Source organism: Rhinoderma darwinii, chromosome 2, assembly GCF_050947455.1.
Source record: "Rhinoderma darwinii isolate aRhiDar2 chromosome 2, aRhiDar2.hap1, whole genome shotgun sequence".
NCBI classification, from domain to species: domain Eukaryota; kingdom Metazoa; phylum Chordata; class Amphibia; order Anura; family Rhinodermatidae; genus Rhinoderma; species Rhinoderma darwinii.
This window is the reverse complement of record NC_134688.1, coordinates 295,700,734-295,980,360: the sequence shown is the minus strand read 5'-3', so window position 1 is coordinate 295,980,360 and position 279,627 is coordinate 295,700,734. Positions and strand designations below refer to the sequence as shown.

The following is a 279,627-nucleotide window of genomic DNA, read 5'->3' as shown; positions in this document are numbered from 1 at the left end:
GTGTGTGTGTGGAGGGGTGTGTGTGTGGAGGGGGGGTGTGTGTGTGGAGGGGTGTGTGTGTGGAGAGGGGGGTGTGTGTGTGGAGGGGGGGGTGTGTGTGAGGGGGGGTGTGTGTGTGTGTGTGTGTGGAGGGGTGTGTGTGTGGAGGGGTGTGTGTGGAGGGGTGTGTGTGTGGAGGGGTGTGTGTGTGGAGGGGTGTGTGTGTGTGTGGAGGGGGTGGGTTTGTGTGTGTGGAGGGGGTGGGTTTGTGTGTGTGGAGGGGGGTGGGTTTGTGTGTGTGGAGGGGGGGGTGTGTGTGTGGAGGGGGGTGTGTGTGTGTGGAGGGGGGGGTGTGTGTGTGTGGAGGGGTGTGTGTGTGGAGGGGTGTGTGGAGGGGGGTGGGTTTGTGTGTGTGGAGGGGGGTGGGTGTGTGTGTGTGGTGGGGGTGTGTGTGGAGGGGGGGGTGTGTGTGTGGAGGGGGGGTGTGTGTGTGGAGGGGGGGTGTGTGTATGGAGGGGGTGTGTGTGTGTGTGGAGAGGGGGGTGTGTGTGTGGAGGGGGGTGTGTGGAGGGGGGGGTGTGTGGAGGGGGGGGTGTGTGGAGGAGGGGTGTGTGGAGGAGTGGTGTGTGTGTGGAGGAGGGGGTGTGTGTGTGGAGGGGTGTGTGTGTGGAGGGGTGTGTGTGTGGAGGGGTGTGTGTGTGGAGGGGTGGGTTTGTGTGTGTGGGGGGGTGGGTTTGTGTGTGGAGGGGGGTGGGTTTGTGTGTGATGGAGGGGGGGGGTGTGTGTGTGGAGGGGGGGTGTGTGTGTGGAGGGGGGGTGTGTGTGTGGAGGGGAGGTGTGTGTGTGTGTGTGTGTGGAGGGGTGTGTGTGTGTGGAGGGGTGTGTGGAGGGGGGTGGGTTTGTGTGTGTGGAGGGGGGTGGGTGTGTGTGTGGAGGGGGGGTGTGTGTGGAGGGGGGTGGGTGTGTGTGTGTGTGGAGGGGGGTGTGGAGGGGTGTGTGTGTGGAGGGGGTGTGTGTGGAGGGGGGGGTGTGTGTGGAGGAGGGGGGGTGTGTGTGTGGTGTGTGTGTGTGTGTGGAGGGGTGTGTGTGTGGAGGGGTGTGTGTGTGTGTGTGTGTGTGTGTGTGTGTGGAGGGGGGTGGGTTTGTGTGTGTGTGTGTGTGGAGGGGGGTGGGTGTGTGTGTGTGTGTGTGTGTGTGGAGGGGGGTGGGTGTGTGTGTGTGTGTGTGGAGGGGGGTGGGTGTGTGTGTGTGGAGGGGTGTGTGTGTGGAGGGGGTGTGTGTGTGGAGGGGGTGTGTGTGTGGAGGGGGGTGGGTGTGTGTGTGGAGGGGGTGTGTGTGGAGGGGGGTGGGTGTGTGTGTGTGGAGGGGTGTGTGTGTGGAGGGGGTGTGTGTGTGGAGGGGGGTGGGTGTGTGTGTGGAGGGGGTGTGTGTGTGGAGGGGGTGTGTGTGGGGTTGCGTGTGTGGAGGGGGTGCGTGTGTGGAGGGGGGGTGTGTGTGTGTGTGTGTGTGGAGGGGGTGTGTGTGTGTGTGTGTGTGTGTGTGTGTGGGGAGGGTGTGTGTGTGTGGAGGGGGGGTGTGTGTGTGTGTGTGTGGAGGGGGGGTGTGTGTGTGTGGAGGGGGTGTGTGTGTGGAGGGGGTGTGTGTGTGGAGGGGGTGTGTGTGGGGTTGCGTGTGTGGAGGGGGTGCGTGTGTGGAGAGGGGGTGCGTGTGTGGAGGGGGGGTGTGTGTGTGTGTGTGTGTGGAGGGGGTGTGTGTGTGGTGTGAGTGTGTGTGTGTGTGTGTGGAGGGGGTGTGTGTGTGGAGGGGGTGTGTGTGTGGAGGGGGGGTGTGTGTGTGTGGAGGGGGTGTGTGTGTGGAGGGGGGGGGTGTGTGTGTGTGTGGAGGGGGTGTGTGTGTGGAGGGGGTGTGTGTGTGGGGGGGGTGTGTGTGTGTGGAGGGGGTGTGTGTGTGGAGGGGGTGTGTGTGTGGGGGTGGGGTGGCGTGTGTGGGGTGGCGTGTGGAGGGGGGGGGTTTAGGGTGTGTGGGGGGGGGGGTGTGTGTGTGTGTGGGGTGGCGTGTGGAGGGGGGGGGGGTTTAGGGTGTGTGGGGGGGGGGGTGTGTGTGTGTGGGGGGGGGGTGTGTGTGTGTGGGGGGGGTGTGTGTGTGTGGAGGGGGTGTGTGTGTGTGGAGGGGGTGTGTGTGTGGGGGGTGGGGTGGCGTGTGTGTGGGGTGGCGTGTGGAGGGGGGGGTTTAGGGGGTGTGTGTGATGTGGGGGGGGGGTGTGTGTGTGTGGAGGGGGGGGGTGTGTGTGGAGGGGGTGTGTGTGTGGGGTGGCGTGTGGAGGGTGTGTGTGGAGGGGGGGGGGTGTGTGTGGAGGGGGGGGGTGTGTGTGGAGGGGGGGGGGTGTGTGGAGGGGGGTGTTGTGTGTGTGTGTGGAGGGTGGTGTGTGGAGGGGGGGTGTGTGTGTGTGTGTGTGTGTGTGTGTGTGTGTGTGAGATTGTGTGTAGGGGGAGGGTCGTGTGTGTGTAGGGGGAGGGTCGTGTGTGTGTAGGGGTAGGGGGTGGGTCGTGTGTGTGTGTAGGGGGAGGGGGAGGGTCGTGTGTGTGTGTGTGTGTGTGTAGGGGGAGGGGGTGTGTGAGGGGAGTGGTGTGTGTGGAGGGGGTGTGTGTTTGGAGGGGATGTGTGTGTGTAAGGGGAGGGGTGTGTGTGTGTAGGGGGGGGGAGGGGGGTGTGTGTGGAGGGGGGTGGGGGTGGAGGGGGTGTGTGTGGAGGGGGGTGGAGGCGGTGGTGTGTGGAGGGGGGGGGTTGTGTGTTTGTGGAGTGGAGTGTGTGTAAGGGGGGGGGGTGTGTGGAGGGGGTGGTGTGTGTGTGTGGAGGGGGTGGTGTGTGTGTGTGTGGAGGGGGGGTGTGTGTGGAGGGGGTGTGTGGGTGTGTGTGTGGAGGGGGTGTGGGTGGAGGGGTGTGTGTGTGTGAGTATATATATATATATTATATATATATATATATATATAGAGGTGTGTGGAGGGGGAGGGTGTGTGTGTGTGTGTGTGTATTATATATATATAGTGTGTGTGTGGGGTGGCGTGTGTGGAGGGGGTGTGTGTGTAAGGGGGGTGTGGGTGGAGGGGTGTGTGTGTGTGTATATATATATATAGAGGTGTGTGGAGGGGGAGGGGCGTGTGTGTGGTAGAGGGGGGTGTGTGTGTGTGTGTGTGTGTAGGGGGAGGGGGTGTGTGAGGGGAGTGGTGTGTGTGGAGGGGGTGTGTGTTTGGAGGGGATGTGTGTGTGTAAGGGGAGGGGTGTGTGTGTGTGTAGGGGGGGGGGAGGGGGGGTGTGTGTGGAGGGGGGTGGGGTGGAGGGGGTGTGTGTGGAGGGGGGTGGAGGCGGTGGTGTGTGGAGGGGGGGGTTGTGTGTTTGTGGAGTGGAGTGTGTGTAAGGGGGGGGGGGTGTGTGGAGGGGGTGGTGTGTGTGTGTGGAGGGGGTGGTGTGTGTGTGTGTGTGTGTGTGTGTGTGGAGGGGGGGTGTGTGTGGAGGGGGTGTGTGGGTGTGTGTGTGGAGGGGGTGTGGGTGGAGGGGTGTGTGTGTGTATATATATATATATATATATATATATATATAGAGGTGTGTGGAGGGGGAGGGGTGTGTGTGTGTGTGTGTGTGTATATGTGTATGTGTGTGTATTATATATATATATAGTGTGTGTGTGGGGTGGCGTGTGTGGAGGGGGTGTGAGTGTAAGGGGGGGTGTGGGTGGAGGGGTGTGTGTGTGTGTGTATATATATATATATAGAGGTGTGTGGAGGGGGAGGGGCGTGTGTGTGTGTAGAGGGGGGTGTGTGTAGGGGTGTGTGTGTGTGTGTGTATATGTGTATGTGTGTGTATTATATATATATATATATATATATATATATATATATATATAGTGGGTGTGTGGGAGGGGGTGTGTGTGTGTGGGGTGGCGTGTGTTGGGTGGAGGGGGTGTGTGTGTGGAGGGGGTGTGTGTGTGTGGGGTGGCGTGTGTGGGGTGGAGGGGGTGTGTGTGTGGAGGGGGTGTGTGTGTGTGTGTGTGTGTAAGAGGGGGTGTGTGTGGAGGGGGTGTGTGTGTGTGGGGTGGCGTGTGTGGGGTGGCGTGTGTGGAGGGGGCGCGTGTGTGGGTGGCGTGTGTGGAGGGGGCGTGTGTGTGGAGGGGGTGTGTGTGTGGAGGGGGTGTGTGTGTGGAGGGGGTGTGGGTGGAGGGGGGTGTGTGTGGGGTGGAGGGGGTGTGTGTGTGTGTGTGTGTAAGGGGGGGTGTGTGTGTGTGTGTGTAAGGGGGGTGTGTAAGGGTGTGTGTGTGTGTGTGTGGAGGGGGGATGTGTGTGGAGGGGGGATGTGTGTGGAGGGGGTGTGTGTGTGTGGAGGGGGGTTTTAGGGGGTGTGTGTGTGGAGGGGGGGTTTAGGGGGGGTGTGTGTGGAGGTGGGGGTGTGTGTGGGAGGGGGGTGTGTGTGGGGAGGGGGGTGTGTGTGTGTGGATGGGGGGTGTGTGTGTGTGTGTGTGTGTGGAGGGGGGGTGTGTGTGTGTGGAGGGGGGTGTGTGTGTGTGGAGGGGGGTGTGTGTGTGGAGGAGGGGGGTGTGTGTGTGGAGGTGGGGGGTGTGTGTGGAGGTGGGGGGTGTGTGTGGAGGGGGGTGTGTGTGTGGAGGTGGGGGGTGTGTGTGGAGGTGGGGGGTGTGTGTGGAGGGGGGGGGGTGTGTGTGGAGGGGGGTGTGTGTGTGTGGAGGGGGGTGTGTGTGTGGAGGTGGGGGGTGTGTGTGTGGAGGTGGGGTGTGTGTGTGGAGGTGGGGGGTGTGTGTGGAGGTGGGGGGTGTGTGTGGAGGGGGGGGTGTGTGTGAGGGGGGTGTGTGTGTGTGGAGGGGGGAGGTGTGTGTGTGTGTGTGGAGGGGGTGTGTGTGTGTGTGGAGGGGGGGTGTGTGTGTGTGTGGAGGGGGGTGTGTGTGTGTGTGTGGAGGGGGTGGGTGTGTGTGTGTGTGGAGGGGTGGGTGTGTGTGTGGATGGGTGTGTGTCTGTGGGGGGGGGTGTGGAGGTGTGTGTTTTATAAATCGTTTTGTGTGGGAGGGGGGATTTGACTGTATGGCCTCGTGCACACTTCCGTCGGCCGTTGTACTGCCGCTAATGACGGTTTCATGAATCACGGACTTCACACGAATGGCTATCGTGTGCAGTCCGTTGTTTCACGGGCCAAATCAATGCAAATGCCGAGACTGTTCCATCAAAAACTGGCAGGAGTAGCACCTGCCCTATTTTTGAGGGAACGGCGGCACGGTTCCGTTAAAACAATCTAAGTGTGCATGGCCCCATTGAAATAAATTTCAGGGTGCTATCAGTTCAAACAACGGATAGCACCCTGATGAAAAAAACTGAAGTGGGCATGAGGCCTAAGGCCATTTATACGGCTGCGTATCACGGATCCGCAAAACAAGGACCGCACATAGAACTATACTGCTTGTAAAATGTGCAAATGGCTTTATGCTTCAGTTACATTCAAAGTGTGGGAAAAAAGTTACACCTCATTGATTGGTTGAGAAAGCAAACATGGTGAGTGGGAAGGAAATGTCTGGAAAGATTTGGGCGGGGGGCGCCAAGATGAATCTTTGCCCCGGGTGCAGGAGAACCTAGCTACGCCTCCGACCTATCCACTGGACAAGTGCTAACTGTTAGATCGGGGGGGTCCCCCCAGAGGTCGGACCCCTACAGATGTAACTGTTAACACTTGTCCAATGAATAGGTCATAGCTTATTGTAACCAAAATACCCCTTTAGCTATAAGACTCGTTTGCCAGGAGGAGTTGAATGGAGCGCCGTGCTTGGCAATTTCTATCAGTGCCATAGCGTTTGAATGAAGCAACAGGGAGCATGCTTGATTGATGCTCCATTTGACACGAAACTCCCTTTCTGGTGATTTAACCAGTAACACCTGTCCAGTGGATAGATGATAACTTGTCGTAATCGGAAAAACACCTTAAAGAGGCTCTGTCACCAGATTATCAAATCCCTATCTCCTATTGCATGTGATCGGCGCTGCAATGTAGATAACAGTAACGTTTTTGTTTTGTTTTTAAAAACGGTCATTTTTGGCTAAGTTCTGAGCAATTTTATATTTATGCAAATGAGTCTTTCTAACTGGGCGTGTATTGTGTTTTTAGCAACTGGGCGTGTTTACGTCTTTCACTGCACAATCACACTGTGCTGTGGATCATGCTGGGCTGGAACAATGAGAAGTGTAGGACACTGATTAGCCCCGATACCCCTGAAGACGCTGCATCTGCAGTGAAACATGTCGGGGGGGGGGGGCTCTTGAAATTTTAACTTGATACTGCTGATCTCTGATACTGACTTTGACCTTGGTCAGAGTGCAGTGTGCTGCAGCCGCTGACTCTTTGGATCTTGCTACTGCCACACATTGCACTATGCTGGTTACTATCAGCAGTGAACATAACTTTTAATTTCTATGTAGTGTGTCTTTGCTATAATAGCCTAATAAAAATGTGTTATTTTATCTTGCTTGTAGTTGTTAAAAAGGGCCTTTTGCCGGCAGGCAAATATTTCTATTAATAGGACACTGATTGGTCAGCCTCATACACTCCTCTGTACAACACCCAGTTGGTAAAAAGTAAAAACACGCCCAGTTGTCCATTGAGAGTAATTAGCATAAATCCAAAATTGCTCATAACTTGCTCAAAAATTATCGTTTTTCAAAATAAAAACCACTGCTGTAATCTACATTACAGCGCCGATCAGATTCTGTAGGAGATGGGGCACTTATAATGTGGTGACAGAGCCTCTTTAAATGCAGTCTCTTTTTTTTTTTTTTCCTAATAGAGGCTGTGAATAATCGAGTTCATATTTTCTTCTTCCAGACACAAGCAACATGTGCCAAACTTCTACTGCACCTCAGACGTCTGTAACACTCACTTCTCCCTTCAATATTACATCCTCCATGGCAGCATCAGGAACCCTGACCAACCCAGTAACCGTGGCAGCAGCTATGAGTATGAGAAGTCCAGTCAATGTCTCAAGTCCTATTAACATCACTTCATCCATGAATTTGGGGCATCCAGTGACCATAACTGCACCTATTTCAATGACTTCACCTTTATCCTTGACATCACAGGTTAATTTGCCTACGCAAGTCTCTTCTCCAGTTAATATAGCACACCCAGTCACTATAACAAGCCCTATGAATCTCCCTACATCAATGACTTTAGCTGCCCCGTTAAATATAGCTATGAGACCAGTGGAGAGTATGCCATTCTTATCCCAAGCTCTACCCTCTACATCACCTTGGTAAAGGAAAAACTGATTTCAACATACATTTACAACAGTATTATGGAGTAGTTTTGTAGTTCTCTACAAGCGACTTGTTTCTGAAATAAGGAGATAAAATTTCATTGGTCATTTTTAGTATTTGGGAATAGTTTGTCCTGGACCACATCCACTAAAAGAGGAGAGGATAAATCCATAACTGAAGACTGAATATAGGCTAAAGACTGTTTGACAGATTTTAAAGAAATTTGTATTAGTATTTTACCTGATTATTAATTATTTTAATAACACTAGCAAGGTATTTCATTTTCTGTATCCCAATAATTGGATACATTTTTCTTTTTAAATCACTACTTTATTTTATGTGATGTTGTTCAGGCACCCGTGCTTCTTAACTGTTAATATTCCAAGTAAATTGCACTGTAAAATATCTTCATATGACAGCGATAAAGGAAGTTTGCAAACAGTATTCTATAGGAAGATGGATGTTTCCTACATTGAGCTGGGAAGTACATAGATATCTGGTCAGTTTCACATTGAGCAAATCTATACTAATGCCGGCAAACAATTCTATAAATGAAATGAAGAAAATACCAAGAAGCCTGTCCCTTTTGCTTCCTGAATCCTCAGCATTTGGAATGTAAATATTGTTTTAAATGTATAACCTGAAGTGAGTATTTGATTTGTTTTTAATCAAGATTTTTGGCAGAGAACAGTAAAATAGAGGCATCTTCTTTATCTCAATCTACAATTTGCAAAGACTTTGGTTTCGGTTAAGGTGGTGTGCTTGTGAAGTTGTGGTCACATCAATTTCCCTCAGGATGTTCTCCTCTGAAGCATTACTACCCTGCCCTGCTGAATACAATGTATCCATTATAGCAGTAAACGGCACAATAACCAGCATTAAACAACCAACAGGATTACCTTTAAAAAAAAAATCTAATGGGTGTAGAAGCACAAGAACTGAATGTGTTATTCTTTGCCCATTTGGATTGCTGATGGGTCAGAAAAGTTGAGAAGGAATTGTTGTCTTCTATTAAAATTGTATAGTTTGTTTTCTAACCACTAACTAGGTAGTGAGCCCTACAAGACAAGCCAAGATTATATCAAGATTATATTTGTGGTTTTTGTTTTGTGTTTCTTTCCTCTTCTCTTTTTTTATTTTTTTCCTCTCTTTTTGAAATTTCTTAATTGTGTGATGTAGAAATCTGTTCAATGTGTAAATATGTTAGCATTTTTATAGTCCTATCCATGTTCTTGCTAGTATTATTCTTTTAGTGACAGTGGGACACTGCCTATTCTGGCCTGTCCCCAATAGCACTTGCTTTTTGGTCAGATTACACACTTAAGGACACCCCAGCCATTTTTAATCTGTATTTTATATGTTGTTTTTTTTTATTCCTCATCAAAAATGTAAACTGTACTGTAGTAAACCAAAAGAATACATTACTTTTTGTTTTTAGAGCATCATGCGAACTGAACTTTTTTTTTCATTATAGATATGCATTAAATTCTTAAATTGCTGTAGATACTAGCAAACACATTTTATAAGCAATGTGTTGCAGACTGTTTCAGCCATTCAGTTTAGCGATACTAAAGAAACAAAACAAAAAACATTTACTATTTTTTATCAGATTGAGAGTAATTTTTATTTATACATTTCAACCTATTTTCTGCCACATGAATTATATTATGCTATCAGATAATAGGATCAATGAATTAAGTAGATCAACTATTCTAAAAATAAAGGCCAATTCTGCCATTGCAGTAGAAAAATGGCATGCTTTAAAAGAGGACACTTCTGAAATGAGAAGACTTTGGACAGAAAAATACAGACTGTGTAGGGGCTTGATATATACAATAAACAGAATTCAGTGTAAAAATATTTTATAACTGATCTTTTGTATTGTAGGACATAAACTATACATCTTTTTTGTATATACAAAAGCTTAGGTACTTTCTGTTTCGCAGAAAGCAGCCACATTCCTACACTTTTAATGTATATGTTTGTTATATTGTCCATGTAAACACATGCCCCATGTTTGTGCCTTTTTAATTAGTTTGTCTCAATAAACAAAATGTAGAGCATTTTCTCTTGTGTCATCTTTATGGTAGCAGATTCCTTCTTAAAAACAAACTTGATAAACTTTTTCCAATAAAGCATTTTCACAATGCAGATGTGAACTTCTTAAATTGTACTGAGTGTTACAAAAAGAAAACCACAATCGCTCCTTAGGCATATGTACATTATTTTAGATGTATTGCAGTTATAATCTCTACCTATTTTGGCTATGTTCACACGGAGTATTTTGGGGGAGGAATATCTGCCTCAAAATTCCGTTTGGAACTTTGAGGCAGATATTCCTCTCCCTGCACGCCGATTTTCGCGGCAATTATCGTGCCGTTTTTCGCCCGCGGCCATTGAGCGCCGCGGGCATAAAACAGCGCGAAATACGCTTTCTCCTGCCTCCCATTGAAGTCAATGGGAGGTCCGAGGCGGAAGCGCCCGAAGATGGAGCATGTCGCTTCTTTTAAAACTGCCTCGCGGGAAAAAGACGCCGACGCCTCCCATTGAAATCAATGGGAGGCGTTCTCGGGCCGTTTCTGCCGAGCTTTGCGACGCGGTTTCCGCGTCAAAAAACTCGACAAAATACCCCGTGTGAACATAGCCTTTGAGTGTTTCGTTGTTGTGTTTTTATAGCTTACTGCATAATATAATGTAGATCCTTTTACACAGCATATTTTGGACTTCAGGATGCAGCCCCATTTTTCAAATCTGACGTGTCACTTTGTGATAACTTTTGAATGCTTTTACTTATCCAAGTGATTTTGAGATCGGTTCTTCATGACACATTGTACTTTGTGGTAAATTTTGGTTCGATATGTTTACACTTTATTTGAAAAAAAAAATTAGCATTTTCCTAAATTTGAAATTTGCTTCTAAAATTGATGTTGCCACACAAATTTGTGAATAAAGAAGGTAAGCATATTTGTAATGTATTTTTTTTATATCTTTTTTAGGATGTTATAGGGCTTATATGTTTTTTTAATTGCAGTTTACATTTTCAACAATATTTGCCAAACAATTTTTAGGCACCACTTCAGTTTTGAAGTGGTTGTGAGGGATCTTTATATTTGAAACCCCCATGAGTCACCTTATTTTAAAAACTGCATCCTCAACATATTCAAAATAGCATTTAGGAAGTTGGTTAAAATATATTCTAATAAAAAAAGAGGCCCCAAAATGCACTAGGTGCTTCTTTGCTTCTGGGGGTTGTGTTGTAGTCAACTAGAGCCACATGTGGCACATTTCTAAAAACGTCAGAATCTGACCAATACATATTTAGTAATGTTTCTCTGGTAAAACCTTCTGTGTTACAGAAAAAAATGGATTAAATTTACATTTCTGAAAGAAAAATGACGTTTGCAAATTTCCCCTCCACTTTGCTTTAACTCCTGTGAAACGCCTAAAGGGTTAAGAAACTTCCTAAATGCTGTTTTGAATACTTTGAGGGTCTAGTTTTTAAAATGGGGTGTTTTATGGGGGTTTATAATACATAGGCCCCTCAAAGCCACTTCAGAACTGAACTGGTACCTAAAAAAAACCAAAAAACAGGCTTTGGAAATTTTCATGAAAATGCGAAATTGGTGGTTATGTTCTAAGCCTTGTAACATCCTAGAAAAATAAAATAATGTTCAAACAATGATGCCAATTTAAAGTATACATATGGGAAATGTTAATTTGTAACTATTTTGTGTGGCATCTGCCTTACAAGCAGATACATTTAACTTAAAAAAAATATGGTAAGTTTTCAAAATGTTCTCTAAATTTTGCTATTTTTCACAAATGAACACTCAATGTATCTACCAAATTTTACCACTAACATAAAGCCCAATGTGCCACGAGAAAACAATCTCCGAATCGCTTGGATAGGTAAAAGCATTCCGAAGTTATTACCACATAAATTGAAATATGTCCGATTTGAAAAATGGGCTCTGAGCCTTGAGGGCTTAAAGTATTGAAAACCGCATTTTAAATGTTTCTTAAACCTTTAGGCGTTTCACAGAAATGAAAAAATTGAAGGCAAAATTGTAAAATGTCATTATTTTCTGCAGATCTTCAATTTGAATTCATTTTTTCCCTGTAATATCATGTGTTAACAGAGAAGCGCAACTCAATATTTATTATGTGGATTCTGCAGTTTTTAACCCCTTCCCGCTTTTGACCTTCCTGACAGCCTCATTTTTCAAATCGGACATGTTTCACTTTGTGGTAATAACTTCGGAATGCTTTCACCTATCTAAGCGATTCTGAGATTGTTTTCTCGTGACACATTAGACTTTGTTACTGGCAAAATTTGCTCGATACATTCAGTGTTTAAAGGGAAGGTGTCATTATTTTTTTTTATTATATTGCTTTTAATATAATGTAAACAAAAATTTTATTTATTTGTGTTGTCACTTTCTACTTTTTAATGTTTTCATACTTTTACTTCTCTATGGGGCTGCCATTTTTTTTCATCTCTGTCGATTAACGACACATACACAGATGGAATACGGTAGCTACAGGGCGTAGGCCACAATGAACGGCAGCCGTTCATTGCTTCTGCTATCTGGCTCTGTACTGCGCAGACGCAGGTCAGAGTCACACAGCAGAGAAGCTGGTTTGTAAGGAGATAGCAGGCGCCATTATGAAGACCAGCTGCACTGCAGGTAAGGTGTGTGTCTCGGTCTGTCCCTCTCTCCCAGACCCCGCTCTCGTGACGGCGGGCTCCCGGCTCTGTCGCTAGATCTATGGTCAGTGTGGATGGTGTGCGGAGCTCAGCTTGTCAAATGTAGTAGAGCTGAGTGTGTATGTCTCTATATAGCAGAGCTGAGTGTGGGTGGGTAGCGGAGTGCGTGGGTGGGTAGCAGAGCGGAGTGTGCATGGGGGCCGCTGATACTTAATAGCCGCTTATCACCTGTTTTGAAGAATCAGCAGCGAGCAACACACACACATATTCTCTCCCCCCACCCCCTCGCAAACATGCAAAATCAAGTGTAATCAAGCATTTTTTTAATGCGGTTTTTGTCACGTAAAATGTGCAAAAAAAACATGTCAAATACACGCCGCGTGAACCGGTCAACTGAAAAGTCGTTCACTTTCATCATTCTAAGGGTATGTTCACACGCAGTGTTTTCAGCTGTTTTTCGGGCCGTAAACGTCCTGAAAAACGGCTGAAAAATCGGAAGCAGAAGGCCTACAAACATCTGCCCATTGGTTTCAATGGGAAATACGGCGTTCTGTTCCGACGGGGCGTTTTTTACGTGGCCGTTTTCCAAAAACCGCACTTAAAAAGACGCCCACCAAAAAGAAGTGCATATCACATCTTGGGACTTTTTTGGAGCCGTTTTTCATTGACTTTATAGAAAAACAGCTCCAAAAACGGCCGTAATAAACGGGAGTTTGATTAAAAAATGGCTGAAAATCAGGAGCTGTTTTCCCTTTGTTTAGTAAGTGTGTGAACATACCCGTAGCCTTTTGGTGTGTCCTATAGCTTCTGCCAGCTGCAGAATCACACCCAAAATGGCAGCCGGACACTGCTTAGCAATTTGAAGACACCTTTTCCTGTCTTGTAGGAGGGCGGATGAGATGCCCTCCCACATTTACGGCAGCTGAGTCGGGTTGCTTTGCCTTATTCACCTTTCTGTAATTCTGGGAAGTGCTCCCTCTGGTGGCCAACATAGGAAAACATGTCAAATTACTGTTTCATTTTTAATACTTTCCACCATGTGGAAGAGAAAAAAAATACAGCAAAAAACGTAAAAAAATATAATCTAAATAAGTAACGTACTAAAAAAAAAAAAAAAGTTTCATTCGCGACACATTCCCTTTAAAAAGGCTCGGTCACCAGATAAGTGTCCTATCTCCTACATAATCTGATCAGCGCTGTAATGTAGATAACAGCAGTGGTTTTTATTTTGAAAAACAATTATTTTTGAACAAGTTATGAGCAATTTTAGATTTATGCGAATTAGTTTCTTAATAGACAACAGGGCGTGTTTTTACTTTTTACCAACTGGGCGTTGTGAAGAGAAGTGTATGACGCTGACCAATGAAGTGTGTGACGCTGATTGGTCAGCGTCATAAACTTCTCTTCACAACGCCCAGTTGTCAAACAAATTAGCATAAATCTAAAATTGCTCAAAAATTTTACGATTTTCAAAATAAAAACCACTGTTGCAATCTACATTACAGTGCCGATCAGATTATGTAGGGTATAGGCCACTTATAATCTAGTGACAGCCTCTTTAATTGTGAAAATCACCAAAATGTAGCGAAAAACTGCAAAAATTAGCATTTTTCTAAATTTAATTGTATTTGCTTGTAAGACAGGCAGTTAAACCACACAATTGTTGCTAATTAACATGCCCCATATGTCTACTTTAGATTGGAATTTTTATTTTTTTTAATAGTTTTATTTTTCTAGGACGTTACAATGCTTAGAACTGTCGCTACCATTTCTCACATTTTCAAGAAAATTTCAAAAGGCTATTTTTACAGGGGCCAGTTCAGTTGTGAAGTGGTTTTGAGAGCCTTATGTATTAGAAACCATTTTCTAAACTTCACCCTTCAAATATTTCAAAACAGCATTTAGAAAGTTTCTTAACCCTTTGGAAGTTTCACAGGAATTAAAGCAAAGTAGAGGTGAAATTGACAAATTAAATTTTTTTTGAAGAAATTAATTTTTAATAAATTTTTTTTGTAACACAAAGTTTTACCAGAGAAATGCAACACAATATTGATTGCCCAGATTCTGCAGTTTCTAGAAATATCCCACATGTGGCCCTAGTGTGCTAAAGGACTGAAGCACAGGCCTCAGACGCAAAGGAGCACCTAGTGTATTTTGGGGCCTTCTTTTTATTACAATATATTTTAGGCACCATGTCAGCTTTGAAGGGCTCTTGCGGTGCCAAAACAGTGGAAATCCCCCAAAAGTGACCCAGTTTGGGAAACTAGACTTTGACCCTACAGGTTTATTGCAGAAATTATTGGAAGTAGGTCATAAAAATGTAAATGCAAAAGTGAAGAAATCCTCGGCACAGCCAACATTTGAGAATATATAAAATAGAAAGCTTTCTATTTTATATATTCTCAAATGTTGGATGTGCTGAGGATTTTTTCTAAGGGTATGTGCACACGTAGTGACCAAAAACGTCTGAAAATCCAGAGCTGGTTTCAAGGGTAAACAGACCCTGCTTTTCAGACGTTTTTTGACCAACTCGCATTTTTCGCGCCGTTTTCGCTGCGTTTTTTACGTCCGTTTTTGGAGCTGTTTTCATTGGAGTCTATGAGAAAACAGCTCCAAAAACGTCCAAAGAAGTGTCCTACACTTCTTTTGACGAGGCTGTATTTTTACGCGTCGTCGTCGTTTGACGCGTAAATAACAGGTCGTCTGCACAGTACGTCGGCAAACCCATTCAAATGAATGGGCAGATGTTTGCCGACGTATTGTAGCCCTATTTTCAGACGTAAAACGAGGCATAATACGCCTCGTTTACGTCTGAAAATAGGTCGTGTGAACCCAGCCTAATTTGCATATTGGTCTTTTTGCCTCTGACTGCACTCCAGTGAGGAATCACAAAATTTAGAAGCCACATTTGGTGAGCACACCTGCGGCTTACGCTGTGTTTTTTTTCCCCTCTCATGAAAATTAAAATCTACATTCTTTCAAAGAAAATGTAGGTTTAGTTAAATTTTCTCATTTCGTCAAGGACTAAAGGAGAAAAAGCATCACCACATTTGTAAAGCAATTTCTCACGATTAAAACAACACTCTACATGTCATAAATGGCTGTTTGGACACACGGCAGGGCTTAGAAGGGATGGAGCACCATTTGGCTCTTGGAGCTCAAATTAAGCAGGAATGGTTTGCGGAGGCCATGTTGCATTTGCAAAGCCCCTGAGGGGAAAAAACAGTGGACCCCCCCCCCACAATGGACCCTATTTTGGAAACTACACCCCTTGAGCAAATTATCTAGGGGTAACTAGTGAGTATTTTGACCCCACAGGTTTTTTGTAGAAATTATTGGCTGTAGGATGTGAAAATGAAAATCTACATTCTTTCAAAGAACATGTAGCTTAACCTCTTCACGCGCTGCTCCACAATAGTACGTCCTGCAGAGGGGTTAGTTCCCGCATCCAGACGTACTATTGCGGAGTAGTTCCCGGCGCACACTGTCCTAACGGACAGTGTCCGGGAACCGGGTGGTCAGCTGTCCCTGACAGCTGACACTCCAGCCTTGCCGGTCAGCGGACCATCGCGCTGATTTAGGCAATTAACCCCATAAATGCGGCGACTGATTGCCGTCGCCACATTTAAGTGGTTTGAAGCACATCGGCAGCCCCCACGAAGTGATCGTGGGGGCTACCAATGCTTGTCACGGCAATCGGAGGTCAGACAATGACCTCCGGGTTGCCATGTACGGAAGCCTCGGAGGAGCAGCCTCCGGCCGGTCCTCCGAGGCTTCCTGTCAGTGTGACAGTTACGTCACAATGACAGTTAGAATACATTACACTACGTGTGTAGTGTAATGTGTTCCAGCAGTGATCAGAGCTGCAAGTCTAAGTGTCCCCTAGTGGGACAAGTGAAAAAAGATAATAAAAATGTTTTAACCCGTTAGTGACCGGCCCATCGTGTTTTTACGTCGGTCACTAACGGGCCTTATTCCGATGCCATAGACTTTTTACGTCGTGGCATCGGAATAAGTAAACAGAGCAGGAAGCTGTCAAATCTCCCTGCTCTCAGCTGCCAGAGGCAGCTGAGGGCTGGGAGCGTCCCTGCTCTGCCGGGTGAGATCGATATTAGTATCGATCTCACCCGTTTAACCCCTCAGATGCGGTGCTCAATAGCGAGCACCGCATCTGAGTGGTTTTGGAGAGAGGGAGGGAGCTCCCTCTCATCCCACTGACACCCAGCGATACGATCGCCGAGTGTCTGTGTCTCCCATGGCAGCCGGGGGGCCTAATAAAGGCCCCCAGGTCTGCATGTAATGAATACCTGCTAGGCTATGCCGGAGGCATGACCTAGCAGATGCCTGTCCGTTTTAAATGGACAGGCACAATACACTGCAATACAGAAGTATTGCAGTGTATTATAATAGCGATCGCAGAATCGCATATTAAAGTCCCCTAGTGGGACTAGTAAAAAAGTTTAAAAAAAAGTTTAATAAAGTTAATAGAAAAAAAATTAAAAACCCACTTTTTCCCCTTACAAACTGCTTTACTATTAAAAAACCAAAATAAAGTAAAAAAGTTACATATATTTGGTATCGCCGCGTCCGTAACGACCCGACTATAAATCTATTACATTATTTAACCCGCACGGTGAACGTCGTAAAAAAATTAATAAAAAACTACAGAAAATTTGCTGTTTTCTGTGAATCCTGACTTTAAAAAAATGTGATTAAAAAGTGATCAAAAAGTCGCATCTACTCCAAAATGGTACCAATAAAAACTACAAGTCGTCCTGCAAAAAAAAAGCCCTCATACAACTGCATCGGCAAAAAAAAAAAAAACGTTACGGCTCTTCAAATATGGAAACACAAAAACAAATGATTTTGAAAAAAAAGCGTTTTTACTGTGTAAAAGTAGTAAAACATACAAAAACTATACAAATTTGGTATCGTTGCAATCGTAACAACCCGCTGAATAAAGTTATTGTGTTATTTATACCACACGGTAAACGGCGTAGATTTAGGACGCAAAAAAGAGTGGCGAAATGTCCGATTTTTTTCTATTCCCCCCCCCCCCCAAAAAAGTTAATAAAAGTTAATCAATAAATAATATGTACTTCAAAATGGTGCTATTAAAAAATACAACTTGTCCCGCAAAAAACAAGACCGTATACAGCTATGTCGACGCAAAAATAAAAAAGTTATAGCTCTTGGAATGCGACGTTTGAAAAACTTAAAAAATAGCTTGGTCATTAAGGTCTAAAATAGGCTGGTCATTAAGGGGTTAAAAAAAGTGTAAAAATAAATTATGTTATATAAACAAACACTGCATTTTTTTCCTATAATAAGTCTTTCATTATAGGAAAAAAATGAACACGTTAAAAAAAGTACACATATCTGGTATCACCGCGTTCGTAACGACCCCAACTATAAAACTATAATGTTATTTTTCCCGCACGATGAACACCCCAAAAAAAATCAATAAAAAACGACCCCAGAATCGCTATTTTTTGGTCACCACCCCTCCCAAAATAGAGAATAAAAAGTGATTGTTCAAAAACGATGCAAACATAAAGTAGACATATGGGAAATGGTAACTAGTAACTATTTTGTGTGGTATTACTATCTGTTTTACAAGCAGATACGTTTAAATTTAGAAAAATGCTAATTTTTGCAAATTTTTTCTAAATTGTGTTGTTTTTCAGAAATAAATACCAAAATTATCGACAAAATGTTTTCACTAACATAAAGTACAACAAGGCACGAGAAAACAATCTCAGAATCGCTTGGATAGGTAAAAGCATTCCAACGTTATTACCACATAAAGTAACACATGTCAGATTTGAAAAAATTGGCTGGGTCCTTAAGGCCAAAACAGGCTGGGTCCTGAAGGGGTTAAGCTAATTTTTTTTTCTCATTTCCACAAGGACTAAATGAGAAAAAGCAACATTTGTAAAGCAATTTCTCCCAAGTAAAACACTACCCCACATGTGGTCATAAATGGCTGTTTGGACACACGGCAGGGCTTAGAAGGCAAAGAGTGCCATTTGACTTTTGGATTTCAAATTTAGCAGGAATGGTTTGCGGAGGCAATGTCGCATTTGCAAAGCCCCTGAAGGAACAAAACGGAAAACGCCCAAAAAGTTACTCCATTTAGGAAACTACACACCTTGAGGAATTCATATATGGGTGTAGTGAGCATTTTGAACCCACAGGGGCTTCATCGATTTTATTAGAATTGGCAGTAAAAATAAAAACAATCCTTTTTTCTTCAATCAGATGTAGCTTTAGCTAAATGTTTTTAATTTTCTCAACAAATAAAGGAAAAAAAAACCCAACGTTTGTAAAGCAACTTCTCTGGAGTACGGAAATACCCCATATGTGGTCATAAACTACTGTTTGGGCACACGGCAAGGATCAGAACAGGAGGAGCACGATTTGGCTTTTGGAGTACAGATTTTTCTGGATTGATTTCTTGGCACCATGTCGCTTTTGCAAAGCCCCTAAGGTACCAGTATAGTGGAAACTCCCCAAAAGTGACTCCATTCACGAAACTACACCCCTTGCAATATTCATCTACAGGTGTAGTGAGTATTTTGATCCCACTGGTATTTCATAGATTTTATTAGAATTGGCAGTGAAAATAACAAAAAAATCCTTTTTTTTTTTTTTTTCAATAAGACGTAGCTTTAGCTCAAAATGTTTCATTTTCTCAACAGATAAAGGAAAAAAAGCACCACAACGGCCATACCCCATATGTGGTCATAAACTGCTTTTTGGGCACACAGTAGGGCTCCGAAGGGAAGGAGCGCCATTTGACTTTTGGAGTACAGATTTTGCTGGATTGGTTTCTGGTCGCATTTGTCGCCCCTGTGGGACCAAAACGGTAGAAACCACCCAGAAGTGACCCCATTTTAGAAACTACATCCCTCAAGGTTTTTACCTAGGGGTGTAGTGAGCATGTTAACCCCGCAGGTGTTTTGCAGAAATTAGTGTGCACTCGATGTTGCAGAGTGAAAATGGGATTTTTTCCATTGATATGCCAATATGTGGTGCCCAGCTTGTGCCACCATAACAAGACATCTCTCTAGTTATGCTGTGTTTCCTGGTTTTAGAAACACCCTACATGTGGCCCTAATCTTTTGCCTGGACATTCGACCAGGCTCAGGAGTGAAAGAGTACCATGCGAAATTGAGGCCTAATTTGGTGATTTACACAGTATTGGTTCACAATTGCAGATGCTCTAATGTGAAATAATAAAAGAAACCCATGAGAAGTCACCCCATTTTGTAAAATACACCCCTCAAGGCATTTATTAAGAGGTGTAGTGAGAATTTTCACCCCACCGGTCTTTTCCATAAATGAATACGCTGTGGATGGTGCAAAGTAAAAATTTTAATTTTTCTCTAGATGTGACATTTCAGTGGGAAATATGTCATGCCCAGCTTGTGCTACTGGAAACACACCCCAAAAATTGTTAAAAGGGTTCTCGTGGGTATGGCGATGCCATATATGTGGAAGTAAACTTCTGTTTGGGCACACTGTAGGACTCAGAAGGGGGGGAGCACCATTTAGCTTTTGGAGCGTGGGTTTTGCTTGGTAGTAGTTTTGTTTGAGTATTACTGGTATTTCAGTTTATAATGTGGGGGTACATGTAAGCTGGGCAAAGTACATCAGGGGCATAGTCAGGTGGTATAATAATGGGGGTAAACAATAAAATAATCCATAAATATTTGTTAAGCTGTGAAGCAATCCTTTCTGAACTGGCCGGTGTCGCACTGATAAATGGTGTCCTTACTTATCCCCTTTTGGTACACACATACACACCTTTGCAGTTTGGGTAATTTTGCTGGGAAAGTGTTGTCCTCGTATAATTCGGGCACCCTCGCTTCCAGCAGATATGTTTGGACCCTCCGCTTCCTGGTTCCCTAATTTTAGGACCTTGATATATCGCCACTTGAAACAGAAGAAATGTTACCCTAGGCTTTTATTTTTTCGTAGACGTAGTGGTATGAGGGCTGTTTTTTTGCGGGACGATCTGTAGTTATTATTGGTACCATTTTGGGGTACATGCGACTTTTTGATCACTTTTTATCCTTTTTTTTTGGGAGGCAAAGTGATAAAAAAAACAGCAATTCTGGCAGTGTTTTTTTTTTTTTTGTTTTTTTTTTATATAGCATTCACCACGCGTCATAAATTACATGTTAACTTTATTCTGAGGGTCAGTACGATTCCGGAGATACCTAATTTATAGCACTTTATGTTTTACAAGTTTTTGCACAATAAAATTACTTTTGTAAAAAGAATGTATTTTTTCTGTCGCCAAGTTGTGAGAACCATAACTTTTAAATTTTTTAGTTGACGGAGCTGTATGAGGGCTTGTTTTTTGCAAGACCAGCTATATTATTTATAGGTACCATTTTTGGATACACGCAAGTTTTTGATCACTTTTTATTTCAGTTTTTGGAAGACAATCTGAACCAAAAAACAGCAATTCTGGCAGTAGTTTTCATGTTTTTTTTTTTAAGACGTTCTCTGTGCGGGACAAATAACATCATATATTTATAGTTCAGGTCGTTACGGACGTGGCGATACCAAATATGTATGGCTTATTTATTTATTTGAATAAATAAATTGATAAGCGAAAAAGGGCGATTGTGTTTTCTTTTATTACTTGAAACTTTTATTTTTTACAACTTTTATTTGTACTTTTGTTATTTTTTTTTACACTTTTCTTTTGTCCCACTAGGGGACTTAAAGGTCCAACTGTTTGATTGATGTTCTAATACATTGCACTACCTATGTAGTGCAATGTATTAGAACTGTCCGTTGTTCACTGACAGCAAGACGATCAGGCTCCGCCTCCGGTCAGGTCCTAATCGGCTTCCGTAATGGCAGACAGGAGGGTTTTGTTAGGCCTCCTGTTGCCATAGTAGCAGTTAGCAGCCGTGGCATGGCTGGTGATTTGCTACAAACCACTAAGATGCAGCGATCAATCGCTGCGTCTAAGGAGTTCATGGCAGGAATCGGAGCTAGCTAACATATATCGGACACCCACTGCTGATGACACCGGAAGCTGAGCCGGCGCCTTCTTGGTGATGGTACCAGAAGTCTTTTAGGCCCCGCCTTCGAGTGGGGCATAGGAGGCTTCCGTTGCTGGCAGACCGGGAGGCCAGTATTAGGCCTCCGGTTGCCATTGCAGCCACAGGCAACCCAGCGATCACGTTGCTGGGGTGCCGGTGGCTAAGAAACCCTCACATGCTGCGATCTCTATTGAACATCTGATCGGTTAATCGGCCAGATCGGAGGCTAGCTCCAGTCCTGGCCGTTACATCAGGTTGCCGTTACAGAAGGCTGCCAGCTGTAACATACAGCTCCTGAGCCCGCACTATCATCGCGACGTAATAGTATTGCGGTTTAGGGGAAGCCGTGCCCGACACTGGCGGATGACGGGAAGGGGTTAAAAATATCCCATATGTGGCCCTAGTGTGCTGCTTGACTAAAACACAGGTCTCCGAAATGAAGTAGCACCTTGTGGATTTTGGGGCCTTCTATTTTATTAGGATGTTTTGGAGGCATCACTATAGGTTTGCAGAATCCTTGAAGTGCCAAAACATAAGCTCACCCCCGACCCCCCCCAAAAAAATAACACATCTTCTATAATACACACTGACATTTGTAAAGCAATTTCTCCCGCATACAGGAATACCCCATATGTGGTCATAAACTGCTGTTTGGGCACAGGGCAAGGCTGGGAAGGGAATTTGGCTTTTGGAGCACAGATTTTGCTGGATTGGTTTTTGGGCATCATGTGACATTTGCAGAGCCCCTGAAGTACCAGTACAGTTTAAATCCATGGGAAGTGCCTTTTATTTTTAAAACTACACTCTATGCATTTATCTAAGGGTGTAGTGAGCTTGTTGACTCTACAGTTTTTTTCCTCAGAAATTAGTGAGCAGTAGATGTTGTGGAGTAAAAATGGCAATTTTTCCAAAGATATGCCATTTCCGGGCTCAATATGTTGTGCCACTGTGAAAAGACAGCTAATTAGTATACTCTCTTTCCTATATTTTGGGAACAAAAAGTGACCCAATTTTGGAAATCACACCTTTTAAGGCATTTACCAAGGGGTGTAGTGAGCATTTTGTGGGGATGTGCAAAATTAAATTTGCTATTTTTTTTTACAGCTATGCCATTTCAGTGCCCAGTATGCTGGGCCCAGCTTGTGCCACTTTGAGAAATGGTGTCCATTCTTATCCACATTTTGGAACACACGCAAACCTTTTTTGAGACCTTTTCTCTTTGCAGTTTGGGGAACTTTGTGGGCAAAGTGTTGCACTGGTACAATACGAGTGACCTCACTTCCAGTAGATGCGCTTAGGCCCTCCCTTTCCTGGCTCCTAAATATTTTGGAATGTTCCCCTGTGGCCTGCATATCGGGATGCTTTTCAATCCCCACTGTAATGGCCGCGGACCGGTGGAATTACTTTACCCAACGGCCGCTACCACAGACCTGTGAGATCTTGTCAGCGTCTCACTTCTCTGAGACGCTGGCACACAATACTGCCCTCAGGTGCTGCTGTGCACAGTTTGCACGCGCGCTACCGACCTTAAAGGGCCAACGCCTGCACAAGGAAAATCTCCCCCATCCTATCCCAGCATACCACGAAATATAAAGAGCCCTCTTCCTCCTTCCTGTCTGCCTATGTTCGTTATTGCAAATGGTTCCTTAGTTGTATCCTGTGTTCCAGTATCCTGTGTTTGTTCCAGTGCAAAGTCTAGTGTCCGGTCCGTATTTCACACCAAATAACCACCTCTGTAAATTGAAAGCTGAAGGCATGCCTGGAGAGAAGTACACCACACAGAGTAATGTTGGTAGACATCCCCTCCGTCCACCAGGAGGAAGACTGAAGAACTTTTTATTCAGAACAAAGAAACACAGAAAAAGACACATGCCTCCAGAGAGATGTGGGAGTGCCCAAGCCCTTCACCGGTTTCTCAGCTGTAACTTCTCAGACTCACTCTTCTTGCATTCCAGGGGGCGGTGTCTTCCATAGGTGTGTCCGACATGAACAAAGAACTTATTATATATCAGTATATTACACAAAGAACTGCAATGTATATACATATGTGTGAGGATAATATTTTTCAAACAATATACATGGTAATGATCCCTGACAGTCCCCCCAAAAAATATTATTACTCTATCCCTGAGTCTTGCCTAGCAACCTACCACTGACCACTCGAACCAGGCGGGTAGGGGTTTTGGATTTCTTCACCAGCTTGAGACGAGCTAGTCCTGATGAGTAACCCCCGTTTGTACCTGGACTTCCAAGGTGTCGGAGTGGTCCTAACTTTCCCTATTCTCCTCTGGATACAGGATGGTTGTCTTGATATAATCTACAAACCGCTGCTGGTTGTAATATATATATAATTAATCCAGTCTACATTTTATTAATGGTAACAATTGTCGCACTGTCACTTACTGTTCTAATGGGACTTTTACCCCTGCAGATATAACAGGTCATGGGCAGCACAGTGACCTTCACCTCACACCTCCACATAAAACTCCTCAGATTGTAATTTGCAGCACCGTGGCATATTTACACACATTATAATTATAAACCTCAGACATTATAAACAATAGGGCCTCAACTAATAATCATAATGCTATCACCAATCTCATGCTATCACCCTCAGGTTTCGGGTCCCATCAGTTCATTGCCAGTCCTGTACACCATCGTCTTCTTCTTCTCCTGTCTTCTGCTCTTCACTGACTGTCACCCTCAGGGTAACCCACACAATTGTGGAGTCAGACTACGTTGGTGTCCAGTGGGGGAGTTATTATTACCCCCTCCTAGTCACTTACTTATCAAAACACTTGATCCTGCTGACGGATTCACTCAGGTCTTTGGTCTTTACTTTTGATCTTTGCTGATGTCATCAGGACTTGGTTTGGTCCTTCTCATCTGTCCGACACCGTCTCCTTTAGTTTACGTCACCGGGCTGTACATAGCACCTCATGCTGTGAGCCTGGGGTGAGATCCCACGTAGGCGGATTAGTGGAGTTGTATTGTGACTAACACAAACCCTCCGCATCTGTACTCTTCCTCTGGCAAGTTACTTGTCTGGGCGGCCGCTTAGAATTGTGACACTGCCGTCAGTTCATGATAAACGCGTTGTAGTGGCTCAGGCTGCGCCTGCCGCATCTCAGTGATGGGGTTCATCGTGTTAAAAGTCTTTTAGTTCATATTTACTGGCACTTGCTGGGGACCCCCAACTCTTGTCAATTGTTAAAATAAATACTAATCTGGTGATAACATCATCCGCATACATTGTAAACGTTGTTCTAAGTACATACAATAATGTCAGGCCCTTAAATGACATCAAACACCTTTATATATATATATATATATATATATATATATATATATATATATATATATATAAAAGGAAAAACTTCTCTGTTACAATGGACAGTGCACCTAGAATATGTGTGATTACTGGGTACATTTCATTTGCACTTGGTGATACTCTTTCAGCAGGATTTGTACCTTGATCTCAGCTGATTGCCTAGAACATCTCCACCTCACAGAAATTATACACAGATTCCACATGTTTATCTGACAAGTGTCTTAAACCTATTTTTCTTACTCTAATCTGGTTCGTTCTACCTGGGAAGGCCTCTCAAGGTCTGTTCTCTTTGTGGGAGGCGGGTATGATAAGGTTGGCACCGGTCTGCCAGGACTGTTCTGTAGGCAAATCAAACAGCTCTTACAGAATTTAGCAGCAACAGCTGTAAAGCCTGGGACATACCAATTAGATCTTAATCAGATAATTAACTTGAAGAAAAACATTAACAATGACAGATTTATGTTAAACGTTCACACTGGTCAGTAACTAAAACTGATACTTACAAACTGATTCCTCTTTTCTTTATATATATCTATACATACACATATACACTGCACAGAATTCTCTGCTCTAAAATTTCCCTTTCACAACAAAAATAAAAATAAACAAATAAAAATGTTTTCGAATGGGAATATTCCGCTTCTGTACCTTTTATCTGACGCATGACTCTAATAGTCCAATGCTAAGGCTGGTCTAGAACTTTACATAAAACTTAACCTCAGTATTTAATATTCCCACAACACTTCTTAAATACAGTTATTAAACAAACTAACCTTGGGACAACGTCTAGAGAACTGCTGACATCTAATCATTGTACAAACACCAGGTCAATACTTGGGATAAGCACTGTTCCCCTGTCACTTACACACAAGTTCTGCAGTGGGGGAAGATACCGGCCGGGCTTCAGACCCCCCTGAGAACAGGTCTACACACACGAGCACATTGTCATACACTTCCACCTCGGGTAGTTGTATGTTCTGCCTTCGCTGGGACGGATAATCTGGCCGGGCTGCACTTTTCAGAGGTACCTTTGCTGTTTTACCTATGTCACGCTGTGCGTACATCATGCCGGCTGCTACAAACCTAGTGGTGGCATTATTGTATCCAGGGACAAGCCAATTTACTGACACCTGGCTGCACATATCCTTGTTGTCAGGTCTGTCGTCTCTCGCTCTCTCAATTGGCTTACTCGCTGATCCAATAAAGTTCCTACTACCAATGGGCCCATAATTGTGGGCGATGCCAAAAGCGTACCTAGAGTCAGTGTAAATGTCGGCCGTCTTACCTTTCGCCAGGTTACAGCCTCAGCGAGCACCTCCAGCTCCGCTCCTTGAGATGAACAAGAAGGTGAGAGTGGTTTCTGGGTAATTTACCTGGTGCCTCGTATCCTGTCTTGTACATACTGTATAATAAAATCTCTTTATTACAAATTTACATTAAAAACCCATGTCACATATAGATAGAACATCTCAAAGGGGTGGCGTCTTCATCCTCTAAAATAAAACCAAATTTTATACACTTCTCCACACTCATCTGATAATCCAGAATACTTTGAGAATCTCACTTTTATCAGGTTCTGCAAATACTTGATTAATACAAAAACAAATAAAAAAATTCCTAAAAACTTTACATCAAATTAACAATGTCCAGATAATTTTTGTTTTGCCTTCTCCCTCATCTAAATCCATAAAGACTCGTGTGGGTGACGTCACCTCTGCCTCCTGTGTAAATTTGCTGGAGGGGGATGGTCTCTTACACAATACCTCATATTGGGTGGAGACTACAGCTCAGCTTACCCAGTGCCATATTCACCGTTCTGGAAAGATCTGGAACCATCTACACAGAAAAACCTCAACATTTAGGTTACTCTCATACACATTTAATCTGGATTACTCATTGGGGTCTCATACACATTTTTAGATCTCCTGAAACCAAATTAATTAATTCAAAACAAACCAAAATTGTACCTGATCAGTCCCTTCACCATTCCCCCCTTTGTGGACTCTGCGAAAGTAATGTAGCAGAGTTCAAAAGTACATCTCAACATAACACTAGTTTAACCCCCTGTAATGTACAACAGCCTGAAACAAAAATGACTTTTTCCTGACGAAAATAAATGTTATCTTTACAATGACATAACTCATGTGTGAAATCAAAAACAAAACAATTGTAGTTAGTTATTCAATAAAACAGAAAATATAATATCTGATAACATTAATTACTGCAAACCAATAAACTGTATATAAAAATAGGGAACGGTGGGGGGCACATACATTTTCAAAACCCTGTGTCTCACAGTATCTATAGTTTAATACATCTGAATTAACATCAAAACACATGAAATCTGATCACATCATAACACATAAATATCGTAACTTTTATAAACAACAGTGCGTGCGCAGAGAGAAGAAATTTATTTAGGTTTGTAGACATTACTGATATATATATATCTCTAAAAGCAGTGCATATTGAAATCCTTTGTCTCATCAGACCTGCAGACTGCACCCAGTCAGCCCCCCTCCTCCTCCCAAACACAGCATACTACAGGGGGGAGGGAGGGGGGGTCACACACTCATTTCTCACAGTTTCTAGTCTCACAATCTTAACACTTTCAATGCCGGCAAAACAACATACGTATCTGCAATCATTCATCACACCATTGTATAGGAATTATCTACGTTCAAAACATCAAACACATAATCTGTAACTGTGTCCAATCTGTCGGCCACCATCTCTATATTATGATGACGTGTTGTTTCATCAGTGAACAGCGTCCCGCACACTAGAATGGAACTTCTGTAAATAGAAAAGACACTACAAATGACAAAATTAACAAGGCGATTATTTCATACTGATTTGGTAGGGCCAGGCATGGCCACATCAGGGGCAGGGGGGCAGCCTCTCCCATTGGAAACACAGTGCGCAGCTGTGAGGGGGGGGTTTCCCACCCACAATGAGGACACACTCAACATGAGGTACGGACGCCATTACCGGGCGTCGGCTGGTCCTGTGTTTTCTAATACATACAATACCTTTCTTATTCCTAACTTCCTCTTCTGCAAATCCCTCTAAAGCACTTTCCATCAACTTACTACCTTCCAACTTCCCTTTGTTCTCCAGAATACCTTTTGCCCAATCTGCGGCTTGGAGCCGCCCTCCTCTTTGGATCCCACACACTTCCATCAATTTCTTCATTTTACGGACGATCCTGGAGATTTGAATATGGACCGTAAACCATCCATTCTAACAGTCTATATTATACACGTAATTTATATAACAATTTTCGATCTGCAACTCTTGGTCTGGCAGGAAATATTATAATTTCACAGTCTCCAACACTAAGTCTCGCCGAAATAGTATAATCTCTAGTCTGCAATGTATTTATTACATCTCGCTAGGATATAAAAATCTTTATTTAGACTCTCTGGCCTCGCTGGAAATATTAAAATTTGCAGTCTGCAGCTCTCCGGTCTGTTATATAATCTTTTATTTAGACTCTAATTACCCAGAGGATGGTTAGTCGGGCGCGACTAAGGTCTCACAGGTTTTCAACCTCACAGCGGAAAATATCACCTCTGTCGCCTGAGATAATCCAGGAAATCAACAAAAGGGTTCTACAGATCGCCACAAGACTGTCCACTAACACAGATAAGACGAAGATTTATAAAATCAATTCGCTTACCGTGTTATTGCGGAGGTGATCAAATTCCTTCAGTGGGCAACTTTGAGTCCTCTGTTTCACCCTGTGATTGTCGATTGTCCGGATTTTGATATTTCCTCGAGTGAGGCCCCACGTTCGGGCGCCAAATGTCAGGTCTGTATTTCACACCGAATAACCACCTCTGTAAATTGAAAGCTGAAGGCACGCCTGGAGAGAAGTACACCACACAGAGTAATGTTGGTAGACATCCCCTCCGTCCACCAGGAGGAAGACTGAAGAACTTTTTATTCAGAACAAAGAAACACAGAAAAAGACACATGCCTCCAGAGAGATGTGGGAGTGCCCAAGCCCCCCACCGGTTTCTCAGCTGTAACTTCTCAGACTCACTCTTCTTGCATTCCAGGGGGCGGTGTCTTCCATAGGTGTGTCCGACATGAACAAAGAACTTATTATATATCAGTATATTACACAAAGAACTGAAATGTATATACATATGTGTGAGGATAATATTTTTCAAACAATATACATGGTAATGATCCCTGACAAGAGTATCACCTGTGACAAGCGTCATCTGTGTCAAGTGTCTGCTACACCAAACGTCTGCTACAGCAAACGACTGCAACGCCAAGTGTCTGCCTAATCTTCTATCCAGGTACTCTTGTCCTAAAGACTATGATCGACTGTTGTTTGGCCAGCTGCTACTCCATTACGGCGGAGCGGCCTAGTGGGTCCACATACCCCATAGCCTTGACACCCACATTATTAGAGCCATACGTTTCTTTATTTTTTCATCTACGCTAGATGCATGAGGGCTTTTATTTGCAGTATGAGCTGTTGTGTTTATTGGTACCATTTTGTAACCTTTTTATTCCATATTTTAGGAGGCAAGGTGACCAAAAAACAGAGATTCTTGCATTTAATTTATTTAACCCCCTCCCAACTCAACTTTTGGACTTCCTGACAGAGCCCCATTTTTCCAATCTGATGTGTCACTTTATGTGGTAATAACTTTCGAATGCTTTCACCTATCCAAGCGATTCTGAGACTGTTTTCTCGTGACACTTTGTAATTTATGTCAGGGTAAAAATTTTCTAAATTTGAATGTATCTACTTGTAATACCATACAAAATAGTTACTAATTAATGTTTCCCATATGTCTACCCTGTGTTGGCATCATTTTTTTAAAAACATTTTTATTGAAAATTTCAACATACAGAAAGACACAAGTTCAAACATGTAAGAATACATAATATTACCTATCATATCATTATACATTACCAAGAAAGGACGTTGGTACAATATAAACATGACTTGTAATCCAAGTAATGAAGCACAATATGAAAAAACAAAATTGCACATATCAAACAAATTTGCGAAAGATCTTCCACGGGTGCCAAACCGTAAGGAAAGTTTTCAGAGATTGAGAATCCCAATGAGACAACTCCTCGAATCTATAAATCTGATCAACCTGCGCAAACCGGTGGTCGATAGAAGGAATAGAGTCTGAAAGCCAATGAAGAGGGATTAACAATAGGGCAGTAACTATTAATAACTTAAATAAGGCAGAGGGGACAACCTGAACCGAAGAGGCTGTTATGGAAAGTAAGGCAATTTCCGGCGACACAGGTAGGGAGCATTTGCAGATGGAATTACATAGTGTAAAGATCTCCTCCCACCACTTTAACAATAAGCCACATTCCCACCAAACATGATAAAATGTACCTCTTTCTGTCTTACAACGCCAACAGTTATCAGAATGAGACGAGGAAAACAAACAGGTCTTATCTGGCGTCCTGTACCAACGGGATAAGATTTTGTAACTATTTTAATATATCTAGACATTTTATGGGGGACAATCAGAATCCTAGAGATTTCAGCATCAGTGAATTTTCTACCCAAGTCCCTTTCCCATAAACCAATAAAATATGGAGGACGAGATGGTAGAGGTATAGAAATTTTCTTATAAATCAGAGAAATAAGCTTAAAGAGGCTCTGTCACCAGATTTTCAAACCCCTATCTCCTATTGCAGCAGATCGGCGCTGCAATGTAGATAACAGTAACTTTTTTTTTTTTTAAAAACGAGCATTTTTGGCCAAGTTATGACCGTTTTTATATTTATGCAAATGAGCCTTTCTTAAGTACAACTGGGCGTGTTTAAAGTTATGTCCAAGTGGGCGTGTATTGTGTGTGTACATCTGGGCGTTTTTACTTGTTTTACTAGCTGGGCGTTGTGAATAGAAGTGTATGATGCTGACGAATCAGCATCATCCACTTCTCTTCGTTACCACCCAGCTTCTGGCAGTGAACAGACACACAGCGTGTTCTCGCGAGATCACGCTGTGACGTCACTCACTTCCTCCCACAGGAACTTCCTCGCGTCGGATGAGCGAGGACACGCTGTGTGTCTGAACTGCCAGAAGCTGGGTGGTAACGAAGAGAAGTGGATGATGCTGATTCGTCAGCATCATACACTTCTATTCACAACGCCCAGCTAGTAAAACAAGTAAAAACGCCCAGATGTAACGAACACAATACACGCCCACTTGGACATAACTTTAAACACGCCCAGTTGTACTTAAGAAAGGCTAATTTGCATAAATATGAAAATGGTCATAACTTGGCAAAAAATGCTCGTTTTTGAAAAAAAAACAAAACTTTACTGTTATCTACATTGCAGCGCCGATCTGCTGCAATAGGAGATAGGGGTTTGAAAATCTGGTGACAGAGCCTCTTTAAAGGGACAGTGTCATGATTTAAAAAAATAATAATTTCTGTGTTTTTATTTAATAAAATATATTGACTTTATTAAATTTTTCACACACAAAGTTTTTTTTTATTGACACTTTCTTACTGTACTGGGGGCTGCCATGTTTTATTTCATTTGTGTATGTGTCTGTGAACGACAGATACACAGATGGAATACGGCAGCACAGTGCATAGGACTGTAAACAAAAATTTTAATTGTGTTGTCACTTTCTACTTTTTAATGTATTCATACTTTTACTTCTCTATGGGGCTGCCATTTTTTTTCATCTCTGTGTCGATTAACGACACATACACAGATGGAATACGGCAGCTACAGGGCATAGGGCACAATGAACGGCAGCCGTTCATTGCTTCTGCTATCTGGCTCTGTACTGCGCAGATGCAGTTCAGAGCCACACAGCAGAGAAGCTGGTTTGTAGGGAGATAGTAGGCGCCATTATGAAGACCGGCTGCACTGCAGGTAAGGTGTGTGTCTCTATCCCTCTCTCTCACAGACACCCGCTCTGGTGACCCCCGGCGGGACACCCCCCCAACAGCCCCCCCATGACGCCCCATCGCTAGATGTATTGTCAGTGTGGTCGGTGTGCGGACTGTGATCGGGTGAGGAGGTGAGGTATCTGTGATCAGGAGGTCGGGGAGGAGACTGTCAGCAGCAGATGATTATTCCTATCACAGAGTGGTGTGACAGTCTCCTCTACTGCGGAGGAGACTGTCAGAAAGATTGTATGGGGACGATGGAGGAGACGGTCAGCAGGATTGTATGGTGATGCTGGAGGAGACAGTCAGCAGTATTGGGTGGTGATACTGGAGGAGACTGTCAGCAAGATTGTATGGTGATGCGTCCCCACCCAATCTTGCTGACAGTCTCCTCCAGCGTCGCCATACAATCCTGCTGACAGTCTCCTCTAGCATCACCACCCAATCTTGCGGACAGCCTCCTCCAGCGCCACCATACAATCCTGCTGACAGTCTCCTCCAGGATCCCCACCCATTACTGCTGACAGTCTCCTCCAGCGTCACCATAGAATCCTGCGGACAATCTGCTCCAGCATCACCACCCAATACTGCCTACAGTCTCCTCCAGCGTAACCATACAATCTTGCTGACAGTGATGCTGGAGGAGACTGTCAGCAGGATTGTATGGTGACGCTGGAGGAGACTGTCAGCAGTATTGGGTGGTGATCCTGGAGGAGACTGTCATCAGGATGGAGGGATAAAGAAATTTAGCAGGAGAGGCATGTAAAATGCACAAAAAAAACATGTCAAATACACGCCGTGTGAACCTGTCAACTGAAAAATCATTAACTTCACTTTCATCATCCTAAGGGTATGTTCACACGCAGTGCTTTCATACGTTTTTTGGCCCGTAAACGTCCCGAAAAAAGGCTGAAAAATCTGAAGCATAATGCCTCCAAACATCTGCCCATTGGTTTCAATGGGAAATACAGCGTTCTGTTCCGACGGGGCGTTTTTTTTACGCGCCCATTTTCTAAAAACGGCACGTAAAAAGACGCCCGCCAAAAAGAAGTGCATATCACTTCTTGGGACGTTTTTGTAGCAGTTTTTTATTGACTCTATAGAAAAGCAGCTCCAAAAACGCCCGTAAAAAACACCGCCAAAAACGCAGGTTTGATTAAAAAATGGCTGAAAATCAGGAGCTGTTTTCCCTTTGTTTAGTAAGCGTGTAAACATACCCTTAGCCTTTTGGTGTGTCCTACAGCTTCTGCAAGCTGCATTTGAACAATCACACCCAAAATGGCAGCCGGACACTGCTTAGCAATTTGAAGACACCTTTTCCTGGCTTGTAGGAGGGGGGGGGGTGAGATTACTTCCCACATTTACGGCAGCTGTGAGTCTGGTTGCTTTGCCTTATTCTCCTTGCTGTGATTCTGGGAAGTGCTCCCTCTGGTGGCCAACATAGGAAAACATGTCAAATTATTATTTAATTTAATACTTTCCACCATGTGGAAGAAAAAAAAAAATACAGCAAAAAACGTAAAAAATATAATAGAAATAAGTAACTATATATAAGTTTAATTCGCGACACATTCCCTTTAAGTGGCGTATGGCTTTTAGAGACCAGAGTTTCGAACCAGTTAACCTCTCTATGGAAAGAGGTGGCAAAGTAGCAGATTTTACATAAGCAAGGAGCAGAAAGTGACTATCGGTAACAGATAAAGCAGACATAAGAGCAGAGTGGGAGATCAAACTACCATCGTCATCCAACAGTTGGGTCAAAGGAGTCTGAGAACAACTGACACTCAATGGAGCAGTGTCACGCAAAGCCTTAGGGGCCGCTCCAATAATATCCCTGAGCTCAACCAAGGGTGACGGTAATAAATGCGAATCAGAGCTAGCCAAAAAACGCTTCCATACGGAGAGTGTTGCCCGAGTGAAAGGGTTAGAGGGAGTACTACCAGAAATGAGGGAGGGGTCTAACAGAATGAAAGTACGAAGTGGGTTCGGGGACATATCATTTTCTAAAGCAACCCATAATTTATGTCTTTGGGCACGCAACCAATCTACTACTCTGGCTATGTGTATCGCCCGATAATATAGTTCTGGGTCAGGTAAGCCTATGTCTCCAGTAATTTTCTGATGAGATAAAATAGATCTCGCAATACGAGCCCTCTTCCCTCTCCAAATAAACCTGGCAAAAAGTATATTCATGAGTAAAAAGTATGACCTGGGAATAGATACAGGTAGGTTCTGCATCAAGTAATTAAGCTTAGGTATAACATAAGACATAACAATGTTTTTCCCACCAAACCACGACAGATAAGACAAATCCAAACGGTGCAACAAATCGGGAAAAGAAGACAAAAGCGGGGAGAAGTTAAAAGAGAACAACTCCTTGCAGTCTTCACATAATTGAATCCCCAAGTATGTAATATGTGACGACGAACAGTCAAAGGCCAAGTCGGCCATTAAATGTGATCTACTATCCAATGGTAGAGCTAATCCAAGGGCCTTAGATTTACTCGCATTAATTAAAAAATTAGAAATATAACCGAAGGAGTCAAATACATCCCTCACTTTAGGAAGTGCGATGTGAGGGTTTGTGACAATTAAAAGAAGGTCATCCGCATAGGCCGCTAATTTATGTTCCACCCCCCCAAACAAAAACCTACTATATCGGGATTCAATCATATAGACTGCATAAGTGTCTCCATAACCATGACGAACAACAGGGGGGAAAGAGGACACCCCTGTCGAGTGCCATTACTAATTGCAAAGGGGGAAGACAAGACTCCATTCACTGCAATAACGGCCGAAGGAGACGCATACATGGAAAAAACAGCATTAATGAAGGGGGCAGGGAGATGAAAGGATAACATAGTTTGCTTCATAAAATTCCAACTAACCCTATCTAATGCCTTCTCAGCATTCGTGCTGAGAAGGACCGTGGGAATTTTGTGTTTGTGGGAATGATGTAGTATATGCAACACCCTAATAGAGTTATCCCTACCCTTTCTTTGCATCACAAAACCGACCTGGTCAGGGGAAATAACATCCGGAAGAATCAATTTTAGGCGAGAAGTCAACATCTTTGCTATCAACTCCAGGTCAACGTTCAGAAGCGAAATGGGCCTGAAGTTGGCACAGACAGTATGGTCCTTCCCTTCTTTGGGAATAAGGGAAATGTAGGCCCGAGACATATCCACAGATAAGGTTGAAGCCTCAGTAGCAAGATTTGCAATATGCAATAATTGGGGGAGGAGAATATCTCCAAAAGTATTATAATATTCTTTGGATACGTCATCAGGACCCGGACATTTGCCAGATGAAGAGTGTTTAACAGCCAACTCCAGTTCTGCAATGGAAAAAGGTTTAGCTAAATCTTCACTTTGCACCTCAAAAATGACCAGGAGAGAGAGAGAGTCTAAAAATGAAGATATGAGCCCAGGTCTCTCCCCCAAACACTCCGATGAAAGCGAGGATTCCACGTTATAAAGATTCTTGTAGAAGTCCCTAAACAAACTAGAAATATGCAGAGCCGAATAGGTAAAGCTGCCATCAGGTGCTTTCAACATGTGAACATAATTGTTAACCTGCCGTTGCTTGAATCTCTTGGATAAAAATGTAGAAGCCTTATTGCCATGGGCATAAAAGTTATGTTGTTAACGTAAAAAATATTTAGCTGAGGATTCATTCAGTAAGTTTTTAAGCTGTGTTCTAAGGTCATTAAATTCTGTTAGGTGTCGGCTAGCCAGAGACTTTTTATGAAGCCTTTCCAATTTCTGAATCTGAGACAAAAGAGTATCAGAAAGTTTATCCCGTTCTTTTTTCTTATGGGAACAAATGCTAATCAACTGCCCTCTAACATAGGCCTTATGCGCATCCCAGACTACCTGAGGAGAAGTGTCCGGAATGGCATTTAGCATGAAATATTCTTCAAGCTTCTCACGAATAGTGTCTCTAACATCCTGTAGTCTCTAAATAGAGTCATTAAGTCTCCACCTAGGCATTCTACCCAGTGGACTGGCAAACTGCAATGTGAGGAAAATGGGTGCATGATCTGAATGTAAACGGGTACCTATCACAGTATTCACACAAAACTGGAGGCCGGTCTTATGCAGAAAAAAGTAGTCTAAACGTTGGTAAGAAGCATGCACAGGAGAGTAAAAGGTGTAATCCACCTCTGTCGGATGAAAACACCTCCAACATCAACCAGGCCCTGATCCCTCATAGACGTTTTAACTTTCCTCAAAGCTCTATAAGATAAAGCCGATTTTTTAGCAGAAGAGTTCACTAAAGGATCCATGACCAGGTTGATGGTAAGTTAACCATAAGGTATAACAATAAGCCCAGAAGGCCATAACATCTCACTCAATGGCAAAAAAGGAGATATAACAATATCAAGGACATGACAAACAAATCAATTTAGGGCTGGTTGTCACTCTCTCCCACTAATCTGCTTGGAGTCAAGCGTTCTGATTTTTTCCTGCTGCGTTGTAGTTTTGGTGCCGGAATATTTTCCTAAGGTGTCAGATGAGCCGTGGGACGAAGGGAGGTCAAATCCAAAACTGGATCCCAGTCTTCTATATCCAAAGGTTCAATGTCCAGATGAGCATAAACGGAATCCAAATCAGTAACTGAAGAGACGAACAAGTGGCGACCATCATGAAAAAGGATAGTCCAAACGGAAAAGTCCAGCGATACAAGATGTTTTTATTCCTCAAGTAATCGGTAAGTGGCCTCAGAAGACGGCGTTTTTGAAGGGTACTAGATGCCAGATCCTGGTAAATGGCAATAACAGAGCCATGTAAGGAGAGAGTAGCAGAGTTTCTTGCCTTTGCCAACACAGCATCCTTAACCGTATAATTCAAAAAACGGCAAATTACATCCCTCGATGGGTCAGAGGCTTTAGGTTTAGGACGCAAAGCCCTATGGGCCCTCTCAATAACAAAGTCCCCATGTGCATTAGGGCCTAAGAGAGAGAGACAGAGATCCTTAATTGTGTCCATCAAAGCTTCAGCCGGAACGGATTCAGGTACACCCCAAAAACACAGGTTATTATAGCGGTTTCGGTTTTCTTGATCATCCAAAGCATGAAATGCCGAGTTCAGGTGCAACTGGCAGGAGGAAAAATACTGAGTAACAGCAGTATTGAAATCTAACATGGCAGCATGAGTCGATTCAAGTGTTTCAACATGCTGACCAATATGCCGCATATCCTGCTTAATGTCCGCCAAGTCTTTAACTAGAGGTTCCAAAGCTTTATTAAGTACCTTTGTGAAGAATGCTCTGGTAAGCAGCAAATCAGACGAGGTTCCCCCTGCTTCACTCCCTCCATCCGAGGCCTCAGATTTCCCATCCTCATGTGAGTGGAATGAAGTCGGCGCCATCTTGGCATCATGTCCTCCTGCACCCACCGGCTTCCTCTTCACAAATTTCTCCATATCTCCCTGTGCCACAACAGATCTAGAGGTATCCTGGTCGTCTCTAGCCTTACTGCCACTGATCTTGACCATAGTGAGATGAGACAAGCGATCGTAAGCTGAGAATGAGCTATTGTAAATCACGGAGCTCAGTGAGACACGTCCATACAGGTCCGGCGCTAGCTCCGCCCCCCCTTGGCATCATTTTTTGAACATCCTTTTATTTTTCTAGGACGTTACAAGGCTTATAACTTTATCAGCAAATTCTCACATTTTCAAGAAAATTTCAAAAGCCTATTTTTACAGAGTCTAGTTCAGTTCTGAAGTTGCTTTGAGGACCTATATTTTGGGAAACTCCCATAAATCATCCCGTTTTAAAAACTGCACCCTCAAAGTATTCAAAACAGCATTGAGAGTTTATTAACTAGGCGTTTCACAGGAATTGAAACAAAGTGGAGATGAAATGTACAATTTTTTTCAGAAATTCAATTTTCTAGTGTGCTACTGGACTTAAATACAGGCCTCAGAAGTCGAGAAGCATGTAACGACTGCTGCACCGTTCCCCGCCTCTTCCACGGTCTCTGCTCTGGTTCCTGCGCCCTCCATTCCCTCATGCTCGTCCCGAGCTCCACTTACCCGATCCGGACGCTCTGCAGGCTCTGGGCGGCGTCAGGTAAGTGCATTTCTTACCTCCCTCCGCGGCCGTCATCCACGATGTGCGGCTGCAGCCACTAGAGGGCGCGCGTGCTGACTCTTCCCTTCTTAAAGGGCCAGCGCGTGCCAAAATTCCAAGACTTCCTATTTAAGGATCCTCCTCCCTCAGATCCTTGCTTGTTCAACCAAGTTATCCCCGTAAGCTTCCCTGTTCCCAGTTTCCCTGTTACCTTGCCTTCTGCCTTTGTCTGGATTTCCCGTTGTGACCTCTGCCTGTACTTGTACTATCCTTGCCTGCCGCCTGCCTTTACCTATTGCTATTCATACCTGTCACAAAGTCTGCTGCCTGTACTGACTTCTGGCCTATACATCTGACTGCCTCTAAACCCGCTGTGCCAAGCGGTGCCCTGGGTTACAAGAACCATCTCCCAGACGACACAGAGGATCCACAAACAAACCGGTGAGAACCGTTATAGTTTGAACAAGCCATGGATCCCCTTGACACAGCCCTGCCTGACGCGGCTGATATGGCTCAGGAACTTTCTAGACAACGAGTCTGCCAAGAACAACTTTTTCAGCTTCTACAAAATGTGTCCACTTGTTTGAACGAACTAGCGCTTCCGGCGCCTCCGATACAGCCACGACCACCGCAAGCTACGGTCTACAGTCCAGGACTACAGTTACCTACGCCTGCCCGCTATGAGGGTAACCACAAAACCTGCAGGGGATTTGTTAATCAATGCACCATCCGTTTTGAGGTCATGGCGCATAATTTTTCCTCAGACCGGGCTAAGGTGGCCTACATCCTGTTCCTGCTTTCTGGCGAAGCGCTGGCTTGAGCATCGTCCTTGTTGGAGAGAAATGACCCCATAATGTATGATATTCAGAACTTTCTCTCCATTTTTAAAAAGGTGTTTGAAGAAATGGGTCGGGCATCTTCAGCAGCTTCCTCTCTTCTCAAGCTCCGGCAAGGAACCACCACTGTAGGCCAATACGCCATTCAATTCCGCACCCTGGCTACAGAACTTCCGTGGAATAACAAGGCTTTGGTATTTACCTTCTGGGAGGGTCTGGCGAGCCGAATCAAGGATGAACTTGCTGGCCGAGACCTTCACGCCTGAGGAGCGCCAGAATAGACACAAGTTGATCTTATGTTTATATTGTGGTGGAAAAACGCACTTCCTCAAGGACTGTCCAGTGAGGCCGGAAAACTCCAACGACTAGGGCAAGTAGGAGAGGCAACCCTAGGTGGAGTACCATCCTCTCAAAAGATGACCATACCAGCAAAACTGTCCTTTGCAGGAACCACTTTCTGCGTCCAAGCCTTTCTAGATTCCAGATCCGCTGGGAATTTCCTGTGCCAGTCCCTGGTAAATCGCTACCAAATCCCAGTTCAAAAACTAACCAAACCTTTGTCCATTGCTTCTGTGGATGGGAGGCTTCTACAGGAGACTATCTATCTTGTCACCGAGCCCATTTTCATGTTAACAGGGGCGCTGCACCAGGAACGTATCTCCTTCTATGTTTTAAAGAACTCTCTGAACCCTTTGCTACTGCGTCTACCGTGGTTGCAGAAGCACTCTCCTGTTATTGACTGGACTGGAGGTCAAATTACCCGCTGGAGTGACTTCTGTCACCAACATTGTCTGCAATCCATTTGCCCATCCATGCCTCATCCTACAGAACCTAACTCAGCAGGACTTCCTACTCCATATAAAAGCTTCTCTGATGTTCTCTGTAAACAACAAGCTGAATCGCTGCCACCTCACAGGCTTTACGACTGTGCCATAGACCTGGTCCCCAACGCCACGCCTCCCAGATGTAGAGTCTACCCTTTGTCTTTGCCCGAGATGGAGGCCATGTCTCGGTATATCCAAGAGAATCTGGAGTGAGGATTCATCCGTAACTCCTCCTCTCCTGCTGGCGCAGGGTTTTTCTTTGTGGGGAAAAAAGACGGCTCCCTGCGTCCTTGTATTGATTACTGTGGGTTGAATAATATCACGTTAAAGAACAAGTACCTGTTACCATTGATCTCTGAACTCTTTGACCGCCTACAGGGGGCAAGAATTTTCACCAGACTAGACCTTCGTGGAGCTTATAACCTCATCCGTATCCGTGAGGGAGACGAATGGAAAACCACATTCAACACTCGTGATGGGCATTTTGAATACCTCGTCATGCCCTTTTGACTTTGCTCCTGCGGTTTTCCAGGCCTTCGTTAATGACATTTTTTGAGATCTGTTGTACAGCTGTGTGGTGGTATACCTAGATGACATTTTAATCTTTTCTCCCAATATTCAGACTCATCATGTGCATGTGTGCCAAGTGTTACAGCGTCTGCGAGAGAACTCTTTGTTTGCTAAACTGGAGAAATGCCTCTTCGAGAAAACCAGCCTGCCTTTCCTGAGATATGTCATTTACGACCAGTGCCTCTAATGGATCCAGCCAAGCTGTCCCCAATTCTCAACTGGCCTCGTCCACAAGGACTCAAAGCTGTCCAACGCCTGCTGGGATTCGCAAATTATTACCGCCAGTTTATTCCTCACTTCTCCTCTATGACAGCTCCTATTTCTGCACTGACCAAAAAGGGGGTTAATGCCAAAGACTGGACCATGGAGGCCGAAGCCGTATTCCAAGCTCTTAAAATTGCCTTCTCTTCTGCTTCAGTCCTACATAGACCGGATTCCACCAAACCCTTTGTTCTGGAGGTCGATGCTTTATCTGTGGGTGTCAGACCTATTCTCTCACAAAAGAGTTGTAGAGGGAGACTTGTGGCCTGTGGCTTTTTCTCCAAATCATTTACACCTGCCGAGAAAAATTATGGTATTGGAGATAAAAAACTTTTGGCTATTGTAATGGTGGGGGGGGGGGTAGGGAAACGGACAAGTGAGCCCTAATCTACCCGCCACTCTGTCCCTGCCTACTTGCAACGACCCGCCCTAGACGACGGGGTACAACTGGGCGGCGGTCCCTGCGCTCAGTAAGTGCATGACAAACACGACAAACAAACAAGGGAACACAAGCAAGGGAAATGGGCAGTTGCTCGCGGAAACACCGTGAGCAACAGAGTAGTGAACGAGCCGAGTCAAGCCAGGAGAGTGCGAGGTACAAAGCGAAAAGCAGAAGAGTAGTCGGTAAGCCAGGGTCTGTATGGAGCAGGATCAAAAAGTAGCAGGAGCTGTAGCTGGGCCAGGAAACCTCAAGGAAAGAATTCACAAGCACAGATGGACAGGAAGAGCAGGCTTAAATAGACCGAGGGCGGGAGCTAGCTGAGTCTGGCCAGGTTGCGATAGGCTCTCCCACTCCTAAGCCTGCCAGCCTGAGTGGAGGAAGCTGGTGTCTGTCTCAGGGATGTACACTCAGGTGTTGACTGATTAATTCTGGGAGTTAACCCTGAAGCAGTGCCTGGCAGATCCTTTACAGTACCCCCCCTTTTATGAGGGGCCACCGGACCCTTTCTAAGTGGACCTGGCTTACTGGGGAAACGCAGGTGGAACCTCCTGACCAATACCCCAGCGTGAACATCCCGGGCGGGTACCCAAGTCCTCTCCTCGGGCCCGTATCCTCTCCAATGGACCAGGTACTGGAGGGAGCCTTGGACCATCTTGCTGTCCACGATCCTGGCCACCTCAAATTCCACCCCCTCAGGGGTGAGGACGGGAACAGGAGGTTTCCTCGAGGGGGCCAAGGACGGGGAGCAGCGTTTCAGGAGGGAGGCATGAAACACGTTGTGTATACGAAAAGACGGGGGTAACTCCAGCCGGAAAGAGACAGGACTGAGGACCTCAATGACCTTATACGGCCCAATAAACCGGGGAGCAAACTTTTTGGACGGAACCTTGAGACGCAAGTTCCTGGATGACAACCACACCAGATCCCCGACCACAAACAGGGGGTTAGCAGAACGTCTTCTATCGGCCTGAGCCTTCTGTATGCTCTGGGACGCCTCTAGGTTCTTCTGAACCTGGGCCCAGACTGTGCACAGATCCCGATGAACGACCTCCACCTCGGGATTGTTGGAACAACCAGGTGAAACGGAGGAGAACCGTGGATTAAACCCAAAATTACAGAAAAAGGGAGAGACCCCTGACGAGTTACTGACCCGGTTATTAAGGGAAAATTCGGCGAGGGGAATGAAAGAAACCCAATCAAATTGACAGTCAGAGACAAAACATCTTAAGTATTGTTCTAGAGACTGATTAGTCCTCTCCGTTTGGCCATTGGTTTCAGGATGGAAGGCAGAGGAGAAGGACAGATCAATCCCCAACTTATTACAGAAGGCTCTCCAAAACAATGAAACAAATTGTACCCCTCTGTCAGAAACAATATTGACGGGGACCCCATGGAGACGCAGGATGTGTTTGATAAACAAGGTAGCCAACGTCTTGGCGTTGGGTAGTTTCTTGAGGGGCACAAAGTGGCACATTTTACTGAAGCGGTCTACCACCACCCACACCACCGACTTGCCTTGGGATGGAGGCAAATCGGTGATAAAATCCATGGAGATATGTGTCCAAGGTCTCTGGGGAATGGGCAACGAACGCAGTAAGCCCGCTGGTCGGGACCTGGGAGTCTTGGACCTGGCACAAACCTCACAGGCGGCGACGTAGGCCTTAACGTCTTTAGGCAAACCAGGCCACCAATAATTTCTGGTAATGAGGTGTTTGGTACCCAGGATGCCTGGATGGCCAGATAGTGCGGAGTCGTGATTTTCCCTAAGTACCCTTAGCCGGAATTGCAGGGGAACAAACAGCTTGTTCTCAGGAAGGTTCCCAGGAGCTGAACCTTGATCAGCAGCAATTTCAGAGACTAAATCGGACTCGATAGAGGAAATGACTATACCTGGAGGCAAAATACAAACAGGATCTTCCTCCGAAGGAGGGCTGGCCATGAAGCTACGCGACAGTGCATCCGCCTTAATATTTTTAGACCCGGCCCTATAGGTAACCAAAAAATTGAATCTGGTAAAAAACAACGCCCATCGAGCTTGTCTCGGGTTTAGCCTCCGGGCAGATTCTAGGAAAACCAGATTCTTGTGGTCGGTAAGGACCGTTACCTGGTGCCTAGCCCCCTCCAGGAAGTGGCGCCACTCTTCAAATGCCCATTTAATGGCTAAAAGTTCGCGGTTGCCAATATCATAGTTACACTCCGTGGGCGAAAACTTCCTAGAAAAGTAAGCACAGGGGCGGAGATGGGTGAGGGAGCTGGTACCCTGGGACAAGACGGCCCCCACTCCCACCTCGGACGCGTCAACCTCCACAATAAATGGCTCCCTTTGGTTGGGCTGAACCAGCACGGGGGCCGAGATAAAGCACTTCTTGAGGGTCTCAAAAGCCTGGACGGCCTCAGGGGGCCAATGGAGGACATCAGCACCCTTGCGAGTGAGGTCCGTAAGAGGCTTAGCGACGACCGAGAAGTTAGCAATAAATCTCCTGTAATAGTTAGCGAACCCCAAAAAACACTGTAGCGCTTTCAGGGAGGCAGGTTGGACCCATTCAGCCACAGCCTGAACCTTGGCAGGGTCCATGCGGAATTCATGAGGAGTGAGGATTTGACCTAAAAATGGTATCTCCTGTACCCCAAATACACATTTTTCGATTTTGGCAAACAGTTTGTTTTCTCGAAGGACCTGGAGCACTTTCCTGACATGCTCTATGTGGGAGGACCAGTCCCTGGAAAACACCAATATGTCATCAAGGTACACTACAAGAAATATCCCCAGGTAATTTCTCAAAATCTCATTTATGAAGTTCTGGAAGACCGCAGGGGCATTGCACAACCCAAAGGGCATGACGAGGTATTCGAAATGGCCTTCGGGCGTGTTAAACGCAGTCTTCCACTCATCCCCCTCTTTGATGCGAATAAGGTTATACGCCCCCCGTAGATCCAATTTAGAGAACCATTGGGCCCCCTGAACCTGATTAAAGAGATCAGGAATCAAAGGAAGGGGATACTGGTTCCTTACCGTGACCTTATTCAGGCCACGGTAGTCAATGCATGGCCTAAGACCCCCATCCTTCTTCCCTACGAAGAAGAAGCCAGCACCTACCGGAGAAGAAGAGGGACGAATGTAACCCTTGGCCAGGGATTCCTGGATATACTCCCTCATGGCTTCACGTTCGGGACAGGAAAGGTTAAATATTCTACCCTTAGGAAGCTTAGCTCCTGGTACCAATTCGATAGCGCAATCGTATTCTCTATGAGGCGGTAATACTTCGGAGGCCTCTTTAGAGAAAACATCAGCGAAGTCCTGAACAAACTCGGGTAGCGTATTCACCTCCTTAGGGGGAGAAATAGAATTAACAGAAAAACATGACGTACAACATTCATTACCCCATTTGGTTAGCTCCCCAGTATTCCAGTCAAACGTGGGATTATGCAACTGCAACCAGGGAAGACCTAGAACCAAATCGTACGATAATCCCTGCATCAATAGTACAGAGCACTGCTCCAAATGCATGGAGCCAACAAGGAGTTCAAAAACAGGGGTATGCTGTGTAAAATAACCATTAGCAAGAGGAGTGGAGTCGATACCCACTACCGGAACAGGTTTAGGCAAATCAATCAGAGGCATAGCAAGAGACATAGCAAATTCCACAGACATGATATTAGTAGATGACCCTGAATCCACGAAGGCACTGCCGGTAGCAGACCTACCACCAAACGAGACCTGAAAGGGAAGCAATATCTTAGTACGTTTCATATTTACGGGAAATACCTGTGCGCCCAAGTGACCTCCCCGATGATCACTTAGACGCGGGAGCTCTCTGGCAGCATTCTTACGCTTGGGACAGTTGTTTACTTGATGCTTGACATCCCCACAGTAGAAGCAGAGACCATTCTTCCTGCGGAATTCTCTACGTTGTTGAGGGGACACGGAGGCCCCGAGTTGCATAGGTATTTCTGAGTCTTTAGGGGACAAACGAAGCAACGGGACTTCGGGAGGCATCATGGGGGAGTCGGAGGAAAAAACACATAAACGTTCACGTTGTCGTTCCCTGAGACGTCGGTCAAGTCGTACCACTAAAGCCATAACCTGGTCTAGGGAGTCAGAAGAGGGATAGCTAACTAGCAGGTCTTTCAGGGCGTTCGACAGACCCAACCTAAACTGGCACCTTAAGGCAGGGTCATTCCACCGAGAAGCTACGCACCACTTCCGAAAGTCAGAGCAATACTCCTCAACAGGTCTCTTACCCTGACGTAAGGTCACCAGCTGACTCTCGGCAAAGGCAGTTCTGTCAGTCTCGTCATAAATAAGTCCGAGGGCAGAAAAGAAACAATCAACGGAGGAAAGTTCAGGGGCGCCAGGAGCCAAGGAGAAGGCCCACTCTTGGGGCCCTTCCTGGAGCCGGGACATAATTATACCCACCCGCTGGCTCTCAGAACCTGAGGAGTGAGGCTTTAAGCGAAAGTAAAGCTTACAACTCTCCCGAAAGGAGAGAAAAGCCCTCCGGTCACCTGAGAACCGGTCGGGCAACTTGAGGTGGGGTTCAAGGGGTGCGGTGAGGGGAACTACCAAGGTAGCATCAGGCTGGTTGACCCTCTGAGCCAGGGCCTGGACCTGTAGGGAGAGACCCTGCATTTGCTGAGCCAGGGTTTCACGGGGTTCCATAATGGTGTCAGGGACCAGGGTAGACTAGGTATAGGGCTTGTGAATTTGTAATGGTGGGGGGGGGGTAGGGAACCGGACAAGTGAGCCCTAATCTACCCGCCACTCTGTCCCTGCCTACTTGCAACGACCCGCCCTAGACGACGGGGTACAACTGGGCGGCGGTCCCTGCGCTCAGTAAGTGCATGACAAACACGACAAACAAACAAGGGAACACAAGCAAGGGAAATGGGCAGTTGCTCGCGGAAACACCGTGAGCAACAGAGTAGTGAACGAGCCGAGTCAAGCCAGGAGAGTGCGAGGTACAAAGCGAAAAGCAGAAGAGTAGTCGGTAAGCCAGGGTCTGTATGGAGCAGGATCAAAAAGTAGCAGGAGCTGTAGCTGGGCCAGGAAACCTCAAGGAAAGAATTCACAAGCACAGATGGACAGGAAGAGCAGGCTTAAATAGACCGAGGGCGGGAGCTAGCTGAGTCTGGCCAGGTTGCGATAGGCTCTCCCACTCCTAAGCCTGCCAGCCTGAGTGGAGGAAGCTGGTGTCTGTCTCAGGGATGTACACTCAGGTGTTGACTGATTAATTCTGGGAGTTAACCCTGAAGCAGTGCCTGGCAGATCCTTTACAGCTATTAAATTAGCCCTGGAGGAGTGGAGACATTTGCTAGAGGGTGCGCGGCATCCTATTGTCATCTACACAGATCATAAAAACCTCCTTTACCTGCAATCTGCTCAAAGCCTGAATCCTCGCCAAGCATGGTGGGCATAATTTTTTTCCAGATTTGATTTCCATCTTCACTACAGACCCACTGTAAAGAATAACAAGGCTGACGCCTTATCTCGCTCTTTTGACGCCACAGATCAAGAGCTCAGTCCCCAGTTCATTATAGATCCAGAACGCATTATGATCGCTGCCCCAGCTGAAGTGGTACACATTCCCAGAGGGAAGACCTACGTAACCCCTAAACAAAGGGATTGTGTTCTTTGCGGAGTTCATGCCTCCAGGGTTTCTGGGCACCCTGGCATCAAAAAGACTCTCAATTTGATTAGCCGTCAGTACTGGTGGCCTTCCATGTCCCAAGATACTAAAGACTTTGTTTCAGGCTGCTCCACCTGCTCTCAGAATAAAGTCTCCCATTTAAGACCTGCTGGTCTTTTGCATCCTCTACTCGTGCTGGACTCTCCCTGGTCGCACATTGCCATGGACTTCATTACTGATCTGCCAAGTTCTGCTGGGTGTACCATGATCTTGGTAGTCGTGGATCGCTTTCCAAAATGGTGCATTTTGTACCCCTTTCAGGCCTTCCGTCATCTTCCCGATTGGCAATACTGTTTATCAAGCACATTTTTCGCCTTCATGGTCTTCCTAAACATTTTGTTTCTGACAGAGAAGTACAGTTCACATACAAGTTCTGGAGAGCGTTGTGCAAACTGCTGGAGGTCAAACTTGACTTCTCTTCCGCTTACCATCCTCAATCCAATGGTCAAGTAGAGCGGATAAATCAAATACTTGAAAGTTTCATCAGGAATCTTGTGTCTCCACGACAAGACAACTGGGCAAGTCTACTTCCATGGGCCGAATTTGCCTACAACAACCAAACGCCGGTGCAGCGTCCATGGCCGCGGGACGTCTGGTCTAGTGACATCGTGACGCCCTCAGCCATGGATCTATGAGCGCTGGTCCCCATCTCTTTCCCAGGAGACGCCAGTACTCACTTCTGCTCCGGTCCGCTGTGTCCCGTAGGGTGCGCGTGCACGCTCGTGCCCGTTCTTAAAGGGCCAGCACGCGCACATGAAGAAAATCATCATCATCAACACACATGATTTCCTGGACTTAAGAAGGCCCCAGCCCAGTTACCTGTTCCTGCATCCCGTGCTGTGTTCTTGTTCCTGTGCCTAATAGTTGGAGTCGTGTCTACTGCACCTGCTGTTTGCCACGTCCTGTGTCATCTGCCAAAGCCAGAGGGATTCGCTACATCTGGCGCAACCTGCGGCACCTGTTGTCATCCGCCACATCTGGCGTTACCTGCTGCACCCATCTCCATCCATGCCAGAGCTGCGGCCGCTGTCTGGACTATCCAATTTGTATTACTGGGGTGCTCTGTTGTTTGGCCAGCTGCCTCCCTGCTACGGCGGTGCGGCCTAGTGGGTCCACATACCCACAAACCTTGACAACACGCTCAGGCCATGGACCCCGCTGGTCAACCTGAGACCTTGACGACACAAGCCGTGCTGGACAAGATGCAAGACCTCCAGTCACGGCAAGACCAGCTCCTCCTGTTGGTGAACATCTACCCTGGACGATCTTATCCTACTTGCCACCCGGGTGGACATTAGGATCTGGGAGCGTTCCCAAGAGGTTCTCCGGGAGAGAGAACTTCCTAGTCTGGATTCTACTTTCCAGCAATCCTTACTATCCTCCTCAGTCGTCCCACCAGAGGATCCTATGCAGATGAACCATGTCAAATTGTCTATCCAGGAGAAACAACACAGACGCACTTCTGGACTTTGGCTGTATTACGGCCTCAGAGGCCATATTGTGCGTCTGTGTCCCCAGAGGCCAGACAGACCCCATTGCCAAGGATTGGTTGGAGAGACAATCCTAGGTGGAACGGTACCTAATAAAGCATTCTGTTCCAAGCTGACTATTCCTGTGACTCTAGTATCCGGCGAGAGGACGCATCAAGTTTCTGCCTATCTTGACTCTGGGTCTGCGGCAAACTTCATCCAAAAGGAGCTAGTGGATCATCTTCAGTTGCCAACAGTTCCCCTGGAGACATCTTTGGCTGTTGCCTCAGTGAATGGACTGCCTCTGCCTGATCCCATCGTTTCTAAAACCAAGCCGTTGAAGCACCAGGTTGGAGTCCTTCATTCTGAATTAATTTCTTTCCTTGTTTTGCCCAAGGCCATCAATCTGCTGGGCCTGCCTTAGTTTCGACTGCATGCCCCAGTCCTGGACTGGAATTCTGGAGAGGTTCTCCAATGGGGCTCCAAGTGCCTTGGTCGTTGTCTGTTGCAGATTCTTCCTGTCCAGCCTCCTCTGCCTCAGTCATTTGCGGGACTGCCCCCCCAGTTCGCAAAGTTTGCAGATGTCTTCAGCAAAAGGGAGGCTGAGACGCTGCCTCCACGTCGGACTTATGACTGCCCTATTAAACTGGTTCCTAATGCCTCTCTCCCCCATGGCCGAGTATATCCTCTCTCCTTGCCAGAGTCTCTATCCATGTCGGCCTATATCAAGGAGAATTTGGAGAGGGGTTTCATACGAAAGTCTTCTACCCCGGCTGGGGCTGGTTTCTTCTTCGTTAAAAAGAAAGACGGATCCCTTTGACCCTGCATTGACTACCGTGGTCTCAACCAGATCACGGTGAAGAACAAATACCCGTTGCCACTTATATCTGAACTGTTTGACCGTATACGAGGAGTTAGAATTTTTTCTAAACTAGACTTGCGTGGGGCTAATAATTTGATCCGAATCAGTCAAGAGGATGAGTGGAAGACGCCGTTCAACACTTGTCTCGACACTATGAATACCTGGTGATGCCATTTGGACTGTGTAACGCTCCCGCGGTCTTCCAGGAATTCGTTAATGATATCTTCTGAGATCTCCTCTATATCTGTGTTGTAGTTTATGTCGATGATATTTTGGTTTTCTCCCCAGATCTGACGACTCATCGGAGGCATTTCCGTCAAGTTTTACTACGATTAAGGGAGAGAATCGTTTATATGCCAAGCTGCAAAAGTGCGTCTTTGAGAAGAGTTCTCTGCCCTTCCTGGGCTACAGCATCTCGGATCAGGGTCTCAAGATGGATCCTGAGAAAGTAAGAGCTGTCCTGGAGTGGCCACATCCTCAAGGCCTGAGGTCCATACAGCTTTTTCTGGGATTCGCCAATTTCTACCGGCAGTTTATCCCAAACGTCTCATCACTGACATCTCCCGTTTCCACCCTTACCAATAAGGGTGTGAACGCCAAGGTGTGTACCCCAGAGGCAGAGTCCGCATTTATTAGTCTCAAAAAAGCCTTCACTTCAGCCTCGATCCTCCATCATCCTGACGTATCTCGGCAGTTTTCTTTGGAGGTGGACGCCTCTTCTGTTGGTGCAGGTGCACTTCTGTTCCAGAGGAGCTCCAAAGGAAAGGCAGTAGTATGTGGCTACTACTCGAGACTTTGTTCTTCAGCAGAGCGCAATTACTCTATTGGGGATCGGGAGCTACTGGCCATCAAATTGGCTCTGGAGGAGTGGAAACATCTGCTGGAGGGCGCAGCTCACCCTATCCTGATCTACACTGACCACAAGAACCTCACCTACCTTCAGTCCGCTCAACGACTAAATCCCCGTCAAGCCAGGTGGTTGCTGTTCTTCACCCGTTTTCAGTTTGTGCTCCACTACCGTCCCGCTGACAAGAATGTGAGGACCGATGCCCTGTCCTGGTCACTTGAGACGGATGACAAAGTGGAGTCCCTTCAAACTATTATAGACCCGTCCTGCATTGTCACTGCCAATCCTTTGCAGGTTAGAGACATCCCTCCGGGGAGGACTTTTGTTCGGTTGGCAGATAGGAGAGGAATTCTCAGATGGAGACACAGTTCTAAACTGGTTGGGCAACCTGGTGTTCGTAAAACCCGAGATCTGATTGCTTGTCACTTCTGGTGGCCCACGCTGCCCAAGGATGTTGTGGACTTTGTCTCTTCTTGCACGGTGTGGGGCTTCTAACAAGGTTACTCACTCCAAACCTGCCGGCCTGCTTCAACTTCTGCCTGTACCAAATGCCCCCTGGCAGCACATTGCGATGGACTTTGTCACTGACCTTCCTCCCTCAGCAGGATGCAACACTGTCTGGGTGGTGGTGGACCGGTTCTCGAAGATGGCACATTTTATCCCGCTGAACGGCCTACCTTCTGCTCCCCGACTGGCGAGTCTCTTCATTCAGCACATCTTCCGCTTGCATGGCTTGCCCCTTCACATTGTGTCTGATCGGTGGTTTCAGTTTACCTCGAAATTCTGGAGGACTCTCTGTAAACTCCTGGATGTGAGATTGGACTTTTCCTCAGCATATCACCCCCAGTCCAATGGGCAAGTCGAGAGGATCAACCAGATCATGGAGAATTATCTCCGTCACTTCATCTCCTTACAGCATGATAACTGGGTATAGCTTCTTCCATGGGCCGAGTTCTCGTACAACAACCACACAAGCGAGTCCACCACTTCCACTCCGGTTTACATTGTGTACAGTCAACATCCTAGAGTCCCTCTTCCAGTGTCTACTACTTCTCAGGTACCCGCTGCTGCCTCTGCATTTGGGGACTTTCTGCAAATCTGGCAACAGACCTTTCCTCTATTTTGCTGGCGGTCGATCACATGAAGCGAAAAGCGGATTGCAAAAAGAAGAGAGAGCTGCCTCAATATCTTTCAAGTACCAAAGTCTGGCTGTCCTCATGGAAAATTCGTTTGAAGATGCCTTCATACAAGTTTGCTCTCAGGTTCCTCGGTCCTTTTGAGATTCTGCAACAGATTAACCCTGTCTCCTATAAACTGCGGCTGCCTCCTACCTTCAGAATCCCCAACTCCTTTCATGTGTCCCTCGTGAAATCAGTGGTCCTGAACCGCTACAGCAAGACTTCCTGTTCCACAATTGCATGTGTTTGAGGTGAGGGAGATCCTGGATTGCAAGAGGGTAGGAGGAAGGACTTTCTATTTGGTGGACTGGAGAGTGTTTGGTCCTGAGGAGAGTTCCTGGGAGTCGGAGGAGAACCTCGATTCCCCTGCTCTCGTTAAGAAGTTCCTCTCTCGCTCTGGTCCCAAGAAGAGGGGGCGTAAGAGGGGGGATACTGTAGCGTCCATGGCCGCGAGCCGTCGGGTCTACTCACCTTCTGACGCCCGCAGCCATGGATCTGTGAGCGCTGGTCCCCATCTTCTTCCCAGGAGACGCAGCGCTCACTTCCGCTCCGGTCCGCTGTGTCCCTTAGGGTGCGCGCGCGCACGCTCGTGCCTGCTCTTAAAGGGCCAGTGCGCGCACATTAAGAAAATCATCATCATCATCATCAACACACATGATTTCCTGGACTATAAGAAGGCCCCAGCCCTTCTGATCCTTGCCTGAGCGTTGTTAGTATATTCCAAGTCTGTTGCAAATGGTCCCTTACTGTTTCCCGTTCCAGTTGTTACCCATGCCCAGTTACCTGTTCCTGTATCCCGTGCTGTGACCTTATTCCTGTGCCTACTAGTTGGAGTCGTGTCTACTGCACCTGCTGTTGTTTGCCACGTCCTGTGTCATCCGCCACGTCCTTTACAATCTGCCACGTCCAGAGGGATTCGCCAGGTCTGGCACAACCTGCGGCACCTGCTGTCATCCTCCACATCTGGCGTTACCTGCTGCACCCATCTCCATCCGTGCCAGAGCTGCGGCCACTGTCTGGACTATCCAGGTACCCTTGTACGGGACTTTGTATTACTGGGGTGCTCTGTTTGGTCAGCTGCCTCCCTGTTACGGCGGTGCGGCCTAATGGGTCCACATACCCACAAACCGTGACACCTTGAATGGTGTTTCTGGATATGACTGCACACCACCCTAGTTTCCCTTAATATCTGGGACAACAGATGCGAGCAGAGGGGTGACAAACTACCCCTTTCTCTAGATTCCTGAGATTCAGCCACCAGGTTGATTTTGACAAAATCAAGGTCTGGATATTTCTAAAATGCACCTGAGACCATGGAATTGCTTGAATACAAGAGGTCATTGACCCCAATACCGACATTGCCTCCCTTGAGACTTGCCTTTGACCTCTGAAATTTGTTTTTTAACTATGCTATTAATTCTGTCAAAACGACAGAACCCTTGCACAACAGAGACAAACGGTAACGATTGGCACCAGATCCGTCACCATTGAAATCAATAGTGATGCAAACGGAAACCTGTCTGTCAGGGCTCCGTTCCGACGGAAAGCTCAGATGGATCGTCGGAACGGAGCCCTAGCGCAGATGTGAATGAAGCCTAAGGTTTACTGTTGGCATCATTAAATTTTTCCCCACCAGGGGAATAGTAGATTTTATTGACTCCGTTTTGAATTTGTAGAATACTACAGATTTATGATGATCCTGTATCTTCCACTGGGTTTCTGGACCAAGAAGAGACGTGAGCAGTGGCCGAGACCCCACTTCCTGATGGGTACTGAGATATTACTTTCATAGACCGCAATTTTCGTAGACCTTCTGACAGGGATGTATGAAGAGTAAGGGTATATTCACACGGAGTGTTTTCAGCCGTTTTTCGGGCCGTAAATGTCCAGAAAAAACGGCTGAAAAATCGGAAGCAGAACGCCTCCAAACATCTGCCCATTGATTTCAATGGGAAAAACGGCGTTCTGTTCCGACTGGGCGTTTTTCAAAACGGCCATGTAAAAAAACTGACGCGAAAAAGAAGTGCATGTCACTTCTTCAGCCGTTTTTGGAGCCGTTTTTCATAGACTCTATAGAAAAACAGCTCCAAAAACTACCGTAAAAAACGCAGCGAAAAACGCAAGTGGCTTAAAAAACTTCTGAAAATCAGGAGCTGTTTTCCCTTGAAAACAGCTCCGTATTTTCAGACGTTTTTGAGTTTGTGTGTGCACATACCCTAAGAGATGGAGGACGGGTTTATAATGATTTGGGGGTAGGAAGGGAATTCTATTTTGAATCCTTCTAATATAGAGTTTAGGATCCATTTGTTGGAGGTGATCTTCTACCATTGGGGTAAGAAGTTTGAAATTCTGCCTTCTACCTCCATGGGGTCATTGTTTACCTTGATTGGGTCTGTTTTGGTTAAGGAAAATATTTCTTCCTTTCCCACCTTTTGGGTAACTCCATCTGCCGGTTTTACCCTTGCCCCATAACTCTGCTGTTGATTGAGATAGGGACGAAAAAAACTGTTCTCTTTTTAGAGACCTTAAAGGACGAGTGTCACGAAAAAAAAAATTTGGATATCAATTTGCATTTAGTGTTTTATTATAAAATCTTCTATTTATGTGTGTGTTTGTGTTTTACTTTTTTCTTTTTTCTAACTTTTACTTCACTATGGGGGCTGCCATTTTGTTTTTCATCTCTGTATGTGTCGATTAACGACACATACAGAGATGGAATACGGCAGCTACAGTGCATAGGAGTCAATGAACGGGAGCCGTTCCATTGACTTTGCTCTATGGCTCTGTACTGCGCAGACGCAGGTGAGAGTCACACAGAGCAGAGCAGCTGTTTGCAGGGAGAGAGCAGGCGCCATCTTGAAGACCAGCTGCACTGCAGGTAAGGTCTGTGTCTCTGCATGTCCCACTCTCTATCTCACAGACCCCCGCTCCCGTGACCCCCGACGGGCCCCCCCACCCGACGCCCCCCCCCCCCGACGGCCCCCCCTAACGCCCCCCCACTCCTTGTATGAAGGACACATGATGGAACCGTACTGGGAAAGCCCTGAATGATAAATCTCTAGTTGTGCTGAGACTGTTTGGGGATGTGACTAATGAACCTCTCAGTCTCAGCACAATTAGAGAGATTTATCGTTCAGGGGTCTGGGAAAGCTGGGTGACCACCATTACCCCTCATACTGGAGTGTGAGAGGTTCATTAGTCACATCCCCAAACACACTCCACTAGGAGGGGTAATGGTGGTCACCCAGCTTTCCCAGACCCCTGAATGATAAATCTTTCTAGTTGTGCTGAGACTGAGAGGTTCATTAGTCAAATCCCCAAACAGTCTCAGCACAACTAGAGAGATTTACCGTTCAGGGGTCTGGGAAAGCTGGGTGACCACCATTACCGCTCCTACTGGAGTATGAGAGGTTCATTAGTCACATCCCCAAACACACTCCAGTAGGAGTAATGGTGGTCACCCAGCTTTCCCAGACCCCTGAATGATAAATCTCTCTAGTTGTGCTGAGACTGAGAGGTTCATTAGTCACATTCACAAACAGTCTCAACACAACTAGAGAGATTTACCGTTCAGGGGTCTGGGAAAGCTGGGTGACCACCATTACCCCTCCCACTGGAGTGTGAGAGGTTCATTAGTCACATCCCTAAACACTCAAGTATGAGGGGTAATGGTGGTCACCCAGCTTTCCCAGACGCAGATATAACCAGAAAAGGGCTGGATGGACGGGCTGAGGGTGCACAGGGTTTTTGGTGATCCCCCTCTGTCATGTGATCGGACCTAGGTTACCGGTTCATCAGACGGGGTTCATTGTGACTATAAATCTGTCCATAACAAGAGACAGTGCACTCAGGACAAGCCCTGCCCTCATGCCGTAGTTGTGTGGTTCTGTCTGCAATGATAGCGGTGGGTGGCTCTGACACCCGCCTCCCCCGTCGGGTCATCTCAGGACAGAAGGGGTGTCCGGATTGGAGACACAGCACCGCACCTGTCCTCAGGTTGTGTCTGGTATTGCAGTTCACCTCCATTGAAGTGAATAGGACAGAGCTGTAATACCACACACGACCTGAGGACAGGTGCCGCGCCATGTTTTCCTGGACGACCCCTTTAAGACTTTTCCCGTGTGTGTGTGGCAGAGCGGAGTGTGCACGGGCGCCGCTGATACTTCATAGCCGCTTATCAGCTGTTTTGAAGAATCAGCGGCGAGCACCCCCCCCCACACACACACACAAATCTCCCAGACACGCAAAATCAAGCGTTTTTTATGTGTTTTTTTTGCACGTAAACATGTCAAATACACGGCGTGTGAACCGGTCAACTGAAGTCATTCACTTCACTTTCATCATTCTAAGGCTGGGTTCACACGACCTATTTTCAGGCGTAAACGAGGCGTTTTACGCCTCGATTTACGCCTGAAAAGACGGCTCCAATACGTCGGCAAACATCTGCCCATTCATTTGAATGGGTTTGCCGACGTACTGTGCCGATGACCTGTAATTTTACGCGTCGCTGTCAAAAGACGGCACGTAAAATAACAGCCTCGGCAAAGAAGTGCAGGACACTTCTTGGGACGTAATTTGAGCCGTTTTTCATTGAATTCAATGAAGAACAGCTCCAAATTACGGCCGTAATTGACGCCTCGCAAAACGCGAGTACGAGCAATTACGTCTGAAATGACGGAGCTGTTTTCTCCTGAAAACAGCTTCGTCATTTCAGACGTAAATGCAGTTAGCGTGTGCACATAAGGGTATGTTCACACACAATGTTTTCAGCTGAAAAATCGGAAGCAGAACGCCTACAAGCATCTGCCCATTGGTTTCAATGGGAAATACGGTGTTCTGTTCCGACAGGGCGTTTTTTTACGTGGTCGTTTTCCAAAAACGGCACGTAAAAAGACGCCCGGCCAAAATGAAGTGCACATCACTTCTTGGGACGTTTTTGGAGCCGTTTTTCATTGACTTTATAGAAAAACAGCTCCAAAAACGGCCGTTAAAAAACGAGAGTTTGATTAAAAAATGGCTGAAAATCAGGAGCTGTTTTCCCTTTGTTTAGTAAGCATGTGAACATACACTTAGCCTTTTGGTGTGTCCTATAACTTCTTCCAGCTGCAGAATCACACCCAATATGGCTGCCGGACACTGCTTAGCAATTTGAAGACACCTTTACCTGGCTTGTTCCCTCCCACATTTACAGCAGCTGGGAGTCAGGTTGCTTTGCCTTATTCACATTGCTGTAATTCTGGGAAGTGCTCCCCCTGGTGGCCAACATTGGAAAACATGTCAAATTATTATTTAATTTTTAATACTTTCCACCATACGGAAAAAAATAAATACAGCAAAAAACTTAAAAAATATAATAGAAATAAGTAACGACACTTAAAAAAAAGGTTTAATTTGCGACACATTCCCTTTAAGTTCAGGAACGGTTTTCTTTTTGTCGGATGCCTTTTCAAAAATGGCTTCCATATCCGGGCCGAACAAATATTCTCCCTGAAAGGGTATGGCAAATAGTTTATTTTATGATAACAAATCCGCAGACCACATTTTTAACCACAAGGCTCTTCTTGTAGTATTGGAAAGTACTCCCGCTCTAGAAGCAATTTTTATGGCTTCAGCAGAGGCATCTGCCAAAAAACCTTATAGAGAATTGGAATTGATGTAATAATGTCTTCCGTAGGAGTGCCTTTTTTGAGGTGAACCTCTAGTTAGTCCAGCCATCTAAACATGGATCTGGCTACGTAGGTAGCGCCGATATTCATTTGTACTAAGGCAGAGGTCCATTTCATCTGATGTATGTCAACATCATTCATCGTTAGAAGCCGTTGCTTAGCTCCATTTAAAAAATAAGTCCCTGCAACATCAAAAACAACAATTGTGCGGGCGGGGGATTGGGCGGGATCATGGTATCCTGCCACTGTGCGCCGCTGAGGCCCGACTATGACTGCTGATGGTGGGTTATGTGACCCTTTTTCCAAGACCTTCCCGAATTTGCCCTGCAGAATGCATTAGATCAGTGGTTCCCAAACTTTTTTGAGGCCGGGACCCACTTTGAGCCTAGACTTCTGTTTGGGACCCCCCACTACCGTACTTAGCCTTATTTCGTCTGATGTATGTCAACATCATAGTTAAGATGCCGGTACTTCGCTCCATTCGAGACATAAGTGTAGGAAATTGTGTAGGCGTGGGAAGTGGGCGGTCTCAAGGTATCCTGCTGCTGTGCGTCGCTGAGGCCTGACTATGGCTGCTCATGTGACCTGACCATCCATTAGTGGCCAACAGAGGTGTAACTAGGGGTTTAGAACAGGGGTGTGAAACACAGCTGAGTGGGCCCCAACCCAGTATAATGACCACTTAGTGGACCCCACAAAATATAATGCCCTTATAGCTGCCCCAACACAGTATTATGCCCATCTAGTGCCTCCCCACACACTATAATGCCCCTACAGTGCCTCCCCACACAGTATAATGCCTCCATAGTTGCCCCTACGTAGTATAATGCCCTTATAGCTGTCCCCACACAGTATAATGCCCCTATAGTGCCTACCCACACACTATAATGCCCATAAAACTGCCCCTGCACAGTATAATAACCCCTTAGTGCCCCCCCATAGTATAATGCCCCCATAGCTGCCCCCACAGGATAATGCCCCTATAGTTTCCTTACACAGTATAATGCTCCCATAGCTGCCCCCGCACAGTATAATGCCCCTATAGCTGCCTCCACACAATAAAATGCCCCTATAGCTGTCCCCACTCAATATAATGCCCATATAACTGCCCCAACACAGTATAATGATCCTTTAGTGCCCCCCACACAGTATATTGACCCCATAGCTGCTGCCACACAGTATATTGCCCCTGTAGCTGCCCCCACACAGTATAATACGTTTTAGTGCCCCCCACACAGTTTATTGACCCCATAGCTGCCCCCACAGGATAATTCCACGATAGTTGCCCCCAAACAGTATAATGCTCCTATAACCGGAAATGCGTCACAATGCCAATCTTAAGTGATGACGCGCCGTGCGTTTCGCAGAGGAACACACGCTAGGCCTAGAGGAGTCATCGATATTTCCTATCATGGAAGTAGCATGGCTAGGGAGCTTTGAAGTGTACCACAGCCACCACCAACCTCTGCTTTACCGGAGCGGCACAGGAGAGGTTGTCACAGGTTTCGACCCAGGAGAGAACATGAGCAGCTGAAGGAAGCAGGTAAGACCAAAAACTTCCGCTGCCTGGTGGATCTTTTAGTCATCACTAGCCATCCCTGCTACCAGCCTAGAGACGGTATTATCCTTTTGTTGCCCGATCGGGACAGGAAAAAACACTGAGGAGGAATGGTGAGGAGGGGCTATTTAACCTCTATTGCTTTTTCCTGTTCTTATTCGAGGCCTACCTCCTGTGGTGCTGTCATGAAGGGTTCCTTGAGAAAATAATCATGGCTTAACCATGCCAGGCTCACTCAGTAACTGAACCATATTCATCCACCAGCATGCACTGTATTCAGAGGAGAAAGAGAGCTCAGAGCACTTGAATGAAAATGGTGCATGCTACACGAAAGTTACAAACTGTACCGCTTGACGGTATACTCCCATTTGCAAAGAGAAAATAGTTGATATTACGAAGTCACTATTTTTTTTCCATGACTTTACTTATTAGGCCTCGTGCACACTTACGTCACCGTTTTCACGGCCGCTTTTTACGGGTCCGTGAACGCGTTTTAGCGGCCGTGTGATTTCCCGTGTTTCCGTTTCCGTGCGCCGAGCATGGTACTGTCCAGAGTGCTGAAAGAGTTAATGGGCTGTACTGATTGGCGGTAACGCTTTCAGCAACCTTGACAGTACCATGCTTGGCGCACGGAAAATACAATTTTAATGTAATAATAAAAATAAAAAATAAGTTCATACTTACATTCCTCCTGTCCGGCCTCCAGCGATGACGTTCAATCCATGTCGCCGCTGCAGCCAATCACAGGCTGTAGTGGCGGTCACGCACGTCAGGATGACGTCAGAAGGCTGCAGCGGCACAAAAGAAGGTCGGACTGGAGGAAGAAGAGGGACTCGTCACCAAGACAACAACTGGGTAAGTATGAAATGCTTTTTATTTTATTTTTAATCAGCAGCCTCTTTTCTCTATCAGTTATTGATAGAGACAAGTGGCTGCCGATTAGTGTAATATTTTTCTAATGTTTTTCTGCCCGCCTGGTGGTTGCTAGGCAACGGCTCCGTCACACACGGATGCCTTCCATGTGCCTCACGGTCACGGATTCTCGGACCAAAGTAGGACATGCTCTACTTTGGATCGGAACGGAGCAACGGGACCGTCAAAAAAACTGAAGTGTGCATGGCCCCATTGAAATTAATGGGTCAGTGTGCTAGCCATCAGAAAAACGGCTAGCACCCTGAAGAAAAAAACTGAAGTGGGCATGAGGCCTTAGGGTTCATTTTCATGCGATGGCCAGTGGCTGCACGATTTTGCTGGCAATACCACAGCGTTACCGGCAAAATCATGTGACCATTGGCCACTGCATGTTTGCGTGGTTACGTTCACATGCCGCCAATGCAGGATAAGAATGCATCTGAAGGAAAAAAATAAATAAATTAGTACCCTTTTAGGCTGAATTCAGACACAGCATTTTGCAGCGTTTTTGTGCGTTTTTTGTGGCTTTTTTCATGCAGTTTTAAGTGCGGCCAATGTTACATTAAAGTCTATAGTAAAATATCAAATGCAATAGACACAACTGAGTTTTGATTTGTGGCAATTTTGTGGTCAGTGTTGTTTTTTTTGCCAAACGTAGCATGCTCTAGGCAGTGGCGTAACTACCGCTGTAGCAGCCATAGCGGCTGCTACGGAGCCCGTGGCATGAGGGGGCCCGTGACCAGAGCTCCTTTCATTTTTATTGAGCTGCCGTTTTTGGGGGGGGGGGGGGGGGTGTTGGGGCTGTATGGCATTATCTACAGGGGAGGGGGGCTGTATGGTGTTATCTACAGGGGGCTGTATGTTGCTATATACAGGGGGCTGTATATTACTATATACAGGGGGCTGTATGTTGCTATATACAGGGAGCTGTATGTTGCTATATACAGGGTGCTGTAGGTTGATATATACAGGGGAGCTGTATGTTGATATATACAGGGGGGCTGTATGTTGCTATATACAGGGAGGGTGTATGGTGCTTTATACAGGGAGGGTGTATGGTGCTTTATACAGGGAGGGTGTATGGTGCTTTATACAGGGAGGGTGTATGGTGATTTATACAGGGGGCTGTATGGTGCTATATACAGGGGAGTAGTATGGCGCTATATACAGGGAGGGGGCTGTATGGCGCTATATACAGGGAGGGGGCTGTATGGCTAAATCCAGAGAGGGGGCTGTATGGTACTATATACAGGGGAGCTGTATGGCACTATATACAGGGAAGGGGCTGTATGGCGCTTTATACAGGGAGGGGGCTGTATGGCGCTATCTACAGTGGGGCTGTATGGCGCTATATACAGGGGGGCTGTATGGTGCTATATACAGGGGGGCTGTATACAGGGGGCTGTATAGCACTATATACAAGGAGGGGGCTGTATGGCGCTAAAAAGTTTGCTATGGGGCCCAGTCTTTCCTAGTTACGCCCCTGGCTCTAGGTATCAATCTTCTCTCTCTGGAAAACCCCTTTGTCCCTTTGTCGTTGTTTTTTGTTTTTAAAGCTGCCCATACTTATCAGCAGATCCCAACATGAGCTCTAATATTCAGAAACTGGAAGTGGAAAGTCCATACTTATGTAACATATTTGTAAAAGGTGTTTGAAATGTTGCAGATAAACATATAAATTGTGAGACATTTCTGAAAATACTACTTTGTACAGCTGGATTTTTCACATTTCATATGCTGCCACTTTACATTCATAACTTCATCATATAAATAAGTGATACATGATTATAAAACATCCAGAGCCGGAAAGCGCGTCATAAATCTGTGTGAGGTACTTGTGTCGTCTTCCCGGGTCTCCCTCCTTTCTTGAGTGGGACTCAGCAATAACCTGCAGTTCCCGTCACCTCCGCTAGGGCTCCGCCGCCTTACTCACAGTTTTCTCTGTGAAGGAGAGAGACTACCACATCCAGGATACCCCTGACTCAATTTGTTATACTGGAAGTCTGAGGTAAAACCCCATTCACAGTGGGCTGGATTACTTGCGCGCTTCACTTGGAGCTGGGGCAGTCTGTCCTCTTGTAGCAGCTGGTGCTGTCGGCTGGCCGTCCTTGCCAAGATCCGGTGGGTACATCCGCTTGTCTGTTTTCATGTTGTCACAGGGAGCTGCATAGGAAGGATGAGAGGAGACAGTGATCGCGCAGCCCGGGAACGCGGCTGACGTTAATGGCCGGTGCTGCTAATAGAGAGGCCTATCTGCTCCTGCTGCCTCCAGGCTCTTTCTTCCTGGCGTGGCTGAAGGCTTACTATCTAGGCTAGCATGCTGTGTGAATGAGCAAGTCTCCGAGCGGCTGCCGCTTCTTGTTGAGGAGGCTTTCTCTAGAAAGTAGTTTATGTTGTGGTTACTGTGCATCATTTTACCTCTGACAGGAATCACCAAATCCGCGGAATAAGAAGTCCGATATATATGTTCCAGAAACTGCTCTTCAGAATACTTTTTAAGTTTATCTCCGGTGACTTCTTTACCGGGGTGAAGAATATAAAAATAGTATTTTTATTAGTGGATGTTCATATACAGAAGTTTTTCTGCACATATCAGGAAGGTGCTTTCCATGTATGAATGATGCCCAGTTGTGTCATACCCGAATCGTGCTAGGAAGGGGCTTCACGTTTATGAATGATGACCATTTGTGTTGTATGCCCATGTAATGCCAGGAAGGAATGGTACATCTTTGGTTGTGTCCTATGCCATTTTTGAGGATGGTTAATTTATTTGTTATGGGAGCATTTTACTGGTAAGGGTTAGTGCACACGACCACGCCAAATACGTCTGAAATTACGGAGCTGTTTTCTGGAGAAATTCACGCGTTTTTCGCGGCGTCTTTTACGGATGTAATTAGAGCTGTTCTCCATTGGAGTCAATGAAAAACAGCTCCAATTACGTCCCAAGAAGTGTCCTGCACTACTTTGACGCGGGCGTAAATTTTACGTGCCGTCTTTTGACAGCGACGCGTAAAATGACAGCTCGTCGGCACAGAACATCGTAAGACCCATTGCAAGCAATGGGCAGATGTTTGCCGACGTATTGGAGCCGCCTTTTCAGGCGTAATTCGAGGCGTAAAACGCCTCCATTACGCCTGAAAATAGGTCGTGTGCACATACCCTTAGGCCTCGTTCACACAGTTTTTTGCAGGAGGAAAATTCTGCCTCAAAGTTCCGTTTGGGATTTTGATGCAGAGTTTGTCCTTCCTGCATGTCGTTGCCGCGTTTTTCGCCACGTTTTTCTCCCGCGGCCATTGAGTCCTAGGGGCAAAAAACTGCGAAATACGCTTTCTCTACCTCCCATTGATGTCAATGGGAAGTCAGAGGCGTAAACGCGCGAAGATAGGGCATGTCCCTTCTTTCTCCCACGAGGCGGTTTTACCGCTTGCGGGAGAAGACCGCCCCCGCCTCCCATTGAAATCAATGGGAGGCATTTTCGGCCAGTTTTTGACAAGTTTTGCGGAGAGGTTTCCGCTCCAAAAAGCTCGTCAAAATACTCAGTGTGAACAGGGCCTTATTGCTCCCTGTACACAAAATGGGTGTAAAGGAAAAGTGGAGTCGTTCTGAATAGAAACCAATCAGATTCAACTTTAAATTTTTTTTTATAGGCCTTTTGGAAAATAAAAGCAGCAACTTGATTGGTTGCTCCTCTTTTCCTTTGCACCAGTTTTCATAAAGCTCCCTTAGTCCACATTTCATCTCCTTTTTTATAGTTTAGATGTAGTACTAATCTACATAAAAAGTTGAGTAACTTTGTAAACCTTCATACCGTATCTTCTGCTAGCCCTGCGTTACAGCCTTTATTATATACCAGAGCCACAGTCACCGCTCTGCTGGTTATTTTAGGAAACAGTCGACAAACATGTTGACAGACACATACCTTACGACTTAACTGAGCTCTAAAATGCAATGAGTCCCTGAGCTTTTCTTCCATCAGGTTACTGTGCTGTGCCATTAACGTAAGCTGTGCCAGATGTGTCTGGCAGCAGCGTTTCCCCTTTCCTTATTGAATTAAACATGCTCACTCTGTTGGCTGAACAAGTGCTGGCCAACCGGTATTGAAGGTATACAGGCAGCCTTAGGCCCCATGGACACAAACGTGTTTTCCACGGTCCGTGCATGGCCCAGGAGCCTGGACCGCAAAAAGAACGGACATGTCTTATTACGGCCGTGTTTTGTGCGGTCCAGGCTCATAGAAATTAACGCACGTGGCCACATGCACAGCCCGCGATTTGTGGGCGGCCCGCGGTTGACACTCCGCGGCCGTCCTACCTGAAAATTACGGCCGTGCACATGGCTACGGTCGTGTGCATGAGGCCTTACACATGCAATAAAACAAAGTTGGTCAGCACCTCCATAAGGGTATGTTCACACACTTTACAAAAAACGTCTGAAAATACGGAGCTGTTTTAAGAGAAAACCACTTCTGATTTTCAGGCGTTTTTGAAGCTGAAAATTAAGCTTCTTTTAATTTGGAGCTTCTTTTCAGGCTTTTATTGAGGCATTTTTCATACTGTTTGGCTGTGTTCACACTGAGTTTTTTGCAGGAGGAAAATTCCTCCTGCAAAAACTGCTCCAGACGTTTTTTGCACAGTGGTTTGATAAAAACTCGTCAAAACACTCGTCGAGGCGTTTTTTTCCCGTTTCAGACTGATTGAAGGAGGTTTTGGAGGTGGAAACTGCCTCAAGATAGGTCATGTCGCTTCTTTTTACCGCAACGCAGTTTTTCCGCTCTCGGTAAATAAACTCGTCCGCCTCCCATTGAAACCAATGGGAGGCATTTTCAGGCGGTTTTTGACGAGTTTCGCGGAGCAGTTTCCGCTCCAAAAAACTAGTACAAAAACGCTAATGGAAAATCAGCTCCAAAAAACGCCTCGAGAAGTGACATGCTGCTTCTTTTTACGGAGCGTCTTTTTACGCTCCGTTTTTTAAAACAGCGGCGTAAAAAGACGCCCCGTATGAACTAAATGCTGTTTTTCCCATTGATTTCATTGGGCAGATGTTTGTAGGCGTTCAGCTTCCGTTTTTTTCCGGCGTTTTTTGTGGCGTAAACGCGCCGAAATACGCCTGAAAACACTGTGTGTGAACATACACTAAGAGCGCTGATCAACCAGATCATTGGTCCGTGTACAAGGGCCTTAACAAATTGAAATAAATATGCAGGTGCACTTGTGTTGTGACTGCAAAGAAAACAAGCACAAGGATACAGCAGCACTCTGCGAGCACTAAGATTTAACCCCTTAGTGACCAACAATACGCCTTTTTCACATGAGTCACTAAGGGGCCTTAGGCTAGGCTGCGCACACCTTTTCACGTTCGCCTAGTCTAAGTCCTGCACGGGTCTCCCGTGCAGGCTGGAGCCGGGGCTCAGCTGTCTGATGACAGCTGAGCTCCTGCTCCAACGCCCGCGATCGAAGTTTACTTCGATCGCGGCCGTTTAACCCGTTAAATGCCGCCGTCAATAGCGACCGCGGGATTTAGCTTGTTTACAGAGGGAGTGAGCTCCCTCTGTCACCCATCGGCGGCCCGCAAATGCAATCGCGGGTCTCCGATGGGGTGTCATGGCAGCCCGGGGGCTTGATAAAAGCCCCCAGGTCTGCCCTGGACATATTCCAGTTAGGACGTTCCGGAGGCACGTCCTAATAGATTGCCTGTCAGATTTACACTGACAGGCAATAATGCTCTGGTATACCAGAGCATTACTGTGCGATCTTCTGATCGCTGCTATAAAGTCCCCTAGTGGGACTAATGAAATAAATAATAAATGTGAAATAAAGATTATTAATAAAAATTACAGTAAAAAAATCAATTTTTTTCCATAAAAAGTGGTTTTATTTAGTAAAAGTGTAAAAAATAAATAAAAGTACACATATATGGTATCGCCGCGACCGTAATGACTCCATTAATAAAGTTAATATGTAATTTAAACCGCAAGGTGAACACCGTAAAAATAAAAAAAAAACGCAAAAAACGATGGCGAAATTGCAATTTGTTCCATTGCCCCCCAAAAAAGTCATAATAAAAATGAATCAATAAGATCCATGCACCCCAAAACAGTACCAATCAAAACTACGTCTCGTCCCGCAGAAAACAAGCCCAAAAAATCACTACATTGATGAAAAAATAAAAAAATTACGGCTCTTGGAAAGCGACGATGCAAAACCAAATAATTTTAGTTCAAAAGTGTTTTTATTGTGCAAAAGTCGTAAAACATAAAAAACCTCTACATATGTGGTATCGCCATAATCGTACCGACCCATAGAATAAAGGTAACATGTTATTTACGCCGCACAGTGAACGGCGTCAATTTAAAAACGCATAGAACAATGGTGGAATTTCAGTTTTTTTTATAATCCCCCCCCCCCCAAAAAAGTTAATAAAAGTTAATAAAAAAATTATATGTACCCAAAAATGGTGCTATTAAAAAGTACAACTAATCCCGCAAAAAACAAGTCCTCATACAGCTATGTAGACGAAAAAATAAAAAAGTTATATCTCTTTGAATGCGACTATAGAAAAACGAATAAAATAGCTTGGTCATTAGGGCCTAAAATGGGCTGGTCACTAAGGGGTTAAGCAGATGTTGAATGTATGGGTTAGGCGGGATTCACACGACCGGGTCGCGTCCGAGCCCGAGTGCCGGCCGGTAAAATCGGCCATTCTGCCCGGCCGGTTTGCATAAAGTAATGCATCCGTGCCGGGCCGGGCAGATCCGGACAGTGACATCATCGGCAACTCCTGAAGGGGAATCCCCATGTGTTCGGGGATTCCGCTTCTGGAGTTTCCCCTGATGTCACTGCCCAGATATGGACAGAGACATCAAGCGCTCTGTCCAGGAGCGGAATCCCCGAACACACGGGGATTCCGCTCCTTCAAGGAGCTAAGTGCGGCTAGCACATAGCAGAGCGGGGAGATACCTCCCCGCTCTGCTATAGTGGCGTCGCTACAGTAGTAGCAGCCGCAGCAGCTGCTGCAGCTGCTAGCGGCGCCATCAAAGGTGTCGCCGGGCCAGGGCGCTTTTAACAAGCAGGAGAAGGGAGCCAGCGCAGCGCTCCCTCCACCTGCTGTACACCCCGGCCCTGCCACACCGTGTACAGCGATGCCATTCGTCAGAATGGCATCAACTCCTCCTCCTCACATGCACTCTGCGCTGTGAGGAGGAGGAGATAGAGCGCAAGAGCCGGAAAACCCGGCCGTCACTCGGGACACATCCCGGTGATGGCCGGGTATTACCCGGCCCCATAGACTTCTATGGGAGCCGGGCGGCCGGGTACCCGGGCGAAAATAGAGCATGTCCTATTTTTTGACGGGCGGTTTTCCCGGCCGTCAAAAAATCGGCCGTGTGAATAGCCCCATTAGGAGTATATTATTCCTAATGCAGCCGGGTGCCGGCCGATTTATGAACGGCCGGCACCCGGCCGGGAAACCCTGCCGTGTGAATGAGGCCTTAGGTTATTTCATATTGCATTACTGCTATATTTACTATATAAATAAAAGAGAGGTTCCTAGTGCACATTTTGATCAAATTTTGTGAGTCAATTTGCTATGACAAGGTGACCTCTACAGATGGGTCCCTAGCCTAAAAAGACTCGGGTCTCCCCTGGGCCTAGGCCTACAAATTAAGGCCTTATTCACACGGACATGTCCGTTTTGCGCGCGCAAAAAACGCTGCATTTTGTGTGCACAAAAAGTCTGTGTGGCATCAGCATATGATGCGTGGCTGCGTGATTTTTGCGCAGCGGGCATCATGATGACACTCTGGTTTTATGTTTACATAAAACGTTTTTGGGATCCTGTTCCGTTTTTGAGAAAGTATATTTCTGGTCAAAAGTGGGAACTAAGTGAGAAATGAAAGAGCCTCAAATCCAGCTTAATAAACTAGCTGTACACAAAGGGTGTTTTGAAGAATACAAAATTAGTTGTCATAGAGATGGTGTTGTCTGTATGTTGTTACATTATAGATACATGTATAGTGCTGTAGCCCATGGACGAGACGGTCACATGACCACGGACATGAAGTGGCACAACGACGAAGGCTTTTAGCCGAAACGCCGTCGGGGTGTGACGCTAGACAGCCAGTTACTATCTCATGGGTAAGCTGCTACTATGCATACATGACTATTACATATGTACTTTTGCTTGGGTTTGCTGTTACTATGCATATATGATCATTACATATGTACCTTTTATTTGGGTAAGCTGCTATCATGTATATATGACCGCTACATATGTATCTTTGTGCAAGCTGCTAAACGACGGAACCCTTGCACAACTGAAACAAACGGAAACCACTGACACTGGATCTGTCACCATTGAAAACAATGGTGATGCGAACGGAAACCTACGGGTTCCGTTCTGATGGGAAGCTCTGACGAAACGTCAGAACTGGACCCTGACGCAGATGTAAATGAAGCCTTACCTTGTTGATCTATAACGGTTGTCATGTTTTCCCCCTGTCTGTGTATTTACCCTTTGATATATCAAATATATTTTTTGAATACGTCTATATTTGCCACTGTCTGGCTTCCATCTATCACCCTGTGGCAATCCTCTTTGATTGTATTATGTACTTTATGTTTTTGTAGTCAATAAAATGTATATGTTTTATAGTATTGGTGTGTTAAAAACTATATTAAGTGCAGTTTGCAGGTCATGGATTACTGCAAACTCTGTTTTGTTCTTTGGGAGGCAGCACCCAGCACCCGCTGATGGGTAGATTAGCACGCACCTGGTGGTAGCTCTCATAAATCAAACTCATTCTCTTTCAGAAGGTCGCTAATAATGTTATACAAATGTCCTTTGTGATGACCATCTGGCTGCTTTTAGTATAGAGTACAGGGGTATCCCTTTAGTTGAAGAAATAAAACGAGCTGCAAGTAATGTTAAAAACAAACAAAACCCAAGCATTAGCCCTTATTCACACGACAGGGTTTCCCGGCCAGGTGACGACTGTTCATAAAACGGCTGTCACCCGGCTGCAGTAGGAACAATAGACCCCTAATGGGGCTATTCACACGACCGTTTTGTTTTTATTTTTTGTTTGTTTTTTTGACGGGCCGGGAAAACCGGCCGTCAAAAAATGGGACATGCCTTATTTTCGGCCGTTCACCCGGCCCACATAGAAGTCTATGGGGCCGGGTAATACACGGCCATCACCGGAATGTGTCACGAGTGACGGCTGTGTCTACCGTCGCTCGCTCTCTCCTCACAGCGCAGAGTGCATGTCAGGAGGAGGAGTTTATGCCATTCGGACGAATGGCTGTACGTTGGAGGTAAGTTTCTACACTGTGTGGCAGGGCCCGGGTGTACAGCAGGTGGAAGGGAGAACTGCGCTGGCTCCCTTCCCCTGTTTGTTTTAAAAGTGCCCTGGCCCGGCGACACCTCCCATGGCCGATTGCACCGCAAGCAGCGGCTGCTACTGCTGTAGCGACGCCACTATAGCAGAGGTATCTCCCTGCTCTGCTATGTGCTAGCCCCACTTTAGCTCCCTGAAGGAGCGGAATCCCCGTGTGTTCGGGGATTCCGCTCCTGGACAGAGCGCTTGATGTCTCTGTTCATATCTGGACAGTGACATCAGGGGAAACTCCTGAAGCGGAATTCCCGAACACTCTGTGACCTGGGATTCCACACCAGGCGAAGCCAGTAACGTTCAGTGTCCATAAATGGACACAGACCACAGGGGATTTTCGTGAAGTGGAATCACCGGTCACATGGGGATTCCCCTTCAGGAGTTGCCCCTGATGTCACTGTCCAGATATGCCCGGCCCGGAACGAATGCAAACCGGCCGGGAAAAATCGGCCGACACTCTGCCTCGGTCGGGACCCTGTCGTGTGAATGAGGCTTTACTCTACTGTTGAATCCCCCGATACTCCAGCAGTAACTACCGCTCTTTTGTTTATATTCCTACAACGATGATGTGCCTTCTAGCATCACCGCTAAGGCCAACATTTCCTTCATCTAGTTTAGTTTGTCCAACTCTTGGATAACCGCTTTATTTTCTTACACCTGCATATTTCATGGCAAAAAGAATCCACCCTCTGACCGTGTTGGCTGCCTTATAGGTTGCCTTGAAGTAACAAAAAGATTTGTTATGTTATTTCTAATCATAAATGTTTTTATCTAAATACTCGTGAAGAATTGTAATCACACAAAGTGACCGATCTTGAGGGTCTTTTTATTAAGTCTATCTCTACCGTATTCTGAATATGTGACGTTCTTCCTTTTAGGATAACACACTCTTTGGTGTTTAACCAGGGTTCATTGATATTAATCATGTTCATTTCATTGTTCTTGCAGCCAAAGCTAGCGCTAAGAGACATACCCATCATTCTCAGGGTATGTTCACACGCAGAGTCAAAAACATCTCAAAATACGGAGCTGTTTTCAAGAGAAAACCGCTCCTGATTTTCAGAAGTTTTTTGTGCCACTCGCGATTTTCGCTGCGGTTTTTACAGCCGTTTTTGGAGTTTTTTTCCAATAGTCTATGGAAAACGGCTACAAAAACGTCCCAAGAAGTGTCCTGCACTTTTTCGTGGCCGTTTTTTTACGCTTAAAAAAAACGCAGCAAAAAACGCTCCGTCGGAACAGAACGCAGTTTTCCCATTGAAATCAATGGGCAGATGTTTGGAGGCGTTCTGCTTCCGATTTTTCGGCCTTTACGCCCCGAAAAACGGCCAAATATAGGCCGTGTGAACATACCCTCAGAGTTAACTCTGATTTAATAGGTTACTTAGGTATTTCAGAAGAGATTCTATATAACATGTTGTGGCGTATTTGGGACCACTTGGTCGAGTTGCTAAAGCACCTCTTAACAACCATAAGTAAATTGTGTTAGGCTCCATGGGCACGGACGGCCGCGGGCAGCCGGCCGTTTTTACGGGCGTGCTCCCATTATAAAATATTAGAGCACGGTCCGTAAAATAAAAAAATAGGACATGTCCTATTTTTTTCGGACATTTTCTATGGCACAGACACCCTTCCGTAAACATACGGGAAAGTGTCTGTCGGCCATAGAAATTAATGGGCCCGTAATTACGGGAGCGATTTTACGGTCATGTGCATGGGGCCTTAGTCGGGAAGTCTGGACTGATGATACTGAGGGCAGAACCTATCGATTTTCAAAGTTTTGGAAGCTATGTCTGAGCAAAACTTAATTGCCAAAAACTAATGCTGCCCATAGTTCTGGTGGACTTTGAAAGATCCTTTCCTGGAAACATTCCAATGTCATCCCCCAATGCTATTTTATTCTTCACCTTCAAGTAAAATATTCAGTATCGGGACTTGGATGGCCATACTTGTGGAAGAATTGTTGGGTGAGCGGAGACTAAAGATTCTTCAGGCCTCTCCACGGAAAGGATAGAGCATCCATCAATGCTCTCAGGGACCAAATTCTCACTACAACTTTAGCTATCTTAGCTGTCCTTGAAGTGAACAGATCTATCTCCCTATTGCCAAATGTCTGAAAAAAAAATCAAGTCTTGAGAGTACTTCAGAGTTACTGTTGCTAATGTTTGGAAATTGCTACTTTGTTTGTATGTCCTGGAACAAAATGTACTGTCAATTCTATGCCTCTCTCGAGCCCAATTACAAAACTCTAACGCATTTGCACATAAGTTCCTTGATTTTGTTCCTCCCATTCTGTTGATGTATGCAACTGCAGTCCTGCTGTCCATTCTGGATCAGGACTGACTGCTGCCTGGCAACCTAATCTTGCCGCTCTTAGCTCTAGTATGTTTATGTGTAGCTTCTGTCCAGATACCACTTACTGCTGTGTTTGTCAGAAAATGCCCCCCCCCCATACAAGCAAGGAGGCATCAGATGTTAGTTTGGTGGAGAAGGGGAGATCTAGCGTGGAACATTATCCCGTAGTTGCAGGATGATCGCTAACTCCCCTCTTACTCTTTTTGAAAGTGTTATGTTGGCGTTCCACATCTCTGAGGACCTCTCTTAACCACACCTGCATCAGTTTGCATTGTGTCGGGGCTCGCTTGAGACCAGGTTGCGTTGCAAATATTTTCCCAATTAGTCTTGCCAGGCCTCTTGGGAAAGTTCCCCCTGCTACCATTACTGACTTTATTAATTCACTTTGGTCCGTCCATTACTTCTCTGGGATGAATAATTGAAAACCACTTGTGTCCAAGGACCGTTGTGATTCAGACTATCACAACAGTCTATAGCGAAAGTCTCCCAAACATTTAACCCCTTCCCGTCTCAGCCCTTTTTCAGATTTTCATTTTAGTTTTTTCCTCCCCACATTCTAAAAGCCATAACGTCTTTATTTTTCCGTCGCTATAGTCCTATGAGGGCTTGGTTTTTGTGGGACGAGTTGTAGTTTTTCATAGCACCATTTATTTTGCCATATAATGTACTAGGAAACGGGAAACATTTTATTTGTGGGATAGAAAATAAAACAAAAACACGATTCCTCCATTTTTTTTGGCGCTTCGTTTTTACGGAATTCCCTGTGCAATTAAAACTACATGTTAACTTTTATTCTGTGGGTCAATACGATTACGGCGATACCAAATATATAGTTTTTTTTTCTATATTTTACTACTTTTACAAGTAAAAACCTAAGTGTAAAAAAGAAAATTTATTTTGTGTCGCCAAATTCCAAGAGCCATAAGTTTTTTTTATTTTTCCGTCGATTAAGTGGTATGAGGACTTACTTTTTACGGGATAAGCTGTCGTTTTTAATAATACCATTTTGGTGTACATTTGATCACTTTTTATTTCATTTTTTGTGGGAGATTAGGTGACCAAAAAATAGTTCACCGTGCGGGTTAAATAATGATATATTGTAATAGTTCAGACTTTTACGGACACGGCGATACCAATTATGTTTTTATTTTATTTTTTGTACTAAGCTCTAGGAGGAAAATAGGAAAAGGGTTTTTTGTTTTTTTTTTAACATAAAAAAACCCCCCTTTTATTTAACTCATTTTAATATTTTTTTTCCATTTGTCCCCCTAGGGGACTTCAACCAGCGATCGTTCGATTGCTTGCATGATATACTGCAATACTAATGTATTGCAGTATATCGTGATTCTGACCGGCATCTATTAAGCCCTGCCTGAGGCAGGGCTTAATAGGTGCACAAAGATCGCGGACCTGGGGGCCTTCATTAGGCCCCCAGGCAGCCATAGCAACCATCGCCCACCCGCGATTGCGTTGTGTTGGGGGCGCGATGAGCTGTTAGAGGGGGTCGCCCCCTCTTTGCAACGAGTTAAACGAGCGGGATCGCACTCGAGCGTGATGCCGCTCGTTACTCTGAAGTGTCGGCTGTAACAAACACTCCATGAGCCCGTTCCATACTTCCCCCTACCCGACTTTGACGTATGGATACGTCAAATGTCGGGAATGAGTTAAATATGCTTGTGAAGTAACCAAAAGTTTAATTTGCTTACCTGACTGGAATCTGTGGGTAGTGAATGTTCTTGAAGTGCTTCCTCTAGCTATGCTGGAGCTTGTGCCTCTGTTGTATGGTCTTCTAAAATGTCCCCGACTGGGTTTGATCCTGGGACCTAAAGTTCCGTCCCTCTGACGGAAAGGGTTTTTTGTAATAAGGTGTTGACTTTATGAAATCTTCAAAAGATCTCTGTGACTTGTATCTTCCCTTCTCCCCTGTATAAACTTAGGGCCAAAAAAGGTTTGACGACGCTAGATTAGGGAATTCGTAATTTTTTGGTGCATGCCCTTCTTATGTTAGTCACAGCAGCTTTTAGCAACACCACTTTGGAAGGAATAGGTGTTTTAGCAATCACTTCATTACTTATGTCTCCCTCTTGCTCTGCTTTTGTTAGCATTAACAAAAGGGGTCCAGCTTCATCTGCAATTTTAAACGACATTCCTTAAATTCTGGTCAGTGCTATCGGTAGACACTGAGGTACTAGTAAATAATAGTACTGGGTCAACTACTGGCACAATAGGGGAATGGATATCTGGAATTTCTATGTAATTCTGTAAAACCAGAGGATCCTGTTATTGGCCATCTCTGGGAGCTTAACTTTGTAGGGACTGTTCACCCTGCCAAGCATACACGAAGCATCTGAAGTTCGTTGTGTGTTCCTCTTTCTGATGATGTTGCAGACCTTGTGACACAGTCACAATGATAGTCTACCTGTGGTGAATAACTAAACTAAATAGCTAAAGGATTTGTATGCTCAAACTACCGTATCTGATTTCACTGAAGGTGGGCCAACTCTATTCAAGTTAGAGAAGATGCTGCTCTGGCCCTTTTAGTTTTTCTTTCTGAGTTAGCCCTTACCTCCGGGTCTGAATGTACTGTACCTGAGTGGAGAGATGCTGCTCTTCCACCCAGTTTTTCTTCTTTTCCTTAAAGGGGCTGTCCACTACTGGAAAACTGATGACCTATCCATCGGATAGGTCATCAATGTACCATCCGTGGGAGTCCGACACCTGGACCCTGCACCGATCGGCTGTCTCCGGGCACTGGATGTCATTGCACAGTATGCAGTGTATGGAGCCGGAAGCAGTTGACTCCGTACATTGCATAGCGGCCGTGCTGCAGAACTGCAGCTCTGCTCCTATTCACTAGAATAGGTGCATAGCTGCATTACTGCAGCTCGGCCGCTATTCCGTGACCGGAGCCATCTGCTTCCGGCATGGACGTCCGGTGTCCGGAGGCAGCCAGAGCTGCTGATTGGTGCGGGGTCCGGGTATCGGACCCCCACTGATCGTATACTGATGACCTATCCGGTGGATAGGTCATCAGTTGTCCGATAGTGGACAACCCCTTTTTAAGAAATTCTCCTCAGAGGAGAATAGGGAGTCATGTCTGGTGCATTTGCAGCTGGTGTATGGGGAATTTCCCAGCGAGGCCAACGCAGCAATGGAGTGTCCACTAGCAGACAAATGTTTAAAGTGAAAAAGTGCGCCATAATGATCCACTAGGGGAGTGAATAGTCACCTATGCCCCTGTACCCTGAAACGCGTTGTCAGTGTGATACAAAAATAAACAAGTTTTATTATTTATATGAGTGACTTGGAATATCAGTAAGGGACCATTCACACTAACAATAACATCCGTGTGCTGCGCATCGAAATCACGCGCAGCACACGGACCCATTGATTTCAATGGGGCCGTTCACACATGCTTGAGTTTTCGAGCAGCGAGAGTCCGCTGCGTGAAACTCACTGCATGTACTATATTGGTTGCGTTTTCACGTACCTACGTGCCCATTCAAGTCAGTGGGTTTGTGAAAACCACGCACCGCACAGGGATGCACATTGAAAATAATAAAAAAAAAAAAAGATGCGCTTTGCGAGTGCTGATGCATAACGCAACACATACGGACCAGATTCACGCGTGTGAATCTGATACGCTCGTGTGAATGTAGCCTAAGGGTCGCGCCAGACGAGTTCCTTCTTTACGACTTGGTACCAGGAGTCCTGGCTGGATTTACCTTGGCTAATGTACTGGGAAACCTGAAAAAAAATTATGTGGTGTGGAATTAGGGAAAAAAACGGATTCCTCCATTCAGCGTGCAGTAAACATGACATGGTAACTATTCTGCGGGCCAGTACAATTATGGCTATACTAAACTTATACCGTGTTGTGGCTTTTTTTTTATGATGTACTACATTTGTAAGAAAAAAACAATTTGTTAAAAAATAAAATTGCCGTATTCTGAGACCCATAACGTTTTACATTTTCCGTCGATGGAGAGGCGGGACGGCTTGTTTTTTTGTTGCACGAACTGTAGTTTTTATTGGTCCTATTTTGGGGGGGGGGGCATACGGTTCTTGATTCCCCCCCCCCTTTTTTTTTTTCTGTGTGAATGAAGGTGACCAGAAAACAGCAAGTCTGACATTGTTAATTTGTTTTCCCTACAGCGTTTATCCGGTGGGTTAATTAACATAATATTTTAATAGTTTGTACTTTTACGGATGTGGCATTACTTTAGGGGAAAAATTATCAATGTTTTTTTTTTTTAAAGCTTTTTAATGTTTTGTTTTATTATTTGCTTTTAGTACCCCTAGGGAGCTTGAGCAAGCTATAGTTTGATAGCTGGTACAATACATTGAAATACCTATGTATTGTGGTATTTACTGGCTCTGGCAGGGCTGAACCCCTTAATGACACGGACAATTTTCATTTTCGTATTTTCCTCCCCACCTTCCAAGAGCCATAACAAGTTGTAGATTTCAGTGGCTCACTTTTTAATGTACCATTTAATCAACTGGGAAACTGTAAAAAAATTACCTGTGGGGGTAAAATGGACAAAAAACAGCCTTTGCGCCATTTTTGAGGGATTTTGTTTGATGGCATCCGTTGTGTGGTAAAAACTACATGTTCACTTTATACTTCGGGTTGATACGATTACGGCGATACTACGTTGTTTTTTTTTAAAAACTGTTTTATCACTTTTTAGGTGGCCAAGTTGACCAAAAAAAAACAGCAAATTGGGTGTTTTTGTTTTTTTGGTTTCTATTACTCTGCGTTCACTGAGCGGGTTAAATAACGTTATATTGTAGTAGTTCGAACTTTTAGGAAGGACAGTGGAGCCTCGCCGTGGACTGAGGAAGAGAATTGAGCTGGGCCAAGATGCAGGCAATATGTTGAAACGTTTTAGCGCTATATGCAAAGTGTGTCATTGGTTACATGACTTTGGGGTGTTTCATCATTGTGTATTTATTCATGTACTGTACATGTTTGCTGAGGTTTCACTGAACCAATATTGATAACCACTGACTGCTTATTGCTCATGTGGAGTATCTCGGTGAGAGTGAGAAGATGATCAGTTACCTAAGGCGTCTTGCACACGGCCGTGCCCGTAATCATGGGCTGCGATTGCGGGCACGGCCGGCCGGCCGCGGACAGCAGCCCGCATTTTTTACAAAGTATGGGAGCACCGACCGTAAAAAGCAAAAGATAGGACATGTCCTATCTTTTGCGGTACACTTCTACGGTCCAGACATCTTCCCGTAAATAAACAGGAAGGTGTCCTTGAACAACAGAAGTGAATGCGTCTTTAATTGTGGACCGCAATTATGGACGATTTTTACAGTCGTGTGAACGGGGCCTAAGGAAATCTTAGGGATTGTTCCTCTTCTTCTTTGTATTAGTATCTATTACCAATTTTAAAGAAAAAAGGTGTTCTGGAGGGCAGATCTTCCAAACGCACTTCAAAGGCCGCGTTAACTGTCTGTTGAATGTTTTTGTTTTCTTGCATCTGAAGCTGCCTATAGACACGAGCATAATTACCAGCCATGGACATTCAACCAACTACCCCAGAGAGATATGTTGTTTCCTACTGATTCAATCTGCAGAAGTTGACCAACTGGCCAATACATATTTGAGTGTGCTTGCCCGTGGTGAATGTTCTCTTTGTTCTTCGGGAGGCAGCCACCTAGCATCAGCTATTGGGTGCTGGCGGCCGCCTCCTGAAATTGGTGTTGCAGTGCGGCCAGGTGAGGTACTCCCGTGTGCGGGATTACCTCAATTTTCCCAGTGGCAATGGAGCATGACGCTTTTTCTATGTCAGTGTCGGTCTCTGTGAAGAGTTCTTCACAGAGCGCGCTGAAAAAGCGGAAAACCGCTCAATTTTCTTCCTCCTCTGAGGAAGAACAGCCATTAACCCCTTAACGCTCCATGACCTACTATTAGGTCATGCTAACTGTAGCGTTCGCGCTCAGTGACTTAATAGTAGGTCATGGAGTAAACACGGCGCCGTTCGCGCGGGGCGCGTTCATGAGCTGTGATAGCTGCTGTTTCCGACAGCAGACTATCACTGCTCAATGTGCCGGGACCGATCGCGGAACTCCCCCGCCGATTAACCCCTCAGAAGCCGCGTTCAATAGCGATCGCGGCTTCTTAGGGGTTAATCCGCCGTCGCCGGCCTGCTACACGATAGCGGCCGGCGATGGTGACTATGGCAACCGGACACCAAACAATGGCGTCCGGCTATGCCATAGGCGGAAGCCTAGTGGGTCCTGACAACGTCAGGACCCACTATGCTTGCTGTCAGTGAGTAGCTGACAGCTCTAATACACTGCACTACGCATGTAGTGCAGTGTATTAGAATAGCGATCAGGGCCTCCTGCCCTCAAGTCAAGTTAAAAAAAGATGTGTAAAAATAAGAAAATAAAATGTTTAAAAGTAATAAAAGTAAAAGTCCCACTTTTTACCTTATCGCTCATTTATTATTAATAAAAATATATAAACAAACAAATAAACTATACATAATTGGTATCGCCGCGTCCGTAACGGCCTGAACTACAAAATGATTTTGTTATTTATCCCGCACGGTGAACGCCGTAAAAAAAAATATTAATAAACCGTACCATAATCACAATTGTTTGGTCACTTCACCTCCCAAAAAATGGAATAAAAAGAGATCAAAAAGTCGCATGTACCGAAAAATGGTACTGATCGAAACTACAGTTCGTTACGCAAAAAATAAGTCCTCGCTCGGCTTTATTGATTGAAAAATAAAAACGTTCTGGCTCTTAGAATAAGGTAACACAAAAAGTGAATGATTGTTTACAAAATGTATTTTATTGTGCAAACGCCATAAGACATAAAAAAAAACTATAAACATCTGGTATCGCCGTAATCGTATCGCCCCGCAGAATAAAGTGAATGTGTCATTTATAGCGCACGGTGAACGCTGTAAAAAAAATAGAATAAAAAAACAATAGTACAATTGCTATTTTTTAGTCACCACGCCACCTAAAAACAGAATAATAACTGATCAAAAGGCCGCATGCATGACATGAAAACTGCAATGGATTCCTCAAGGGGTCTAGTTTCCAAATTGGGGTCACTTTTGGGGGGTTTCCAATGTTTTGGCACCACAAGACCTCTTCAAACCGGACATGGTGCCTAATAAAAAGGAGGGCTCAAAATCCACTAGGTGCTCCTTTGCTTCGGAGGCCGGTGCTTCAGTCCATTACCGCACTAGGGCCACATGTGGGATATTTCTCAAAACTGAAGAATCTGGGCAATAAGTATTGAGTTGCGTTTCTCTGATAAATCCTTTTGTGTTATAAAAAAAATGGTATAAAGAGGATTTTCTGACAAAAAAAAAAAAGTAAATTTCACCTCTACTTTGCTCTAAATTTCTGTGAAACACCTAAAGGGTTCATAAACTTTCTAAATGCTGTTGTGAATACTTTGAGGGCTCTAGTTTCTAAAATGGGGTGTTTGATAGGGGTTTCTAATATATGGGCCCCTCAAAGCAACTTCAGAACTGAACTGGAACCTAAAAAAATAAATAAATGAGGCAATACTTCGCTTCTCACATTATACTGATAATGAGCCATGCCCACCCCGAGATGACCCCAGTTTTGACCGTTTGTATAAATGGAGACCCCTATTAGACCGTTTCAGTGCCCGGTTTTCCCAAGCATACACCCCGAGACGTGTATTTCTATTGATGAGTCCCTGGTACATTTTAAAGGGAGGGTTCAATTCCGCCAGTACCTGCCGGGTAAGAGGGCAAGGTATGGCGTGAAGATGTATAAGCTGTGCGAGAGTGCATCCGGGTATACCTACAGATTTAGGATATATGAAGGAAAGGCCACCCCCAAACCAGACTGCATCCTGGACTACAATAGGTACATGGGAGGGATGGACTTGTCAGATCAAATCCTGAAGCCCTATAGCGCCATGCGGTGTGGTATAAGAAGCTGGCCGGGCACATCATACAGATGGCTTTGTACAATGCGTACGTGCTACGTCGATGTGCAGGCCAGACGGGAACTTTCCTGGAATTTCAAGATCTAATCTTTAGGGACCAGGAAGGGGGGGCACCCAGTACTTCTGGAAGCGAGGCCACACGCATCGTACCAGGGCAACACTTTCCAGGAGAAGTTCCCCAAACCGGTGGAAAGGGAAAGAGTCAAAAGAGGTGCAGAGTCTGCTATAAGAGGGGGATAAGGAAGAACACAATATACCAATGTGACACGTGTCCCGAAAAACCAGGGCTCTGTATAAAAGATTGTTTTAAAATGTATCATACATCCCTTGATTTTTAATTTACCCTGATGCACTCCGCACAGCTTACCCCCCTCATCTTTCCCTTCTGAGCCCTGCCGTATGCCCAGCAGGCAGCTGATAACAGCCACATGTAGGGTATAGCCGTACCCAGGAGAACCCACATTACAATTTAAGGGGTGTATATCTCCGGTGGCGCATGCTGGGCACAATATATTGGACACTGAAATGGCATATATATATATATATATATATATATAAATTGCAAATCTCACACTGCACCATCTGCTGCGCATTATCTTTTACACAGTACCTGTGGGGTCAAAATGCTCAATACACCTCTAGATGAATGTCTTAAGGGGTGTAGTTTTTAAAATGGGGTCACTTCTCGGGGGTTTCAACTGTACTGGTACCTCAGGGGCTTCTGCATACATGACTTAGCACCAGAAAAGTTCCAGTAGGCCAAATGGTGGTCCTTCCCTTCTAAGCCCTGCCGTGTGCCCAGGCAGCTAACAGCCACATGTAGGGTATTGCCGTACCCAGGAGAACCCACATTACAATTTAAGGGGTGTATATCTCCGGTGGCGCATGCTGGGCACACTATATCGGACACTGACATGCCATATATATATATATATATATATATATATATATTTGCAAATCTCACTCTGCACCATCTGCTGCGCATTATCTTTTACACCGTACCTGTGGGGTCAAAATGCTCACTACACCTCTAGATGAATGTTTTAAGGGGTGTAGTTTTTAAAATGGGGTCACTTCTCGGGGGTTTCAACTCTACTGGTACCTCAGGGGCTTCTGCATACATGACTTAGCACCAGAAAAGCTCCAGTAGGCCAAATGGTGGTCCTTTCCTTCTGAGCCCTCCCATGGGCCCAAACGGCAGTTTATCACCACAAATGGGATATTGCCGCACTAAGGACAAATTGGGCAACAAAATGGGGTATGTTGTTCCTTGTGAAAATAAGAAATTTTGATCAAAAATGACATCTTATTGGAAAAAATATCATTTTTTTCATTTCACAGCCCAATTCAAATAGGTGCTGTGAAAAAACTGTGTGGTCAAAATAATAACAACAACCATAAATGAATTCCTTGAGGGGTGTAGTTTCCAAAATGGGGTCACTTCTGGTGGGTTTCCATTGTTTTGATACCTCAACACCTCTTCAAACCTGGCATGCTACCTAAAATATATTCTAATAAAAAAGAGGCCTCAAAATGCACTAGGTGCTTCTTTGCTTCTAGGGCTTGTGTTTTAGTCCACGAGCGCACTAGATCCACATGTGGGACATTTCTAAAAACTGCAGAATCTGGACAATACATATTTAGTAGTATTTCTCTGGTAAAACCTTCTCTGTTACAGAAAAAAATTGAATAAAATTGAAATTCAGCAGAAAAAATGAAATTTGCAAATTTCATTTCCACTTTGCTTTAATTTCTGTGAAATGCCTGAAGGGTTAAAAAACTTTCTATATGCTGTTTTGAATACTTTGAGGGGTCTAGTTTTTAAAATGGGGTGTTTTATGGGGGTTTCTAATACATAGGCCCCTCAAATCCACTTCAGAACTGAACTGGTACCTTCAAAAAAAGGCTTTTGAAATGTTCTTAAGAATATGAGAAATTGCTGTTTATGTTCTAAGCCTTGTAGCGTCCAAGAAAAATAAAATAATGTTCAAAAAACGATGCCAATCTAAAGTAGACATATGGGAAATGTGAACTAGTAACTATTTTGGGTGGTATAACTGTCTGTTTTTCAAGCAGATGCATTTAAATTCTGAAAAATGCTATTTTCTCTACATTTTGCAATTTTTCACAAATAAAGACTGAATATATCGACCAAATTTTACCACGAACATGAAGCCCAAAGTGTCACGAGAAAACAATCTCAGAATCGCTTGGATAGGTTTAAGCATTCCGACGTTATTACCACATAAAGTGAAATAAGTCAGATTTGAAAAATGGGCTCTGAGCCTTAAGGCCCAAACTAGGCTGCGTCCTTAAGGGGTTAAAGAACCAGAGGACAGGTTTCCGTTTTAACGCAACTCTATTGATTCCATCGGAAAAACAAATCTTCCGGACTGGTGATGAACGGAAACAATTAGTAATGTTTCTGTCACCATTGATATCTATGGTGACTGAAACGCAAGCTGTGGTTTCAGTTTGACTTTCCGTTGCGGGGTTCACCCAACGGAAACATCCCACAGAACACGCGGAACAGAAAGCCAACGCTGATGTGAACAGGTCCTTAGACGCCGTTTTAGAACAAGCGTTCACAGAAAGGAGGATTTGCCTGTCCCAACTGGAACAGAATGGATGAACCAGCCATTCATTTACGATTACAAAACAGGACAGATCAGTAAAACCGGTCCTCGATGTAAAACTGCTAAACAAGTTCTTTAAAAGAGAAGAGTTTCCGGTTAGAAAGTATGACCAACTAAAGACTTTTTGCAAAAGGATGTTTTCCTTTTAAAGATAGATCTCAAAGATGCATTCCACTCTACATATGTCGCTCCAAAACAGTCGTGTTTTGTACAATTCAAGTAGAGAAGCTATACTTACCAATGGAATGTTATGGTATTTGGCCTTTCAAATGCCCCACATGCATTCACAAGGGTAATGAAAGCGATCATAACCTTTCTGAGAAAGAAAGGAGTTCTCTGTTTAATATATCTAGACAACATACTTTTATTTAATCCGGACAGGGAGATCTTGATTACACACAGACATGTCAGACACAGGTTTCCACGTAAATGTAGAAAAGTCAGTTCTTCAGCCCACAAGTTTAATTTTCTTAGGTTTTCACCTAAATACAGAGACGTTTCTAATACAGGTTCCAACAGAATAGTGGTTAGAGAGCGTGCGCATAATTCTCACCACAGATATTCCCTCTCTGAGATTTTGCAAGACTCATTGGAAGAGTTAGGGTATGTTCACACACACTAATTACGGACGTAAATCGGGCGTATTGACCCCCGAATTACGTCCGAAATTACGGCTTAAATGCGTTGACAAACATCTGCCCATTGAAAGCAATGGGCTGACGTTTGTCTGTTCACACGAGGCATATATTTACGCGCCGCTGTCAAAAGACGGTGCGTAAATAGACGCCCGCGTCAAAGAAGTGACCTGTCACTTCTTCAGGCGTAATTGGAGCCGTTATTCAATGACTCCAATGAAAATCAGCGCCAATTACGTCCGTAATGGACGCGGCGATCAAGCGCTTGCACATGCCGTTACGGCTGAAATGACGGGGCTGTTTTCTCCTGAAAACAGACCCGTAATTTCGGCCGTAACGGACGCTGTAGTGTTAACATACCCTTAGGGTATGTGCACACGATTAACAAAATACGTCTGAAAATACGGAGCTGTTTTCAAGGGAAGACAGCTCCTGATTTTCAGACGTTTTTTGAGCAACTCGCGTTTTTACGGCCGTTTTTGGAGCTGTTTTTCAATAGTCTATGAGAAAATGGCTCCAAAAACGTCCCAAGAAGTGTCCTGCACTTCTTTTGACGAGCCGTAATTTTACACGCCGTATTTTGACAGCGATGCGTAAAGTGACAGCTCGTCTGCACAAAATGTCATAAGACCCATTGCAAGCAATGGGCAGATGTTTGCCGAAGTATTGGAGCCGTCTTTTCAGGCGTAATTCGAGGTGTAAAACGCCTCCATTACGTCTGAAAAGAGGTCGTGTGCAGATACCCTTATAGCGCTACAACCGGGATTCAAAACTGCTCCTTCTCTTTGCCAAGACATGCAGTTCTTTTTGGGGGGTCTTCCCAGAGAAGGGAATCTCTGGAATATATGGTTCAGAATCCCTCTACAGGTCAGGAGAGAATTAGAGGCAATCATATCTTTGAAAGACACTATTCCAAATTGTATTCACGCCCCAGCTGCAGATTTAACGATCACATCAGACACATCTATTGTGGGGAGTCTATTCACTAAACTCCGCAATAAGGGACACTTGGTCAGGCAAAGAGGAAAAGCTACATATCAATGTCCTAGAATTCAGAGCGGCGAGACCTGCCTGTCGGTCTCTAGTGAAGGTTGAAATGAACTATCAGTCCATTCTAGTCTGGATGGACAACAAGACGGCATTGGTGTACCTCAACAAGATCGGAGGTACCTAATCCAGAAGGTCATGTGCAGAAACACTGGAGTTCTGGACTTGGGAAATAGACTTGAGAGCACAATATGTTCCAGGACACACAAATGAGATTGCAAATGCAATCTCCATACAGAAATTATCCTTGTCAATGGTTGCCCTAAAGAACCAGCTTTTCAAATTAATAACTCAGAAATTCGGGACCTTGGAGATCTATTTGCGTCAGAGACCACAGATCGAGACATTTGCTGCATGCATATGGTCCCCAGGAGCTTGGAGGATAGATGCCCTATCCTTCACATGAAAGGACTTCGTACACCTTTATGCAATCCCTCCCCCTACCCTACTGCCACAAACTATTTAGAAGATTGAAGAGTAGTATCTAGCACAGTTAATAACCGTGTACCCTGTATGGCCATCGAAACTGTGGTACTCCAAATTACACTCTGACAATAGAGGAGAAGCATCCATTGGGGATAACCGTGGAGTGTTTCCAGGGTCCAATGGACCTCCTATTCTAGCTCCAACAACTAATGTGCATAGCTGCGAGAGTGAGCTGTTCTATTTTTTTTCCGGAGTTATCAACACAAGCAAACAATCTAATTAGTTGGGACGTGAGACCGAGGACAAGTAACAGATATCGACTCATATCTGAGTTCCATTCTTGGAGATCACAAACATACAGAGAAGTTTGGGGTTCCCTCAGATATGTGGGCAGCACTAGAATTCTTGAATCGAAAATTGAATTTCGGTATAGCCTCTAACACTTTAAAATCGATAGGTTCTGCTCTTAATGTCATTATTCCTAATCTGACAAAGAACACATAAGTGCCCCATCTCCTACATAAGGAGATGGGCGCTATAATGTAGGTGACAGTAATGCTTTTTATTTAAAAAAAAGATCTATTTTCACAACGTTAGGAGCGATTTTGGTTTATGCTAATGAGCTTTCTTAATGCCCAAGTGGGCGTATTTTTACTTTCGACCAAGTGGGCGTTGTGAGGAGTGTATGACGCTAACCTATCAGCATCATGCACTCCTCTCCATTCATTTACACTGCATTAGCGATATAGTTATATCACTATGTGCAGCTACATACACAAACCCTAACATTACTACAGTGTCCTGATAATGAATACACATGAAATCCAGCCTGGACGTCATGTGTACTCAGAATCCTGACACTTCTGAATCTTTTCTTTGAGATTTCCAGCACGGAAACGAAATCTCGTTTAGCTCCGTAATCTCGCGAGATTTCATTTCCGTTGCTGGAATCTCACAGAAAAGATTCAGAAGTGTCAGGATTCTGAGTACACATGACGTCCAGGCTGGATTTCATGTGTATTCATTATCAGGACACTGTAGTAATGTTAGGGTTTGTGTATGTAGCTGCACATAGTGATATAACTATATCACTAGTGTAAATGAATGGAGAGGAGTGCATGATGCTGATAGGTTAGCATCATACACTCCTCTATACTTCGCCCACTTGGTCGAACGTAAAAATACGCCCACTTGGGCATTAAGAAAGCTCATTAGCATAAACCAAAATCGCTCCTAACGTTGTGAAAATAGATCGTTTTTTTTAAATAAAAAGCATTACTGTCACCTACATTACAGCGCCGATCTCCTTATATAGGAGATAGGGCACTTATAATGTGGTGACAGAGCCTCTTTAAGCGACTGTTGCTGCCGACACGACAGCAGTGCTGAAATCCCCGGGCAGAGCATCAGCTAATGCTCTCCTCGGGAACTCCAGCTATAGGAAACCCCTGAAGTCACTGACCAAATGTCGGGAGCAGTGTTGGAGTCACGAGCTAAGCGCTAGCTGATGCTGAGCTCGTGGACTCCAGGAATAAGCAATGTGACAGCCCCTTGCGGTCATGCCATTGATAACATGCCAACATGAATAGCACAGGAAGCAAGCCCTCTGTCACATGAGGCTGTGTCGGCTTGTCATCAATATTAGGAAAGATCTAGGACTTCTGGGAACAATTCACTGGGTTTGAACGGCACCATATAGTACTGAATTTTTAGTTAAAGAGAACCTTTCACCTCCCCATACATGTGCAGCATGTAATGGGGAGAGCTGCACAAACCCTGGGGCACTTTACATTTTTTTTCTACCTTCCTCCGTTAATTAGATATCGGTGCCGTTCTATTTGGCGCCCGATATTTAAACCCCACCCCCAGAACTGCCAATGGGGCGTGTACTGGCAAGAGGGCGTGTTACTATGGCTGTGACATTGTCCAATCAGACATGGACCGTGTTACAGCAAGAGTGAGGAGAGAGTGTGTACGCGCGTGCACACGCTCTCACTCTTGAGCTTTCAAGATCAGTCTTCTGCCTCTTGTGAGAAATCAGTCTTGTACAAGCTGGGGAGCGCTTGCACTGTCCGTAGCAGAGACATGCCCCCTTGCCAGTTTGACAGACAATGTACAAGGCTGATATCTCGCAAGAGATGAGAGAGCGCATGTTCTCTCCACAGCTCTTACACTGTCCGTAGCAGTGACACGCCCCCTTGCCAGTTCGGCAGAAGACTGATCTTGAAAGCTGAAGAGTGAGAGCGCGTGCGCTCGCGCACACTCTCCTCTAGCCTCGCTCTTGCTGTAACACTGTCCATATCTGATTGGACAGTGTCACAGCCATGGTAACACGCCCCCTTGCCAGTACACGCCCCGTTGACTGTTCAGGGGGTTATTTAAATATCTGGCGCCAAATATAACATCACCAATATCTAAATAACGGAGGGAGGTAGAAAAAAAATGTAAAATGCCCCAGGGTTTGTGCAGCCCTTCCCATTACATGCTGCACATGTATGGGGAGATGAAAGGTTCTATTTAAAGTATATTAGTAAGTGACTTCCTTTTTACATAAAAATATGAATGCAAAGCAATTTTTGGTCCCGTATAACCCCTTTAAGACAGCTAGATGGTCATCAGAGAGGACCTTCATTAACCCCTTAATGACCAGGCCTGGAAAGGCCGTATTAATCAGCTAAATTTTTCCGTTTTTGCCCGCAGCCTGTATTGGCCTTAAAGAGGCTCTGTCACCAGATTTTGCAACCCCTATCTGCTATTGCAGCAGATAGGCGCTGCAATGTAGATTACAGTAACGTATTTATTTTTAAAAAACGAGCATTTTTGGCCAAGTTATGACCATTTTTGTAGTTATGCAAATGAGGCTTGCAAAAGTCCAAGTGGGTGTGTTTAAAAGTAAAAGTCCAACTGGGCGTGTATTATGTGCGTACATCGGGGCGTTTTTACTACTTTTACTAGCTGGGCGCTCTGAAGAGAAGTATCATCCACTTCTCTTCAGAACGCCCAGCTTCTGGCAGTGCAGATCTGTGACGTCACTCACAGGTCCTGCATCGTGTCGGCCACATCGGCACCAGAGGCTACAGTTGATTCTGCAGCAGCATCAGCGTTTGCAGGTAAGTAGCTACATCGACTTACCTGCTAACGCCGATGCTGCTGCAGAATCAACTGAAGCCTCTGGTGCCGATGTGGCCGACACGATGCAGGACCTGTGAGTGACGTCACAGATCTGCACTGCCAGAAGCTGGGCGTTCTGAAGAGAAGTGGATGATACTTCTCTTCAGAGCGCCCAGCTAGTAAAAGTATTAAAAACGCCCCGATGTACGCACATAATACACACCCACTTGGACTTTTGCAAGCCTCATTTGCATAACTACAAAAATGGTCATAACTTGGCCAAAAATGCTTGTTTTTTAAAAATAAAAACGTTACTGTAATCTACATTGCAGCGCCGATCTGCTGCAATAGCAGATAGGGGTTGCAAAATCTGGTGACAGAGCCTCTTTAAAGGGAACCTGTCACCAGCATTTCACCAATTGAACTTTACTTATCCCTCACTGGCCGCTGCTAGAAAAAGTTCATTGCCGTTATCCCCTCTCCTAAACTCCTCCTCCGACTGTAAATAATGGTCTGCAAACATTTTTGCGCCTATTCTCGTAATAATCCGGTGTCCCTTTGTGCACACACACCAGAAGATGATATCAATGCACAAGCGTGGGATTTTGTGTGCTGGGGGAAGGCGAGGAGCAGTCAATAAAAAGTAAGGAGGTGGGGTAAACTCTGAAAGACTAGAGGAATGAAGATTTGACTCTTTTCGAACAAAGATTTGACTCTTTTCGAACAAAGATTTGACTCTTTTCGAGCAAAGATTTGACTCTTTTCGAGCAAAGATTTGACTCTTTTCGAGCAAAGATTTGACACTCTTCGAGCAAAGATTTGACTCTCTTCGAGCAAAGATTTGACTCTCTTCGAGCAAAGATTTGACTCTCTTCGAGCAAAGATTTGACTCTCTTCGAGCAAAGATTTGACTCTCTTCGAGCAAAGATTTGACTCTCTTCGAGCAAAGATTTGACTCTCTTCGAGCAAAGATTTGACTCTCTTCGAGCAAAGATTTGACTCTCTTCGAGCAAAGATTTGACTCTCTTCGAGCAAAGATTTGACTCTCTTCGAGCAAAGATTTGACTCTCTTCGAGCAAAGATTTGACTCTCTTCGAGCAAAGATTTGACTCTCTTCGAGCAAAGATTTGACTCTCTTCGAGCAAAGATTTGACTCTCTTCGAGCAAAGATTTGACTCTCTTCGAGCAAAGATTTGACTCTCTTCGAGCAAAGATTTGACTCTCTTCGAGCAAAGATTTGACTCTCTTCGAGCAAAGATTTGACTCTCTTCGAGCAAAGATTTGACTCTCTTCGAGCAAAGATTTGACTCTCTTCGAGCAAAGATTTGACTCTCTTCGAGCAAAGATTTGACTCTCTTCGAGCAAAGATTTGACTCTCTTCGAGCAAAGATTTGACTCTCTTCGAGCAAAGATTTGACTCTCTTCGAGCAAAGATTTGACTCTCTTCGAGCAAAGATTTGACTCTCTTCGAGCAAAGATTTGACTCTCTTCGAGCAAAGATTTGACTCTCTTCGAGCAAAGATTTGACTCTCTTCGAGCAAAGATTTGACTCTCTTCGAGCAAAGATTTGACTCTCTTCGAGCAAAGATTTGACTCTCTTCGAGCAAAGATTTGACTCTCTTCGAGCAAAGATTTGACTCTCTTCGAGCAAAGATTTGACTCTCTTCGAGCAAAGATTTGACTCTCTTCGAGCAAAGATTTGACTCTCTTCGAGCAAAGATTTGACTCTCTTCGAGCAAAGATTTGACTCTCTTCGAGCAAAGATTTGACTCTCTTCGAGCAAAGATTTGACTCTCTTCGAGCAAAGATTTGACTCTCTTCGAGCAAAGATTTGACTCTCTTCGAGCAAAGATTTGACTCTCTTCGAGCAAAGATTTGACTCTCTTCGAGCAAAGATTTGACTCTCTTCGAGCAAAGATTTGACTCTCTTCGAGCAAAGATTTGACTCTCTTCGAGCAAAGATTTGACTCTCTTCGAGCAAAGATTTGACTCTCTTCGAGCAAAGATTTGACTCTCTTCGAGCAAAGATTTGACTCTCTTCGAGCAAAGATTTGACTCTCTTCGAGCAAAGATTTGACTCTCTTCGAGCAAAGATTTGACTCTCTTCGAGCAAAGATTTGACTCTCTTCGAGCAAAGATTTGACTCTCTTCGAGCAAAGATTTGACTCTCTTCGAGCAAAGATTTGACTCTCTTCGAGCAAAGATTTGACTCTCTTCGAGCAAAGATTTGACTCTTTTATGCTCATTAGCATACGGTGCGGGAACACTAAAAAACGGAATATTAAACCCACACAACCGACTATGAAAACAATTATAAGTTATATAGAAATGATTTTTCACCCACTACCACCTGGTATTACTGGTTTAATAGGTGAAATGCTGGTGACAGGTTCCCTTTAGGCATCATTTAGACGAGCGTAATATGCGTGCGTGCTTTTCACGTGTGTCGTACGCACCTATATTGGGCTATGGGGCAGTGCAGACAGTCCGTGAGTTTTGCGCAGCGTGAGTCCGCTGCGTAAAACTCACGACATGTTCTATATTTCTGCGTTTTTTGCGCATCACGCACCCATTGAAGTCAATGCGTGAAAACCATGCAGGTCGCACGGAAGCATTTCCGTGCGAACTGCGTGGTTCACGCAACAGCTGTCATTCTCTGAATGTAAACAGAAAAGCACCACGTGCTTTTCTGTTTACAAACATCCAAACGGAGTGTCAAAATGATGGCGGCTGCGAGAAAATATCGCAGCCGCGCATCATACACTGGCACACGCAGCTGTTAAGTGCCTTTTGCGCACTTTATGTGGCAATAACTTTTATAATGATTTTATGTATCCAAGCGATTCTGATATTTTCTCGTACCACTTTTGTTAGTGGTAAAATTTGGTCGATACATTCTGTGTTTATTTGTGAAAAACACCAAGTCAGAGAAAAGTTGCAAAAATTTTAATTTTTCTACATTTTAAATGTATTTGCTTGTAGTAATACCACACAAAATAGTTACTAGCTAACATTTCCCATATGTCTACTTTTTGTTGGCATCAATTTTTAAGTCCTTTTTTTTAATTTTCTAGGACGTTACAAGGCTTATAACATTAGCAGCAATTTCTCACATTTTCAAGAAAATTTCCAAAACCTATTTGTTTAGGGACCAGTTAAGTTCTGAAGTGGCTTTGAAGGGCCTATATATTGGAAAACCCCCATAAATCACCCCATTTTAAAAACCTCACCCCTAATGTATTCAAAACAGCATTTAGAAAGTTTCTAAAGCTTTCCCTTTAGGCCAGGGGTCTCAAACACGCAGGCCGCATGCGGCCCCTGAGGCAGTCATCTGCGCCCCCCCCCCCCCCCGGTGAGAGCAGGGTGCAGACGAAAGGAGGAGCGCTCCAGCGCTCCTTCATGACATCAGTCCTTTTCCCGCGCTGCCGACGTATTGGTGGTAGATGAGCAGTGGCCCGACAGTCCCCTGTAGTGCAACCCCCTCTGTAGAAAAGCGGCCCACCCCTGTTAACAGCGCTACACACACCCTCCATGTAGGTAGCTCCACTGAGGTTCCCTCCTCGACCTGAATCCCCAGCCAGAGCAATGCTGGAGATTCTGGCCAATGATTCCGCTCCTAGAGGTAGCCCCTGATGTCACTGTCCTATATAATTTCCTCCTGCAGAGGAATCCCTGGCCAGTGCTTCGGTAATGTTCTGGCTGGGAATTCCACTCCTATTGGGGGGATGTGGTACTAGCTATAGGAGGTGTGTGTGTGTGTGTGTGTGTGTCAACCTCTACAGAGGGGATTGTTGTGTGGCAACATCTACAGAGGGGGCTGTGTGTGTGGCAAAATCGAAAAAGGGGCTGCCCAATATTGACATTCTTGTGTCTGCCAAACGCTGCCACCTGAGCATCCAGACTGCATTCAGCAACACTTAACCCGTTGGTGACCGCCAATACACCTTTTCACGGCGGCCACTAACGGGCTTTATTCTGATAAGCCTTTTCACGGCACTGAATCAGAATAAAATTGCGGCGCCGTGCAGAGGGATAGCACCCTGCTCTCAAGTACCAGAGGTAGCTGAGGGCTTGGAACACAGTCTGGGGACCGTTGTTTGCGGTCCCCAAAGAGACGAATACCGGCGATCGCCGTTACAATGTATGCAGCCTTGTAAATCATCCTTTTTATCTCCTGTCACCATGAATGTTTGGTGAGAGGAGATAAAAAAAAAACTAACCTGTTAGGCCCCTGCTGCCAGCGATCGTGCCCCTTTTCTCCCCTTCACCCCCCCAACTGCTGGGAAAATAAAGAAAATGGCGCGCGCGTGCGCTGTCACTGAAAGGCAGATATTCTGCCTGTAAATAGAAACTGATCAGGGACCCTTATAATTGGTCCCTGATCAGATGGTCACTGTGATATACCTATCACAGTGACCATAGTCCCATATTTTCTAAATACAGCACAGGATTTGTGCTCTTGCCCTCCCTCCTCTCCCTGTAGTTGATCTGTGAGAGGAGAGCGAGATATACTATACAAATCTTGTGCTGTTTTACTGTGGAAAAACGCACCAGATATTCATGTTCCTATATTACCCGTAATCACATCCCAGATTACCCGTAATCACATCCCAGATTACCCGTAATCACATCCCAGATTACCCGTAATCACATCCCAGATTACCCGTAATCACATCCCAGATTACCCGTAATCACATCCCAGATTACCCGTAATCACATCCCAGATTACCCGTAATCACATCCCAGATTACCCGTAATCACATCCCAGATTACCCGTAATCACATCCCAGATTACCCGTAATCACATCCCAGATTACCCGTAATCACACCCCAGATTACCCGTAATCACACCCCAGATTACCCGTAATCACACCCCAGATTACCCGTAATCACACCCCAGATTACCCGTAATCACACCCCAGATTACCCGTAATCACACCCCAGATTACCCGTAATCACACCCCAGATTACCCGTAATCACACCCCAGATTACCCGTAATCACACCCCAGATTACCCGTAATCACACCCCAGATTACCCGTAATCACACCCCAGATCACCCGTAATCACACCCCAGATCACCCGTAATCACCCCTCTGTTTTTTTTTGTTTGTCTTCTAAAAAAATGTAAAAAAAAAATAAATACAAAATTATTAGTTATTATTAGGGTAGTGAACATGAATCGCAGAAGCCGCAGAATGTTCTCTGCAGAGCAGGTGTATGCCATGCTGTGCTCTTGCAGTTCCGGCAGCGATACGGACACTGCGTCAGAAGCAGAACTTGGCTCAGAAAGCGACACAAGTTCTGCTTCTGCCACTGGACCCCCCCCCCAGCCATATGGTGTCACCATTGAAGCGTCAGGAGCAGGGCCTAGTAACGCAGTCCCTCCCGCAATTTGGGATCCTGCAATTGCTTTCTCCCTCCAAGTTTTGCCATTTACAGCGACTCCAGGCATCAACGCAGATGCCTCAAATTTTACCCCCTATAATTTTTTTCAACTGTTTATAGGTGATCAGGTCCTGGAACTAATTGTCCAGCAGACAAATTTATATGCCAGACGATTTGGCACCCAAAATCCCAGGTCTTGCTATGCCAGAGGATGGATCCCCACAACCGTTTCCGAAATTAAAAATGTTTTGGGAATTACACTAAACATGAGCATAGTAAAAAAAAAAAACCTCTATCCGCCCCTATTGGGTTACCAGCGCTATCCATAGCACGCCTGTATTTGCAACCGTTATGGCCCGCACCCGCTACGAATCAATAATTAGTTTCATGCATTTTTCAGACAATTCACAAATCCCCCCCCCCCCAAGAAGTGACCCAGCCTATGATCGCCTCAACAAACTGAGACCCCTTATCGCCCTCCTAAGTGACTAATTTTTTAATTTATACACCCAAGGCCAAAAACTAGCGGTAGACGAATCCCTTATGTCCTTCAAGGGCCGTCTATAGTTTCGCCAATACATCCCCTCCAAAAGAGCCCGATACGGAGTGAAACTTTATAAGGTGTGCGAGAGCACAACGGGCTACACCTGTGGCTTTTCTCATTTATGAGGGCAGGGACCACCACATTAATCCCCCAGGATGCCCAGAGGATATTGGCAATAGTGGGAAAATTGTCTGGGAACTCATGGTGCCATTCCTACAGAAAGGGTACCATGTGTACACCGATAATTATTACACCAGTGTACCCCTGTATAAGTCCCTCCATGCTGCTAATACACAGTGTTCCAAATTATTATGCACATTGGATTTAAGTGTCCTAAACGTTTAATTATTAGTTTTTCAATTAAACTCATGGATGGTATTGTGTCTTAGGGCTCTTTGGATCATTGTAATCAATCTCAGACACCTGTGATAATTAGTTTGCCAGGTGTGCCAAATCAATGGAAAACTACTTAAGAAGGACGTTCCACATTTTTAAGCAGGCCACAGGTTTCAAGCAATGCGCTCCGCGGATGCTGCCGCAGTGCCCTCCGCGGATGCTGCCGCAGTGCCCTCTGCGGATGCTGCCGCAGTGCTCTCCGCGGATGCTGCCACAGTGATGTCAGGGGCTTGCCCAGAGCTGGAGTGCCGGAGCAGAGCCGCTTCTAGCACTCTGCCTGGGATTCCAGCTCTGCTCCTGACATCACTGTCCATATATGGACAGATATGTCAAGGGCAACCCCAGAGCTGGAGTCCCGGGCAGAGCCTAGTAGGCTCTTCCTGGGACACCAGCTGTGGTCCTGACATCACTGGGACTCCTGCCCTGGGGAATTCCACAGAGTCCCGGAGCAAAGCCTGTACTATCGCTCTTCTCGGGACTCCACTCTGGGGAAGACCCTGACACACTGTCCATATATGGACAGCGATGTCAGGGATTTCTACAGAGTCCCGGAGCAGAGCCTGTACTAGAGCTCTGCACTGGAGTCCGGCTCTGGGGAAGCCCCAGACATCACGTGTCCAAACATGGACACCGATGTCAGGGAATTCGACAGAGACCCGGAGCAGAGCCGATACTAGCGCTCTGCTCGGGTCTCCACTCTGGGGAAGACCCTCACACACAGTCCATATATGGACAGCGATGTCAGGGAATTCCACATAGTCCCGGAGCAGAGCCGATACTAGCGCTCTGCTCGGGACTCCGCTCTGGGGAAGACCCTCACACACTGTCCATATATGGACAGCTATGTCAGGGAATTCCACAGAGTCCTGGAGCAGAGCCTGTACTAGCGATCTGCCCGGGACTCAGCTCTGGGGAAGATCCTGACACACTGTGCATATATGGACAGCGATGTCAGGGAGTTCCACAGAGCCCCGGAGCAGAGCCTGTACTAGCGCTCTGCTCGGGACTCCGCTCTGGGGAAGACCCTGACACACTGTCCATATATGGACAGCTACGTCAGGGAATTCCACAGAGTCCCGGAGCAGAGCCGATACTAGCGCTCTGCTCGGGACTCCGGCTCTGGGGAAGCCCCAGACATCGCTGTTCATATGTCGACAGCGATGTCAGGGAATTCCAGAGTCTAGCAGCTCTGTGTCCCGCGGGCCGCAGATGACAGCCCCAGGGGCCGCATGCGGCCCGCGGGCCGCGTGCTTGAGACGCCTGGTCTACCGTGTCACTTGGCACGTTCGTCCCTCCATATAGGGATTGAAGGAGCCAAAGAGACGTTGTACAACCAGTCACTGAAAAAAACAAAACCTTGTCATGGCAGCCCTGCAGGTGTTCTTCTATCTAGTGAACAGACTCGAGTTTGCCACGTAGTTGGATACATTTTCCTCCATTTGTTTGAAGATCTTGCCCGTCACTCCAGTTCAGTTTCTTTTTTCCTCTCTGACTGATTTTATATTAGAACAGAATTCTGTCCACAATGACATCATAATGGCACAGATGCGGAACAACTGCTTCTTCAGCAAGACATAGTCATAAGTACAGGCAAATACGTCTATAGCAACATGCATCCATTATGAATACACGGCTTCACTTCTCTTCTGTATGCCGCACAAATTTATTAATGTGGCATATTTCTAACAAAATAACCTTCTACCACGTCTCCTATTTTATCTGGAAACGTAATAAGAATTTGAAGAAAACATGATATACCCATAGTGTCTGAAATAATACCTTTAGGGGTCTCGTTTTTAAAATTGGGTCATTTCTGGGTGCTTTTCTTTGTTCAGGCAGCTCAATGCCTCTAAATGCATGATATGGGGCCTAGAATTTATTCAATTATGCCATGAAAGCCAAAGAGTGCTCCCACTTTTTGGCCCAGCCACACGTCTAATAAGCAGAATAGGGCAAAAATGGGAGTATTTTTGAAAACAGGAGCAACAGGGTGATAGATTTTGGGGTGTGTTTCTTCATTCTCATGGTCGCTTTACAAAGAAATTGGTCTTCAAATTGATACTTTTATGAAAAGGTTTTTTGTTTTTTTTTCACCTGATATGCATTAAATGTAGCAAAAAACTGTGGGGTCAAAATACTCACTACACCCCTAGATAAATACCTTAAGGGGTCTAGTTTTCTAAATGGGGTCGTTTATGGGGAGTTTCTATCGTTCTGGCAGCTCAAAGCCTCTTCAAATGTACAGTGGGGCCTAAAACATTTTCAAGCAAAATATGAGTCCTGAAAGCCTCCGGGTGCTCCCTTCCTTTTGGCCACTGCCGTTTATCCAGGCAACGCATTAGGGCCACAATGGGAGTATTTTGGGAAACAGGGTGAAAGATTTTGGGGTGTGTTTCTTCATTATCATGTTCACTTTACAAAGAAATCGGTCTTCAAAGTGATACTTTTATGAAAAAAGTGAAATTATATTTTTTCACACCTGCTTTGCATGAATTCTTACAAGAAAACTGTGGGGTCAAAATACTCACTACACCCCTAGATAAATACCTTAAGGGGTGTAGGTTTCAAAATGGGGTCACTTGTGGGGGTTTCCACCATTCTGACACCTATGAGCCTTTGAAAACCTGGCTTGTTGCACGAAAACAAAATGTACTTCAAAGTCTTCTAAAAAAATGTTTTCAAAAGTGCTGCCAAAATAGAGTAAAGAGATGCCAATATATATTTAATAAAAAAAATTGTACAGTATGTATGTACATATGTGACATTGCAGTTAAAAATAGGGAAAAATGAAAATGTTTACAAAATTTCTTACATTTTTCTATTTTTTTTAAAATTAATTTACGCAAATCGTATTAGTCTACTTTTACCACTAAAATAAAGTACAACATGTGACGATGAAACAATGTCAGAAGTACTTGGAAATTCAAAACTTTCGCAGAGTTATTCTCTTTTCAATTCAGACATACCAGATTTGACAAATCTGGCTTGGTCATTAAGGGGTTAAACTGGATTGTTAAAATAAGCATGTGGAGTAAACTCGAAAATGCCGTTAAGTTCAAACCTAGTGATATTATTATAGTGATGTAGTATTGTTATAGTAGTTCAAATAACGTATTGATTAATAATTTTGTATTTGATCAAATTTGAAAGTAATGCGGCCCGTCAACTTCGAATTCTTTCTATGTGCAGCCCATTTACCCGAGTTTCAGACCCCTGCTTTAGGCGTTTCACAGGAATTAATGCAAAGTGGAGTTTGTGTTTTTTTTGTTTTTTTTTTGCCAACATTTTTTTTTAATCCCATTTATTTTTTTGTGACATATAAGGTTTTACCTGAGAAACGCAACTCAATATTTATTGCCCAGATTCTGCTGTTTTTAGAAATACTGGCCTCAGAAGAAAAAGAGAACCATGTGTATTTTGTAGCCTCCTTTTTTTTTAGTATATATTTTTGGTACCATGTCCGGTTTGAAGAGGTCTTGTGGTGCCAAAACAGTGGAAACACCCCCAAAAAGACACCATTTGGAAAACTACACCCCTCAAGGAATTTATAGAGTGGTATAACAAGCATTTTGCCCCCACATGGTTTTTTGCTAAATTTAGTGGAATTAGGCCGTGAAAATGAAAATCGAATTTTTTCCCAATAAAGCGTAGAAATTTTCAATTTTTACAAGGAATAAAGGAGAAAATCCACACCAGTATTTGAAAAGCAATTACTACCAATTATGGCAACATCCCAATAATAAACTGCTGTTTGGACACATGGTGCGCCTTCCCTTCTGAGCACTGCCATTTGGCTTTTGGAATTCAAGTCTTGCTGGATTGTTTTTTGGGCGACATGTCGCGTTTGCAATGCCTCTGAAGGATCAAAAAAATTGGAAACCCCCCCCCCCCCCCCCGCCGCAGTTTTTTGGGAATTAGGCCGTGAAATTGAAAGTATCCATTTATTTTTTTTCTAATAAATTGTTGTTTTAGCTCTCAGATTTTTTCAATTTCGCAATAGATAAAGGAGAAAAAGCACGTCAATATTTGTAAAGCAAACACTTCTGAGCACAGCAATACCCCATATGTGGTAAAAAAAAAACCTGCTGTTTTGGACACACGGCAGGGCTTAGAAAGGAAGGAGCACCATTTGACTTTTGGAGCTCAAATTTTGCTGGAATGGTTTGCGGCGCATTTGCAAAGCCCCTAAGGGACCAAAACCGTGCAAACCCTGCAAAAGTGACCCAAAAATTTAAATAATTTGTTTTGTTTCACCATATAGTCATAACTTTTTCCGTCATAAAAGCTGTGGGAGGTCTTGTTCTTTGCAGGACAGGCTGTGGTTTTTAATGGTACATTTTTGGGAAACATGCAACTTTTTGATCACTTTTTATTCTGTTTTTTGAGGGGTGGTGACCAAAAAAACAGCGATTCTGGAATTGTGTTTTTTATTTTTTTTTGTTTTTTTTTACGGTGTAAAATAACGTGATTTTTATAGTTTGGGTGATTACAGGCGTGGCGATACTAAATATGTGGACTTTAATAATGTTTTCCGTTTTTTCCTATAATAAAAGACTTCTTATGGAAAAAAAAGGCGGTTATTGTTTTGTTTTTCTTAACTTTTTTTATTTTTTTTTACAACATTTTTATTAATTTTTTTTATTTTTTTTTGGTCCCACTAAGAGACTTGAAAGCATGAAGCCCTGTACGCTATTCTAATACACTGCACTACCTACATAGTGCAGTGTATTAGAACTGTCAGCTATTCGCTGACAGCAAGCAGATTAGGTTTCGACTCCGGGCAGGGGCCTATTAGGCTTCCATACTAGGCAGACCCGGAGGCCATTGATAGGCCCCTGGTTGCCATAGTAACCATCAGCACCCTGTGGGTACCAATCTAACCACCCAGATGCAGCGATCGCTTTTGATCGCTGCATCTGAGGGTTTAATCGGCCGGATCGGAGGCTAGCTCCGGTCCTGGCCGTTACAGCAGGGTGTCAGCTGTAATATACAGCCGAAACCCGGCGGTGATGGCGCTGGCTCAGTTTCTGAAACCGCTAACACACTAGCGCCCACGACGTAACTGTACGTGATTTTGCGGGAAGGGGTTAAGCAGCCATAACTTTTTGATATATTTTCATTGATGTGGCTGTATGAGGCCTTGTTTTATGTGGAAGAAATGTTAATTTTTTTTCTGTCTGGTTTGGGGGTAGAGAAAAATCACTATAGTTATAGAATTTATTTTTAGGGCGAAAATATCGGAAAAAAACTATTTTTATCCTGTTCGTGTTTCACGCTAAATAACCTGTTAAATTAATTCTTCAGGTTATTATGGTAATGTAGATACGAAATATGTGTAGTTTTTTTGTTTTTATATAATGTAGGGGCAATAAAATATATTTTATGCAAAATAATGACATTTTGTTACATATTGTTTTAATCGCATTAAAAGGATAAATTTATAAACTTTTTTTTTTTTTTACTTATGTGTTAGCATACTCTTGTATACTAATACATTATACTGTGTCACGATGACACAGCAGGCAAACTGAACATACAGGCCTTGGGTCCTTTGTAGGTACCCAGGGCTGACTGCAGATGGATTTTCCAGTCTTTGATTGCGTCATGGGCAACCCGAGGGGTGTCACCTTTGATCATGTCACGGACCGCAGCGATCAAAGGGTTAAGCAGCTGGGGTCGAATGTTTTCAGATCCCAGATGTGTTCAGAAGCTGCTCTAAGTTCAGAAGCTGTATATTACTGCTCTGTACCTGCACTGCCTGATGGTGGGCGGTCGTTAAGGGGTTAAACACTACTGGAGACCCTCTGAGATAGTTGAGATAAGATTTATGAGAGCTCCTACCAGGTGTGTGCTACTCTACCCAATATCTAGTGCTATGTGGCTGCCTCACAAAGAACAAAGCTCAGTTTGCAGGAATCTAAGATCTGCAAACTGTATTTGTTCTAGGGAATAGACTAGCAACCGTGCCCACCCTCCCAACCCAAAATTTTAATTTTTTGGTAGTCCCTCTCAAGTAAAGTTAATCTTGCGCTTTATTAGAGGCGCTACCAGGAATCCGAAGCAGACGTCTCTTCAAACTACTCCTTGGAGGTCACAAAATGATGCCTTGAGGGACAGACCGTTTTAGTCCAACAGAAAACCCGGTCTAGGAATTCTGTAAAAAAACAAAAGGAAAATAGTAGATATATTGTAGTTATACTGGAATAACTGCACACTTCTGTTTGAAATATCCAACAGTTATTAAAGTTCAGTTTGAAACGTGATTTCAGTTTAGAGTACAATTTATCCTTTTGGGTATGCATAATTGCATATTTTGTTTCTAGGGACGAGGTCTTTACACCGAGCCTCTCGGAAAAATTCTGAGGTAACCCCGCGTGCGCACACTGGAGTACCTCACGTGACTGCACTGCTGCGAGGTAGCAGAGCGGACACTTTTCATTCCAATTGCAATTTCGGGAGGCGACTACCGGCACCCAATAGCCATTGCCAGGTGGCTGGCCTGTTCCCTAGAACGAATACAGTTGGCAGATGATAGATTCCTGCAATATGAGCTTTTTTTTGGTGATGCTATGAACATGTTAAAAGCGTGTGAATGCTCAATTGCATGACCAGTTTTGTACTTTGGAGACCACAAATGGTTGGAATTCTTTAAATTGACAAATCCAAGTACTGTGTTCACATGATTACAACACTGCTGTATGGGGGAGTTGGTAAAAAGGCTCCTGATCTCTCAAAGGGGAAAAAAAGGAATTAATCATTAACAGGGTTGAATGTGCCGAAAGTTATACGTTATAAGTGCTCAAAGGACACTGGTGGAACTTCATTGTACCATGAACTTCAAAGATAAATGGAAAAAAATTAAAGACATACATATACTGTGATCGGATTCACACGGTTTATATACAGATAATGTGTAAGCAAAAAAAATAAAAATGCTATACATAATGAGAGAAGATTGGTTGCACACCACATTTGTGGTCTACATAAGATGTGTATCATAATAAATAAGTATACAAACAAATATTACAACCCACAACTTTTCCTTCTCCTTTTCACAAGTTTAAATGACTTGTCTGCGTCAGAAAATATTTTTTTTAGCTAAAGGGGTCCCCGAAATTAAACTTATCACACACACACACACACACACACACACACACACACACACACACACACCGTCCCCTGTAGATAGTGCCCCCTGTACACCGTGCCCCACATGGAGCCTCTTGTAGTTGGTGACCCCCATAGATCCACCTGTAGGTAGTGCCCCTTATACAGCCCCCTGTAGATGCTGCTATCCCAGAGTCCCCTGTAGATAAAGTCCCTCACACTGGTAACTGGAAAAAAAACAAAACTTTAAATATTCATGTGGCCCCGTTCCCGCGCCATCCTCTAGCAATGTAGGCCTGGACTCTTCTGACAAGTCTGCTGGAGCTGAACGACGCAAGCAGCTCAACGTTTCAAGAAGCGTATACCCCCCAAAATAACATTGTAATAGACGAGTCCCTTTGGCATTTTAAGGGTTCGCTAAAATTCCGCCAATACCTGCCTAGTAAGAAGGCAAGGTATGGGATGAAGATGTAAAAACTGTGCGAGAGTAGTTCAGGGTACACCTACAGGTTTTCGGATATAGGAAGGACTCCAGGATTGAACCCCCAGAATGCCCCCCCCTGTCCTGGGAGTTAGTGGGAAAATAGTGTGGGATTTGGTTATCACATTTACGTGGATAATTTCTACACCGGCATCCCACTATTTAAATGCCTCTCCACCAGAAATACTGCAGCATGCGGCATGTTGCTCAAAACCAGAGAGGCCTCCCTAAAACACTGCTTGGTCAACGTGTCAGAAGGGGTGGGAGCATGGCATTATGCAGCGAGAACATGTCAAGTATAAGGACAAGGGGGATGTCCTTCTCTTGACCACCATACATGGGAATGGCAGTACCCCTGTCCCTGTACGAGGTACCACCACAGTGACCCACAAGCCAGATTGCATCGTGGGCTATAACAAGTACATGGGGGGGGGGGGGGGTGTTGATCTCTCAGATCAAGTGCTGAAGCCCTACAGTGCCATGAGAAAAACAAGTGTGTGGTACAAAAAGGTGGCCGTGCACATGGTACAGTTGACATTGTATAACGCTTACGTTCTATCCAAATGTTCAGGCCGGACAGGGTCATTCCTTAATTTTCAAGAGAAGATTATCAAGGTGCTTGTGTTTGAAAACCAGGCAGGGAAGGGCCCAAGCACATCTGCTGAAAGTGAGGGCGTCCGTATTGTACCAGGGCAACACTTTGCCAGCATCGTACCCCAAACTGCAAAGAAGGGAAGATCCCAAAAAAGGTGCAGAGTGTGTAGCAAAAGGGGCATAAGAAGGGACACCACTCATCAGTGCGACACCTTCCTCGAAAAACCTGGCCTGTGCATAAAGGATTGCTTCAAGCCTTACCACACATCTATGAATTATTAATTTTATTATTTATGTACCCTTTTATTATACTTATATATTTTCACAACTTACACATGCCCCCACATTATATATTTAAATACGGCCTAATTCAAATAAATTCAGACGAAAAAACCTGTGGGTCAAAATGTTAATTATACCCTTTAAATACCTTGAGGGGTGTAGTTTTCTAAATGGGGTCAAATTTGGGGTGTTTCTACTGTTTTGGTCCCTAGGGCTTTTTAAATGTGACATGGTTTCAAACCAATCCAGCAAAATCTGAATGCCATATTGCACTCCTTCCCTTCTAAGACCTGCCGTGTGTCCAAATAGCAGTTTATAACCACATATGGGGTGGTGTTGTGCTCAGGAGAATTTTCTTTATAAACATTGGGGTGCATTTTCTGCTTTTGTCCCTGTGGAAATGAAAAAAAATGGAGGTTTAACTAAATTTTATTGGAAAAAATGTAGATTTTCATTTTCACGGCCTACTTCCAATAATTTCTGCAAAAAACCTGTGGGGTCAAAATGCTAACTATACCCTTAGATAAGTTCCTTGAGGGGTGTAGTTTCCCAAATGGGGTCACTTTTGCGGGGGTTTCCACTGTTTTGGCATCACAAGCTCTTCAAACCTGACATGGTGTCTAAAATATATTCTCATATAAAAAGGAGGCCCCAAAATCCACTAGGTGCTCATTTGCTTCTGAGGCCAGTGCTTCAGTCCATAAGTGCTTCAGTCCACTAGGGCCACATTGTGGGATACTTCTAAAAACTGCAGAATCTGGGCAATAAATATGGAGTTGGGATACTCTTGTAAAATCTTCTGTGTTACAAAAAAGATGGATTAAAACTGAATTTCTGCAAAAAAATAAATTACATTTGTAAATTTCACCTCTACTTTGCTTTATTTCCTGTGAAACGTCTAAAGGGTTAAAGAGGCTCTGTCACCAGATTTTGCAACCCCTATCTGCTATTGCAGCAGATAGGCGCTGCAATGTAGATTACAGTAACGTTTTTATTTTTAAAAAACGAGCATTTTTGGCCAAGTTATGACCATTTTTGTAATTATGCAAATGAGGCTTGCAAAAGTCCAAGTGGGTGTGTTTAAAAGTGAAAGTCCAAGTGGGCGTGTATTAGGTGCGTACATCGGGGCGTTTTTAATACTTTTACTAGCTGGGCGCTGTGAAGAGAAGTAACATCCTCTTCTCTTCAGAACGCCCAGCTTCTGGCAGTGCAGATCTGTGACGTCACTCACAGGTCCTGCATCGTGACGGCCACATCGGCAGCAGAGGCTACAGTTGATTCTGCAGCAGCATCAGCGTTTGCAGGTAAGATCGACTTACCTGCAAACGCTGATGCTGCTGCAGAATCAACTGTAGCCTCTGGTGCCGATGTGGCCGTCACGATGCAGGACCTGTGAGTGACGTCACAGATCTGCACTGTCACAAGCTGGGCGTTCTGAAGAGAAGAGGATGTTACTTCTCATCAGAGCGCCCAGCTAGTGAAAGTATTAAAAATGCCCCGATGTACGCACATAATACACGCCCACTTGGACTTTTACTTTTAAACACACCCACTTGGACTTTTGCAAGCCTCATTTGCATAATTACAAAAATGGTCATAACTTGGCCAAAAATGCTCGTTTTTTTAAAATAAAAACGTTACTGTAATCTACATTGCAGCGCCTATCTGCTGCAATAGCAGATAGGGGTTGCAAAATCTGGTGACAGAGCCTCTTTAAGAAACTTTCTGAATGCTGTTTTGAATACTTTGAGGGTGCAGTTTTTAAAATGGGGTGACTTATTGGGGGTTTCTAATATATAAGGCCCTCAAAGCCACTTCACAACTGAACTGGCCTCTGAAAATTTATCCTTTTGAAAATTTCTTGACAATGTGTGAGAAATTGCTGCTAAAGTTCTAAGCCTTGTAACGTCCTAGAAAAATCTTGTGTGCATGGTCTGTGATTGCAGATGGCCCACAGATGACAATCCTTGGGCCGTCTGTGCCGTAACGTGCACACCGCTACGGTCGTGTGCAAGTGTGTCCAATTTTGGAAGGCTTCGTCAACAATACCTTTGTGTACGGTGACCAAAGTTACTTTCTGATTACTTGAATGATCCAAATTGACCCTTCAGCGTCTTTTGCATGTGCCAAATAAAACTGTTCTCTGTTGTTCCTTGCAGGCATTTTCTGAAGAAAGTATTTCTTTTGTGTTTTTTTTTTTTTTTTAGTTTTTTTTTTTTTAGTTTACACAGAATTTCTTTGTATATATTGTTACTATTTTGCTGAAGTTCCCTTCAATAAACGGTTGTTTCTCTTTTTTTCCTTGGTAGTTTTCATATTACAACGGAAACCATTCACAACGGTGACAAATGGAAACCATTAGCCAATTTTCCGTCACTATTGAGATCAATGGTGATACAAACGGAAGCTTAGGTTTCAGTTTGCCTTTCTGTTGAGGGGTTAACCCGACTGAAACCTCAGACGGAACCCCTCAACAGAAGGGCAACGCTGATGTGAACACAGCCTTACATGTTGTGTTGTATCACTTTTCCTTAGTATTTTCTTAGTGTCCTTTTACTTACTAAAAGCATTAGTTAAGACAAAATATAAATGCAGATGTTTGTCTAGCATATGTTGAAATAAGAGAGAAGAAAGCGATCCTAGAATTTCATAGGAGATTATCTGGTACCCTTCAGTGCTGTGCACCATGGCAGGGATCTGAAATTCCACATATGCTGTGAGTTAGTCTCCTGAGTTCTAATATTAGGCTTGGCAGTGTGGGTTAAAAGGGATGTGTAATTTAATCATAAGGGGATACCATTTGTGACAATGATATAGGAAAAACTGACTTGCATAACATCCATCTATTTAAGAGAAATGGCTTTGAAAGTTAAAATAAAGCTGAATTAGCCAGATGTTCATTTTTATTTTACAAGATTTGCACTTCCAGTAAATAGATCGTGAAAATATGTGAACTTGGAGCAAGACCCTTGGTTTGGGCCAAACGATTTGGAGTATAGGAATGCTTTTACAGTTTTTATGGCTTGCTCTCAAGTACAAGCTTTAGCTTTGTAGGGCTGCTGACATGGAGGGATATGTTTGTGATCTCTAATGATGGCCTTCACACGATTCTGCTTTTGAAAAGTGAATGAAACCTAACAAGGTGTTGTCTGCTAGCGTTAATTGGAGGGTGAATGTCCTTTTTAAATTTTTGTTGGGACTTACTGCTTAGTTCACTTGAGCTTTATTCTGATAAATGAGCGCCATGGCATTGTAAAATTAAAACTGTTGCCAATATCAACCAATCAGTGCCCTTTTAATTTTTCCAGGACAGTTTCAGAAATGAAAGCTGAGCTCTGGTTGCAATGGGCAACAAGGCCAGTTTACTTTTAGACAGTTTTGATAAATGAAGTCTGTTTTCTTAAAGGACTATTCTCATCATAGAATGTCATGACTTATAGTTAGGATATGCCATAACTTTCTTATTGGTGAGGTCCAAACCGGGGAACCTCTGCAAATCCGGAGAACATAGGGACCAAGCTCCCTTTGGCTTTGCTCTTGCACAGCGGCGCTCCCGGCTAACTGCATTGAATTGCTTCAGTCAGGAAAAGAGTACATGGAAACACAAGGTTTCGTGGGGGATCCCGGCAGCGAGACACCATCCATCAGTAAGTAATTGCATATCCTAATGATATGTCATTACTTCGATGAAAAAACACCTTTAACCCCTTCCTGCTGCAGCCATTTTTCGGCTCCCCCCCCCTCCAAAAAACATAACTTTTTGAATTTTTCCATCTATTAAAGCTGTAGGAGGGCTTGATCTTTGTGGGACGAGTTGCAGTTTTTCATGTCACCATTTATTGCACCATAAAATGTACTGGGAAACTGGAAAGTATTCTTTGTGGGGTAAAATGTGGAAAAAAATAGCGAGTCCTCCATTGTATTTTTGGTTTCGTTTCTACGGCGTTAACTGTGCAATAAAATCAACATTAACTAAATTCTGTGGGTCAAAACTATTACGGCAGTTTTCAAATTTTATATATATATTTTTTTATGTTTTACTACTTTTACAAGGGAAAAAAAGAATTGTTGAAATTTAAAAATTTTGGTTTGTGTCACCTTATTCTGAGAACTTTTTTATTTAGGTCGATCGACCTACGTGAGGGCTTATTTTTTGCGGGGTGAGCTGTAGTTTTTATTGGTACCATTTTGGGGTATAGAAGACTTTTTAATCACATTGTATTTAAAAAAAATTTTGTGGGAGATGATGAGGTGACCAAAAAACTGCGATTCTGGCCTCTTTTTAAGAAAAAAAAACAAAAAAAAAAAAAACTGCGTTCACCTTTTGCGGGTGGAATTCTGTTGTAATAGTTCAGGCTTTTACGGACACGGCAATACCAATTATGTTTTTTTTTTGTTTTTTTACAGTGCTTTAGAGGGAAAATGGGAAGAGGTTTTTTTTTGTTCATAAAAAGTATTCAAATGTTTTTTGCTTTTTAATTAGTGCCCAAGGAAACTTGAACCATCGATGGTTGGATCGCTTTCACCATATACTGTGATACTAGTGTGTTGCAGTATATCATAATTTAGACAGGCTCCTATTAAGGCCAGCCTCTGGTACAGCTCAAAAGGGGCACAAAGATGGCAGACACGGGGGCCTTCATTAAGCCCCTAGGCATCCATGACCACCATCAGCACCCCATGATCACGTGAGGGGGTGGGCGCGCACAATGGGGCCTCTCCCTCTTTCTAACCGCTTGGATGCTGTGTTCACTATTGATTGCAGGATCCCGCTCATTGCAGTGACGTTTTGGCTGTTTCATAAAGCCGATACCCGGTTAGTATGAAGCGGGCTCACACAGTGATGTAAGTATAGGTCAAATTTTGGCAAGGGGTTAAAGCGTACCTAACTTTTCAGAATAATAGGTCATGTGATTGTACCTTTAGGAATAGTACTTTTTCTGACCAGGGATGTATTTTGCGGTTTTATTTTTTGTATAGCCGGTTTCCCCTCTGCAGGCTTTATATCTAATTCTTCGCTTTCCCTGACCTAGTGGGGGAGCCTAACTGCTATCATGTCTTCTATACGCTGCACACAGAGAAGAATCCTGCTCTCAGCAGCAGCATGGAGCAGATTATACAGCAGCAATGAGCAGTGCAGCTGTGAACCAGCACTAGGGAGAGCTAGTAGCAATTACTAGGAACTGCAGTACATCTGTCTGAATCTTTCCCACTCTGTTCCTGCTCCCCTCCCCATAGACTTCTATGGGCAGCTTATCTGTGTCTCTTTGCTACTGCTTCCTCCTCCCGCTACCCCCTCCCCATCGATTTTATATTGGAAGGAAGAGAGCGCTAGAGAGATTTGCTCAGCTGTTTTCAACAATCCCATGCACATTGACACTTGCTCTACTGCCACTTTATTGAAGCTTCTCCTCACTGCAGGGGGTGCAGTCATGGGGGTTTAGGGCCCCGGTTCTCGCGACTGGTGGAGGTCCCAGTGATCAGACAAATGTCACCTATGCCGTGGATTGGTGAGAATTTTGAATTCTGGTACAAGCCGGTTGAGATGTGTTAAAAAATAATGTTTTAATTTAATTTTAATTTCATTAAGTTTATAGAAGAGAAATAATGGAATAGTTTGTTTTTGGTTTTTATTTAGTTTTTTTCCAAACATTCCTGGGGGCTGCCATATTGGAGACACAGTACAGCAGTGTGTAGGCATTATGGATGTAATGGCTACAGCCCCTACAAAAGAGTAAAATATCACATCTATGGAATTGAGCTGGAAAGATTAATGCAAATAGAAATTATTTCCCAAAAGGGCAAAGCGAGATCCCTCGCTACCTCATTACAATATAACATTTAATCTTTATTCGTTTAATATGTAGTAGATGTGCACCTATTTAAAAATTGGATTAAAACACTTGCTGTCCAAGCCAATGAATAACAGAAGTGAACATCCTTGCTGTCAACTTCCCAGCAATTTTATTAATTCATGAACCAACTAGTAATGTATGTTCCTATGAAGTGCAATATATTAGCGTGTAGTCATGACGCTGTTCCCAGGGTTACTTGGTAGCATTAGCGACATACAATTCAATGTAAGTATAGACGACCATGTTTCCTAGGGTTGCTTAATAAGATTAGCGGCGAACATCTGGAGTGGTACTGTTACTGCATTAAAGTAAAAATATATAGCTGAACCGATGGTCACCAATATTAGCAATTCATATGAGGCTGGGTTGCAGCTAGTTAAAATTTTACAGCGTATAGCTCCTCTCCCAGAAACCAGACTGCGCAATTGATTCCGTCAAAACTATGGAGCCCTGTCACAACGGTTACAAACGGAAACCATTAGCTAGGTTTCCGTCACCCTTGAGTTCCATAGTGAGGGAAACTGAAGCTAAGGTTTCCGTTTACCTTTCCGTTGAGGGGTTAACCTGAAGGAAACCTCTGATGGAACCCCTCAGAAGAAAGGAACGCATCAGTAAAAGGGCCCTAAAATGCATACAGATACTTTTCTGTGTGTATAATTTTGCTACCCTGCCTGCAGTTAGGCCTTCTGCAATACAATAGAGGTATGATTAACTTTGTCTATACAGCAAAGCTGACAAGTAAGCTATCGAAAGTGACAACCTATTGTGTCTACTCTAATGGCTCGTTTGAAAACTGGAATAATTGTGGAGAGTTGAAAAAAAAGAAAAACACCACCAACATTTTACTAAAATATGTTTATAATAAAAACCTGATTTAAATGTCATTTTCTGATTGTACATTTCCCTTTAATTAACATATACGGGACCAACAAATCAGTGGATCCAATGGATATACTCACCATATGGGGTAATGGTTAATTTAATATGTGCATGTTCAATATCCCACTGCCTGGGGAGTAGTATTGTCATACGTAACCAAATGTAAATGACACTCCAGACTTGTGCAAGTTGAATTTCAATCTTTATCTAGGTTGCACAAACATCCAAAGCGTTTCCCTTAAACTGTGTCATAGCAACATTTCAGACTGCTTCATCAAGCTACAGAAAATAACAAAGAAATTATGTTATCATACAATGAAAAATGATCACTGTAAAATACATAAGCTTACAATTTATAGCATAGGACAAAACCATCGGTATTGGTAAAAAGTAGAGAAAATCCACGACTCACCATTCAGTAGAATTTTTATTTAAAGTTGCGGCAGGCAAACAAAGACGGTATGGATGTGGAGCGCAAGCCTACAGCCGTTTCGCGTGTACCCACGCTTAAGTCAAGGCCTCTGTGTTATTGCAGACCCTTATATACACATAGGAAAACTTTAATGTTCCATACAAAATAGTAAATGATAAAAACAAGGTAAGATTACCACATATTTTCTGCATCAGCACGGGAATGTAACAATGTTGCAAGAGCAGCAACATAACGGTGCATGTATACAAGTTATAAAACAGGTGTCTAGCGGTTACTCAGACTTCTGGGTCCTCGAGCCCTTCACCTATCTCACATTGACTGAAATGGAACGAATATGACTTGTTCATTCAGAGCATGCTGATGACAGACAAAAATTATTTCGTATACAAAACGTTTTTTTCTGCTAAAGTTTGACAGGACATATCGCTGCGGCCAGGGGCGTAACTAGGAAAGACTGGGCCCCATAGCAAACTCTTGACTGAGGCCTCCCCAGGTGCCACAATCAGCCCCCCTCATAGATAGTGCCCACTGTAGAATGTGCCATACAGCCCCCCTGTAGACAGTGCTATACAGCCCCGCCTATAGACAGTGTGACAATTCACTTGTAGATGGCGCCCCCACCTCCCCCTTGTAGATAGTGCCATACAGCCCCCTGTAGATATCGCCATAAAGCCTCCCCTGTATATAGCGCTTTACAGCTCCCACTGTATATAGTGCCACACAGCCCCCTCCCTTGTATATACTGCCACACAGCTCCACTTAGTAGATAGTGCCGCACAGCCCCCCCTTAGTAGATAGTGCCACACGCAGACCCCTCTGGATTGCGCCACACACAGACCCCTGTAGATAGAGCCACAGCCCCCCTTGTAAATAGTGGCACACAGCCCCCTAGTAGATAGGGCCACACAGCTCCCCCTTGTGTATAGTTCCACACAGCTCCCCCTTGTGTATTGTGCCACACAGCTCCCCCTTGTGTAGTTCCACACAGCCCCCCCTTGTGTATAGTGCCACACAGCCCCCCCTTGTATATAGTGCAACAAGGCAATGGCGCATCTGAGAAAGTTGTATCAGCCAGGGGGATGTCGCTCAAACATGGAAATGTGGGTTTGGAGGCAGTACTATGACTCTTCAGGATAGTGTCATCGCCCCATGACCCTTTAATGCTAATTAGCATATAGTGTGCAGCGTTTTAAAAGTGGATTTTAAAGATTTTGCTGCATCTGAAAAAGCATACATTTGGAAATATTGTCAGGTCATGTATTACCGCTTGGTGGCGGTTCAAGGGGTTAAAACTACCAGACAGGTTCCCATGAAATATACAATGAATTGAAAACAATTCCATTTACCCTGTAATTTTGTTATTCTAAATATATCCTATATAGTTACAGCTCCAGAACCATGCTCATACATCTATACAGCACCAGAACGAAGCTCCGTACATAAATACAGCACTAGAACCAAGCTCGGACATATATACAACACTAGAACCATGCTCAGTACATATATACAGCACCACAACCAAGCTTAGTACATACATACAGCACTAGAACCAAGCTCATACATATATACAGCATCAGAACAAAGCTCGGTACATAAATACAGCACTAGAACCAAGCTCATACATATATACAGCACCACAACCAAGCTCCATACATATATACAACATCAGAACAAAGCTCAATACATAGATACGGCACCAGAACCAACCTTCGTACATAAAAACAGCCCCAGAACCAAGCTCAATACATATATACATGCCCAGAACCAAGCTCAGTACATATATAGAACACCAGAACAAATACAGCTCAATTTACCAGGGGAATTAAAAAGAAAAACGGGGGGGGGGGGGGGGAGGGACAAGGGCACATAGGCCCAAGATATTTCATCAAACCATTTACAAAATCATATATGTGACATTAGGGACAGAGGAGGGGTAAGGACAGGGGAGAGAGGAAAGGGGGGGGGGAATGGAGGAGGGGGGAACACATAGGTACATGAGCCAGAATACAATTCAAAAACGTCTGAAATTTCAGCTGGCCATGATGGTCCGATATTCTGGAGAGTCCTGATAGACAATCCAATGGGACCAAGTCTTGGAGAAGCTGCCAGGTCTGTTAGTCAACTGAGATGTAAGGTCTTCCATGTGCTTAATTTACTCTATTTTATGAAACCAGAGTCTGAGAGAGGGAGGTTCCGTACTTTTCTACAGAACAGGTATACAAGCTCGAGCACTGTTAACTGTCGAAGAATAGACTTTTTGTATATTGGAGAAGGAATGTCGCAGAGATGAAGCAGAAAAAAGGCTGGAGTAAAAGATATGGTGTGGTCAGAGAAAGAGGAGGTTATTCTCCAGACTTCCTGCCAGAAATGAGACCACACTGTACAATCCCAGAAGGTATGGAGATGGGTCCCTTCAGAAGACCCGCAGCGTCAGCAAAGAGAAGAGACATTGGGGAACATAACATGGTGTCTAGACGGAACATAGTACCATCGAGATAAAAGTTTTTATATCCTGCCTCTTTGATACGACTAGAAATTGGCCAACCATGAGTTAAATCTTAAATCCTGGTCAATTGGGAGTCAGAAAGAGAATTCAAATCCCGCTCCCACTTGTCAACAAAAGGAGGCGGCGACTGCGTTGAAGAGGAGCCCAGCATGGCATAGATAGCGGAAAGGGCATGTCGCACCGGGCCCGTTCCCGAGCAAAGGGTTTCCAATGGGGTGACGGAACGCTACAGGGTGGCGGTGGCGGGGGGGGGGGGGGACGACAAGGAAATGATAGAGTTGATTTGCCTTCCAGAATCCCAAAGGACAAGGGTCCAGAGTGGAAGCGAGAGCTTCCAAGGTCGGCCAAGATTCCCCTGTCAAAAAATGGATGGCCTGATATCGTCCAAAAGACGCCCATCTCTGAAAAACGGGGTCCGACAGGCTCGGTGTGAAGGAAGGCTGGCCCAATATCCGGAGTAACGGGGAAGGACTGGGTGGAAGTTGGGACCCAGTAGAGTTTCTGATTATTGTCAAGGTAGTGGAAATGGTAGAGTGAGATGGAGAGGGCAAAGAAGAATTGGGAAGCCAGGGCAATATGTGGAGAGGCGAGGAGCAGAAGTGTGATTCCAATATAACCCAAAGTTTGGTATCAGCATTACGATGCCAATCCACTAGCCTAGTGAGATGCGTAGCCCTATAGTATGCATAGATACCAGGTAATCCAATTCCCCCCTGTCTTTTGGGTCTATAGAGCAATGACTTTGAGATTCTGGCTGTTTTATTATTCCACACAAATTTGGAGAAGAGGGAGGCAAGCGCCCTGAAGGACTGAGGGATATAAATGGGCAGGGCCTGTAGTAGGAAAAGAATCCTGGGGAGAACGTTCATCTTTAGTATTGAGCAGCGACCAAACCACGTAAAGGTACCCATAGACCAGGGGTCTCAAGCACCCGGCCCGCGGGACACAGAGCCGCTAGTATCGGTTCTGCTCCGAGACTCTGGAATTCCCTGACATCGCTGTCCACATATCAACAGCGATGTCTGGGCTTCCCCAGAGCCAGAGTCCCATGCAGAGCGCTAGCATAGGCCCTGCTCCGGGACTCTGTGGAATTCCCTGACATCGCTGTCCATATATGGACAGTGTGTCAGGGTCTTCCCCAGAGCGGAGACCCGGGCAGAGCGCTAGTATCTGCTCTGCTCCAGGACTCTCTGGAATTCCCTGACATCGGTGTCCATATTTGGGGACACGATGTCTGGGGCTTCTCCAGAGCCGGAGTCCCGGGCAGAGCGCTATAGTATAGGCTCTGCTCCGGGACTCTGGGGAAGCCTCTGACATCGCTGTCCATACATCGACAATGATGTCAGGGGCTTCCCCAGAGCAGGAGTCCCAGTGATGTCAGGAACACAGCTGGAGTCCCAGGAAGAGCCTACTAGCGCTCTGCCCGGGACTCCAGCTCTGGCGTTGCCCCTGACATCTCTGTCCATATATGGACCGTGATGTCAGGAGCACCAGCTGGAATCCCATGCAGAGTGCTAGAAGCGGGTCTGCTTCGGGACTCCAGCTCTGGGCAATCCCCTGACATCACTGTGGCAGCATCTGCGTAGGGCACTGTGGCAGCATCGGCGTAGGGCACTGTGGCAGCATCGGCGTAGGGCACTGTGGCAGCATCGGCGTAGGGCACTGTGGCCGCATCGGTGTAGGGCACGGTGGCCGCATCGGCGTAGGGCACGGTGGCAGCATCTACAGAGGGCACGGTGGCAGCATGTACAAAGGACACTGTGGCATTATCTAGGGGTGTGTTGCATTATCTACAGAGGGCACTGTGGCATTATCTAGGGGTGAGTGGCATTATCCACAGAGGGCACGGTGGCAGCATCCACAGAGGGCACGGTGGCAGCATCTACAGAGGGCACGGTGGCAGCATCTACAGAGGGCACGGTGGCAGCATCTAGGGGTGTGTTGCATTATCTACAGAGTGCACTGGGGCATTACCTACAGAGGGCACGGTGGCAGCATCTAGGGGTGTGTTGCATTATCTACAGAGTGCACTGGGGCATTACCTACAGAGGGCACTGTGGCATTATCTAGGGGTGGGTTGCATTATCTACAGAGGACACTGTGGCATTATCTACAGAGGGCACTGTGGCATTATCTAGGTGTGTGTTGCATTATCCACAGAGGGCACTGCGGCAGCATCCACAGAGGGCACTGCGGCAGCATCTAAAAAGGGGCTGCCCAATCTTGACGTGTGTCTGCCAAACGCTGCTAACTGAGCCGCTGGACTGCATTTAGCGACACTTAAACTGGAAAATTGGATTGTTGAAATAAGCACGTGGAGAAATATCTCAAATTTTAAACCTAGCGGTATTATTATAGTAATGTAGTGTTGTTGTTATTATTATTATAGTAATATAATGTTATAGTAGTTCAAATAACTAATTGATTAACAATAATTTTGTATTCTATTAAATTTGAAAGTAATGCGGCCCGACCACTTCACATTTTTTCTATATGCGGCCCACTTATCTGGCCGAGTTTGAGACCTCTGCCATAAACCATCTATCCAGGTCTTTTTTAACAGAGGACAGTAGGCGAGGGAAGTTGGTCTGGTAGAGTCCTGATGTACGCGGGGTGAGGTGAACTCCCAGATATGGTAAGGTAGACGTGGACCACTTGAACAGGAAGAAATGGATGCTTTTTTTGCACAGTGCAACCTTATAGACGGATTATTAGTCACGGGTATACGTGCTTTAGAGAATTAAAGTCTTCTCACTTGCTGAAAAAGAAGTCAATTTGTTTTTGACAGTAAATTCGTTAGTCTTATCAAGACAGCAATCGCTATTCAAGAGGCTTACGAATGTATAAAGAAATACCACAATATCCGGATGATCCTGAATTTATGCTAAAGTGGAAAGATGCTCATATTGCCCATTCACTTCACTTCATATTGAAACGTACAGAGAAGGACGCATTATGCAAAGCAAAGGTTGAATTAAAGAGTCGGTTTACGGACATTGAATTTCAGAATTTTTTGAAAAGACTGGATAAAAAGATGATCCCGATCAAAACAGATAGTAAGGAGAGGAAACTAGATAAATTTCTTTGACAAAAATGATTTTGATAAGGATAGGGTTTTCCAATGGGGCGGAAGGAGAATGAAAAGGGGAAGACGTCCAAAACAACAGAATAAAAATACGGAGCACTGGACACTGACTTTGGGTCAGAGTCTAGTCATGGCGAAGATACAGTTCCGTATAGTTCTTCAATGGACACTCCCACCAGCCGTGTGGCTGTTACGGGTGTACTCCCTTTGAAAGGCGCATTCGCAGGGGGCGCCAGAGGCCGAAAAACAAACAAACCAGGTGCAAAACAGAAACGGGTCTCCTGGAGACAGTAGGAGATTCTGCTCTGAATAACACCATAATTCCTAATACTACTAACCATACATCTGTTATTAATTTAAGCGATATCACTTTGCCAGAATAATTCTACACGGTATTATCTAAGGGTCTTAAATTTTTGTTTTCAAAATGATTTCAAGTTGAGTGAGTTGAAGATTGACCTATATAAAGCTGTTAGAAAAATCAGTCTGTACAACTTTTTCTCAGATAAAAGTAGTTTTAACTACACAGATGAATAGGAGAATAACATCTAAATATAGGCCGTGGCAAGTTTATGATACTAATCTGTCTGTTGAGGACAGTAACTGTTTAGCTACACTCCTTGAGTTTACGGATGGAACTAGGGATACATTAGAAATTCCATTCACTGATAAGAAATTTGTGGGTGGCGTTCTGTCCACTTGGTCTGCTCCCTTGTCTGCTGGCTCACCTTTGGAAATTTTCTCTATGCAAGTCGTGAGAGATGTCCGGGCTTTGATTTTTCCGGATTCCGGCTCTAATCTCACACAAAGAGAATCTAGGTCACTCAAATGGTTAAGCAATAATAGAGACATTGTGGTGAAGCCAGCAGACAAGGGAGGCAATACTGTCTTGTTGTCTAGGGAGTATTATGTCACTGAATCTCTGCGACAGTTGTAAGATAGGGAGATATATGAGAAATGATCTAAAGATCCTATTTTGTCATACTTAAGATCATTGAAATCTCTACTAAAACAAGGAGTCGATAACCGTATTTTTACTGATAAATTTGCTGAAGTTAAGTTTTGAATTTCCCAAAAAGCCATATTGGTACTTTATACCCAAAATCTACAAGTCTATGGCTAATCCTCCAGGTTGCCCAATCATAGCTGGGATTGGGTCAGTTACTGAGCCACTCTCCAACTATTTGGATTGGGTGCTGAGACCTATCTTGTACTGTATGATTTTGGGTGGCAAGAAGGCTTTAGTCTTAGCTTCAGTTGATGTCGAGAGCCTATACACACGCATCCCTCAGGATGCTGGTATGCAGGCTGTTAGACATCAACTGTCGCAATTTTGAGAAAGATATTAGCTTCGTTAACTTTATCTGTGAGGCTGTTAAATTTGTACTTGATTACAGTTTGAGGCGCTCTGGTATCGGCAGAGGTCGGATACGGCTATGGGTACCCCTGTCGCACCGACCTTTGACAATATCTGCCTTGCCGAATTCGATCCGAATAAGATCTATACTGTCTGTAACCCCTCATGTCTGTAATCTCATCATTACAACTAGATCTCGATATATAGACTATATTTTTATGGTCTGGTCTGGTACGCCGCAGGAATTTATGGATTTTGTGACCTATATCAATGACAATTAGGTTAACATGAAATTTACTAGTAAATATTGTGGTCAGACTTTAGAATTTTTGGATGTTCTAGTTACAGCGAAAGGCAGTGAACTTATGACTAACTGCTACTATAAACCTACTCTCCACTAACTCTCTATTGAGATTTAATAGTCATCATCCATCTCATGTCAAAAGGGCTTTGCCCTGTGGACAATTTTTGAGATTAAGGAGAATGATGACATTAAATTTGAACTTCAATCTGAAGAACTTTTTGAAAAATTAAGAAATAGAGGATATCCGGACTCTATTCTCTATACTGCTTGGGAAAAAGCGATAAATAAGAATAGGGAAGAGTTATTGGGAATTACTTGAGATACCGAAAGTTGTGAAAGAAAAAAGGTTTGTTTTTCCATTCCGACATAGCCCCATGGGAAATATTATAAATTTCGCAATCAGAACGTACTGGTATATGATTGAGAGGGATCTGTTACTCTCTGAGGTAGCTGCTAGACAACCTATTATTTCTTTTCGAAAAAGTACTAACCTTCTAGACATCTTGGTGAAGGGACGCTTTGTTAACCATCCCCCTAAAGCGACATGGCTTAGTGGAATTATAGATGCGGACATTGCAGGTTCTGTGGTCAGATTGTCCGGTCAAGGTACCTCAAATTGGGGGGCTTTGCCTTGTCAGTTGATAGTGTCATCATATATAGAACTAAATCTGTGGTATGTGTTATGTGCCCCTGTGGTCTCTCTTATATCTGGAAGACCATCCGCCCAATGTTCAAGAGATTTGGGGAGCACGTGCGATCTATTATTATGGGGGAAGGTACTCCACGTCTTATTGAGCATATTCTTAATCATAATGGTGATGCTACATCTATGTCCTTTGCAGGTTTAAGGTGTGTCAAACAAAATTCCTCTGGAGGAAGTCAACACTATGTTGCTTCTGATAAAAGCACAATTGATTTTACAAACTGAGGCTCTTGTCCCCCAGGTCTAAATGACCGTAATGATTTGAGTCCTTTCTTGACTTATCATATTTTTCGGACTATAAGACTCCGTTTTTAGCAAGAATAAATTTTGCTAAAAAGTCCCTGCGTCTTATAGTCCGCAGTCAAGGGACCCTGCATCGCCGGGCGCCATGACCGCGTCATTACTTAACCCCTTCCCGACCCATGACGTGCCGACACATCATGGAGCTGGATGGGGGTGATGTATGGAGTGGGCTCACGTGCTGAGCCCGCTCCATACACCGCAGGTGTCCGCTTCTTACACGCTGCTCTAACGGCCAGGAACAGCAATTTCGCTGTTCCTGGTAGTTTAAAGGGGTTGTGCCATAAAACACTTGTATCCCCTATCCACAGGATAGGGGATACATGTGTGATCGATAAGGAGAATGGGGACCGAAAGTTACCAAGAGCGCTGCATGAGAAGCTGTGACTTCCACGTTCTGTGTCCGGCAGCTTCATAGAGATAAATAGGATTCTTCTGCGCATGCGCGAGCTGCTCTCCATTGATCGCTATGGAGCTACGGAACGGATAAGCCGTTCACAGACTCCGGAAGTCCAGGCTTCTCATGTAGGGCTTTCGGTGGTCCCCTGTTCTCCTTATCGCTGGGGGTCCCAGCGGTCGGACCCCCCAGCGATTTCACATGTAGCCCCTATCCTGTGGATATGGGATAAATGTGTTTTATGGCAAACACCTTTAACTAGTTAAATGCTGTGGTCAATAGCAACCGCGGCTTTTATAGGGGTTTTTCTATGAAGGACATTTATGACATATCCACAGGATATTCAGAAAAAGCGTGGTGAACAGCAGCACACGTCTCCCAAGTTTCAATCAATATGTTATTTTATTGGTCAAACATCCAGTAAATAAATGGCAACGTTTCGACCCGAGACAGGTGGGTTGAGAAAGACCCTCCACCTGTCACGGGTCGAAACGTTGCCATTTATTTACTGGATGTTTGACCAATAAAATAACATATTGATTGAAACTTGGGAGACGTGTGCTGCTTTTCACCACGCTTTTTCTGAAGATTACATTACGTCAGACTGGGTTTGTTTGATTTTACAGCGTGACACCGCTCCTGATAACGGGATTTGTGCTGCTTCAAATATTGTATTTTTTGGATATCCACAGGATATGTCATAAATGTCAGATAGATGCAGGTCCCACCTCTGGGACCTGCACCTATATCTAGAACAGGGCCCCCTAAATTCTGTTCTAGCTTTCTGTGCTCTCCCGGCCACTTGATTACATGTGGAGTTACTGAATCAGCGTAACTCGCGGCGCTACGCTGTTTCCGTAAATCCCATAGAACTGAATAGTAGTTACGGAAACAGCGTAGCTCGCATGCTACGCTGCTTCCGTAACTGTCTTTCACTACTATGGGAGTTCAGGAAACAGCTTAGTTACGCTGTTTCAGTAACTCCACAAGTAACCAAGTGGCCGCTGCTTCAAGTCCCCTAGGGGAACTAATATAAAATGTGTAGAAAAAATAAAAATAAATGTTAGATACATTTTCAGGAGTGTAAAAAAAAAATATTAAAAGTAAAAAAAAAACTTTTTCCCATTTTTCCCCAAACACAATGTAAAAAACAAAATAATTTGGCATCGCTGTGTCCATAAAAGTCCAATCTATTACAATATACCATTACTTAACTCGCATGGTGAGTTTAACAATTGAAAACATCAAAATAGTTTTTTGGTCACCTTCGTGCTTTAAAATATGAAATAAAAAAGGACTGATAAAAAAAATTGTATGTACCAAAAAATGGTGCCAATAAAACTACAGCTCGTCCCGCAAAAAATAAGCCCTCACACCACGTAATTAATGAAAAAAATATATAAAAAAAATTTGGCTCTCAGAATGTGGTGAAACAGAATTAATTATTTTTTAACAAATAAGAAAAAAATTATTTTCTGTTGTCTAAAACCTGGGTGCGTCTTATGGTCAGGTGCGTCTTATAGTCCGAAAAATACGGTAAAATGGTTATATATGGCTGCAGCAAATATGTCCTGTCAAACTATAGCAGAAAAAACATTTTTGGTATATGAAATAATTTTTGTTTGTCGTCAGCATGCTCTTGATGAACAAGTCCTATTCATTCCCTTTCATTCAATGTGAGATAGGTGGAGGGCACTAGAACCCAGAAGCCTGAGTAACCACTAGACCTGTTTTATAACTCGTATCCATACACCGTTAGGGTATGTGCACACGACCTATTTTCTGACTTAATTCAGGTGTTTTACGCCTCGAATTACGCCTGAAAAGACGGCTCCAATACGTCTACAAACATCTGCCCATTGCTTGCAATGGGTCTTGTGATGTTCTGTTCAGACGAGGTGTAATTTTACGCGTCGCTGTCAAAGGACGGCCCGTAAAAAAAGGCCCGCGTCAAAGCAGTGCAGGACACTTCTTGGGACGTTTTTGGAGCCATTTTCCATTGACTCCAATGAAAAACCGCTCCAATTACGTCCGTAAATGACGCCGCGAAAAACGCGATTACTTGCAAAAACGTCTGAAATTCAGGAGCTGTTTTCGTCTGAAAACAGCTCCGTAATTTCAGACGTATTTTGCATTTGCATCTGAACATATCCTTATGGTGCTGCTCTTGCAACATTGTTACCTTCCTGTGCTGATGCAGACTATATGTGATATTTTTTGACTAGTTTTTTTTACGCAGAAACCGCGCCGCAAAACTCGCCAAAAATGTCTGAAAATGTCTCCCATTGATTTCAATGGGAGGCAAAGGCGTTTTTCTCCCGCGAACTGTAAAATCGGCTCGCGGGAGAAAGGGCATGTCTCTTCTATCTTCGCGCGATTACGCCTCTGACCTCCCATTGACATCAATTGGCGGCAGAGAAAGCTTATTTCGCTGCGTTTTATGCCCGCGGCGCTCAGTGACAACGGGCGAAAAACGCTGTGAAAATCGGCGTACAGGCAGAGGAAAATCTGCCTCAAACTTCCAAACGGCAGATTTTCCGCCTGCAAAAAACTCTGTGTGAACCCAGCCTTACATAGTATTTCTAATTATTTACTATTTTGTATATAACATTAAAGTTTTCCTACGTGTATATAAGGGGGCGTGATCTGCAATAACGCCGAGGCCTTGACAGAGTGTGGGAAATGCGAAACGGCCGTAGGTTTGCGCTCCACATCCATACTGCCTTTGTTTGCCTGCCACAACATTAAATTAAAATTCTACTGAATGGTGAGTGCCGTGCATCTTTTCTACTTTTTACTATTATACCTGTGCTTGTCTAATCCCACCACAGAGCACCACCTGTTGTGGATTCAATTGATCCAGTTTAGACCTCTGTGGCCGTCTGATTATTGAGACTTGTAGTGCTCAGAGAGCCAAAGCAGTGCCGATCTTTTTCTCACTTTGAACATCGGTATTGGGGTGATGGACATTTGTAGTACAATACCATACTATCATAGAGAAGGATAATTTAACTCCTTAACGCTGAAGGACGGATATATCCGTCCTCAGCAGCTGCTAGTTCGCGCAGGAGGACGGATATATCCGTCCTGTGATCGCGCGGGTACTGACAGCGTACCCACGCGATCAGCGGCAGGAGCACGGCTGTTATACACAGCCTGGCTCCTGCTGCAACTGCCGGAATCGAAGCGCGCTCCGATTCCGGCAGTTTAACCCATTAAATGCCGCTGTCAATAGTGACAGCGGCATTTAATGTGTTTGACAGAGGGAGGGAGCTCCCTCTGTCACCCGATCGGCGCCCCCGCAAACAAATCGCGGGTCGCCGTCGGGTTTCCATGACAGCCGGGGGTCTAACAAAGACCCCCTGGTCTGTCTTCAGCATCTGCCTGTTAGGCGATGCCGTAGGCATGACCTAATAGGTTGCCTGTCAGTTTTACACTGACAGGCAATAATGCTTCGGTATACTAAGTATACCAAAGCATTATATATGCGATCAACAGATCGCATAGTGAAGTGTCCTGATGGGACTTAAAAAAAAAAATGACAATCCGTTAAATAAAGTTTGTGAATAAAAAAATAAAAAAATTACAGTCAAAGTCAAATAAAGCTACTTTTTGGGCCCAAAAAGTGGGTTTATTTAGTAAAACTGTCAAAACAAATCACACATACACATATATGGTATCCCCGCGATCGTAACAACTTGACCAATAAAATGAACACATTAATTAAACCGCCGGATGAACGGCGTCCAAAGAAAACGCAAAAAACAACGGCAAAATTCTCTCTTTTCTCCCATTTCCCCCATAAAAAATAAAATAAAAGTTAATCTATAAGTCCTATGTACCCCAAAATAGTACTAATGAAAACGACACATTGTCCCGCAAAAATCAAGCCCACATACGGACACATCGACGGAAAAATAAAAACGTTACGTCTCTTGGAATGCGGCGATGCAAAAACAAGTAATTTTTTTCTAAAAGGGTTTTTATTGTGCAAACGTAGGAAAAACATATAAAACCTATACATATTTGGTATCCCCGTAATCGTGCCGACCCATAGAATAAAGTTAACATGTTATTTACGCTGCATAGTAAACGGCGTAAATGTATAACGTGAAAATTAATGCTGGAATAGCTGCTTATTTTCAATTCTCTCCTAAAATAAAGTTAATCAATATGTTATAAGCATCTAAAAATGCTACAATTACAAAATACAACTCGTCCCGCAAAAAACAAGCCCTTATACGGCTATGACGACGGAATGAAAAAAAAGTTACGCCTCTTGGAATGCGACTGAGAAAAAACAAAAAATAATCCTTGGTCATTAATGTGCAAAATGGCCCGGTCATTAAGGGGTTAATAAGAAGGCAATGTCTACAATGACCACAATAGATCATAACTGCAATGACAACAATAGTATTGCAGTAAAAAACCCAAAACAAATGTGTTTAATTAAACAGTCATAGTCTTTACCTTTTAAAAAGTTCTTGCTACACTATTGGACAAGTAACTGGTATGCCCAGTAGACCATGGAGGGGCCTTACTTGTGTGTGTGTATATATATATATATATATATATATATATATATATATATACATACATACATACATACATACATACATACATACATACATATAGACACACACAGTCTGAGGGCTAATAATGAGGTTCAAAAAGGAGCCTCTCTGGATTACATCAGAGTGGAACCCTATCAGTAGGGACAGAGCTGTGTGTGTGTGTGTGTGTGTATATATATGTATATATATATATATGTGTATATATATATATATACAGTGTATAATTGCAGTGGGCATAGCTTTTGATTGGCCTTACTGCACAGGATCAGAAGTGGCACAGCTTTGGAGGGCAGGCTGGGCGTCGAAAGCAAGGAAGTACGGGTATGGAACACATCAATGGTGCGCATGGTCTGACAGGTAGAGAATTAACAGTGCAACCATTGTGCACATATACCTAGGGCTGTATTGCCTTCTGAGAACACAGAATTCACTGCATTCAACAGTGGGACTGTAGTGCAGACTTACAGCAGAATATAAGTACACTAAAGAATTCTGCCTTTTATTCTTTGTGGAAAACATGTACAATCAATGGATGGAAAACAAGAATTTAAATGTGGAGCATATGAAGTCCCTACTATGTCTGCATGAGATGGGCTTCCTTCAGTTTCCTACTAATTGATAAGATGTAAACTTGCACTTTTGATTTAGGGATGCAGAATATCACCAGGTGTAAAATTGCATTTTCTTTTTTGCGTGAAACAGGAAGTTCCTGCTTATGAAACACAATTTTCTTATGCATTATATAGTGGTCTGGGATGTCCCTATTTCTGAGCCATCATTATTTATGCAATATATAGGGATCCGGGCAGTCTCTACTTATGGGCCATCATTATTTATGCAATATATAGGGATCCGGGCAGTCTCTACTTATGGGTCATCATTATTTTAGGCAATATATAGGGATCCGGGGTGTCCCTACTCATGGATCATCATTATTTATGCAATATACAGTGAAGGAAATAAGTATTTGATCCCTTGCTGATTTTGTAAGTTTGCCCACTGTCAAAGTCCTGAACAGTCTAGAATTTTTAGGCTAGTTTAATTTTACCAGTGAGAGAGAGATTATATATATAAAAAAAGAAAAAAAAAAGAAGAAAATCACATAGTCAAAATTATATATATTTATTTGCATTGTGCACAGAGAAATAAGTATTTGATCCCCTACCAACCATTGAGTTCAGCTTCCTCCAGACGAGTTACACGCTCCAAATCAACTTGGTGCCTGCATTAAAGACAGCTGTCTTAAATGGTCACCTGTATAAAAGACTCCTGTCCACAGACTCAATTAATTAGTCTGACTCTAACCTCTACAACATGGGCAAGACCAAAGAGCTTTCTAAGGATGTCAGGGACAAGATCATAGACCTGCACAAGGCTGGAATGGGCTACAAAACCATAAGTAAGACGCTGGGTGAGAAGGAGACAACTGTTGGTGCAATAGTAAGAAAATGGAAGACATACAAAATGACTGTCAATCGACATCGATCTGGGGCTCCATGCAAAATCTCACCTCGTGGGGTATCCTTGATCCTGAGGAAGGTGAGAGCTTAGCCAAAAACTACACGGGGGGAACTTGTTAATGATCTCAAGGCAGCTGGGACCACAGTCGCCAAGAAAACCATTGGTAACACATTACGCTGTAATGGATTAAAATCCTGCAGTGCCCGCAAGGTCCCCCTGCTCAAGAAGGCACATGTACAGGCCCCTCTGAAGTTTGCAAATGAACATCTGGATGATTCTGAGAGTGATTGGGAGAAGGTGCTGTGGTCAGATGAGACTAAAATTGAGCTCTTTGGCATTAACTCAACTCGCCGTGTTTGGAGGAAGAGAAATGCTGCCTATGACCCAGAGAACACCGTCCCCACTGTCAAGCATGGAGGTGGAAACATTATGTTTTGGGGGTGTTTCTCTGCTAAGGACACACGACTACTTCACCGCATCAATGGGAGAATGGATGGAGCCATGTACCGTCAAATCCTGAGTGACAACCTCCTTCCCTCCACCAGGACATTAAAAATGGCTCGTGGTTGGGTCTTCCAGCACGACAATGACCCGAAACATACAGCCAAGGCAACAAAGGAGTGGCTCAAAAAGAAGCACATTAAGGTCATGGAGTGGCCTAGCCAGTCTCCAGACCTTAATCCCATCGAAAACTTATGGAGGGAGCTGAAGATCCGAGATGCCAAGCGACAGCCTCGAAATCTTAATGATTTACAGATGATCTGCAAAGAGGAGTGAGCCAAAATTCCATCTAACATGTGTGCAAACCTCATCATCAACTACAAAAAACGTCTGACTGCTGTGCTTGCCAACAAGGGTTTTGCCACCAAGTATTAAGTTTTGTTTGCCAAAGGGATCAAATACTTATTTCTCTGTGCACAATGCAAATAAATATACAGGTTTGGGCCATTTATATGGATACACATAAATAAAATGGGAATGGTTGGTGATATTAACTTCCTGTTTGGGGCACATTAGTATATGGGAGGGGGAAAACTTTTCAAGCTGGGTGTTGACCATGGCGGCCATTTTGAAGTCGGCTATTTTGTATCCAACTTTAGTTTTTTCAATGGGAAGAGGGATCATGTGACACATCAAACTTATCGAGAATTTCACAAGAAAAACAATGGTGTTCTTGGTTTTAACGTTACTTTATTCTTTCATGAGTTATTTACAAGTTTCTGACCACTTTGAACACATTTTATAAGTGGTCAGAAACTTGTAAATAACTCATGAAGGAATAAAGTAACGTTAAAACCAAGCACACCATTGTTTTTCTTGTGAAATTCTCGATAAGTTTGATGTGTCACATGATCCCTCTTCCCATTAAAAAAAACTAAAGTTGGATACAAAATGGCCGACTTCAAAATGGCCGCCATGGTCAACACCCAGCTTGAAGAGTTTCCCCCCTCCCATATACTAATGTGCCACAAACAGGAAGTTAATATCACCAACCATTCCCATTTTATTTAGGTGTATCCATATAAATGGCCCACCCTGTATATAATTTTGACTATGTGATTTTCTTTATTTTTTTTTATATAATTTATCTCTCACTGGTAAAATTGACCTAGCCTAAAAATTCTAGACTGTTCATGTCTTTGACAGTGGGCAAACTTACAAAATCAGCAAGGGATCAAATACTTATTTCCTTCACTGTATAGGGATCCATACAGTCTCTACTATGGGCCATCATTATTTATGCTATATATAGGGATCCGGGGTGTCCCTACTTATGGGCAATCATTACTTATGCAATATATAGGGATCTGGGGAGTCCCTAGTTATGGGCCATCATTATTTTATTCAATATAAAAGGAGCCGGGGAGTCCCTACTTATGAGCCATCATTATTTATGCAATATATAGGGATCCGGGGTGTCCCTACTTATGGGCAATCGTTACTTATGCATTATTTAGGGATCTGGGGAGTCCCTAGTTATGGGCCATCATTATTTATTCAATATATAAGGACCCGGGCAGTCCTTACTTATGAGCCATTATTATTTATGCTATATTTACTGATACAAGTAGAACTTTTGGACGATCATTATATCTCCTACTGGCTTCATTTGTGCTTGATATAGTGATCCTGGAAGAAATTTTATTTTTTTTGCCAACTTTAGTAGCGCTGAATAGATGAAAAAAATTTTCTCCAGAATCTTTGATTTATGATTCTATCTGTGAGAAAACAAAAAAGGCATTTTATTGTATAATTGAACAGTATACTATAGTCTTGCATTCTGATGAAAAGATAAAAAGGTGCCAGTCCCTGAACAACAAAAGTCCACAAGGACAGCACCCTAACAAATAGAACACAAACAATTCTATCTTTGTTCTATTCATAAAGCCAGAATCAAGTAGACATATTGGCATGCAATAATATCACCAGCTGCCTCCCTGCTGATCCTGATATTGGAGAACTGCGGAAATAGCAATACACCTTTCATTCTACTGACTGCTTCACTAAAGAATTTATATTTACCATTCCTTATTAGCTTAATATCCGATTGTTTGTAAAGTATTCCAATGAACCAACAAATAGCATTTTGGTAAATAAAATTCTGGACTGCAGTGCTATTTGGTAAATAAGTACATTAAGGCTATGTTCACACGGGGTATTTTGCCGAGTTTTTTGACGCGGAAACCGCGTCGCAAAACTCTGCAAAAACGGCCCGAGAACGCCTCCCATTGATTTCAATGGGAGGCGTCGGCGTCTTTTTCCCGCGAGCAGTAAAACTGCCTCGCGGGAAAAAGAAGCGACATGCCCTATCTTCGGGCGCTTCCGCCTCTGACCTCCCATTGACTTCAATGGGAGGCAGGAGAAAGGGCATTTCTCGCTGTTTTATGCCCGCGGCGCTCAATGGCCGCGGGCGAAAAACGGCGCGAAAATCGGCGTGCAGGGAGAGGAATATCTGCCTCAAAGTTCCAAACAGAATTTTGAGGCAGATATTCCTCCCCCAAAATACTCCGTGTGAACATAGGAGTAAACCATGCAGAATAATTATTTTCTTCCAGATTATACTGTGCTACCCAAGTGTAGTGGAAAAGGGGGGAGACAAATGACATACTAAGTTATGATTGGCTGTCAAACCATACTGTACTTGCATTAAACAATAGACCTTACACAAAACTAGTGAAACATGTCATGGTTGTAAATGAGACGACCTATAAGCACAAAAGCTCAGGGAACATGGCACCCAAAGAAAAATGTATAACTCCAAGGCATTGTAAAAGATAGAAAGCTTTATTATATGATAAATATCAACAATACATGGCATCACAAGAATGAATATATAGAAACAACTAGATAAAAAGAAGTCACGTGGAGCGCAAAATCATGTAGGTAAGATGTTAATATACCTAAGGCTTAACAGAACAACCCATCGCAAAGATAGCGTAACCACCAAACCACCACTAATACGTAAAAAAGAGCAAAGATGTTACAAAATAAAGTAACAATTACTATATACTTGAATATATAAACGTGGGTACAATATGTAGAATACCACTAATAGATATACATGTAAACAGATACCAGATAAAGTGGAGTCAAAAACACCAACCAAATTAATGGCTAGGTGAACAACCAGAAGAATATTTCAAGGAGACGTACTCGAAGTCATGGTGTGGAAAGGAGGGAAAGGCCGTGTGAGATGTGGCAATGAGACCGCCTCGACGCGCGTTTAGCCTTGGACCGGCTTTGTGGGTGTAAATGAGGTCATATCAGGCAACTTCTGTAGCTTCCTTTTGTATTTCTGGTATGCCTGGAGAAGTGACCATTTCCCTTTTTTATTTATGTGTCCAGCGGCTCTTTTCTTTTTAAGTCATCTCACATATCAATGGTTTAGTGACCTTTTCTTCTAATGCCGCCATAGAAAAGAAGCTTCACCAGACTCCCATATGGTGACTTTTTTATTTTATTTCTGAAAGCCGTCCGGGGCCTTGCTACAAAGCCTTCTTTTTGTCTAAGCTCTCTCTTGTTCTCATCTACATCACAGCTGTTTTGAAGATGAAGTAAGAAGTGTATCTTGGGATGTATCCTGTCTGGTTACCCTCGGTATTCTAAGGAGCTAGAAAAGAAGTATACCGAAGTTTTTAACCAGTGACCGTTTTCTCTAGTGCTGAAAATAAAATGGGTTGTCTCCAGCCACAAACTTAAAATTCTGTTTTGGTTAGAGCATTGACCTGATCACCCTCCCCTGTAAATCTTACTCCTGTTAGGTCCCTGTTTGTAAGATCTGCTGGGGTTGCCTGACAATAGGCTATCATGGCAGCTTTTCTCACCCTCACTTGCTCTCATAATAGGAAGAAACTTTGCTGCCAATAGCACATTTATCAGTGTTAAAGTTTTTTCACCCAGTGCAGTTGAGAATCGTTGCCTGGGAAGGTGTCATGAATTTTTTATTTTTTTTTATCAGATTGCTTTTAGTATGAGCTTAACATAAATTTTATTTATTTGTGTTCTATTTTTTACATTTTTTTTCTTACTTTTACTTCTCTATGGGGGCTACCATTTTTTTTTTCCATCTCTGTATGTGTCGATTAACGACACATACAGAGATGGAATACGGCACATACAACTCCATAGAGAATGCGAACGGGAGCCTTTCCATTCTCTGCAGCGTACGCCGTCTGTGTGGGAATGGCGCATGCGCCGCTCCCACACAGACCAAAACGAAGCTCGTTAGAGCGAAATCCGGCCCCATTTTCATGTGGACCGGAAGCCGCTACCGGACAGTAAGATGACGATTTCCGGCCATATGTTCAAGGAAGCATAGACTCGAGGAATAGGAGCGGAGGAGGCAGCGGGGGCAGGAGCAGGTAATTTATGTTTGTGTATGTGTGTGTATTATGTTCGTGTATGTTCGTGTTATACTGTCTGCTGAGCCCTGTATCTAATCCTCCTAAACTGTGTAGTTGCTCAGAAAATGGCGGCACACCGTGTAGGAGGTTTGAAGATTCAAACACCTCCTTCTCCTGGCACTAGTCAGAATAAGGGAGAGGGGATTGTGTGAAGACACTAGAGCGAGTGTGTCTACCCCAAATTTGCAGCATAAAGCAATGAGGTTGCTTTACCACATTGACCATGCTGCAATTTTGGGAACTGCTCCCTCTAGTGACCAGCACATGGAAATGTTATAAATGAGAATCTAATTTATAATATTTCCTGACTAAAAAATTAAAACAATATGTAATCACTTAAATAATAATTGTTTGTTTAAAAAAAAAAAATAATAATTTAAACGGCATAAGAAAATACTTTTTTTGAATTCTGCAGAGGGAATGTTTTCTTCTCCTTGACAGAGCTATATTGGTCAATGTTGCTACTGTACTGTATAATTCAGTGGGAATTTCCTGACCTGAAGAATCCCCAGCATATACATTTATGAACTGGTTCTGAGAAAATGCTCACCTCTTTTATATAAGGTATCGTCTATCTATCACCACCTTAAATGGGTTGTCCACTTTTGACAATCTCTTTTGTTAGAAGGTTGTTCCAATGATAAGCTGATCACAGGCAGTTTTTCTGCTAGAACCCCAGTGATCAGCTGCAATATACAGAGGAACCTAGCTGCAATTGTTCAATTTCATGTGGTTCAATACCATAGGGAAATTTTGCATCACACATTTCCAATTGAAATCAATGGGCTGTCCGTGTAATGCATGGACATGCTGAGTCCTTCAGAGTGAAAGATGCTATTTGTAGCCACAACGCTCAATTAACTCAGAGTCCCCTAATAGGTTATTTGAAAATGGGTTTTCTAAACCAGATCACTCCTTTCTATTTGCAAATAAATTGGTTTACACATTTTGTATTCCCCACTACTTTAACGTCCAAAAGTGCAGTAGAGGGTATTGCATTCGACGGGTAAAAAGTCACCTGGTTCTGATAGTAACCATCAGAATTGTGAATGCCGCTCTGGACTACAATACAAGCATGAATTACGATCAGTACAGGATAAGTAATGCAATGTATTTTCAAAGTCTTACATCTTTATTTTGTTTCCAAAGTTTGTACTGGTTATATGAAACGGTTATTCAGTGATATAAATTATAACCATGTTATACACGCCAATGGAAAATGTCTGTAAATATCTGTATAATCCGCATGTTCTGAAATTAGACTGCGGTGGTTGTACATAAGTGAGCGACGTGGCATAGATGCCGCTCCTCTCCCTTCAGCAGAAGAGACTGCCAAGGGTTTCTTCTCCCGTGCCGAAATTTGACAGGAAGAGGAAATTGGTGAATGGCCATGTACATGAAAGGAAAAAGGCGAGTAAGCGTTCTCAGCTGTCCTGTATCTCCCATTAAATATAATAGAGAATGACCAAGCAAGCTTAGTCAAATCTTTTCTGGGTTCAAGGCATCCCCATTCACTGGATCAGTAGAGGTCCCAGCAGTTGAAACCCACTCCAGAATCCAGACATTTATAGCATATACCAGTGGTTTTCCCAGTACAATGTGAGAATCAATTCACCTATTCTTTTGACAAAATGGATTCAAGTTAGATATGGTTTAGAAGCCGCTTTATTATTGTGTCCCACTTCGGTTGGCTGGAATAGGCATTTCTTTTCACTCCATTGCCTTTTTTGGTAACTTGCAATATTTTATTTACGCAGAAAATGCCTAGTCCCTACAGTACAAGGTCATCATTTTATTTCTTGGCTGTACAGACGTAATCAGTAGTTTGCGATTCAATCTGGTTCTGATGTTTATGGATGCGCAAGCTCATTGAATAAAATAATATAGTGGTATTTCTTTGCTTTCTTTTAGAGTAGTTTGTTTTTTATAGTACATTTGACCCTCAGCTGATTGGGCATCGCAACATATTTCCTATCCAAAGACAATTTGGTAAGGCAAGCCTCCTGGGTCTTTTTTTATTTCATCCCTGGTGCATCATTTGACATCAAAGGGGGAGAAGATGATCAGTGTTTCCTGCCATTAGCTTAAAATTTGTCTGTCATTGACAGCTGAGCTTGTATTTAGAGGCATAGGTAAGAGCATAATGCCTACATGAGGAATAAAATCTATATGCCATGGATTGTGAGGGATTCAAGTTTTAGGTAGGGCTATGTGATTATGACCTAAATAAAAACCCCGAATAATTGAACATGTAAACTTAAATACGATTAAGGAATGATTATTTAGGTCACGCCCCTTGTTACATGCCACATCCCCTCTTTGCATGCCACACGATTGAATTAATATATATTTCCCGAGGCTGCTGTATACTACTGTATGTAATAAACCCTCTGACACTGCCCTTCCACACTGTATAATGCCCTCATAGTGGCCCCAATACAGTATAATGCCCCCATAGCTGCCTCACGCAGTATAATGCCCCCATAGCTGCCTCACGCAGTATAATGCCCCCATAGCTGCCTCACGCAGTATAATGCCCCCATAGCTGCCTCACGCAGTATAATGCCCCCATAGCTGCCTCACGCAGTATAATGCCCCCATAGCTGCCTCACGCAGTATAATGCCCCCATTTCTGCCTCACGCAGTATAATGCCCCCATTTCTGCCTCATGCAGTATAATGCCCCCATAGCTGCCTCACGCAGTATAATGCCCACATAGCTGCCTCACGCAGTATAATGCCCACATAGCTGCCTCACGCAGTATAATGCCCACATAGCTGCCTCACGCAGTATAATGCCCACATAGCTGCCTCACGCAGTATAATGCCCACATAGCTGCCTCACGCAGTATAATGCCCACATAGCTGCCTCACGCAGTATAATGTCCCATAGCTGCCCATCCACAGCTTAATGCCCCTATACAGCCCCAATGGTGCCTAATAGACATGCCCCAATGGTGCCTAATAGGCATGCCCCAATGGTGCCTAATAAAAATAATAGACTAAATCCTCGCCTATCCCTGTTCCCACAACAAGTAGAGGAGATCCCTCTGCACCTTTTGGTCTGTGTGGTGTGACGCACCACGAATCGGCAGTGACGGCATCGCACCTGTCTGCACCGGGCTGTGAGTGGCCAATGTTACATAGTGAATGGTGAAACAGGGGCTCCCTGATCCACCATTGGATTTCAATGTATCTGCGTCCTAAGGTTGCAGATAGAGTTGAAACTGGGGAAAAAAACTTACTTAAAAAAATAAATAAATGTGAAAGATGACGTGGGTTATCTGTTCTCAATTTTGGTTTTCATTTTTTTCCGCTTAATTGGACACACCTAGTTTTAGGTAATATATATTAATTGTGATGCACTCACTGTTTTTTGACTGCACAGTTAAATCAAGAATAAACTAAGAAAGCAGATGATACTATACACACACTCAAGTATATACAACAACCTGTAATCCCATCCATAGACTGGTCTGTGCATTTCCCTACTATGTGTCTGTAGAATTGTTCTATGGTACTTGAGACTGGTTAGCTATTAGACACTGGCCCACATTTATTGAATGTTGTCATAGTCAATGTCTAAATTAAAGCTAGACTGTTTGATATATTTGACACAGACATACGTCAGCTGCTTTGGATAGGATGTCCGTGCTGGAAGCAGATGGCTCCAGTCACAGTATAGCGGCTCAGTAGCAGTACTGCAGCACTGCTCCTATTCAATTGAATAGGAGCAGAGTTGCAGTTCTGCAGCACGGCCACTATGCAGTGTGCAGAGTCACCTGCTTCCGGCACGAACACTTCACACCGTGCATAACATCATGTACCCGGAGGCAGCCGACTCAGCTGATCGGTGCGGGTGTCTGACCCTCTCCAAACATATAGTGATGATCTATCCAATGGTGAATCATCATAGGGACATTTTGGGGTGGCCGTCTGAGGCTCCGGGGGGAGGGTGGCATGGCCACCCAAAGTACATTGCAGTTTTCAAGTTTGTGCTGTGAGTTTCTGCAAAAAAAACGTGCCAGAACTGCAGTGTGTATGTCCTTCAAAAGAACCTGCAGACCTAAGGTCACTGTGAGCTGCTATGTAAGTATAAGGGGATGGATTCGTTTAAGGCAGGGGTCTCAAACTCGGCCGGGTAAGTGGGCCGCATATAGAAAAAATGGGAAGTTGACGGGCCGCATTACTTTCAAATTTGATAGAATACAAAATTATTGTTAATCAATTAGTTATTTGAACTACTATAATACTATACTACTAGAATAATAATACTACATTACTACAATACTACATTACTATAATACTAATACTACATTACTATAATAATAGCGCTAGGTTTAAAATTTGAGATATTTCTCCACGTGCTTATTTCAACAATCCAGCTTTCCAGTTTAAGTGTCGCTAAATGCAGTCCGGCGGCTCAGTTAGCACACATGTCAAGATTGGGCAGCCCCTTTTTAGATAGTGCCGCAGTGCCTTCTGTGGATGCTGCCGCAGTGCCCTCTGTGGATGCTGCCGCAGTGCCCTCTGTGGATGCTGCCGCAGTGCCCTCTGTGGATGCTGCCGCAGTGCCCTCTGTGGATGCTGCCGCAGTGCCCTCTGTGGATGCTGCCGCAGTGCCCTCTGTGGATGCTGCCGCAGTTCCCTCTGTGGATAATGCAACACACCCCTAGATAAGGCCACAGTGCCCTCTGTAGATAAGGCCATGGTGCCCTCTGTAGATAAGGCCATGGTGCCCTCTGTAGATAAGGCCACGGTGCCCTCTGTAGATAAGGCCACTGTGCCCTCTGTAGATAATGCAACACACCCCTAGATAATGCCAGTGTCCTCTTCAGATACTGTCACACACCCACTTGTAGATAACGCCACAGTGCCCTCTGTAGAGGCTGCCACAGTGCCCTCTGTAGAGGCTGCCACAGTGCCCTCTGTAGAGGCTGCCACAGTGCCCCTCTGTAGAGGCTGCCACAGTGCCCCTCTGTAGAGGCTGCCACAGTGCCCTCAGTAGAGGCTGCCACAGTGCCCTCTGTAGAGGCTGCCACAGTGCCCTCTGTAGAGGCTGCCCCAGTGCCCTCTGTAAAGGCTGCCCCAGTGCCCTCTGTAAAGGCTTCCCCAGTGCCCTCTGTAAAGGCTGCCCCAGTGCCCTCTGTAAAGGCTGCCCCAGTGCCCTCTGTAGAGGCTGCCCCAGTGCCCTCTGTAGAGGCTGCCCCAGTGCCCTCTGTAGAGGCTGCCCCAGTGCCCTCTGTAGAGGCTGCCCCAGTGCCCTCTGTAGAGGCTGCCCCAGTGATGTCAGGGGCTTGCCCAGAGCTGGAGTCCCAGGCAGAGCGCTAGTAGGCTCTTCCTGGGACTCCAGCTGTGCTCCTGACATCACTGGGACTCCTGCTCTGGGGAAGCCCCTGACATCATTGTCGATGTATGGACAGCGATGTCAGAGGCTTCCCCAGAGTCCCGGAGCAGAGCCAATAATAGCGCTCTGCCCGGGACTCCGCTCTGGGGAAGACCCTGACACACTGTCCATATATGGGCAGCGATGTCGGGGAATTCCACAGAGTCCCGGAGCAGAGCCGACACCAGCGCTCTGCTCGGGACTCCGGCTCTGGGGAAGCCCCAGACATCGCTGTTCATATGTGGACAGCGATGTCATGGAATTCCACAGAGTCCAGGAGCAGAGCCGACACCAGCGCTCTGCTCCGCTCTGGGCAAGACCCTGACACACTGTGGAATTCCCTGACATCGCTGCCCATATATGGACAGAGTCCCGGAGCAGAGCCGACACCAGCGCTCTGCTCGGGACTCCGGCTCTGGGGAAGCCCCAGACATCGCTGTTCATATGTGGACAGCGATGTCAGGGAATTCCAGAGTCTCGGAGCAGAGCCGATACTAGCCACTCTGTGTCCCAGGGGCCGCATGTGGCCCGCGGGCCGCGTGCTTGAGACCCCTGGTTTAAGCGGTCTATATTAAGGGGGTCTATTTACGGGGTCTGGTCTGGGGTCTGTATTAGTTTAGGGAGTACGGTCTGGGGGTCATTATTAGTTTAGGGGTTGGGTCTGTATTTAGGTGTCTGGTCCAAGGTCTGTATTTAGGGGGTCTGGTCTAGGGTCCGTATTTATTTAGAGTGCTTGTTCTGGACAGTGGCATAACAACCGCTGTAGCAGTAGTAGCGGCTGCTACAGGGCCCGGGCTGCCTGCCGACAGGGTTCCGCCGATGCCCGGTGGCGCCACTAGCAGCTGTTATGGCTACTACAGCAGTAGCGTAGGTCCACGTTAGGCCTGCATCCTAGGTCCACATTAGGCCTGCAGCCTATAAGGAGCTGGGAAGACTCCCTGCGCAGGCCGGCAAGATGACATCACTGCATCACGCTGGTCTGCAAATGCGCTCCGTCCGTCGCAGGAACAGGGCAAGGTAAGTACAATATATTTATTTTGGGGGGGGGGGTGTGTGGCAATATACGGGGGGGGGCAGGGTGGCATTATGTACATAGAGGGAGCAGGATGGCACTATATACAAGGGGAGGCAGGGTGGCACTATATACAAGGGGTGGGCTATGTGGCATATACAAGGGGGGCTGATGGCACTATCTAGAAGGGGGGCTGTATGGGACAATTTACAAGGGGAGGGATGTGTGGCGCAATCTACAGCGCCAATCTACAGCGGTCTGTGTGTGGCAGAATCTACAGGGGGGCTGCGGGGTACTATATACAAGGGAGGGGCATGTGTAGCACTATATACAGGGGGAGCTGCATGGCGCTATCTACAGACCTACGTGGGGGACGCTAGCTACAAGTGGGGTGTGACAGTCTACAGGGGGCTGTATCTACAGGGGGCACTGTCTATAGGGGGGGGCTAGCTGTGGCACCTAGGGGGGGCCCCAGTCAAGTTTGCTATGGGGCCCAGTTTTTCCTAGTTACACCCCTGGTTCTGGGGTCTTTATTTGTTTAGGGGGGGTCTGGTCTGGGGATTGCAATAGTTTAGGTCTGGGGTCTGTATGTATTCTGTCTGCGGTCCGGATTTATTAGTCTGAGTAAAATGGTTTGTCCGGGCATGGACTGGTTTTTCCTTCGGATAGGACATCAGTATATGATTGATGGGGGTCCGACACCCGGACCTTGCACCGATCAGCTGCTCAGGCTGCCTCTGAGCACAGGATGTCTGTGCCGGAAGCAGATGGCTCCGGTTACAGTATAGCGGCTGAGCTGCAATACTGCAGCTCTGCTCCTGTTCAAGTGAATAGAAACCGAGTTGAAGTTCTGCAGCGCAGCCGCTATGCGGTGTACAAAGCCAACTACTTCCAGCACTCTGTGCACTGAGCACTGCATAACATCCGGTGCCCGGAGGCAGCCACAATAACTGATGAGTGCGAGGTCCGGGTATCGGACCCCCATCGATCATATACTTCTGACCTATCGATAGGTCATCTGTATGAAAAACCGGTCGGTGCCCAGACAACCCCTTTAATGTATTGGCCTGGGCCTTGGTGTCTGAAATTTTGTGTTTCTATAGAGGCTGGAAATGGCTGCAGAAACTAGGAGCGAAGATGTTTCAGCAGGAAACTCTGCAGTCCTCAGAAGTCGCAATAACAGTCTGTGTCAGATGGAGAAGAAAAGAAAACGACTCCCATCACTTGAGTCACTGAATTTATAGAGAAGCTGTCACCTCTCCTGACATGTCTGTTGTAGGAAATCCTTGTATTCCGCGTTAACTCTTTGTGTATCCCATGACTAATAGACAAATTCGTGTTACCATTCCCATTTTAAGAGGATGTATCCCATCACAGTGTGATGCTGTCAGCAATGGTTGGAGACTGTCAGTATGTAGGGGCACAGCCCTTTGACGAGGGAAATCGTAACCCCCATTTGTCAATGCTCGTACAAAAAGGTGGTTTTCACTATAGGCGCGGCAGTGGGTAAGGGGGGGCCCAAGTTTGGGGAACTGCCCAGGGCTATGGTCCACTTAATCCGCCACTGAACCTATCCTGTGCATAGGTCATCCATATGAAAAACTGTCCCGTGGCTAGACAATCCCTTTTAACTTTCACACTGGCTAACATTACTTTCTTTTTTTTTTTTTTCTACGCTAGGGTCTATGTGGAGTAGAAATGCAACCTTTCTCTTTTTCTTTTTTCTAAGATTTTTTTTGAACTTTTGCAGCTTTTTTTTTTTTTTGCATCTTTTTCAAATAGTCGCATTTTATAAATGTTTCTAAATCCTGTACAAGCAGAAACCCACGCCCACTATTCACTTCCCTTTTACAAACTGACGTACATGGCGCTAAGTTGTGGCGCAAATGGTTAATAAATGTCACACCGCAGATTAGATGCTATTTGGAGCCAAATGCACCAAAAAAAGTTGCAAATAGATTGATAAATGTTGGCCATATGCTTTTATTATCCATTTTTTTTTATTCGTATCTCTGTAATGAGGTGCTATGAAAAGGCTCCACACAATAATCAAAGCGTCAATGTAAGAGGATTTACTGTGTCTTAAAGAGGCTCTGTCACCACGTTATAAGTGGCATATCTTGTACATAATGATTGGCGCTGTAATGTAGATTACAGCAGTGTTTATTATTTAGAAAAACGATCATTTTTTACGGAGTTATGACCTATTTCCGATTTATGCTAATGAGTTTCTCAATGAACAACTGGGCGTGTTTTACTTTTTGGCCAAGTGGGCGTTGTACAGAGGAGTGTATGACGCTGACCAATCAGTGACCAATCAGCGTCATACACTTCTCTTCATTCATTTACACAGCAAATAGCGATATAGCTATATCGCTATGTGCAGTCACATAAACACACTATAACATTACTGCAGTGTCCTGACTATGAATATACATTACCTCCAGCCAGGACGTGATTTGTCTTCAGAATCCTGACACTTCGCTAATACAATCCCGATACCACAGCACAGCAAGCGTAATCTCGTGAGATTACGCTGTAAACTGTCATTTACAGCGAGATATCTCTGTGCTGTGCTGTAGTCTCACACAGACGCTACAGAAGTGGTCAGGATTCTGAATACACATCCCGTCCTGGCTGGAGGTAATGTATATTCATTGTCAGGACACTGCAGTAACGTTAATGTGGGTGTATGTGGCTGCATATAGTGATCTAGCTATATCGCTATGTGCTGTATAAATGAATGGAGAGAAGAGTATGACGCTGATTGGTTACTGATTGGTCAGCGTCATACTCTTTTCTCCACAACACCCACTTGGCCAAAAAGTAAAACACGCCCAGTTGTCCATTGAGAAACTCCTTAGCATAAAGCTAATATAGGTCATAACTCCGTCAAAAATGATCGTTTTTCTAAATAAAAAACTGCTGTAATCTACATTACAGCGCCGATCACATCGCGTACAATGTAGGCCACTTATAATGTGGTGACAGAGCCTCTTTAATTAGAGTATGATGTCACATATTCATTTTGTTCCATTACGCTCTGTATGTGGAGTCTATATATAAAACATATTTCCATAAACTATGTGCAAGGTTTCTTGTGAATCTTAGCTATCAGACTTTCATCTTGCAGATAATAAGCAATCATGAAACAAATACATGGAAACCAGAAGACATCTTAAATGTCGACTGTATACAATCTCTTCTTTTTTCACTTCTCTTTTTTTCTTCAGGGAAACAATGATCCAGCTCTGTTTCGTTATTGGCCTTAGGCCATTCTGCCAGATTATACAAAAGCCTCGGAAAGAGATGATGAAACAAGACCCTTTAGCCTGACTACAGTGTGGATGTGACTTACGGCTGAACAGCCGATATCCTCATGAACTCTACTCCTGGGGAGCATTCAGCTAGTCTTGCTTGGACTTTCCCCTCATTTATAAATTTATAATTTTCCTTTATTTAACTTAATCTTCATAAAGTCAGTACATTTTTTATTTTGTTTTGATTTTTTTCCCATCTATAAATATGCTTTAAATAGCGTTACCCATACATTCTCTAATATTATGGCCATTGTGACCATTGCCATAAAATGAAAAAAAGTCTACTTTATCCAATAAAAATGGAAAGAATCTCTATTGGCAATGTTAATAAATTTGTGTCATTTTTCAACAACATAACAAGGGATGCCAACGTGAAGGCCCCATGCATACGACCATAGTTTTCATCCGTAATTATGGATCTGTTATTACGGATGAAATTGCGGTCCCATTCATTTCTATTGGCCACGGATAGCTTCCCGTATATTTACGGATGTGTGTCCATGCCGTAGAAATGATCCGCAAAATACAGAACATGTACTAGTCTTGTCCGCAATTGCGGGACAGACTCGCCCATAGAAGTCTACGAGCGCTTCCGTAATTGCTGACAGCTACAGATGGGTATCTGTACCTGTCGGATCCATATTTGCGGACAGTAAAATCCCTTATGGTCGTGTGCATAAGGCCTTACCAAGCATAAAAGGTCCTATTTTTTTCTATCTTTCAGAACAGCTGTGAATTATTTTTATATCTCCCATTCTGTAGTAGATGAATCGTAGCATGATTGTCAGGATATTTTTGGTTAGCTGGGCTGGGACAGGAGTTGACACTTGGTGTGTGCTCTGTCTGTGCCAGACCTTACCAAGTTAAAGAGGCTCTGTCACCAGATTCTCAAATCCCGATCTCCTATTGCAGGTGATCGGCGCTGCAATGTAGATAACAGTAACGTTTTTTTTATTTTTTAAAAACGTTCATTTTTGGCCAAGTTATGAGCAATTTTATATATATGCAAATGTGCTTTGAAATGGACAATTGGGCGTTTTTTTTTCGTTATGTCCAGCTGGGCGTGTATTGTGTTTTTAACTGGGCGTGTTTACATGTATGACGCTGACCAATCAGTGACCAGTCAGCGTCATACACTCATCTCCATTGATGTGCAGCCGCATACACAGAGATTAACGTTAATCTAGTGTCCTGATAATGAATATACATGACGTCCAGCCTGGACGTCATGTGTATTCAGAATCCTGACACTTCTGAATCTTTTCTTTTGAGATTTCCAGCAAGGGAAACAAAATCTCGTTTACCTCCGTAATCTCGTCAGGATTCTGAATACACATGACGTCCAGGCTGGATGATCATGTGTATTCATTATCAGGACACTTGATTAACGTTAATCTCTGTGTATGCGGCTTCACATCGCTGCTGTGTAAATCAATGGAGAGGAGTCTATGACGCTGACTGGTCACTGATTGGGCAGCGTCATACACGTAAACATGCCCAGTTACAAACACAATACACGCCCAGTTGGACATAACGAAAAAAAAACGCCCAATTGTCCATTTCAAAGCTCATTTGCATATATATAAAATAGCTCATAACTTGGCCAAAAATGAACGTTTTAAAATACAACAAAAAACGTTACTGTTATCTACACTGCAGCGCCGATCACATGTAATAGGAGATCGGGATTTCAGAATCTGGTGACAGAGCCTGTTTAAAGTCCGTGCACAAAAATGTGAAAAGAAACTGGGAACAGGAGGGAACTAGAAACCAAGATGAAGCTAAAAGTCACAACTCTGGGTGAAACCCATTAAAATATCACCAAGGGATAAACAATAATCCCTTCACTGCCAAAGTCGTATATAAAACGTCAATCCTTTTTGAATAATCTCCGCAACTATAAAATAAGAGCTTTGGCTTAGATCTCATTGGGCTTTGGTATAATATTAAAGCCCAGAATCTTTGCGTTCAAATGATACCAGGGGAAATATTGGGGGTGCAGCACTTGTTTGACATTGGGGAGTAGGAGGAAATTTTTTTATTCATGGTTCTGTGTAGGGGAGGGGTGGAAGGGGGAAAACTGCAAATGACAGAGGGAAGACAGAGCACAGCCTGTATTGGAGCTGACTGAAATACTGCATGGTAAATCCTCCACACAAGTTATTTTCTGACTGCAAAGATAACTGTTACTTAAAGATACAAATTACATTATATAACGAAAATTCTGCTAGAATTCACAACTTTATATCTAAAATGACCCAGACTGTTCGCAAAAGTTCGAATACTGTGGGGAAGATCCCCACAAGCAGTCCGTTGGATGCTATGCATGTGTGGACCTCTGCACGCTGGTATGATGACGCTGCTCCTTGTATGTTTTACGGAGTGCCTGCCTATAGCTAAATTCAACAGTTTCCGTATACTGTACCACTCACACAGCATATGTTGTCCATTGTGGCTCACCTGATATAATAAGTCTTACTGTAATGGAAAGCAATGAAATTTTATGTGCATATGTCACTTAAAAGTTAAGCTTAAAAATTCCAGCTACTACTGCGTTTTCGGAAAAATACCCGCCGCAGGGGAAATATGGAATTCCTTTCCGGCCATTCATATGAAAGAGAAACCGCATCGAATTGTCTCATTTTAGCCCGGTGTATGAGATCGTACACACACAACTGTTTGGGTAAGGCTAGACGTGGCTGGTATTATCCGCTAAATATTTCACTTGTATTACATGTGGATATTGTTGCGGATTTGCTGGTTTTGAAGACCCTTTCCACATTTCTTGTACTGTAAATTGCTGTGGATTTTGAGTGCGGAAGTTGCCTGGCAAAAGCCTTTTAAGATGGGGAAATTAATATATGGAATTAATTTTAATTTATAAGTACACGGACACCTTTCTCCCTCGCCTTTCCTTCCAGATTCTTTAGAAACAGCCAGCAGAAGTGTGTATTGGAAAATAAATGTGACCAACATAAAATTTCACAATATATTCCAATGAACACAAAAGCACCAAAGAGCTACAGAGGAAATATAATGCACAAGGCATATTAACCCTTCTTGCATATTAACTAGCTAATAGACCGGTCCCTGTGCCAGAAGTCCACTCATTTATGCGCTGTGTTTGATGGCACTGCACGCTCCTACACACCGTGCCATCTACAGGATCCGGCTGTCGCTGAAAGGCAGAGGCGTAGCTAGGTTCTCCAGCACCCGGGGCAAAGACTCAGTTTGGCGCCCCCCCCCCCCCCCAACCTCTTTCCCGACATCTCCTTCCCCCTCGCCATGTTTGTGTTCTCTACCAATCGACGTGTCATTGTTTATGTAACACATTTGTACATCTTACAAGCAATATGGTTCTATACACAACACCAGAACCAAGCTCAGTACATAAATACAGCAGCAGCACAAATACAGCTCAATTTAGTGCAACCCCTGCCGTATAGGTGTGTACGGCGTAAAACTACAGCTCCCAGCATGGCCCGAACAATGGTAAGGATATGCTGGGAGATGCTGTTTCACAAAAATAAATCCTATCATCATCCTCTCACTGCAGATCATACAGTGACTACATTACTGATTAGAGGCAGAATAAACATTGACATTGAGTGACTCACCGGTGACGTCTCAGATTCTAGTTCTTTTTCTCCATCCGTCCAGACCTCTATGATAACTTCTCCCGGTCCATTTCTGCAGTTTGCCGCTCACATGTCTTCAGCCTCTCACTTTACCAACATTTCTGCACCTATAAATAAATATAAAGTTATTATTATACCACACACTACACCCCTAAATATAATAGTGCCATACACTGCACCTCTAATTATAATAGCACCATACACCGTGTCCCACACACACACCGTGCCCCCTGTAGATAGTGCCTGCCATAGAGCCCCCTGTAGATAGTGCCCCCATATAGCCCACCCCTGTATATAGTGTCCCACAAATAACTCCCCCTATAGTGCTCTACAGATAGCCCACCCCTGTATATAGCCCCCTGTAGATATAGCCCAGCCCTGTATATAGTGCTCCACGTATAGCCAACCCTGTATATAGCCCCCTGTAGATATAGCCTACCCCTGTATATAGTGCTCCACAGATAGCCCAACCATGTATATAGCCCCCCTGTAGATATAGCCCACCCCTGTACATAGTGCTCTACAGATAACCCACCCCTGTATATAGCCCCCCTGTAGATATAGCACACCCCTGTATATAGCCCCCTGTTGATATAGCACACCCCTGTATATAGCCCCCCTGTAGATATAGCCCACCCCTGTACATAGTGCTCTACAGATAACCCACCCCTGTATATAGCCCCCCTGTAGATATAGCCCAACCATGTATGTAGCCCCCCTGTAGATATATCCCACCCCTGTATATAGTGCTCCACATATAGTCCACCCCTGTATATAGTGCTCCACATATAGCCCACCCCTGTATATAGTGCTCCACATATAGCCCACCCCTGTATATAGCCCCCCTGTACATAAAGTCCACCCCTGTATATAGTGCTCCACTAGATAGTCCACCCCTGTATATAGTGCTCCACAGATAGTCCACCCCTGTATATAGTGCTCCACAGATAGCCCACCCCTGTATATAGCCCCTCTGTACATATAGTCCACCCCTGTATATAGTGCTCCACTAGATAGTCCACCCCTGTATATAGTGCTCCACAGATAGCCCACCCCTGTATATACTATATACAGGGGTGTGCTATCTGTGGAGCACTATATACCGGGGTTGACTATATGTACAAGGGGGCTATATACAGGGGTGGGCTTTCTGTGGAGCACTATAGGGGGAGCTATTTGTGGGATACTATATACAGGGGTGGGCTATATCTACGGGTGGGCTATATCTACGGGTGGGCTATATCTACAGGGGTGGGCTATATCTACAGGGGTGGGCTATATCTACAGGGGTGGGCTATATCTACAGGGGGGCTATATACTATATAGCCCCCCTGTAGCTATAGCCCACCCCTGTAGATATAGCCCACCCCTGTAGATATAGCCCACCCCTGTAGATATAGCCCACCCGTAGATAAAGCCCCCGCGTGTAGATAAAGTCCCCCTTGTAGATGAAGGCCCCTTCCCCGTGAAGAAAAAGTCCCGTCCCCACGTAGATAAAGTACCCCCCGTAGACAAAGTCGTCCCCCCTGTAGATACAGCCGCACACTTTCATTACAATTAAAAAAAAAAAACTATTCAAACTCACCTTATTCCCGCTCCCACGCCGTCCGGCAGCCATGGAGACCTGATCTCTTCTGCGCAGGTTTCCTGGCGGTTGAACGCAGTGTCTATGAAAGGCGCTGATTGGCTGGGCAGCCTGACTTTCCCTGTCAATCAGCGCCTTTCATCGACGGAAGCGTCACTGGTACAAAAGGTACCAGTCGCTTCATTCGTGGAAAGGCGCTGAATGGCCGGGCACGGAACGTGCCCTGTCATTCATTGCTTCTAATTATACCTGTGTCCTTGCGACACAGGTACAATTATAGTGCAGGAGGAGGTGGCGCTGGCGCCCCCCTCTAAACTGCGCCCGGGGCACATGCCCCGCCAGCCCCCCCCCCTAGCTACGCCCCTGCTGAAAGGGAACTGAAATACAGTAAAACCTCTTTGAGCTGACCACTCAAAATTGCACAGAAAAATTGTCTTTTATGGGGGTGGTCCTCTCAAAGAAAAAAGTGCACAGGTACACTCATACAGTACTGTATACTAGCATGGCTCTTCTAATTCAGAGACCCCAGTCATACTCCGCTCTCCATATCACACCACACTGCTAACCTTGACACCTCGACACCTCCGTGGCAGTCTGCAGGCTCCCATGCTCGGCAATCACGCTGGCTGTTCGGTGCAGCCTCCTCTTCTCTGACAGTCTCCCTCCTTTCCTATGACGCTTTGTAATGCTGGAAATGCTCCTCCTTTCCCGCTCTCTGCCCTAATAATGTGGCGCAATGCTGGCATATTCCCTCCCCTAAAGTTCCAAGCAAGTCTCCTCCTCTTGCTCTTTCCAGTCCGTTGCGGCGCTGGTTCCTCATCCAGATGATTTGCAGTGCATGGAAGTTCAATTTGTGGTCTTTTCAAAGGGGTTCCCACCCAAAAAATGTCCCTAAAAAGTGGTCTTTGGTCAGTTTAGGTGGTAGTGGTCTACTTATAGAGGGGCAGGCTTCATAGACTATATTGGTAGAAAACTCGGTCACAGAAAAATTCGATCTGATTGCCGGGGGGGGGGGAGAGGGTCTTCTCAAAGAGGTGGTCTTCTGGAGATGTTTCGCTGTAATCGGCTCCCTGTCACAGCACTGATATTGAGTGCTGTGTTCGAAAATGCAATGGTCTCTGCTTCTGCATTCAGGCGGTTGCTAGAGAACCCTGAGACATCACCATAAAATAGGGTTTTTGTTGTTATTGTTATGACTGTCATATAACGATATGATGATGTTACACAATGTATACTTATATGCATGGGATAATTAGAGGATTCATTTTTCTGGTAAATATTATTAATTGAGCAAATTACCTTAAACCAAAGCATGAAAAAATGTGGAAACATTTTATTTATTTTAGGGTTCCTGAACTTTTTCCCCACTAAAAAAAGACCTACAAAAGAAAGCGCCATGTGTCCCCCGAAAATGTTTTGATTCTTTTTTTGGCAGAAGACTAAGGCTAGGTTCACACGACCTATTTTCAGGCGTAAACGAGGCGTATTATGCCTCGATTTACGCCTGAAAATACGGCTCCAATGAATGGGCAGATGTTTGCCGACGTACTGTGCCGACGACCTGTAATTTACGCGTCGTCGTTTGACAGCTGTCAAAGACGACGCGTAAAATTACAGCCTCGTCAAAAGAAGTGCAGGACACTTCTTGGGACGTTTTTGGAGCCGTTTTCTCATAGACTCTATTGAAAACAGCTCCAAAAACGGCCGAATAAACGCAGCGAAAAACATGAGTTGGGGTATGTGCACACGGTAGCAGGCTTTTACATCTGAAATGACAGACTGTTTTCAGGAGAAAACAGCTGCCTCGTTTCAGCCGTAAATGCTCCTCACATTTTGCGAGGCTTCTCTGACAGCCGTAAATTTTGAGCTGCTCTTCATTGAGTTCAATGAAGAACGGCTCAAATTACGTCTGAAAGAAGTATCCTGCACTTCTTTTGACGAGGCTGTATTTTTACGCGTCGTCGTTTGACAGCTGTCAAACGACGACGCGTAAATGACAGGTCGTCTGCACAGTACGTCGGCAAACCCATTCAAATGAATGGGCAGATGTTTGCCGACGTATTGTATCCTTATTTTCAGACGTAAAACGAGGCATAATACGCCTCGTTTACGCCTGAAAATAGGTCGTGTGAACCCAGCCTTACTCAAAAAACGTCTGAAAATCAGGTGCTGTATTCCCTTGAAAACAGCTCCGTATTTTCAGACGTTTTTGGCTCAGCGTGTGAACATACCCTTAGAAACAAACAAACAAAAAAAACAAACCTTTATGGGTCAATGCATGCAGCATTTTTTGGTGCTGATTTTGATGTGGAAACCGCGTCTGAATCGGCGCAAAAAATGCCTCAAATCGCCTTCCATTGATTAAAATGGGAGAAGAGGCTTTTTTTCCTACGGATGGCTTTTGACTGCTCGTGGAAAAATGAAAAATAAAAGCGGCATTCTGTTTCTTGGATTGGCTTCTGTCTCTGACCTTCCATTGAAATCAATGGGAGGCAGAAAAAAACTAAACGCGGCTCATTTGAAGCTATTTTTAGCAGCAAAAAAAAAAAAAGCATCAACGCTGAAGGAATATTGAGGTAGATTTTTGTTTTAATGCCGAAGACATACATGGTTATGAAAGGGTTGAATATAATGATATTACTGTTGTGCAACTACTTGCAGATGGGCTTAATTTCAAGTTTTGCTGTTAAACGTCTGAAAATACGGAGCTGGTTTCAAGGGAAAACAGCTCCTGATTTTAAGCCGTTTTTTTTAGCAACTCGTGTTTTTGGTGTCGTTTTTTGCGGCCGTTTTTGGAGCTGTTTTTCTATAGAGTCAATGAAAAATGTCTCAAGAAGTATCATGCACTTCTTTTTCGCTAAGCTGTGTGAACATACCCTTACACTGTTGTAGTGTTAACTTTTTGTTGTGACAGTACTATTTCACTGGGGATTAGCCCTTCAGTGAGGATTAGAATGATGTGGCCATAGCGTGCCAACATCAATCCTCAACAAGGGGACAGAGTTGAGGAGGCTAAAATAGAGAGAACAGGAGCACTTTTTGGGAAACGGACCGCCCATGTGGCACTTGTGCAGAGTCCTTTTGCATATGGCAATAAAATTGTTTATGTAGATAAATAAGGTAATACAAAGCAAGCTAAAGGTATGTGGGCACATAGTTTTACAAGACCTCCCTTACGCTGGGGCAAGTTTGATAGGCGAATAGGAGCTGACAGGTTCCCTTTAACCCCTATGTTCTCTGCCGAATTTCTAGAAGAGTATTTCATGAATATGCAGAATTTCCTACAAACTGACAAAGAGTGGGGGAAAGTTTTATCTCCTATTTATTTGTACACCGTGTTCCAAATTATTATGCACATTGGATTTAAGTGTCATAAACATTTAATTATTAGTTTTTCAATTAAACTCATGGATGGTATTGTGTCTTAGGGCTCTTTGGATCATTGTAATCAATCTCAGACACCTGTGATAATTAGTTTGCCAGGTGTGCCCAATCAAAGGAAAACTACTTAAGAGGGACGTTCCACATTATTAAGCAGGCCACAGGTTTCAAGCAATATGGGAAAGAAAAAGGATCTCTGCTGCCGAAAAGCGTGAAATAGTGCAATACCTTGGACAAGGTATGAAAACATTGGATATTTAAAGAAAACTTAAGCGTGATCATCGTACTGTGAAAAGATTTGTGGCTGATTCAGAGCACATTCGGGTTCGTTCAGATAAAGGCATAATGAGGAAGGTTTCTGCCAGACAAATTAATAGGATTAGGAGAGCAGCTGCTAAAATGCCATTGCAAAGCAGCAAACAGGTATTTGAAGCCGCTGGTGCCTCTGGAGTCCCGCGATCCTCAAGGTGTAGGATCCTCCAGAGGTTTGCAAGTGTGCATAAATCTATTATTCGGCCACCCCTAAACAATGCTCACAAGCAGAAACGGTTGCAGTGGGCTCAGAAATACATGAAGACTTCTTTTCAAACCGTGTTGTTTACTGATGAGTGCCGTGCAACCCTGGATGGTCCAGATGGATGGAGTAGTGGATGTTTGCTGAATGACTTTTATTACTGCAGCCCTTTACTTCCCCCATCCTTATGTCAACCACAGGAGTAGATCGAGAGGGATTTAGGTAAAATAACTTAAGGACGTATTCACATTTGTGCGTTTTTTTGGCATGTATTTGCCAATGCGTCCGAAAACCACACCAAAACATTCATGCGTTTTTCGGTGCAGTTTAGACACCTGGCAAAAACACAGTGTGAATACGCCATAAATATCTTACCTAATCAGGGAATGCTGCCTGTCTGTCTGTTAACCCCTTAACGACCAGGCCCATTTTGGCATTAATGATCAAGCATTCTTTTTTAGTTTTTCATCTCCGCATTCTAAAAGTCACAACGGTTTTTTTCCATTTTTCTGTAGACCTAGCTGTATGAGGACTTGTTTTTTTGCGGGACAAGCTGTATTTTGCAATGTTACCACTTTTGGGTACATATGGTATATTTATTACGTTTTATTTACTTTTTTGGGGAGTGAATAGAAAAAAAAGCTATTCCAGCATTTGTTTTTTGTTTAATTTAGGCTGTTTACTTTGCAGAGTAAATAACATGTTACCTTTTATTCTATGGGCCGGTAGGACTATGGTGATACTAAATATCTTTAGGGTTTTTTTTATGTTTTACTACGTTTGCACAATAAAAACCCTTTTAAAGAGGACATGTCACCTGCCCAAAATACTGCAGTTGACATCTCCGTTACATTGCAGGCGCCTCCCAGATTCTGATGCTTTTTATTTTATTTTTTTCTTCTAGCCTCCACCGTTCCTGAGATATTGGGGCCGTTAGTTCTGGTGTCCGATATGCAAATGAGGCCTTTGACTGTCAAGTGGGCGGTTACCCTATGTGACAGGTTTTGCCCGCCCCCTTGACCGTCAAAAGCCTTATTTGCATATCGGGCACCCAAAACATATGGTACCGATATCTCAGCAACGGTGGGGTTCATAAGAAAAAAATAAAAATCGGCAGAATTTGAGAGGCGTCTGCAATCTAACTGAGATGTCAGCTGCAGTTTTTTGGGTGGGTGACTGGCTCACTTCTTTTTGCTGTGCCGCATTCCAAGAGCCATAAATTTTTTATTTTTCCATCGAAGTAACCATATGTGGGCTTGATTTTTGCTGGATGAGGTGTAGTTTTCATCAGTACTATTTTGGGGTACATGGGACTTCTTTTTAATAAACCTTTTTATTTTTTTTTATTTTTAGTCCCACTAGGGAACTTCAAAATGGGATCTTCGAAACGCAGATATAATGCTTTGGTATACTTAGTTATACCAAAGCTTTGTTGCCTGTCAGTGTAAAACTGACAGGCAATCTATTAGGCCATGCCTCTGGCAGGGCCTAAAAGGTATATAGACATGGCCATAGCAACACGTCGGCGATCGCGTATGTGGGCTGCCGATGGGTGACAGAGACAGCCCCCTCCCTCTGTCAAAACATTAAAATGCTGCAGTCGCTATTGACCACTGCATTTAAGGGGTTAAACAGCCGATATTGGACGTTTCTCAAATCTCAGCCGTTGTAGCGAGAGCCCAGCTGTGAATCACAGCCGGGCTCCTGCGGTGATGGTGCCTGTGCCTGCACAATTACCATTATATCACGACCCTTTTCATGACGTGGATCTACTTGAAAATGTGGGAAGGGGTTAAGAGAACTCGTTAGCTAATAAAGACCATCATGGAAACCTCAGCAGCTTCGGCACTCTTTAAGGCCCCATGCACACGTCCGTAGATTTAATGTGTAATTGCGGACCCATTCATTTCTATGGCCGACTGACACCTTCCCGTGTGTTTATGGGCAGGAGTCCGGGCCGTAGAAAGCAGCCGTAAAAAATAGGATATGTACTATTTCTATTTTTACAGACAGTGCTTCCATATTTTATAATGGGAGCATGGCCACCAAATGCGGGTAACGGTCCGCAGCCGGCCCTGCCTGTAATCTCGGGCTGTAATTGGGGGCACGGCCCAAAGCAAGTTATCCATTATACTTTTTCTATGTGTAGGTTCTATTTCTGGTTTTGGCTTGCAAATGCAAAATACTGACCAAAACATGCAAGTGTGATTGTGGCCTAATGTTAGTCATCAGAATAATGTTATTTTGTTAATTTTTATCATGGGATCTTATACACAGGCCAATAATTGGGAATGAGCATTCCTAAGATTTATTGGCCCATGTAAACAGGGCATCAATCAGCCGAGAAAAAAAGCAATGGCTTGTTTATCGGCTAATTTATAAAATCCCCATTGTTGGCAGCACATGTAAACAGGGAATGTGCTGCTGACATTCAAACTGATGGGGACGGAATGATCGTATTAATGATTGTTCGTCCCCATACAGAATAGCATCTACGTGTGTAAAAGCGCCGGTTAACGAGCACCGATCAATCGGTGGTCGTTATGGACAGTAATTTTGTCCATGCAAAACCAACTGAAGATTGGCTTTTATACGCTATGCAATCTGCTTATTATGATTGGGAATAAACCTACCACAAGTCTTCACACTCCATGGCAGATGTCAGTCACGTGTGTTAGCTTTCAACATGCCCAATCCTTTGTTCTACAGAAGTGTGTGGCAGCAGCTTGTGTAAGGGCTCATTCATACGATCGTAATACTCGTCCGTGTGCTGTGGGTTGAAATAACTCACAGCATACGGACTCATGCAATTCAATGGCGCCATTCATGCATGTGGTGTTATTCACGCAGCGTGTGTCCGTTGCGGAAAACTCACTGCATGTCCTATACTGGTGCGTTTTCACGCACCTAGTCACCCATTGAAGTCAATGGGTGCGTGAAAACCACGAACACCACACATACGACATCCGTGCGCGGTCCATGTTTCACGCATCAAATACATTGAAAAGCAGCGAAATATAAAAAAATGACGTTCTTGCACGGACATGAAAAAGGCATGCCACACGAAAAGCACACTAATGCTAATATGCAACGCACACAGACAAGAAACGTAGGAAAAATGCTGTTTTTTTTTTTACGTGCGCAAATCGGACACGCTTCTCCGAATGTAGCCTAATTCCCCCTGTTAAGTGTGCACACTCGGCCAAGGTTGCAGGTGATAGTTGTTGGCCAAATGACTCAGTCAACAGCTACCTTAGGGCTCTGTTCATATCAGGCTTTAAGTTTATTTACGGTTTATCCACCGGGAAAATTTAATCCCCCAATTTATGCGCCTGCGTACCATACAGTTGCCACAGTCACCCATAGGCTTCCATGTTTAAGAAATGTGTACCGCACGGTATGTTTCTTTGCCGAATGTCCCTGTACTGAAATGCGTAAGTCTACTAGGCTTTTCAGTACAGCAGAAAAAACCTCTTGCCATATATTGGGTCACTGTATGTCGGTGGTTATGTTTGGTGTATGCACTAGGAGCATTCCCCAGCATATACGCCAAACAAAAGCGTGGTGTGTGCAAAACTTATTACAAAACTATTGATTTACATAATTCATTTCTGTTTATGTGCGTCTGTAGGTTTCTTGGTTATAAAAATAAATAATCCGGGTTTATTTGCCAGAAATGATGGCTGTCATTGCCAGCAGCAGTATGTCTTACCAGATTCAGCATGGCTATGTGGAATATACACTGCTGGAAGTAGACAGCAGATGGAATCAGTTAAACATAAATAAATGCCTGTCTGAGCCGGAGAGAACACATGGTGGGACAAATGTATAATGTGAGCAATGACTGGGAACTAAAAACTTAAGCAAAGAATAAATACTAGTGGGAATGTGAATGTAAAAAAATATTGCAAACACAATTCATATAAGGCTATGTTCACAGTTTTTTTTTACGTGGAAACCGCACCGCAAAACTCGTCAAAAACTGCCCGAAAATGCCTCCCATTGATTTCAATGGGAGGCGGGGGCGGTTTTCTCCCATTGAAAGAAGGGACATGCCCTATCTTCGGGCATTTACACCTCTGACTTCCCATTGACTTCAATGGGAGGCAGAGAAAGTGTATTTCGCTGCGTTTTATGCCCGCAGCGCTCAATGTCCGCGGGCGAAAAACGCCACGAAAATCGGTGTGCAGGGAGAGGAAAATCTGCCTCAAATTTCCAAACGGTCATCATAACCTAAATGTCATTAGGTTTCTTCCATATATTTCCTATCTCCCCACTGTTGCTCGTAGTCGTTCTGTTGATTGCAATGTTAGTTTAGTGCCATATATAAGGCAGCATTTCATTTACTGATGATGTATGTCTAGTTACGGCAATTTCAGATAGGATTGACAGGTCACATACAAAGCAATGTTTCAGCTCCAATCATAAGCTTTTCTCAAGTGCCCATATTTATTGTCACAGAATATATAATTGGAGTACCAATCGTATGTAAGGCATATTAATATTGTGATTGTGAACCTGTGCATGACAAATTTGTTTCTTCCTATCTCAAATTAGGGTTGTCATGATACCAGAATTTGAACTTCGATACCGATACTTCGTGTAGTATTGCAATACTCTATACCAAAACGATACTTTTGCCAACATTTTCTGATGTGAGGCACGTGGTATTATTAATTTTGAACCTCCATGTGCCTCACCTTAATAGTAATTAACCCCAGCATGTTCCTCAGTCATGATGGACAACATTGGGTTAATGTGTGAGGTACGTGATGGGGTTAATTACTATTAATGTGAAGTACACGGAGGTTCAAAATTCATACATAACACATCGTGCCTCACCTTAATAAGTTAAAGAAAGCGTTTTTTATTTTATTTTATAACCGCGTAAACATAAATAATGCTATAAATTTATTACGGTCCCGACGATACCGAAGATGTGTATATTTAATGTATTGAGACTTATTTTAATATTGTAAAAAAAATGTTTTTTGTTTTTTTTTACGTTTTATTTTAAAACTTTAATGTACTGGCAAATCTATATGCCAGTAGGTTATCCTGTGTACTAATAGTACACAGGCAGTTGTTAGGACATCAATGGACCTTGGGCTGTCTGCCGATTTATATGGTATGACCCTCAATCCGTCAGTATGCCCACCATGTTCTGTCTTCATTGCCGTCAATCATTAGTTCAGCGCTGGTCGCATCACATCATGCTGACGGCGCGCACTTACCAGGACTCAGGAGTGGGGCAATGGCTGTATCACACACCCGCAGCCCCGCTCTTACAAAATTCATGTGTTACAATGCTAAGCTGTGCGGCCGCACAGCTTAGTATAGAAATACGTGAATTAACGGTATCGAATCGTTTGAGGGTGCACGGTATCGAAACCGTATCGAAGTTTCTATGCATCGTGCATCTCAAATGTAAAATCATCGTGTTCTTGTAAAAATGTACAGTATGTCCCAAGGACATGGGCTTTAAACCTGGATTTTAGCAAATGTACAGTGCCTTGCAAAAGTTTTCATCCGGCTTAGTGTTTTTCCTGTTTGGTCACATTACAACCTTGAATTAAAATAAATATTTGGGCGGTTTGTACAAAATATTTTTTACTGAGACACAAACCATATTTAAATTTTTTAAAAAATACAGACATTTAACCTGTTAGTGACCGCCCATTCTTTTTTTACGGCGGCCACTAACGGGCTTTATTTTGATGCATTGCCTTTTTACGCCATTGCATTGAAATAAAGTAGCGCCGCCGGGAGGAGGTTTAGCTTCCTGCTCTCAGCTATCGGAGGTAGCTGAGGGCTTGGAGCACTGACTAAGGACCGTTGTTTGCGGTCCCCAAGCCGTCGATTGCCGGTATTCAACGAATACTGGCAATCACCGTTACAATGTAGTGTGAGGTGAATTTGAGTTTTTTAAAATCTCCTCTCACCATAAGGGTATGTGCACACGTAGTGTTTTCAGAGGTTTTTCGGGCCGTAAACGTCCCGAAAAACGGCTGAAATATCGAAAGCCGTTTTCAAGACGGCCGCGTGAAAAAATGACCGTGAAAAAGAACTGCATGTCACTTCTTCAGCCCTTTTTGGAGCCGTTTTTCATAGACTCTATAGAAAAACTGCTCCAAAAACAGCCGTTAAAAACGCGACTTTGAATAAAAAACTTCTGAAAATGAGGAGCTGTTTTCCCTTGAAAACAGCTCCATATTTTCAGACGTTTTTTAGTAAGCGTGCGAACATACTCTGAGTGTTTAGTGAGAGGAGATGAAAAAATTAATTGTTAGGCCCCCGCAGGCACCGATCGCCCCCCAACCGCTGCGGAATATAAATAGAAACGAATCAGGGACCGTTATAATTGGTCCCTGATCATATGGCCACTGTGATATAACTATCACAGTGACCATAGTCTCATATTTACAAAATAACAGCTGTACACCTTTCTGTGCTCCAGCCGTTCAGGCAGCGATATGGATAGCTGCATCTGGTGCAGAACTTAGTTCAGAAAGCGACACAAGTTCTTCTTCTGCCACTGGACCCCCAGCCCCACGGTGGTGGATGCAGCCATCACCGTTGAACCATCAGAAGCAGTGCCTTGTAATGCAGTCTCTCCCGCAATGTGGGATCCTGCAGTCCCCCGTCCCCCCCCCCCCCAAATTTGGCCATTTATAGCCACTCCAGGCATCAACACAGATGTCGCAAATTTTAGCCCCTATCATTTTTTTTCATTTCTTCATAGGCAATCTGGTCCTGGAACTAATTGTCCAGCAGATATATATATTTGCCAGGCAATTTGTGACCCAAAATCCAAGGTCTTACTATGCCAGAGGATGGATCCCCACAACCGTCTCTGAGATTAAAACATTTTTGGAATTACCCTAAATATGGGGTTAGTAAAAAAGCCTTCCGTCCGGTCCTACTGGGCTACGAGCGCTATCTACAGCACCCCTGTTTTTGCAGCTCTCCTGGCCCGAACATTCTATGAAGCAATAATGCGTTTCATGCACTTCTCCGACGATTCCCAAATCACCCCCAAGAAGTGACCCAGGCTATGATCGCTGTAACAATTTGAGACCCATTATCTCCCTGTCTGAATAATTTATAATTTTGGCCTGGTTTATATAAATTTATCGGTAGACTAGTCTCTTATGAGCTTCATGGGCTGTCTATCCTTTCGCCAATACGTCCCCTCCAAAAGAGCCAGTCATGGTGTGAAACTGTATAAGGTGTGCTAGAGCACAACGGGCTACACCTGTGGCTTTTTCATTTATGATGGCAGGGACCGCCATCTTAATCCCCCAGGATGCCCAGAAGATATTGCCATTAGTGCGAAAATCATATGGGAACTCATGGTGCCATTCCTACAGAAAGGGTTCCATGTGTACACAGACATTTTGCAAGTACAGGGGCCTGCAGGATGGTACATCAAAATAGAGCCGGCTTCCCTCAACAACTAGTGTCCAGATGTTTAGAAAGGGGTGCATCACTCTCATTTGCAAGTAACCAGTTGCTTGCTGGAAAGTGGAGTGACAAAAATGAGGTTGACATGCTCACCACCGTGCATGAGAACACCACAGTTGCACTAGGAGCTACCACTGATGAGGAAACCGGTCTGTGTAGTGGACTACAAGAAGCTCATGGGGGGGGGGGGGATCTATCGGACCAGGTCCTACAACCTTACTTAATAAAACGTAAGACCAGGGCCTGGTATAAAAAGATAGCGATCTACCTTATAATTCACTGTATTTTAACGATATATATTGTGCTCCCACAAATATGAACATTTGAAAATTCACTGAAGTGATAAATGAGTAAAATGTATAATTTTTATTTCATAGCTATCTAAAAACAGGGGTACAATCACCACTGTGAAAAGCCCAACCGTGTATTTAAAAACGTATTAAACAGAATACTCCCAGTCAAAAGTGATCTACCTTATCCAGACGGCTACGTATAACAGCTATGTGCTGTACAAGACCCAGGGAACGCTCCGTTTCCTACATTATCAGGAGAAAATGATAGAGCACCTCCTGTTTGACTCTCCCCCCCCCCCCCCACCTGGATAATCCTTGGAGTCAGAGTATGTCAAAAGGCTCACTGAGGGCCACTTCCTTCACTCCATCCCTGCCACTGAGAATAAACAATACCCCCAATAGAGATGCCGGGTTTGAAGTAAACATGGAAGGAGGAGGGATACCCGATTTTACTGCCCCATGTGCCCTTCAAATCCAGGCCTGTGCAACTTCCCCTGTTTTGAGACATATCACACCGTTTCTAATTATTAATTTTATATATAATTTAGGGAACAACAAAAAGGGTGGGGGCATTAAGTTTAGTGAGTAAATTTCATTTATTGATATTTTGGTTCGTTTCTGGGCGAGAAGGGAGGGAGAGATTTTCTTGGGGAGGTAGTAAAGTGTATTTTTTTCAAACGATTATTGGACAATTAAATCTTAATTTTTTTTTTATTAACAGTTTATTGTGCAGGAGCCCACATCTGTCTATTCAGAACATGGACCCCCAAAATTGTACTTGAAATAAAAATGTTGTTCATTGCATTTATTAGTAGATAAATCCAACACGTACGGCCCATGCCAACCCTGAATTAGTGGTCATGCGTTTTAGCAATGATTACAAGAATAAATTGAGGATATATTTCCTTTTTCTTATGACTGTCCTGCCACATACAGCTGTTACATTCCTATTTTTGTACCGTGATCTGGGCATGATATAATTTTTTCTCGATCTCTAATAATCGAGCTGTTGGTCGTGGTTTGAACGGCACTGAGAGCGGACGCTTTTTCATAGTTCTCCTGCTCCCACCATAACATCTGCTGCAATCCGCGGAATTGAATAATTTGAAGGCGTTCTACTGACTAGTACTGCCTTCCCGCAGCTGTGAGGAACATTTTGAGGGGCAATTTGCCCGTAAATCAACTGCTGCGTGTTGCGGCCTACTAACGCGGCTGCAGCCGCGCACTAACTTTCTGGCCGTCCCAGGGCCTCTCCGGAGTTCGGCACGTTAAAGAGGCTCTGTCACCATATTATAAGTGGCCTATATTGTACATCATGTGATCGGCGCTGTAATGTAGATGACAGCAGTGTTTTTTTATTTAGAAAAACAATCTATTTTTACCACGTTAAGAAACGAATTAGCATAAAGCTAAAATCGCTCCTGATACCCAAGTGGGCATGTTTTTACTTTAGACTAAGTGGGCGTTGTACAGAGGAGTGTATGACGCTGACCAATCAGCGTCATACACTTCTCTCCATTCATTTACACAGCAGATAGCGATATAGCTATATCGCTATGTGCAGCCACATAAACACACTGCACACGTTACTGCAGTGTCCTGACAATGAATATACATTACCTCCAGCTAGGACATGATGTGTATTCAGAATCCTGACACTTCTGAATCTTTTCTGTGAGGTTTCCAGCAAGGCAAACGTAATCTCGCGAGATTACGCTGTAAACTGTCATTTAAAATGAGATTATGTTTGCCTTGCTGGAAATCTCACAGAAAAGATTCAGAAGTGGCAGGATTCTGAATAGACCTCACGTCCTGGCTGGAGGTAATGTATATTCACTGTCAGGACACTGCAGTAACGTTAGTCTTTGTGTATGTGGCTGCACATAGCGATATAGCTATATCGCTATGTGCTGTATAAATGAATGGAGAGAAGTGCATGACGCTGATTGGTCAGCGTCATACACTCCTCTGTACAACGCCCACTTGGTCTAAAGCAAAAATTAAGAAACTAATTAGCATAAAGCTAAAAATTGCTCATAAAGTGGTAAAAATTGTTTTTCTAAATTTAAAGCACTTCTGTCACCTACATTACAGCGCCCATCTCCTTATGTAGGAGATAAGCCACTTATAATGTCTTTAACTAAGAACTATCGTGCCTCCATGTCTCCCCACAGTGAGCACCCACACTCACCTCAGCACCGGAGACGAGAGCTGCGCTCCCACTTTTTTGAATGCCCGGCTGTTTTTGGGGTTGCGGCCTAGCGCCCCGTGTGAAGCCAAAGCCTCTATTTTGGAGCCGGCCGCCATAGACTGCACCGGAGCCCCCATATAAGAGAGCCTAGCCTTGGGTCCAGATAAACTGGAGAACAGACAGCAGAAAGGTGAAGTGGGCAGAGACCGCAGGTGATAAAATATTCTCCATAAGGGGCACCATTCCTTCTTCCCCCACACCTCACCTCACCCTGCTCCTGGGACTATATACCATATTGTGCCTCCAACCACAAACCCTGTTTCCTAGATATGCACTGCAGCGGCCTATAGCAGTGTATAAAGCCGGGGCCTGAATTTTTTGGGTGCGTAACGCCCCATATGCAACACTCCGGATCCGGACCTTCAGACTTGCCTTCTATCAGATTTTCTCACCTGGCACAGTCATCTGAGTACCCTGGTACTGGCACCAGATAGCTACCTGAAGGGAGAGAACCAGAGGGGTGGATCTAGTAAATATCCACACCTGCGGCCCACTCCATCTGGAAGCCGGGTACTCATTTCCACTTCCCGTCCCAGCGGCTGCGAGAGGCTACTGATTGACCTCTGGATCTTACCGGATCCCATCAGTCCTAACTGGGAGAGGCAGCACAGGATAGCAGATCCTTCCCGACTCAAATGGCTACAGGTGGTCAAGTGAAACCCTACTCCATACCCACACTGCATAGACTTTCATGTGAATTTGCATAGGCCATTGTCCCCCTACCTTCTACTATTTTCACCTAAGGTCTGCTGAAGAACCTGTGATCAGCATAAACCACCCACGGTATAAAGCCGCAGCTGACACTGGAGTACTAAACCCCCCCCCCCCCCCCAGTTTTAGAGACTAAGTATTAGTTTTTTCCTGGAGCGCTCGTCTACAAATACATCTCACCTGACAATCAGATGTTTGACAACTCCAAATATAGATTGCTACTGAATTATCTGTCCCCTTCTCTTGCACTGGAGTAACTGAAATCACTTATTGATTAACTATGTTGTTTGGATAGTCTTTGACATATCAATGTGACGGTGCCTTAGGTCTCTTCTTAAAACTTATTTAGAATGGTCAAAATAGGTCAGCAGAAAGCAAGAGAAAATAACTCTGCTACCAAACACAGCAACTTGGACAGTTACCTCAGGAAAAACCCTCCCAGATTCTCAGAGACCTTCACCAATGGCTGCACGTTTTGAAAAACCCTGCTCCTTGAAGAATGTTGATACCTTGCCAAGAGATGATGAAAGTGACGACATTTCTCAGCTTCCAAATGACCTTCCTATCTCGAGGCCCTTTATCAATAGAGGACTTACGAAAGCTTTACAACACATTGTAACTGATCTCCAGGAGATAAAGCAAGAAGTCCGACAAATCGGACATGGCGTAGAACAGCAGGAAGCCTCTCAAGCAGAGGTCATCTCGTATACGGAGGCCTCAACCTCCACTTTTGCCACCTGCCAAGGTCACCTAAGCAAGATTATAGATTGGTTGGAGGATCAGGATAACAGAAGCAGGCGTAACAATCTTAGGCTCTCAAGGGCATTCCGGAATCGATCACCCAAGAAGCGCTGCATACCTCAGTTAAACAACTTTTTATTCAAATACTGGGAGATAGTTATCCGGGCGACATTGCTATAGAAAGAGCTCACAGAGCCTCGAAGCCTCAGGATCCTCCAAGAGATGTTATCTGCCGTCTATTTAGTTAATTCTAAAACGAGGGATGATCTACTTAAAACAGCCAGGGAATCTGAGACGATTCTATGGGAAGGAGGGAACACCCTCATTTTCCAGGATCTAGCCAATGTAACACTCTAAAAGGAGAATGGTAAAGCCTCTAACAGATGTGCTGAGGCAAAAGAACATCCCGTACAGATGGCTCTTCCCATTTGGTTTGAGTTTCTCTTTGGGGGGGGGGGGGGGGGAACGTCTGATCTTGCGCTATCACTCTGATCTGCCGGGGGTCTTGGAGTCTCTGGCCCTACCAAACCTTGTAGTCCCGGACTGGTTGACTGTGCAGGATCTAGGATGTCTTCCATCTATTGCTCCTCCCACGCCGTGGGAATCTATTTCCCACGGGAAGTCTACTAAGTCTATGAAAAGCCTGGGTAAGATCACTCCTAGGAAGATTAACATGGACCCTGAATGATCGTCTCCATACAGGTTCAAGTGAGACATTCCCTTTGACTGCTTCATTTCATTGTTTCAATTATTATAATGGAATGGGTTCTTATAAGAGGCTGTCAAACACCTCTTCGATATCTCTCTTGACTTTATACTCCATTTACCTTTGTGACCACATCTCCTGTCATGCCACATATCATCTTACACTATGTTACCATTTAGAGGTCCCGGTTGGGAGGTGTTATGGTTGGGAGGCTTGGTAAGCCGACCCTAACACTTCTTTCTTACTATAGGGCCATATACTTGAGTATTTTTGTTTTATATTCCGCATCTCTACACTGAATTGCATTTGTGTATGCACAATGTATACTAGGTATGTTAGGCATCTTTGGTTATTTGGATGCATTCAGTTAATTTCTTTTTTTTCGACATCACATGCAATTTGCCTTCTGAGACCATTTGTTGTAGGTCACAGTATGCGAGGCTACCTTTTGTGAGGTTCCTGAAGTACAAAACCGTAGCATAAAAATTTGAAGGCCGGCTTACCCTAAACTATCATAATGTCATATATATATATACATATGTGTTCTCCAAGATTGTATTAGTATATAAGACCATTACGGTGTTTATCTCCATCTGTAAATGTACAGCTTTTTACTTGACATGACAGACCTCTTCGTCAATCCAACCGTTTTTCATTTATAATTTTTGCTACCATAAATTTGATACTTGATAAGTGTTTTACATTGTGTATTCTCTCTTTATATTGTTACTCTAGTGCATACATTTATGATGTACATCATCCTACATAATTATAATTTTGCTATGTCTCAGGTTATCGACTTGAAATGCTTGTTTACCCCACCAAGGGGTTGTTTCGTTCCCACTTCCATATACACGAATATAATATTTACGGAGGGTTTCAAGAAACCTGTTTTCTTCCGTATGCTAATCATACCATGACACATCAAGACTTCACTTTTACCTCATATAATCTCAAGGGCTTCAATGATCCTAGGAAAAGAGGCCAAATAATGTCTCACCTTAAGAAAAGTCAGAGTAACATACTTCTTTTAAACTCATTTTAAATTACGTCATCTCCCTAACCTTTCCTTCTCCCACTATCCAAAGTGGTACCACAGTGCCCACCCTACATCTGCCTCCAAAGGAGTGAGTATAGCATTTCACACGAATGTCCCATTTATCCATGAAGCCTCATACTTGGATACAGAAGGTAGGGTTCTGTTTCTTAAGGGTACTATAGCCGGTATCCAAATTTCCATCGCCAATATATACGCCCCCAACCATCATCAGATCCCCTGGCTAATTGACATCCTCTAGAGTTTTAAAAATTTTGCCGAGGGCATGTTGGCGGTGGGTGGAGATTTCAATTTAGCCCTAACCCTCCGGTGGATATGTCATCTCAAAGATCGGTTCTTACTCATGGGGCATTAAAAAAACTTAGAATATGTTTGAACCTCCTAGATTTGATTGACGTTTGGCGTATCCATCACCCACGAGATAGAGATTACTCGTTCTTCTCACAGGTACATTCCTGACACCACAGGCAGGACTACTTAATGTTATCTGGGAGGTACCTAACATCTGCTACCAATACTGCCATAGTTCCTATCACGCTTTCTGACCATGCCCCCGTCTCCATTTCTATATCCTTCGCCAACCTTCCGCCAAGGGAATGGACCTGGGTGCTTAACGAGACACTATTAGATAATACGCAACATATAGAATCCTCTCTGACTGATTTCAGGCCATGATGAAGACGCAATTTCTGCGTCGAAACGCGTAGCCTATTATCTACACTTCAATAAAAACCTACATTGGTTTAGCAGCGCCTTTTATTGGTCCTTTTTTTTCCTATCTCCTAGCTTTTATAAGAGGTGAACTGATTGCCTTAGGCTCTAAACTTAAAAAAACAACACTCAAGACTTAAATTCGCTTCTGGCTGAGATATCTGCTCTGGAGAGGATTAGGAAACTATCTAGGGCGGTCTCTGTTTAGGACGATCTGGTTGATCTTAGAAACAGATTAAATGATCTAATGAATATTAAATCTGCTAAATTATACCAAAGAAGTGCTTTTAGGTTTCATCTGCATGGAGACAGAGGCTCCAAAGTCATGTCGGCCCTATGCAAAAAGTAAAATCATATATCCACAGTATTAAAATGCAATCTGGCAAGATGGCATCAGATATTGATGGTATTACAAATTAATTTGTGAGGTTCAACACTTCATTATATAACTTATCTGAACAACCCTTGGCGGAAGAAGCCACGGACTCCCTTTTGAATTCCCTCAATTTACCATCCCTCTCTGAGGAAGATAGGCAAATCTTGAGTTAGCCCTTTACGTGCCAGGAGCTGACTGATATTCTTAGCATAATACCGAATAGCAAAGCACCAGGCCCAGATGGCTTGCTTATTAGCTATTATAAAAAATGTAAACATACCCTCCTACCGCACTTTCTTACGGTGTGTAATGATCTTCTACCTGGAATTCATCTTCCCCCACAAGTTCTGGAAGCATCACTCTTACCGAAAGAAGGGAATGACCCTTTGATATGTGGGAATTACCGACCAATATCGCTACTGAATAATGATGTAAAATGGTGGGCAAATATCCTAGCAAACCGGGTCAAACCGCTTCTCTCTAAATTAATTTCCCTTGTTTGGGACTGATGCTGAAAAGGCATTCAACAGAGTTAGATGGTCATATATCCATGCCACTCTTTGGAGATTTGGCTTTCCTCTCCCATTTTTCGATGCTATTTTCTCCCTCTATTCATCCCGTACCACCTAATGAGGATTATTCTTAAATCCTCATTAGGTGGTATAGGGCTCCCAAAGCTTCTCCTTTACTATAAAGCAGTCCATTTGAGTAGATGGATTAACCTCAATAGCCCTACTAATCCCCCACCACATGTTTTGGCAAAAAAAGCCTTACTTAGCAGGTCTGATACTGCCCGTTTGTGGTCCTCCAGAGTAATGCCCAATAGCAATGATGGGTCAAGCCCCACCACTAAGGGCACTATTTCGGTATTTCATGATTTTTTTTATCGCAACTCACCCCCACCAGACCGATCTCCATCTTACCCCCCCTGAAACTTCTTCCTAATTTCTTTCAAACACAAACACCCCCTATTCCTTCCAGAGAAAAATATTTGGTTGTACTATTATTGAAGTGACATACCCCTCAAACTTCCTTTCACCAACTGGAATTGCCAGTGTGAATTTTCTTCATGAAAGTAACTTCCGCCAGAGTTGCAAGCAATTTCTGCAGTACTTCCCCAGCATCTCTGAACCCTCCTGGCTGGAGGCGCATCTACTTATGTCGCCCCCTGCCTAAAAAATGTATATCTAAAATCTATACTGGTCTGCTCCTTGCTAAAATGACAGAGAAACCCCATTATATCATGGCTTGGGAGAGAGAACTGGATGTTACCGTCTCTAGACATGAGGTTCAACAGATACTTTGCAATTCACAGGGTTTTTTCTAGATGTGTTCGGGTGCAAGAATACTCTTTTACGACTCTGTCTAGGTGGTCTAGAACCCCAGCATTTTTACACGAGCTATATTCCGATGTTTCGGACACATGTTGGCGTTGCGGAACACAGGGAGGAACTATTTCCCACTTTATGGTGTTTTTTCCTCTTCTACAACCATTCTGGAAGGAAATAGAATCTGTCTGTTTCCAGATAACCAATGAGAAGGACACAATCACTCCTACACTTGTACGACTATGGCTCCCATCTGAAGGTTTTCAACCAACGCGTAATAATTTATATACTCACTTGCTAACTGCTGCTAAACTTCTTAGGCTGGGTTCATACAGAGTTTTTTGACGTGGAAACCGCGCCACAAAACTCGCCCAAAACCGTCCGAAAATGCCTCCCATTGATTTCAATGGGGGGCGGTAAAACCGGAGAAAGAAGGGACATGCCCTATCTTCGCGCGGTTACGCCTCTGACCACCCATTGAAATCAATGAGAGGCAGAGAAAGCGTATTTCGCGGCGTTTTATGCCCGCGGAGCTCAATGCCGCGAAAATCGGCATGCAGGCAGAGGAAAATCTGCCTCAATCTTCCGAACGGAATTTTGAGGCAGATTTTCCGCCTGCAAACAACTCAGTGTGAACCCAGCCTTATACCTTTGCACTGGAAGTCCAGAAACTCTCCTTGCAATCCAGTTCTGAATGCTAAGGTAGACATGATCTGTAGAATGGAGGAGCTCCTCAGCTGGGAACTTCGCAATCACAACAAATACTCCAGAATTTGGAGCTCATAGCATTCTTTTAGAAAATGAGCCCTTCCTTCCATCCATTTCAGCTAACTCCCCAACTGTCACTTCTTCGTATAACATAGAAATCTTCTTTTTATTGTACCGTCTATTGTAGTTCTTTGTCATGGTTCTGATCTTGATTCATAGTCATTTATTATATCGCTTCCAGATTCCATATAGCCAAGAGATGGAAAACAGCTGAGGCTCTGAATCTCTCTGAGGTGCTAAACCGGGTTTATCTTCACTTCTATTACAAATTGCACTTTGCTACATCTAAAGGTTATAGGCAGAAGTGTTTGTCTCAATGGGCCCCTTGGACGGAGTTACACCATGTTCAACTTCTGCTCCGTAAGAACTCTGTCAGGCCTCATGCACACGACCGTAAAAACTCCAGTTATTACGGGTCGTAATTACGACCCGTAATAACGGGCTCATAGACTTCTATTGGCGACGGGTGCCTTCCCGTTTTCTCACGGAAAGGTGCCCGTGCCGTTGAAAAAGATAGAACATGCCCTATTTCAGGCCGTAATAACGGCACGGACAGTCCATAGAAGTCTATGGAGCTCTCGTAATGACGGGTGGCTACATGTGTGCACCCGTCATTACGGCAGCGTTGCTAAGCGACGTCAGTAAATAGTCACTGTCCAGGGAGCTGAAAGAGTTAACTGATCGGCAGTAACTCTTTCAGCACCCTGGACAGTGACTACCAATCAGAATAAACCTGTAAAAAATAAAAATAAAAGACGTTCATACTTACCGAGAACTTCCTGCTTCCTCCAGTCCGGTCTCCCGCCCGTTGCCTTGGTGACGCGTCCCTCTCAACATCCGGCCCGACGTCCTGGATGACGTTTCAGGCCATGTGACCGCTGCAGCCAATCACAGGTCAATCACAGGCTGCAGCGGTCACATGGACTGCCGCGTCATCCAGGGATGTCGGGCTGGATGTGAAGAGAGGGACGCGTCACCAAGACAACGGCCGGGTAAGTATGAATTTCTTTAACTTTTATTACAGAAAGGGCTGTCCCTTCTCTCTATCCTGCACTGATAGAGAGAAGGGGCTGCCGATTAGTGCAGTGCTATTTTGCTGCCAAAAACGTGCCCTTAAATACGGGTGGAATACGTGTGACACCGGACCCATATTTACGGGCACGGGTTCGTAAATACTGGTGCAAAATGGGTGGAATACGTGTGACACCGGACCCGTATTTACCCAAGTATTTACGGGTGGGAAAAAATACGGTCGTGTGCATGAGGCCTCACTCTGTGAATTTATCTGTGCTAACTTATACATGGTGTTCGTATCCTGTATCATCCTGTTCCTTTTTGACATCTCATATGTATAAATGCTTGTATTTATCACCACCACTCTTTGTATGTCTGTTTTTGTTTGTTTGTCTGTTAATACGTCAGTATGTCCACGTCCGAGGTACGTTTCTGATATCTAAAAGGTGCAAGCTTTTTCTGTGTTCTGTATACAACACTGTGAGACTGTATCATTGGGATGTTGTATACTTTTGTATTGCACTTTGGAAAAATAAAAACCAATTGAATTTCATAGTCATTTATTAAATGTACCTGATTTACTTGTTTACTCATGTTCTTGTATACTGTGGGAACAATGTATATACCGTAGTTACTTGTTAACTTTTTTCTCTTACTCTTTATATATCGTATTTTTCGGACTATAAGGGTATGTGCACACGATAACTGTAATTACGTCTGAAATTACAGAGCTGTTTTCAGGAGAAAACCGCTCCTGAATTTCAGACGTAAATGCATGTACTGGCGTTTTTCGCCGCGTCTTTTACGGACGTAATTTGGATCTGCTGTTCATTGAAGTCAATGAAAAACGGCTCCAATTACGTCCCAAGAAGTGTCCTGCACTTCTTTGACGAGGCTGTTATTTTACACGCCGTCTTTTGACAGCGACGCGTAAAATGACAGGTCGTCGGCACAGTACATTGTAAGACCCATTGAAAGTAATGGGCAGATGTTTGCCGACGTATTGTAGCGATTTTTTTCAGACTTAATTCGAGGCGTAAAACGCCTCTAATACGTCTCAAAATAGGTCGTGTGAACCCAGCCTAAGACGCACCTGACTATAAGACGCACCCAGGTTTTAGACTACAGAAAATAGGAAAAAAATTCATATTTTACTTCTTTTACAAAGAAAAAACAATTGGTTAAAAAAAAAAATATTTGTTCGGTTTCACCACATTCTGAGAGCCATAACTTATATTTTTCCATCGTTTGAGCGTTGTGAGGTCTTAGTTTTTGCGGGACTAGCTGTAGTTTTTATTGCCACCATCTTTTTGGTACATACGTTTTTTTTTTTATCACTTTTTATTTCATTATTTTTAGCGCTATGGTGACCAAATAAAACGATTCAGGGGTTTTACATTTTTTTTTTTTTACGCCGTTCACTGTGTGAGTCAAATATTGCTATATTGTAATAGTTTCAGACTTTTACGAATGCAGCGATACCTATTTTTTTATTTTTACATTGTGCTTGGGGAAAATGGGAAAAGGTTTTTTTTTTTGTTTTGTTTTTTAATATAAATTGTAACCTTTTTTACACTCCTGAAAATATATCTAACTTTTTTTTTTGAACATTTTATTAGTTCCCCTAGGGGACTTGAACCAGTGATCATTAGTTCGCTGGTACAATACACTGCAATACACGGAAACTGCTTAGCTCAGTGAGTTACGCTGTTTCTGTAACTTGACCATGTAACCAGGAAGTGGCCTGAAGACAGCTGAGCCGTGTAAGATAGAACGGGGTTTAGGGGCCCCGTTGTAGAGATAGGTGCGGGTCCCAGTGGTGGGACCCGCATCTATCTGATATTTGACATATCCTGTGGGTATGTCATAAATGTTCTTCATGGGAATACCACTATCAATGCCGTGGTCGCCCACTCCATACATCATCTCCTCCCCGCTCCATGATGTGCTGCACATCACGGGTCAGGAAGGGGTTAAGTAAGGAGCGGTCAGGGGGCCCTTGACTGCCGACTATAAGACCCAGGGACTTTTTAGCAAGATTTATTCTTGCTAAAAACTGCGTCTTATAGTGCGAAAAATACGGTACTTGCATAACTTATAACTTTTTCCATTATCAAATCTTTGTTTGAGGCCCGCATGCCTTCTCTGATGCTGGATTGGCACCTGTGATATTATTTTCAATATGATTTGCCTGTTATGCTATGTATTTCTTCCAATAAAAAGATTTGCAAAAATAAATAAATCGAGCTGTTTCTTATCAATATACCATGGGCTTTGTTAGTTTTGTTTGTGTTTTACTGGAAGTAGTACACCCGACAATTCTTCTGGAAATACTGACATCGTTTTGGGGATTAGTGATCCTTTACTGTTCCTATAGATGGTTTTGGACACTGTCCCTTTATATATATATATATATATATATATATATATATATATATATATGCTTGAACGGATTGGTTGTTTTGTGCACATAGCGGTTCCTACCTTGCCGGGCAGGGGCCTGTTATGGTGTACCACGTGGCATGTTTGTGCCTCATATATGGATTGATTTGAGCTAAAGAGACGTCGTCCAACCTGTCCCTGAAAAAAATAAAAGCTTGTCATGACAGCTGCCCTATAGGTGTTCTTTTATCTTATGAACAGACTCGTAGTTGGATACATTTTTCCTCCATTTGTTTTAAGATCTTGCCCGTCACTCCAGTACAGTTTATTTTTTCCTCTCAGACTGATTTTATATTAGAACACAATTCTGTCCACAATGACCTAATGGCACAGATGAGGGAAAACTGCTTCTTTAGCAAGATATAGCCATAAGTAAAGGCAAATACGTATATAGCGACATGCATCCATTATGAATACACGGCTTCACTTCTCTTTTGTATGCCGGACAAATTTATTAATGTGGCATATTTCTAACAAAATAACCTGTTACCACGTCTCCTCTATTTCATGTGGAAACGTAATAAGAATTTGAAGAAAACTTTATATACCCATAGTGTCTGAGATAATATCTATTATTTCCTCCTTTAAACCTTTATTTTGGTCAGCATGTTCACTACACCACTAGATGAACCTTTAGGGGTATAGTTTTTAAAATGGGGTAATTTCTGGGTGCTTTTCTTTCTTCAGGCTGCTCAGTACCTCTAAATGCATGATATGGGGCCTAGAGTTTATTCAATTGTGCCCTGAAAGCCAAAGGGTGCTCCCTCTCTTTTTGGCCCAGCCACACGTCTAGTAAACAGATTGAGGCCACAATGGGGGTATTTTTTAAAACCGGAGAAACAGGGTGATAGATTTTGTGGTGTGTTTCTTCACTCTTATGTTCGCTTTACAAAGAAATCTGTCTTTGCAGTGACACATTTGTGAAAAAAGTTAAATGTTTTTTTTTTTTCACTTGCTTTGCATTACATTTAGCAAAAAACTGTGGGGGTCAAAATACTTACTACACCTCTAGATAAATACCTTAAGGGGTCTAGTTTTAAGGAGGTGTTTCTATAGTTTTGGCAGCTCGATGCCTCTCCAAATGTGCCGTGGCGCATAAAAACATTCTCAAGCAAAATTGGTGTCCTGAAAGCGAACGTGTGCTCTGTTACTTTTGGGCCCTGCCGTGTGTTCAGGCAGCGCATTAGGGCCACAATGTCTTGTTTTTTTTTTAACACCGTAGAAACAAGGTGATAGATTTTGAGGTGTGTTTCTTCATTCTCATGTTCGCTTTACAAGGAAATCTGTCTTTGCAATGACACATTTGTGAAAAAATTGTAATTATATTTTTTTACGCCTGCTTTGCGTGAATTCTTACAAAAAAAAACGTGGGCTCAAAATACTTACAACACCCCTTAATAAATACCTTGGAGGTTGTAGTTTTCAAAATGGGGTCATTTATGGGTGTTTCCATCATTCTGACAACTATGAGCCTCTGAATACCTGGCTTGGTGCAGGAAAACAAAAAATACTTTCAAATGTAATAATAATTTTATAAAATTTTGAAGTCTTCTAAGTTGCAAAAAAAAAATTTCAAAAGTGCTGCCAAAATAGAGTAATGAGATGGAAATATATATTTAATAAAAAAAAGTACAGTATGTATGTACATATGTACATTTTTACAAAATTTCATCAATTTTTTGTATTTTTTAATTCGTTTACGCAAATTGTATCAGTCTACTTTTACCACTAAAATAAAGTGCAACATGTGACGAAAAAACAATGTCAGAATTACTTGGATATGCAAAACTATTTCAGAGTTATTCTCTGATAAAGGCAGACAGACGAGATTTGAAAAATCTGGCTTGGTCATTAACCGGTTAAGGACTAGGCTGTTTTACAGCTAAATGACCAGAGCAAATTTCACAATTTTGCTATGCGCTTCTTTAGATGACTATAACTCTGCAGGTGAATAAAGTTCATCTTTGAATTTTACACTCTTTTTAAAGGACAGATAGGGCTTTGTTTTAGTGGCATTTGTCAGTATATATCATTTTTATTTTTCTCTCTAAAGTGGGCAAAATTGTAAAAAAATGCAAGAATTTAGCAATTGCGTCAGTTTATGCTAGCATTTTTCACACACTGTATGGACCACGGACAAAATTAATCTCCTTTCACATTCTTCCACTTCTCCCGTGCATGGGGATACCAAATGTGTGCTTTATTCACTGTGCGGGCATGTGCCAGGGCTTGGCATAAAAGGCTGCTTTTTGGCCTTTTCGGTCCAGGAATTCTGCATTTGATTTTATAGCAGCATACTGTTTTCTTGGGGGCGTAATGCTGCTGAAACATTAGAATCACCCCATAAATGACTTCATTCACACAAGTAAACCCCACAAGGTTTCCTTCAAGGGGTTTATCATATTTTTAGACAGTCCAGTTTTCTTCTGAAAGTTTCTTGAATAAGATGGATCAAAATAAAATGATCAATTTTTTAGCAAATGCGTCAGTTTATACCAGCATTTTTCACACACGGCATAGACCACGGCCAAAATTAATCTCCTTTCACATTCTTCCACTTCTCCCGTGCATGGGGATACCAAATATGTGTGTCTTATTTATCACATAGAGAAGTAGGAGGGCGGACGATAGAAGAAGCTTATTTCACAAATCGCTTTTTTTCAAAGCTGGTTTTACAAAACTCAACAGAGTTTCTATAACACTTCCAAAATATCTGCTCTTGAAGCAGAAATCCCAAAATATTCATCTAGGGGTATAATGGGAATTTATTTTTTGGGGTTTTCTAAAATAAGAAATTGCAGGTTTATGCAAATGGAGCTCTCCAGCAGATGAACTTTAGAGAATATGCAAACATGACATCCACCCCCCACTCATTCCCTCCCTCACCCTTGGAGTAAAATCAGGGGAAAAATAAAAACGTAATGTAGGGCAAATATATTTTCAACTAATTAACTAAAATCTAATAATTCAGAACAGTGTGGTATTTTTTAAAACATGGCTCAATGCACAGGCCTGGTTGCGAGGGACATGAGGGACAGAAATATCGGGAATCTTTGCGGTGCCCGTCTTTTCTGCAGACGCGGCACTTTTTCTGGGGATTGCTTCTGGTTGGTGTTGGGGGAATCCGACTGATGAAGTGTCTTTCAGTCAGTCGCGTGACATCCTCAGACTGGGGGCATTCTCGGGTGTCCTGAACATCAAAAATGAGGCCTTTAATAATTTGTTTCTCTGTTTTTTTTTGTAGAGCACAAATGAGTTGTGGATGGCCACCTGTAACAAATAAATGGCCACTTTTTTGTACCAGGTTTTAGTTTTGCGTTTTACTAAATAGGGCTGTAAAACCTGGTCGCTTAAATCCCCCCCCCCATGTATTTGTTATATTCGGACACGCTCACTGGTTTGTGCTTGTCCGATGTTGCCCCTCTTTCCCTCACTGCCACTGTTCCTGCGGTATGAATCATGCTTAGCACATACACATCTTTGCGATCCCTGAACTTGACCTCCAGCAATTCTTCCGATGCATAAGCACAGGAGTCCCCCTTTACCATGCGCTTCCCCACTAATTGCTGTGGAAAACCAATTCTGTTTTTGCGCATGGTACCACATGCCCCAGTCCTTGCAGCATGCAAATGCCTAAACAGGGGCACACTGGAATAAAAATTGTCGCAGTACAGGTGGTACCCCTTGTGAAGCAGAGGCTGCATTATCTCCCACACGATCTTACTGCTGGTGGAAAGATCAGGGGGGCATCCAGGAACATTTATTGTGCGGTCCCGAGCTTCATAAATCCTGAAGGCGGTGGTATATCCTGACCCGCTTTCACACAATTTGTAGAGCTTAACGCCATATCTTGCCCTTTTGGAAGGTAGATATTGGCGAAAGCGAAGTCTGCCATGAAAGTTGAGGAGGGATTCGTCCACACTTACATTCTGCTCAGGGGTGTAGAGTTGCAGAAATAAATTATTCAGGGAATTTATTAGCGGTCTTATTTTGAACAACCGATCCCGGTTTGCACCGCTACTTGGGGGGGGGGGGGGGCTGTGTGTTGTCATTGAAGTGGAGGAACCTCATTATTGTCTCATAATGAGACCTGGGCATTACTGCAGAATATACTGGGGTGGCTTGGGCGGGTCTTGTTGACCAGTAAGACCTAATGGAGGGCTTTTTGTCAATACCCATATTTAGGGTGAGCCCGAATTTTTTTTTTAATTCCTGCAAATTGGTGGGCGTCCAATCTCTGGCATGGGTGGATGAAGGTTTCTGCCTTATATATTGCGTGGCATATAAATTTGTTTCGTGGACAATCTGATTTAGGATGTCGTCCGTTATAAATAAATGGAAGTAATCCATTTGGACAAAATTTGTATTGTCCACGGTTATGCCAGGAGTGGCAGTAAATCCGTGGATTCTAGGCCCAAAAGATGGGGCAGGTGCCCATACAAGAGCCTGGACTGAAGGGACCAGGCTGTCCCGTGCTACAGCGATACTTGGCCCTGCGCTTTCATGTTCTGCAATTTCAACTGCATCAGGGACAACGTCCCCTGAAGATGAACCTGAAGTGACGCTGTCATCGTCACTACCTAAAACAGGTTCCATCTCGGACGCCATCTCTGATGCGGTCTCTGACTCAGACCACAGCATGGCGTATGCCTCCTCGGCGCTAAACAACTTCCTCGCCATAACGTAACTAACACTAACTAAACAAATGTTTTTTTGTTTTTTTTTACAAAACACACAAACTAACTGCTATATATATCTACACTACCGCTAACAAAAAAATAAACCGCTATTGCTATATATATTATATATATATGTGGATATATATATATAATTATATACTCCCTACCTGCCTATTCTAATAGAATAAAAGAAAGAAAGGTAGATAGATAGAAAAAAAGATAGATGGATAGATAGATTGTATAGATAGATAGAAATCTATCTATACAGAGAATGTTTTAGAGTGTAACTGTATTTTTTTGTAATTGTAATCTTCTGGCAGGAATTCTCCCGAGTCTCTTCTTCTCCTCAAACCGAAACAATGTTTGAGGAGAAGAAAAGAGGCAGGAGATTTACTGCCAGAAAAGTCAAAATAAAACAAATGTGGTCGCTATGATAGGTTTTCACAGCGACCACATGTTCAGGGACCATCAGATTGGTCCCTGATACTCTGCCCAGTGCCCAGAGCTGTTGGTAACAGCGTGCACACTGTTTTCTATGCAGAAATGCATGTGATCGCTGTGATTGGTTGTCACAGCGATCACATGTTCAGGGGCCAAAAGATTGACCCCTGACATTCCTCCCAGTGCCCATGGCTGTTAGCAACAGCCAGGGCACAGAGCTGTGTGCACGCGATCGCGCGTGCACAGTCTCTGAAGTGCCGTCGTAAATAGTCTATACGGCGGACTTCAGAGACCCTGACCGCTGGCCGTATAAATACGGCCAGCGGTCGGGAACCTGTTAAGGTCCAAACAAGCTTGGTCATTAAGGGGTTAATGTACAGCAGTATTCACCCCCTGAAAGTAAATACTTTTTTTGTATTTTATTTTTTTTTGCTTTTAAAAAAAGTATTTATTTTTCTAACATATGCATTTTTGTGTAAATAATGTATGTATGCTATCAATAACACCTCTTATATTTAATACACCTTACCCATCCCCATTCCTTTCCTCGCATGAATGAGGATGCCAGAGGCAGAAACCCCCCTCCCCCCAAAAAAAAAACACAACTCTTACTTTTACCTAGACGGTTCATTTCCATAAGTATTTTATTCATGTGCTTCAAGCCAGGTTCCCCATACTCTATTAAATCCCATCCATTTTATTTCTCATGGTCCAATTTTTTTTCCTGCTGTATGTTTGTTTCCAGGTACCAATACTTGGTCCTACTTCTCAAATCCATTGTTTTAAAATACATTTCCTGGCCATAAATAATAGTACAGATAAAAACAAGGGGACATATATACAAAAACACCGAAAAAGGCCATACTTACAAATGGACACAGCCAGGTCAGAAACGCAGATGAAGGAGAGTGAGCAGGTGCTTTAAATAATAATAGCCACTCCCACTAGTCTTGAGGGGATTGGAGTGTTGTGCATGGGATGTGTCCATTTGTAAGTATGGCCTTTTTCAGTGTTTTCATAAATAATAGGAGGTTTATTGCTCTTCCCCCTATTTATTTCCTATTCTCACATTTCCAACATCTCCCAGAATACACGTCCATGGATTTATTTGCAACTTTATCTTATAAACCTTATTTCTATTGCTACCTACCTCCAAAACGTGTAATTTGGGACACTTCCAAAACACGTGAACCCAATCTGCCGTACCATCTCTACATTTTGTGTATTTATCATCCAGTTTATACCGAGTTTTAAATAAGAACAAAGGTGTTCTATGTAATCTGTGTACAATAAAATATTGTGTAATTCTATATACGTTTTTAGACACCTTAGGAATCGCTTCCATAATTTTCCCCATTCAGTTTCACTCCTTATTTCTCAACTCTCTTTGTGCCAATGTGCAATACATTTCAATTGTGTATTTTTAACTTGTGCATCCATTAACTTATTATACAATGACCGTAACCCTTTCCTATCCCCCGCACATTGCATCCATGTAGTTACTCATTCATCCTCTAAATTCTTTCCATATATCTTCCCTACGTCTGTTAGTATCCACTTTAATATATAAGAAATAGATATTACTATGCAAACCAAATTCTCTTTGAAGAGTCTCAAATGATTTAACTCGTTTCCTTCCATTGTCTGATACAAAAACCATATTCCCAATCTTATCCATTCCTTATACCCATGTATTTTTTTTACTTATGAAGAGTAGGTTATCCCAAATAGGTGTCTTTTTTTACCCAATGTTTTATGTCTATTTTTTTTAATTTTATGCCGGCATACAAAGGATGTATATAAAATTAGCAGCCGTGATACTCTGTGAGCCTTCCTCCAGCACTTCCACCTTTCCTAGTTCTTTATCCACTAATTGATAAACCCATTTGTGTATTTCTGATACTCCTCTTGGAGTTTCTCGAAGTGAGTTCCCTCACTATGGTATCCATAATTGAGAAAAAAAATTCAGGTATCTCCACAGGGCAGTTTTAAAAACAGTACAACGCTTGGGGTAACAACACCATTTTGATCAAATTTAGCGGCCATGGATATGTTCATTTTTTACCAAACTTTCACTTTTGCTCTCCAGCTATGGACCATGGAGGCCACATTCAACTCCACATATAACTCCACCTCTCTGGATATATTAATTTCTAAATATATAAAGGATTCTTTTTCCCACAACACTAAGTTTTGGTATTTATTCTTTTTAGTCTATCTTTGTCCAATTTCCCCATAGACATCAATACCAATTTTCTCCAATTAACTATGAACCCAGAGAATCTTGCGTAATTCTCAATTATCTCCCCTACATTTTTTATTCATTAGTATCATCCAATAAAAACATCAGGTTGTCTGCATAAAGAGAAACCTTGAATTCTAGTTCCCCTACCATAAAGCTTTTTATATTCCTACTATTCCTTATTGGGTTCGCTAGTACCTCTTTCCCTAATGCAAATAGCAAAAGCGACAGAGGACAGCCTTGTCGTATTCCCCGTGTCAGCAGAAATGGAGGAGATCCATCCCTATTTATACACACTGAAGGCTGTGGTTTCCTTTAGATCAATTTCATCCATCTCATAAAGTGTTGTCGAAACACCATTTTTTTTCCATTGTTGTCCACAAAAGGGGCCATTCTACCCTATTAAATGCTTTTGTTGCATCCAGCGAGACGATTGCTCCTCCATTCGTTCTGACACCTTCCAACCCAACAAGTGCAAAGAGATTTAGAATATTATGTGATGTTGTTTTACCTGAAACAAGCCCTGTTTGCTCTTCTCCCAGGACCTCTTGGATCACCCTGCCAACCTCTCCGCCAATACCTTTTGTTAAGATCTTCATATCTACATTTAGCAGGGAGATTAGCCTCTATGACCCTGGGTCCAGTATGTCCTTCTCTTGTTTACATTTCAAGATCATATCTGCACTATACATTGACTCTGGGAATATCCCATCTTCATAAGCCTCAGCCAGCGTGTTTAGTAATTCTTTGGACAGTACTTCCTGATATTTTTGATAGATCTCCATCGAGAGACCATCTGCTCCTGGTGCTCTATTTTTCTACAAGTCCTCAATAATAGCTTTTTTAATTTCTTCCAACTTAACCCCTTCAGGACTGAGCCTGTTTTGGCCTTCAGGATGAAGCCGATTTTTCAAATCTGACATGTGTCACTTTATGTGGTAATAACTCCGGAATGCTTTTACCTAGCCAAGCGATTCTGAGATTGTTTTCTCGTGACATATTGTACTTTATGTTAGTGAAAAAATTTGGTTGATAAATTCAATATTTATTTGTAAAAAACACCAAGATTTGGAGAAAATTTGCAAAAATTAGCATTTTTCTAAATTTAAATGTATCTGCTTGTAAAACAGATAGTTATACCACACAAAATAGTTACTAGTTAACATTTCCCATATGTCTACTTTAGTTTGGCATCGTTTTTTGAACATTCTTTTATTTTTCTAGGACGTTACAAGACTTAGAACTTTAGCAGCGATTTCTCATATTGTCAAGAAAATTTCAAAAGGCGATTTTTACAAGGACCAGTTCAGTTCTGAAGTGGCTTTGAGGGCTTATATATTAGAAAGTCCCCATAAATCACCCCATTTTGAAAACTGCACCCCTCAAAGTATTCAAAACAGCATTCAGAAAGTGTATTAACCCTTTAGGCGTTTCACAGGAATTAAAGCAAAGTAGAGGTGAAAGTTACAAATTTCATTTTTTTTTTACAACATTCATTTGTAATAATTTTTTTCTATACCGCAGAAGGTTTTACCCGAGAAATGTAACTTATTATTTATTGCCCTGATTCTGCAGTTTTTAGAAATATCCCACATGTGGCCCTAGTGCGGTTATGGAATGAAACACAGGCCTCAGAAGCAAAGGAGCACCTAGTGGATTTTGGGACCTCCTTTTTTTTTTTTTAGCATATATTTTAGGTACCATGTCAGGTTTGAAGAGGTCTTGTGGGGCCAAAACAATAAAGACCCCCAAAGGTGACCTCATTTTGGAAACTACACCCCTCAGGGAATTTATCTAGGGGTATAGTTAGCATTTTTAACCCACAGTTTTTTTGCTAAATTTATTTGAATTAGTTTGTGGAGATGAAAATCTACTTTTTTTCTGAAAAAACGTAGAAATGTTTAATTTTTTCAAGGAATAAAAGAGAAAAAACACCCCAACATATGTAAAGCAATTTCTCCTGATTATAGCAATACCCCATATGTGGTAATAAACTGCTGTTTGGACCCACAGCAGGACTCAGAAGGGAAGGAGCACCATTTGGATTTTGAAATTCTGATTTTGCTGGAATAGTTTTCAGGGCCATGTCGCGTTTGAAATGCACTGGAGGGAACAAAATAGTGTAAACCCCCGGAAAGTGACCCCATTTTGGAAACTACACTCATCAAGGAATTTTTCTAGGGGTAAAGTTAGCATTTTGACCCCACGGTTGTTTTGCTGAATTCATTGGATTTATTCTGTAAAGGTAAAAATCGACTTTTTTTTCTGAAAAAAGGTAGGCATTTTTAATTTTTACAAGGAATAAAGGAGAAATAGCACCCCAACATTTGTAAAACAATTTCTCCCGATTACGGAAATATGCCATATGTGGTAATAAACTGCTATTTGGACCCACAGCAAGGCTTAGAAGGGAAGGAGCGATGCCATATCAGTGGACGTAGACTGGTGTTTGGGCAGGCTGCAGGGCTCAGAAGGGAGGGACGCCATTTGGCTTTTGGGGAGCAGATGTAGCTTGGTAGTTGTTCTGTTTGGGGTTTTACTGGTGTTTCAGTTTATAATGTGGGGGCATATGTTATCTGTGCGGGGTACATCAGGGTATAATAAGAGGGTATAATAATGCAGTAAATAAATAATAATCCGCAGATATGTGGTCAGTGTCGCACTGATAAATGGCGCCCGATCTTATCTGCTTTTGGACACTCTGCACATTTTGCATCGCCATATTCTGGGAGCCAGAACTTTTTTATTTTTTCACCACCGGAGCTGTGTGGGGGCTTATTCTTTGCGGGACAATCTGTAGGTTGTCATTGGTACCATTTTGGGGTACGAGAAATTTTTTTGATCACGTTTTATTCCATTTTTTGGCAAGCAAGGTGACCAAAAACCATCAATTCTGACAATGTTTTTTATTCGTTTTTTTATGACGTTCACCCTGGGCTATAAATGACCATTATACTTTATTCTGCGGGTCGATACGATTACAGCGATACCATGTGTATAGAATTTTTTTATGTTTTGCAGCGTTTGTGCAATAAAATCACTTCTTTATAAAATAAATAATTTTTTGTGTCGCCATATTCTGAGAGCCATAACGTTTTTATTTTTGAGTCAAAAAAGTGGTGTAACGGCTTGTTTTTTGCGGGACGGGATGTAGTTTGTATTGGTACAATTTTGGCGTACATGCAACTTTTTGATCACTTTTTATTGTATATTTTGGAAGGGGTGGTAACCAAAAAATTGTGATTCGGCACTGTTTTTCGTTTATTTTTTTTGCGGTGTTCACCGTGCGGGAAAAATAATATTACAGTTTTATAGTTGGGGTCGTTACGAACGCGGCGATACCAAATATGTGTACTTTTTTTAACGTGTTCATTTTTTTCCTATAATAAAAGACTTATTATAGGAAAAAAAGCATTCTTTGTTTATGTCACTTCTAACTTTTATTTTTATTATCTTTTTTTTACTTTTTTTACTTGTCCCACTAGGGGACACTGAGACTTGCAGCTTTGATCGCTGCTGGAACACATTACAGTACACACGTAGTGTAATGTGTTCTAACTGTCATTGTGACGTGACAGCCACACTGAGAGGAAGCATCGGAGGACCGGCCGGAGGCTGATCCTCCGAGGCTACCGTACATGGCAACCCGGAGGTCATTGTCTGGCCTCTGGTTACCATGATAAGGATCGCCAGCCCCCGCAAATACATGTGTGGGGCTGCCGATCCGCTGTAAACCTCTTCGATGTGGTGATCGCAATCGACCACCGCATCGAAGGGGTTAATTGACGATTTCAGCGGCGACAGGCCGCTGATCGGCAATGGGGAGAGCAGGGCTGACACCCTGCACAGTTAACCGCCGCTGCGGTGTAGCGCCGCGCGGCGGTTAACTGTTAAAGCGCGGACGTAACTGCACGCCCAGATGCGCGAAGTTACTGCTCACCTGGACGTGCATTTACGCCAAGGTGCGTGAAGGGGTTAACTGGAGCATCTAGTATACTACTGGCTTCTGCTGAAAGAGTTTTCAACCTCGCAGAGTCAATATAGGTTAACAAATCTGCTATTGTATCCATATATTCTGTTGTATATATGTCCTCAAAATATTTCCTAAAATAGCACAAGATTTAATTCTCCTTCCTTAAGATAATTCCATCAGTGTTTTTTAGAGCCCCAATATAGGTGTATTTATTTTGGTTCTTTATCAATTGCTCCAGCAGCTGCCCTGGTTTCTCTCCCTCCGCAAACCAGCTGCTCTAACAAGCTGCTGAGGAGCTATATATTTTCTGCAGAATATGTTTCTCCAGCAAATTTTGTCTCTCTATTCAGTCCTTTTTATTTACTTCAACTCCAAGTTAGATGGGTTGCGTGGTGTACAGCAGTCTTCAGGTCATGCCGCAGATTCTCAATTGGATTGAGGTCTGGGCTTTGTGTTGACCATTCCAAGACATTTAAATGTTTTCCCTTTTAAATCTCTCCAGTGTAGCTTTAGCAATATGTGTAGGGTCATTGTCCTGCTGGAAGGTGAGCCATTTTTTTTGGCCATTCTTCTATAAAGCCCCACTTTGTGAAGTGTATGGCTTATAATGAACCTATAGACAGATGCTTCCATCTCAGCTGTCGATCATTGGAGCTCCTTTAGTCATATCGTTGGTGTCTTTTTTTTTTATTTTTATTTTTTTTTAAATTTCTGATTAATTCCCTCTTTGCCAGGTCTGTGCGTTTTTAGTGGGCGGCGTTCTCTTGTCAGGTTTGTAGTTGTTCCCAATTTTTTTCAGTTTAGTTATAATGTATTTATTGGTGCTAAGTGGCATGTTCAATGTTTGAAATATAATAATTTTTTTTTATAACCCAACCCTGATCTATACTTGTCAACAACTTTTTGTCTCCAAGTTCCCATTCACATCATGTTTAGGCAATCCGTCGGAGGAATACCTCCGGAAGACCCCTGATGTATAACTAAGATGAAAGTCCCAAACGTATGGTATAGTGGGATACGTCACCCGGGGATCGACCGTGGGATAATTCCTGAAGTAACTCTAAGTATACGGACGGTGATGTCAGGAGCAGTGCTGGAATCCCTAGGCAGAGCGCTAGCTAAGGAGTTTCCTGGCTCTGGAGTCTCCGAGCAGAGCATCTGCTAGCTCTCTGCCTGGGGACTCAAGCACTGCTCCTGAAGACACTGTCTATATATGGACAGTGATGTCGGGAGCTCCCCGAGGTAGACGTTTAACATCCGTCACCCATAGGCTCCCATGTTAAAAAAACCCTATACCGTGTGATATGTGCTTTTTTTGTGGCATCAATAAGGTTGGAATAGCAAAGTCTTTTACACTACTCCATCCGTCGTGATAATAGAGCCCTATGAACACATTTATAGTGTACGCTGGGAGCTTTCCCCGTGTACACAATAAAATTAGGGCAAGAACGTGATGTGATTCGGACCTAACCTGTTTGGAAAGCACCTAGGTCTTCATGTTGCTTGCTTAGGGGTGTTGGTGACTCGGGGGCCTTTCAGAACAGGTGTATTTATACTGACCTCATCTGACAGATCATGTGACACTTTGATTGCACACAGGGGGACCTTATTCAACTAATTATGTGACTTCTGAAGTTAATTGGTTTGACCAGACCTTATGTAGGGGTTTCATAGCAAAGATGGCGATTACATATGCACTCAAAACTTTTCAGGTTTTTTGGGGGTTATTTTTTTTTAACTAGGTATTTTTTTCCTTTTCATTCCACTGTAACAGTTTGTACTATTTTGTCAGGTCCATTACATAACATCAAATTCAAAATCCATTTTAACTTTAGGTTGTAATTCAACAAAACTGGAAACCACACCAAGGGGTTTGGAATAGTTTTGCAAGTCAACACTGTACGACGCAGGACTAAGCCGGCTGCACAATTGCAGGTTGAGTGCTTGGCTGTCTCTCTGACAGTCGGAAGAAAAGACAAATATTTCTACTGTTTCTATATTCTATTTATTACATACACCACACACGATGCCCTTGCCTGTATTGGAAGAAAAAAAAACGAATAAAAACCGTGTCTGATCTTTTTTTTCTGGGTCCGCACAGTGCAGTTTCTGATAAGTCTTTCCTTTAGGGCATGCCCACACGTGGCGGATTTCCTCCGCAACTGTCCGCATCAATGCTGCACAGAATCTGCGTTGCAGATTCTGCGGCGGATCTGCCCAAAATGTGCAGTAAATTGATGCGGACTAGCTGCTGCGGACTGCAGTAAAAGTGCTTACCTTCTCTCTATCAGTGCAGGATAGAGAGAAGGGACAGCACTTTCCCTCGTGAAAGTAAAATAATTTCATACTTACCGGCCGTTGTCTTGGTGACGCGTCCCTCTTTCGGCATCCAGCCCGACCTCCCTGGATGACGTGGCAGTCCATGTGACCGCTGCAGCCTGTAATTGGCTGCAGCCATCACTTAGACTGAAACGTCATCCTGGGAAGCCGGACTGGAGACAGAAGCAGGGAGTTCTCGGTAAGTATGAACTTCTATTTTTTTTACAGGTTGCTGTATATTGGGATCGGTAGTCACTGTCCAGGGTGCAGAAACAGTTACTGCCGATCGCTTAACTCTTTCAGCACTCTGGACAGTGACTATTTACTGACGTCTCCTAGCAACGCTCCCGTAATTACGGGAGCCCCATTGACTTCCTCAGTCTGGCTGTAGACCTAGAAATACATAGGTCCAGCCAGAATGAAGAAATGTCATGTCAAAAAAGCAAGACGCATCCGCAGCACACATAACATGTGCATGACAGCTGCGGACTTCATTGCGGAAATTAGAATCTCCATTGAAGTCAATGGAGAAATTCCGCCATGAGTCCGCAACCAGTCCGCCACAACTCCGCACATCCATTGCATGCTGCGGACACCAAATTCCGCACCGCAGCCTATGCTCCGCAGCGGAATTTTCCGCTTCGTCTAAACGAAGCCTACTAAATAGAAGTGGAAGTCAATGGAGAAACGGCTCCGCTACGGATTAACGCTGCAGAGTGTCCGCAGCGGAATTCAAGAGCAATTCCGCCACGTGTGGCTTTGCCCTTATACTTTTTCTTCTTTTAGGATCCTCTCCTGGTTTTGCTAAACATATAAAAAATAATTGCACTAAACTGCCCTTTGAATCTGGCCTGTCATATGTCCTGCATTAAAATAAGCAAAACGGAAAGGAGAACTCATTGTTACTCTAGTGTAAGAATGGGTTAATATAACATCTACAAACCTAAGGCTCCATTCACACGAGCATATTAAATTCACACTTGTGAATCTGGTCAGTGTGCTCTGCGAGTGGCATGCGATATTCACGCACTCGCAAAGCACATCTTTTTTTTTTTTGCCATTATTTTCTATCGAATTGATGCGCAAATCACATACCCATTGATTTTCACGCACCCATTGACGTCAATGGGCGCGTAGGTGCGTGAAAACGCGCCAATACAAGACATGCAGTGAGTTTCACGCAGCGGACTCTCGCTGTGTGAAAACTCACGCATGTGTGAACGGAGGGATTTAACAGTTGAAAAATGTTTTTGTTTTTGATGTTTTATAAACCAGATTTTTTTTTTATTTTTTTTTTTTTTTTAAGTCTGACAATCCCTTTAATAGTTCTGACTTTTCGCTCTTTTCCTAAGAAATGTTGATGTATAGAGAGCCGCACATTACCACATTGTGGAAAACTGCATGCATGTGAATACATGCATTTGTGCTGCAGGTCACTATTTGAGTTTTTGTGCTGCAGTTTTAATGCAATTGCAGTCAAAACTGCAGCAAAAACCTCATTAACTTACATGCGGATCACAGCCCTGTGTGAATGTACTCTGTGTCACAACTGTGGGGTATGTGGACCCACTGGGCCGCTCTGCCGTAGCAGCTGGCCAAACGAGTCAAGGATAATCTTTAGAACAAGTGTACTGGGATAGAAGACTTGACAGATGTTTTACTTGGCAGACAGTTGACACAGAAGTAGCGTAGTCGTCTGGGCCCACGGACCGGCACGGAGCTTAAGCACAATTATTGGATACAGGATATAGGATACCGAACGCGCGCACGCACTCTAAAGGATGCAGAGGAGAGCTGCAGCACCGTGTGCCAGTGTCTCTGTGGAGGGAGACGCTGGCAAGCTCTGAGTGTCCTGCGGCTGCCGGTGAGTAGGACATGCCGGCGGTCCGCGACCGCAGGCATAATGCGCCTGTAGCTTTTTGTAATTCTTTCACTACTTTGTCAGACAGTAATTTTGTTTCATTTGTAGTACGACAGAAATAGACCTGTGTAGAATTGTTGATTTAAAATCGGATCAAAAAGCCATGTATAAAATCCCTGCATAAAAAGTACATTTATTAGCGTTTATCATGTTTTACTGTTTTAATCGTTTATTTTGTATCCACAGATACAAGTTTTCAAACTCCTCAGAAGTTGAAACACCTATGCAAAGGTCAAGAAGGATTGCATATGACTAGGATATATCCATGTCTTGATAGCAATAAGGAGGCTACCATAACCTCTTGACAGGAAACAATGTGCCAAGCTCACAATTTTCCTTCTATGGTTGAACGTCTCTAAGTTAGAAACATTTTTCAAAAACGCTTATCAAAAATGACAAGTCTGTTTCGCAGGAGCAACAGCAATGGGAGCGCAAGAGAAAGCTCTTCTACTCAGGAACTTAACAACAGTCGTCCTGTGCGCAGACTGGAGTTTAACCAGGCTATGGAGGATTTTAAGACCATGTTTCCGAACATGGAATATGACATAATTGAATGTGTATTGAGGGCTAACAATGGAGCAGTGGACGCCACTATTGACCAGCTACTACAGATGAACTTGGATGACGGTGGATTTGATGACAGTTCAGACTCGGATGACAGCATTCCTCCAGAGGTTAGTTTTTATTTTCTATTTTCTTCTAGGCCTTTTATTGTAGGTTTTGTCAAGTTCCAAATATGTGTGTTCTGCCTTTTTGGTATGGTGTGCATTCCAGGTCGCTATACCCCAAAATAGTCTCCCTTGGTGATGGCTGACATAAAAGGCAGAGTAGTTACTGTAGCTAAAGGTCTGGGAAGGCGGCAGAGGATCAACATGGTGAACGTAGCAATAGGTCAGGGCAGGCGGCAGTCACGGATGGTCAGAAACAGGCAGAATAGTACACTGAAACCTAGCAAAACTCAAGCAGGAGAACTGGGAGTTTAGGAACACAAGGTACACTAGAAACCAAATTGTTCAGACGGTAATTACAAATTTGGCGCATTCCGGCCCTTTAAGAGTGGCAGGGTCAGTGCAGGCGCTAGGATCCAGTGGAGTGCATCGGCAGCTAGATTAACCACCAAGCCCCGAACAGGAGGAAGCAAGAGAATGGTGCTGGGAGCTGCAAAGAACAGGACATCGGTGGTAGGGTGAGGGCCCCACTACACATTCAAATGGATGCAGTATGTTTGAAGGACTTTTTGGGGACATAAGCAATAATAGTCTATCCTTAGTACAGTCTGTCATCCTTACGGGTGGGTCGTGGTGTTCCGTGGTCTATCGCACCATGGAAAATGTATACTAATAATCAAATAAAATATTCCAAATACGTCCTATATTAAAGTGGACTTTAAAGAAATTCCCTGTCCAGAATGTTTAACTGCATTGCCACATTATGTATATAATTACATAAGCGTACATAACTACCTACCCACATATTATATTAAAGGGGTTGACCACTACTGAACAACTGATGACCTATCCACCGTATAGGTCATCAGTATATCATCGGTTCGCGTCTGACACCCGGACCCCGCACCGTTAAGCTGATCCGGCTGCCTCAGGGCACCGGATGTTATTGCCCATTATGCGATGTACAGAGCCACAAGCAGTTGGCTCCGTACATAGCATAGTGGCTGTGCTGCAGAACTGAGAACCAATCCTAGTACATAAATACAGCACCAGACACCAGAACCAATCTCAGTACATATATACAGCATTAGAACAGAGCTCAGTGCATAAATACAGCATCAGAAGCAAGCTGATTGCATAAATACAGAACCAAGCTCGATTAAATAAATAACGTCATCAGAACAGCGCTCCGTGCATAAATATAGCACCAGACCAGAGCTCCGTGCATAAATGCAGCACCAGACCGGAGCTCCGTGCATAAATGCAGCACCAGACCGGAGCTCCGTGCATAAATGCAGCACCAGACCGGAGCTCCGTGCATAAATGCAGCACCAGACCGGAGCTCCGTGCATAAATGCAGCACCAGACTGGAGCTCCGTGCATAAATGCAGCACCAGACCGGAGCTCCGTGCATAAATGCAGCACCAGACCGGAGCTCCGTGCATAAATGCAGCACCAGACCGGAGCTCCGTGCATAAATGCAGCACCAGACCGGAGCTCCGTGCATAAATGCAGCACCAGACCAGAGCTCCGTGCATAAATGCAGCACCAGACCAGAGCTCCGTGCATAAATGCAGTTGTGTTAAACACTGTAAAGTAAAGCACCACACACACACAGGGCCCCACATAGAGCCCCCTGTAGGTAGTGCCCCCTGTAGTCTAGGTAGTCCAAGCTGTAGATAGTGCCCCAACACCTGTTCCTGCGCCAACCTCCAGCAATCACAGGCCTCATCCAGCGGAATGACACCACGGCGTGATGACGTCATCGCGCCGGATGCATCATTGCTAAAGCACTGAATGGATGCCTCGCCAGGCAGCGCTAGACAAATTGCATCAGCGTCCTAAGGAGTGCAGGGGACTGGTTCCGGGTTCTCACTTCACCCCGATTCTCTCGACTGGCTGTAATTGAAACAACCGGTTTGGGAGGACCGGGGCGAAAATTATTTCTTAATCAAAGTGTTCCTCAAAAACACATTGCCCAAGCTCTCCGCTTGTTATCCCTCCCATCAGTGTGTGCTGAGTGAAGGGTCTGTATGCAGGGAGAAGACTCTGCTGCTCTCCCTGGACTCTTAACATGTAAAGGCAAGCGTGTATTGGGCTCCCTCACCACACTGCTGGAGTTCAGTGCTCACCCAGGCTATAACTGTGTAACAGGCCCACTCATTTGATCCAATGAGTGCTTTCATGTAGTGCTCAGAAAAGTGCGGATTATACCCCATCATTCACACTTTAAGTATACCTAGCTGCTCATTCCCAATGCTAAGCGGCTGCAGAGAAAAAATTTGCCCTTATTCCGGGGACTTTCTTCAGCTCATGGCCATTTTAGCATGAGCCAAACACCGGACTGGCAGGATGACTCTCTGAGTAAGTCATGTGGCCGATTGCTTCCTGTGGAGGCATCCATTCAGTTGACCGGGTGGTTGATTATTTGCCAACACAAGTCTAAGAGGTCTTGCTACTGAAACACTATAGCACCTTACTCTGGATCCGCCATCATTTGATGAATCTGTTCATTTCTATTGTACGCCTGGCCCGCTGCCTTCATTTCCATGACTGAAGTCCACTATGGATGAGTATCGCATTACTTTTAATATACTGCTTTTTTCATGCTGGTACCAGCTTTCTGATTGTTGACGAACTGGTGTAATACCCTAAGTGGGAAAGCCATCATCCATCTCCATATACGATTTGCTTACTTGACAGTGGTTTCTCTGAATCAAGTTTTCATTTCCTTGATTTTAAGCAATTTTTTTTCTTGTCCCTACATTGAAACACTAAATGTAATATGTGTCGGTGCCTTGATCAAGAAGTGAACGCATTATCCCATAGCTAACCCGTAGGGAATGTGCAATATCTGCATGTTACACTGTGCCTGATTGAAGGTTGTAGCACCTTTTTCATGAATCTATTACAGTGCCTTGTAAAATATTTCAACCCCCCCCCCCCCTCCCCTCCTCCCCTCCTTGGTGTTTTATCCTATTTTGTTGCATTACATCCTTGAATTAAAATGGATTTTGGGAGTTTTGTATAATTTGATTTAAAAAAAATAAAAAATAGGCCTATCACTTGGAAGGTGCAAAGGGTTTTTTACTGTGTGACAAATAATAAAGACAAAAAACAGAGAACTTTAATGTGCATAAGTATTCACCTCCTGAAAGTCAATACTTTGTGGAGCCACCGTATGTTGCAATTACAGATACAAGTCTCTTGGGGAATGTCTCTATTAGCTTAGCACAAGTTAGATGGGTTGCGTGGTGTACAGCAGTCTTCAAGTCATGCCATAGATTCTCAATTAGATTGAGGTCTGGCCTTCGAGGCTTCACTGTGGAAATGGTGTTCTTGCAGTGATGGGAAGTATTGGGTTTGTGTCACACATTTCCCATGATGGCCAAAAAGTTTAATTTTAGTCTCATCTGACCAGATAACAATATTCCATATTTGGGGAGTCTGCCACGTACTTTTTGGCGATCCCTTTTTTTTAATGTTATTCTTTAAGCAATTGCTTTTTTCTGCTCACTCTTCCATTAAGACCCATTCTGTGGAGTGTATGGCTTATAGTGGTCGTATGGACAGGTATTTTCATGTCTTTCAGTGTTATTGTTGGTGTCTTTTGAATCTCTGTCCTCCTTGTGCCACATTCTTTCTATTTTGTTATAATGGATTTAATGGTGCTCTGTGGGATGTTCAAAGTTTGGGATTTTTTTTATAACCCCACCCTGGTCTATACTTCTTCACAACTTTGTCTCTGACCTGGTTTAGCGAGCTCATTGTGCTTCACGTTTCTTGCTTAGTGGAGTAGTAGACTCGGGGGTATTTCGGAACAGGTGTATTTATACTGACATCCTGTGACAGATCATGTGACACTTTATTTAACCAGTTATGTGGCTTCTGAAGATCATTGGTTTCACTAGACCTTATTTCTTGGGTTTTATAGTAAAGAAAATAAATATGCAGTTAAAACTTTTCAGGTTGTATTTTTTTTAAAACTAGGTATTTTTTATTCATTTCACTGTAACAATTTGGACTGTCAGGTCCATTACATAAAATCTAATTTTAATTCCAGAAAATCGGAAAAACAAGGAAGAGGGGGGGGGGGATACTTTCACAAGGCACTGTTCAGAAAGCTTATAACATTTTTTGTTATACAATGGAAAAGCTTTCTGCTGAAACCACTTTTTTTTTTTCTTTATGTAGAAAAATTAATTGCAGTACTCTTATTTCTTGAGTTCTTATTTTTCTTTTATTTTTTCTTCCAGATTCTGGAAAGGACTCTAGAACCAGACAGTTCTGATGAGGAACCTCCTCCTGTGTATTCCCCTCCTACCTATGATGTCCATTTGTCTGATAGACCTCATCCACAAACCCCCGCTACTCCTTCTCCTTGGTACGTTCATCCATGTGCCTATAGAACATTAGTGATCTGATCTATGCGCATACCTGCTCGCGGTTAGGATATGTGCACACGTAGTGACCAAAAACGTCTGAAAATCCAGAGCTGTTTTCAAGGGAAAACAGACCCTGCTTTTCAGACGTTTTTTGACCAACTCGCATTTTTTGCGGCGTTTTTCGCGCCGTTTTCGCGGCGTTTTTTACGTCCGTTTTTGGAGCTGTTTTCATTGGAGTCTATGAGAAAACAGCTCCAAAAACGTCCAAAGAAGTGTCCTGCACTTCTTTTGACGAGGCTGTATTTTTACGCATCGTCGTTTGACAGCTGTCAAACGACGACGCGTAAATGACAGGTCGTCTGCACAGTACGTCGGCAAACCCATTCAAATGAATGGGCAGATGTTTGCCGACGTATTGTAGCCCTATTTTCAGACGTAAAACGAGGCATAATACGCCTCGTTTACGTCTGAAAATAGGTCGTGTGAACCCAGCCTTAGTCTCCACACTATGCTAATGCAAATGACATTCAATACTTTGCATTATACTTTCTATATTGCTGTGTCTTTTGCTCCAAATTGTGAGGGACGTGCCTAGTTTTGTCTGTGCCGGTAGGTTGCCTAAGGCTAAGTTTACATGTGGTGTAACTGTTACGGATTTTTCAATGCGGAATTATGCACCAAAAGAATGCAACGAAGTTAATAATAGTTTTAAAACAAATCCTAGTCACATGCTGCAGAAATCTGCACATATTTTAAGGAATGCTTTTAATTTAATTTACAAAGCTGTACATCTAATCTAAAGGCTTATGCACATGGCAGAGTCCTGTGCACGGAGCCTGTACATCATATAGGCTCTGTCAGAATCCGTGTGTAAAGAGAAATTCTCTCCTAGAAGCAATTCTTCCGGGGGGGATATGTCTGTACAAAGTTTAAAGAGGCTCTGTCACCAGATTAAAAATGCCTTATCTCCTCCATCATTTTATGGGCGCTGGAATGTAGTTAACAGCAGTGTTTTTTATTTTGAGAAACTATCTTTTTTCAACAAGTTATGACCTTTATTACTTTTATGCAGATTAGTTTCTTAATGCCCAGGTGGGCGTTTTTTAACTTTTAACCAAGTGGGCGTATTACAAAGAAGTGTATGACGCTGACCAATCAGCATCATACACTACTCTTCAATCAGCCCTAAGCTTTATGTCATAATGTTGTGTCTTTACAGCCCTGATTTGTGCAGAACATAGGAGTAGTATTACAGGCGTATGTGTATAAATGTGTTTGGTTTGAGTTTACTCTCAGATGCCTTCGGTGATTTCCTGACAAAGGTCTAAATCGGCACAGTCTGAGGCTGTTGTCTGCAAAAAATGCATTTTGTCCGTGACGTGTGAACCCATCCTAAAAGATTATCTTCACAATCCCCCAATAAAGGTACAGTGAAGGAAATAAGTATTTGATCCCTTGCTGATTTTGTAAGTTTGCCCACTATCAAAGACATGAACAGTCTAGAATTTTTAGGCTAGGTTAATTTTACCAGTGAGAGATAGATTATATGAAAAAAAATAAAATAAATCATATTGTCAAAATTATATATATTTATTTGCATTGTGCACAGAGAAATAAGTATTTGATCCCTTTGGCAAACAAGACTTAATACTTGGTGGCAAAACCCTTGTTGGCACGCACAGCAGTCAGACATTTTTAGTAGTTGATGATGAGGTTTGCACACATGTTAGATGGAATTTTGGCCCACTCCTCTTTGCAGATCATCTGTAAATCATTAAGAATAGAGGCTGTCGCTTGGCAACTCGGATTTTCAGCTCGCTCCATAAGTTTTCGATGGGATTAAGGTCTGGAGACTGGCTAGGCCACTCCATGACCTTAATGTGCTTCTTTTTGACCCACTCCTTTGTTGCCTTGGCTGTATGTTTCGGGTAATTGTCGTGCTGGAAGACCCAGCCACGAGCCATTTTTAATGTCCTGGTGGAGGGAAGGTGGTTGTCACTCAGGATTTGACGGTACATGGCTCCATCCATTCTCCCATTGATGCGGTGAAGTAGTCGTGTGTCCTTAGTAGAGAAACACCCCCAAAACATAATGTTTCCACCTCCATGCTTGACAGTGGACACGGTGTTCTTTCGGTCATAGGCAGCATTTCTCTTCCTCCAAACACGGCGAGTAGAGTTAATGCCAAAGAGCTCAATTTTAGTCTCATCTGACCACAGCACCTTGTCCCAATCACTCTCAGAATCATCCAGATGTTCATTTGCAAACTTCAGACGGGCCTGTACATGTGCCTTCTTGAGCAGGGGGACCTTGCGGGCACTGCAGGATTTTAATCTATTACGGAGTAATGTGTTACCAATGGTTTTCTTGGTGACTGTGGTCCCAGCTGCCTTGAGATCATTAACAAGTTCCCCCCGTGTAGTTTTCGGCTGAGCTCTCACCTTCCTCAGGATCAAGGATACCCCATGAGGTGAGATTTTGCATGGAGCCCCAGATCGATTTCGATTGACAGTCATTTTGTATGTCTTCCATTTTCTTACTATTGCACCAACAGTTGTCTCCTTCTCACCCAGCGTCTTACTTATGGTTTTGTAGCCCATTCCAGCCTTGTGCAGGTCTATGATCTTGTCCCTGACATCCTTAGAAAGCTCTTTGGTCTTGCCCATGTTGTAGAGGTTAGAGTCAGACTGATTAATTGAGTCTGTGGACAGGAGTCTTTTATACAGGTGACCATGTAAGACAGCTGTCTTTAATGCAGGCACCAAGTTGATTTGGAGCGTGTAACTGGTCTGGAGGAGGCTGAACTCTTAATGGTTGGTAGGGGATCAAACACTTATTTCTCTGTGCACAATGCAAATAAATATATATAATTTTGACTATGTGATTTTCTTTTTTTTTTTTTATATAATCTATCTCTCACTGGTAAAATTAACCTAGCCTAAAAATTCTAGACTGTTCATGACTTTGACAGTGGGCAAACTTACAAAATCAGCAAGGGATCAAATACTTATTTCCTCCACTGTATATTTGTTTTAGTATATCCGAGAAGCTGGCTTCTCACTGGTGATTTTGTTGTTTGTAGCTTAGACTCCATGGCTCACATTTATTATTTAGCTTATACCTAATATTGGTACAGGTTAAAAAGTCACATGTAAGCTTGCCCCAAAATTGCCGCAAAATTTGTGACCTTTTCCTTCTCATTCCAAAAAGAAAGCGGGCAAGAAATGTAAGGTGTGGTCATGTTGTAAAATTACTTTTAGCCTCATTTATCAAAGGCAAAGGTTTAAAAAAGCCGCAAATATATAATATAGCTGGCATAAAAAGAAATTCAATTAGTCAGACAATTCCCATTGCACTAGATTTATTAAGGGGTGTGTGCCTTTTAATAAATTAGACACCATTCTCGCCAACAACCTCTCCAATGAAGCAAAAATGTGTTTTTCAAAATGGATAACCCCTTTTAATTATTATAGCTTGTAAACGTAAGTAAGGGTGTGTTCACATCCGCTTTAGGGTTCCGTTGATGGGTTCTGTCAGACCTTTCCGTCCGAGGAACCCATCAACGGAAAAGCAGATGGAAAGCATAGCTTTGGATTGCATTGCCATTGAGTTCAATGGTAATGCTTCAGTCTGCTAATGGTTTCAGTTTGTCTCCGTTCCGTAGGGTTTCCGTATTTAAATTTTTTTGCGGAAACAATAGTGTAGTCGAAATCAATGGTAATGCAAATGGAAGCTATGGTTTCCGTTTGCCTTTCCAGTACAGTTTATTTTTTAACTGTATCGCATGGTTTTTTTGTGTCATTTTATTTTCTCTTCTTTCATATTTTTTTTAAAGGACTGTACCTTTTTTTTTATTAAAGCTTAAAACTGTAATCCATATGGTCTTTGCATGCTCTAAAGATTGCAGACCCTTTCATGGTGTTTAACCCTTTGATTGCTGGAAATCAGTGTATGTGTTTGGTAATTATCGGCCCAGAAACTCAGTAGGTAGTGGTAGCAAGTTGTGTATCTGGGGTGTGTGGGCTTTGTTGGGGTGTGATTTATGCTTAATTTGCTTCCAGAGTGAAAGGTGGCTGGAAATAGATTAACCCTGTAAGCCTTATTCAGACGAGCGTAATATACATCCGTGTGCTGTCCGTTAAAAAATCGGACAGCACACAGACCCATGCAATTCAATGGAGCTGTTAACACGGCCGTTGTTTTAACGGACCGTGTGATGGGCTCGTGAAAAATAGGACATGTCCTATTTTCGTCCTTTTTCACGGATCCCTTAACAGACTCAAGTCTATATGAGGGATCCGTGAAAATGGGTCCTGCACGGGTGAGACTCGGACGTGAAAAACACTCGTTCATCTGAATAACCCTTTACAGTCACAGCCACGTCATGTGCTGTGAAGGTGCGTAGAACAGAGGCTGGGTTTCCACAGGTTGTTTTCAGTGCGTTAAAAGGGTGCGCTCGCATGTGGCGTATTTGCATTGTATTTCTGCAGCATAAACATAACGCGATTTGCCACAATATTGTGATGTGATTTTCTGTTGTGTGGCTGCTACAGTTGATGCACATTCAAACCATGTGCTTCACCTAACATAGCCACATGGTTGGAAACCGCATCGCAAAATCGTGGTAAAACGCATGCATTTTTTTTTAAATGTGTTTTTTATAGCAATTGGGAAGCACTTCAATACTGCAATAAAGGCGCTGTAAGGCTGAGTACACACAGCGCAGAACAGCTGCAGATTTCGCATGCATTTTTAAGGCGAAAACCTGAATTGGATCCAGGAGAGCAGACCTTTAAGCCCTTTTATATATTCTTTCTGTTTAGGTTCTGTTCTTGGTTTTGGATTTAAAAATACTGGCCAAATCTGCACTGTGTGAACAAGGCCTAAAAATTCAATAAATTGATTTTTTTTTTGCAACTTAAAATCTGTTCTATTAATTTGAATGGGGTTGTTTCTGCAGCTGGTGCATGGATTTCTGCCAGTAACATTCAGATAAATTGAACTGATTTTCAGTCGCAGAAATTTCTTAAAGTCTGACGCATGTGACTGTACCCTAAAAATGCCCTGTGGAAACCAAATCTTAGGTCCTGTTCACATCCGCGTCGAGCTTCCGTTCATCAGTTCCGTTTGACCTTTTCGTCGGAGGAACCTATCAACGGAAAGCCGAACAGAAACCACAGCCGGCTGTTTTTACTGGGCCGTGCTCCCATTATACTTTATAATGGGAGCACGGTCAGTAAAATAAAAAAATAGGACATGTCCTATTTTTTCCGGCAAGTTTATACGTTTCTAAATATACGGGAAGTTGTCCGTCGGCCTTCGAAACGAATGGGCCCGTAATTACGGACGGTTTTTACGTTCGTGTCCATGGGGCCTCACAGACATAATGAGATGTTGCTGTATTTAGAACTACTTTATAACTTCTAATCCTCAATAATCTACTCAACACACAGTTACAGGACAGTGATTTCATCTGTCACAGATCATCGTAGCCATCAGCGGCGGGACCAATCAAAGTGATCGATGTGATTGGTCAGTCAATCCAGAATGACTAATCACTGTAGAAAACTGAAAGTGGCACCTTCCTTGATCTCCTCATTTCTGTCACAATTGTGACAAAATCTGAGGGAATCGGACCTGTGGCAAAAGTTGTTCGACATTTCAGGCACAATTTTTTTGTTTGTCTCAAAATTAAAAAAAGTTAACTTTTTATTTTATTTTTTAAAAACGATAAAAAAAAATAGGTATTTGTATTGTAAGCTATATACATTTATTATAGTTTAGTTAGGATATATATATATATATATATATATATATATATATATATATATATATATATATATATATATAAAATCATACACCCGCGCACGCGCTGCTTTTTTCTGTCCTAGAAATAAAAAAAAATTAGTTATGGCTGAACAAATGTACACTGTGGAGGTGGCCTACACCATGCTGTGTTCAGACACCAACACGACAGATAAAAATTTATACGCTTTGTGAGCGTGTAAGTGGGTACACTCACAGATTTCGAATTTATGAGGGGAAAGACTCCCAAATCTGCCCAATAAAGTGCCCGCCCCCCCCCCTATCCTCAATACAAGCGGCAAAATTGTATGGGACCTTTTATACCCCCTGCTAGATAAAGGTTATCCCCTTTTTATATAGAGAATTTCTATACAAGCATCCCACTTTTCCACAGTCTATTTGAAAGAAATACAGTCGCCTGTGGCATAATACGGAGGAATCAAAAAGGCCTCCAAAAAATTGGGACCTGGGGATAGCAGGCCATTGTGTAACGGGTCTATGATGGTGACCAAATTTAGGGATAAAAATGTTTTTATCATCCCGTCCATCCATGGGGACAGCAGCAGCCAGTAAGAGGGCATAATGCGACCGCTCTCAAGCCTGTGTGTTTCCAGGAATTTAACAAACACGTGGGTGGCGTGGACCTGGCGGCTCAAATGCTACAGCCATACAGCGCAATGAGGAAGACCCGCGTATGGTATAAGAAGGCTGCAGTGCACCTCATATAAACAGCGCTGTGCAATTCCTTTATTTATCGAAAGTCAGGGAATCAAGCACAGTATCTTGAATACCAGGAGAAAGTAATTAAACAATCACTTTTTGAAGACCGAGTAGAAGAGGCTGCAAGCACATCACATAGCAGTGAGATCAGCAGAATTGTATCAGGGCAGCACTTCCCAAGTGAAGTGCCCCCCACTGAGAAAAAGATGTTGTGTCCGTTATAAAAACGGAATGCGAATAGACACGGGCTATCAGTCTTCGGATTCACACGAGCGTGTGCGTTTTGCGCGCTCAAAAAATGAGGCGTTTTGGTGCGCAAATGGCACTTAACAGCTCCGTGTGTCATCACCATATGATGCGTGGCTGCGTGATTTTCGCGCACCCGCTATCATTATGACACTCTGTATGTTTGTAAACAGAAAAGCACGTGGTGCTTTTCTGTTTTCATTCATACTTTTTACTGCTCTTGCGCGAATCACTCTCGTCACACGGAAGTACTTCCGTGTGCTGCGCATGATTTTTACGCACCCATTGACTTCAATGGGTGCGTGATGTGCGAAAAACTCACAAATATAGGACATGTCGTGAGTTTTACGCAGCGGACATATGCTGCGTAAAAATCACTGACTGTCTGAACGGCCCCATAGACTAACATAGGTCCATGCAAGGCGCGTGAAAACCACGCACGTTGCACGGACGTATTACACGTTCGTCTGAATAAGCCCTTACACTTGTCTTGATAAGCCAGGGTGGTGTATTTATGACTGTTTTCGCGCATACCATTCTTCGCTAAATTATTAATTTTATGACTTATTCAGTACGTTTTTATAACCCCTTTTTTGCCTTTCCATTATGACATACAGACAATTTCACCCCTATTTCCATTACATTATTGCATTTATGAATTGGAGTTATACCTAAAAAAAAATAAAAAATAATTCATTATACTCTTAGGTGAATACTGAAGGACAGTGTTTTATGCTCCGTCACATCAGAAAATCCCTGAATAAATTGAGCCTGCAATTCATCCAACTAGGCCCAGAAAGCCACGAGGCGCTCTTTCAGTTTTATGCTCTCCTGTAATTCCAGCTAAAAAAACCCCGATATGGTTAAATATGGTCACCACTGGCGTAGCTATAGGGGTCGCAGCGGTCGCAATTGCGACCGGGCCCCGAAGCCAGGGGGGCCCACGGCCCCCCGCACTACATCAATAAAAAGTTACTATAGTAACTCGGGCCGCGGGCCCCTGTTACTATAGTAACATACTTTACTTACCTTCCTGGTTCCGGATGGCAGCGGAGGTCCTGACGTAAAGCGCTGTGCGCAGCGCATGACGTCACCACGCTATGCGCCGCGCACAGCATCGAGACGACAGAACTCCCGCCGCGGCCGAAGAGGAAGGTAAGGTTAGCCCTGACTGGCGGGGTCCGACTCCCGGGACCCGCCAATCAGCTGTTTTGAAGGGGCCGCAGCACTCGTACGAGAGCTGCTCCCCTTCATTCCTGTCACTTCATTCCGGTCACACTGTGAATCCGTGTCGGCGATTCACAGTGTGAGCGAGTAGTGAAATGAAGGGGAAGCAGCTCTCGTACGAGTGCTGCGGCCCCTTCAAAACAGCTGATTGGCGGGTCCCGGGAGACACATACGCTATTGATGGCCTATCCTGAGGATAGGCCATCAATGTTTAGGGACTGTACAACCCCTAAGCCTACGATGTAGCAGGCTTAGGGGGCCCATGAGACAGGATCACAGATTGTGTGATCCTGTCTGCTGGGCCCTGTATCTAAGCCAATCACATGGTAGGCTTAGATACATGGCCCATGCGTGATCCTGTCTGCTGGGCCCTGTATCTAAGCCAATCACATGGTAGGCTTAGATACATGGCCCATGCGTGATCCTGTCTGCTGGGCCCTGTATCTAAGCCTACCACACTGTAGGTTTAGATACAGGGCCCCAGCACACAGTAATCTTATACTGTATAACATTACTGTCTGCTGGACCCTGAATCTAAGCCTACGTTGTGGTAGGCTTAGATACAGGGTCCCACAGACAGTATCACACATGGGCCCTGTATCTAAGCCTAACACACGTGTTACTAATCATTTTTTGTGTGTTTTCTTACAGGTTCGGTCGTTGGACTACGGCGGATTCCAGGACTACTTCGATGAAGGCTTTTTTTTTATTAATAAAATGGTTAATGAGGGCTGTGTGTGGGTTTTTTATTTCAATAAAATATTTTTTCTATGTCTGTTTTTTTTTAAAACTATATTACTACCGCCTTAGTAATGGCCGCCGGCTGTTTGACAGCATCCATTGCTAAGGCGGGGCTTAGTGTTAGCCGATGCAGAGGCTAACACTAACCCCCATTATTACCCCGGTACCCACAGCCACCAGGGGTGCTGGGAAGAGCCGGGTACGATCCAGTACCTGACCATCTGTAGTGATGGTCGGCCACTGCGGTGGCCGCAGGCTTGTATTATCAGGAGGGGAAAGGCCAAAAACAGTGGCCCTTCCCACCCTGGTGATGCTAGGCTGCTGCTGCTTTATTGTATCTGGCTGGTTATGAAAAATGGGGGGGACCCCACATTATTTAAAAAAAAAAAAAAAAAATTGGAAAGAACGATGTGGGGTCCCCCCCAATTTTCATAACCAGCCAGATACAACACAGCAGCAGCAGGCAGCATTACAAGGGTGGGAAGGGCCACTGTTTTTGGCCTTCCCCAGCCTAATAATACCAGCCTGCGGCCACCCCGGTGCCTGCCCGTCACTACAGATGGTCGGGTACTGGTTCGTACCCGGCTCTTCCCAGTACCCCTGGTGGCGGTGGGTACCGGGGTAATAATGGGGGTTAGTGTAGCCTCTGCACCGGCTAACATTAAGCCCCGCCTTAGTAATGGATGTTGTCAATCATCCGGCGGCCATTACTAAGGCGGTGATAATAAAGTTTAAAAAGATACAATCACATAGAAAAAAATATTTTATTGAAATAAAAAAACACAACCCTCATTAACCATTTTATTGAGAATAAAAAATACGCCGTCATTGAAGTCCTCGTATCCGAAGTCCAACAACCGAACCTGTAAAAAAAACACCAACACAAAAATAATCAGTAACACATAAAGAAGCAAAATTATTATTCTTACCTATCCTGGGTCCAGCGCTGGAGACGCAATGTCAGCGAGCTGGGCCCTGTATCTAATCCAATCATGTGTGATACTGTCTGCTGAGCTGTGTATCTAAGCCAATCATGTGTGATACTGTCTGCTGGGCCCTATATCTAATCGTATTTTGTGTGATACTGTCTGCTGGGCCACTGTATCTAATCCAATCATGTGTGATACTGTCTGCTGGGCCCTATATCTAATCCTATCTTGTGTGATACTGTCTGCTGGGCCACTGTATCTAATCCTATCATGTGTGATACTGCCTTCTGAGCCACTGTATCTAATCCTATCATGTGTGATACTGTCTGCTGAGCCACTGTATCTAATCCTATCATGTGTGGTACTGTCTGCTGAGCCACTGTATCTAATCCTATCATGTGTGATACTGTCTGCTGGGCCACTGTATCTAATCCTATTATGTGTGATACTGCCTTCTGAGCCACTGTATCTAATCCTATCATGTGTGATACTGTCTGCTGAGCCACTGTATCTAATCCTATCATGTGTGGTACTGTCTGCTGAGCCACTGTATCTAATCCTATCATGTGTGATACTGTCTGCTGGGCCACTGTATCTAATCCTATTATGTGTGATACTGCCTTCTGAGCCACTGTATCTAATCCTATCATGTGTGATACTGTCTGCTGAGCCACTGTATCTAGTCCTATCCATAGTTTATAGGGTCGTAGTGCTATAGATATGCTATGCTGTCTCATATACACACTTTTTTTTGGGCGGACACATATGTATTGGGGCTATTTCCCAGACATTTTAAGCCTTGAGGGTACGTTCACACGGCAGCGTCTGTTACGGCTGAGATTACGGAGCTGTTTTCAGGAGAAAACAGCACCGCAATTACAGTTGTAATGGCATGTGCAGGCGTCTTTCGCTGCGTCCATTATGGACGTAATTGGAGCTATTTTTCTATGGAGTCCATGGAAAACGGCTCCATTTACTTCTGAAGAAGTGACAGGCACTTCTTTGACGCGGGCGTCTTTTTTACACGCCGCCTTTTGACAGCGGTGCGTAAAAAAAAATGACCGTCGGCACAGAACATCGTAAGACCCATTCAAATGAATGGGCAGATGTTTGCCAACGCTTATGAGCCGCATTTTCGGACGTAATTCAATGCTAAAACGCCCGAATTACGTCCGTAAATAGGGTGTGTGAACCCAGCCTTAGTGACGCCCCGGCTGCTAGTGCTGCATTGTTGGGTCACTTAGGAGACCCAGCGATGCAGCTGACAGCTGCGGACCGTCGGCCATGAGAAGTTTGCGGGGGGGGGCCCAGTAAGAATTTTTGCATCGGGGCCCATGAGCCTTTAGCTACGCCCCTGATGGTCACTATGCCCCTAAATGAATACTTTCAGGGCGTAGTTTTCAAAATGGGGTCACTTCGGGGTTGTTACATTGTTCTGCTAACGCAAGTCCTCTGTTAGGATATGTGCACACGACAACGCCAAATACATCAGAAATTACAGAGCTGTTTTCAGGAGAAAACCGCTCCTGAATTTCAGACGTTTTTACAAGTGCATGCGTTCTTCGCGGCGTCTTTTCCGGACGTAATTGGAGCTGGTTTTCATTGGAGTCAATGAAAAACGGCTCCAATTACGTCCCAAGAAGTGTCCTGCACTTCTTTGATGGGGGCGTAATTTTACGCGCCGTCTTTTGACAGCGACACGTAAAATGACAGCTCGTCTGCACAGAACATCTTAAGACCCATTGTAAGCAATGGGCAGATGTTTGCCGACATATTGGAGCCGTCTTTTCAGGTGTAATTCGAGGCGTAAAACGCCTCCATTACGTTTGAAAAGAGGTCGTGTGCACATACCCTTAGTGTGGAGTGGGGCCTATAAGTCATTCAAGCTATGTCCTGAAAGCCAGAGGGTATTCCTTTGCTTTTGAGTCCCATTGTGCTGCCAACAGAAGATTACGGCCTAAGTTGGGGGTATTTTTGAACACGAGAAACACTGCAATAAACATTGTAGTACATTACCTTAGTTTCATGTGCTGTATACGAAACAAAATGTCCTTTTAAATGACGCATTTGTGCATCGGTTATGCATTAATTTTACAAAATGTGGGATCAAACTACTTATCACACCCCAAAATGAATTCCCTGAACGGTGTAGTTTCCAAAATGGTGTAACTTTTTAGGGGTTTCCACTGTACTGGCACCTCAGTGGCTCTGTAAATGCGACATGGCACCCGAAAAACTATTCCAGCAAAATCTGCTTTACAAAATCCAAATGCCGCTTCTTCTCTTCTGAGCCTTGCCGTGGGTCTAAACCGCAGTTTATTACCACATATGGCGTATTCTCATAATCGGGAGAAATTGCTTTACAAATGTTGGGGTTCTTTTTCTCCTGTATTTCTTGTAAAAATTAAAAAATTCTATGTTTTTTCACAAAAAAAGATTTTAATTTTCACAGACTAATTCCAATAAATTTAGCAAAAAACCTGTGGGGTCAAAATGCTAACTATACACCTAGATAAATTCCTTGAAGGGTGTAGTTTCCAAAATGGGGTCACTTTTGGGGGGTTTAGACTGTTTTGGCATCACAAGACCTTTTCAAACCTGACATGGTGCCTAAAATATATTCTAATAAAAAGGAGGCCCCAAAATCCACTAGGCGCTCCTTTGCTTCTGAGGCCGGTATTTCAGTCCATTATCACACTAGGGCCACATGTGGGATATTTCTAAAAACTGCAGAATCTGGGCAATAAACATTGGGTTGCATTTCTCTAGTGAAATCCTCTGTGGTAGAAAAAAACATGTATTCTAAATTAATTTCGGCAAAAAAAATTATTTTTACATTTCACCTCTACTGCCTTGATTCCTGTGAAGCGCCGAAAGGGTTAAGAGATTTTGTGAATGCTGTTTTGAATATTTAGAGGGGTGGTCTTTTTAAAATTGGGGGATTTATGGGGACTTTCTAATATATAAGGCCCTCAAAGCCACTTCAGAACTGAACTGGTGCATGAAAAAATAGCCTTTCAATATTTTCTTGAAAATTTGAGAAATTGCTGCTAAAGTTCTAAGCCTAGTAACGTCCTAGAAAAATAAAAGGACATGCAAACATAAAGTAGACATATGGGAAATATTAGCTGGTAACTATTTTACGTGGTATTACTATCTGTTTTGTAAGCAAATACATTTAAATTACGAAAACTGCTAATTTTTCCAAAATTTTGGTGATTTGAACAAATAAATGCTGAATTTTTGTACCAAATTTTTTTACGATCACAAAGTACAATTTGTCACGAGAAAACAATCTGAGAATCGCTTGGATAGGTAAAAGCATTCCGAAGTTATTACCACATAAAGTGACACAAAAATAGTCTGTGTCCTGAAGGCCAAAACAGGCTGTCATAAAGGAGTTAAGCAAACTGATGTTAACCCTTTTTAATATGATGGTGTTCTATAGTCCATAGTCTATTCAAAGGAAGGAAATCAGAATTGTTTCATAAGGCTACGTTCTTACATCACAGTCAAAATAGGTTTTTTGCTGCTATTCGCTGCAAAACCGCGCCATTTTGGCGTGATCTTTGCAAAATCGCAGCAAAGAACTAATTTTGACTGTGACATGTGAACTCCGCATTCGGATTGCACAGCACATCTGACCATTCTGTAGATTATAAGGACCTGTTCACATCAGCGTTGCCTTTCCATTGAGGGGTTCCTCCGACGGAAACCAACACTAATGTGAACACAGCCTAACAAGCGTACTGGTAACCTCACTTGCTCTGAAACCCCTTTGTCTCATTAGAACATGTCTGTAGTAATAGCAAACAATTTCTTAAAAAAAAAAAAGAATACACTTTTTTCGCACTATTAGATGGGTGAATTAGAATAAATGAGTATGAACATATCTGCCTATTCAAGACAAATAGTTATGTTCCTGGTATATCACAGTAGCTAACCTATGTAACAATCTGAGCCATAAAAATGTGCACATATGTTGTAAAATGGACAATAGAATAGGGCTGTGATTCACCATTGTAACCCTCCTCGTGGGGGATGTATGTGCACTGATGCTGCCACCTGCTGTAAAACTCGAGAAATTCTTCTATTTATTTTGTAATTAAATCTGCATTCCAATCAGCTGAAATCACAGAAGAGCAGAACACAGAACGCAGATTCTCCTAACGTTGGCAGCAAAAATTGTACCCAGAGCTATCAAGTCGTACTACTAATATATCATCGTAAACGCCTTCCTAAAAGGTTTCACTCGGGGTCATATGTCAGTATTCTGATACTCATTTTATGTTAGTTACATAGAAGGGTCCATCAAGTTGAAACCTTTTTCAATCAATTACAGGGCTTTTATTGCTAAAAAAAATAATCATGTATATTATTACTAGATTAGTTTTAACCCAATGCCGTTTGTCAGTAAATAAACATCTAGCCCTTTTTTTAACCCCTTAATGACCAGCCTATTTTAGACCTTCATGACCAAGCCATTTTTTACGTTTTTCCATAGTCTCGTTCAAAGAGCTATACACTTTTTATTTTTGCGTCGACATAGCTGTATAAGGTCTTGTTTTTTGCGGGACAAGTTGTATTTTTCATAGCACCATTTTGGGGTACATAGAATTTATTGATTAACTTTTATTAACTTTATTTTGTGGGGGAATAGAAAAAAACAGCAATTTCGCCACACTTTTTTGCATCCTAAATTTATGCTGTTTACCGTGTGGTATAAATAACACAATAACTTTATTCAGCGGGTTGTTGCGATTGCAACGATATTTTTTGTATGTTTTACTACTTTTACACAGTGAAAACACTTTTTTTTTAAAATTTATTTGTTTTTGTTTCTCCATATTTCAAGAGCCGTAACGTTTTTTATTTTTTTGCCGATGCAATTGTAGGAGGCCTTTTTTTTTTGTGGGACGACTTGTAGTTTTTATCGGTACGATTTTGGAGTAGGTGCGACTTTTTGATCACTTTTTATCACATTTTTTTGAAGGCTGGATTCAAATAAATCAGCAATTTTCGCATGGTTGTTTATTTAATTTTTTACGACGTTCACCGTGCGAGTTAAATTATGTAATAAGTTTATAGCTGGGGTCGTTACGGACGCGGCGATACCAAATATGTGTATTTTTTTTACTTTATTTTGTTTGTTAATAATAAAGCAGTTTGTAAGGGGGAAAAAGTGGGTTTTCTTTTTTTTTTTTTCACTTTTTATTAAACTTTTTTTTAAACTTTTTTACTAGTCCCACTAGGGGACTTCACTATGCAATAATCCGATCACATTTATAATACACTGCAATACTTCTGTATTGCAGTGTATTATGCCTGTCCGTGTAAAACGGACAGGCATCTGCTAGGTCATGCCTCCAGCATGACCTAGCAGGCATTCACTACAGGCAGACCTGGGGGCCTTTATTAGGCCCCCGGCTGCCATCGGAGACACAGACAGTGGGTGTCAGTGGGATGATTATTGCCGGGTTTCCAGATGCAGTGGACGCTATTGAACACTGCATCTGAAGGCTTAAACGGGTGAGATCGATACTAATATCGATCTCACACATTCGAACAGGGACGCCCTCAGCTACCTCTGGCAGCTGAGAACAGGGAGATTTGACAGCTCCCTGCTCTGTTTACTTATTCCGATGCAGCGACGTAAAAAGTCTATTGCATCGGAATAAGGCCCGTTAGTGACCGACGTAAAAACACTATGGGGTGGTCACTAACGGGTTAAATGCTGACATAGCGTCTGCCAAGGGCGTAGCTAGCACTGGGCCTTCGGGGCCCAAGCCCCTGATATTTGGCCCAGATCCCCGACAACTGCCACATTCGGGTCACAGCGGTCGCAATTGTGACCCGGCCGCCCGCACTGCATCTATTACTATAGTAACGGGGGCCTATGTGATAAAATACACGGGCCCCTGTTACTATAAGAACGACACATAATTACCAATCTTCCTTCCTGAGTGCAGCGGTAGTCATGACGTCGTGACACTGTGCGTCGGGACATCTGCTGCACCTGGAGCCAAAGAGGAGGGTAAGTGTAACGTTACGGTCTGCTGGGGTCCTGTATTTAAACCTGCCTTATGGTAGGCTTAGATACAGGGTCTAACAGACAGTATCACACATGGACCCTGTATCTAAGCCTACCACATATTTGGCTTAGATACAGGGCCCCAGCAGACAGTAATCTTGATACTTATCGTTGTCCATTGTGACCCGAACAGATTTATCCCAGTGAGATCTCGCTGTAAAAGACAGCAAGCGTGATCTCGAGTAAGTGACACACATTAACGTTACTGAAGTGTCGGGATTGTGAATAGACATCGCGTCCTGGCTGCAAGCAATGTCTATTTACTCTCAAGACACTTCAGTAACGTTAATGTGTGTGTAAGTGACAGCACACGCTGGGCTGATTACATGAATGGAGAGAAGTGTATGACGCTGATAGGTCAGCGTCATACACTCCTCTTTTCAACACCCACTTGGTCAAAAGTAAAAACACGCCCAGTTGTTCATTAAGAAAGTCATTAGCATAAAGCTAAAATAGGTCATAACTTGGTGAAAATTGATAGTTTTTCTGAATAAAACCGCTGCTGATACCTACATTACAGCGCCGATCACATTATGTAGAAGATAGGGCACTTATAATGTGGTGACAGAGGCTTTTTAAGGTCTCAGCGCAAGGTACAGCTGCTCTGTATACAGGATGCAAAGCAGTTGCATCTGAAAAAGTTACATTTTTTTTTAAATTAAATGTAATTACACTAATGCACATTTTTATTTAAAAATAAATAATCGTTTTCAACGGTGTACATAGCCTTTAAAAGTTTACACGACTTGAAGGAAAGTTTTGATATTTTCAAATTACGCACGCATTTATGAAAATAAAATATAACAGAAGTGTATTTTTAGAATCACATAAGACTATAGAATATTTAGTTCACTAGGATAATAAAAAGGGACAATCTGTTATTTATAGTTTCATTATTTAAAAAGTTACAAACAAACTTAAATTAAAATGTCTGAAGAAATGGGAGAAAGGTATTGGGAGATTTGAGGACAACCAGTAGAATTAGATTCTGAAAAATGTCCCCATGATCTCCTCCAGCCCCAAGAATCATCCAGTTTAACATAGTTCATTGTTTATATTATACGCTGTTATTTTTACATAAAAATGGGTTCAGAGATAATTCTGAATGTCCCTGGTTTCAACAATCCGATGCCTAGTAGGAGTGTAGAAAAATAGTCTTCTTAAGGGAAGTATATATTATAAATTTGAAAATAAATTTATAATTGTCCTCCCATTTAAAATATCATGTTGAACAAAAGTTTTTACTTATGAAAATTATGTTCCTTGCCAGGTTATTAATACTTAGAACATGGCTCTCAAATGACGCCCTCACTAAGGAACTGGGAAAACTTCCAAAAACAAACTGATAGACCTGAAGAAATCCTGGGAAGACCGGACACAGAATTAATCTCGAAGGGTTTTTGTTTTGTTTTTTGCAACCTCTGCCTTGGAGGGTATTCTGATATAATTTATGATAAAATTAAATTAAATTAACAAAAAATTCTACAAAGTTTTGTATTCTCAGCAAAAACGGACACCTTACTATCGACCCGATCCACAAGGTCATTAACCCCTTGACGCACCATGACACTGTACGTCATTGTGCTGGGGGAGAAGTATGGAGCGGGCTCCTGCGCTGAGCCTGCTTTATACGCTACAATTGTCAGCTGTGTATTACAGCTGACACCTCACACTAACGAACGCCCAGGATCAGAGAGAACTACGATCTTAGTCATTTAAAAACTTAGATGCCGCAGTCAATTGCGACCGCCACATCTAAGCTTTTAGAAAGAGGGACAGACAGCCCTCTCTGAAAGATCAATGACCCCCTTGCATCTCGATTGTGGGGTGCCAATGGTTGTCCTAGCAGCCTGGGGGCCTAATAAAGGCCCCCAGGTCTGCCATCTTTCTGCCCCTATTAAGCCCAGGGCTTCGTAGGTGCCGGTAAAAATCACAATATACTTTAATATGTTAGTATTGCAGTGTATTGTACGAGAAATCTAATGAAGGCTGGTTCGTCCCCTAGTGGGGCTAATAAAAGATGTTAGAAATGCTTAAAGTTTTTAGTAACGTATTAAAAGTTTAAAAAAAACTCCCTTTTTCCGTTTATCCTCCAAAGCAATGTAAAAAAGAAACCTAATTCGTATCACCACATTTGTAAAAGTCCAAACTATTACAATATAACATTATTTAACCTGCCTGGTGAACGCCTTTAAAAAAATACCAGAATTGCTTTTTGTTAGTCACCTTAGCTGTAAAAAAATAAATAAATAAAGTTTAGAAAAAGTAATCAAAGTCGTATGTACAAAAAAATTATACCAATTCAGCCTGCAAAAAAATAATTGATCGAAAATAAAGAAAAAGTTATGACTCGCAATGTGGCAACACAAAAAATATATATATTTTTTAAACAAATAGTTTTTTCTTTTTAAAAGTAGTAATCATGAGATCATGAGACCTATATAAATTTAGTATTGCCGTAACCTTATTGACCTGCAGAATATTGCCGTTTTTATCGCACGGTGAAAGCCGTGAAAATGAAACCCAGAAAACTATGGCGGAATCACATTTTTTTTTTCCAATTCCACTCCACAAAGAATTTTTGTTTTAGTTTCCCAGAAGATTATAAGGTACTTGCAATGGTCTTAATAAAAACTACAGTTCGACCCACAAAAAAATAAGCCTTTACACCGCTCCCCCTAAAAAATAAAAAATGAATGGCTCTTGTAAGGCGGAGAGGGAAAAACGATGTGAAAAACTAGGAATAAACTAGAAATGGACCGTTCCGTCCTTAGACTATAATGGTGTAAATTTAACATATACACTACCGTTCAAAAGTTTAAGGTCACTTTAGAAATTTCCTTATTTTTGAAAGAAAAGCACAGTTTTTTTCAATGAAGATAACATTAAATTAATCAGAAATACACTCTATACATTGTTAATGTGCTAAATGACTATTCTAGCTGCAAACGTCTGGTTTTTAATACAATATCTACATAGGTGTATAAAGGCCCATTTCCAGCAACCATCACTCCAGTGTTCTAATGGTACATTGTGTTTGCTAACTGTGTTAGAAGGCTAATGGATGATTAGAAAACACTTGAAAACCCTTGTGCAATTATGTTAGCACCGCTGTAAACAGTTTTGCTGTTTAGAGGAGCTATAATACTGACCTGCCTTTGAGCTAGTTGAGAATCTGGAGCATTACATTTGTGGGTTCGATTAAACTCTCAAAATGGCTAGAAAAAGAGAGCTTTCATGTGAAACTCGACAGTCTATTCTTGTTCTTAGAAATGAAGGCTATTCCATGCGAGAAATTGCCAAGAAACGGAAGATTTCCTACAACGGTGTGTACTACTCCCTTCAGAGGACAGCACACACAGGCTCTAACCAGAGTAGAAAAAGAAGTGGGAGACCCCGCTGCACAACTGAGCAACAAGACAAGTACATTAGAGTCTCTAGTTTGAGAAATAGACGCCTCACAGGTCCTCAACTGGCAGCTTCATTAAATAGTACCCGCAAAACGCCAGTGTCAACGTCTACAGTGAAGAGGCGACTCCGGGATGCTGGCCTTCAGGGCAGAGTGGCAAAGAAAAAGCCACATCTGAGACTGGCTAATAAAAGGAAAAGATTAATATGGGCAAAAGCACACAGACATTGGACAGAGGAAGATTGGAAAAAAGTGTTATGGACAGACGAATCGAAGTTTGAGGTGTTTGGATCACACAGAAGAACATTTGTGAGATGCAGAACAACTGAAAAGATGCTGGAAGAATGCCTGACGCCATCTGTCAAGCATGGTGGAGGTAATGTGGTGGTCTGGGGTTGCTTTGGTGCTGGTAAAGTGGGAGATTTGTACAAGGTAAAAGGGATTTTGAATAAGGAAGGCTATCACTCCATTTTGCAACGCCATGCCATTCCCTGTGGACAGCGCTTGATTGGAGCCAATTTCATCCTACAACAGGACAATGACCCAAAGCACACCTCCAAATGATGCAAGAACTATTTAGGGAAGAAGCAGGCAGCTGGTATTCTATCTGTAATGGAGTGGGCAGCGCAGTCACCAGATCTCAACCCCATAGAGCTGTTGTGGGAGCAGCTTGACCGTATGGTACGCAAGAAGTGCCCATCAAGCCAATCCAACTTGTGGGAGGGGCTTCTGGAAGCATGGGGTGAAATTTCTCCCGATTACCTCAGCAAATTAACAGCTAGAATGCCAAAGGTCTGCAATGCTGTAATTGCTGCAAATGGAGCATTCTTTGACAAAAGTAAAGTTTGAAGGAGAAAATTATTATTTCAAATAAAAATCATTATTTCTAACCTTGTCAATGTCTTGACTATATTTTCTAGTCATTTTGCAACTCATTTGATAAATATAAGTGTGAGTTTTCATGGAAAACACAAAATTGTCTGGGTGACCCCAAACTTTTGAACGGTAGTGTACATCATGAAAAGCTTTTGAAAAGCCTATGATGTATATGTTAAACGTATGCCATACAGTTGCATAAGTCACACATAGACTTCCATGTTAAAAAAAGAATACTGCACAATATGTGTTTTTTGCGGAATTCCTAGAGATTGAAAACAGTATCCTACTAGGATATTCAATCCTCAAAAAAAAAAGTATACAAGCCAGACGGAGGCCAAAAGGAAACACTTTTGACCTCTGTCGGGCTAATGGAGCCCTTAAACTATTTTATTGTATCTGTCAGGAGTTTTCCTGATGTACTCTGTAAACATCGCTACAAAACGTGATTTGCACAGAGCCTAACAGGTTGGCTGTACTACCTTTAGATAAGGCACAAAACAGAAGACTGTAAACAGCAGACACATATCCTGGAGAGGGATAGGAAGGGTTGGTGATGTTGCAGCCCACCATTCATGTTCCATGTTTGTAGACATGTCATTCGATGAGATGAGCTCTATGATCTCGGGCACGCACCAGTTCCCAGAAGGTGCCAAGGCATTATTTTCAGTAGCTGCTTTCGGCAATGGGCAGAGAGATTTTTATAAAATGTGACCGATATCAGTGACTGTGTCTTACTGAAGCTGAATGATGATTGGTTACTAATTGTAAATTTCTTTTGTTGGCAAATAATTGCCTTTTATCTTAAATTAGGACTGACATGTTGCCAGCGAGTGGCTCTCAGGTACCAAAACTGTGCAGGAACTGGAACCCCCCTCTCCTAGGAAACTTGCCTGACGATTTTCTTCGCATATTACCCCAGCAAATGGACAATGTTCAGGTGAGTTATGACACACCAACTAAACGGGTTCTTTCTTCAACTCCTTCCCGACATTTGACACAGTTAGGTCATAGCCGGGAGGGGTAAGTATGGAGCGGGTTCACAGGCTAAGCCTACTCCATGTTCAGTGGGTGTCCACTGTATGTTACAGCCGACCCCTCACTGCAACGTCCGGAGTCAGAAATAAATCCGATCCTGGACGTTTAACTACTAAGATGCCGAGGTCAATAGCGGCTCTGACATCGAAGCCCTTAGAAAGAGGGGGCAGCGCCCTTCAACAGCCCATTCCTTCTCTCCCCCCCGCCCCCCCCCCGCAACACAATGGCAGGGTGTCAATGGCATCCTGGGGGCCAAATGAAGGCTCCCAGGTCTGCGATCTTTGCGCTCCTATTAAGGGCTTAATTGGAGCTGATAAACTAGCGATCGTTGGATTGCTTGCACAATATACTTATGTATTACGGTATATTTTGTTTAATTCCCCTTGGGGGAGTGCTAAAAATAAAAAGTTAAAAAGTGTGAAATAAAGTTTTTATTAGATGCATAAAAATTTAAGTTAATGTAAGTAATGTAAAAAAATAAAAAATAAAAAATTTGGTATTGCTGCGTCCATTATAGTCCGAACTATTACTATTTTTTTTTTTTTTGGTCATCTTGTCTCCCAATTTTTTTTATCAAAAATTATTAAAAAGTTGCATGTACCCCAAAATGGAATGGTGCCAATAAAAACTATAGCTAGCCACGCAAAAAAGAAGCCCTCACACAGGTCGAAAGACAGAAAAATGTAAAAGTAGTAAAACATAAAAATCTGTATAAATTTGGTATCGCCGTAATCCTATTGACCGGCAGAATAAAGTTAACGTGATATTTTTACCGCACGTTGAAACCAACGCTGTAAAAACTAAACTCAAGAAAAAATGAAAGAATCGCTGTTTTTTTCCCATTCCATGCCACAAAGAATTTTCTCCAGTTTCCCAGTACATTATATGGTGCAATAAATGTTGCTGTAAAAAAAACTACAATTGGTCCTGCAAAAAAAATAAGCCATTATACAGCTATATCTACGGAAAAATAAAACCGGTTTTAAAAACAAAAATGAATAACCGAAAAATGGCTGCAGCGGCATAACATTTAGACAGATTTGCTAGGAAGTGCCCAACACTTTACTTCATTTCATGAAACGGTGATAAAATCCATACAGAATCTTGCTTAGAAGGGGTATTCCCCTCTCAGACCTTCATGGCGTATACATAGGACATGACATAAATGTCTGATAGGTGCAGGTACCAGCTCTGGGACCCTGCACCTATCTCGAGATCGGGAGTCCCTCTGTCCCTGCATGGTGGGATGGCTGCTGGGGAAGAATAGGCGCAATAAGCCTGTAGTTTCTCCGGCGCGTGTACGGCCAGTGTATCAGAGCCGTGCACACGTCCGGAGGCTATAATCAGCACATGAACAGTGCTATCCAGTGTTCAAACATTTTAACAATTTAAGAATCTATATCTAGGAATCCCTGAGGAGGCATCACTTTGGTTGTGATGCTGAAACGCGTAGGATCTGGATAGATTGTAATTTAATGGCAAGGATATAGCGAAATATTATATTACAAGCAGGGAAAGTTGGTCTTTGGGTGCTAGAAAGACATCATTCACTCTGGACGCTTTTCTTGCAAATCACTTGCTTATGCCTGGTTCTGGAATTAGTGGCTGGTTGAGCCACATTTTTAACTAATACAATTAATAAACAATTTCTTAATCGTTCTTTCAGGCGGTGAATCCAAAGGTGGTTAGGGTTCCAGAAACAGCCGAGCTTGCTGAGCTACGATATTTCTGTAACTCTCATAGAAGTCTATGGGAGTTACGGAAACCGCGTAGTACAGCCGTAACTTGCTTGTTCTTATGCTTTGTCAACAAGTTTCTTTATTTTGATTCATTGTGCAGCTTTGAATAAAAAAAAAATAATGGCTTTCTTATCCAACAGAGCTGCCAAGGTGGACCTTCTTCAATATGCCAAGAAGACTCCAAAAACGAGCATGGCTCCATGGATCAAGAGCGGAAGCTAAAGCAGTATTTGCAAGATGAGAGGATTGCGCTTTTCTTACAGAATGAAGAGTTCATGAGAGAACTTCAGAGAAATAGAGAATTTCTTCTTGCACTTGAGAAAGGTAAAAAAAAGAAAAAGAAAAACCTTCTAGACATAACATCAAAGTCAGCTATCCAGGGTGAATCCGTGAAAGAAGAAAAAAAAAAAGTCCCTACGGAACCAAGTGTAATTAGAGCAGTTGTAATTACAAACCCATCTGAAGGAAATGTATTAAAGCCGTACTTGCCTATTGACTTGCGACAGTAGCAGATGAGCTGAGCTTTTCTTGGAAGCAAACTGAACTTTTTAATTAATTCTGGACATATTAAACTGTTAAATGCTTTCTCCCAAAGACCACCTTGTTTTTAAAAAGAAGGCGGTTACAGAATCAGCTGATCGTCATGGATCCAGATTCTCTAACCCTCACTGGTCAGCTGTTATTGCAGGGGGTAACTGCATCTAGGCTTACATTTCCATGCAGTTATTTTTGTATAAAGTATAATTTTTGTATAAATTATTTATAATTTGTACAAAAGATAATATAAACTTTCTGGACATGTTGCTGTTAGCGGATGCCCAGAGATAAATGTTCCAGCCTTGGTTACACTAGGAATATATTAGTAACATTCACAAATAGATACAGAACATCTACTGTATTTCCTGGACATAGCCTGACTCATTTCACATTGTTTGTCCGTTTTATGCACAGTGAGTCAGTACTTCAGGCTGAAGATGTTCTGACCTCATTGGTTGTATAATCAAAGGTTTATCTACCATATATTTCGTTTTGGAAAAAGCTCTAAAATTTCCAAAAATACTTAGTATAGCTGTTCATTCTGAAGTTGCCCCAGAAGAAAAGAGGATGCCATCCCTTACTTGAGGAAAAAAGCGTTCAGTTTCTAGCTGTGAAAACTGTTCTTTACTGAAGGATCGGCATAGCAGGATCTGGTATTAGCAGAAACCGTGCAACACTTCAAGAAGGGTTTTCTTTTGTGACGCAAAATAATATATAAAGGGTTTGTTAAATAGAATTACTTCGTTAAACGTTTATGAACTGCAAGAGCCAGAATGGAAAGGTTTTCCTTTTTTAGTGCAAATTGGTCCATTTCCTGTTTTTGATTCTTTTTGTTTTTTTCTTGCTCTGGATCAGCCAGGGTTAACTAAAATTATTTATCAAACTTTTTTAAATAGTGTTCTAAAGTGCTTGCTGTTAACATGTTTTCAGTATGGGACAGTATTCCCGCGGGGAGGCAGGGACACCTAGCATCATACATAACTATGATGCTAGGAGCCCGGCTCCCTGAACTGTGTTCAGTCCGGGAATGCGGCCGACATGCGGACCGTATATCACAAATCAAATAAAACACTGGATCATCTATCAAAATAAATCCCAAATGTAAGAAAAATGCTTTCACAGATGTAAGCAGTGCACAGACGTGTATTGTCTATAGTATCGTCTATATACCTGCTACTGTATCATAAGCATCAACATTATAAATCGTAACCAACCATGAGCCACATAAAACTACCACACAAATACATTACTGTTGTTCAGAAAATGTGAAGCTTCCACTCGCCTTATGAAAAATTACTTCATCTAACTACATCGTCTGAGCCATAGACTTCGCAAAGGCCCGAATATGGCAGATGTCAGCTAGCACTTCATGTATAACGCTGGTGATGGTCTGTATTTCTTGAGTCTATGTACTTAAAAACGAATAATACTTAGAAGTGTGGGGTTGTGTCGTTTACCAATGACCACAATCTAACAATGCACAAGATTATAGAAGTTTTTGAAATCTACATTTTTGCTAAAGATATTTTCTTCTTATGGTCAAGTAAGTGGCCTCTTAAAATTCCATGCTATATTGTGTAATATCATTATTAGAAAGAAACCATAATTTGCTGGTTTCACTTGATACAACATGGTCTTTTTGGCTTGTCTTATTGTTGTGGTTACCATTCAACAAGAAATGCTGACCTACTAAGTACTTCCATGGAAAAAACCACTGTAGGTTCAACTTGTCATTTAGTTTGAGTCCGGATATCCTCTGTAAACCACTAATTGACATGGCATGCTATATATAGATTGCACTACCACACAGCTCCGCTGTTGTAGATCTGGAAGGATAATTCACATTTATTAGTTGACTTTACTAATAACTCGCCCCTCATAAGACATAGCATAATGAAACTATCGTGTATGTTTAGCCATTCATGTGAAGTTATACAGTGGAGCTGCTGAAAAACCTATATTCTGCATAATATAATGTTATAACGGAGTGCCCCCTTTAGCTTTGAATTTCAGTCCTCCTGGTAGACCCACACCGCTGTAGGAGTAGTCTGGTGTGCAATGGTGGAAAATGGGAAAAGGTTAATTAATATTATATGGTTCCAGCAGCTATCTGGAATTAGTATTTAATAATAAAAATATCAATAATAATACCATTGTTATTTATGCAATTCCCTAATATAATTTTTTTAAGCTTGCTTTGAGGATATATTTATTTATATTGAGTGAAATTCATAAACGTGTTTTTCCCATATCTGTTGAAAAGACAATTGTTCCACTCTGTGCTTAAAATGTTAAAACAAGACTTATCTGCTTCTTTTTTTTTTAGATCGTTTGAAATACGAGTCAAAGAAATCCAAGTCTATCAGTATTCCGGTGAATAATGATGTCGGTGTTTGCCCTTCAATATCCAGTAAGGACATATGTCACTAGGGAAAAAATCAATAGCTTTTCTGCTTGCATTTGTGTCTTGTGGATTTTATATATATATATATATATATATATATATATATATATATATATATATATATATACACACAGGGTGGGCCATTTATATGGATACACCTAAATAAAATGGGAATGGTTGGTGATATTAACTTCCTGTTTGTGGCACATTAGTATATGGGAGGGGGGAAACTTTTCAAGCTGGGTGTTGACCATGGCGGCCATTTTGAAGTCGGCCATTTTGTATCCAACTTTAGTTTTTTCAATGGGAAGAGGGTCATGTGACACATCAGACTTATCGAGAATTTCACAAGAAAAACAATGGTGTGCTTGGTTTTAACGTTACTTTATTCTTTCATGAGTTATTTACAAGTTTCTGACCACTTATAAAATGTGTTCAAAGTGCTGCCCATTGTGTTGGATTGTCAATGCAACCCTCTTCTCCCACTCTTCACACACTGATAGCAACACCGCAGAAGAAATGCTAGCACAGGCTTCCAGTATCCGTAGTTTCAGTTGCTGCACATCTCGTATCTTCACAGCATAGACAATTGCCTTCAGATGACCCCAAAGATCAAAGTCTAAGGGGGTCAGATCGGGAGACCTAGGGGGCCATTCAACTGGGCCACGACGACCAATCCACTTTCCAGGAAACTGTTCATCTAGGAATGCTCGGACCTGACACCCATAATGTCACCCATAACTTGTAAATAACTCATGAAAGAATAAAGTAACGTTAAAACCAAGCACACCATTGTTTTTCTTGTGAAATGCTCGATAAGTTTGATGTGTCACATGACCCTCTTACCATTGAAAAAACTAAAGTTGGATACAAAATGGCCGACTTCAAAATGTCCGCCATGGTCAACACCCAGCTTGAAAAGTTTCCCCCCTCCCATATACTAATGTGCCACAAACAGGAAGTTAATATCACCAACCATTCCCATTTTATTTAGGTGTATCCTTAGAGACTTCCATAGAGACTACCTCCGAATTGTTATATATCTTGTGCAGCCATCTTGTCCATCAAAAATGAAAGACGAGAAGTCTGACCATTCTTTTAGTTAAAACTTCTTCAATAATATTTTAGCAGTCCTTATATTAGATGGTCCATGAATTCATAATGACTTTTTTTTTTTTTTTGCTGCTAAACAGGTTGAGTGGGTTATGTCTCTATGGAAGGATAGATTTGGGACCTAATGGAACAGTAGTAGCCATATCTCATTTGTGATCTTATAACTCGCTACATTCTGAATAGTCTGTGCAACTTCCTCCCAAAATCGTATAATTATGGGGCATTACTACAAGCAGTGAGCCAAACCAGTTTTTTTTCAATCCATCTTTGGAGCATTTTTGCTTAAACCCCTTAAGATATTTTTCAAAAGGTTTATTAAAGACTTTGGGAACTCTATGCATAATCTTCCATTGGGTCTCTCGCCATTTCTCCTAACTTATCAGAGAAATTTCAAGGGAAAACAGCTCCTGATTTTCAGACGTTTTTTGAGCAACTCGCGTTTTTCGCTGAGTTTTTTACGGTCGTTTTTGGAGCTGTTTTCAATAGAGTATGAGAAAACTGCTCCAAAAACGTCCCAAGAAGTGTCCGTCATTTTACGCGCCGTATTTTGACAGCGGCGCGTAGAATAAAGGATCGTGGGAACAGAACATCGTAAAACCCATTTCAGGCAATGGGCAGATGTTTGCAGGCGTAATAGAACCGTCTTTTCAGGCGTAATTAGAGGCGTAAACAACCCTTGAATTACATCTGAAAATAGGTTGTGTGAACATACCCTTAAAGTTTGAAAATAGTTTTACCCTAAAATAGACCTTTTATTTGTGATCGTCATGTGGTCGTCATTGTCTACCGTAAATTTGAATATATTACATGTTCGGAGGGAACTTTTTCTTGGGGTGGGTATTTTATGTGTATTTATTATTTAAAAAAAAATCACTTCTATTTTTTTATTACTATGGTCTGTCCCTCAAAGCTCAGAAAAGACCTTTGGGCGATATATATATATATATATATATATATATATATATATATATATATATATAAATATATATATATATATATCGCCCAAAGGTCTTTTCTGAGCTTTGAGGGACAGACCATAGTAATAAAAAAATAGAAGTAATGTGCAAAAAAAATTAATAATAAATAAACATAAGCAACTCTTATTGCCGGCTGTCAGTCAGATGAGAGGGAGCTCCCTCCCTCTCTCCAAAACCACTCCGATGCGGCGCTCGCTATTGTGCACCGCATCTGAGGGTTTAAACGGGTGAGATCGATACGAATATCGATCTCACCCGGTCGAGCAGGGACACTCCCAGCCCTCAGCTGCCTCTGGTTGCTGAGAGCAGGGAGATTTGACAGCTCCCTGCTCTGTTTACTTATTGCGATTCCAAAGTAAGTAGTTATTTTGTGTGCTCATTTGTTTTTTCGCAATGAATAAATATTTCGTTTTTGTACATATCACGTGGTATTTTTGGTAATTGTATATTAAGGGTAGCTGTCTCTTTTGTTGGATAATTTGAACAGATTCTTCACCAGATTTACATATCTACATGAATGTGATTTAGCTTTCAAATGTATGTGTCACTGCTAGAAAGAATAATGCCTCATGCACACGACCGAGTGGCACGCGATCGTCTTCACGGACCCATTCACTTTAGCGGCTGAATCGGGTTCAAGTCTCCGATCTGAGGAAAGATAGAACATGTCCTATCTTTCCTCGGATCAATGACGGGACTCGGATGGCGCACTCGGTCGTGTGCATGTGGCGTAAAAGCAATAGTGGCTCCAATGAGCGCTGCAGCACTTTTGTTTAGCTGATTGCTGGGGGTCTCCACATCGTACCCACAGTGATTACATATTTATGGCCTGTTCTAAGGATAAGCCCTTAATGTGTTTTTCCTGAAAAAAATCCTTTGTCTCCATACTGAGGTGTCATCTTTATAAGCTACTGAAGCATTGATCGTCTTATGTCTTCAGATTCCAGTGTAGCAGGTCCCTATTAACTAACTGTTCATGCCAAATCGTAACTCATTGTTTTGTATTCTTTTCTTTTACAGCAGATGAATCCCATTCTGTTCCTGGAGTCTGCGATTCTAACAGTGCTATATCTGAAGATGCCTTATTTAGGGATAAATTAAAACACATGGGCAAATGTAAGTATATTTAAAGAAGCCACACATATTATGAGTAAATATATTTCCTATACAGATTGTTTTTCTAAAGCAATTATGTCACAATAACATACACTATATGGCCAAAAGTATTGGGACACCTACACATTACACCAACAGGAGATTTTATGACATCCCATTCTAAATTCATAGGCATTAATATGGAGTTGGTTCCCAGTTGCAGCTAAAACAGAGCCCTAATTTTTGGGAAGGCTTTCTACAAGATTTTGGAGTGTGTCTGTAGGAATTTTTGCTCATTCTTCCGGAAGAGCATTTGTGAGGTCAGACACTGACATTAGACGACAGGGCCTGGCTCTAAATCTCCATTCTAGTTCTTCCTAAAGGTGTTCAATGGCATTTCAGGTCAGGTCTCAGTGCGGCCAGTCAAGTTCTTCCACATCAAACTCACCCAACCATGCCTTTATGGACCTTGCTTTGTGCACCAGGGCACATTGATGCTGGAACAGAAAAAGAACTTCCCCCAAACTGTTCCCACAAATTTGAAAGCAGACCATGTCCAAAATGTCCTGGTATGCTGAAGCATTAAGAGTTCCTTTCACTGGAACTAAGGCACCTAGACCAACCCCAGGAAAACAACCCCATAGTGTTATTCCTCCTCCACCAAACTTCCTAGTTGGCACAATGCAGTCAGGCAGGTAGTGTTCGCCCAGCATTTGCCAATCCTATACTCGTCCATCAGACTGCGAGACAGAGAATCTTGATTCATCACCCCACAAAACTCCTTTCAACTGCTCCAGAGTCCAGTGGTGGTGTGCTTTACACCACTTTATCCGATGCTTGGCATTGTGCTTGGTGATGTTGTTAGGAGGTTTGGATCTTTGCAGTTATTAAGTCAGCAGAGTGTTGGCAACATTTTTGCATTATGTGCCTCCGCACACGGCAAACCCCGCTCTGTAACTTTACATGGTCTGTCACTCTGTGGCTGAATTGCTGTGGTACCTAAACGCTAAAAATAATATCACTCATAGTTGACCGTGGAATATCTAGGGGAGACATTTCACAAACTCACTTGTTACATTGGTGGCATCCTATTACAGAACCATGCTGGAATTCAGTAAGCTCTTTAGAATGACACATTCTTTCACAAATGTTTGTATAGGCAGACTGCATGGCTAGGTGCTTGACTTATACACATATGGCAATGGGACTGAATGAAAGACCTGATTTCAATGATTGAGGTGTGTCCCAATATTTTTGTCGATATAGTGTATATTGTTTAATTGTTATAGCTCTTGAGGAAACCATTACCTTTATGTGATTTGGATAGTTTTCTGGCCCAATTGTGCTTGGATAAACACAGGTACGTTGAAAAGCCTATACTGTGCTGCTAGCCTATCTATCTATCTATCTATCTATCTATCTATCTATCTATCTATCTATCTATCTATCTATCTATCTATCTATCTATCTATCTATCTATCTATCCTCTAATCTGCGCACAGCCCCCTGGCCAAAGCATATTTTTGTTGTATGAGCATTCTTTATAGGGCAGTAATCATCATACTTCTAATTCTTTACAGTAATTATCCATTTACAAAGCCATGCAGGAAACAACCTCTTAGCAAGGCAAAAGTACTGCATTTTTCCTGTTCTTGTTTTCCACCCTAATAATAGAGATTGTCACACTATTTGCAGTTTTTCAAAGCACTAATAACAATCGTTCTATAAAATATAGACCTCTATTTCTTTGCTAAAATGTTGTTTTAGGAACGTTGTTTGTTTAGCATAATCATAGGAGTTAAGTAAATTCTGTGTACTACTTTTCTCACTGAATGAGAATAAAAATTGCCAAGTGTGCTTTACTGGCCATTTACATAAGGCAGCAACACTTTTATATAATTCATTATTCATTTTCCATGGAAAAATAAATGTTTCAACTATTGCAAATTGTTCAGAGCCATAACCGTTCTACATTTCATGGCAGTACAGTTTAATGTGTCAGTAACTGGAATATTGAATGTGTTCTATGCATTCTAACAAAGGTGAAATATAGAAAGGGATGTGCTTCTTACATTTTTAAAATTTAAAATATGTAAAGAACTCCAGGTCATAAGTAATCAAGAGCATAATTCAGATTAGTAACACACTTATTAAGGCTTCATTCACATCTGCATTGGAGACTCCGTTAGGGATTACTGGAGACCATAGCGCAGCATGGAAAGCCGATGGAACCCATTGAAGACAATGGGTTCCGTCGGCCGCCGGCAGTGTCCGTTATTCAATGCAACCATTACTTCTGTTGTTCCCTTGTTCTGCTCCCCTGATGGAGCAGAACAGCGGAATGTCACAACACACGTGTGAACATAGCCTAACTGACTTTTTTTTAGAAATTTTACATTGATTGGCATTAATGTGTGATAAGTGGAGGTTAGAGTCCCAGCCCTCCACCAAAAATATAACAAAGGCGACGCATCACATGCATGTTGTAACACACATGGTGGCGCTTCAGCACCTGTGGTTTTGACTGGTTCTGCGTTTCGTCCCGAGCTTATACTTTTATAACGCTAAACGGCAGTATCAGGCACAGCCGCATATAAAAGAAAAAAAAAGCACAACCGTGAATTGGCTGCAACACTCCAGCAAGTGCAGTGGCCCCTTAATTCTGCTGACTGGTAGAGGTCTCAGGGTCGGACTCTTCCTGGGAAACCTCTCTAAGGTTATCTCTTACCTAATTCTATCTGAACGTGGAAGTAATGGATATCAAGTAAAGGGCCTCTGGAGAAATAGGACAGACGCTAATGTTCGGAAGAGGTTTTATAACCTATGCTTTTAAAGGGGCTTTCCCTTGTGAGCTAAACATCCTGGATTTCAGATTGATACATTGTAGCAAACAACCAAGAGAGATTTGTGCATCTGCTCATGATGTATTTAGCTCAAAGAGTACTGCTTAGGCCTCATGCACACGACCGTGTTTTTTTTTTTTTGTGAAATAACGTGAGAAGGGGAGAGGAAAAGATATGGGAAAGCTGCTGGGATGAGCCCAGCTGTATGATAGGGATCGAATAATTGAGGGATAGTTCAGAATATGCTCCAGCAATTTTACACCCTGGTCTACTCCATCTAGTGACCTCTTGGGAAGTGTAGCTCAGTCGAATGGCAGTGATACATGCCACTCTGACTGAACTAGCACACCTACTCACAAGTACGTATAGGGAGAGAGTGGTATGATTCACCACTGCTCCTAAAGTATAACTGACTCGCCGTGACTGCCGCCCGGTACACAGGTGGGCTCGGACGAGTCCGCTCTCAGCAGTATTCATTCAAAGAGTGATGGACATTTCAAACTATGTCTTCACACTTGACAAATTTAAATGCTGACTGGTTGTGATCACTGCTTGAAATACAAGCAGGAAATATTTCCAACTGAATGGTCACCATACCTACTTAAAGTAAAAATTCTCATTAGCCATACGTTTTATAGGGGGTAGCATATGTTCGAACCAAGGGGGTTAATCTCTGCGCTAGCAGGGCCCTTGGTTTATCGCTCTGTGCAAAAAAAGCAATATTTAAACTAATGCTGCATTCTGCAATAGCGGTAAGAGACCGATTAAGTTCAGTCCATGCCTTTGTCATGGAAATCAGTGGCTCAAAATATATTAGTCTGAAATTTAGACGAGTGTTCCAACAGACACTCACGCCAGGAACTTTATCCAGCATCCTAATTAGGAGATTTCATACTGATATATATCGAGAGAGGAGAAATAACACACAGACGCTGCTGGTATGCTCAAAATACTCCTCTGGGGGTTTATTGCCAAACTCAATTACAATAATATCATTCAAAAGGGGTGTAGGCTTCAGGTTAACCAATCCGAGGCAATGTGACAATAATTCTTATTCAGCCAATAGCAGACCATAAGAATATTTCAATTACATAATTATAATTCTTCATTAAAATGCTGAAATCAGTTAAGACCTGGAGACAAACATACAATGGGGTGTTGTTAACTGTTCTTTCCCATGAGGGAGATAACGACAAACAGTTGCATTTTATGTCTGGGCGTCCAGCCAACCACCTAGCATGGATCTATGAAGGCCACACGATAAACACATAACGATAACACATTTCTTTGAGAATCGAGCAGAAATATGTAGAGGAAAGGTCATTAAAATAATGGAGCATACATATCTTAGTAATTCGGTATCCTGCTTGATAATTCATCATGTAATTTAATACAGAAAATATAAGAAAATAAACCATCCCTTACACTTTCTCAATTTTACCCCGGAGATCAAGCCCTGGGTTCGCTATATGTTGTTGGAGTAAGTTAGAGTAAGCTTCTTTCTTTTCAACCAAAAGTTTTTCTGTAGGTTTTTGAGCTTGGAAGCTAATTAAATAAGTTTTGCCTGAATTGGTGGCCTTATGGGCTTCCCAATTAATAGAGGTGGTGGTGTCATAACGCTTGTTCAGGTCAAGACAGCATTTTAGTTCTGATGTAATTCTGGAAAGAGTTGAGGTTTAGTTATGATAGTTTCATTAAGCCTCTCCTTGGGAGGGTGGTAGATTTCATTAAAAAAAAACCAGCCGAAAGTAACGATAATGGGGTTATGATCAGGTACGGGTACGGCAGGAATCTTTGTGAATTTAAAAATAAAAGTTATTGTGAGGGAAGGAAAAGATGACCAATACGTGAATAGAAACAATTAGCAGAAAACTGACGGGTTAGCTGATGGCCAAGCATCAACAAAGTTGCGGGAATGTAATGACCTGGCAAGTTTAAGGCCTTGTTTCGGTCGAGGATTTATCTAAAAAGGGCTCAAGAGTCACGTTTTTGAAACCCCTCCAAGAAATATTTTGCCTGAAATATGGGGAAATAGACATCTAAGTACGTGACAAAAGAAATCGAGCTGACCCTCTTTAAGAGCAAGATGAATAATAAACGTAACTTGCACATCCTAAATCGTTCCATTGACGAGTAGATGTAACTACTTTGCCTGTTTTTGCTCCAGAAGCCAGACAAAGAGACAGGAGAGGGCGTGACCTGAGTAATGTGGCTTATTCACCTGTTCCAACTATAGATTGAGCAGAAGGGTAGGAGACTTGGCTTGACCGACAATCTGTTAGATCTGTGTTACTGCCTTTCTGCCAGTTAGTCTCCCAGAAAAATAAAAAAAATGGGGGGAGGAGAGGCAAAGACAGGGAAAACCATGGAAGAATCCCGAGCAACATGACTGATAATATCACTAGTACCATGAAAAATAAAAGCGTGACCTTTACAGGGTATTAGAGGTGGAAGAGGTGGATGGGAAGTAGCACTTTAGAGCAAAGACAAATATTTCTCTAGGTGGAGCTCCCGAAGTCCCAACGGAGAGCAAGCGGTAACGCTACGGATGGACGGCCTACATAGGAGTTTTACCCTAACCAGAACAACTCAGGGCCAACAGGCCACAGATAATTGGAACAGGAACAATCCTGTGTTAGTGGTATAATATACCATACCTCAGTCAGCATGTAGGGCTGTCAAAAACCTGAGGTCTGTATGGTCTCAGTCTAGCAGGTAGGGTTGAATCTTGATGGTCAAAATGTGGACTTTTACCGCCATAGTGGCGAAATGGATCAGGCATCCTGAAGGATTTAGTGGTTGAGCAGACCTGGTGGAAGAAGAGTGACCCTCTCGAGTCAGAAAAAAACAGTCTCTCGCCCAGAGAGTCTCTCTTGTGTAGATTAGTATAGCTGAAGGGACAATAGTGATATGTGAACACCAGACGAAAGGGGAAGGCCCATCTATTCTTAACTTTTTTTCCTTTAAAAGAGGCTTTAAGCTCCTCCTCTTCTGTATTGCATGGAGAGACAGGTCTGCAAAGATTTGAATCGACAAAGTATGCAGTTGTAAATTGTGGCATCCTCTAGAGGCCTTCATAACATTCTCTTTTGCCGAGAAGTAATCGGGTTTCACAACAATATCCCTCAGCCCTTCGTGCAGTCATAGTCTGGTGTACCCTGTGAATATCAAAACATTGCTGTGGCAGATCAGGCACTATAACCTTAAAGAGGCTCTGTCACCACATTATAAGTGGCCTATATTGTACATGATGTGATCGGCACTGTAATGTAGATTACAGAAGTATTTTTTTATTTAGAAAAACTATCATTTTTGATGGCGTTACGACCTATATTAGCTTTATGCTAATGAGTTTCTTAATGAACAACTGGGCGTGTTTTACTTTTTGGCCAAGTGGGCGTTGTAGAGAGGAGTGTAGGACGCTGACCAATCCGTTACCAATCTGTGTCATACACTTCTCTCCATTCATTTACACAGCACATAGCGATATAGCTATATCGCTATGTGCAGCCACATAAATACACTATAACGTTACTGCAGTGTACTGACAATGAATATACATTACCTCCAGCCAGGACGTGATGTGTATTCAGAATCCTGTCACTTCTGTAGCGTCTCTGTGATATTTACAGCAAGGCAAGCGTAATCTCGTTTGAAATTACAGGTTACATCGTAATCTTGCGAGATTACGCTTGCCTTGCTGTAAATATCACACAGACGCTTCTGAAATGTCAGGATTCTGAATAGACATCACGTCCTGGCTGGAGGTAATGTATATTCATTGTCAGGACACTGCAGTAACGTTATAGTGTATTTATGTGGCTGCACATAAGTGCTGTGTAAATGAATGGGAAGAAGTGTATGACGCTGATTGGTCAGCGTCATACACTCCTCTGTACAACGCCCACTTGGCCAAAAAGTAAACCACGCCCAGTTGTTCATCAAGAAACTCATTAGCATAAAGCTAATATAGGTTATAACGCCGTAAAAAATGATCGTTTTTCTAAATTAAAAAAACACTGCTGTAATCTACATTACAGCGCCGATCACATTATGTACAAGATAGGGCACTTATAATGTGGTGACAGAGCCTCTTTAAATAGGTCATGAAACTTCTGTTTCCAAGTTCATAATAGATTTTGGGAGCCCCCTTTTTATGAAATTCTTCCATAGTGACCTGTTTTCTACATCTTCAATCTGGGAGTGTGCCTTCTCCAATTGTTTATATGTTTCATCAATACAATCAGTGTGCTGATTGACCCTGGTGACAGTAGCATCAATTTTCTGCTCCATGGCTTCCATATGTGAGCCAAGAGCTTGGAAATTCGCTTTAAGATCAGAAGTAATTCTGGCACATGCTTTTTCATGTTTTTGTATGAGCAGTTGGGAAAAGCATGCAATCGGTGCTTTATTGCCCAAGTACGATAGGGGCCTGTATACATACCTTGTAAACACATCATGGCTAGACGCGTCAGAGCCTGTCTGGCTGAACGCCACGTCAAGCTATTTCTCTGTCCATAGAGAAGTTTTTGAAGTATTGTCCCCAAATAAATTCCCATGCCAGAGCCCGAGCCCGAGCCCATCATGTGGAGTCCCAACACCTAAAGAGGTTGACGACCCCAGTAGTCATGGTGAGTGAGGACATTCATCCATTCCATCAGACAGGGAGGTCTGTACCACGACCTGCGTTTGCTGTTCTGGCGGACTCTGCATCGAGTAATCAGCTGACCTTATTATAATTCCGCTCTTTCTGGCATTACCTTTCGCTATGTATGTTGACTCAAGCAGTTCCGTTATATGTCCTCTGTATTTAAGCCTGGTAAGATGCTAGTAATAGCTCAAAATAGACCCTTTTTATTGCTGTAAAGATGTGAAGCTCTAGGAACTTTCAACTACATTCACCTCTTTTTTTTTTTTTTTTTTCTCTACAAGGAAGCAGGAGTGTTCCTGTAATGGCAAGAGTACTGCCATAATCTCTGTGCCTGAGGTACTAAGAATGAGGTTGGGTAGAGAATAGCGGCTCAGTGCACCCCACCCTCCACATATGTTTTTCCCATTTACTGGGAGGCATAGTTAGACAGACGGCGGAGAGGTCTCTGTCTCACTTCCTGCGGCATAGTGAGCTGGTTGGTGGATGAGTGGCGCCGATCAAGCTGAAATATACAAATTTAGGAACAGCAACCCCTTTCTTGTAGACTGTGGATGCATGCCGTGTCATGTGGGATGATTCTTTCCTGATCACATAATCAATCAAGAAAATTGGGTAGAAGAAAGTATCTCCATTGAAGAAAATTTGCTCTTTATGCCAAATACAAGTGCATATAAAGATGTCGATGTTTCGGCCCCGAACAAGTGGGCCTTCCTCAAAGGGAAGGATGACCAGAATGTCACTTCTGAATACGTGTTCAGTAGTTTGAGTACTGGTTGGCATAAAGAGAGCCTGGAGGTCACAGACGTAGGGAGGCATGTCACATCGTCATTTCCCTGCGTGGCATGTTTAAAAGGCGCCGCTGGAGTCCTTATGGCCGCACACTGCCGGATAGCAGAGCCACATTGGATACAAGGTATTTTACAGTCAGGTTACAGTAAGGTTTCAGCCGTGCCTGGAATTGTATGCCTGTTTTGCCCTATGCCCTTTTTCATGTCAGAGATGCTGTGATTATGGTACTATTAAAAGATCCCTGTCCGTATTGAAGTTTTTAGGGAACGGTTAGTGATGGGGCTTTTCTTGTCTGCATTGTTTCTTTTGGGATTTGTTTTTTTTGTCTCATCTATTTAGATGTGTAGTTGGTCCACATTGGTGGGAGGGAAGTCTAGAAGAAAATCAAGGCACAGACTAGGTTCAGTATTCTGATGCCTCTTCTGATCAGTTCTGCAGGCTGCACTTTCAAGAGTGGATCCCTGGATTAATGAGCAAGTCTTTTCCTCGTTTTTGAAGATTAATTAGCTGAGGCAATAGACTAGGTCAGGTTATATAAAAAAAAAAAAAACAGAAAAACTTCTCAAAAACATTGTTATGCATGCAAGCGCCAAAAGAGTAGGGAACTATCCGCAACCATCTTAACGTGAGGGTGAGATTTTCTGAGTCTCATAAATACTATTTTTTTTTATTTCATAGAGACCGTGCCTAAAAATTAAGGCTAATTAAGGTGTAATGGATACAGATAAATTCCATCATGAAATCATTACCAAGGACAGTTTATTTTACTTTCTTAAGAAATGGGCTAGTGTTCTTCCTAGTCACCCCGATCTAAAGGTTATTCTGGAAAATGAATGGCTGTATCCAAAAAGAAAACTGGTTGTGAGCTCCCACTTTAAAGCAGTATATTACTTTTAATGGTATATGTGGAAAAAAAAGACCAAATAAGGTGTAATGTCATGACAATTCACAATAAAACGTGCACAGAACAGTGGGGGTTAGGATTAGACACAACCCCACTGTATAATAAGGCAACTTATGTACACTTGTGCATCAAAGGCATAGCCTATAGTGCGGTGTACGGTACATGACACATAGATAAAGCATGAGATATAAGGAACAGTCTTACCAGCTTTATATCTGTCAGTCGCCCAGGTGACAGGTGAGTCTGGTGTCTTGGTTGGGGAGGGACATCAAAAATTCCCTAAAATGCCCTGTTATAGGCTAACCTCCTTGTCGAAACACTCAGGAGCAGTTGTTGTCCACACTGGGGACACCACCACCAACTAGTCACCCTAAAAAAGACCTAAACATATAGCCCTACCCTTTGTCCCAATGTGGTTCCTCCAGGTGCTGTTGGATCCATCCAGGGGGCGAAAATAATGGGAATTCCAAGATAGAGCTCCATTCTTGATGGGCTGCCGTGTGCATATGTCACTAACGGCATCATACCTCGCATGTGGTCTCTTATCTGCTGAGAATGCGCTTTTGTGAGCGGGGCTATCCAGGTAGCGTGCTCAGAAAGGGATACCAGCATGCCCTGTGTAGTGAATGGACACAACTCCTGAGGCCCCAGAGGACTCACGAGGAAGTAGCCAAGACGGAGATTAATGGGGACCTTCGACAAAGCCATAGGCCCTGTGAAAGCGATCTTGGCAGGTAAGTGGAGCATACTTATGACTGACGTCATAGGGACTTTCCAACAAGTAAAGTACAGACGAGGCAGGAGTCTAAGGGACCGACTAGTCCACAGTCATTTTGAGCCCCGTTAAGGCGGGGACATGGCTATAAAGAAGCGTAAAATGTTGTTTCTGTTGTCGTTGTAGCGGGTGCATTGCCTGTAAATTCTTAGACAGGGAAGATATTTACCAGTGGTGCCACCAACAAATGTTTTGAGATTTAAAACATCATTTGTCACTCTCTTGGGATGATCTAGAAGTCTAGCTGCTCGTGTGGTGTGAAATACAAAGGCAAAACTATCAGGGAATTCCGTAGAAGGATTGGTGAACATATTCTGGACATCACCAAAGCCAAGGATACTCCGTTGGCCAGACATGTGAATAGCCTGCATGACTGTGATCCAGAATGTGTTAAATTCATGGGAATAGTGGAGGTACCAGCCATTAGGGGGGGGGGGGGAATTGGGATAAAAAGGTCCTACTGGGAGTGCTACGTTTTGGATCTAAAAACTAGGAGTATTCACTGGCTTGGATGAATGATTACAATTATTTTACTGTAATTTATTAAAAAATGGTCTATATAGCCAATAAGTCTAATAGCAGGCATAAGCAAATCAAATCGATCAGAATGTAGAACTCCATCTAGGAGAATGTTAACTCTTTACTCCAATTTATTTGTAAACACCTGTTCTGTCAGTACCAAATATTGCTCTGATCTATTGCCACTAAATTGAGTGTCCCTACACACTCCTGCACCCCATACATTATGGGGAGCGTCTTCAGGGGTCACACGTTCATATATTGTTATTACAAATTGCCAGTCAGCAAGTAATAATACCTTAGAGCAATACTACAGGGAAGATCTATGATAACAGATCGTTTATCAATTGTAAAACCAGGGGGGTCATTTATCTCATTACGTGTTCCTGTAATCTTCAGTACGTGGTTAAGACCATAAGGGAGTTCAGAGAGGAGGATTAGGGACCACATCCGGGTTGCCAACCTCCACTTCAGTAATTTCTGGACAACTGAGCTAAAAATCCAAATTTTTTAGACCCATTACAAAATCATTGCCTGTGCAGTGTGCTGGGAGTGACTCCCCAATCTCAGCACCGCTTGTAGATTTCCCACACTAACTTAGGTGATGCTAGAGTCGTTCACGGTCCCTTTTTTCCCCTCCATCCAGCCCAGACCACTGTGATGACTTATTTCAGCCAAGACTCATCTCTGCAGAATTGACACACAGACATGTTGGTTTCTCGCACCTATACCACATCCTCTACACCTATACCTGATGCTCTAAACAAACTTGTAATCCACAGTGCCCAAGATGGTAATGATGATACCTCAGTGCTCGATACAATAAAAGTGCCCCCTCAGTAACCATGCCCCCTTTGTGCTCCCACAGTAATAATGCCCCCATTGTGCCCCCTGTAGATAGCGCCACACCCCCCACTTGTAGAAAGCACCACACATAGCCCCCTGTAGATAGTACCACAGCCCCCTTGTAGATGGCGCCACACAACCCCCCTTGTACTTCGTGCCACACCCCCTGTAGATAGTTCCACACATCCCCCTTGTAGATGGCGCCACATAACCCCCTTGTACTTTGTGCCACACCCCCCCTTGTACTTTGTGCCACACCCTCCCTTGTACTTTGTGCCACACCCCCCCCTTGTACTTAGTTCCACACCCTTCTAGATAGCGCCACACAGCCCCCCTTGTACTTAGTGCCAACCCCCTTGTACTTCGTTCCACACCCCCCCCTTATAGATAGCGCCACACACACACCCATCCTGTACTTAGTGCCAGCCCCCCTTGTACTTAGTGCCACATACACACTTAGTGCTGGGAGTGGACTGGTCCATTCCTGGCACCGACCTCACTTGGCAGCGGCCTGCACATTTTCAGATTCCGCAGAAGTCAAGCGGAATCTGGAAATATGCCCGCAGCTTACTCTTCCTTTTGCACCAAAGGCAACGTTCCGCTAGAATGAGGAAAAATCCCGGACTGTTCCATTTTCTGCCGCGCGCTCTCAATGAACACATTTCTTACACCTGTTTCTTGTGAAGTGGACCCCAGTGGGTTTTACACGATTGTCCCATGTTTTGGGTATTTACATATTGGGCTAATACCTGTCGTATGTCTCCTACACGTTACTATTCTCATCTTGATTTCAAATTAATAATATGAATTACCCTGTGATAAATTACGCAGTGGTTCTGGGACACTACCAGACCCATAAGATGGGGACATATATAGAATATTGAATAATACCTCTATGCATCAGTTTTTTTTTTGGCACATTGGCATTTTAAATTATTACTGTGGAAAAATTAGGTGACTATTTAGGCACAACCTTTATTCTGTGTCTGATTTATCTATGAGGCATCTCCAACACCGCTTATAGTAATACTAATACTGCAGGGAACCAAGGTCTCTAACCCCTCTCCCCACCAACCCTCTCATCCACACTTGTGAGCGGCCTCTCACAATTTCCCGTTTACATCGGGTCACCCCCCCTTCCTCTCTCACCGTCCCTTGCTTTTGCTAACGCGTAGTATTTGCGCTTCCCACTTAATGACCGTAGACCTTCTGCTGTTGCCGAACACCAGCGAAGTTCATTAAAACTTCTTGTTCAATCTCTCACGGGGTGCACAAGCTTGTAGCGTCTCCCGTTGTCCGGCACGTCACTCCGGCCCAGCCACTCCGTGTATAGGCCTGCCCCCCACATAAGCGACCACATGCGAGCTATGATGTAGTTAGCGCCATACACACAGCAGCCTGTCGAGTGGAGCTAAACACACAGCACCAGCTTGGAATACCCGTTAATTTCGCCCCCTGTACCCCCTGATAAAACCAGCAGCACCTGGAGGAAATGCGTCGGGACAAAGTGTAGGTCTATAAGTTTAAGGGTATGTTCACACGGCCTATTTACGGACGTAATTCGGGCGTTTTTGCCCCGAATTACGTCTGAAAATAGCGCCTCAATAGCGCTGACAAACATCTGCCCATTGAAAGCAATGGGCAGACGTTTGTCTGTTCCCACGAGGCGTATATTTACGCGCCGCTGTCAAATGACGGCGCGTAAATAGACGCCCGCGTAGAAGAAGTGACCTGTCACTTCTTTGGCCGTAATTGGAGCCGCTATTCATTGACTCCAATGAATAGCAGCGCTAATTACGGCCGTAATTGACGCGGCGTTCAAGCGCCTGCACAGGCCGCTACGGCTGAAATTACGGGGATGTTTTCAGGCTGAAACATCCCCGTAATTTCAGCCGTTACGGACCCCCGCCGTGTGAACATACCCTAAGGCTTTTTCAGTGTGACTAGTTGGTGGTGATGTGTCCCCAGTGTGGACAATCGCTGCTCTTGAGTGTTCAGGGCAAGGAGGTTAACATACAAAAGGGCGTTATAGGGAATTTTTGATGTCCCTCCCAAACCAAGACACCAGATTGAACTGTCACCTGGGCGACTGACCCAGATAAAGCCAGTAAGACTATTCCTTATATCTCGTGCTTTATCTATGTGTCATGTACCATACACCGCACTATGGGCTATGCCTTTGATAAACAAGTGTACATAAGTCACCTTACTATACAGTGGGGTTTTGCCTAATCCTTACCCCCACTGTTCCTTGCACGTTTTGTGTGTATTGTCATGTGACTACATCTTGTTTGGTTTGTTTTTGTACTTCTACCATTAAAAGGTAAGTTTTAACACCGCATATTCAACCCCTTAGTACTGTTTGAGGTAATCTGCCCCACAATCAATTGTGAATTGTTTTAATTAATTGACTAGGTACATCCTGAGGCTCTGTCCCCTTGCCCAATATTTTACGATAAGGTAACACTTAGCGGCTGAAAAACGTGCCGACATGCGGTTTTACCAGAAATCGTTGCAGTTTGCATATTGATTGTTAATGGCTAACATGTATTTCTGGGTAAAATTGCTGCTTCGACCTCTACGTCTGGCGTTACCCTAAGGGTATGTTCACACGGCCAAATTTCAGACGTATACGAGGCGTATAATGCCTCGTTTTACGTCTGAAAATAGGGCTACAATACGTCGGCAAACATCTGCCCATCCATTTGAATGGGTTTGCCGACGTACTGTGCAGACGACCTGTTATTTACGAGTCGTCGTTTGACAGCTGTCAAACGACGACTCGTAAAAATACAGCCTCGTCAAAAGAAGTGCAGGACACTTCTTTCAGACGTTTTTGGAGCTGTTTTCTCATAGACTCCAATGAAAACAGCTCCAAAAACGGACGTAAAAAACGCCGCGAAAACGGCGCGAAAAACGCCGCGAAAAATGCGAGTTGGTAAAAAAACGTCTGAAAAGCAGGGTCTGTTTTCCCTTGAAAACAGCTCTGGATTTTCAGACGTTTTGGTTGACTACGTGTGAACATACCCTGACGATACACCTACTGAAGCAGGATAATTAGAATTTATGTTAATAGAAGTAAATCTAAAGATAAACCAGCAGAGGGCGGTAATGTTTCACTTTTACTACAAATTGCTTCCACTAAATTTAATTAATTAGATGCAGCGAGCCCTACTTCAACTTGATTGAATTAATTCATAGTTTGTAAACTTTTATTGATGTAGTTAAAAGGGTTTTAGTGTGTCTTTTCACTATTGCTTGTGACTTTATTTTATATTAAATCGGTAGAATAGTTGGACAGACTGTTTTTAACCCGTTTGCGCAAATTAGCGTACCATTACATTCTACTTGTGGTCTATTGATGGTAATATTACTCGCATACATTACTTAAACCACACTATTAACAGCGGGAAAAAAAATAATGTAAAGAACGGTGGATTTGCTTTTTTGCCAATCCCCCTAAAAAAAAATTCAAATCATAACAGTTAATAAATTTATATGTACCCCAAAATGGTTCTGTTAAAAAATGTGACTAATCTCGCAAAAAACAAGCTAACATACAGCTTCAGGGGTCAGCAACCTTCGGCACTCCAGTTGTTGTGAAACTAAAATTCCCAGCATGCCCTGACAGCCTTTGGCTGGAATAATAAAGCCTTTGGCTTTCAGCGCATCTTGCGAATTGTAGTTTCACAACAACTGGAGTGCCGAAGGTTGCTGACCCCTGAGCTTCTAGAATAACGGAAAAATAAAGAAGTTGTGACTTAGAGTGAGGGGACATAAAAACATTAGAATTTTCATGAAATGTGCTATTATTGTGCAAAAATTAGTAAGGCTGGATTCACACGAGGTCATTACGTCCGTAATTGACAGACGTATTTCGGCCGCAAGTCCCGGACCGAGCACACTGCAGGGAGCCGGGCTCCTAGCATCATACTTATGTACGATGCTAGGAGTCCCTGCCTCGCTGCCAGACAACTGTCCCGTACTGAAAACAAGATTACAGCACGGGACAGTTGTCCTGCAGCGAGGCAGGGACTCCTAGCATCGTACATAAGTAAGATGCTAGGAGCCCGGCTCCCTGCACTGTGTTCGGTCCGGGACTTGCGGCCGAACTACGTCCGTCAATTACGGACGTAATGACCTTGTTTGAATCCAGCCTAAGGCCCCATGCACACGACTGTAAAAAACCTCAGTTTTTGCGGACTGCAATTGCGGTCCACAAAAACGGAGCCATTCACTTTCATTGAAGCACTACGGAAGGGTGTCCGTGCCGTGGAAATGTTCCGGGAATTATGGAACATGTCCGTTCTTTTGCATTTTGCGGTCCGTGCTCCCATACTTTGTATGTGAGCACGGCCCGAAAATGCAGCTGTCAGTTGGCGGCCGGCCGTGCCTCTAATCGCGGGCTGTGATTGCGGGCACGGTCATGTGCATGGGGCCTAAGGCTGGGTTAACATGTTGTGTTTATGTTGCCTTTGTGTTGCATTTTTTGAACTGTTGTGGAAGAAACGCTTGCATTTTTTTTTTTTATAATTACCCATGCATTTTATAAAGTGTTTCAGCTGTAAACCTATGACTAGTAAATTTAAAACCAGATTACAGCTGAAACACTTTGTAAAATGCATGGGTAATTAAAAAATTCATGCGTTTTTAGATTCGTTTTTGAACTGTTGGGGAGAAAAACTTAATAAAAAAGCAACATGTGAACCCAGCCTAACACACACAATAAAAAAAGACACATATTTAGTATCACTGTAATTATACCAACCCATAGATAAAGGTAACTCGTTATTTATGCCGCACGGTGAACTACGTAAATTTGAATCCCTTCCCGACATCCGCCATATATATACATTTGGATTCCGGGGGGATAAGTAACGAGCGGGCTCACAGGCTAAGCTTGCTTCATAAGTTTGAGGGTGTCGGCTGTATGAAATAGCCGACACTACACTGCAACAAGCCGGATTCCGCTTAGATGTCGCGGTCAATAGCAACCGCGGCATCTAAGTCATTAGAAACGGGGCGGCCCCCTCTGAAGACTCATCGTTCCCCTCTCCACTGTGATGCGATTGCAGGGTGCTGATTATTGCTATGGCAAGCCTGGGGCCTCAGGTCTGCCATTTTTGTTCTCCTATTTAGGGCTTAATAGGGGCCTGTAAAAATCACGTTCTACTGCAATATATTAGTATTGCATTATATCGTGCCAGCAATCCAACGATCGCTGATTCAAGTTCCCCTCCAGAAAAAATAGTTAATAAAAGTTCATTGATAAGTTATATGTACCCCAAAAGGGTGCGGTTTTAAAAATACACCTAGTCTCGCAAACTTACAAGCTTTCCTAAAAGTTACATCTCTCAAAGATAAGTGTTTTAATACATTATAGGTACCCCACAGTGGTACCATTAAAGAATACAACTTGTCCTGCAAAAAAATAAGCCCTTATAAAAGTTATGGCCCTCAGAACGCGGTGATGGAAAAAAAAATGAAGGGATTAAAACCATCCCGACATCCGCCGTATATATATGTTGTACGTCGGGTGGGGGAATATGGAGCAGGCTCACAGGCTGCGGACACTCCATAGAACGAGCATGTCGGCTGTGTGTTACAATAGCTACTGCGGTATTTAAATTACTAATAACGGGGGCACCTGTAACATTCCAACGCCCCCCCCCCCCGCGATACGATCGCGCGTTAGTTTGTTGGCACCCCTGCTGAAGGCAGCCAGGTCTGCCACCATTGTACTCCTATGAAGCCCTCCTGTGGCAGGAGTGTGGCAGTATCGTGATATACTGCAATACATTAGTTGTTGGGTTACTTGCATGATATTAAGTGAAAAAAAAGTCAAAATTAGAAGTCCAAAAATCCAATTTTTCCCTCAAGCACAATGTACATTTTTTTAAAAAATGAACAAAACTGGTATCGAAAGTCTGTGCTAGCACTATATATCATTAATTAGTCTGCACGGTGAATGCCTTAAAAAATAAAAAAATGCCAGAATCGCAGTTTTTGGGTCATTTCATCTCCCACAATAAATGGAATGAAAGGTGATCAAAAAGTCTGATGTACCCCAAAATGATACCAATAGAAACTACAGCTTAATCGACAGAAGTTATGGCTCTCAAAATATGGCGACAAAACTCAATTTTGAACAAGTTTTTTTCCTTGTAAAAGTAGTAAAACATTAAAAAAAACTATAAATTTGGTATCCCCATAATCTTATTGACCCGCAGAATAAAGTTAACATGCCGTTTTTACACCATGGTGAACGCCGTAAAAACAAAACCTCCCAAAAGATTGAGGAATCGCTGGTTGTTTTTTTTTTTTGTCTATTCCACCCCACAAATATATATTTTTTACAGTTTCCCACTACATTTTATGGTACAATAAATGGTGCCGTGAAAAACTACAAAACAAGCCCGGAATTTTTAAAAAGGTAGGGGTGAAAATTTGAGGAATGGCTGTGGCTGGGAAGCACCACAATCGTCCATACAATACTGTATTTCAAGTGATATCAATCTTCTAAGAACATATTAATTTCAAAATTGCTCTTTCGTCTTATTTTTCATAGACTTTTTGATAGCGGGCTGATTGGCTGGGTAACCCCTTGTTTGTTTGTTTTTTGGCGTTCGTTTTGATAAATCTCTACTTTTTGTGTCTCTCCCTTAGGGCTTATTCAGACGAGCAAGATATACGTCCGTGCAACGCGCGTGATTTTCACGCGCCTCGCACGGACCTGTATTGGTCTATGGGGCCATGCAGACAGTCCGTGATTTTTACTCTGCGTAAAACTCACGACATGTCCTATATTTCTGCGTTTTTCGCGCATCACGCACCCATTGAAGTCAATGGGTGCGTGAAAATCATGCGCACCACACGGAAGCACTTCCGTGTGGTGCGCGTGATTCGCGCAACAGCAGTGAAAAGTATGAATGAAAACAGAAAAGCACCACGTTCTTTTCTGTTTGCAAACATACAAACCGTGTCATAATGATGGCGGCTGCGCGAAAACCACGCTGCCGCGCACCATATGATCATGACACATGGAGCGATTAAGTGCCTTTTGCGCACGCAAAACGCAGCGTTTTTTGCGTGCGCAAAACGCACACGCTCGTGTGAATCCGGCCTTATACTTTTTGAATATTTAGCGGAACAGGTACATTTTGTATTTCATCCACCACTCCTGCGCTGAGCTGTGAAAGAAAAAATTGTAAAAAGAAAAAGACTGTAGCACTCCAGACTTTAGTGTTCCAAAAAGGATTGATTATTTAGCAGTACATGTGCAATGTTTCAACCTTCATGAGGTCTGTGTCGAGCTGTGAAAGAATCCTGGAACACACACATTATAAATGTGTCTCCTGTAGTGTAAAAATGCCCTACACTAAGTCATGGCGGACAGCTCCTAACCCCTTGGTGACACAGCCAGTTTTGGCCTTGTGGACACAGCCGATTTTTTTCAAATCTGACGTGTCACTTTATGTGGCAATAACTTGGGAATGCTTTTACTTTTCCAAGCGATTCTGAGATTGTTTTCGCAAGACATATTGTATTTTAAAATTTGATCGATAAGTTCAATATTTGTGAAAAACTTATTTAGAGAAAATTTTAAAAATGTTAAAATATTTTTACATTTAAATGTATCTGCTCGTAAGACAGATCGTAATACCGCACAAAATAGTTGCTAGTTAACATTTCCATATGTCTACTTTGTTTGCATAGTTTTTTTTCATGTTTTACCTGTAATAAAAGACCTCTTATAGGAAAAAAGGCAGTGTGAGGTTTTTTTTTTTGTTTTTTAAACTTGAAACTTTTATTTTTACATTTTTATTCAACATTTTCATAAACTTTTTTTTGTTTTGTCCCACTAGGGGACTTGAGGGCCTGCACCTCTGATCTTTACTCCAATACATTGCACTACCCACGTAGAGCAATGCATTAGAGCTGTCCGTTATTCACTGACAGCAAGCCTAATGGGCTTCCATACGTGGCAGACCAGGAGGCCATTGTCGCAACCCTGCGATTCCCGATTGCTTCAAACCACTAAGATGGCACGATCGGTTTTGATTGCGGCATCTGAGCCAGCTCTGTTCCCTGACGTTACAGCAGGGTGTCAGCTGTAACATACAGCTGACACCGGCGGCTGATGTCGCAGGCTCTGTTTCTGAGCCCGCGCCATCTTGTTTTTGGGGACGGAATCCTTTTAGACCCTGCCTCCGAGCGGGACCGAACAGGCTTCCGTACTTGGCAGTCAGGAGGCCATTGTTAGGCCTCCGGTCTGCCAAAGCAGCTATCGGAACCCCCGCGATTACATTGCAGAGTTCCGCTCTGTTGGTAAACCCCATATATGCAGCGCTCACTTTTGAGCGCTGCATTCAAGGGGTTAATCGGCCAGATCGAAGGCTAGCTTCGGGCCTGGCCATGCAGCAGAGGGTCGGCTGTAATATGTAGCTTACACCTGCTGGCGATGGTGCGGGCTCAGCTTCTGAGCCCGCACTATCAACATCACGTACTATTACGTTGTTTTGCCTTAAGACCTTGGCGACCGCAATGTAATAGTACGTGACATGTCGCAAAGATGTTAAGTAGACTTTACACTATAACTCTCTTTATGCCAAATTATAGGGGTAAAACAAAGTTCTATAATCGCTCCCGTCCCATGGTTGAACTTAATGGACATATGTTTTTTCAACCATACTATGTAACTGTGTTTGTAGGTCGCGCTTTTTAAAGTCCCTATTTTTTTAGTATAATGAGTGAATTATTTCTGTTAATTTATCACTGAATTGTTTTTTGACACATGTTCCCTTAGGCATGAAAAAATTGAACTGACACAAGAGAAGAATTATCTTACAGAAAGTAATATTTTACGACTCACATCGGTTTGCTTTACACATCTACCCTTACATTGCATAATTTATTATTATTTATTATTATAATAAGCAATTTTGTGTAAAAACAGCAGGCTTATAGAACAATGTGTGACAAAAACAATTCCTTGATGAAGCACCAGCCAAACTGTTTCAATATATTGTGGATTGTATACTTTATGGTTGAGGATGGCAGAGGCTCACATGAGAAAGTTATGCTTGTCATAGAGCTGGAATTATTTGTTTATAGCAGCCACCAGATAAATTGTTACCTGGGAGCCAGAAGAGATGACTGAAACTGATTGAAATTAAAATGGCAAATCATTCTGTTTTATTTGCTATAGGCTAACAAAGAATTGTCTCGGAGTATGCCACAACATTTCATCACTGAGAGACGAATGTTATGCCGTGGTGAAAAGCCTCTTGAAAGTGCAAAGGAAATAGAATTGGGAAAACACTCAGCAGATTGTATCAGTGGGGCATCTCTTGTGGTTTTTTTACTCATCAATAATGTATCAAGAAGTATTTGAATCTAGGTAGTAGAGAGACGGATAACCGTTTTTTCTTGTACAGGGAATAATCAGATCAAGTTATAAGTTTCTAACCCTAATGTTCTAAAACCTGGAAAATAATTTAGTATACCACCTTCTCTATTTAGCAGGAATCATCCTAGCAGCAATTATGGGTAACTGGTATTTACCCCCATTCTGAATGTATCAGTGATGGGTACAGATTACGTGAGGAAAATCATGTAAGAGCTTACAAAGACAACGTTTGCGGACCCCCTTTGAGGTTTTTCTTTATGCAGTTTACCTTCAGGAGCTCTTCGGAGTATCCAAAAACTTTTCAGATTGTCCAACCAGGAGTTTTATTTTTATTTATTTTTTGCTTTTTGTTAAAGGGTAACTAAACGTTCAACAAACTGCTGACATGTCACACGAATGCTTCTGCTTCTTCGGTTTAGCGATTAGTGGGGGTCTCAGTGCTCGGACCCCACCAATCAAAACTTCTGGTATGTCACTATGACATGTCAGAAGTTTGTTGAACGTTTGGTTACCCTTTAATGAGATTGTTTAATACTTATATAAAGTTGAATTTAGTGGCAAACTTTGTGCTTTAAAAGCAGGGCACAGAATTTTTTTTCAACATGGAATAATTCAATAGTCCCACTAAATCTGATGAGGTGGAGATTTACTTTTAGTGGGGAGAGCCTTACAGCAGAACTGCTCACTTTATTTATTACAGCGACGAAACAGATTGAGTACTTGAATATTTAATGTGTACATACACCTTTTATAAAACTTCTTACATGTCATAGTGACATGTCAGAAGTTTTGATCGGTGGGGGTCTGAGCACTGCGACCCTCACCGATTGCTAAAACGAAGCTGAAGAAGCGCTCAGGTGATGGCTGTTCCGCTTTGTTTCTGATCGCCTATGCTCAGCTTTCCTTGGAAAGCCGAGCGTGCAGTGTACGGACTCATGGACTATCTATTTAGCCCATACACCACTTGCTCGATTTTCAGAGAAAAGCCAGGCAGAACCTAAGTGGCACAGCGCTCATCTGAGCACTTCTGCCCCTTTGCTTTAGCGATTAGTGGGGGTCTCAGTGCTCGGACTCCCACCGATCACAACTTCTGACATATCACTATGACCTATCCAGTTTTATGAAAGTATAGGTACACTTTAAATCAATATATATTATTGTTAAGGATCTGCCAGGCACAGCTTCTGTATCCACGCCCATAGGTAATCAGTCTGCACCTGCTTCTATGTCTGTGAGACTGACTCCATCTTCCACCACTCAGGATGGCAGGCTTAGGAGTGGGAGAGCCTATCACATCCTGGCCAGACGGAGCTAGCTCCCGCCCTCTGTCTATTTATACCTGCCTTTCCTGTTCCTCCTTGCTTGTGATTCTTCTCTGTTGGTTTCCTGGCCCTGCTGCAGCTTCTTGAACTACTTGTCCCTGCTTCGTATTGACCCTCGCTTACTGACTACTCTTCTGCTCTGCGTTTGGTACCTCGTACACTCCTGGTTTGACTCGGCTCGTTTACTACTCTTGTTGCTCACGGTGTTGCCGTGGGCAACTGCCCCGTTTCCCTTTGTTCTGTGTTTCCTTGTCTGGTTGTCTGTCGCGCACTTACTGAGTGTAGGGACCGTCGCCCAGTTGTACCCCGTCGCCTAGGGCGGGTCGTTGCAAGTAGGCAGGGACTGAGTGGCGAGTAGATTAGGGCTCACTTGTCTGTTTCCCTATCCCTGTCTTTACAATTATAATTAAAGAGGTTCCTAAAGGCTCACAATTTCAAAGAAACATACTTTAGAAGTGCAATTCCTGTGCCACCAGTCACCCAGATCCCCACCTCATCTTATTGCTGTGTGATAACTTATCCCCAACACTACATGGGAGCAGCCAATTGCTAAAAGCCTTCATGACGTGTCATCCCTAATGACATCACCACAGCACCCATCAATATTCTAAAAAGAAATACAAACTTAAACTAAATAGTGATGAAAGTTTTTACATTTCAATTAATCAGCAAAGCAAGGCACAGTTTGATGATTGATTTTTTTCCCCCAGATCGTCTCTAAGAAGTAGGAAGTGGGCATGCCTAGTAAAACTAATCTCTATTATTAATTTGGAAAGTGCCATAATCTACAGCCACTATAATATAATTTATGATGCTATAATGTTGGCACAAAATACCAATAAATACTCTCTTAACCAAAGTAATTTACAGTCATTTGGAAGGAAATTGTGAATATATTGTCATTCACTAAACATATTGCATAAACACGAAGGACATTATAAAACAAAATTGGACATCATATCATGTCCTTTTTGCCCTTTGCAACCAGTGTCTAGCTTTAATTTTTTTTAGTGCAGTGAAAAAGTACGTTAAATTGTGGTTGCTAAGAACAACAAAGCGAATTCTGACATTTTTTACTAGTATATACATACATTAGCTCTATTGTACCTAATGCAATGAATAAAAAACTTTAGTGCAATTTAAAATGTGAGAAATATTTTTAAGGTCTTCTTTGCTAAAATATACAGTAAGTGCTTGAAGTTACAAGACCTAAGACTGAGGATGCAGTCGTGTTTGTGATCTCGCGATGACTCTTCCTGTATTAATTTCTATCAAGTTCAGCGTTGTTCTAGGGGCATTCTGTTAATCCAAATCATCAAAAATCAATTATTTCAATGCAAACGCATAATCACACACACCTGCCATTATCCAAGCCAGATGGGATTTAGACATTGATGTGGTTGGTAATTTTAACCCCTTAATGACCACCAATACGTGTTTTTACAGCAGTCATTAGGGGTACTTATGCCACAGCTCCACCTTTTCATGGCGCTGTGACATATGCCCGGAAAGTGTGTCCCGAGCTGCCTAGAGCAGGTGCCGTGCTGCAGGACTACATAAAAATATTTAAATATTGCCGTTTTCACACTGGCCACTAGATCAGTCACAATAAGCTGATAGTTCAACATGAAAGTAAGATTTAAATGTTTTATATCAGGTCTGGGGTGTTTTGGGTCCTCCGGACCAGACGCAGTTTAGCTATGTTTAGTACGTGTAACGGCTTTTTTTTTTTCTTCCGTGGATTGTCAACATGACAGCATTTTTTTCATGGAGAACAGGACTTTCTATTGTTTTAATTTTCATAGATATTACTTTTTTGGAAGAAAAAAATACAAGTTCTAGCTATTTTTTCTCAAAATGCACAAATGTTTTGTGGTTACCATCTGCAGTTAATTTTGATATGACATTTTATAGTTAGGGTAATTGTATTAGGTCAAGTGCTGTTGTCTCTATTGAATTCCCAACTGATCAGTCTTGCAGTCGGCTATTACCCATGCAATAAATGTACAACATGGCGGTCCTTAACCCCTTCCCCAGTTCTGGGTCTTAATGACCAAGCAATTTTTTTTTTTTTTCCATCGTCACATTCAAAGTGCTATAACATTTTTTTATTTTCCCATCGACATGACTTCTTTTTTTGTGGGATGAGCTGTTTTTCAATGGCACCATTTTGGGGTATGTAGAATTTTTTTAATTAACTTTAACTTTTTGGAGGGGGAATATAATATAACAGGAATTCTGCCATTTTTCTATGCATTTTAAATTTACGCCGTTCACCATGCAGCGTAAATATCTACATGCTACCTTTATTCTATGGGTCGGTATGATTAAGACGACACCAAATATGTATAGTTTTTTATGTTTTACTACTTTTGCAGAATAAAAACACTTTTGACTTGTTTTTTGTGGGACCTCATTGCTACTATTTTTGGGTACATGGGACTTATTGATTAACCTTTATTATTTTTTTAGGTGGCGATAGAAAAAATAGCAATTTTGCAATTTTTTGCGTTTTATTTTTTTTTACGCCATTCACGGTGTGGTTTAACCCCTTAATGACCGCCGATAAGCCTTTTCACAGCGGTCATTAGTGGGCTTTATTCTGATGCAATAGCCTTTTCACGGCGCTGCATCAGACTAAAGTAAACAGAGCAGGGAGCCGTGAAATCTCCCTGCTCTCAGCTGACAGAGGTAGCTGAGGGCTGGGGGTATCCCTGCTCGAATATGTGAGATCAATGTTAGTATCGATCTCACCCGTTTTAACCCCTCAGATGCGGTGCTCAATAGCGGGCACCGCATCCGAGTGGTATTGGAGAGAGGGAGGGAGCTCCCTCTCATCCCACTGACACCCGGCGATAAGATCGCAGAGTGTCTGTGTCTCCGATGGCAGCCGGGGGCCTAATAAAGGCCCCCTGGTCTGCCTGTAGTGAATGCCTGCTAGGCTATGCCAGAGGCATGTCCTAGCAGATGCCTGTCCGTTTTAAACGGACAGGCAGTAATACACTGCAATACAAAAGTATTGCAGTGTATTATAAAAGCGATCGGAGGATAGTGAAGTCCCCTAGTGGGATTAGTAAAAAAAGTTTAAAAAAAAGTTGAATAATGTTAATTTAAAAAAAATTGAAAAAAAATAATTAAAAACCCACTTTTTCCCCTTACAAAATTATTTACTATTAAAAAAAAACACAAAAAAGCAAAAACTTTACACATATTTGGTATTGCCGCGTCCGTAACGACCCCGACTATAAAGCTGTTACATTATTTAACCCGCACAGTGAACGCCGTAAAAAATAAAATAAAAAACAATGGAAAAAGTCGCATCTACTCTAAAATAGTACCAATAAAAACTACAAGTCGTCCCGCAAAAAAAAAGCCCCCATACAACTGCATCGGTGGAACAATAAAAAAAGTTATGGCCCTTCAACTATGGAGACAAAAAACAAATAATTTTGAAAAAAAAAGTGTTTTTACTGTGTAAGTAGTTAAACATACAAAAACCTATACAAATTTGGTATTGTTGCAATCGTAACAACCGGCTGAATAAAGTTAGTGTTATTTATACCACACGGTAAGCTATGTAGATTTAGGACGCAAAAAAAGAGTGGCGAAATTTCATGTTTTCTTCTATCCTCCCCAAAAAAAGTTAATAAAAGTTAATTAATAAATTCTATGTACCCCAATATGGTGCTATTAAAAAATACAATTTGTCCTGCAAAAAACAAGTCCTTATACAGCTATGTCGACGCAAAAATAAAAAAGTTATAGCTCTTCGAATGAGACGATGGAAAAACTTAAAAAATGGCTTGGTCATTAGGGCCCAGAATGCAAGCAGGGGGAAGGGGTTAAATAATTTGCTAACTTTAATTTTGGGTCATTACGATTGCGGCGATACCATATATGTGTAGTTTTTATTTATTTTTTATACTTTTACTAAATAAAACCATTTTATGGGGAAAAAAAAAAGGTTTTATTTTTTTCTGTGTACCTTTATTAATAATTTTTATTTCACATTAATAATTTTTTCAGTCCCAATAGGAACTTCTCTGTGCGATCTTTTGATCGCTTATATAATGCTTTGGTATACTTATTCTACCAAAGCATTATTGCCTGTTAGTATAAAATTGAGAGGCAATCTATTAGGACGTGCATCTGGCACTGCCTAATAGGCATAAAGCCAGGGCAGGCCTGGAGACCTTTGTTAGGCCGCCGGCTGCCATGGCAACACATTAGCGCCCTGCGATCACATTTTCAGGCCGCCGATGGTTTAAACTACTCAGATGCAGCGGTCACTAATGACCACGGCATCTGAAGGGTTAAACGGTCGTGATGAAAGGTGACAGCTGGGCTCCTGCTCCAATGGCAGCGATCAGACAGCCGGGCATCCACTCCTGCCTGCACGGGACACACGTGAAAAGGCGGCCTAGAATAAGGCCCCTTCATGAGCCCGCAAAAAGGCGTATCGGCGATCATTTAGGGGTTAAAGTAATTGACTTCTTTGACATAATAAAAATAGTTTTTACATATGTAAGTGGCTACCTGGAATTTAAAAAGTTTCACTACGTTTCAGGTTGCAGTTTCCGTTCCTTCATTAATATTCAGACCCCCTGATATGCAGTCTACAACCTGCTACTTGTTTCAGGCTTTTCTCCAGTGAATGTGTCCCTGCCAGTAATACATACTGGATGTGAAGTCTGTGACTCCAGGATGCTGCTGCTTCACTAGCTCATGTTTTAGATAGGCAGACTCTACTGTATTTATCTCCAACAGGGGTATAATTGTGTTACAGAATTACGTAATCGCATAAATACAAAAAACATTTGAAACATAACCTACAATAAGGCGGGATTCACACGACAGGGTGTCGGCCGGTAAAATCGGCCATTTTGCCCGGCCGGTTTGCATAAAGTTTTGCATCCGTTCCGGGCCGGGCAGATCTGGACAGTGACATCAGCGGCAACTCCTGAAGGGGAATCCCCATGTGTTCGGGGATTCCGCTTCAGGAGTTTCCCCTGATGTCACTGCCCAGATATGGACAGAGACATCAAGCGCTCTGTCCAGGAACGGAATCCCCGAAAGCACGGGGATTCCGCTCCTTCAAGGAGCTAAAGTGGGGCTAGCATATAGCAAAGCAGGGAGATACCTCCCTGCTCTGCTATAGTGGTGCCGCTACAGTAGTAGCAACAGCTGCAAGCGGCGCCATGGAAGGTGTCGCCGGGCCAGGGTGCTTTTAAAACAAGCAGGGGAAGGGAGCCAGCGCAGCGCTCCCTCCACCTGCTGTACACCCCGGCCCTGCCACACAGTGTACAGCGTACAGCCATTCGTCCGAAAGGCATCAACTCCTCCTCACATGCACTCTGCGCTGTGAGGAGGAGGAGATAGAGCGCAAGCGACGGAAAACCCGGCCATCACTCGGAACACATTCCGGTGATGGCCGTGTATTACCCGGCCCCATAGACTTCTATGGGAGCCGGGCGGCCGGGTACCCGGCCGAAAATAGTGCATGTACTATTTTTTTGACGGCCGGTTTTCCCGGCCGTCAAAAAATCGGTCGTGTGAATAGCCCAATTAGGGGTCTATTATTCCTAATGCAGCCGGGTGCCGGCCGATTTATGAACGGCCGGCACCCGGCCGGGAAACCCTGTCGTGTGAAAGAGGCCTAAAAAGTTGCCTACCTGTGGCAGAAACAACAGCAATACTTGTACTATCTATTTATATAATATTAACTATTCCCACGGCCATCTTTTTTTGCTAACTATTTATGGCTAAAAGTGCTGCGCTGTGCTTCAGCCACTTTAAAAAATGGATGAGCGCTTCGATCCTGTGCTGCTTTTGTCTAGAGCCCACAAAGGATCTCTTCTCCCTTGTGCTGGCAGACCCTGATGCTGAGTTGTATGTGATTTCCTACCACCCGTGCCCATTCTGGGTCAGTTGTCTGTAGGTACCCTTTCTCTACACTCATACACAGCCTGTGTGATGTTTCTCCCTACCCCTGCAAACTGTCTTGTGTGTGTGCTCTCCTCCCTATCTACAGTCTGATATTCATATTCAGCCTGTGTGATCTGCCCTTCTCGAAAACGCTTTCCCTCCTCTCCACACCCTGATCTGTTGTGTACAACATCCTCCCCCTTCCCTGCTGCTATCTTTAAAGGTATGTTCACACGCTTAACAAAATACGGCTGAAAATACGCAGCTGTTTTCAAGGGAAAACTGCTCCTGATTATCAGTCGTTTTTTAAGCAACTAGCGTTTTTTGCTGCATTTTTTTTTACGGCCGTTCTTGGAGCTATTTTTCTATGGTCAATGAAAAACGGCTCAAGAAGTGACATGCACTTCTTTTTCCCTGGTGTTTTTTTACGCGGCCGCTTTTTAAAATGGCCCGTCTGAACAGAACACTGTTTTTCCCATTGAAATCAATAGGCAGATGTTTGGAGGCATTCTGCTTACGATTTTTCGGGTGTTTACGGCCCGGAAAACGGCCGAAAATAAGCTGTGTTCACATACCCTAACACTGAGAGAAGTTAGTGTCAGATCTATGTCCGAAACAACAGAACAATCATCTAGGTGAGGGAGATACACAGACTCTACCACAGCAAAATGGTAGGAAGTTTCAATGAAGACTAAAAAGTTTGCATTTAGGAAGAAAATTAACAATTAAAAAATGTGGTGCAAAGGTGTCCATAGCCTTTTAACCCTTTTCCTGCTTTGGATATAGCTCATATGTCCTGGCAGGAAGACTCTTTAGTAGCCAAGGATGTACATCATACATTCTTGCTACTAAAGGTTCTAATTAGAGCTAAAGTTATGATTTTTGGCTTTAAAACAAAACCTAGATTGCAGCTCTAGTTGCAATCTAGCCTGAGTTAGAGTAGGTTGAAGTGGTTGCTGCATATGGTTGCAGTGCTGACTACAGCCCTTGTGAAGGAGAGAGGGGGAATTGCTGGCAGCATGCATGGAGGGGAGGAGGTGAATATGTGGCACTCCTGTCCCTGTATGGCTGTAGTAGTGAGTTTTGTTCATGTTATCGCCCCCTCCCCTATCAATCAAAGATCATACTTTCTATCTGATTGTGAAACATGAAGTTTCTTTTTTTCAGAAAAGGAGTGAGAAGATGGGCAGTAGCACATCTAATCACCCCACTGCGCCTAATTAGGCTTTTTATTGACTCCACGACACGGGTGTTTACCGGCATCTGGATCGTGGCGTGAAATATGTTGCACCAAACACTCGCGCACACACACAAACATTTAATAAAGCTTATACATTTTATACTGTCTGTATCCTGTCCATACCCAATCTTTAGCGATACCTGTTACATGCTACAGTCATAGCGATATCCGTAGAGAGGAATGTCTAATACATTTCTGATAAATGGGAAAGATTTCCCTCAGTCGGAAAGGTATTTCATCCACTGACTGTCGCAATAAAAGATAGTTACTAACTAGTTCCACTGAAAAAAAATCTGTATTGGTTAACGCATTAGATTGGTCCCATGCACACGACCGTAAAAACTCCGTAATTGCGGACCGTAATACGGTCCGCAATTATGGACCCATTCAGATCTATTGGCCCCGGACACCATTCCATATCGCTACAGATGGGCGTCCGTGCCGGCCCGAAAATGTGGGCAGCCGTCGGCGGCCGGCCTGTGCGCGCAATCGCGGCCGTGTGCATGGGGCCTTGGTTTAGGGAATTGTGACAAAATGGAGTGGTTTTGTTGCAATTTTTTTTAAATAGCGGCAATAAACGTGCTTAGCGTTTCTATAGGGGGTTGGAAAATTGTATACCTGTATAATCCCTAATTTAATTTGCATGCAAAAATTGGTTTGCACATTCCTGCGGCTTTGGTGTTTCTTTAGCACACCACACCCATGAACGTAGACGTGTTGCATGTATGAACTCCTCACATCTTAGACGTATACTATGGTCGTCTGAATTTGGTCTGTGTGACGGCCGTCACACGGACGCATGGATTTCAATGGGGCAGTTTAGACGGCCTTTGTTTCAACAGACCGTGTGAAGGGTCTGCTGAAAAATAGAACATGTCCTATTTTCTTTCGTTTTCACGATAGACTCAAATCTATGGGGATCCGTGAAAACGGGACCCGCATAGGTGCAACTTGGATGTAAAAAAACAGCCGTTTTTCTCATCCGAGTTTTCACTCGTTCGTGTGAATTTGGGCTTATAGTTTTTTGCAGAATACATTTTGTTTGCACAAGGAGTCTGCTAGAATTTGGAATTTATTTGCAAACCTGAATTTTCATGCAATTTTTGCTTACAATCACTGTATAAATTTATCTTGCTATATTTTTCTACACGGTATTCTTTGCGTCTTTGTAGCATAGTAAGCGGTTTGCGGAATACAGTATAAATTTTAAACACATTTGTGGATGAAGACCATATATTGCAAAGCACCTGTTTTACTGTTTTTGAGAGCACAAGATCTTTTTTATGTAGACGTTTGTGGTATATATGAACTTTGTACACCTTATTCTTTTATTTTTACGTTATATTTGTGTGTAAACCTCTTCTTGTATGTGAGTCTTAGGGGAAGTTCACACAGTTTTTTTTACGCGGAAACCGCGCCCTAAAGCGTGCCAAAAACGGCCAAAAATGCCTCCCATTGATTTCAATGGGAGGCGGAGGCGTTTTTTTCCCGCGAGCGGAAAAACCGACTTGCGGGAAAAAGGAGGGACATGCCCTATCTTCGGGCGTTTACGCCTCTCACCTCCCATTGACACCAATGGGAGGCAGAGAAAGCGTATTTCGCAGTGTTTTATGCCCACGGCGCTCAATGGCCGCGGGCGAAAAACGTCACGAAAATTGGCGTGCAGGCAGAAGAAAATCTGCCTCAAAACTGAATTTTGAAGTAGATTTTCCTCCTGCAAAAAACTCTGTGAACCCAGCCTTAGGCCTCATGCCCACTTCAGTTTTTTCCTTCAGGGTGCTTTCCGTTTTTGTCACTGATAGCACCCTGAAACCATTCATTTCAATGGGCCCATGCACACTTCCGTTATTTTGACGGATCCGTTGTTCCGTCAAAAGTAGAGCATGTCCTTCTTTGGTCAGTGATTCCGTGACCGTGGGGCCCATAGAAGTCAATGGGTCCGTAAAAAAAACTGATGGCACACGGAAGGCTTCCGTGTGCCGTCCGTTTTTGACATATTCGTTGCCCTAGCAACGGCAGCGCGTGCCAAAGTTCACAGACTGGGACATGTGACAAGTTCAAATGAAGTTCAATACCTTCCGTTTTTTTTAACGGAAACACCGAAGCCAAACAGAAGCACAACGTCTGTTTGAAACGGAAACACGGAACGGACACAGAGTACACACGGAAACCACACGGATACCATAACGGACACACGGATCCGTGAGAAACGGCCGTGAAAATGGTGATGGAAATATGCATGAGGCCTTATGGGGAAATGTATGTGTGTTTTTAATTTTTGTATTTTTTTTTTAAATATTCCTGTTTGTCACAAAGATACGTGAAGGTGGACATGTTTGCCAACAGCACGTCAAAAAAAAATATTATTTATTGAACTTTTATTTTTTGGATGTGTGGTGCATCTTATCTTTTGCTTCAGGTCTCATCTAAATTTTATGCATTTTATTTTTTTTTTTTTAATGTAAAATGTCACTTTATACACACAGGTACAATGTTATATCACTTCTGAGTGGCACTTCTACAATGTGCCATACTTTTACTTTAAGAAAATATATGGGTGTGGGGGCTTAGTATGATTTTTATTTATTTTGTAATTAGGGTTTTATTTGTACATGCCAAAGTGTGAAAATTGTCCAAGCTACCAGAGGTGTAAAATGTCCAAAAATCCCTGGCAGCGAAAGGGTTAAAGCAGTTGTCTCTTTAAGGCTGCGTTCACATGGGGCGGATACTCTGCATAAAAGCATGCAGCGTATCTGCACTGTGCGCCACAGGGAATTCCAGGCGAAAAACCGCACCAAACTGTGGTGCAGTTTTCCGCCCGGAATGTCCGCTGTAGAAAACTGCAGCGCTTAGGCCGGCCGCTTGGGATGACTTTTCATCCAAGGAGACCGCTGCAGCCTGTGATTTGGCTGCAGCGGTGGTCACATGGCATGAAACGTCCTCTCACGAGGCCAGCCCCCTGACGTCATCCAGGCCAGCCTCCTGGGATGATGTTTCATCCAATGTCACCGCCGCTACAGCCTGTGATTGGCTGCAGCGGTCACATGGGATGGAACGTAATCCCAGGAGGCCCTGCTGGAGGGAGGAACGCAGACTTCTGAGTCAGTATGAGATTTTTTTTTCTTCTGATTTGCGTTTTTTGAGGCGGAATCGCTGCGAATCCGCCGCAAAAACTGCAACAACTGCTATTTGTTGCGGGATTTACCTCCCCCTTGAATTCAATGGGGAAAACCCGCAACAAATAAGCAGCGTTTACGCAAATACAATTGACATGCTGCGGAATAAGACTCCGCACCGCAGGTCAATTTCTGTGCGGTTTTTCTGCTCAGTATTTACGCAGCGTGTGGACGAGATTTGTTTTATCACATCCACTTTGCTGCCATTGCATTTGCTGCGGATTTTCCGCAAAAAAATGCTGTTGCGGGAATAAATGCAGTATTTGCGCAACGTGTGAACTGACCCTAAGGCCAGATTCACACGAGCGTGTGCGTTTTGCGTGTGCAAAAAAACGCGGCGTTTTGCGTGCGCAAAAGGTCCATAACAGCTCTGTGTGTCAGCAGCGTGGCTGCGTCATTTTCGCGCAGCCGCCATTATTATGACACTCTGTATATTTGTAAACAGAAAAGCACGTGGTGCTTTTCTGTTTTCATTCATAGTTTTTACTGCTGTTGTGCGAATCACGCGCGTCACATGGAAGTGACTTCAATGGGTGCGTGATGCGCGAACAACGCACAAATATAGGACCTGTCGTGAGTTTTACGCAGCGGACACACACTGCGTGAAAATCACGGACTGTCTGAACGCGTTGCACGGACGTATATCACGTTCATCTGAATAAGCCCTAAGACAAACACGTCTCCTAAAATAGCTATCCTGGTGATCAGCTGATCACCACAGGTCCAGCTCTTGGAAAACCTAGTGATAAGTTGTTACCTCCTGGCGAAGAAACAGTACATTTTTGTGTACCTTTAGGCCCCCTGCATGTGCAGTAGATTTTGTTGCAGCTTTTGTGGATGCTGCAGAAACAACCCCATTCAGATGAACTGTACTGATTTTCAGTCTCAGAAATTTATGCAACAAAATCTGTTGTGTATGACTCAACCCTTAGGCCATGTTCACACGTAGTATAAACACTGCAGAATGTCCGTCTGGATTTTCTGTGCGGAAATTCCGCAGCGTTTACAGTAGCAGGAAGATGGCTGAGATGTCAACAAATAAAAATGTGGAAATTTGTCTTTCTGTATGGATTTTCAATCTGCAGCATGTCAATTTATAATGCAAAAATTTTGCGGTGTTTAAGATAGATGTTACCATGGCAGTTACAAATCCCCTTTCTCCCTTACTCGAAGTCTTGATAATTAGTTTATTTACTTATTTATTTTGTTTCAGCAACCAGAAAAACATTGTTGGAGATTGCCAGAGCATTTTCAGAGAAAACCAAGATGAGAAAATCCCGGAGAAAACATTTGCTCAAGCACCAAGTGTATCCGGTTATGCAATGTTACAGAACACACAGGGGGGAAGTTATTAACTTTTCTATGCCAGAAAAGTCGCAAACGACAAGTCGCAATTTCTAGGAAAAACTGTGACTTTTGGGCCATTTACGCTGCTTTTGCACCTTTTTTCTTTTATTTTTTTTTAATGTGGGTGGGCGGAGCTTAGTAAAAAAAAAAGGGGGCATGTTCACATGCGGCCTAACAAATTTATTATAATTTACGCCAGTAACTGGTGTAAATTTATGGCTGAAATCTATGCAATCTCCTAGCTGACATAGGTTTCACTCTGTGGTCAATGGACCATAAATAAAATAATTACTCCAGCTCCTGCATTAGGCCATGGCACATACAAGGTTCTGATGCCAGGCAACATTAGGGACTTCTACATGACGTAGCACACAACACCCTGATGCTGGACGTTGTGTCAGGACCTTCAATGTGCCACAGCCTGACATGGGAGCCTGGCGCACGGCCAGCGGAAAGATTAAATAGATTTATTAAGAGGCGTGCGCAGATTTATTCACTTACGTTTCATACCCCAGTCTTAATATAAAGATAGCTTTAGTAAGATGCGAAGGCAACGTAAAAAGACAAGTCACAAAATTGCAACTATTCTACGGCAGATGGCGTACAGTGCTTAATAAATCTGCCCCTGAGACAGGCATATGAAACGCCAGTCTACCCATAGTTTTTTGAGCAGCATATATGTCATTGAAAGGTATGGAAGTTTCATGAGGAAAGTAATTTTTTCAAAAGTGCAAATTATGTTAATCATTCTAAAATAAATGGTCTATACCATTTAAAAAGTTTTTTGATGCAGACATTTTTCAAAGGGTAATGGTCTAAAAAAAAAAAAAAAAGGTTAATGGAGTATGTAAATGAGTATTGCAGAAGCAATGATTGCACAGCTAGGTATGAAGTAAAGAGGGGCAACCTGTGGTGGTGGACTGAAGATAGAAGGCACGGAGTAGGGGGGCATTTTGCGCTACAATCTCTGATTTTGATTAACGACTAAACTGCATAAAAAATAAGACTACCAGCACTCGTTTTATACTTAACATAAACTGCAGCCTTGGAACAGCAGCCTCCACAGCCAATCTTTTGGATGATGTTGAAGGACATTCGTGTGGTGAGTCTTAACTCAAAGAATAGCAGTATAAGTAGTAATGTGAAGAGGAACAAATGTCCCCATATATATTGCAAGTAAATGCTTTCAATTATAATTGGCTGTTTAATTTATCATAAGTTGTAACATTCTACCCTAAGGCAGGTTTATTAAGTTTTTACATCGTTTTTATTGCAGTTTTTCAGTTTGATGTGCTTCTTAATTGCTTTGAAAAATACATTTTAAAAAGTCATGCATTTTACCAATATTTGTCACGATACTGCAATGCGTTTTTTGGCCGTGCTGCTACTACACTGGAAGCACATTGAAACCATGTGCTGCACCTGCAATAGCTGCATGAGCAAAACAACATTGCAAAATCGTGGCAAAATGCATGCATTTTTCAACGCAATTGGTAGCATATCAAAACTGCAAAAACGCCCTGTGGAAACTATAAAAACGCCCTGTAGAAACATAACCTTAAGGATGTATTGACACAGTACGGTTTTGCCACGCGCCCAAAAAATGTATGTGTTTCTACCATGGTTTTGCAGTTAGCGTGGAAACCGCAGCAAATCTCCGTAAAAACCCATTCGGTTTGAATACACCTTAAAGATGCCTGATTCTTTTAGCCCTAAACGATTGATGCTTCCAAAATGGGAGTTTCTGTTAAATTGTTCTGTGATCGCTAACCAGCATTTTGGCCTTGTTGACCCTTGTATCATCATGAAGATTTCACTATGTTAATTAATGAATAATAAAATATAAGTAGAAAATTGTTTCCCTTAGTCAGATGTATGTATTATTCTTATTTGGTCAGATGAAGATGTCCAGGGAAGGCTAAAACAACTGAACCATGAAGGACTAGAAACCCACAAAGAAGGACAATCAAAGTTAGTCTTCGTATTTCTTTACCTTTTTAGCATCAAATTATTATACTGCCTTTTATTTCCCTCTTTTATATCTTGTTTGTGTCTAAGTTTTCATTTTTGCTTCTTGGTTTCAAAATTTTTCAACATTATTCGTACTGACCCAAAAAATAAAGTTAATGTAAAATGATAGTTTTTTTTTGCATTCCCCCCAAAAAAATTATTTATAAAAGCTAATCAATAAATTATATGTACCCCATAAAAATACAACTCGCCCTACAAAATACAAGCTCTTATAGAGCTACATCGATGGAAAAATAAAAAAACTCTTAAAATGGGACTGTGAAAAAACTAAAAATAAAATTGCTTGGTCCTTAAAGGGGTTGTCTGGTTTCAGAAAATTAATGTTCTTTTTTGTAGAATTAAGTTTTCATACAATTTTCCAATATTTTTTCTGTAATCATTCCTCATCGCTTTCAACATCATCTTGCGCTATAGGATTTTATGTTCCTACGTTTGTATGCTGGAATCACTATTTTTTCATTATTGTTTCAAGAGCTGCTTTGCACATCTGTGGAACTGTCTGTAGGTTATATGGACTTCTGGCTTTTATAGATACATGCGAGAAGATCACATTGATAAAGTCTGTGATCTTGAACCACCTCTAATTTCCAAAAGGAAAAAGCTCCGTAGTTCAGTCATACCTGTTTAGTACTGGTCTAGGATTGACACAACAGTCTAAGCAAAGGATCATTCAGCTCAATGGCAAATTGCTTAGAATGTTGTGTCATGCGTTCAGGAGTAGAAACCTATGAGCAATGCCAAAGGGGTTGGAGTTAAAATCAGTGGAAGTGAAAGATCACAGACTTCATCAATGTAATCATCTAACGTGTATATAATATTTCAGAAGGTTATTATCACTGGATATAATACTAAAGTACCTACTAGCCTTATAATGATGTGTGTGCAGGGGATGTAGAACTATGCCTCTAGTGTTTGAAGCCATGTGGTCAACCATCTGGTGCAGAATGGGAAGCTAAACTGCGCCAAATGCCATTACCTGAATACTGAAATGTCAGGTCTCCGTTTTATAGCAGGCTATGCTACGGTATTTTGGCTTCTGAAAAAAGTTTCCTGATGGAACAGGGGGCTAACTGATGTTAATGTAGTAAATACTTGCATTCCCCATGTAATAGCAATTCTGGATTCTCTCTCTCCTTCGAACTATACATTGGGCCATTCATCTATTATTCCTCCTGGAAATGTAAAAATAAATTGACAATTGAGTGTTACCATTGCCCTTGTTAATGGGGCATGTGCCTACACATTCTTACACTGTCCAGTCAGTGCTGGTAACGTTCAGTTGTGAATTTTAATCATGCATTTCCAGAAGTGGCGCCAATTTTGATATTTCCTGAGAAATACAAGTATTTAATGAAATGCCAGAAGAGCTGCATATATTTTACCTCTCGTTGACTAGAACACAGCATTGCTTTAATTTCAGTATGTATTTATGTATATACATGTGCTTTCTTTTCTATTATTCTAGATCATAAAACTAGTCAAACATACTGCATGGACCTGGTTGACTGATAAGAAGAAGACTATGAAAAATTATATGTTTGGCTATCTATTGCAGCGTAGTCCATTATTGGTAGAAGATGCATATATATCTATGGCACAATTTTTTAATCGCATATTTTACTTTTTGATAATGGTCAAATCTCAGAGACTCTTTAGTAACATACGGCTTTAAAATTAGTTGTGTGTTTTAAAATGGTACTGATTTATTTTTTGTTTTCCTTCTGAATAATATCATATCCTCTTACTGAAGTTTCTGTTTAACAGCACAAATAAGTATGTATAATCCGTATATGCTTACAAGCGGTTTAATATTCTGTTTGCAATAAAACTGCCCTAAAGACGCCATTGTATGTAATCTACATCGCCCTACGTAGATTGGTTGGGTAAGGCTCTATTATCTCTTCTGGGAAATGCTCCCAAGGTATACACCAAATGTGTCCATAGGGCTCTATCAACCAGATGTATGTGAAAAGAGTGTCCTTTTGGTACGTAATGTAGTCGACTACGCTATTAGGGAGGCATCCTATAATCGAGGCTTCTGTTGGAGGTATATACGTCCAATGTGCACTGCAAACGCAAGTGTGAAGAGCGGTTTAGGTCTACCTAATGAAACTGTGTATCTATAATCAACATTGTCTGGTTTCTTAGGCTCCAAAAGGACTAAAATGTATTAAAACATTATTTCAATGTCTGATTTATTCAGAGCTGAATTAAAAAATAGCCAGCAACATAGCATAGTTACTGATATGATATTATTCATCAGTCGTAGTCATGAGTTTAGAGATTATGCTTTTTTTAACTTTTGGTAGTGTAGTCCTTTATAAAAATCAGCAGTTACTGGGATTTTTAAATTTGTTAGTCTGAACAGTCGTTTGATATAGTCATTAAAATAAAAGTCAATAAGTGTCACTACAGTTTAGTATCAACTCCGATTTTGTAGGTGAAAAGTATTTTTGCATTTTCATGATTTTGCTTTTTGAAAATAGTTTTGGACTGCAAATATTACTTGTTAGCGAACCTTTTCTAGCCTGAATCTAAAAACACTGCTGGCAAAAAGAAAAAAATCATTACTACTCACTGTTTTTCATGAAAATCTTGCAGCAGGATTGATCTCAAAAGACCAGGTACTAACCAGTTACAGTTAGCTATGCATATGAACACAGTATAATTAATGTATGTAAATAACATTATAATATTGATGTCGAACCTCTATATGTAAATTTGCAGTATTAATGGTTGTTTGAAAAACCAAACAAAAAAACCCCATATAATAATAATAACGAATGTACAATTTGTAGTGCCCAGGCATCGCAATTTAAGAACTTTGGAAGTATGACAGAATTGATCATTGTTGGTGCATAATAAAGTGGCAAGGTAAAATTTGTTTAAATAGTTAAAGCGTACCTAACTATTTTTAGAATAAGTTGTCATATGTATGTATAAGAGACATAACACTATTTCTGGCCATTATATGACTTGTATTCTGTATTGTTTAGCCGTTTTCCCCCCTGCAGGCTCTTTCTCTAATTCTCAGTCGTCTCTGCGCTAGTGGTGGGAGCTAAACGGATATCATGTCTTCTATAGGCTGCTCTCCTATCTCTATCACATACATTCTATGGACAAAAGTATTGGGACACCTACATATTACACTTACAGGAGCTTTTCTGACATCCCATTCTAAATCCATAGGCATTTATATGGTTATGGTCCCCCCTTTGCAGCTAAAACCACTTTCACACTTCTGGGAAGGCTCTCTACAAGATTTTGGAGTGTTTCTGTGGGAATTTTATGCTCTTTCATCCATTTGTGAGGTCAGATACGGATGTTGGGCGAGAAGGCCTGGCTTGCTATCTCAGTAATGGTTTATCCCAAAGGTGTTTTATGGGGTTGAGGTCAGGGCTCTGTGCGGTCCAGTTCTTCTACACCAAAGTCACCTAACCATGCCTTTATGGGCCTTGCTTTGTTCACTGGGGCACAGTCATGCTGGAACAGAAAAGGGTCTTCCCCAAACTGTTTCCACAAAGTTGGAAGCAGACAATTGTCTAAAATGTCTTGGTATGCTGAAGCATTAAGATTTCCCTTCACTGGACCTAAAGAGCCTAGGCCAACCCCTGAAAAATACCCTCATAGCAGTTTACCTCCTCCCCCAAATTTTACAGTTGGCACAATGCAGTCAAGCAGGTAACTTTCTCCTGGTATCCACCAAACCCAGACTTATGCATCAGACTGCCAGATAAAGAAGCGTCATTTAGTCACTCCACAGAGTACGTTTCCTCTGCTCCACAGTCCAGTTGTGCCCCATTGTGCTTGGTGATGTAAGGCTTGCATGCAGCTACTCGGCCATGGGTACCCATGCCATGAAGTTACTGGCACACAGTTTTTCTGTTCATGCCAGAGGAGGTTTGGAACTCTGCAGTTATTGAGTCAGCAGAGCATTGGCGACTTTGATGCACTATGCGCCTCAGTGACGCCACTCTTTAACTTTACCTAATCTGCCACTTCGTGGCTGAGTTTCTGTGGTCCCTAAACACTTCAACTTTGCAATAATACCACTCACCGTTGATCGTGGAATATCTAGGAGGGAAGAAATAACACAAGCTGACTTGTAGCAACGGTGGCATCCTATTATAGTACCATTCTGAAATTCAGTGAGCTCGTTCGAATGACCCATTCTTTCACAAATGTTTGTAAAGGCAGACTGTATGGCTAGGTACTTGATTTTATAAACCTGAATTCAATGCTTAAGAGGTGTGTTCCAATACTTTACCATACAGTATATATAGAAGCTGCAGCAGCATAGAGGAGATCATACAGCAGCTGCTGCACGTGGGTCTTTTTCACTTTGCTCCTGCTCCCCCCCACCCCTCTCTATTGACTTGCATGGGCAGTGTCTGTCTCTCACTGCTCCCCCCCTACTGCTCTCCCCTCTCCTCAGACTTGTATGGGCAACATGTCTTTCTCTCCCTGCTCCCTCCTCCCCTCACCGTAGATTTGTATAGGCAGGCAATGAAGAGACAGACCCCCATTTCCTGTAGTCCGTCTGTAACTAGGGACCGATTTTGCTTGACAACAGTGGGTGGACAGCAGATTACAGGAAAGGAGATACCTAGTGGCAGTAACTTCACATAGAATTTTCATGGATAAAACTACATTTTAACAGAAGGTAAATCACGAAGTTGGTCTATATCAGGTATTCTATTAGATTAGCAGAAGTTGTTTCAAATGTTCATGTCCATATAAGTTAGTTTTGGTAATTTAAAGTGCACCCATAAAAAAAAAACCTGTCCTTCTTGTACACGGGACCGAAAAGCTGCAGAAATTCTGCAGAATATTACAGTATTAGCAAAGTGGATGAGCTTTTGTACAAATCTAATCAACAAGCTGCACCTGCAGTGTGGATTCTAAATCTGCAGCATGTCAATTTATCTTGCATAAACGCTGCAGAGTTTCCTGACGGAAATTCTGCAGCATTTCCATCTAGTGCGGATGAGCCCTAAAGTAGATCAAACAGGAAGAAAACATAAGTCCATTATACTTTTCTTTCCTTTTAGATCCACTTTTGGATTTGGCTCAAAAATGCTTTAAAAACTGCACCCAGGGCTGTGTCAGTCCAGCCTAAATGGAGGGTTTCCCCACAATTCACACTTCTCATATATGCAGTAAGAGAGCTCAGCTGTCTCTGTAACTCCCAAAGAGTTGTATGAAGTAGCAGTTCGCATGCTTGACCATTGCCCCATACAAACTTCTCCTTACTGCGGGTGTGCTGAGTGGAGGAACAGGGACCTGTACTCAGGCCTTAGGATAGATGGCGCCCCATGCAAAATTATCTTTCCGCGCCCCACCCGATGTTAAAAAAAAAAAGGCCCATAAAAAAAAAGTATAATGCCTTATATAGTGCCCCACACAATATAATGCCCCGTTGGTGCCCTGCATACTGTATAATAATAATATTTAATAATCTGTTATAACCCCTTCAAGGACACAGTATTTTGTCCTCTAAAAGTGCCACACCCAGTATATTTCCCCCTGTAGTAACCTTACACAGTATAATGACCGCTTAGTGGCCCCCACACAGTATAATGCTTGTACATAGTGCCCCCCTGTAGATTGTGCCATACAGCCTCCTTGTAGACCATGCCATAATCACCCACCACCTCTTTGTAGATTGTGCCATACAGCCCCCACCTCCCCCTTGTAGACAGTGCCCCCAAATGATGAACTGAGCTGCTCCACGACGGGATCCTTGCGTAGGCCGGCGTGCTCCTGTAGCCTATTACTGAGTTTCCTAACCCTTTCGGTCTCGATGCACCACTGGAAAAATAAAATTTCCTCAGGGCACCCCTACCAAAAATTGTTTAGAGAAAGACAGAAAACTGCTAAAACCAAGCACTACACTCGTAGGGTACGTTCAAACAGCGGTTTTTGTACATTTAAAAAAAAACCTGCCTCAAAATTCCTTCAGGAATTTTGAAGCTGATTTTGAACTGACCGCGTTGTTTGACCTTTTTTTTGCGTTTTTTGTTTTTTTTAAGCCGTTGAAGATAATGCAAAAAAGCACTCCAAACGGTCACCACAGGTATTTTCTGCCTCCTATTAATTTAAATTGGCGCTCAGAGGTGGAAACCACTTGAAGACTATCCGCCCCCCCCCCCCACTCACAGTAAAATGACCATCAGCAACTCCTGAAGCGCAATCCCCGTACACAGTGTTGCCCGCGTGGTGGCCAGTGATTCGGCTCCAGGAGAAGCCCCCGACGTCACTATACATAAATGGACAGAGATGTCAGGGGCTTCTCCTGGAGTGGAATCCCCGGTTTTCTGCCTTACAAAAAACACTGTGTGAACATATCCTAAGAGTGTAGTTCTTGTTTTCAGCCGTTTTCTGTCTTTCTCTAAACCATTTTTGGTAGGGGTGCCCTGAGGACCTTTGGGAAACTGCTTTACAGTTTTAAAGGACTAGTAAACCTTTAATGTTTGTTGGACTAATTATTAACTGCACCCTGACCCATGCATTAATATCCTATAAATTAATCAATTTAATGTCTGATTGTAGTTGTTTTGTTACAAACCTGTATGTATGTTCTATTTTATTAATCTTTTTCAGATGTTGCTTTAACATTGCTCGGTCTATCAAACAATGAAGCCACCCACACAGATATTTATTTGACCATATTACTTGTGACTTCTTTTATACAAGGCAGTTTTTTTTTTTTCGTTTTTCTTTTAGTTTAAAGGGCCTTCAAAGAAGATACATGTACAAAAATGGTAGAGATCAGATTTCTGTTAGAAGTTGATATTTCTGCTAAAATATGCAATACTATGTTTTACCTTTAGCATAGATGGATAAGTTAAAACCGTCATAGTTAAACTTTTCTGAAAGTTTGCAGGCTTATTGATAATCTAAACCCAGTCTTAAAAATTACCACCTAGGCAGAGCTATAGAGAAATGCCTGTCCTAGTCCGTCTCTTCAAAATAAATAAATATATATATATATATATATATATATATATATACATGTGTACAATTCCTTTAAAGGAAAAACCCATAAGATACTCTAGAGCTCATTAGTTCTATCTTTATTAATGAGAAGGTTCCATGGTAGTTGATGTATAGAATTCATGCTTTGGTTGTAATATCGTGACATCGATATCTTGAAGTATAACTCAAACTGTTGCAATTTAACTTTTGTAATGAAATACTGGGTTATAAAAAGGTTGTGTTAATGTATAAAACATACTTTAATAAAATCAAATATTTATATTACTGACCTTTTGTGACTGTTCGTTGATTTCATATCTTCTATAAACTGTCAATTCTTAGGCTCGGTTGGCAACAGGTTATGGCCATATTATTACAGATCAGATGATGATTTGGTGGCACAATTAACCAGATTCCAAGACTACAGGCTACAGTGATGACAATATTGAGCAGTCCTTTTTTTTATGAAGTGAGATGACCCATGAGCTGTCATGATATACCCTTGATATCGAATTTTGTGTAAACACAATGACCTGAGAAAAAGACATTATAAACCATATAAAATATAAATAAATGAACCCCCCCAAAATTGCAATTCGGCATTAATTGGCTTGTAACATTATTTATGATGTATTGGAGCATGTTACAAAGCAGTATTTGTTTGGTTTGTTGGTGCTCCTATCTGCTCTCACTGGTATCTCCGTTATCAGAATGTATTCGGATGCAAAGTAGTAGTAGGAGAGACCACAGCATCAAGTTATTTTGTTATACAAAAAAAAATCACCGTTTCGACCCATAGGGTCTTTCTCAAGCTTAACCACTTGTTACAAACACAGTGTATTAAAGTGAACATTGACTAATCATCGTGTCATCGTAATCAACAAATCATATCGCACCATTCAATAAAATATCCAATTACAGTGTTACATTTTTATTAACTCCATACCGACCGCCAACCATCTTTTGACGGCAGGCGGTGCAGGTCCTACGTCTCCAGCGACGTCTTTTGGGCCATTGGAACAATTTGTTCTGCTAACTTCCGAGCATGGAAATACCACGTATGTTGTTTTAAACTGCTGTTTGAGCGCATGGCAGGGCTTAGAAACAGTGGCGTAGCTATAGGGGTCGCAATTGCGACCGAGCCACGGGGCCCGCGGCCCCCCCACCACATTTTCATGAGATTAATAATGTAAAAACGCTGCATAAGCAGCATTAAAGCTGGACAGATGCGGTTTGCTAAAGTACCTTTATTGACGTCATGACCATGTGACCTGACTGGCCTTTCAGGAAAAGAAGCCCCGCCCACCGATCAGGTGCTTCTACCACAGTATAGCAGCAGCAGAGTCGGCAGAAGAGAAGGCACGTCCACCTCTCAGGTCCTGGTCAGTGCTTCCTTAACCCCCTCTCTCCCTCCATCCCCCATTGTCTCTTCTTTACTTGTCTCTCCTGACCCCAACTCCTGTAGGGTTTGTTGAGTTTTTTAATTCACCGTGTGTTTTTGCCGCGATTTTCGTAATCGCGGCAAAAATGGAGCAGTTTTGCCGCGATTATGAAACTTGCAAGCAAACCGCACCATTCATAATATAAATTCTAAGATTGCTTAAAAAAAGTAGTACCCACGCCTCCCACTTGACACGAATTTTAGATTGGTTCCGACATGGCGGGAGTAAAGAATGGGTATCTATGCAACAGGCTTTTGACAGTCCCCTTACCGGCACTACCGTGGTTGGGTGGACATGTTCCCCTGATAGCGCGGACACACCCTACAATAGGCCCCACCCTTGCAGTTGCGGCACGGGTATTTCCCCGGGCAGAGTTCTCGCCGTCCCCCTCCCTGATGTTCCCGATTTTGGGCAATCCTGCTTTTCCACCGGGACTGGACAGTGGCCCATTTCAGCTATGGTTGAGGGCAGGTAAGGGACGGGCCGCACACTTTTTGCAGGATGGGAGGTGGATCTCGAGGGCTCAACTATGTTCTTTGTCTGACTCAGTCCCTTTCTCGGCGTGGCAGGTCACCCAGTTGCGGCATTTCCTGGCGTCATTAGAACACCCTGCGGCGCAACCGCGAGATTGCTCCCCATTTGAACTCCTATGTACAGGCACGGGCACGATCCATCACTCGTTGTCCAGACTTTACATTCTCTTGATCTCACCCTCCAATTTGCCTCCACCCCCTTACCTGCTTAGCTGAGAGAGTGACTTGGGCGAGACATTCACCCCTGAACAAAAGGAACGCCTGTTCACCATGACACACAAGTCCTCCTTGGCCAGCAGATTTCAGGAGGCAGGGTTCAAGATTCTGTCCCGTTGGTATAGGGTGCCTTCCAGATTGCATGCAATGATCCCGGCGGCCTCGCCATTATGCTGGAGATGTGGTGACCATGTGGGTACAATCATGCATATTTTTTGGGATTGCCCACTCCTGACTGGGTTCTGGTCCAAGGTGTGGCGCATTTCCTCGAAATTTACAGATTTCCCCCTCCCACGATCCCCGGCCTCTTCCTGCTCCATCTGTGTGAGGTCCCTCTGCCTACGTACAGATGCTCGGTAGTTTGCCATTTGGTGAACGCGGCTAGGGCATGTGTTCCTGGACTGTGGAGACAATCCTGTCCCCCGTCTGTGGGCATGTGGTTTGGCAAGATTCAGGAGATCATGAGAATGTAGGACCTGACGGCATCAATGAAAGGGTCCCATGCTTCCTTCCTAAGAACATGGCGTGAATGGATCAGATTTCAATCAACTGCGGAATATAAGACCATCATGGCCTCTTGAATTCACACCTAGATCTGGTGCGTCAGGTCAGCTCTCCCCCCCCCTCTTTTTTCCCTCCTTCCTACGGTCTCTGCTTTTCCTTTTCCTCTTACTGTTCTCATGTTCGCTTCTGGAGTATTATGCATGGCTGCGGGTTCAGGGTGCATATCGGAGATTCTTTCATATTTGATTCAAGCGATGTAGTAATTTTAATTGCTCCCATGCACTTAGGTCCTGCTGATAGCCGACCTGTGGCCTGTTGACTGTTTTGCACTGGCATTTCTCAATTGTGTTGTGTATCCTTTGTATACTTTGTGTTACAAAATAACAAAATGAAAATAAAAGAATTGAAAAAAAAAAAATAGTACAAGACGCATAAAAACATTAGGCTTAATTCACATGGTGCGGTCAAATCACATCATGTGCTGCGATTTTGTGAAAACCATGGCAAAAAACGCAATTTGACCGCACTGTGAATATGGTACATCCTAATATCACAAGTAGCAAGAAAACCTAGGTATGATGAGCGCTGCAGAATGAAGCCAGTAGTTCTTTAACCCCTTCCCGACACAGCCTCATTTTTAAAATCTGACGTGTTACTATATGTGATAATAACTTCGGAGTGCTTTTACCTATCCAAGCGATTCTGAGATTTTCTCGTGACATATTGTACTTTAGGTTAGTGAAAAAATGTGGTCGATAAATATTCAATATTTTTTTTGTGAAAAACACCAATATTTTGAGAAAATGTTGCAAAAATTAGCATCTTTAAATTTAAATGTATCTGCTTGTAATACAGATAGTTATACCAAACAAAATAGTTACTAGTTAACATTTCCCATATGTCTACTTTATGTATGCATCATGTTTTGAACATCCCTTTTATTTTTCTGGGACGTTACAAGGCTTATAAGTTTAGCAGCAATTTCCCACATTTTCAAGAAAATTTCAGAAGGCTATTTTTTTAGGGAACAGTTCAGATCTGAAGTGGCTTTGAGGGCCTTCTATATTAGGAACCCCCACAAATCACCCCATTTTAAAAACTGCACCCCTTAAAGTTTTCAAAACAGCATTTAGAAAGTTTCTTAACCCTTTATGCGTTTCACAGGAATTAAAGCAACGTGGAAGGGAAATTTGCAAATTAAATTATTTATTTTTTGCAGAAATTCCATTTGAATCCATTTTTCCTGTAATATTGAAAGTTTTTACCAGAGAAACACAACTGAATATTCATTGCCCTGATTCTGCAGTTTTTAGAAATATCCCACATGTGGCCCTAGTGTGCTAATGGACTGAAACAAAAGCCCCAGAAGCAAAGGAGCACCTAGTGGATTTTAGGGCATTCCTTTTCTTAAATTATATTTCAGGCACCATGTCAGATTAGAAGAGGTCTTGGGGTGCCAAAACAAAGGAAACCCCCCAAAAGTGACTCCATTTGGGAAACTACACCCCTAGAGGAATTCATCTAGGGGTGTAGTGAGCATTTTGACCCCCCAGGTGTTTCATAGATTTCATTAGAATTGGGCAGTGAAAATGAAAAATTTACATTATTTTCCAATAAGATGTAGCTTTACCTCAGCATTTATTTTTTTTTCAACAAATAAATGGGAAAAAGCACCCTAACGTTTTTAAAGCAACTTCTCCAGTGTACGGAAATACCCAACATGTGGTCATAAACTGCTGTTTGGGCAAGCGGCAGGACTCAGAATGGAAGGCACGCCATTTAGCTTTTGGAGTACAGATTTTGCTGGATTGATTTCTCTGCACCATGTTGCATTTGTAAAGCTCCTAAGGTACCAGTGCAGTGAAAACCCCCCAAAAGTGACTCCATTTGGGAAACTACACCCCTAGAGGAATTCATCTAGGGGTGTAGTCAGCATTTTGACCCCCCCCAGGTGTTTCATAGACTTCATTAGAATTGGGCAGTGAAAATTAAAAATAAAATTATTTTTTTTCACTAAGACGTCGTTTTAGGTCAAAATGTTTCATTTTCTCATCAAATAAAGGAGAAAAAGCACCCCAACATTTGTAAAGCAACTTAAGTCCCAGTACATTGGAAACTACCCAAAAGTGACTCCATTTGGCAAACTACACCCATTGAGGAATTCATCTAGGTGTGCAGTGAGCATTTTGACCCCACAGGTGTCTCATAGATTTATACATTATTTTCCAATAAGACGTAACATTAGTTAAACATTTTTCATTTTCTCAACAAATAAAGGAGAAAAATCACTCTAACATTTGTAAAGCAACTTCTTCAGAGTACGGAAATACCCCATATGTGGTCATAAACTGCTGTTTGAATACACGACTGGATACAAGGGAAGGAGCACCATTTGGCAGTTGGAGCGCAGATTCTGCGGGATTGATTCCTGGGCGCCATGTTGCATTTACAAAGCCCCTGAGGTACCAGTACAGTAAGGACCCCTGTAATGTGACTCAATTTGGTAAACTACACCCCTTGAGGAATCTAGGGGTGTAGTTAGAATTTTGACCACACAGGTTTTTACTGAATTTATTAGAATTGGGATGTGAAAATAAAAAAATAATTAATTATTTTTTTGCGAAAAGATAATTTTGCATTTTCACAAGGACTATAGGAGAAAAGCACCTCAACGTTCGTAAAGCATTCTCTCCAGAGTAAGGCAATACCCCACACAGCAAGGCTCTAAAGGGAAGGAGCGCCATTTAGTATTTGGAGTGGAAATTTTACAAGATTCATTTTTTGACACCATGTTGCATTGAGCTATAATACCAGTACAGTAGAACCCCGAAAAATTAGCCCATTTTGGAAACTAGATCCCTCAAGGAATTTATCTAGGGGTGTAGTGAACATTTTGACCGCACAAATGTTTTGCAAAAATGAGTACACAATAGATGTTGCAGATTGAAAATGGCAGTTTTCCATAGATATGCCATTTCAGTGCCCAATGTGTTGTGCCCGACTTGTACCACCGTAGACACACACCCCATAAATTGTTAAGCGGGTTCTCCAGAATACAGTAATACCCCATATGTAGTCATAAATTGCCGTTTGGGCACACTGCTAGGCTCAGTTTGAACACCATTCGGCTTTTGAAGCGCAGATTTTGCTTGTTGTTTTACTGGTATATCAATTTATAATGTGGGGGTATATGTAATCTGTGCAGAGTACATCAGGGCAGTGGTGTAACTACAGCCGTAGCGGCTGCTACGGGGCCCGCGGCATGAGGGAGGCTCCGCTAGTAGCCGCTATGGCTGCTACAGCACGACGCCACTGAACACTACGGCAGAGCAGGGAGGTATCTCCCCGCCCTGCCATTAAACAAAATACATGTATCCCCTATCCACAGGATAGGGGAAACATGTGTGATTGCTGGCATTGATAGGGAGAACGGGGGACAAAGTCCCCTGAAGTTCTCGATCACAAACCTCGGACTTCCGGGGTCTGTGTCGGCAGCTCCGTAGAAATGAATGGAGCGCCGGTCGCGCTTGTGCGCATGCGTGACCAGCGCGCCTTTAATTTTTATTGAGCTGCGCAGACCCCGGAAGTCAGAGGTTAGTCATGGAGAACTTCGGGGGACTTTCAGTCCCCCGTTCTCCCTATCGCTGCCAGCGATCACACATGTGTCCCCTATCCTGTGGATAGGGGATACATGTCTTTTGTACGGGACACTGTAGGTTGGATTTTTTTGGGGGGGTTGGGGCTGCATGACGTTACCTACAGGGGGCTGTATAGCGTTACCTACAGGGGGGGGCTGTATAGCGTTACCTACAGGGGGGCTGTATAGCGTTACCTACAGGGGGGCTGTATCTACAGCCCCCTCTGTAGAGAACGCCATACAGCCCCCACTGTAGAGAACGCCATACAGCCCCCTCTGTAGATAGCGCCATACAGCCCCCTCTGTAGATAGCGCCATACAGCCCCCTCTGTAGACAGCGCCATACAGCCCCCTCTGTAGACAACGCCATACAGCCCCCACTGTAGACAGCGCCGTACAGAGTCCCCCCTGTCGGCGACGCCGTACAGAGTCCCCCCTGTCGGCGACGCCGTACAGAGTCCCCCCTGTCGGCGGCGCCGTACAGAGTCCCCCCTGTCGGCGGCGCCGTACAGAGTCCCCCCTGTCGGCGGCGCCGTACAGAGTCCCCCCTGTCGGCGGCGCCGTACAGAGTCCCCCCTGTCGGCGGCGCCGTACAGAGTCCCCCCTGTCGGCGGCGCCGTACCGAGTCCCCCCTGTCGGCGGCGCCGTACCGAGTCCCCCCTGTCGGCGGCGCCGTACCGAGTCCCCCCTGTCGGCGGCGCCGTACCGAGTCCCCCCTGTCGGCGGCGCCGTACCGAGTCCCCCCTGTCGGCGGCGCCGTACCGAGTCCCCCCTGTCGGCGGCGCCGTACCGAGTCCCCCCTGTCGGCGGCGCCGTACCGAGTCCCCCCTGTCGGCGGCGCCGTACCGAGTCCCCCCTGTCGGCGGCGCCGTACCGAGTCCCCCCTGTCGGCGGCGCCGTACCGAGTCCCCCCTGTCGGCGGCGCCCTCCAGAGTCCCCCCAAGGGGGGGTTGTGTGACACCCCTGTCAAAAGTTTGCTATGGGGCCCAGTCTTTCCTAGTTATGCCCCTGCATCAGGGTATATGTAAACTGGGCGGAGTGCATCAGGGGATAATAGGATCATGTAATAATGGGGTGAATTAATAATCAATGGATTGGTGTGGTACTCTTTGAACCAATCCTTTATGCACATGCCAGGTTTTTTGGGTATTATACAAAATATGTGCGCTCCAGTATTGCCTAATCTTTGACTTCTTCACTAGCCCTATAAGCAGCACAAGGCCCTAAAGTTTCCTCATCACTGCTGCATCTACAGGGTCCACCTGTGGGGTCCAGCAAATTACTATGTGGGGTATTTAGTGAAATTCTACTGGACCTAAAAAAATTAGTCTGGGCCGTCATTTAGCATCATTTTTCATCATTGCATTTTGAGAGTCATAACGTGTTATTTTTCCGTTTACGGAGCTGTGTGAGGGCTTGTTTTTTGTGTAACGAGCTGTAATTTTTATTGGTTCCATTTTGGGGTGCATGCGATTTTTTTATTTTTTTTTATCACTATTACATTTTTTGGGAGATGAAACCAAAAAACAGCAATTCTAGCACGATTTTGTTATTTTTTATTTTTTTTACAGTGTTCACCGTTCAGTATAAACAACATGTTAACTTTATTCTGCGGGTCGATACGATTACAGCGACACCAAATTTATATTGTTTTTTTACGTTTCACTACGTTCCCACAATAAAAATACTCTTTTCTAAAAAAAAAATCATGTTTTAGTGTCACCATTTTCTGACCACCATAACTTTTTTATTTTTTTGTTGATATCGCTGCGGGAGGACTTGTTTTATGCGTGACGAACTGTAGTTTCTATTGGTATCATTCTGCGTTACTTGCAACTTTTTGATCACTTTCTATTCAATTTTTTTTTGAGACAAGATGACCAAAAAATCAAATGCTGTCATTGTTTTTTATTACATTTTTTTACGGTGTTGACCGTGCGGGAAAATAATGTGATATTTTTATAGAACAGGCCGTTCCGAACTCGGCGATACCTATTGTGTATAGTTTTTTTTCATGTTTTCTAATTATAAAGTAGTTGATCAGGGAAACAGGGCGATTATTGTTTTTATTAGTTAAAACTTTTATTTATTTATTTTTCTTTAACATTTTTTTTACCTATTTCACTTTTTTTTTTACACTTACCTGGGGACTTGAAGATCTGTTCTTCTGATCCCCGATACAATACACTGCACTACTTACGTAGTGCAGTGTATTGTAACTGTCATTCCTCATCTGAGAGTTAGCGTATTAGGTCCTGCCTTGGGCAGGACCTAATAGACTTCCGTACCTGGGCAACCAGGAAGCCTAGCAACGGCTTCCTGGTTGCCATAGCAAACATCGCAACCTGCGAACCATTGCGGGGGGGCACAGAGGGCGCCCCCTCCCTCTGTCAACCACTTCAATGCAGTGGACGCCATTAACAGCCGCATTGAAGGATTAAACGGGGGTGATCAGCGGTAGCTGCCTTCGCCGCCGTTGCAGCGGGATGTCAGCTGTGTATTACAGCTGACAGCCGCTGAAGATGAAGCGCGCACAGCTCCTGTGCCCGCTTCATCTACAAGGCGTGACTGTACGCCCTTGTGTGGGAATGCACTGAATCAGGACGTACAGTCACGCCCAATAGCGGGAAGGGGTTAAATGATTACTTGAATACTACTAAGTTGTGCCTTTATCAATTATAAGATTACGGTTCGGTGCCGTAATGCCTAGGGGGAGTTCACACAGTCTTTTGGCACGGAAACCGCGTTGGAAATTGTGCTAAAAAACATCAGAAATCACCTCCAATTGATTGCAATGGGGCGGAGGAAAAAAAAGCGTTGTGTCCTTTCTTCAGGTGGCATAGTCTCTGACCTCCCATTGACCTCAATGGGAGTCAGAGAAAGCGTTTTCCGCTGCGTTTTTTTACTGCGGCGCTCAATGGCTGCGGCCCAAAAATGCGGCAAGTGTTCTGCCGGCAGACCAAGATCTGCCTCAAATTTCCTGAAGGAATTTTGAGGCAGATTTTTCTGCCTGCAAAAAACTCTGTGAACTAGGCCTTAGTAGTTTAACAATAAAGTAATTATTTAAATGAATCCACAAACTACTGGCTTCCTCCTGTAGCGCTCATCATACCTGTGATTTCTTCTTCTAGTGATATTACCATTTGGACAGTGGCATAGCTATAGGGGTCGCAGCGGTCGCAATTGAGACTGGGCCCACGGCACCACGTCTATTCACAGTTTCTATAGTAACTGGGGCCTATGTAATAAACTACAAGGGCCTCTGTTACTATAGTAACAGTATACTTACCCTCCTCGTTCCTGAGCGCAGCACTGCTTTGGATGTCTTTCAGTGTCATAGAGCTATGTGCGCCGCGCACAACCTCATGACTCTGAATGGCATCAGTACCTGCACTTGCCCCAGAGTTGAAGAGGAGGGTAAGTATAAGATTATTGTCTGCTGGTGCTAAGTGGTAGGCTTAGATACAGGGCCCAGCAGACCGTATCTCATATGATGTGATACTGCCGGTTGGGCTCTGTATCAAGGCCCGTATTTGCCACTAGGCACTAGCACTCTGCCCGGGGACTCCAGCACTGCTCCTGTTGTTACTGTCCATATATGGACAGTGATGTTGGGAGCTCCCTGAGATATAAGTTTAATATACCTGTGACGAATGCCATACAGTTGCATCAATCACTCATAGTGTCCCAGGCCTAATTTACACCATCGCAGATTCCGCTGAAAATACAAGAAACTATAGCGCAGCATGCTGCGGTACTGGTTCAGGTAAAACCACAGACACTGCAACGAAACCCATGAGGCTGGATTCACACGAGCGTTGCATTTTTGCGAGCGCAAACAACGCGGCGTTTTGCGCGTGCAAAAACCATTTGACAGCTGCGTGTGTCATCCGTGTCTGATGCGCGGCTGCGTGATTTTCGCGCAGCCGGCATCATAGAGATGAGGCTTGTCGACGCCCGTCACTGTCCAAGGTGCTGAAAGAGCTAAATCTTTCAGCACCCTCGACAGTGAATGCCGAACACAACAGCGAAAAACCTGTAAAAAAAAAAGATAAAGTTCCTACTTACCGAGAACTTCCCGGCCGTTGCCTTGGTGACGCGTCCTTGGTGACGCGCCTCTCTTGACATCGGGCCCCACCTCCCTGGATGACGCGGCAGTCCAAGTGACCGCTGCAGCCTGTGATTGGCTGCAGCCTGTGCTTGGCCTGTGATTGGCTGGAGCTGTCACTTGAACTGAAGTGTCATCCCGGGAGGTCGGACTGCAGGAAGGAGACAGGAGTAATCGGTAAGTTAGAACTTCGGTTTTTTTTACAGGTTCATGTATTTTGGGATCGCAAGTCACTGTCCATGGTGCTGAAACAGTTTAACTCTTTCAGCACCATGCACAGTGAATGTCTCCCGACGTCGCGGACCGGAAATTTTTTTGCCGGGTTCGGCCAAAACGAGTTTGGCCGAACCCGGTGAAGTTAGCTTCGGTTGTCGGGGTTCGCTAATCGCAAAGACACTCCGTTTGGATGTTCGGAAACAGAAAAGCACGTGGTGCTTTTCTGTTTACATTCATCCTTTTGACAGCTGTTGCGCAAACACGCAGTTCGCACGGAAGTGCTTCCGTGCGACATGCGTGGTTTTCACGCACCCATTGACTTCAATGGGTGCGTGATGCGTTGAAAACTCTGAATCAACGGACATGTCGTGAGTTTTTGGCAACGGAGCAACGCTGCGCAAAAAACGCTGCCATGTCTGCACGGCCCCATTGACAAATATAGCTACTTGCAACGCACGTGAAAATCACGCGCGTTGCACGCGCGTATTTTACGTTCGTCTGAATAAAGCCTTAAAGTCAACGGGTTCCGTTGGGCATCGGTTGTCTTTTGCACTTACAGCATTTACGTTGTTCTGCTCCTCTGGCGAACGCAGATGTGAACAGGGCTTTACCTGGTTACTAGTGATCATTCACCTACTTTTGAAAGTAGGTGAATAACCACTATTAACTCCTATTGCAGGGACTCCTTTGTATCTGAAGGAGTCCCCGCAATAGGTTTTTGTTTTAGTGGCGCACAGGCCCGTAATTCTGCCGCATGTCGGATGATCAAGCCTCAGTAAACTAAGCAGTGACCGCTCTAAGCTCCCATTGATTAGATTACATCATGTGGTGCCCGGCACCTTATTTCATTGTCCTACTTTTAAAAGTAGGCCAATGACCCGGGGATAATCTGGGATCATGTGATGTAAACTAACCAATGAGAGTTTAGAACTGTCACTGCTTCGTTAACCGTCACGGACCCAGGAAGGTATGTATAATAATTGTTTTGCTTTTTAAAATGTTACTAATGTTTTTTTACAGGTTTGGTTGTTGGACTAAGTCAGATTCGATGACTACTTCGATGATGGCTTTTTTTATTTTCAATAAAATGGTTAACGAGGGTTGTGCGCGGGGGTTTTAATTCAATAAAATATTTTTTCTATGTTGATATTACTACCGCCTTAGTAATGGCCAATGACTGACAGCGTCCATTACTAAGGTGGGGCTTAATGTTAGCCAGTGAAAAGGCTAACACTAACCCTCATTATTACCCCTGTACCCACCGGCACCAGGGGTTTTGGGAAGTGCCGGGTACAATCCAGTACCCGACCATCTGTAGTGATGGCCGGGGACTGGGGCGGCCGCAGGCTGGTACTATTAATTTGGGAAAGAGCAGAAACCGTGGCCCTTCCCACCTTGGTAATACTAGCCTGCTGCTATGTTGTATTTGGCTGGTTATGAAAAATGAGGGGGACCGAACATCATTTTTAAAAAAATAAACTACGTGGGCTCCCCCCCCCCCCCCAATTTTCATAACCAGCCAGATACAACATAGCAGCAGCAGGCTAGCATTACCAGGGTGGGAAGGGTCACTGTTTCTGGCCTTTACCAGCCTAATAAAACCAGCCTGCAGCCGCCCCAGTGCCCGACCATCAGTACAGATGGTCGCATACTGGATTGTACCCGGATCTTCCCGGTACCCCTGGTGATGAAGGATATCGTGGTAATAATGGGGGTTAGAGTTAGCCTTTTCACCGGCTAACATTAAGCCCTGCCTTAGTAATGGACATTGTCAATCAGCCAGCGGCCATTACTATTGCGGTAGTAATAAAGTTTAAAAAAATACAAAGACAGAAAAATTATTTTATTGAAATAAAAAAAAACAACCATTGTTAACCATTTTATTGAGAGTAAAAAACTTCCATCATCAAAGTAGTCCTCGAATCCGATGTAGTCCAACAATCGATATCTAATCCTATTTTTTTGTACATAATTTCTTTTGAGTATGGCAATACCCCATATGTGGTCATAAACTGCTCTTTGGGGAACACGGCAGGCCCTACAAGGGAAGGAGTACCGTTTTGTTTTTTAAAGCACATTTTGCTGAAATGGCTTTTGGGCTCCATGTCACATTTTCAGAGACCCTCAAGGTACTAGTACACTGAAAACCCCCAAAATGTTACCCTATTTAGGAAAGTTAACCCCCCCACCTGCCATGAATTCATCTAGGGGTGTAATGCGCATATGACTCCACAGGTGTTTTTCTGAATTTAATGTGAAAAGTGAAAATATTCAATTTAATTTTTGTATACTTTTTTGTTTATTTCCCCATAATAAAGCATTTTATGTTTTATTAGTAACATGGCGATTTTTGCGTTTTTGTTTTTTTTAATGTTAAAACATATATTTATTTTTTTACGGTATTTATTAGTTCCACAAAGAGATTTCAAGATGCGATCGTTTGATCTCTAACATAATAGGCTGCACTACTTGTGTAGTGCAGTGTATAACGTCTGCCTGTCAATATTCTGGCCTCAATATGCTTCCGTACATGGCAGGTCTGAGGCCATTGTTAGGCGCATGGCGGGGGGAGAGAGGGATGGGGCTCCTGTACCACTTAGATGCCATAGTCAAACGGCTGGGAACTCCTGCAGTCATCGCGCTGGCACACCTACATGTAGGGTATGGAGCCTTATATTAATTCTATAGATTCTGTTACACAGCGCCCCTTGTAGATAGCGCCACACACATACCCCTGTAGAAAGCGCCATACAGCCCACCTGTAGATAGTGCCATACAGCCCCCTCCCTTTATATAGTGCCATACAGCCCCCTCCATTTAGATAGTGCCATACAGCCCTCTCCCTTTAGATAGTGCCATACAGCCCCCTTCCTGTAGATAGCGCCATACAGCCCCCTGCCTGTAGATAGCGCCATACAGCCCCCTGCCTGTAGATAGCTCCATACAGCCCCCTCCCCTGTAGATAGCTCCATACAGCCTCCTCCCCTGTAGATAGCTCCATACAGCCTCCACCCCTGTAGATAGCTCCATACAGCCTCCACCCCTGTAGATAACACCATACAGCCCCCTTCTCTGTAGATAACGCCATATATTCCCCTCCCCTGTAGTTAACGCCATACAGCCCCAACCCCTCCCCCCCAAAACAAACAAACCAAAAAACCGGCCCGTAGCCTATGGGTTGTACCACAAAACACATGTATCCCCTATCCACAGGATGAGGTATACATGTGTGATAGCTGGGGGTCCCCCGATGTGCTCAATAAAAATGAAAGGCACGCCGGCCACGAATGCGCAAAGGCGCGACCGGCGCTCAATTTATTTCTACGGAGTTGCCAGACACAGACCCCGGAAGTCCAAGGTTTCTCATGGAGCACTTTGGGGGACTTTCGGTCCCCAGTTCTCCTTATCGCTCGGGGTCCCGGCGGTCGGACCCCCAGTGATCACACATATCTTCTATCCTGTGCTTCATTAAGGGTTAATAAATTGTCAGTTCTTGGCTTGGCCATCCTCAGAATCTCTTCTTTTAAGCTGGATTCACACTGGAAAGGCTTTGAAAGTATACTGGAAGTATGCTTAAATGGGGATAACCTGTAATACCAATCACAGCTCATGTGCATTAGAGGCGCTGTTTCTGTAAAAAAAAATAAAAAAAAATTCCTGCTTTCTAAAATATACGACTAAATACAGTACTACTCCACTAATCCGTTACCTTAGAGCACACTATATATTAAAGAGGTTTTCCAGGACTAACTATCTAATGGCTATTTACCTCAAGTTACCAATCAAACACACTTTGTAATTTACTTACGTTTCAGAAAATGCCCTGTTTTACCATTCCCGTCGCTGGTCACGTGACGCCGACCCTCTGTAAAATTTACACTTCCGGTGATTTTCCGTCCATTGTCTGCAACAGCTTCCTTCCGGCCTCTGGCCTGTACAGCACGTCATGAGTGACGTCTGTTACAGGGATTGGTCCAGTTAGCTGGGATCTCTGTTCCACGCATGCTCCATGTCTGCACCTTCTACTTTCACACAAACACAAATGTGTCTACTGCGCATGCGCCGCACGCATCCAATTACATCAAATCAGCCGCGGACCAGGAGGAAGCAATCACTGGAAGCAATCCTGGGCAACGAGGATCAACAGAAAAATTAAATAAACAGGAGAAAGGTATTTGGGGGGACTATTTGGAACATTTGTAGTGCGGCCAGACCTTTTAAACATTTGAGCGGTAGTGTCGGAAAACCCCTTTAAGTGTTATGTTAAATATGAAGTGCTGTATATCTCTTAGTCAATTTTGCCTGATGCCTCAATAGTCTGTATTGATGCTCTTATCAGAGATGGGCTTTCCTTTGTATTTTAAATTCTCTAAATGTTCTTTATCTAGAAAATCAATATCTCCATGCCAGACCAGAAATGGCCTCAAAGCTTTTGCTCTTTTATAGTCTTGAAAGCTGAATAAAAAAGACAAAAAAGTGAACTTTGTTTTAAAAGAAAGCACATTCGTATGGACTGAAGCCTGCTATGCTGATATTTAGGATTACATCCATCACCATTAATGAAAGGCCCCACAGAGCGGCTTTGACTCGGCCGACAACTGCGCCGGTTTACAAAATGCTCGTTAATAGCCACATGTTGTTCCCTACAAAATCGTGTTGCCAAAAAGGGTGTATTCATTAATGGAATTTAATTTTCCAGGTAAACTGACATTTTACCCACAACACGTGTCCATTAACAAGCACTTTCCCAATTGCGCCAAACAGGGTGCTGGAGCGGCTGTAGGCTGTGTCAATGCTGCTCCATGGGGCCTTAACCTTAGGGGAAACAGTTTCACTTGCTACAGGGTGTTCGCAGTTAGCTTAAAGTATATCCTACTATTTGAAGTAAACTTGAAAATCAGGCAGAACTTTACTGTCATATACTTCATTAAAAGGAATATATTTTCAGAAAATGATCTATTGTTTCAATCAACTTTGACATTAACCCATTCTCAACTTTCGTCATATATATACGACGTAGATCGGGTGAGGGAGTATGGTGCGGCCTCGCTGATTGAGCCCACTTCATAAATCGAGCTGTATGTTACAGCCGACACTTCAGTGTAACCACAGGATCCCGCTCATTTCACCCCTTAGATGCAGTGGTCAATAGCGACCGCAGCATCTAAGCTGTTATAATGAGGGGGTGGCCCTTTCTGATGTGTTATCGGCCCCCGAAACGCAATTACGTGGAACCGATGGTAGTCATAGCAGCCTGGGGGCCACATGAAGGCCCTCCGTTCTGCCATCCTTGTACACCAAATAAGCCCTGCCGGAGGCATAGGTACCTGTCAAACCCGATATACTGCAATACATTAGTATTTCAGTATATCATATAAGCTGGTTCAAGTCCTCTAACTGGTTCAAGTTAGACAGGATAAATCTAGACCAGAAAGGCAGAAACTGCACTGAATTTATCACAGTGGCGGAAGATGTATGTAAAATTTGGTGGTATATTATGTGCAAAAAAGGCGCAAGCCATTAATCTGGTGCATTTTATAAATCCTCTAAGCCACGCCTCTTCTTAACACTTTTCAAAACTGTCCAGTAAGGCTTAAAAAGTCCCTAAAAATTCCATTATAACCATACAGTGTCTTAGGGGCAATGGGATGCTCAATGTTCTCAATTATAAGGTAATTTAGACAAGGGACACCTTATGGTGAAAAACTGCATGGCAAAACTGTACCTGGTCAACTTTCCATTCATTCTCTACCTGGAATCGGCGACCACCTCACCAGATATGTGCAGGTCCCATAGCGAGGTGGTGGGACCTTTACCTATCAGATATTTATGGCATTGTGTGGATATTCTATAAATGCCTGAGATGGGAACACCCCTTTTAATTCACAGACCAAAAGATGCAATAATGATTGTAGCGTCTTTAGAGTAGACTTTTTTTTCTTTTAAGTGATTTCCACAATAATTGGGCTCTCTCAAGCTTATCAAAAATGAAACAGAACTGCTTAATAGCTAACAGTAGTAATTCCTCCCCAGCTAACAGAATACCCATAGGTCCACCAAATCATGTAACACTTTTTCACATTTAAATTGCAAACAGAAAAACATTTAAGAAGTGTATGATTTCCCCCCCCCCCCCCATCCCCTTTGGCTTCAATTTAACAACAGTTCACTAGATATGTGTAAAAACTTTTTAAAAATAAAAACACGATAAAGTAAAACCCAAGAAAGGTATTTCTCACAGTAAAATGTATTCTCGAATGAGAATATGACCGTACACATATCATCCTTTCAAAGGCATTAAAGAAAACCTATAAATACATTACATTTTAGAAGACTGCCTCGTGCCATCATCTCTCCACTGTAACACTCAGTATTACAGCCCTAATAACTGATGTTTAGTCACCATTAAAGGGGCTTATTCAGGCGCATCAAGCCATGGACTCCAAATATTGTGTAATTTCTCAATAGTCCTCCATTTAGAGTCTACAAAAAACTCTTAATTGCGGATGCAAATTTACCCTAGCAATATATTCTGTCAATGCAAGTGCAGTTGTCGATTTCCAGTGGAATGCAATAAATTTGTGCATGGTAGAGAAAACGAAGGATAGCTAGTCTATGACTCCATCATAGGAATCTCAGAAACCTATCCCATCAGACAAATTAATGGATCCCTATTCAGTTGCTCTGCAAAAGTACTATAATTCAGGTCCATTACCTCTTTAAATGCAAACTGTTCCACACTAGATGGATTAGGTCCACTCCCGGAGAGTGACACCTGGTGCCAGTTTTAAAAAGCAGTTCTGGCGTCCTACCCTGTGGATAAGGAATATGTGGAAGCCTCTGAGCTTCACTAACCACAACCATTGGAACAATTTTGAGTAATATCATGCCATTAGTTCTCTGTAATTGTACCTATGTCTTGCTCCCAAACAGTATGTATTATCATAGGGTGTTGCTTAAGATAGGCTTCCAAATAAAGTTGTGAACTGACTACGTGCCTAAATTGTAGAAACTGGTAAAAACTCTTTTACCAGTGCAAACTATTCCCCCATTTAGGTAGAGCTGATGCATACGATGAATACCTGAATACCTCTAGTTATCCAAGCCTCAAATTTATCAAGCTAATTCAAATCAGTGTATATCATTTTTGCCCATATTGGGTTATATTCAGCATAAGGGTATGTTCACACGGAGTGTTCTCAGGTGTATTTCGGGGGGCGTTTACGCCTCAAAAAACCTCTGAAATAACGGAAGCAGAACGTCTACAAACATCTGCCCATTGATTTCAATGGGAAATACGGCGTTCTGTTCCGATGGGGCGTTTTTTTACGCCTCGTTTTCAAAAAACGGCACATAAAAAGACGCCCGCTAAAAAGAAGTGCATGTCACTTCTTGGGCTGTTTTTAGAGCCGTTTTTCATTGACTATAGAAAAAACGCTCCAAAAACAGCCGTAACAAACTTCTGAAAATTAGGAGCTGTTTTCCCTTGAATACAGCTCCGTATTTTCAGACGTTTTTGGTTAAGCGTGTGAACATAACCTAACAGTCTATACCAGTCAATCCATGAGTTACGGATAGCATTTAACCCCTCCCACATGGCGTACATGCACGTCCTGGTGAGCAGTAACTTTGCGCACCTGGGCGTGCAGTTATGTCCGCGCTTTAACAGGTAACCGCCGCGCGGCGCTATACCGCAGCGGCGGTTAACTTTGCAGGGTGTGTGCCCTTCTCTCCCCGTTGCCGATCAGCGGCCCGTCGCCACTGAAATCAGCAATTAACCCCTTTGATGCGGTGTTCGATTGCAATCGACGCATTGAAGAGGTTTAGAGCATATCGGCAACTCTCCACATGCATTTGCGGGGGCCTGGCGAACCTGGTCACAGCAACCGGAGGCCATGGCCTCCGGGCTGCCATGTACGTAAGCCTATGAGGACCAGCCAGAGGCTGGTTCTTATAGGCTTCCTGTCAGAGTGACTGTCACGTCACAATGACAGTTAGAACACATTACACTACATAGGTAGTGTAATGTATTCCAGCAGCGATCAGAGCTGCAAGTCTAAATGTCCCCTAGTGGGACAAGTAAAAAAAGGCAAAAAAAATGTTTTAAAAAAAGTGTAAAAATAAAAGTTATATGTTACATAAACAAACACTGCTTTTTTTCCTATAATTAGTATTTTATTATAGGAAAAAAATGAACACATTAAAAAAAAGTACATATATTTGGTATCACTGTGTTCGTAACTACCCGAACTATAAAACTATAATATTATTTTTCCCGCACGGTTAACGCCGCAAAAAAAACTAAAAAAACAATGCTAGAATCACTATTATTTGGTCACCACTCCTCCCAAAATATACAATAAAAAGTGATCAAAAAGTCGCATGTACGCCAAAATACTACCAATAAAAACTACAAACCATCCCGCAAAAAACAAGCCCTTACACAGCATTTTTTGACTGAAAATTAAAAAAGTTATGGCTCTCAGAATATGGTGACACAAAAAATTTATTATTTTATAAATAAGTGATTTTATGGCGCAAACACTGCAAAACATAAAAAAAACGATATACATTTGGTATTGCCGTAAGTAAAATGGTCATTTATAGCCCAGGGTGAATGGCGTAAAGAAATAATAAAAACCATTGTCAGAATTGCTGGTTTTTGGTGACCTTGCTTGCCAAAAAATGGAATAAAAAGTGATAAAAAATCGCACGTACCCCAAAATAGTACCAATGAAAACTACAGATTGTCCCGCAACAATTAAGCCCTCACACAGCTCAGGTGGAGAAAAAATAAAGAAGTTCTGGCTCTCAGAATATGGCGATGCAAAATGTGCAGTGTTCCAGAAGCGGATAACATCTGGCACCATTTATCAGTGCGACACTGGCCACATATCTGCGGATTATTATTTATTTACCCCATTATTATACCCTATTATTATACCCCGATGTACTCCACACAGTTTACATATACCCCCACATTATAAACTGAAATACCAGCAAAACGCCAAACAGAACTACTACCAAGCTAAATCTGTGCTCCAAATGCCACTCCCTCCCTTCTGAGCCCTACAGCGTGCCCAAACAGCAGTTTATGCCCACAGATCTGGCATCGCCATACCCGGAAGAACCCGGTTTATATTTTATGAGATATTTTTCTTCAGTGGCACAAACTGGGCACAACATATTGTGCACTAAAATGGCCTATCAGTGGAAAATTGTAATTTTCACTCTGCACCATCCACTGCACATTAACCCATTTGCGCACCACGACATAGCATGTCGTGGTGTGGGGGTTGATGTATGGAGCGGGCTCACGCGCTGAGCCCGCGCCATATGCTGCGGGTGTCAGCTGTGTATAGGAGCTGACACCCAGGACTAATGGACAGGAACAGCGGTCGCGCTTTTACAGGAGCCTGTAAAAATGACAATATACTGCAATAAATTAGTATTGATTGCTGGTTCAAGTCCCCTAAGGGGACTAATAAAATGTGTATAAACAAAAGTAAATCGTTATTATTAGTGAAAAAAAATAAATATTTAAAGTCCCCAAAAAAACTTTTCACATTTTTTTTCTCTAAAGTAATGTAAAAAAATACACAAAATTGGTATCGCTGCGTCCGTAAAAGTCAGAACTATTACAATATACCATTATTTAACTCGCACGGTGAACGCCGTGAAAAATAAAGAATGTAAAACGGCAAAATTGCTATTTTTTTGGTCACCTTGGCGCTAGCAAAAAATGTAATAAGTACTCAAAAAGTTGTATGTACCAAAAAATGGTGCCAATAAAAATGACAACTCGCCCCGTAAAAAATAAGCCCTCACACCACTCTATTGACAGAAAAATAAAAAAGTCATGGCTCTTGGGAGGCGGGGAGGGAAAAACGAAAAAGAAAAAAATGGTTCAGTCCGGAAAGGGTTAATTACTTTCTAATGAAAAAACATTTATCACCACATGTGGGGTATAGCCATACTTGGGAGAAATTGCTTTGCAAATGTTGGGCGGCTTTTCCTCTTTTATCCTTTGTGAAATTGAATAAATTCAACATTTTAGTGGAAATGTTGCTATTCATTTTCCCGGCCTAATTCTAATAAATTCTGCAAAAGACCTGTGGGGTCTAAATGCTTACTATACCCCTAGATAGATTCCTTAAGTGGTGGGGTTACTTTTGGGGAGTTTCCATTGTTTTGGCATCTCAGGGGCTTTGCAAATGCGACATGGCACCCGTAAACCATTTCCACTAAATTTGAGCGCCAAAAGCCGTATAGCGCTCCTTCCCTTCTAAGCCCCGCTGTGGGTCCAAACAGAAGTTTATGAACACATATGGTGTATTTTCGTAATCTGGAGAAATTGT

The 279,627-nt window shown here is 43.2% G+C and overlaps 2 protein-coding genes across 4 annotated transcripts in view; both read left to right on the top strand.

Moving 5' to 3' along the window:
* The window catches only part of VEZF1 (vascular endothelial zinc finger 1), a 98,563-nt gene extending 89,204 nt beyond the window's left edge, over positions 1 to 9,359 (top strand). For both annotated transcript variants that reach the window (XM_075853481.1, XM_075853482.1), the window contains exon 7: positions 6,850 to 9,359. In XM_075853481.1, coding sequence (XP_075709596.1) covers positions 6,850 to 7,280 — 431 coding nt within the window. In that variant the 3' untranslated portion in view covers positions 7,281 to 9,359. The remainder of the gene's footprint in view (positions 1 to 6,849) is intronic.
* A 51,010-nt stretch (positions 9,360 to 60,369) lies between these two features.
* Positions 60,370 to 257,507, top strand: CUEDC1 (CUE domain containing 1). 2 transcript variants are annotated; one of them, XM_075853480.1, is made up of 11 exons: positions 60,370 to 60,487; positions 182,045 to 182,532; positions 186,783 to 186,910; positions 207,769 to 207,895; positions 209,873 to 210,056; positions 212,596 to 212,679; positions 215,784 to 215,879; positions 249,471 to 249,564; positions 250,648 to 250,706; positions 251,503 to 251,575; positions 253,101 to 257,507. In XM_075853480.1, the coding sequence occupies exons 2-11, from the start codon at positions 182,251 to 182,253 to the stop codon at positions 253,105 to 253,107; spliced, it is 1,134 nt and encodes a 377-aa protein (XP_075709595.1). In that variant the 5' UTR covers positions 60,370 to 60,487; positions 182,045 to 182,250; the 3' UTR covers positions 253,108 to 257,507. The 2 variants fall into 2 exon arrangements, with proteins under 2 accessions (XP_075709595.1, XP_075709594.1); XM_075853479.1 differs by having other exon boundaries at positions 60,370 to 60,600.
* Positions 257,508 to 279,627: the final 22,120 nt, after the last annotated feature.

Coding starts and splice junctions, on each gene's coding strand:
- CUEDC1 (XM_075853480.1), top strand. CDS start 182,251: ATGACAAGTCTGTTTCGCAGGAGCAACAGCAATGGGAGCGCAAGAGAA. Junction 207,896..209,872: donor AGCAAATGGACAATGTTCAG/GTGAGTTATGAC, acceptor CTTATCCAACAG/AGCTGCCAAGGTGGACCTTC. Junction 212,680..215,783: donor TGTTTGCCCTTCAATATCCA/GTAAGGACATAT, acceptor TTTCTTTTACAG/CAGATGAATCCCATTCTGTT.